General features: G+C 44.7%; 3 protein-coding genes and 2 long non-coding RNA genes across 8 annotated transcripts; 3 read left to right on the forward strand and 2 right to left on the reverse strand.

Annotated features, from left to right (window-relative positions):
• Positions 1-98,905: 98,905 nt before the first annotated feature.
• On the forward strand, positions 98,906-114,545 carry LOC132385950 (zinc-binding protein A33-like). The gene is made up of 7 exons (XM_059958182.1): positions 98,906-98,935; positions 100,017-100,433; positions 100,908-101,003; positions 101,413-101,646; positions 103,455-103,477; positions 103,565-103,683; positions 113,827-114,545. Exons 1-7 carry the CDS (start codon positions 98,906-98,908, stop codon positions 114,375-114,377), a joined length of 1,470 nt encoding a protein of 489 aa, XP_059814165.1. The 3' UTR covers positions 114,378-114,545.
• A 4,571-nt stretch (positions 114,546-119,116) lies between these two features.
• Positions 119,117-192,573, forward strand: LOC132385968 (uncharacterized). Its single transcript, XR_009509366.1, has 3 exons — positions 119,117-121,889; positions 123,306-123,572; positions 192,116-192,573. It is a non-coding gene; the product is annotated as an uncharacterized LOC132385968 (long non-coding RNA).
• On the reverse strand, positions 155,721-179,111 carry LOC132385966 (uncharacterized). 3 transcript variants are annotated; one of them, XR_009509364.1, is made up of 4 exons: positions 178,969-179,111; positions 177,278-177,544; positions 164,304-164,571; positions 155,721-156,185 (listed from the first exon to the last, which is right to left on the reverse strand). It is a non-coding gene; the product is annotated as an uncharacterized LOC132385966 (long non-coding RNA). The 3 variants fall into 3 exon arrangements; XR_009509362.1 differs by having other exon boundaries at positions 155,721-156,129; positions 178,969-179,110; XR_009509363.1 differs by lacking the exon at positions 164,304-164,571 and having other exon boundaries at positions 155,721-156,129; positions 178,969-179,109.
• Positions 186,271-200,517, reverse strand: LOC132385960 (zinc-binding protein A33-like). The gene is made up of 6 exons (XM_059958192.1): positions 200,020-200,517; positions 199,234-199,329; positions 198,585-198,818; positions 197,290-197,312; positions 197,084-197,202; positions 186,271-186,965 (listed from the first exon to the last, which is right to left on the reverse strand). Exons 1-6 carry the CDS (start codon positions 200,428-200,430, stop codon positions 186,415-186,417), a joined length of 1,434 nt encoding a protein of 477 aa, XP_059814175.1. The 5' UTR covers positions 200,431-200,517; the 3' UTR covers positions 186,271-186,414.
• A 2,369-nt stretch (positions 200,518-202,886) lies between these two features.
• On the forward strand, positions 202,887-228,562 carry LOC132385955 (zinc finger protein 239-like). 2 transcript variants are annotated; one of them, XR_009509354.1, is made up of 3 exons: positions 202,887-203,202; positions 216,236-217,444; positions 226,613-226,628. XR_009509354.1 is itself a non-coding variant. In XM_059958186.1 (3 exons), exon 3 carries the CDS (start codon positions 228,125-228,127, stop codon positions 228,524-228,526), a length of 402 nt encoding a protein of 133 aa, XP_059814169.1. In that variant the 5' UTR covers positions 202,887-203,202; positions 216,236-217,444; positions 227,732-228,124; the 3' UTR covers positions 228,527-228,562. The 2 variants fall into 2 exon arrangements, 1 of the variants encoding a protein (XP_059814169.1); XM_059958186.1 differs by lacking the exon at positions 226,613-226,628 and adding an exon at positions 227,732-228,562.
• Positions 228,563-231,809: the final 3,247 nt, after the last annotated feature.

Here is a 231,809-nt window from a genome sequence, read left to right on the forward strand (position 1 = left end):
TGACCTCTATCCCACCGCAGCCGTGTCTCAAAACGCTAATATAACAATCAACTTCCCACATCCCACATCCGAGACACAATCTGACCTCTAACCTGCCACATTCCTGCCCCCGAGAGCTAAATGTGGAGACCTGAAGCACTCCACATCTCTGACTCTAAATCATAATCTCAACTGTAAATCCGCACCCCTCTCCCTAAATCCCAATCTGAACTGACTCTAATACGTGGGCCAGAGCCAAGTGGCGGGATTGCTTGATACTGTATCTCGAGAGAAGAAAACAAGAACCACAAGAGTAATGATTTTCACAACCGAGCCAAACAGAGCCACGCTTTTCATCTCCCGGCTCACAAAACATCAATGAAAATGACTTACCACTCCGCTTTTCCCCAAGAAACGACAGGGTTTCCAGTAAGTCAAACGAAATTTGGGAGCACAGAAAGCAAGTCACCACTAAACTCAAAGTGACAGGGTGGAGAGGTGCTGATTTCCCAGTGAACACTGTTAATTTAACCCATGCGATCCCACCCACCCCGAAGCAAAATAAAGATCACTTTGAGATGAAGCTTCAAAACTAGGCCTCAAAACGTTCCACTCCCCATCTGGTAAAATAATACCACACAGAGAGATGTAAGATATGGGAAACTTCGAACTGACATGGTTTTCATTATCTTGGTGTACGGGAGTAACGTAAGCCGGGTTCGATCAGTTCTGCCTTGGTCGCCCGTCCAAGGGTGTTTAGTGATTAACAAAGACCCCAGGTTACATGACTGATGAGGTGTCCCAGCGCACATCCAGTTACATAAGCCAAGTGGTGTTGAACCAGGTTGATGAAAGATATGGGACATTTTAATGTGGATGGACAACCCCATCCACCTACATAAACATCGCCCACCCCTACTCATCAGCTTAATCCTAACATCCAAGGGCCCACACATCCCAACTAACACGGACTATTCTCCCACTAACCATGGCCACACTAACGAAAATATTTCATACCATGTCCCAACCTGTCCTCTTTTTCCCAATGGGGAGGCCTGCCTCTCCATCTCACAACCCTACCGCTACACCTCACACCTACTCCGCTCCTACAAATCCTATAAACCCTAAACTGCACCTCAGGGCTCATTCCCTACAATCGAACATCACCCCGTATCAATCATAATTCGTAATCTCATCAGTTTAGCATATTCATAAGCATAATTTTTAAAATCTGTGTAAGGCTGAAGACCATCACAATAAAGGCAAGTGTTGGTTCAATTTAAAAAAGACGTGGGCCAGAGCAAAATGACAGCGTTGCGTAATAGTGAATTCCGAGTGGCGTGATCAAGAAGCACAAGAGGGATGATCTTCCCACTCGTATCATCACAGCATTCACTCCCCCTGCAAATCCCATAATACCTAGCCCAGTGCAGTGCACTCTGGTTAATTTGTTGAATAGACAACGTTACTGAAAGGCCAGGGCCAGATTAAAGTGGCTGGAGAATCCTATCTGCCAGAGCCACACATATCTCCCGACACTGAACTCCATAACGCTCTTTCCTCCAGCCCCATTTATACATCCCTAAACTCACCCTTAAACCTAATCCTAAAGGCCAAGGGCCAACAACGCAACTAAGCCGGTACAAACACGACTATGCCTGGCCATAGCCACACGAACAAGCGAAGTTAACACCGGGACGCTTCCACGCCCCTTCTCCTCATGGGAAGGGCTGCATTTCCATTTACCAGCCCTACCCTTGAGCTATCACCTTCGCCGTTCCCATACATACCTATAAACCCCAACCCACATCTGAGTAATATTCACTACCATCCAGCACCACCCCCATATTAATCATATGTGGTAATTCCATCAGCGTATTATATACACAACCATAAACATTAACATTTGTGTACGGAGCAGGAAGATCACAATAAAGGCAAACCTTGAACTGACTTAATGAGGGTGTGTGGCAGAGAAAAGCGTCAGGGCTGAGTGACACTGAATCTCCAGTGAAGAAATCAAGAACCACAAGAGCGATGATTTTCCCACGGCCCGCATAATCACAACGTAACTATTACCTGTGGTGAGCAGGTGGGAACAGACAAAACGTTTATGCTTCACTGGACACATGAAGTAGACTATTCGGTGTTGTGGCGTGCCTTCTGAAAGAGCAAAGCAAAGAAACACAAATGTTAACCCTTTCTACCTACACAATGTCCATTTCCCTCCATCTTCCTGACATCCACGTGCCCAGCCAAAACGTCTGTTCAAAAACTCCGATGTACTTGCCTCTACCAACATATCAGAATCCGAATCAGAATCAGGTTTATTGTAGCCGGCATGTGACATGGAATTTGTTAACTTAGCAGCAGCAGTTCAATACAATACATACACTGGAAGAATGAATGATCTTTATTGTCATTAAACATAGATACAATGAAACTCCGTTTGGCTTTCTTTCAGGCAATTAAATAAAGGGGTAGATAGAAACAAGACAGTAATAGAAAAACAGAATATCACAGTAATGCACAAAGTGCCGTTATTGCAAGTATTTGAGTCCTTGTGTGTGCTCAGTTTCAGTCGTTGTTCTGTGGGAGTGGTGTGATTGAGGCCACAGCTCTGGGGTAGAAGTTGTTCCTCGGTTTATTTGTTCTGGCTTTTAGAGTCCTGAACCTTTTGCTGGACGGCAGCTTGTCAGACAGGGAGTGGCCGGGTTGTGTGGTTTCTCTGCTTATGCTGGTTGCTTTCCTCCTGGGTCTGCTGAAATAGATGGTGTCCAGCCCTGGGAGCTCCATCTTGACTTCGCTGGGCCGCCTTCACCTCGCGATGCAGGGCTTGTCGCTCAGTGGCTGTGCAGCTGACACCCCACACTGTTGCGCTGTTAGTCAGGGTAGTTTCAATTGTGCTTCTGCAGAAGTTAAACAACAGCTTTTGTGTGAGTTTGGCCTGTTTCAGCTTTCTGAGGAAAAAACAATTCTTTGTTGTGCCTATTTTACAAGCAGCAAGGTGCGTGTTGGTCCACGTCAGCTGTTTTGACAACGTAACTCCAGGGAACTTTCTGTTTTCCACACTTTCGACTACCTCTCCATGTATATGGAGGGGGCTGTTTACTATGTCCTTTGATCTCCTGAAGTCAATGATCATCTCTTTTGTTTTAGAAGTGCTAAGGACCAGGTCGTTGTCCTTACACCATTGTCAGATGATCCACCTCGAGTCTGTAGGCTGTTTCATCCTCGTACGAGATCAGGCCAATCACTGTGGTATCGTCCGCAAACTTAATTATGGAGTTGGAGGTGCAGATGGCGATGCAGTCATGTGTGAAGAGTTTATAGAGCATAGGACTCAGCACACATCCCTGTGGGGTACCTGTTTTTAAGATGAGGGTGGTGGAGGTGTGCTTAGCAATTCTAACTTACTGTGGTCGGTCTGTGAGAAACTCCATGACCCATGAGCACAGGGAGGATCCAAGGCCAAGAGTGTTCAGTTTGCCTACCTGTTTATCGGGGATAAATGCAGAACTGAAGTCCAGAAATAACAGCCTCACTTAAGTGTTCCGTTCTTCTAAGTGACTCAGAGCAATATGGAGGGCTGTTGTGATTGCATCCTCTGTGGAGCGGTTTGCCCGGTAGGCAGGCTGGTGTTTGTCCAGATCGGGTGGGATTATAGCCTTAATGTGTGAGAGGCTCAGTCTCTCAAAGCACATGGCTATGGGTGTCAGCGCTACAGGGCGATAGTCATTCAGGAAGAGAAAAAAGAAATAAAATATACTACTACTACTGCTACTACTACTACTACTACTACTACTACTACTAATAATAATAATAATAATAATAATAATAATAATAACAACAATAATAATAATAATATTAATAACAACAACAATAATAATAAAAATAATAAGATAGACAGACAGATAGATAGATAGATAGATAGATAGATAGATAGATAGATAGATAGACAGACAGACAGACAGACAGACAGACAGACAGACAGACAGATAGATAGATAGATAGATAGATAGATAGATAGATAGATAGATAGATAGATAGATAGATAGATAGATAGATAGATAGATAGATAGATAGATAGATAGATAGATAGATAGATAGATAAGTAAATCAATTAGCAGGTAGCGCATTTTAGGTTTCTATGACTCACTGAGTAAAATAACCTATCCCTCAAATGTCCCTTGAGCCTATCCGTTCTCACCTTCAATTCTTGCCCTCTGGTGTTCCACATGTCAACTTGGAAAACAGATGCCTACTATCCATTCTATCTATACCTCTCATAATCTTATGACCATCTATCAATATCCCGTCAGCTGAGTAAAGAAAATGATAGGTGAGTTTATCTGATCAGTTGGCATGAATGTGGTGTTCTTGGGAAAGATATGGAGTCCATTGTTAAGTATAAGCATTTGGGTACATGGAGGCAGGTGATAAAAATAGGACAGCGACCACACGGATTCATTTAACATGGAACATAGAAATCTGCAACACTTTACAGACCTTTTGGCCCATAATGTTATGCCGACAATGTAAACTACTCTCGAAACTGCCTCGCCTTTCCCTGGCGCATAGCCCTCTATTTTTCCTCAGCTTCCTGCACCTATCTGAGAGTCTCATAAAATACCCCATTGTATCCGTTTCCACCACCGCCGCCGGCAGTGCTTTCCACGCACCTACCAATCTCTATGTGAAAAAAAAACAACTTCCGTCCGACTTCCACTCGGAACGTATTTCCAACAACCTGAAAGCTTTGGCCCCTCGTGTTAGCCATTTCAGCCCTAGGAAAGATCATCTCCCTATCCACACGATCAGGGCCCTTTTACTTTACTTTTACTTACTTTACTTTATTGTCACCAAACAATTGATACTAAAGCGTACAATCATCACAATGATATTTGATTCTGCGCTTCGCGCTCGCTGAAGTAAAAATTTAAGTAAATATAGTCAACATTTTAATTATAAATCATGATTAGAAAATAGAAAAGGGAAAATGAGGCAGTGCAAGTCAGGTCCAGATATTCGGAAGGTACGGCCCAGATCCGGGACAGGATTTGTTCAGCAGTCTTATCACAGTTGGAAATAAGCTGCTCCCAAATCTGGTCGTACGAATCTTTATGCTCTTGAACCTTATCCCAGAGGGAAGAGGGACAAAATGTGTGTCGGCTGTGTGGGTCGTGTCCTTGATTATCCTGGCTGCACTGCTCCGACAGCGTGCGCTGTAAAGTGAGTACAAGGGTGAAAGATTGGTTTGTGCGATGTGCCGGGTTATGTTCTTCCGGTCTTGGACAGGACAACTTCCATACCAGGTTGTGATGCACCCTGGAAGAATGCTTTCTACGGTGCACCTATAAAAATTAGTGAGGGTTTTAGGGGACAGGCCAAATTTCTTCAGCATTCTCAGGAACTAAAGGTGCTGATGTGCCTTTTTGGCAGTGGACTCTGCTTGGTTAAACCAAGTCAGGTCATTTGTGATATTCACGCCGAGGAACTTAACGCTTTTGGCCTGTTCCACCTGCACACCACCGATGCTGATGGGGTTTGCGGTCCGCTACTCCTGAAGTCAACAACAAATTCCTTCGTCTTGCTGACTTTGAGGGAAAGGATATTGTCTTCGCACTATGCCACCGGGTTCTTAATTTCCTCATGTACTCAGACTCATCGTTACCCAAGACACGGCCTACAATTGTGGTGTCATCAGCAAACTTATATATTGGGTTCGACGGAAATCAAGCCTGAAAAATCTGTTGGAATTTTTCGAGGTACACAAAGCCAAGATAGACAAAGAATAATTTGTATGATAGAAGTTATGCCTTTATGATCAGTTTTTCAGATGATATGAAGAAAGGTGAAGCAGCAAGTAGTGCTGCAGAAGCTCGGAATCTGGGGACGGACAGAGACAGATCAGGAAATGGGCAAATAAGTAATGGATGGATTACTTTATCCGAGAAGGGAAATTGTCCAGGGTGAGAATAAAGGCACAAACGATTTTGTACAGAGGGAGAAATTTCAAAAAAATCAGAGCGGCAAGGAGACTTGGGGATTCTTGTGGAGGATTCCCTGAAGGTTAACTTGAGGTTTTAAGTCAGAGGTGAGATCGGCAAACTGAATGTTAGCAATCATTTCGAGAGGATTAGAATACGTGAGTGGAGATGTAATGGAGAGGTTTTATAAGGGATTAGTCAGACCAGACTTGTAGTATTCTGAGCAGCTTTGGGTCCTTCATATTGGAAAAGATGCTCTGGCATTGGACTGGTCCAGAAGAGGTAAGGAGAATGATTCCGGGAATGAAAAGGTGAATATATGGGAAACGTTTGATGGTTCTGGACCTGTACTCGCTGGAGTTTAGAAGGATTGTGATCAGTTATCCCTCTCAGTGCCATTCTCATGCCTGCTCCCCGTACATTTGACGCCCTGACTATCAGGAACCTGCGCACTTCCGCTTTATAAGAACACAAGAAAATCTGAAGATGCTGTAATCCAAGCAACACCGGTCCTGATGAAGGGTCTCGGCCTGATCTCCCTAAAACCTATCAGGATCGAGTTGATGTCAGGAGGATGATTCCTATCATGGATGACTGGAGAGCTGTCCATTGTGAACAGAGATGAGGAGGAATTCCTTTAGCCACAGGATAGTGAGTCTGCGACAGGCAGCTGTGGAGGGCAACAAATTGAGAATATTTCAAGCGGAGCAACGAACAAATATTGCTGGAGGAACTCAGCAGGTCACGAAGCACTTATGGAAAAAAGTTAACAGTCGACGGTTCAGGCTGAAACCCTTCATCAGGACCTGTGTTGCTCAAGGGTCCCTACAAATTCTTCACTGCTCTAATTAGGGGCTGCCGACGATGGGGTTATGGAAAATAGGACAAAGGGATCCTTATCTCATTCTCAGATGATGATGAGAGGGCGTATAGGTGTGAGTTGCGCCAACTAGTGGAGAGGTGTCGCAACAACAACCTGCCACTCAACATCAGTATGATGAAAGAGAGTATGATGTGGAGTTCAGAAAGGGTAAGACGACCGATCACATGCCAATCCTCGTAGGGGGATCAGAAGTGGAGAAAGTGAACAGTTTCAAGTTCCTGGGTGTCAAGATCTCTAAGGATGTAAACTGCTCCCAACATACTGAAGCAGTCATAACGAAGGCAAGCCATCGGCGACACTTCATTAGGAGTTTGAAGAGATATGGAATTTCAACGAATACTCTCAAAATAAAACTTCTATAGGTGTACCACGGAGAGCGTTCTGTGAGGCTGCATCACTGTCTGGTATCGGGGTGCGGGTGGCGGGTGGTGCACAGGACCGAAGAAGCTGCAGAAAACTGTACTAGCCTACGAGGTACCCAGGACATCATCAAGGAGCGGTGTCTCAGAAAGTTAGCGCCCATTATTAATCTCCATCACCCAGGACATGGCCTGGTCTCACTGTTACCATCAGTAGAAAGTACAAAAGACAGAAGGCACAGACTCAGCGATTCAGGAACAGCTTCTTCCCCTCTTCCTAAATGGACATTGAAACCTTGGACACTACCTCAGCTTAAAAATGAATAAATAAATAAATCAATCAATCAATAAATAAATAAATGAATAAATATAAAATCTATTCAATGTACAGTACCTATACTGTAAAATTACTTCTTCTTCTTCTTCTTCTTCTTCTTCTTCTTCTTCTTCTTCTTCTTCTTCTTCTTCTTCTTCTTCTTCTTCTTCTTCTTCTTCTTCTTCGTTTTTGTTTTTTCCTTCGAAAATATGAAGTGCTGCTGCTAATGTAACACATTTCACGTCACATGCCGGTGATAATAAACCTGTTTCAGATTCTGATTCCCCAATTTCAGACTTCACGCTCACAAATGAATCCTGAAATTGAATGAAGGGCCTGTACCTGTGCTGTACCGTTCTATGTTCTCTGTTCCCTGTTCATAAGAATGAGCGGGGTTATCAGGGAAACAAAAAATTATTTCAAGGCTCAGCAGGCAGGATTAAAAGAGGATGTTTCCCCTGTCTGGGGAGTGAAGAACTCGGTAGGAGAGAGGCCGGTGGTTTCTCAGCCATACAGTTAATTTAAAGTCACACAGCCATTCGTTGTAGTGTATATAATTTTTGCACTTTGGCCCATCACCTCTGTGCTAACCTATTTATCCTCCTATATTCATCCCAATGGTCGACATTAGGTCAGTCTCCTTCTGTGTCTGGCCTGTTACAGTGTTAGTCCAAGTGTATTTTAAACAGAGGACTGAAGGCCTGTGACCTGCGGGAGTCGGTGCTGGTGTCGCGGTTGTTTGTCATTCATATTAATGATGTGAGTGAGAATGGAGGTGACAAAGTTAGTAGGTTTGTGGATGACACTAACATTCACGGTCCAGTGAACAACGAAGAGGGATCTCTATGTTTAGAGATCAACTTGATCAACTCCAGAGTTGGGTGGAGTGACATGTTGAAAAATATATCTTGGCAGTTACGTGAATAAGAAAGGTGGAAAGTAATAACTGGTAAGTGGTATTAGCTCAGGTTGGTTGACAAGAGCTGTTCGAGTCTATCCTCGGTCCCTGTGACCGCGCTGCCCGAGTGTTGCCTTAGTCACCGGGGATTCTCTAACTCTCTGCTTTCTCCCCCACCACTCCAGCCTCTGTCACCCTGGATGTGGAAACGGAGAGTCCGTGGCTCGAGCTTTCGGAGATTCGGAAGAGTGTGAGACGGACAGATAACAGGAGGGAAATCCCTGATATCAGGAAGAGATTCACAGACTGAGCTTGTGTGCTGGGATCGGAGGGATTCACATCGGGGAGACATTTCTGGGAGGTGGGGATGACGGGGATTCTGTTCTGGTGTCTTGGGAGTCGCTGCAGAGTCTGTGGAGAGGAAGGGACCGTTCAGTCTGAGTCCGGAGACCGGATTCTGGGTCATCGGGCGGCATTATGACGTGTTACATCGGGATGATGACGTGTCCCGTCTCGCTGCCGGCCCCATCCCCGGGAGGGTGGGAGTTTATCTCAGTTACGAGTCCGGGACAGTTGCATTTTACAACGTGGAGACCAAGTCCCATCTCCACACCTTTATTGGGAATAAATTCACGGAGAAACTTTATCCTCTCTTCGTGACTGGGAATGAAAACCAGTGACTGTGAATCTGCCGAGGGTGAAAAAAACATGAGATGAGAATTATCGATCCGTTAATTTTAACTCGTTCACCGCATCCGTCAACGGGAGAGAAATACTATCTTTAACAGCAGCCGCAGGCGGCGGGTCCTGAGCTCACCCGAGTCCTAAAGCCCAACTGCATTTTCCATCATCGTTAATAGGATAAGTGGAGGTGGTGCTGACTGTAAAAGAAGAGTCAGGTGCATCTTGGAAAGTCTATAAGACATAGGAGCAGAATTAGTCGGTTCAGCCGATCGACTCGGCTCCGCCATTCCATCATGGCTGATCCCGGATCCCACTCAACCCCGCACACCTGCCTTCTCGCCATTTCCTTTCTGGACTGATGCGCGGATCGATCAGGGAATGATGAACTTCCGCCTGAAGTAAACCAAAAGTCTGCCGCAGAGCATTTCACAGGGTCACTACTCTCTGGCTAAAAATATTCCTCCTTGCCTCTATTCAAAAAAAATCTACCCACAATTCTGCGGCTGTGTCCTCTAGTATGGATACACCACCACACGAAACAATCTTTCAATAACCACACCGTCTAGCCCTTTCAACACTGGATAAGTTTCAAAGAGTAACCCCGATTCAAAATGTTGACAAAACTCCAAGTATGGCCTGACCTAGGTCTTACAAAGGCTCTGCTTTATCTCCTTGCTTAAATATTCTATTCCCCTTCAAAGAAATGTCAACATTGCATTTTCTTTCTTTACCATAGACTCAAGCTTCAAAATAACCTGCTGGGACTCTTGCACGAGGATTAATAATCCGCCTGCACCTCTGGTGTTTGAAATTTCTCTCTATTTAAATAATAACCCTCATTATTGTTCCTTTGACCAAAATGCATTATCATACATTTCCCAGCACAGTATTCATTCTGCCACTTTATAACCAATCTGCCAATTCGTCTACGTTCTGCTGCAATCGCATTGTTTCCTCAGAACCACCTACCCCTCCACCTAACTTCATACCATCTGCAAACTTTGCCAGAAAGCCATCAATTCCAGTATCTAAATTGTTGACAAACTAAGTGAAAAGTCTCCTCATGTGTGGTACCTTATCAAAGGCCTTCTGTAAATGATACTCACCGCTCCTTTTCACTTCCTCAAAGCCCTCTAAAGGATTTGTCGGGCACGATTTCCTTTTACAGTAACAATGCTGACATTGAATTAGTTCAACATTAGTCTCCAAGTACCTTGACAACTCATCCTCGATAAAAGACTACAATATTATAGTAGATTCTGACCAATGCATCCATTATCTCTTCAGCAACCCCTCTCGGGACTCTGCGATCTAGCCCATCCGGTCCAGATGACTTGTCCACTTTAAGACCTTTGAGGTTGTCTACCACTTTTTCCTTTGTAACAGCGAAGTCAATCACTTCTTCTTCTTCTTCTTCTTCTTCTTCTTCTTCTTCTTCTTCTTCTTCTTCTTCTTCTTCTTCTTCTTCTTCTTCTTCTTCTTCTTCTTCTTCTTCTTCTTCTTCTTCTTCTTCTTCTTCTTCTTCTTCTTCTTCTTCTTCTTCTTCTTCTTCTTCTTCTTCTTCTTCTTCTTTCCATTGAAATCCGTTGACGATGTCCACTCCTTTAACGGTGAGATTTTTGATGACTTTTCAGTCCTATCTTGGACCCACAAGTTCTAATGCAGGTGGAACATGTATATGTGGCAGTGGTGGCAACCATGGCTGCATTTCTCCTAGCTCTCTTCTGCTGTCTTCTGGCTGTTCCTTCCATCTCCAGAATACGAACCCCGTCCCTACAGAGCTGTCGCCAAGTGTTACGATCAGCAGCAATATCCTCCTGCTCCTCGGGTCTGACCTTGCACTTCCTTAAAGTATTCTTCATCTGATCCTTACAGCGCTTCCTCGGCCTTCCAGCTGACTGTCGACATGATGTAGCTGGCCGTATAACAATCTGCGGAGTCTCCCACATGGGGGCATGCTTATCACGTGCCCCAGCCACTGCAGCTGACTCTGGGTGATCATGGACTCAATACTTCAGCAGTTGGTCTTCACAAGTATTTCAGTGTGAGGCACCCGCTCTCGCAAGGTAACTCCCAGGATGCACTAGAGGCAGCTTATGTGGCAGTGCTCCAAGGACTTGATGTGACGGCTGTAGGTTACCCAAGCTTCACAGTTATAAAGGAGGGTGGTGATACAGACGGCTTGATGAACAGCTACCTTTGTGGAGGGAAGAAGCGTCCTGTGCTGAAAGACTCTACGCCGATGTCCCCCAAAGGCATCTGATGCCTGTTTAATGGCGGAGGATGTTAACCAATTTATTGGGACAGCCAAACGTGAGGAGGACATCCCATAAGAGCTTTCTTTGCACAGTGTCGAATGCTTTGGAGAGGTCGACAAAGGTCATAAATAGGTCCTGATGTTACTCCCTGCAATTTTCCTGAAGCTGCCGGGCTGTGAAGATCATGTCGATCGTGCTCCTGTTCTTCCTAAATCCACACTGCGTTTCAGGCAGCATGGACCCGGTGATGTTACTGATAAGTGTCTGAAGTATCACCTTAGCCAGGACCTTTCCTGTAACAGAAAGGATTGATGTTCCCCTACTATTACCGCAGATGCACTTGTCACCCTTGTTCTTATAAATGACAACGATTTTTTTCATTTCTCCATTGCTGTGGGATGTTCTCGTCAGTCCAGGCCTTGGTGATGTACCGGTAGAGGATGCGCATACACATGTACCCCTCCGTTCTTCAGTAAATCAGCAGGGATATTGTCAGTGCCAGGGGATTTGTTGTTCCTAAGGGAATGGACAGCTGTTAGAATCTGCTGGAAGGATGGGGTACACTGAGGTCTTGGATCGGGGGAAGTTCAGGCATTTCGACCAGGATGGTGGGGTCTGCGTCAGAATCCTGATTAAGCAGGGTGTTAAAATACTCAGCCCACTTCAGCAGAATGGTATTCTGATTCTTCAGAATTTTTAATCCATCTGCTGTTTTCAGGAGAGTAACGCATCGATTTATTGGGCCGTAGATGGTTTTGACATCTTATAAAATGATGCATGTCATTGTATTCGGCAAAGGACTGAATTTCATGTGCATTTTCAATCCGCCGCTCAATTTGTATGGCCCTTGTTGCCCTTTGCACTTCCCTCCGAGCTGCCGGCCTATGCTGGTGGATGAGGGGTTGTCTAAAGTTGCCCGGTGTGCTTTGTGCATGCCCTTGAGCAAGTTGTGGGTGGCGTCTGAGTTATCGTCAAACCATTCTTGATGGTTCCTGCTCTTATGACCAATGGATTGGGCTGCAGCCTCATAGAGCGCAGAGCTGAATAGTTCCATTGTCGTTCTATGATATTTTGTGAGCTCAGACAAGGTTCCAGCTCTCTTAGTTTCTCAGCTACGATGCGTCGAAACTCACATCTTGCTTCTGTGGTTCTCAGGCAGTTGCCATTTAGCCGGTTTATTAAATTGTGTTTTTGCAGCCGCAAGGCGTCCCGCACTTTCATATGGGGCTTGGCCACAATGATACGGTGCTGAGTCCAGCTCTCTGCACCTCTCGTGGCATGGGTGATGAGAACATCCCTGATGCCACTACGTCTCACAATGATGAAGTCGATCATGTGCCAATGTTCAGAGCGCGGGTGCATCCACGAGGTCTTATATTTTGCCTTCTGCTGGAAGATGGTGTTGGTTATGGTGAGGTTACTCTCAGAGCAAAGAGTAAGTAGCCTCATGCCACTTGCCAGCACCATGCTGACTTAGCACTCCACTCCATCCCCTGTTGTTCCGTCCCACCCGAGCGCTGAAGTCCCCAAGCGAAAGGATCTTATCTTTCTTAGGGATCCGGCAAAGAGCATCATCCAATGTCTGATAAAAGCATTCCTGGGCCTCATTCTGAGATGGCAAAGTTGGTGTGTAGGCACTGAGAAGCATGGCATAACGTTTCTTTGCCAGGGAGGATACGGAGGGTCATTAGTCTCTCACTAATGCGAACAGGTGTTTCTGTGAGACTTGGCGGTAAGGTGTTCTTCATAGCCAATCCCAATTAAGTAAGAGAAAACTGACCCCTGCGTATATCCACTGACGTTACTGCCTGTTCCCTGACTGCTGAACTAAGCAAGTTCACTGTCCTTGACTGACGTTCATATTAACTAATCATCGTGTGATCTCTCATTTGACCAACCGGCACCTCAGCCAGTGACGTCAGGGGAAAGATACGAATCTGAACTACGATATGACAGGCGGAAATCTAACCCATGATTAGCCCCCCCCCCCCCTCTTTTGCCATCAGTATCCATCTCCATGAGTTCACTGTGTTGCCGCTGTCAATGGTCGCCGGCCAGTGCACGGGCGAGGATCTCCTTCGACGACTCGGTGAGTCTGTCTGGCGGATCTCTGTGGCGGCTGTGAAAGAGTGCTGAAACTGGGAGCAAGTGAGGAGGCAAGAATTTAGACTACAACTCCCATAAGACCCCACGGTCTCGCATGTGCGGCAGCTACCGCCAACTGGGCGCAATGACCGACAGTGTTGCAGTTCCAAAAAAGCGGCGAGACATCTTCTACGGTGAGCGACGGGATCTGCAGCTCCGATACAAAGCATGCGCTTGTGAGATATGTACAACAGTTTCTGTTACGAACAACTTGTGTCATTTGTCACCCTTTACAGTTGCATCATGACAACGGGGCCTTGGGGGAGAAGGGCAGAATCAGTGCTGGATCACCCACAGTTTTGGGGTCCGTGTACAATTAATATCCAGTCTCCTTTCGACTAGAATCTACAACAGCTGTGAATCCTTACTGTGATTTTCTTAGTTAAAAACATCCTCCAGATGCACTACATCCACTGCTCTGTCTTCATGAATGTGTTCAGTCACATCCTGAAAATATTCAATCAGGCTCGTCAGGCACGACCTGCCTTTGACAAAGCCATGCTGACTATTCCTAATCATATTATGCCTCTCCAAATGTTCATAAATCATGCCTCTCAGGATCTTCTCCATCAACTCACCAACCACTGAAGAAAGACTTACTGGTCTATCATTTCCTGGGTTATCTTTAACTCCCTTTTTTGAATTAGTCAATAACATCTAAACCCCTCGCACTGGGGAGATAACAATCAACACTGGGGAAATGTAACTCGATTTCACGGCAATCCTGTTAATACTGCATCGTTCCAGAATATGTTTCACTATCTGCCTCTCAATGTCTCTGATACTATTGGTTGCTCTGTAAAAGCACCCAGTTGAGTTATTGACCCCTTCCTGTTTTTATCGTTCATCTACAGACACACAGTAGACAATCCCTCCATGACTTCCTCCCTTTCTGCAGCCGTGACACTACCTCCGACACACCCCCACCTCTTTTGCCTCCTTCTCTTTCCTTTCTGAATCACCAAGTCTGGCACTCTAAGTTGCCGTTCCTGCCATCATGTCATCCAAGTCTCTGTAATGGCCACAACATCACAGATCCAAGTACTGATCCACGCTCTAAACTCATTCGCTTTATTCATGATGCTTCTTGCATTAAAATAGACACATCTCAAACCATCAGTCTAAGCACATCCCTTCTCTATCGCCTGCCTATCCGCCCTCTCACAGCGTACAAGCTCTCTCTGTTTGTGAGCTAACCATCCCTTCACCCACCCACCAGCAATTCTACTTTAAACTCTCCCCAAATGCCTTAGGATATCTCTCCGCCAGGATATTTTTCCCCCTCGGATTCAGTTTCAATCCGTCCTATTGTACAGGTCACACCTGCAGCAAAAGAGGTCCAAGTGATCCAGAAATCTGAATCCCTGCCCTCTGCCCCAGTCAATCAGCCACGCGTTTATCCTCCACCTCACTCTATTCCTATTCTCACTGTCCCGTGGCACAGGCAGTAATCTCGAGATTACTACCTTTGAGGTCAGGCTTCTCAACTTCCTTCCTATCTCCATGTAGTCTGTTTTCAGGACCAGCTCCGTTTTCCCACCGATGTCGTTGGTACCAATATGTACCATAACCTCTGGCTGTTCACCTTCTCATTTCCAAATATCGTGGGCGTGATCAGAAACATCCAGGACCCTGGCACCTGTGGGATGGGGGGGGGGGGGTGCAAGCTACCATCCGTGTTTCATTCCTGCGTCCACAGAATCGCCTGTAATCGCCTGTGAGAGCCGGTAACTATCACATCTGTCACCGCTACCATCTTCTTCTTTTCCGTATCCTTCTGAGCTACAGGGCCAGACTCTGTGTCAGAGACGCGGCTATTGTTGCTTCGCCCCAGGTAGGTCGTTCCTCCTCAACAGTACTCAAGCAGTATTTATTGTTCAGGAGGACAACAATTGAGGTACTCTCCAGTATCTAAATCTTGCCCTTCCCTCTCCTGACTGTTACCCACTTACCTGACTCCCAAAGGCCGCAGTGTAACTACTTGCCGATAGCTCCTCTCTATCACATCCTCACTTTCCCTGACCAGACGAAGTCCATCGCGCTGTATCTCCAGTTCCCTAACCTGTTCCCGAACGAGCTGCGGCTCGACGCACCTGGTGCAGATGCGCCGTCCTGTTGGCTCAGAGTCTCCCGGACATACCACATCTGCACCCAGTACAGAACACCGGCCTCACAGACATACTTCCTATTCCTATTCTTCACAAGTAACTTACCTCGCCTCGACCCGTTATCGCCGAAGCCCCCTTGAGCCAAAGCCCTCCTATTCTGACTGCCACAACTTCGTCGTTCGCTCCAACGGCTGCTGTACAAAGCTGTCTTCTTTTTAAATTCTTCCCGCCAGTCTGGCTCGCTGGTGTCTACGCGTCTTCCGCAGCCGTGTCTCGAGTCAGTTCAAACAGTTCACAAAATAGGTGCAGCCACCTTGAAAATGGAGCTGCAACATTGTTCAAAATTGAAGGTGCCTTTATTACAAAAGTATGGAATGGAAAAAAAAAACAATTTGATATATTTCTCACGCCTCCTCATTCACCAACACCCGCTAATCAGTGTGCACACGGATGTCCGTGATCATCCCTGTACTCGACACTTACTAAATCTGCCCACATCCGCAAATCCCTGTACACCCCCAAACTCGTTAACACCCCCATATATACGTTTCGTCATTTCAAACAGCTCACAAAATAGCTGCCTCCACCTTAGGAAAATGGTAAGAACAACGTTTAGTTCAACTGTATTTATGGATTTATTAATAAAGAATCTACAAATGAAACAATCTTGGGACTCTTTACTCTTCCAAATGCACTGACACCCGGCATTTATTATTAAAGGCTCTGTAAATGAACAACTTGGAGATTCGTCACAACCCCAAATCCACGGACACCCACGAATCTTTGTGCAAATATATACGCCGACATACACATAAATCTACACACATCCCCAAATCTGTACGCACACCCATGTCTGTGTGCGCTTCCAGTCCACACGCACCCATAATATTCCTGTGCACACATACTCGCCAACTCCTATATCTGTGCACAACACCAAATACCTATGCACCCCTAAATCCGCTAACGTCTCCACAGGAACATTAGATTATAGCAGAGCAGGAATCATTTCGCACCGTCCACAAAGGAGCTTGTTCCTATTTAAATAATAACAGCAAAGATCACTGTTCAAAGTGCATTTATTCTTCTATTTCTTTAACTGGGGCAACCTTGAGATTTGTTAACCAAACAAGCTCTCCCCCAACACCCACCGACAGCTCCAAATCCGATTGCAGACAAAAATATGCACCCCCCAATTCCTAGTATAGACCCTAATCAATGTGCGCCCCAGATCTACACGCGCCCTTAAACCGGTTGAAAATCCCACATGCATTATCCTAGAGAAAAAACAAATTTCAAACTAACTCCACAAATTAGCAACCTCCAACTTATGAAAATAAGTAGTAACAAAGTAGGAAATTTAAAGTGTATTTATTTTTAAAGCTTCGATGAAAGAAAGAATCTTGAGATTTGTAAGAACCCCACATCCACCGAAGCACCGAAATGCGTGTGCAACCCACATGCCTGTGCAACCGCATATTTGAGAACACCCCTGAATCTGCACACCTCCCCAAATTCCTGTACATCTGCAAACCAGCTGACATCCCCACATTCACAATTCGTTATCCCAGAGAAGAAAATCGTTTCAGACAATTCAATAAATACCTTAAAGAAATAGCAAGAACAAAATTCATTTTAAAGTGCATTTAAAACTACATTCGTAAGGTATCCATAAATGAAACAATTCGTCACCCCCCTAAATGCAACAATGCCATGGAAATCGGTGTGCAGTCACATGTGCGAAGACACACCCATAAATCTACGCACATCTTCAAATAAGAGTGTACCCAAAATCAACGTGCACCCTAAACCCACATTTATTATTTCAGACTCAGAATCCCTTCCAGCGCTTCTCAAAATGGCTATCTCGACGTTATAAGCTCGCAGATTTCTTGTGCAATTCCAAATTCGCCACGCAGCCAGATCAGCGTGTAGTGTCACATACGTGTGCACCGCCATGATCAACAACAGACCCATAAATCTGGGCACACCAAATCTGTGTGAACCCGATATTCAGGAACGTACCCCTAAATCTGCGCGTATCCCCAAAGCACCGCGCGCCCCGATCCTGCTGCCCCTCCGCACGTGAAAAGTAGATGGTCCCAGAGCAAGAATCATTTCAAACAGTTCAGAAAATGGCTGTCTCAGCATTAAACATCCGCACATAGCCCAGAATTGGTGTGCAAATCTTGATACGTCGAGACACACTGATCTGTGTGTAACCCCAGATCCTTGTGCACCACATATTCGACAACCCACCTCTAACTCCCTGTGCGTTCCCAAATTTGCACTCTCAACTACACACACATGGTCAAGTAAGAATGCATCCCCAACCCACATGCATATTAGATTACACCAAAGTAAGAAAAAAATAATCGAACTGATCACAAACAAAACCATAAAACACACGAGCTGAGGTCAAAGTTCAAATTAAATTTATTAATAACGTATCGAAAAATGAAACAAATTTGAGACCTGCAGACAACCCGCATCCGTGAGGACACCGACCCGTACGCAACTCCAAATCCTTAAGTACCTCTATATCTATGCAAGTTCCGAAACCCGCTGACACACCCACATGCAAATTCGATTATCCGTAAACAAGAATTATTCCAACCATTCAAGAAATGACTTCCTCAACCTTAAAAAATAGCAAGAACAAAGTTCAAACTGCACCTATGGTTAAAGTATCTGAAAAGGAAACATCCTTGAGATTCGTCACAACTCCAAAATTGCAGTCACAATAAATAACCATATAACCATATAACAATCACAGCACGGAAACAGGCCATCTTGGCCCGCCTAGTCCGTGCCGAACCCTTAATCTCACCTAGTCCCACCTACCCGCACTCAGCCCATAACCCTCCACTCCTTTCCTGTCCGTATACCTATCCAATTTTACCTTAAATGACACAACTGAACTGGCCTCTACTACTTCTACAGGAAGCTCATTCCACACAGCTATCACTCTTTGAGTAAAGAAATACCCCCTCGTGTTTCCCTTAAACTTCTGCCCCCTAACTCTCAAATCATGTCCTCTAGTTTGAATCTCCCCTACTCTCAATGGAAACAGCCTGTTCACGTCAACTCTATCTATCCCTCTCAAAATTTTAAATACCTCGATCAAATCCCCCCTCAACCTTCTACGCTCCAATGAATAGAGACCTAACTTGTTCAACCTTTCTCTGCAACTTAATTGCTGAAACCCAGGTAACATCCTAGTAAATCGTCTCTGCACTCCCTCTAATTTATTGATAACTTTCCTATAATTCGGTGACCAGAACTGCTCACAATATTCCAAATTTGGCCTTACAAATGCCTTGTACAACTTTAGCATTACATCCCAACTTCTGTACTCAATGCTTTGATTTATAAAGGCCAGCGTTCCAAAAGCCCTCTTCACCACCCTATCTACATGAGACTCCACTTTCAGGGAACTATGCACAGTTATTCCTAGATCTCTCTGTTCCTCTGCATTCCTCAATGCCCTACCATTTACTCTGTATGTTCTATTTGGATTATTCCTGCCAAAATGTAGAACCTCACACTTCTCAGCATTAAACTCCATCTGCTAACGTTCAGCCCATTCTTCTAACCGGCATAAATTTCCCTGCAAGCTTTGAAAATCCACCTCATTATCCACAACACCTCCTAGCTTAGTATCATCGGCATACTTACTAATCCAATTTACCACCCCATCATCCAGATCATTTATGTATATTACAAACAACATTGGGCCCAAAACAGATCCCTGAGGCACCCCGCTAGTCACCGGCCTTCATCCCGATAAACAATTATGCACCTCTACTCTCTGGCATCTCCCATCTAGCCACTGTTGAATCCAAATCTAGCCACTGTTGAATCCAAATCTGCCAGAACCCCGAAGCCCGTATACATATAAATAGTTTGTCACAACTTTGTGTGCAGATTCTGAATGTGTTCATTGCATTTCCCTGTTCCACCGCGAATGTCTGCGGGAACATGAATCTCCTTTTAGTAGAAGGTGACATGTATGTACTTTAATAATAACGTTAATTTTATATTTGAATAGAAACGCAAACACAGACACGCATGGGCACGGACACAGACATAGTATCAAAAACACACAATACACATACACACACACTGTTAGGTATCCCGTAACTGGATCACTTACCAGCAAAGATAGAGAGGTCCGTTGAAGTCTGATGGCACTATTTTCAAACGTTTTTATTTATAAAGGGGGCACAAAAGTAAGGTTAACACAAACATTCAGATAATATACGTCGTCAATACTCAATCTAAAGCGCGGGTATAGTAAAAATCATCATTATGAAATAAGCTCTACTGTTGTCTAGGGGATAATATATTGTCCGTTGGAAATATAAAAGTCACTCAGAAGTCTGCCGGCTTCTGCCTTTTGGGAACCGTTGGGTTTCACGTGTTTGAGAGAGATTGGTGAGAAAAGGAAAACTTGCCCGGGTCTTTATGAAGCAACTCCGTTGAATCAGGGGAGCGTTGGTTCCCCGTGGTTAGTTCGAAGTCCTTTTCGGTGTTATCAGCCACCCGCTCCCCAGGCAAAGGAGAACGGAACGCACGTGGCTTTGAATTGCTTCCCGCAAGCACGGGAGCGCTGAGCGATGGTGTGTCCTTCTGGTACATCGCTGGGGTACCGCCTCCTGCAGTCCCCTTTTATCTTGACCTGCACAGTTGTAGATGTCCATCAAAGTAGGGTGATGCAATCCCCACCCCCACATTGCCCGAGGGTGTCCAAGTCCCTGGTAGCTGGCACGTAGCTGGGAGTTGCAATTTACACAGGTGTCTCTAAGAACAATGGTCAAAACCGTTGCATTGTCTCTCATTTCCTGGGTCCTAGACCCGAATTAATAGCGATCTTGCGATTCTCCGGAAGGAGGGGGCTGCTCCAGCCCCTACGGCCCCTCAGAGCTGTGGTACATTCAGAACAGCACATTCACACACACACACACACACACACACACACACACACACACACACACACACACACACACACACACACACACACACACACACACACACACACACATACAGTCAAAGATGGCAGATTGCAGTTGGCAGATGGAGTTTAATGCTGACACGTGTGAGGTACTACATTTTGGTAGGGCTAATCAAAATAGGACATACATGGCAAATAGTAGGGCATTGTGGAATGCAGTAGAACAGAGTGATCTAGGAATAATCATGCATAGTTCCCTGAAGGTGGAATCTCATGTGGATAGGGTGGTGAAGAAAGCTTTTGGTATGCTGGCCTTTATAAATAAGAGCATTGTGTAGGAGTTGGGATGTAATGAACAAGGCATTGGTAAGGCCGAATTTAGAGTATTGTGTACAGTTCTGGTCACCGAATTATAGGAAAGATGTCAGAAAATAGAGAGAGTTCAGAGGAGATTTACTAGAACGTCACCTGGGTTTCAGCACCTAAGTTACAGAGAAAGGTTGAACAAGTTAGGTCTTTATTCTTTGGAGTGTAGAAGGTTGAAGGGTGACTTGATAGAGGTATTTAAAATTATGAGTGGGATAGATGGAGTTGACGTGGATAGGTTTTTTTTTCCATTGACAGTAGGGGAGATTCAAACAAGAGGACATGTGTTGAGAGTTAGGGGGGAAAAGTTTAGGGGTAACACCAGGGGGAAATTCATTACACAGAGAGTGGTAGCTGTGTGGAACGAGCTTCCAGTAGAAGTGTTAGAGGCAGTTTCGATATCGGCATTAAAAAAATGGATAGGTATATGGACAGGAAAATGAATGGAGGGTAATGGGCTGAGTGCAGGTCGCTGGGACTAGGTGAGAGGAAGCGTTCGGCACGGACTAGAAGGGCCGAGATGGCCTGTTTCCGTGCTGTAATTGTTATATATGGTTAAAGGTATAAGCACATAGACACACACCTACAGATATACATGCATCGATAACTGAACTTTTTTTACCGCCTCTCCAGCTCTCCGTCGTGTTCCATGGATCTTACGGTGTGTTATTATTAATACATTCTCATCCCCCAGCTTAGAGTGCTGTGTTTGCAAGCCACTGACTAGGGTTTGGGGTTGGTCCAGGTGAGGTTGGTGTGATAGCGTTTATTCATCACCAAAAATAAAAACATTTTTTCTCAGCGATCCTCTCGGTAGAGTCCTCCACGTACAAACTACGTCAAGAGTTTATAATTGGAAGGACATTGGTAACAGTAGCCGATTAAATACTGACAGACGGACAGGCAGGCAATGTAGGGAAACCGGTCATGTAGAGGTAGTTAGAATCCATTTATTGTGAAGTCATGGGTGGCACAGACACTGTGGGCCGAAGGGTCTGTTCCTGTGTTTTAAGTTTCTCCGTCCCATGTAGAGAAACAGAGGGAAGTGACGTTCCTTTTCTCAGAGCAAACACTTATTGCAATGGTGATCAACATAGACATGTGTTTGACCCAGGACAAAGTTTGGCATACCTCTGGTAACCTGAGGAAGGTTAATGATAAACAGGAATGTGGGATGAGGTTCAATTCAAAGCAACACGATAAAATACAATAAGAACTCAGCAGGTCAGGATGCTTCTATGGAAAATAGCTGTGTCTACGTTTTTGGCAGAAATCCTTGATCAGGACTTGGAAAAATAAAGAGAATTCAAAGCAAGGAGTCAGGGCAGTGGGGAGTGAAAATGACGTACAATAAGGCAGGTGATAGGTAAAAGCCGGTATTGAGGTGGGATGAAGGTAATTCGTGAATGAAGTAAATGGCTGGGGAAAGGACAATCTGATCATGCAGGAAAGGTAAGGGCGAGAGAGAGGGAGTGATGGGCAGGTAAGGAGATAAGACGAGAGAGGGACACGGGAATGGGCGAATGATGAACAGGGGTGCCGAATGACGGTATTACGACTGATCAATATTCATGGCATCAGGTTGGATCCCACCCAGACGGAATATAAGTTGCTCCTTCAACCTGAGTGTGCCTCATTGCCACAGGATGCCGTGGACTGACGTGGGAATGGGAAGTGGTATTAAAATGTGTGTGTTTGATTTGATATGCAGCTTCTGCAGATTTTCTCGTGTTTAAGGTTGCATTCAGATGCGATAGGAATTGGTCTAGGATCAGAGTGGAGCGGCCATTTTACTCTCATTGCATCTGCTACAACAATTCCTCCACTGACGGACGAAAGTCACACCGACACAAAGAAGAGGTGATAATCTGGGTCTGATGATGCTTTAAACTAAACTCTCTTTGCTGAATGAATGTTGCTGCTAATTTGCATCCCGTAGTATCATCGCATTATCCACTATTTGCAGTTACACAATTAATTCACTAAATTGATCTCAATCTGTTATTTTGGGGATTACACGTGTCTGACGTAATTGGTTTGGAAATACCTTTTGGGAAAAAGTCTTTGTTTGTAAATCTGTTGAAGCCTGTCCCTGTGGAGTCACTAAATGGTATTAAAACACAGGCATTTGACATTTCATTCCGAGAGCCTGTAGCACAGGGGATAGAGAAAATGTCTGCAATGTTGGATAGCTACGAGAGTGTGCAGAAAATATTGTACGTGTTCATTGCCGTCATTGGAGTTCCTGGTGAGTGAGCAGAGCAATTCATGTTTGCTATTTCTGTGTGTTAACCGTTGTGAACGCGTTTATGTTCATTTTACAAGTTTCGAACTTGATGATCATTATACAATTAACGGTCAGAGATATCGATCCTGTCAATTCGATTTAATGATGTTTAATGACAAACGAAACAAAACGTCTGTCTCTCCTCTGCCACGAGGGATCGACCCGATCTTGGTTGGTGCTTTTAATGACACCTCTCTGGGTTCGGATCTTACTGCCTTTTGGTCAATACTTGGGTCTGAGCACCTGAACCCGTGTCCACGGACATGCTGAAGTGTTTTATCGAATTGCACTGTGCTGTAGAATGTATCGACTAACTGAGGCTCCCAGCTTCTGTTTACTAAGTAGACCCAGCTTCCCTCTGAGACCCGTGGTGAAATGGCACATCGCTTCGTCCTGAGGCAGGGTGTCACCCCGCAACTCTCAGTGAATGTTCAATTCCATAAATGTTTCTTGAGCTGCCGGATGCCTCCAGTGCACTGTGTGCTTTACTTCATTCGAGAACCCCGCCCCCCCCCCCCCACTGCGCCCCACCAGAGACCGAGTTTCTCGTGGCATGCTCAGTCACAGCTAAATCAGAGAAACCGACACCATCACCGCAGATTGTTCATGCAGTTCATTCTCAGAACTGACGATTAGCAACACATCCTCTTATTTGCACAGTGAAGAATGGAGGACAGAGGCAGTGTGACCCGTGTCAGATGGCGGCGCGACGCAGCTTGCAGCGGCCACTCCGCAATTGATTATCTGTTATTTGTGAAGTGTGGTGCTGTGCGCAATCATAATCTATTGAAAACGGACGTGGGAGCACGGAGGAACATCGGGAAATCTCCAGGAAGACGTTCTTCGTTGCTGCTGCAGCTGTGAGGTCCAGGACTCTGCTGGGACCCAGTCCTCGGGGTCGCGTTGCTGATGGCCGTTGGCGGGGGCGTCTTAATAGGCTCGGATGGTGCTCGGAGAAGCTGTGTCGGAGGGGATGGTCGTCGGCTCGGAGGTTCGACGTGCTAGAATCCCGCTGTGATCAGGTCGCTTTCACTGTGTACTGCGTCTGCGAGGCTGAGTCGGGCGGCGCCATGGAAGTCCATAGCGGGAGTATTCCCTTCTGCCGTCGGCGAGATGGCGAGTCTGTCGGGACCCCTGGCGACTTGTGGAAACTGTGTTGCGATTTCTTTTGAACTTACAGTTCTTTAACATCTTTGGACTATTTTTACTGTGTCAATTGTCTGTTTTTTTTTAAAATCAATTATGCTATTGATTGCACTGTTGTAACTATGTGGTTTTGTGCAGGTCTTGCTGCTTTAGTTTTTGGTCTTGTTTTGTCTGGTGGATTTGGAGCTGAGACGGTAGCGCGATATTAATACGCAGCAGCGTCTCCGGATTCTGGATTGAGGATTGCCAAACGTTATGTGGATTTTCTGGTGTAGTCTGTTTTTCATGTGTTTTTGTGATATCATTCTGGAGGAACGTTGTCTCATTTTTTAACTGCATTGCATTTGTGGTTTCTAAACGACAATAAAGTGAATCTGAATCTGAGATGTTCGCTTCGCAGCCGTTGACGCATTCTCACACTCTTGATATATTAGCTGAAACCCGCTCACGTGTTAATTCCAGGAGAATGTGTTCAGTAATGCCTCGCTTCCCTCCCCCACGCCCCCCCCTCTCTCCCTCTCCCTCCCTCTCCCTGTGTCTCTATCTATCTATCTCTTTCTCTTTTTATATACAGTGAATTTCGTGACGATCGTGATCCTGTCCCGGGGAAAGTGCGGCCTCTCTACCTGCACCACCCGCTACCTGGTGGTCATGGCAGCGGCCGATCTACTGACTATTGTCTTCGAGGTCATTTTGTTTCGAATGAAAAAATATTACCTTCTGTCGAGTTTCATGAACATTACTCCGGTGTGCAGTGTTATCGAGGTACTGAGGTTCGTCGTCACCTACTGGTCTGTCTGGTTCACCGTCGCTTTCACCTTTGATCGGTTTATCGCCATTTGCTGCCAGAAACTGAAAACAAAATATTGTACCGGGAAAACTGCGGCTGTGGTTCTAACAACAACCGGCATACTGTCCTGTTTTATGAACGTTCCCCGCTACTTCCTCTGGGAACCCAAAGTGATCATCGACGATGTACCATGGTTCTGTCAACTCATGGATAATGTTACCACTGACCCCGGGTGGGTAGCACGGGCTTGTCTGGATACTGTTTTAACTCCGTTCCTCCCTTTCGCTGGGATCCTACTGTTCAACGCTCTGACAGTCAGGCACATTTTAGTGGCCAGTCGGGTCCGCAAGGGGCTGAAGGGTCAGAACAAGGGGGAGAACGGCAGTGACCCGGAGATGGAGAGCAGGAGGAGGTCTGTGGTTTTACTCTTCACCCTGTCCTGCAACTTCATCCTCCTGTGGATGACAAACGTTGTAAATTTCATATATTATCAAGTCAAAGGAAATGGTTTCAATTTCAATGATTCCGAATGGATATTTCACCGCTTCGGGGTTGTGCTGAGGAATTTCAGCTTGTGCACGAACACATTTATTTACGCGGTGACTCAATCTAAATTCAGGGAGCAGGTAATCAGCGCGGTGAAATACCCGATCACTGCAGTGTTTCAGCTCATTAATAAATACGCGCCCTGAGCGCAACCTTCATTCTATCCAGACCGGGCCCCAGAGCTTCTCATTCACCCATCTAGTCTCCAAGCTATTATTCCCAGAAGGCTGTCCGATTGACCGGGACATTAGAAGCAACAGTGGTGTGGACCACGACAGGATAGAGGAGATAGGAAAGTGCTTGCGAGCGAGTGACGGTAGAGATTGGCTGAGTTAGGAGCATGATTGAGGGCTGGGGAGGGGGAGATTTGGAGGACGCGAAACATTGTGTGTGTGTGTGTGTGTGTGTGTGTGTGTGTGTGTGTGTGTGTGTGCGCGCGCGTGTGTGAGTGACAGAGAGAGAGAGAGAGAGAGAGAGAGAGAGAGAGAGAGAGAGAGAGAGATTTACGAGGACGTTGCCAAGACAACCTGACCTGTGTCATAGGAAAGGATTGGACAGACATCGAGCTTAGTAGAATGAGAGGAAAACAAGCCAAAACGACTAAAATCACCAGAGGGTCGGATAGACAGCGTTCAAAATGTGGGAGGAACTCAGCAGTGCAGTCATCATCTGTGGAAAAAAGATAAAACGTCGACAATTCAGGTCAACACATTTTCAGTCCCCAGTCTCTAATCTGATATCCGACTCTCCACATCAGTCTCCTGAAATCCTAATGTGACCTCTAACAACCCGCATTCGTCACCGTAAATCATAACCTGAATACCAAGTCCCTAAACCACATTCGACACCCCCGACGACACGCTGGTCTCTTGTCGTGACACCGAGATCCCAGGCTTCCGAATTCGAGCCGGACTCTTAGGTCGACCCTTGAATTCCGAACAACGGGCAGTTATGGAAGCCCAAAAGTGGGTCCCATTCCTGCAAAGATCTGTAGTCGACTTGTACCGCCAGGTAAGTGTTTTCAAAAGAACTCTGAAAGGAAGAAACAGAGATATTAAAGATGGAAGTAGAGCTGTTTCCGAAGACGTCAGGCGCTGTTAACCTTCGTAAGCTTCATCTTCGTCTTCATTGCCTAATCCGGTCGCTAACTGATCCACATGGCTCCCATCAAACCCGAGCTGATCTCTAAGTAACCCACATGCTTGTGCCTAAACTCGAACTCACTCATATGCTTCCCAGTAAGCCCAAATGATCTCTAACTCACGACCACGCATGTCTCGAAACATAAACTGCGGTAACTCACCAACATGCCTGTCTCTAAAACCAAGCTGATTTCTTACACCCAGACCCCTGTCCCCGGGCCTAAATCTGGCCTCTCACAACATCGCATCATTGCCACTCAATCCTACTTTAAAATCCCATATCCTTGTAATTATATCTATTCTGATATCTAACACCCTACATCACAGCTGCTGAATCCTAATGTAAACTAATTTCTAACACCCCACATCTCTGTCCCTAAACCTCATCTGATCTCTAAAAACTCTCATCACTCTACCTAAGCCCTAATGTAATCTGATCTCTAACACCCCACATCTCTGTCCCTGAACCTCATCTGATCTCTAAAAACTCTCACCACTCTGCCTAAGCCCTAATGTAATCTGATCTCTAACACCCCACATCTCTGTCCCTGAACCTCATCTGATCTCTAAAAACTCTCACCACTCGACCTAAACCCTAATGTAATCTGATCTCTAACACCCCACATCTCTGTCCCTGAACCTCATCTGATCTCTAGAAGCTCTCATCGCTCTCCCTAAGCCCTAATATAATCTGGTATCGAGCAACCCACCTGTCTGCCCCTAAACCTAATCTGATGTCTAAAACCCCTCATCACTGTCCTTAAACCCTATTGTAATCTGATAACTAACACCCCACATGTCTGTCCCCAAAACTAATCTAATCTAACCACTGACACCCACTTCCCTGACCCTAAAACATATTTTGAACTTTGCCTCTCCACATCCCTGTCCTTAAACCCTAACCCGCCTTCTACGTCCCCCCATATCCCTGTCCCCAAACGTGAATGTGCTCCCTCACAACATTACATCCCTGCACCTTGCCCTCATATGTACGTTCATTTTCCTTTACCCTTTACAAAAAATCCTTACCCGAACACTAAACCCCCTCCTCATCGGCCCTTAAGGTTAGACTGATTTCTTGCACCCTACCTTCCTGTCCCAAAACGCTAACCAGACTTCTAACCCACCACAGCCAGGTCATTAATCGCTAATATCTGCCTCTCCACAAACCCTGACCCGAAACCGTAATCTCACCTCTAAATCTCCACACCACTCTCCTCAAACACCCCACATGGACAAGTCAGGGACTGGGTATTGATAGTGAATGATCAGCCATGATCTCAGAGTGGCGGCGCTGAGTCGAGGGGCCGAATGGTCTACTTCTGCACCGATTGTCTATTGTCTATTATCACTGAACCGAAACTCGCATATAATCTGACGTCTAATACCCAACATACGTGAACCTAAACCCTGCCCTGACCTCAATCCCACCACAACCATGTTACAAAACACTAGTATGACCACTGACTTCCCACATATTGACTCTAAATATAACCTGAACTCGGAATCTCCACATCCTTGTCCTTAAATCCTAATCGGAGCAAATACTAATGCATCGGCCAGACAGAAATGGCAGGGCTGCGAGATACTGAATCTCGAGTGAAGAACCAGTAAGTTAACTCCATATTGCAAGGGGGCGACGGAGGGGAACCCAAGTGCAGGACACTGGCACGTCCACTCATTTGGGGAAGCTGGCGTAGACCTGAACGGAGAATAGGAAACAGGAGGAATCTTGACCACGAGACGGAATTCACAGGGACTATCTAGAAACTAGCGCGGTACTTAGAACGGTTCTAATCGGAACAGGGTACGTAGTATCACACGAGAATTGACCAACAAACTGGCAACCTGTGATAATGTCGTCCTCGTACTTATATCCTAGTCTCTGGTGAAAGCCAGGTGTACGATTATTGGGTAAACTAGCAGTAAATGACTGAAATTGTGGCAAAACCAGGGAGAAAGAAGTGTTAAAGGGGAACGGCCAACCAGAACCATGACAAATAGTTGCTATATTCTATGCCCCTTCCTTTGATTTGCCTCATCCTCCCTTTAAAATACTTCTTCTTCGGGACATAGCTACCCTGCGCCTTCTGAATATCTTACAGAAGGCGTAGCATTGACGCAGAGGTACAGCGGTACCTAAAGGTGTTGAGACAGGTAAATAGAATGAAGGTATCCAGTGGGATACCTGTCGTTATCTGGAAAGTACTGAACAGAACTCTTGCAAGGACTTCTTAAAACATTAATTGTTTGGAAAGCTTGCAAAATGTTTACTTCCGGTGTCACACGACAGAAGATGTTTAATTGCGCTGGAGATTCACAGAATGTATGGTTTGGACTGAGTTACAAGCAGAGACCGCATTGGTGGGAACAATGTTCTCCTGGTGCATCCAACGTTGAGCAGTGATCTTAACGAAGACAAGGAACAGGCGGTGCATCGATAATATAAATGGAGACCGCCTTTTCAAGCACGAGGGGGCGGTTGTAAAACTCAGGGGCATAGATTTTACGTAAGAGAAGAAATACTAAAAGGGTCATTTTATCCACAGACTATGATGGGAATGTGGAAGGACCGACGATAGAAAGTGGTAGGGTTGGGTTCAGCTAGAGGGTTTAAAGGACATCTTTACAGGCTAATGGATATTACCTGATCACAGGGTTATGGGCTAGACGCAGACAAATGGGGTGAATTCAAGTGGGCATGGACCATTTGGAAGGAACCACACTTTCTGTTCACTGGGCCTATGTGATTCCAGACAGAGGTCTGAATAACAAGCAGTGTTTTAAGAAGAAGAGTGTGATGTTTAGAGGGGATCTGAGGAATAATTGCCTCTGAAGGTTACCATCTGGAACATAATGACGGAGGACATGTTGCAGGCAGGTATTTAAAGACCATCTCTCTGAGCATTTGAATCACCAAGGCGGAGAAGGCAATAGACCAAACGCTGAATTGGAGAAGTCAGATAACTGGGATATAATGATGAGCCGAAATCCCTGTTTCACTACTTATACGCCAGTTCCTTAGCTTTTGCACAGGCCTTTTGATCATAGTTAAAGACTGTAAAGTTTTACGAGATTTTTGTTATTTAGACGCCTTGTGCAGGTGCCGGTGGGCAAGTTATAAACGGGTTTCTGAGATAGAGATTGGGATCCCACAAGACAGTATTTTTCATTTCTTATTATAATTACTAATATTTTCTCTGAGATAGGTACAGGGGTGGGTAAATCACTATTTGCAGATGATGGAGGTTTATGGATTAGAGGTAGAAATGTCAATTTAACTGTATATAGGATGCCATTAGCAATTAATCATTTGGCAAATCGATCGGACTTAAGCTTTCAGTGGTTAAAAAAAAAACAAGTCACGTGTTTTATAAACAGGATTAATAGTCCTGCCCTTGATTTAAAATTATCTGATCAACCTCTTGAAGACGTGACAGTGGTGAGATTTCCAGACAGGTGGATGCACAATGAGCTGACATGGAAGCACCGTATCAGTAAAATAATTGATAAATATAAAGGAGCAATAAATATTCTCGGTGTCTCTGTGGATATTCTTCGGGTGCGACGTGAAAATCTCTGCTGACTATTTACATTTGTTTCATTAGATTTTGTCTTGATTCTGTGGCTCATGGATCAGCTTCATCTCCAACTTTCAAATGTTTGGCTGTGATACAAGCACAGGCTTTAAGATTCTGTTGTGGTGCAGTAAGGCCGTCTCCTGTTTCAGGTTTACTGATTGATTTTGCGGAGATTGAATTTAATGTTAACGTACTGGATTAATTTGAAGGAGCAAAGAAATGATCATCCTGTTAGAGGTGTGTCGGAGGACTGTTGGGAACATCACAAGAAGCGTGTTATAGTTTTGGGTGCTTGGGTTCTTATTACGCTGGGAATGTGGGTTCGTTGAATTATGCAATATATTCCACTGTGGCATTCCGGGTAACCCCAACTTGTTTTTGTAAATGACACAGTTGTCCCTGATGACCACACCTGCAAAAGGTGCGTCCAGCTGCAGCTCCTATCAGACCGAGTTAGGGAGTTGGAGCAGGAGCTGGATGAACTACGGATCATTCGGGAGGTGGAGGCAGAGATAGATAGGAGTTATCAGGAGGTAGTCACACCAAAAAACCAAGAAGTAGGCAGATGGGTGACGGTCCAGAGAGGCAGGGGGAGCAGGCAGAGAGAGCAGAGCACACCTGCGGCCATTCCCATTAACAATAAGTATACCGTACTGGATACTGTTGATGGGGATGACCTACCAGGAATGAGTTGTAGTGGTCCTGCCTCTGGCACAGAGGTTGAACCCTCAACTAGAAAGGGGAGGAGGGAAGAGAAGAGAGCGATAGTTTTAGGGGGCTCTATAGTTAGGGGGGCAGATAGGAGATTTTGTGGGGCAGATCGGGAGTCTCGGATGGTATGTTGCCTCCCTGGTGCCAGGGTCCGGGACATCTCAGATCGGGTGCAGGCTATTCTTGAGAGTGAGGGCATTAACCCAGATGTAGTGGTCCATGTAGGGACCAATGATGTAGGTAAGGTGAGTGAGGGGGTCCTGCTTAGAGAGTTCAGGGAGTTAGGCGTGAAGCTGAAAGGCAGGACCTCCAGGGTGACAATCTCGGGATTGCTACCTGTGCCACGTGCGAGTGAGGCGAAGAATAGAATGATTATGCACATTAATAAGAGGCTGAGAGCATGGTGCAGGAAGGAAGGGTTCAGGTTTTTGGATAATTGGTCTTTGTTCCAGGGACATTGGGATCTGTTTCGAAGGGATGGTCTACATCTGAACCGGAGGGGTACTAACATTCTTGCAGGAGTATTTGCCAGTGCAGCTTTAAACTGGATGTGCAGGGGGCAGGGATCCAGATCCAGAGGGTTGGTCAGAAGGTGCATGTGGGTTAAATTCGTACAAGGTTTGGGTGATCTTGAGAAGGTCATCAAAATTCAGTGTGCAATTTGCCCGATGGAAGTTGAAGGAGCTGGGTTAGGTACAGTAGACAGTGTTTTAAGCAAAGAGAGGAGGAATGGGCTAAGAATTCTATACTTGAATGCGCGTAGTGTCAGAAATAAGACAGATGAGCTTGAAGCTCAGATGAAAATGGGGAACTACGATATTGTTGGGATAACGGAGACATGGCTGCAAGGGGATCAGGCCTGGGAATTGAGTGTACCAGGGTATACGTGCTATCGTAGAGACAGAAATATGGGAAGAGGGGGTGGGGTGGCCCTGTTGGTGAGGAATGAGATTCAGTCCTTAGCAAGAGGAGACTTGGGAACAGGGGAAGTAGAGTCTGTGTGGATTGAGCTGAGGAACAGTAAGGGTAAAAAGACCCTAATGGGTGTTGTGTACATGCCCCCAAATAGTAGCGTGGATATTGGGTACAAGTTGATTAGGGAGTTAACATTGGCATGTGCTAAAGGTAATGCAGTCGTTATGGGAGATTTCAACATGCAGGTGGACTGGGAGAATCAGGTAGGTGCTGGACCCCAGGATAGGGAGTTTGTGGAGTGTCTAAGGGATGTATTTTTGGAACAGCTTGTGCTTGAGCCAACCAGGAACGAGGCTATTTTGGACTTGGTGATGTGTAGTGAACAAGAATTGATAAGTGATCTTGAAGTAAAGGAGCCATTAGGAAGTAGTGATCATAACATGATAAGTTTTTATACAATTTGAGAGGGATAGGGGCAGATCAGGGGTGTCAGTGTTGCAATTAAATAAAGGAGACTACGGAGCCATGAGGGATGAGCTGGCCAAAGTTAAATGGGCGGATGCCCTGGCAGGAAAGACAGTGGATCAGCAGTGGCAGATATTCTTGGGCATAATACAAAAGATGCAAATGCAGTTCATTCCAATGAGAAGGAAGGATTCAAAGAGGGGGAAGGGGCCACAGTGGTTGACAAAGGAAGTCAGAGATTGTATAGCATTAAAGAATAAGAAGTATGACAGGGCTAAGATGAGTGGGAATACAGATGATTTGGAAAGTTTTAAGGAACAGCAGATCTTAACTAAAAAAGCAATACGGAGAGAAAAAATCAGGAATGAGCTCAGTCTAGCCAGGAATATAAAAGGGGATAGCAAAAGCTTTTTTAGCTATGTGAAGAGAAAGAAGATAGTTAAGAACAATGTTGGCCCCTTGAAGAATGAATTGGGAGAAATTGTTATGGGAAACAGGGAAATGGCAACAGAATTTAATGCATACTTTAGATCTGTCTTTACCAGGGAGGACACAAGCAATCTCCCAGATGTGTGGATGGGCCAGGGTCATAAGATATCAGAGGAATTGAGACAGATTGACATAAGGAAAGAAACTGTGATGAGCAGACTGGTAGGACTGAAGGCTAATAAATCCCCGGGTCCAGATGGTCTGCATCCGAGGGTTCTAAAAGAGGTGGCTCAGGAAATTGCGGATGCATTGGTAATCATTTTCCAATGTTCCTTAGATTCAGGATCAGTTCCTGAAGATTGGAGAGTGACTAATGTTGTCCCACTTTTCAAGAAGGGAGGGAAGGAGAAAACGGAGAACTATCGCCCTGTTAGCCTAACGTCAGTCGCGGGGAAGATGCTTGAGTCCATAATTAAGGACGAAATAGTGGCACATCTAGATGGCAGAAATAGGATTAGGCCGAGCCAGCATGGATTTACCAAGGGCAAATCATGCTTGACTAATCTGTTGGAGTTTTTTGAGGGTGTAACAAGGATGTTAGACGAGGGTAAGCCAGTAGATGTTGTGTACCTAGATTTTCAGAAGGCATTCGATAAGGTGCCTCATAGGAGATTGGTGAGTAAAATCAGAGCTGATGGCATTGGGGGCAGGGTTTCAACATGGATAGAAAACTGGTTGGCAGATAGAAAGCAAAGGGTAGCAGTGAATGGGTGTTTCTCGGACTGGCTGGAGGTGACTAGTGGGGTGCCACAGGGCTCTGTATTGGGACCACAGCTCTTTACGATTTATGTCAATGATTTAGATGAGGGCATTGAAAACTATATCAGCAAGTTTGCTGACGATACTAAACTGGGTGGCAGTGTGACATGCGAAGAGGACGTTAGGAGAATACAGGGAGACTTGGATAGGCTGAGTGAGTGGACAGATACTTGGCAGATGTCATTCAATGTGAATAAATGTGAAGATATCCACTTTGGAAGCTGGAACAAGAGGGCAGAGTATTGTCTGAACGGTGTCGAGTTAGGTAAGGGAGAAAAACAAAGAGACCTAGGAGTCCCAGTTCACCAGTCAATGAAGGTGAATGAGCAAGTGCAACAGGCAGTGAAGAGGGCAAGTGGAATGTTGGCCTTTGTTACAAGGGGAATTGAATACAAGAGCAAGGCTGTTCTTTTGCATTTGTACAGGGCCCTGGTGAGACCACACCTGGAATATTGTGTACAGTTTTGGTCTCCAGGTTTAAGGAAGGACATTCTGGCAATTGAGGAAGTGCAGCGTCGATTCACTAGGTTGATTCCTGGTATGGCAGGGCTGTCTTACACAGAGAGATTGGAGAGATTGGGCTTGTACACGCTGGAATTAAGGAGATTGAGAGGGGATCTGATTGAAACGTTTAAGATAATTAAAGGATTTGATAGGATTGAGGCAGGAAATATGTTCCAGATGTTGGGAGAGTCCAGTACCAGAGGGCATGAATTGAGAATAAGAGGTCAGTTATTTAAAACAGAGTTGAGGAAGAGCTTCTTCTCCCAGAGAGTTGTGGAGGTGTGGAATGCACTGCCTCGGAAGACGGTGGAGGCCAATTCTCTGGATGCTTTCAAGAAGGAGTTGGATAGATATCTGATGGATAGGGGAATCAAGGGATATGGGGACAAGGCAGGGACTGGGTATTGATAGTGAATGATCAGCCATGATCTCAGAATGGCAGTGCAGACTCGAGGGGCCGAATGGTCTACTTCTGCACCTATTGTCTATTGTCTATTGTTAGTTGTTGTTTGGTTCATCGGATTTTCGGCTAGATTTCAGTACCTAGACTGTTCCGCAGCGATCTTTGTCCCGACATTCAGTAAATGCCCAGATAGGAGGTACAATGTAAATAAGCTCAGTGTTGTGACAAAGTGCCACGGACTCGATTTGCGAGCTGACTGGACATTCCCAATGCAAACCGTGTGTACAGATTGCTGGGTCAGTTCATTTAATATTTTAATATTTTATTTTTTTTATGTATATAAACAACATCATTTCACATCACAACTTCCTATTACAGACACTAACATCAATTTTATTATCAACCATAATGAGCAGCATCGAAATACCTGATCACCTGGTCAAACTTATCCAAGCTCTAAGGTAAGCTGTCTATGTGATCCCCTCACATTCATCTATCATCAACCAATACCGTCTTTATTCAGAAAGCTCTTGAGCCATTCCAGGGATTACCTCGGTAAGCCCACGGTCCACTTCCTCCTGACCGGGTTGACATTTCACCCATTCGTTCCCAGTTCAGGACACACCGGACTTCAGACGCGCTTTCAAAAGGCGCGGTGCAATTGAAGCAAGGCAATCTGACCACAAACACTCGCCAAGAGAGGGACGAAAATAACTGTAGGCGTCTTCAACAATCTGTCAGTGCAAATGGGGGAACGAAAACAATTTCTAAGATTAAAATACGCTTGGGCAGATACTGAATAGGGTGGGTCGAGGCAATGTGAATCAAATGCACGCTCAGGCAGGCAACAATTTTGTTCCCTCCATTTGATTTCCCCATACTCCGAACAATATACAGGGTGACACAAGAGTAAAAAAAAACAAATACATAGGCACCCGCAAATAAGTGCACAATTCCAGATCAGTGTGCACCCCAATAATTCCGTGCGCACCATAAACTTGCTGGCTCCCGCAGATGCACATCAAAATCTCACAGAGGAATAATCTTTTCAAGCAGTTCCACCTTAATAGTATTGCAAGAACAAAGTTCAAAATTCAAACTAAGTTATTTATAAATGAAACCTCTTCTAGACTCGCCACACATGCACATTCTCTTTTTAATATTTTTTATTGAAGTTCATCAAACTAACATTTCTATAAGATGTATTTCAGACATTGTACATATATATCATATAATCATATAAATCACAAATCTCCACAAAATCTTTACCTGGGGTATTCATTTATAGAAAAGAGTGGAAAATAAATATAGAAGCAAAAGGAAAGAAGTATGTACAAGTAGGGAGTGATCTTTTTTAACAACAGATTCATTGATTTGTGAGAATAAAATCAGGCCTATGAGGCATTATGTAATTAAACCATTTTTCCAACCAATTTGAATCAAATTGTTCCAGCTTATGATTAACAGATGATGTTATCTTCTCCATTTTGAAAATGTCCATTGTAATTTCCATCAATGTATTTAAAGTTGGGCTGTCCTGTGATAATCATTTCCTGGTAAGAGACTTTTCACCAGCTGCCAACAGTATATTCCTTAAAAGTTTATCTATTTTCAACCATTCTTGAGGTATATATCCAAAATATATGGTCTTACTCTCCATGGGTATTTCACATTTAAAGATGTCTTGTAGGGTATTGTGTATCCCCCCTCCAATAGTTTTGATAACAGGGCAGTTCCAAAAAATATGATAATGATTTGCATTTTAATTTCCACAATTTCTCCAGCAAACAGGGAGGTTACTATCATAATGGGTTTTCTGAGAGGGTGTAATAAAATATCTTATCAAGTTTTTCCATCCAAACTCCCTCCATTTCTGTGAACTGGTACACTTCCATTGATATCTCCATATTGTTGTCCATTCTTCCTTAGATATAATTATCCCTCCTTCCTCCGATTTTGCTTTAATGTATGAAGTCGAATGTGCTTTGAGATTTGACAACTCCTTATACATGCTTGAAATGATTCTTCTACCATTATCTGAATTATATGCATTTTCTGAAAGCTCTATCACGCATGAATTTGCCTTGATTACCTTTCTAAGCGTCTTATTAACATATAGTCGCATCTGTAAATACCGTTAACAATATTGTTTTTCTAATATGTGTTTCTCTTTAAGCATTTCAAAACTGAACAGTGTTCCTTCTTTCATTATGTTGCAAATAACTGTTATTCCGTTAGCTGTCTGCACTTTAAATTTAGCATCCAATTTATTTGGTGTAAAATCCGAGTCATATGCACACCATTTAAGAATTGCAATATCTCCCTCTAGCTTATATTCTTTTATAGTAGTTTTCCATGTTTAAGAGTCAATTTGACCCATGGGTTGTCACTAGTATTTATGCACCTTTGCAGGTTGTTATCAGCCCAAATTGCTTGCATGGGGATGGGAAATACCCGCTCCTCAATGTTTTTCCATTGAGCGTCATATGCTGGGTTGCACCAACATAACACAGCTCTCAACTGTGCTGCAAAATAATAATCTCTAAGAGATTTTCCTTTGCTAATTGCAAAGTTTTGAGACGAACTCTAGGCCTTTTACCCTGCCAAATATATCTTGATAGCATCTTGTTCCATCCATTGAATTGATTTTGATTAATCTCTATTGGTAGGGTCTGAAAGAGATATAATAGTCTGAGCAGTACATTCATTTTAATAGACTCAATCCTTGAACTGAGAACGAAAAAAATGAATCAGGTTCCATCTTCCAACATTTTCCTTAGTTTTTTTTATATGTAAAGGCTGATAATTACATACTGAAAATTCCGCCCAATCTTTTGGCATAATGATGCCCAAATATTTGAAAGACTCTGTGTGCCATGCCTCGGGGTATCGACTTTCAATTTCTCTTGCTGGGCTATAGTAATATGAAAGTAATTGTGTTTTATCTATGTTGATCTTCTATCCAGATAATTGAGCATATTGTTCAAAGGATTGCATCAATTTAGGTAAAGAGTATGTTGGTAGACCGATATACGTTTGTAGATCAAAATGTCATCCGCATAACAAGCCAATTTATGCTCTGCCCCTTCAATAGTAATTCCCCTGAAGGGCCTTCTTGTCTCCTGCCTTCTCTTTTATCGCACTATTTCCCAAGCGGAACGGGATAAGTCCTCAGCCAGGCTTTCCTTCGTTTTGGTCATGCTGACGGGCAAACCTCTGGCCTTCCTGTATGTAGTCCTCTCTTCCGCGGTCTGGTACAACCGCGTCCCGTTGTCATAAAACACTCGAAGTTTAGCAGGGTATAGAGTTTGAAATCTAAACTTATTTTGCTTTAGTACTCGCTTTACTTCAGAGTATTCTTTGCATTTCTGGAGGAACGCGGGGGGGGGTGGTAATCTTGGTCGATATATATAAAATTATCCACTAAAAACACTCTCTTCTTACCCTAGGCCCTTCGTAGAATCTCTGCCTTGGTGCTGTACAGAAGGAATTAATTATTATTGAGCGTGGCTTTCTATCCTGGGTAGGTTTTGGGACTAACGCGCGGTGGGCTCTTTCGACTTCCAGCTCCATAGCCGGGAGGAGATCCAACGGGTCGCGCAGTAACTTTCCGACAAACTCAGTCATACATGAGCCCTCCGCTCTTTCGGGAACGTTGGAGATTCTGATATTTTTTTCCGCCGTGATCTTCCCTCCAGGTCAAGCAGTTTACCTTCTTGGTGATTTAATATTTTTATTGTCTTACTCAGTATCCATTCCACGTTATGAACGCGATCTTCCACCTTCTCGATTCGAGTCTCTGCCACCGCTATTTTTTTGATTGACGCTGGCGAGCTCTGACTTAATATCACGGTTCTACTGCTTTATATCTTTCTGGACCTCCATTATTTCTTTCAGGATTTCGAAGATATTCGCCACTTCGCCTAAACGGGGCCCGGCGGCCGCCTCGCTAGCACACGGTCGGGTCGGAGAGCCGCTCGCTGCACTCCCCTCGGCCGCAGGCTCCGCAGTATCCCCTTTTTTAAAATTCAATTCCTTTTCCCCATTCTTGCCCCACTCTTCAGTTCAAATATTTTTCTTAAAATATTATATTTGATGGGGGCTTAATACGGGGCTTAATACGCGTTTTTCCGGAGGAGCTGGTGACTTCAGCTCACATTCTCGACGATGACGTCACCGGAAACCACACATGCACATTCTCAGAACGGTGCAATACACGCGCACCCCAAATCCATGAGAACTTTCAAATCCACCAACCCAGCAAAATCTGTACGTAACCCATCTTCAACCCCGCGTCAGCGGGTGTCCCCAAATCTACCAAGCCCGCAAAATCCGTACGTAACCCATCTTCAACCCTGCGTCAGTGGGTGTCTCCAAATCCACCGACATCTCCACATTCGCTGACAAATCCCTATTTCTGTGCACATCCGCAAGTCCCTGAACCCCTATATTCTCCAAACACCCTAAATCAACGAAATCTGTCTGCATCCTGAAATCCGTGTGCACCCCGAAAATGCCGATGTACACTATCCTTTTATTCCTAATTTTTCACTGTGCACTTATTTTTGTAATTACACCGTGGTTCGGATAAACGTTGCCTGGTTTCTATATACGTTATAGATAGATAGATAGATAGATAGATAGATAGACAGATAGATAGATAGATAGATAGATAGATAGATAGATAGATAGATAGATAGATAGATAGATAGATAGATAGATAGATAGATAGATAGATAGATAGATACTTTATTCATCCCCAAGGGGAAATTCAACATTTTTCCAGTGTCCCATACACTTATTATAGCAAAACTAATTACATACAGTATTTAACACCGTATAAATATGATGACGTAATATGATGGAGAAAAATGAGGTACGAACGCAAGCTAGCCAGGAATATAAAGGAGGACAGCAAAAGCTTGTTTAGTTATGTGAAGAGAAAGAAGATAGTTAAGAACAATGTTGGGCCCTTGAAGAATGAATTGGGTGAAGTTGTTATGGGAAACAGAGAAATGGCAGAAGAATTTAATGTACTTTAGATCTGTCTTCACTAGGGAAGACACAAGCAATCTCCCAGATGTATGGATGTGTCAAGGACATAGGGTAACAGAGGAAATGAAACAGATTGATATTCGGAAGGAAAAGGTGATAAGAAGGCTGACAAACCCTCAGGTCCAGATGGTCTGCACCCCAGGGTACTAAAGGAGGTGGCCCCGGAAATTCCGGATGCATTGGTAATCATTTTCCAATGTTCCTTAGATTCAGGATTAGTTCCTGAGGATTGGAGAATGGCTAATGTTATCCTACTTTTTAAGAAAGATGGGAGGGAGAAAACAGAGAACTATCGTCCTGCCAGCCTAACATCAGTAATGGGGAAGATGCTAGAGTCCATTATTAAAGATGAAATAGTGGCATATCTAGACAGCGGTGACAGGATTGGGCCGAGCCAGCATGGATTTACAAAGGGCAGATCATGCGTGACTGATCTATTGGAGTTTTTCGAGGATGTAACCAGGAAGTTAGACAAGGGAGATCCAGGGGATGTAGTGCACCACGATTTTCAGAAGTCATTTGATAAGGTCCCACATCGGAGATTGGTGAGTAAAATCAGAGCTCATGGCATTGGGGGGAAGATATTGACACAGATAGAAAATTTCTGGCGGATAGAAAACTGGTTGGCAGATAGAAAGCAAAGTGTAATGGTGAATGGGTATTTCTCGGAATGGCAAATGGAGACTAGAGGGGTGCCACAGGGCTCGGTATTGGGACCACAGCTGTTTACGATTTACATCAATGACTTCGATGAAGGCATTGAGAATAACATCAGCAAGTTTGCTGATGATACTAAGCTGGGTGGCAGTGTGACATGTGATGAGCATGTTAGGAAAATTCAGGGTGACTTGGATGGGCTGAGTGAGTGGGCAGATACTTGGCAGATGACGTTTAATGTGAATAAGTGTGAAGCTATCCACTTTGGGAGTAAGAACAGGAAGGCTGTTATCTAAGCGGTGTAGAGTTAGGTAAGGGAGAAATACAAAGAGATCTCGGAGTCGTTCATCAGTCACTGAAGGTGAATGAGCAAGTATAACAGGCAGCGAAGAAGGCTAATGGAATGTTGGCCTTTATTGCAAAGGGATTTGAGTATAAGAGCAAGGAAATCCTTTTGCATTTGTACAGGACCCTGGTGAGACCACACCTATTGTGTACAGTTTTGGTCTCCAGGGTTAAGGAAAGACATCCTGGCTATAGAGGAAGTGCAGCGTAGATTCACAAGGTTAATTCCTGAGATGTCCGAACTGTCTTATGCAGAGAGGGTAGAGAGACTGGGCTTGTACACGCTGGAATTAAGGAGATTGAGAGGGGATCTGATTGCAACTTACAAGATTATTAAGGGACTGTACAAGATAGAGGCAGGAAATATGTTCCAGATGCTGGGCGAGTCCAGTACGAGAGGGCATGGTTTGAGAATAAGGGGTAGTTCATTTAGGACAGAGTTAAGGAAAAACTTCTTCTCCCAGAGAGTTGTCTGGGTCTGGAATGTACTGCCTCGGAAGGCTGTGGAGGCCAATTCTCTGGATGCTTTCAGTATGGAGCTAGTTAGGTAACTTATGGATAGGGGAATCAAGGGATATGGGGACAAGGCAGGAACCGGGTATTGATAGAATATGATCAGCCATGATCTAAGAATGGCGTTGCAAGGTCGAAGGGCCGAACAGTCTACTTCTGCACCTATTGTCTATTGTCAAAGCAGCACACGGTTCTCCAAATTATGCCTCACCAATGTGTTATATAACTCCAGCATAATACCCTGTAGCCAGAAGTTCGACTGATGAGGCGGACGTGCAGTAAGCTTTCTTTATGGCCCAATCTACCTGTGAGCCCCTTTCAATGTATCACGGAACTGTCTGCCTTGTAAATCTCTGTAGGATTGCTTAGACCTGACCCACCTTGTAAGAAACAAAGCTGACGTCCCTTAAACATTCGATGTCTATCCGAGTACTTATATTGCTGGGCCCTTAGAATACCTTCCAATAACTTTCCCACTACTGACATGATATCACCGGCCTATATTTCCTGCATCCTTTTGCAGTCTTTTCTTTAAAACAGCTGAACAGCACTGGCTACCCTCCAAACCTCAGGTATGCACCCCAAACCCGCTGAATCATCCAGTCTTGTGCACCGCAAGCCTTGACTCCCCCACATGCATATTAGATTATCCCAGAACAAGAATCATTTCGAACAATTCACAAAATAGTTGATACCACCTTACACCATACAGCAAGAAAAAAGTTCAAAGTTCAAATTAGAATTCAAACAACCTTGGGATGCAACACCTCCAAATCCATGGACAACCAATACCCGTGTGGATCCCCATATCCACCGATACGTTCGAATCTGCGCACAGCCACAAATCCATGTGCATTTTCAAATCACTGGGTTTGGTGTGTACATTGATTTGTGGGTAAGCAATTACTTCTTCCCTCTAAGTGTTTGCACCGAAAAACTTAAATATGCAAGTAACCGAGTTTCATGAATACACATAACGTTCTAGACTGTTAATATATATTGTGAAAGGTCGTGGGCCCAGCACCGATCCCTTCGGCAAACCGCTCAGCACCAATTGCCAGCACTCATGTATCACAACTCCCTGCTTTCTTTCGGTTTACCAAATCTCTATCAGTGCTAACACACCAACTGCAACTCTATTTATCCTTCTCTGAGGCGTTTCTCTCACACGTTATCGGACGCCTTCTGGAAATCCACGTTCAATAACATTCCGCTCTATCCAGCGCCCTCGCAATATGCACAAATAGCCTCTGGAAGTGTGACAAACAGTCTGAATCTGTGTTGCGTGTGCCTGATTGATCGATATATTTTCAGGTGCTTCGCTATTACTTCTTGAATGCTGCAAGCATTGTACAAACCACGGTTGTTAAACTAACTGGCATATTGTCTCCTGCTCTTTGCCTACATCATTTTTTTGAACATTTGCCTTCCTCCAATCCGCCGGTACCAGCCCAGAATCCAAAGAGTTTTGGTAAATTGTCACCAAACCCTCAAATACATCTTTAGTCTTTTCTTTCAGTACCCTGGGATCCTGCCCGGGTAGGGCATGTTCGAACAGGAAAATAGTAAAGATATTCAGTGTCACCTTGAGTACCAGTCTTCATAGTATCCGAGGCATCTTCAGGAAGTGGTGGCTCAAAAGAGTGCGGCATCATTAATGACCCCCATCACCGAAGATATACCCTCTTCTGAGTGTTGCGATCAGGGAGAAGGTACGGAAGCCGGAATACAGACACTCAACGATTGAGAAAAATCTTCAGTTCCTCCGCGATCAGATTTCCGAATGGACTTTGAACCCATGGACACTAACTCACTATATTTTTGCACTACTTATTAAATTTAACTCTGTATAGAATATAGATGCAAAGATCAGAGGAGGACTGGGAAGGGCAGTATTCTGTGATCCTATCCAGATTCGCGCTGCGCATCGATTTGGAAATATGCTATTGTTCTCAGCAACCAGCGGAATGAAATGCTGCAGTCTGCGCGCTGGTTGTAATTTCTTTCGTTATCGGAACCAGCAGTGGTGCTGATATTTATAACGCTGTCCAAATTACTTGACCGACGAAAACCATCGTGTTGAATGTGTTTAATAAGGAACTCAAGATGTAATTAGATTAAGTTTGTCATATATCATCGAGTCCCGCGATTCCCATTGCCAGAACGCTAAAATACTACAACACAGTACGGGCCCTTCAGCCCTCGATGTTGTGCCGACCCATATATTCTTTTAAAATAAGTACTAAACCCACACTACCAAATAACCCTCTATTCTACTTTCATCCATGTGCCTATCCAAGAGGCTCTTAAATGCCCCTAATGTTTTAGCCTCCACCAACATCCGTTTCAAGTAATTCCAAGCACCCACAACCCTCTGTGTAAAAAACTTACCATTGAGGTCTCCCCTAAACTTCCCTCCCTTAACGTTGTACATATTCCCTCTGGTGTTTGCTATTCATGTCCTGGGATACAGGTACTGGCTATCCACCCTATCTATGCCTTTCATACTTCTATCAAGTCCACTCTTATCCTTCTACGCTCCAAAGAGAAAAGTCCCAGCTCTGCTACCCTTGCCTCATATGTCTTGGTGGATCTGTGAAATACAGGAGGGCCCGCGGTAGAGAGGTCGGTAAAGGAAAGTATGAAGACTTTGCAAGGATGGAACTAACTCAGGAGTTTTGTGACTGGGAAAATACTGAATTGTTGTTGTTCCTTCATTTTGAAGGCAAGGTGGTGAATTGATGAGGGAGTGAGAACTCATCAACCAGTTGAGCAATGTAGCGGTAGCGTGTTCCGCATGTTGCTTAAGATTTCCAGCATCTGCAGGATTGTTGGTGTTTATGTACAGTGGGATCTCCGTATTCAGCTGCTGCTGCTGCACAACGCACGTAGCCATTATATTTGTAAATCAGACAAACATTCTGGTTGAATGTTGCTGGAAGGAGGTAACGTGACAGGATTGCAACTTTCATGAGTCCAGTTTTGCAAACTCAAGGCTAACTTTAAAGAATTAGAACTAGAACTCGCAGAGTACCTGGTTCAAAAAAAGTTAGTATATACAAACGTAATTACGCAATTTTTGTTGTTATATTAACGGAGGAATACAATGTATTGCGTCGTGAAACATTGAGTAAGAAATTGTTTGTTCACTGGGTTGTGAGTGATGTGACTGATGAACGACTGTCTTTAATTGGCTCAGTGTAATATCCCTCTGCTTTTTAAATGATCCGACAGTTCTCCTAGACAATTAAAATTGTTTAATGCAACTGCACCATTCGAAAATGCGATATCCTGCAATTTATTACATCGCGAGCATTTTCTATCCCACACTTGTAGCTGTTGGCATTGTCGGTAAGAAACTGGAACGGGCTGCAATTCTGTGGCCATGTCCTTGTTTTACATTAGCCATAACGTAGAACATTTCTCTCGGTACTTTTGGTTCTGGTTCTTCTATCAACGGCGTCATTTAATTTCCAAATTTTTTAGCCATTCGCTAAACAATTGCAGAAATACTTGAGCAAATGTCTCGTCAAATATCAGTCTGAAAGTGGAACCTCACCACTGTTCCTCCTTGATGTCTTATTTTTGCCAGTCAATTTAAATCTGTCATTCTGACTGATAACGTATCTTTTCTACACTTTTTTAATCTATAATACATGTTACCTTTAGACTGTGCGAGGGATATCTCACAAATGCTGAATTACTCCGAACTACCTCTGGTCCATTGCTGTCGATATGTCCCTCCGCTGTCTCCAGCTAGGCACTGCTGCTCATTTCGTTTTCCAAAACTGCCTCAGGCTGGTCTGAGGACAGCGTTTTGAGTTTCTACTTAGCAGTCGGGAGATGCCACATGCAGAGACGCTCGTTTGGTTTTAGCAGAATCAATTCAATTACTTATTTTGGTTTGGACATGCTTTCCCCTCGTCATATTGAACGCTCCGGGAAGTAACCCTCTATATCTTTACTTTTGTTTTTCTTGCAGTTAATTTAACGGCGATTGTGATCCTATCCCGCGTAAAATGTGGTCTGTCTAAATGTATCACTCACTACCTGGTGGCCATGGCGGCGGCGGATCTGTTGGGTGTTTTTCTTGGTGCCCTGATGGAGCAAACCAACAATATCTATATGTTGGCTCATTTCTTGCTCATAACTCCGGTATGTGCCGTGTCACTTATTCTGAGGATTGCAAACACGGACTGCTCAGTTTGGTTTACAGTCGCCTTCACTTTCGATCGCTTCGTTGCTATCTGCTGTCAGAACCTGAGAAAGAAGTATTGCACCGAGAGAGTGGCGACTGTGGTGACAGTAATAGTGGGGACGATGAGCTGTGTGAGGTGTATTCCATTTTACTTTGCAGTCGTTCCATACGCAATCATTGACCAAGTTCCATGGCGTTGCACCCAAAGAGCTGAATATTTTACTTCTCCCTTGTGGAAAGCGTACGAGGTATTTGACAGCATCGTAACACCATTATTGCCAATCAGTTTGATCCTGTTATTTAACGCGTTAACCGCCAAGCATATTATAGCGGCAAATAGAGTCCGGCAGGGACTGCGAAACAAGAACGAGACTCAGAGAGATGAAGAGATGGAGAACCGGAGAAAGTCACTGATTCTATTGTTCGCTCTCTCGGGTAATTTCATATTGCTGTGGATGCCCTACGTGATACATTCGATGAACTGGCGAACGGAAAACTACTTCTACACTGACAGATTCTACAACACCCCGATATACATCGCACAGCAGTTCGGGACCATGCTGCAGTATCTCAGTTCCTGCACCAACACTTGTATCTACGGGCTGACACAGAGGAAATTCAGAGCGGAGCTGAAAAATGGAGTGAAATATCTGTTTACATTAAACGGGCATCTCTGTAAATAAAATGCAAACTTTATTTCATTTTCAAGGCAACACCAGTGAATCTGCAGATGCTGGAAATCAAGCGCGACACACAAAATGCTGGCAGAACTCAGCAGGCCAGACAGCATCTGTGGAGGCGGTAGTGACGGCGTTTCGGGCCGAAACGCTTCATCATCGCTCCTGATGGCAGTTCTGCCAGCGTTTCGTGTGTCGTCCTTATTTCATTTTGTTTGAATTCCCGAATAATTGTTCCAAACGCTTCATAGATTTCATAGCTGTTTTAGATGGTAAAGAAAAACAATCCTTGAGTCAAACTCAGTAATTTATGATTAAAAACAAGAGGAACTGAACGAGCTGATTGGATTCCAGCGACATGCCTGTTACGCGAGACGATCTGTGTTGCAGAAAACTGGATCACTGATTATTGTTTTTCATGAGAGGAATGCAACATCGTAAGATGAAAAGTTTTAAGTTAGAAATGTGCGGAAATGACCAAGAAATGAGATGGGTAAACTATTGGCTCTATATAATACGAACCAAATAACGGTACTTTAACATCTGCGCAATGAGGACAAACACTACACTAACACAGCTCGATTGCAGAGTGCTGGAAAAGGGCGATTGTGCATCTTAAATGAGATTTCTAGGATATGGGACATGAATCATAAATATTTTCAGTCCATGAAATCTACTGATAACCCTCACACGTGATTTCAGGGATTTCTGTTTTCGTCGTGGCGATTTACTTTGTTTCCTTTAAATTGTGCGATGCGATTTCAAAGCACAGAGCGGAAATTAGCTCCACAATGAAGTTTTCGGACGTTGTGGGTTCTTCCTCCTCGCTTTTCCATTCTTGTATGAACGATGCAATATTGTCTGAAAAGACACTGAAATCTGATGGCTACAGCCGCAGAAGTAATCAAGGCAGCAGTTAGAAGAAAAAAAATAATCATCATCCAGTAATGCAGACGTTTTCTGTCTGCCCCCGTTAGCAGCTGATCTCCACAGCAATTTGACGGCAGGTGGAATTTCACGTCAGTGTTGAGATAGGATCTGGTGATACATTTCGAATGCGAATACATGAAGATACGTAAGCAAACGAGGATGTTGTAACCTCGGTGGTGTGTCCTACCCATAATACTCCAGACAGCTGGAGGCGGAGTAAAGAACATGAAAGCAACAAACACAGGGGTGTGAGATGATGCAGGGCGATTATGAAGAGCGGTTGAATCGACGAATTACATACTACAGGGAAACATCAAATATCTCGATCGTCGACACCCACCTTACGACAATTCCAGTTACCAGCATTCAGCCCGTAAACCTACAAATCACAAAAAATAATAATATTATGAATATATGTCTGGAGAAACAGCTTTGGTGTCCTGGGTCACCCGGATAATGTGACGAGTGCTCTTGGAACAGCCCGCATTAGACTCGCCAACGGGAAAGGCACCTTCCAACTTCAACATCTTCTCCACCAGCTTCCTTTTCCAACCCCGCGGCACCGGGGAGTCCCCGGAGTTGGATGACTCAGCGTCAACCTGTCCCCCTTTTCTAACAGTTTCTCGCTGGCGTGCCTCACCATTCCCGGGAACGAATGCGCCAGGGACATCACCCGCTTGAAGGTGACCTCGCTCTTCGCAGAGTTCCTGAAGATCACTGCCATCCTGCTCACCTGTACAACCGAGGGCTTCTGCAATTCGGGCCTCACCAGTAGCCCAGCAGGAAATCCCGACTCCCCCTCGTGGTCTTCCGGAGCTTCCACTAAGAGGGCTTCGCCCCCAGGAACTCCGGGAAATTTGGGGGTCCCTATCATTCTCGCTACTTCCCCAGGGCTTACCACCATTGGCTTCGACTGGGTGAACCACAGTCCCCCGTTTAAATTCGGTATCCGGCCCAATGCTGCCACGAAGTTCCTCAAAATCAGTTCGAAACACTGGGTGCACAGTCAATGTCCCCAACAAGCTCTCACCCGCCTTCTCCTTGCAAGAGGGGTGTTGGTCCCCACCAAAAGCGCCCTCTAATGCATCTGGATTCTCAGCAAAGGGAGCAGAGTGTCGGTTAGCTGTCACAGCTCTTACTACATCAGACGCCAACCCCCTCAAACTTCCTACCAATCACTGTTGTTTTCGTCATCACAGCACTGCCACTCATCTAACAACTGAGAGGTCTGCTCCACCCAGGTCTCCTGCTCCTTTTCCCCATCGGGGGTAAACGTCATTCCAGAGAAAATTCTTAGCTTCCGGTCGGAACCTTCTGCCTGTGCGCTGGGCCACTTATTCGCCAGCGCGGTAAGGGCTGATGCCAACTCAGAAACCGCCCTCCTCACTGGGGGACGGGGACTAATTAAACTTTCCAAATCCGACCACTCTTCCCCCTCACTCCACAGAGACGACAGAACCCTGTCTCTGAAATCTCCGCCTCCAACTGCGGGCAACTCAGCTTGTGACCTAGCCTGCTGGGCTCCCTCCTCCTTCTCCCTGACAGTATGGACAGGCCATGACCCCGCCTCGCCTGGGGCACCGATAGACAGCGGCAGTCCCACCGGCGTTTCGCCAGCGCTGGTCTGAAATGAAACAAGCTCTCAGCCCGCAATTTTTTAAATTTTTATTTTTTTTAAATCTTCGCGCTACGATTTCAACTTTGCCAAGAGCTACTCAAAAATCGAATTAACAACTCATCCGGGGTACGAATATCCACCCCACTCAACACGCACGCATTAATTACCGGGAATTCCACAGAGGCACACCATACTAGCACAGATTTAAGCAGGGCTATCACACAGCTTCCAACGGAATCAATTCAGGAGGTCGTCCCCACAATTGTAACTCACAGGCTCACTCAGCTCCAGTTCATCTAGGAGAAACAGCCTCGGCCCCGCCAAACTGGGTAATCGCGTTTGTGTGGATGCTGTGTAATGTACCCCCAGTTACAAACCCACAACGCAAAATATCAGACAGTACACCATATGCAGTTAAATGATTGAACTTTATGAATCTTGAACTGAATATAGGGTTAGTAATGAAAATAAACGAAAAACGGCCCAAAGTCAAATCAAAGTCACGTTGGAACTCACTCTTTCACCATCGGTCTCCTCCGAAACTTTCGGACCCTCAGTTCCCAGTGCACTGCGTCCGGTGGTCTACCAGACCTCTCCACACGCGTCTTCCCTCTTCATCCCTTCTTCACAAAGGACAGCGAAAAAAAAATCCCACAAGACACAGCAACAATCTTTTATTGGCTAACATGCATCCTGTTATCTCCAGCCATTACCCAAACATTGCTGCTGCAGAGAAACCGTTACCTCAGCAGTGAACATTACAAATGAGCCATTACATTAGCGGTGAAACCGTACCGCGCGTTACACAAGGATGTTGCGAAACCGTTACCTCATCAGTGAACATTACATTGAGCCATTACATTAGCGGTGACACCGTACCGCGCGTTACAAGGATGTTGCGAAACCGTTTCCTCAGCAGTGAACATTACAAATGAGCCATTACATTAGCGGTGACACCGTACAGCGCGTTACACAAGGATGTTGCGAAACCGTTACCTCAGCAGTGAACATTACAAATGAGCCATTACATTAGCGGTAACACCGTACAGCGCGTTACACAAGGATGTTGCGAAACCGTTTCCTCAGCAGTGAACATTACAAATGAGCCATTACATTCGCGGTGACACCGTACCGCGCGTTTCACAAGGATGTTGCGAAACCGTTACCTCAGCAGTGAACATTACAAATGAGCCATTACATTAGCGGTGAAACCGTACAGCGCGTTACACGAGGATGTTGCGAAACCGTTACCTCAGCAGTGAACATTACAAATGAGGCATTACATTAGCGGTGACACCGTACAGCGCGTTACACAAGGATGTTGTGAAACCGTTACCTCAGCAGTGAACATTACAAATGAGCCATTACATTAGCGGTGAAACCGTACAGCGCGTTACACAAGGATGTTGCGAAACCGTTACCTCAGCAGTGAACATTACAAATGAGCCATTACATTAGCGGTGACACCGTACCGCGCGTTACACAAGGATGTTGCGAAACCGTTTCCTCAGCCGTGAACATTACAAATGAGCCATTACATTAGCGGTGAAACCGTACAGCGCGTTACACAAGGATGTTGCCAGGACTGGGGAGCAGGCCGGATGAGAATAGCTTGAGTCAAACCGGTCGTTTTCTCCCAGGAGCGACGGAAGAGGAGAGATGGCCTGAGAGAAGTGTATAGGATAGTCAGAGGCATTGATCGTGTGGAGAATTAGAAGCTTTTCCCCACGGCTAAAATGGTTACGCAGGGATTGGTGAGTTCATGGAATGGGCTGCCGGCGGAGGTGGTGGAGTCGGAAACGACAGGGTCTTTAAAGGGACTTCTGGATTGCTACATGGAGCTTAGAAAAATGGAGACCTATGGGTAAAGCCTATGTAGTTCTAAGGTACGGACAAGTTCGGCGCATCTGTGGAATATCTATGAACCAGACGGCTGTTTTCCCGCCGGATATGAAGAGTTAAACTAGTATCGCCATTTATTTGTGTGGATATAATTCCTTCCCTCTCGTTTTACCACTTCCCCCATACATGCAACAGAGTTATGTGTTCTTTAAATGTGTCTCCCCTTTATATTCATTATCACATTTAGGCTTGCCTTAACGCCGAATTCATAACCCAACCAACCACTCATCGACTGATTTGCTAGGTGAAAGGGCTTCCCGTGCGCAGTTCCTGGGTTGAGTCGGGAGCTTGCCGTGCGCAGTTCCTGGGTCCAGTCGGGAGCTTGCCGTGCGCAGTTCCTGGGTCGAGTCGGGTGCTTGCCGTGCGCAGTTCCTGGGTCGACTCGGGAGCTTGCCGTGCGCAGTTCCTGGGTCGAATCGAGAGCTTGCCGTGCGCAGTTCCTGGGTCGAGTCGGGAGCTTGCCGTGCGCAGTTCCTGGGTCGAGTCGCGACCTTGCCGTGCGCAGTTCCTGGGTCGAGTCGGGAGCTTGCCGTGCGCAGTTCCTGGGTCGAGTCGGGAGCTTGCCGTGCGCAGTTCCTGGGTCGAGTCGCGACCTTGCCGTGCGCAGTTCCTGGGTCGAGTCGGGAGCTTGCCGTGCGCAGTTCCTGGGTCGAGTCGGGTGCTTGCCGTGCGCAGTTCCTGGGTTGAGTCGGGAGCTTGCCGTGCGCAGTTCCTGCGTCGAGTCGGGTGCTTGCCGTGCGCAGTTCCTGGGACGAGTGGAGAGCTTGCCTTGCGCAGTTCCTGGGTCGAGTCGCGACCTTGCCGTGCGCAGTTCCTGGGTCGAGTCGCGACCTTGCCGTGCGCAGTTCCTGGGTCGAGTCGGGAGCTTGCCTTGCGCAGTTCCTGGGTCGAGTCGCGACCTTGCCGTGCGCAGTTCCTGGGTCGAGTCGCGACCTTGCCGTGCGCAGTTCCTGGGTCGAGTCGCGACCTTGCCGTGCGCAGTTCCTGGGTCGAGTCGAGAGCTTGCCGTGCGCAGTTCCTGGGTCGAGTCGAGAGCTTGCCGTACGCAGTTTCTGGGTCGAGTCGGGAGCTTGCCGTGCGCAGTTCCAGGGTCGAGTCGCGACCTTGCCGTGCGCAGTTCCTGGGTCGAGTCGGGAGCTTGCCGTGCGCAGTTCCTGGGTTGAGTCGGGAGCTTGCCGTGCGCAGTTCCTGGGTCCAGTCGGGAGCTTGCCGTGCGCAGTTCCTGGGTCGAGTCGGGTGCTTGCCGTGCGCAGTTCCTGGGTCGAATCGAGAGCTTGCCGTGCGCAGTTCCTGGGTCGAGTCGGGAGCTTGCCGTGCGCAGTTCCTGGGTCGAGTCGCGACCTTGCCGTGCGCAGTTCCTGGGTCGAGTCGGGAGCTTGCCGTGCGCAGTTCCTGGGTCGAGTCGGGAGCTTGCCGTGCGCAGTTCCTGGGTCGAGTCGCGACCTTGCCGTGCGCAGTTCCTGGGTCGAGTCGGGAGCTTGCCGTGCGCAGTTCCTGGGTCGAGTCGGGTGCTTGCCGTGCGCAGTTCCTGGGTTGAGTCGGGAGCTTGCCGTGCGCAGTTCCTGCGTCGAGTCTGGTGCTTGCCGTGCGCAGTTCCTGGGACGAGTGGAGAGCTTGCCTTGCGCAGTTCCTGGGTCGAGTCGCGACCTTGCCGTGCGCAGTTCCTGGGTCGAGTCGCGACCTTGCCGTGCGCAGTTCCTGGGTCGAGTCGGGAGCTTGCCTTGCGCAGTTCCTGGGTCGAGTCGCGACCTTGCCGTGCGCAGTTCCTGGGTCGAGTCGCGACCTTGCCGTGCGCAGTTCCTGGGTCGAGTCGCGACCTTGCCGTGCGCAGTTCCTGGGTCGAGTCGAGAGCTTGCCGTGCGCAGTTCCTGGGTCGAGTCGAGAGCTTGCCGTACGCAGTTTCTGGGTCGAGTCGGGAGCTTGCCGTGCGCAGTTCCAGGGTCGAGTCGCGACCTTGCCGTGCGCAGTTCCTGGGTCGAGTCGGGAGCTTGCCGTGCGCAGTTCCTGGGTTGAGTCGGGAGCTTGCCGTGCGCAGTTCCTGGGTTGAGTCGGGAGCTTGCCGTGCGCAGTTCCTGGGTCGAGTCGGGAGCTTGCCGTGCGCAGTTCCTGGGTCGAGTCGGAAGCTTGCCGTGCGCAGTTCCTGTGTCGAGTCGGGAGCTTGCCGTGCGCAGTTCCTGCGTCGAGTCGGGTGCTTGCCTTGCGCAGTTCCTGGGTCGAGTGGAGAGCTTGCCGTGCGCAGTTCCTGGGTCGAGTCGCGACCTTGCCGTGCGCAGTTCCTGGGTCGAGACGGGTGCTTGCCGTGCGCAGTTCCTGGGTCGAGTCGCGACCTTGCCGTGCGCAGTTTCTGGGTCGACTCGGGAGCTTGCCGTGCGCGGTTCCTGGGTCGAGTCGGGAGCTTGCCGTGCGCAGTTCCTGGGTCGAGTCGCGACCTTGCCGTGCGCAATTTCTGGGTCGACTCGGGAGCTTGCCGTGCGCAGTTTCTGGGTCGAGTCGGGAGCTTGCCTTGCGCAGTTCCTGGGTCGAGTCGCGACCTTGCCGTGCGCAGTTCCTGGGTCGAGTCGCGACCTTGCCGTGCGCAGTTTCTGGGTCGACTCGGGAGCTTGCCGTACGCAGTTCCTGGGTCGAGTCGGGAGCTTGCCGTGCGCAGTTCCTGGGTCGAGTCGGGAGCTTGCCGTGCGCAGTTCCTGGGTTGAGTCGGGAGCTTGCCGTGCGCAGTTTCTGGGTCGAGTCGCGACCTTGCCGTGCGCAGTTTCTGGGTCGAGTCGCGACCTTGCCGTGCGCAGTTCCTGGGTCGAGTCGCGACCTTGCCGTGCGCAGTTTCTGGGTCGAGTCGGGAGCCTACTGACCTAATAGTTCCAGCTGAGTAGGTCCAGCCGTTTGCTGATACTCCAAGTTGGGTAGACTGTCGCCTCCTTGTCTAAGTCTTTCAAGTCTTGGCTCGTGGTCCATGTCGAAGTTCAGGGTCGCGGTTAGTGTCCAGTTCCAGGCTCCAAGTCGCATTCCAGTTCCAGGCCCCGTGTTACAGTTCCAGGCTTCGTGCTCCAAGTTTCAAATCCGAGTCAAGATCCAAATTCCGAGTCTCAGTCAAGATCCACGTCCGAGTCCGAGTCACGGCCCGAGTCCTAGTCCAGGTTTCACCGGTTTGTTTCCAACGTTTACGTCCATGTTGACTTTTTGACCCTCGCTCCCTGGCCTTCCTAGTAACTATCCCTGAACACTGTTCTGCTTATTCTACCTCTGTGTCTGAGTCCTGTGCTTGGGTCCGCTCTCAACGCCTCCTCGCAACATCATGCCAAAATTCCCAGCTAAATTATCATTTGAACACTTGGTAAAAATGATTAATATATAATAGTTCTCCTAATTATACTGGTGGACAAAAAGACTGTCAGGGTATAGTCTATAGACAGAAACCTTAGATTTTATTCACTCATGTATCCCAGAATCGACTAAAACCATTGGTTAAAAAAGGTGGGGTGACCGGGATATCTACAGTGGGACATAAACCGACCAACCCATATTCCCAACCTGAGAAAACACAAAACCAAAAACACTTTTCTTGTGATGTTTCCAACACACCTTTTAAAAGATCATCATTTCTTTCACAAACCAGAAAATCTGCAGATGCTGCCACCCAATTATTTCTTTGCCGCCGTAAATTAATCCAGTGTGGCACCTATAATTCAACCTCAGCCATTGTCCCATTTTCACCAGTAAATGCGTAACGACCTTGCTACACCACACACAAAAATCTTAAAGTCTGTGTTGTCCCACTTCCCAACATTTTAAAGCCGAAGATGAAGCTGATCCATAAACCTTACAGACATAATCAAAAACAGATCTAATTAAATAAACATAAATATTCAACACAGATTTTCGTAACAGCACGAACCTGAAGAATACTCACATTGCCAGTTAAGTATATTTAATGCTCCCTTACACTTTATCAATTCCTTTACTGACATCGTGCTACCATGTCAGTTTTTAATCCAGCCACACACTAAGAAATCTTCACACTGACAGTCCTTCAAGCGTTTGATCATATAATTTCAGATCAGGTTCAGGTCTATTAATCCTATTTGTGAAACGCCTAACTTTTGTTTTCGCTACTGAATGCTCAAATCCTATCCTACTAGCCTACTGTTTATCCTTATTAATTGCTAATTGTAGCCTACATACACAAAAAATGATATTTCTACTTCTCGTCCATAAAGCTCCGTCATCTACATATAGCACTTATCTCAGAGAAAAATCATTTATCAAAACATTAAATAATTACGACACAAATACTGCCTTGTGGGCACCCTTCTCTTTTCCAATGAAAACTGAATTTCACTTGATCACCCTTAACTGTATACACAGTCCAATTAAAAACAAACTCTGAACTTCATACCTTTTCATATAAACATATTTCTTTTCATAGAAACATATACCTTTTCAATAACAAAAAATACTGCTATTACAAGGAAGGGATGCTTATGCTCCACGCCCGCTGGACTAAGTGTGTAAATGGAGGAGGAGACTATGTTGTAAAATAAATATGCTAGGTTTTCTAAAATTTACTCCTTCTACCTTAGGCCACGAACCTATCAATCGCCCCTCGTATTTCTTTAACCGTGCTTTCCTAACGTATTATTCTAAACATAAAGTTAAATCCAATGTCATTATACATTTCCGAAATCCACTCTGAGAAAACACTATGATCGCTCTCTTTTCCAATATACGTTTCAAACTCGAGATTATCAGATGTTCGATAAGTTTGCATAGATAAAACCTTGCCGTTATAGGCAGATAAACGAGAGACAGTTGACGGGGAGTTACCACGTGTTGGATTACGTACTGCTATTGCCATTTTACACGAGAGAGGAATGTGGGTCAATTTTCAAATACAATCCAAAAAATTTAAATTATCTCAAGAAGGTTGCCAGTCATATGTCTAATCAGACAATAAAATATATCATCCTTTTCTGGAGACATCTGACCTGCATGAATAATATTTTTTTTAATTTTTTCACATCAGTAATTCCATCATTGCTGCAGCTAACGTCCAACCGATCAGGGTATTCAATGAGAACATTAACCCTACATTGTTTAAGCTCTTCACTAATTATCTTAATGATGAATCGCACAAATTACCTAGCCACTAATTAAACCATCCATATTTCAGCAAGAATCAGTTTACACTCATCAATCAATACTGGAATATCATTAATCCTACAAGTACTTCCTTCATTTTCTTAATCATTTCTCAAACATCGCCAAGTTTAATATCTCTTCCAACATTATTGCAATATGATCTCCATTAAACCTTTTCGCAATCTTCACAGCTTTGTTCACCACGGTCTGTATCCTTTTCTACTCATTCGGTGACCTTTACCTCTTAACTTTCGAAAACGCCTTGACTTCCCTCCTTAAAAAAACAATGCACGATCCTCTGTCTACCACAGTAGATTCCATTCCCATAGTAGGGATGGGCCATCAGGGGTTCCTTCATCAACCCTGTACCCTGCTGGCGGAGGCCTTCGGTGCCGCTGTCGCATTTCCCTCCTCTCCTACTCCCCTGATCAGCTCGTCTGAAAAGGGAAGGGTTGCGTCTTACGAAACATGCGGGGACCGCAGCCGATCAAGTCCTGTGACTGTGTGCTTTTCTCCAATTTCGCCGAGTCACGTCAGCCGTTCGAATGGACCCCTCCGCCGCAACCGAATCAGCTGCCGCAATAGCCGAAAAATGTAGGCGGAAAGTATCAAATACACGTCAGAAGTTCCATTGGGAATCCCGTTGCGCCAAATGCAGTTTCTGGAGCTTTCATGCAGCCCGCGAAAGTACCCAGAAGTTTCTGTGTCTTAAGGAACTCACTACCTCAGCAACCTGCCCTCTCAGACTCTCCACCAGTCGCTGTCTTTGCACGTTATTTAATCCACTCATCCAGCATCTGATAATTCTGCTCTGCCCAGATCTCAGATTCCCCTTCCCGTTCCGCAAGACCATAGGCCATATGATATGGGAACAGAAGTAGGCCATTCGGTCCATCAAGTCTGCCCTGCCATTCAATCATGGGCTGATCGAATTCTTCCAGTCATCCCCACCCCTGCCTTCACTCCACACCCTTTGATGTCCTGGATAATCAATTACCTATCCATCTCTGCCATACACCTGGCCTCCACAGCCGCTCGTGGCAACAAATTGCACAGATATACCACCCCGTGACTAAATTAGTTTCTCTGTGCATCTCAGATAGCAAAGGACATCTTTCAATCCTGAAGTCGTGCCATGAATCCAGAACCATGGGAAATAATTTTGACATATTTAATCTATTCTGTTCAAGCCTTTTAACATTCGGAATGTTGCTTTGACATCAACCGTCATTTTCTGGAACTCCAGGGAATACTGACCAAGATCTGCCAGACTTTCTTCACAAGGTAACACTTTTGTTCCTGGAATCATTTTTGTGAGCCTTCTCTGAACCCTCTCCAACGTCAGTGTTTCCTTTCTAAAATAAGGAGATCAAACCTGCACACACTACTCGAAGTGTGGTCTCACTAGTGCCTTATAGAGCCTCAACATCACATCTCTGCTCATATATTCTGTACCTCCAGAAATGAATGCCAACATTGTTCCGACTTTTCTTAACCCACTGAACTCGTGGGATATTTTTGTGGGTATGTTGCACAAGGACGCCCAAGTTCCTTTTGTTGCAAGGACGAGGCTGAGGACGAACCCAAGTGTAGGGCGCAGGCGCGGAGGCAGAGTTGTGAGGCGTTAGCACCGCCGCGAAAGGGGAACCGGTATCTAGGAGGGCCTTTACGCGGGTTTACGGAGAGGATCCAGGAAATGATGCGGAGCTTAGAACTGACAGTCGTACTGAATCAGAAAACGAAGTTCACTCACAGTCGAGTCGACCACTGGACTGGCAAAGCAAGGCTGAGCCGCCCGAGTTTTATTTTATCTTCCCTGATGGGAAGATAATGGGTTCGCGGGTCTGCGCCATTTTCCCACCACCCGGACCCTCTCGGCGTCTGCCCTCACCTGCCCGCTCTCGATGACATAGCCCAGGAAGCTGACCGAAGGGACGTGGAACTCAAATTTCTCCGCCTTCACAAATATCTTGTTCTCCCACAATCTCTGGAGAAGTAAACGGACATGATGAGTGTGTTTCTGGGCGCTGCTAGAAAATATTAAGACATCATCTACATAGACGAACACGAAGCGATTAATAAAGTCCCTCAACTTGTGTTCGATTAGGGCTGGAGAAACGGAAGGGGCATTGGTGAGGTCAAACGGCATGACTAAGTATTCGAGGTAGCCCAAAGTTGCACTAAAGGCAGTCTTCCACTCGTCTCCCTCCCTCATCCTGACGAGATGGTAGGCTCTACGATGGTCCAGCTTCGAGCAGATGGTGACTCCGTGAAGTGGTTCAAATGCCGAGTTAATGAGGGATAGTTAGTACTTATTTTTAACTGTTATATTCTTTAGGCTTCGGTAATCAATACAGGGACGAAGCGACCCATCCTTTTTTCTCTACAAAGAAACCGGCGCCCACCGAGGAGGATGAAGGTCGAGTAATGCCCGCTAATACATTAGTGAGAAATACTCACTAATGTATTTCTCCGTGTCCTCTTTCTCCGGTCGGGATAAGTTATAAAGACGACTGGTGGGCAACGAGGCCCCAGGGAGAAGGTCGATAGCGCAATCACACGGGTGGTGCGGAGGAACGGAACGAGCCCTTTGTTTGCTGAATACCTGTCCCAGGTCCTGGTATCCTGCGGGGACTCCGGACAAGTCGAGGGTTTCCAAGACAGGTGAGGTCGCAGTAGCCTCCGTCGGGGATGGAACCGACCGCAGGCAGGTGGCGTGGCAAAACTGGGTCCAGCTGGCTATCTTCCCGGTAGACCAGTCGATGTGGGGGTTGCGGTGGTTCAGCCAGGGATATCCTAGAACTCCAGGGGCTTGAGGAGAATGGATGAGATTAAATCTCACCTCCTCGCGAGAGTTTCCGGACAGAATCATGGTCAGGGGTGACGTACCCTGGGACCCCGATCCAGCAGTTTTCTGTCCAGTGCCCAGGGCTCCAGAGGGGTACTTAACGGCACCCAATGTTTCCCAGCCAGGGAGGCTATGTCCTCGTCCAGCAGATCTCCCTCGGCACCGGAATCCACCAAGGCGAATAGGGACAGGGGCTGTTGTTAATAATTCACGGTAGCCGGGATCTGCCTCCGGATCCGGGGGACTGAAGCGATTGTCGTCCGGCTCACAGGGATTTCCCTTTCCGCTGGTGAGCCCTCCCTTTGGCCGCAGAGGACAGGTATCCCGGAAATGTCCCGGCTGGCTGCAATAGTAACAGTCCCCAGCTCTCCGCCTCCGAAATCGTTCAGCGGGCAGAGACGGTTCCGTCCCACCTGTATCGGTTCTTCCCCCAGGGCAGTGGGGACGGTCGGATCAGGATCTGTACTTGGAGTGGCCGGGGAAGGGAGGCTGGCTGAAGATGGTACGGTGGGGCGTGGGCTGACCCGAGGAGCTGGGCGACTTTCTCTTTTCTCTCAGACGCTTTTGAAGTCGATTATCTAACCTGGTGGCTAGAGAATTCAGAGAGTCCAGGCTGTCCGCGTTCCCCGCCGCCGCCTAATCATCTTTTATCTTATCTGAGAGGCCTTGTCGGAACACATACCGTAGTGGCTCGTCATTCCACCCAGAGTCGGCCGCCGACGTTCGGAACTCGATGTCGGAGCACTTACCGTAGTGGCTCGTCATTCCACCCAGAGTCGGCCGCCGACGTTCGGAACTCGATGTCGGAACACTTACCGTAGTGGCTCGTCATTCCACCCAGAGCCGGCCGCCGACGTTCGGAACTCGATGTCGGAACACTTACCGTAGTGGCTCGTCATTCCACCCAGAGCCGGCCGCCGACGTTCGGAACTCGATGTCGGAACACTTACCGTAGTGGCTCGTCATTCCACCCAGAGCCGACCGCCGACGTTCGGAACTCGATGTCGGAACACTTACCGTAGTGGCTCGTCATTCCACCCAGAGTCGGCCGCCGACGTTCGGAACTCGATGTCGGAACACTTACCGTAGTGGCTCGTCATTCCACCCAGAGTCGGCCGCCGACGTTCGGAACTCGATGTCGGAACACTTACCGTAGTGGCTCGTCATTCCACCCAGAGTCGGCCGCCGACGTTCGGAACTCGATGTCGGAACACTTACCGTAGTGGCTCGTCATTCCACCCAGAGTCGGCCGCCGACGTTCGGAACTCGATGTCGGAACACTTACCGTAGTGGCTCGTCATTCCACCTAGAGCCGGCCGCCGACGTTCGGAACTCGATGTCGGAACGCTTACCGTAGTGGCTCGTCATTCCGCCCAGAGTCGGCCGCCGACGTTCGGAACTCGATGTCGGAACGCTTACCGTAGTGGCTCGTCATTCCACCCAGAGTCGGCCGCCGACGTTCGGAACTCGATGTCGGAACACTTACCGTAGTGGCTCGTCATTCCACCCAGAGTCGGCCGCCGACGTTCGGAACTCGATGTCGGAACACTTACCGTAGTGGCTCGTCATTCCACCCAGAGTCGGCCGCCGTCGTTCGGAACTCGATGTCGGAACACTTACCGTAGTGGCTCGTCATTCCACCCAGAGCCGGCCGCCGACTTCGGAACTCGATGTCGGAACACTTACCGTAGTGGCTCGTCATTCCACCCAGAGCCGGCCGCCGACGTTCGGAACTCGATGTCGGAACACTTACCGTAGTGGCTCGTCATTCCACCCAGAGTCGGCCGCCGACGTTCGGAACTCGATATCGGAACACTTACCGTAGTGGCTCGTCATTCCACCCAGAGTCGGCCGCCGATGTTCGGAACTCGATGTCGGAACACTTACCGTAGTGGCTCGTCATTCCACCCAGAGTCGGCCGCCGACGTTCGGAACTCGATGGAGTACTTTGCCACACTTCGCGAACCCTGACAGAGAGTTAGCAAGCGCTGAGCAGCGTCCTTACGGCGAATGGGCTGTTCGAAGTCCTTCCTCATTTCGGATCGCAGGAGGGAGAGGACGAACAGACCTCTGGTCGGTTATCCCAAATCGCAGAGGCCCATGCGAAGGCATCCCCTCGAAACAGCCCCATTATGTATGCAGTTTCTGATCTGTCCGAGGTGTATGTACGTACCTGTTGCTGAAAGAGCGGTACGTACGGCTCTCGCGGGGATTGTGTTGCCGATCCAAGGGGCATAGCCATCCCAGGCTGTGGGGTTTAGTCAGACGGGGTTCTTGGAAGGGACGGAAGCGGATACCCGGTCATCCTGCTTACCGAACTTCCTCACGTTCGTGGAGAGGGCACAAAGATTTTCCGTGACTCTCTGAGCAGTTGGTCGTGTGCGCCCGGTAGGTGGCCCTGGCTGGTGAGGGCCTGTTGCACGGGGTCCGTGTCCGCTGGATTCATTCGTGGCCAGTTCGTTCTGTTGCAAGGAGGAAGCTGAGGATGAACCCTAGTGCAGGACAGAGGCGCGGAGGCTGAGTTGTGCGGCGTTAGCACTGTCGCGAACGGGGAACCGGTATCCAGGAGAGTCTTTACACGGAGACGAGGTTTATGTAGAGTATCCAGGAAATGATGCAGAGCTCAGAATTGGCAGTCCTGAGGAATCAGGAAACGAGGTTCACTCACACGAGAGTCGAACAACGAACAGGCAAAGCCTGGCCCTGACGCCCGAGTTTTATCCTGAGTTCGCTAATGGGAACCAGGTGTGTTGTAATTAGTGGAACTGGGAATGATTGGCAATCAGACGAGGGGATCAAGGCCCAATAAAGGATGCAATAGCAAGATGGAGAATTGCCAGAAGGGACCGTGATACCTCTGCATCTCTGCATTTGCAATTTTCTCTCCATCTAAACAATAGTCTGCCCGTTTATTTCTTCCACCAAAATGCATGACCATGCATTTTCCAACATTGTATTTCATTTGCTATTTTAGGTCCATTCCGCTAAACCATCTAAGTCTCTCTGTGGGCTCTCAGCTTCCTCACCACTGGCCGCTGTTCCATCTATCTTGGTATCATCGGCAAATTTAGCCACGAATGCCTTAATACCTGCAGTCCTGTAATTTCCACAAAGAATTGCAGTAGGTTTGTCATTCAGGATTTTCCTTTCAGGTTCGTTTTGGCCTATCTTGTCATGTGCCTCCAGGTCCTCCGCAAATTCATCCCTTACAATCGATTCTAACAACTTCCCAACCACTGATGTCAGGCTAACAGGTCTGTAGTTTCCTTCCTGCTGACTCGCCTTCTTTTAAAAATTGCGGAGTAACATTTACAATTTTCTTGTCATCCGGTACGATGCCAGAACATATGGACTCCTGAAAGATCAACGTTAATGCCTCTGCAATCTCTCCAGCTACTTCCCTCAGGATCCAAGGGTGCATTCCATTATGTCAAGGAGATTTATCTACCCTCAGACGATTAAGCTTCCAGAGCACCTTCTCAGTCTTTTTCTTTTTTTACCTTCTGTGTCAACTTCCCTGACACCCGCGAATGTCTGATATACTGCAGACGTGCTCCACTGTGAAGACCGATGCAAAACGCATTATTTTCCTCGCGCATCTCTATCGTCATTTTGTTTTGGCCTTGTCCCTACCCTCGACTCTCCGTTACTCTTTATATACTTAAAAAATTCTTTTAGTATCTTCCTTGATATTACTCGCCAGCTTCTTTCATTACTGATCTTTTCGATCGTAACTAGCTTCTTAGTTTTCTCCTGAAAGTTTGTAAAATCTTCCCAATCCTATATATTCCCACGAGCTCTGGCTTCCTTGTATGCCCTCTCTTTTGCTTTTACTTTGCCTCTGATTTCAATGGTCAGCGAAGGTAGTGTCCTTCTTCCCTTTAAATAATTCTTCTTATTTGGAATATGTATGTCTTTCCTTCCCTCATTTTTCACAGAAACTCCAGCCATTGCTGCTCTGCTGTCCTTCCTGAAAATGTCCCTTTCCGGTCAACTTCAGCCAGTTCCCCTCTCATGCCATTGTAATTTCCTTTATTCCACTGAAATACCGATACATTGGATTTTATTTTTCCCTCTCAATCTCAATGTGAACACGATCATATTGTGACCGCTGTTCCGTAAGTGTTCCTTAAACCTAAGCGCTCTTATCAGGTCAGGATCATACCGAGGTGAGCGTTATCCCAGAGAACATTCTGAGTCTACAATAACGGCGTCCTTCCACGTGGGCATTATGGCAATTATTCCACTAGGGTGATCACGGCCGATACCAACTCAGAATTGTCACCCCTCACTGGAGGACTCATTGAACCTACCGAATCAGTTCACCCCTTTCCCTCACTCCGCAGAATCCAGAGCAATTGTCTTTGAGGTTTTCGCCCCCAGCGATGGGAGACTCGGCTTGCAATTCGGCCCGCTGAACGTCGTCAGCATCCATAGCTATAGACCGTAATCACTTTAACGGACAATAGTTCAGCACAGACTTAAACACACGACCCACTAGCTCAATGCTCAGGGTAATCACACAGCATCCAAAGAAATCGATCGCGCACGATGCCCCCAGAATTGAAGGACTCTGGTCCCGTCGGCTGTGCAAGTCCAAAGAAAACAATCTCTGGTCCCGTCAAACATTCCAGACTGAGGTGCGAGCCCAACCCGAAAACAACTGTTTGTGTGGATGCTGCGTGAATCGTTACCCTGTTTTACCACGAAATTACAGATAGTACCCCGCACACAATCAAATGATTTAGCTTTATATTTATTAATTTGACTAAAGGGTCAGCTGAGAAAAAGCTGTAACACCCTGAGAACGATGTCACTGCGAATGTAACGGTCTTTCTGTAGAAACAGTGTTTGGGTTGTGGTTGGAGATAACGTGTGCTGTGGAATGTGAGCCGTCCCATGCCGGGGCTGCAGTTTCGAGCCGTGAGACCGACACCGGGATGATCCAGGTGGGAGATGAAGCGAGAAGCCGCCGGAGAGACTCGACCCGGAGCGGAGCCATGGTCCGACGAAGGCGGGGAGATCGAAGGCGGATCGGTGAAGGGGAAACCGTGAGCTCCAACTTGTACACATTCGATCGCTTCATTATAATGGGCCCTTATCTTTTTTTCTTCTCAGCTTTTTCTTCACTAACCCTGCAGTCAAATTAAGAATTAATATAAATCGTTTAATTGTACGCCGCTACTGATTAGTATTTCGTGGTGCTGATTTGCAACAGGGTAACACATCTCGCAGCATCCACACAAACAGGGTTTTTTCGGAGTGGGTTCGCACCTCAATCACACATGTCCGGCGGGGCCAGAGATTGCCTTCTCTAAACTTACGCAGCCGACAGAAGCAAAGTGTTTCAATTGTGGCTGTACCGTTCCGGGATCGATTTCGTTGAGCATTGAACCAGTGAGTTGTGTGTTTAAATCTGCGCTAAACCTTTGTCCGGTAAATTGATTACAGTACGTGCTATGGATGCGGCCAGTGCTGAGTCTCCCATAGCTGGGGGCGGAGAATTCAAACAAAAGTTATGTTCGTTTCTGCGGAGCGAGGGGAAGGAGTGGGAAAAATTTTAAAAAGACCCAGTGAGGGGACTGCCTGGCGTATCGAGGAGAACACATTCCCAGCAATATATCAAGGAACACCCTATCTCTGTGGATTTATGCGAGAGCCATGCTTGATACAGGCGCGCAGATCACTTTGCCGTACCGTTCATTTCACAATCAGTATTTGACGCATACATCAGTGACGACACTCAGTACACCAGAGATCTGGGATCTTAGTGCGGGTGATTGACAGTATGACGGTAATTTGTCAGTGAAACTGCAGTCTTCAGAGACAGATGTCAAACTGGCTAAGGTATTTGATAAATCAGCGCTTGTTTGTCCGGACCCTGTTGAGAGGGGCGGAGTTTCAATCCTCGTGCGATCCAATGTCTCAGCTGTGGGGAGGCGAAAGGGAGCCTGCAAGGGGAGTGCTGGAGAGAGCTTTCTGTAAACAGTTCTGTTCACCCGGTGTTTCGAGGAAATGCGCGGCCGCACTCGGCCGGATAATGAGTTTAGACGGACGAGTGTGTGATTCACTCAGTCAAAGCCAGTCCTGTTATGGCTAACAGAAGTAGGGCGAGTGATGGGAAATCTCCAATTTTCCGGAATGCCTGAGGCTGAGGCCCTCCCGATGGTTGCTCCGAAAGACCACGAAGAAGAGTCGGATGTGCCTGCTGGGATACTGGTGAGGCCCGAACTACAGACGCACTTGATTGTACTGGCGAACAGGATGGCAGTGATTGTCAGGAACACCACGAAGAGACAGATCACCTTCAAGCGGCGCTGTCCCTGGCGAATCTCTTCCCGATGACCGTAATATCCCGTGTTCCTGTGAGACAGGCGGAGAGAAACCATCTGCAAAAGGAGGAAAGATACCGCTGACTCCCCAGCTCCTCCGGGTTGGAAGAGAACACCAATACAGAAGATGTGGAAATGGAAGGTGTTCTTCTACCTACGAGTTTGATGTGAGTTGATCCAAGGGCACGCGCCAGACTATCGGGGTGACCGAGGACACCCCGTTCAGAGAAAGCTCGCGGCAACTAGCCCCTGCAAAGGTGGAAGACGTTCGGCAGCAGTTGTGCAAAGGGAAGGAAGCCCCAGTGTGTCCCAAATAGTATTGGCCTGGAAGATGAATGTGAAGATACGGAAGTGTGTGGACGGCAGGACTCCGAACAATGGTACCGTCCCAGACTAGTATCCGGTCCCGAGAAGCGAAGACGCGCTGGACTCTCTGACTGGTGAGCAGTGGTTCAGTGTACTGGACTTGAGGACTGGGTATTACAAGATCCTCATCCGTGAGGCTGATAAAACGAGGACGGGCATTTATATGTCTCCTGAGACTTTTCGAGCCTCTGCAACCTTCCAGTGTGTCATGGAGTAAACGGTGCGAGGTATGAACTTACGTGAGGTATAGGTAAATCGGAACGACTTTTTTGGTCCACCTGAGAAACATGAAGCGTGGCTACTGAAGGTGCTCGGTTGAGAGCTGAAAAGTTAAAATATTCCCTGGACAAATGCCAGTTCTGCAAGAAGTCTGTCAGCTGGGTTGGGCTCAGAGTCTCACGAAATTGAGTAGCTACTGGAGTAACTTCCAGTGTTGTTGTTTATTTCATCTCCCTGCTATGGTTGCAAGGTCGAGGCCGAGGATGAACCCTAGTGCAGGACAGAGGCGTGGAGGCAGAGTTATGAGGCGTTAGCACCGTGGCGAGAGGGAAACCGGTATCCAGCAGAGTCCTTACACGGAGACAGTGTTAACGTAGAGTATCCAGGAAATGATGCGGAGCTTAGAACTGACAGTCCTGTGGAATCAGGAAACGAGGTTTACTCACACGAGAGTCGAACAACGAACTGGCAAAGCTGGCCCTGACGCCCGAGTTTTATCCTATTTTCGCTAATGGAACCAGGTGTGTTGTAATTAGTGGAACTGGGAATGATTGACAATCAGATGAGTGGATTACTGCCTAATTAAGGAGGTAATACCAAGATGGGGAATTGCCAGACGGGTCCATGATAGTACACCCCACCCCTTCAGCGGGAGCCTCCAGGCGATCCTCCAGGCTTGTCCCGATGGTCCGGATGGAAGTCTTGGATGAGGGTGTAAGCTTAAATTTACCAGACCAAATTACTGCACCACAAACAAGTTTTTATTTAATCTTTCACTCGTTTATTTGTTCGAATTCAGCCGGCGAAAAGGACTCGGAGCCGAGCATAAGGAAGACTGAGTATCTCTCTCTCTCCCCGGCGGCTCGCAACAAGCTTTCTGTCTAACACTCAGAAACATGACAATTTATAGAACTGGCGGAACAAAGAACAGTCGGTTCAATGGATATTCCCACCAAATTAGTTACAGCAAAAAATAATTAATTAGATAAGAGTGTACATTAAATCACAGGTTTTACTTACAAATTCTAGCTTTATCATTAAAACTTCAACAGACAAAGGTGGGAACATAGATCAGTGACGTCACATTGTGGGGCATGATGGAGGCAGCCTAGGGCTAAGGGTAAAACCTTCAACCAAGTCAATCCAGTTTCTGGTGTAAGTTTGGCCAGCTGATCATTCACTGTACTATTGGCTGGTTCCACTATGCCGGCTGCTTTCAGAAGGCAGGAGCAGTGGATCTGCTGTTTTATAGCAAGTTTTTTGCAGACTTCCTCATTTATTTTGGCTGCAAAATGTGGCGCATTGATCGAGTTTATCATTTCTGGAAGTCCACAGCGAGGAATTATTGATTTTAGAAATATTTTCACAAGTCATGGTCGTATTATTAGTTGGAGGAACAGCTTCAATTCATCTGCTAAATGCATCTACTGTCACTAAGCAATACTGATAACAATGTAGGAAATTCTATAAAACCAAGCTGTAAACAAGAAAAAGGCCCGCCAGACAAGGGGGTAGATCCGGAAACACAAGGCACTTCCTTTCCAGCATTCATCCTTTTACAAAGTAAACATGCTTTGGCTCGCTCTTCAAGTCGTCACTTTTATTGTCATTTTTTCCATAACTGCTGGTATAGCACATAGTTAAAATGAGCAACGTTTTTCAGGACCATAGTGTTACTTGACTCTACAAAAACTAGACTGAACTACGTTAAAAACAACACAGAGAAAGCTACACTAGACTACAGACCTACACAGGACTGCATAAAGTGCACAAAAACAGTGCAGGCATTACAGTAAATAATAAACAGGACAATAGGGCAAGGTGTCGGTCCAGGCTCTGGCTATTGAGGAGTCTGATAGCTTGGGGGAAGAAACTGTTACATCGTCTGGTCGTGAGAGCCCGAATGCCTCGGAGACTTTTCTCAGACGGCAGGAGGGAGAAGAGTTTGTATGAGGGGTGCATGGGGTCCTTCATAATGTTGTTTCCTTTGCGGATGCAGCGTGTTGTGTAAATGTCAGTGATGGCAGGAAGAGACACCCCGATGATCCTCTCAGCTGATCTCACTATCTGCTGCAGGGTCTTGCGATCCGAAATGGTGCAATTTCTGAACCAGGCAGTGATGCAGCTGCTCAGGATGCTCTCAATACAACCCCTGTAGAATGTGATGAGGATGGGGGTGGGAGACGGACTTTACTCAGCCTTCGCAGAACGTAGAGACGTTGCCAGGCTTCCTTGCTAAGGAGCTGGTGTTGAGGAATCCGGTGAGATTCTCCGTCAGGTGAACACCAAGAAATATGGTGCTCTTTACGATCTCTACCGAGTTGCCGTCAATGTTCAGTGGGGAATGTTCGCTCTGTGCCCTCCTGAAGTCAATAACCATCTCTTTTGTTTTTGTTCACATCAAGAGACAGGTTGTTGGCTCTGCACCAGTCCGTTAGCCGCTGCACCTCCTCTCTGTAAGCTGACTCGTTGTTCTTGCTGATGAGACTCACCACGGTTGTGTCATCGGCGAACTCGATGATATGGTTCGAGCTGTGTGTTGCAGCACAGTCATGGAACAGCAGAGTGAACAGCAGTGGACTGAGCACACAGCCCTGGGGCGCCCCCGTGCTCGGTGTGATGGTGTTGGAGATGCTTTTCTCGATCCGGACTGACTGAGGACTCCCAGTCAGGAAGTCCAGGATCCAGTTGCAGAGGGAGGTATTCCGGCCCAGTAGGCTCAGCTTTCCAATCAGTTTCTGAGCGATGACAGTGTTGAATGCTGAACTGATGTCTATGAACAGCATCTGAACGCATGTGTCTTTTTTGTCCAGGTGGGTTAAGGCCAGGTGGACGGAGGTAGCAATGGCAGCATCTGTTGAGCGGTCGGGACGGCACACAAACTGCAGGGGGTCCAGTGAAGGGGGGAGCAGGGTCTTGATATGCCTCATGACGAGCCTCTCGAAACACTTCATGATGATGGATGTGAGTGCAACGGGACGGTAGTCATTCAGGCAGGACACTGAAGACTTCTTCGGCACGGGGACGATGGTGGCGGCCTTGAAGCACGTTGGAATTGTGACACTGCTCAGGGAGATGTTGAAGATGTCAGTGAGAACATCTGCTAGCTGGTCTGCAGGAGATGTTGTCCTGTAATTGGTGATGTCCTGGATGCCCTCCCACATGCGCCTCGTGTCGCCGCTGTCCTGGAAGTGGCTGTGGATTAGCTGGGCGTGTGCACGCTTTGCAGCTGCTTTCTGGAAATCAGGGTGCCAGCAAGATTGTAATAATGTATTAACCATTCAACCATTCCCTCCTTGTCCAGGCGTGTACAATTATGTACATAATCTATCACAATAGGTAAGAACACAGAGGGAACACAGACCTGACCTGCAGAGGTCACCCATAAATTGGTCTGCGGATTAAGGTGGCAAACCATGTGGGACCATAGTTCGCGCTCTCCTTCAGGGGCGTTTTCCTGAAACTTACGTATCTCCCCCATGTCTGGCATGCCCGTCCTTCGATTTTGTCTGATAGGAGCTTGCTGGGTTCATGAGGGGTCTAAACTTGTGGGATTCGAGGCTGTCTGTCTAGCTGCTGAATCAGCCCTGGCATTGCCAATAGATATCTCAACAGATTCCCCAGTATGGGCTGCACATTCCATAATAGACAAAACTCGAGGGAGCTGTAGAGTGCTGAGTAAGTTGTTTGCAAAGGCAGGTTAAAACGGGGTAGCCAAAACAAGTCAGGAAACCCTCAAAGCTCCGTAGTCTGTGCATAACGGGAGATTGTGTAAAAGTTCTCATTTAAATCTGTTGCTAGGCTACAGGCACAAGTCAGAGTGAGCAGCTCAGCCTTCTGGTCGGACACAGCTGTTTCGAAAGAGGCTTACGTCACTGTCCCTCATTATCACACAGCCAGAACATCGATTCCTCGCTGGATTACCAGAGACCTTCCATCCTCATAAAACGTTGCCTCGGGCTTGAGGGGGTAATGCGGAAGGGGTGGGAGAGTCTGTCCTTCGTTCACGGTGATCCAAACAGGGGGGTGAATTTGGTGCCGCCGACTTCATGGACTGGAATTGTCCGGAGATGTGGTACGTCTTGGGTTCGGTCAATATTAAAAGCGTGCCTTACCAGATGTCCCGTCTTCGCCTCTGACTCCTTCCCGTATCGGCATTGGCCCGAGGCCAAGTCTTGCCAGTCTCCATTGGTGCTAGAGGCTTGTTTCGTCAGGGTGTAGGCAAGAAACTCACGCTCTTTAGCTTGAACCCAGGGCAAACCCGAATGGTGGTACGGGGCAGCACCAATCCTGTCTGTCACCGAAAAAATCTGGAACTTCGGCCAGTCATGCACTGCCGACTTTTCCTTTAACCTCTCCAGTCATCTCTTGAGTCTTCCAGGGTGCATACACAGGAATTACTGAGGGCTGTCCCTCCTCCGCTGCTCATGGATTAGGCAGCATTCGGGTGGGCAATTGTCTCTGCAGAGCCATTAACTCTTGGCTTTTATTGGATTCTTCCCTCCCTGACTCGGAATAATCCTCTGTAATCACTTTCTGGATCTGAGGGTATCGACAGCCTCCCCTTCCCCGCTGCCGCTGTTTTACCCGCGCAGCCGCCGTATCTGAGTACTGGGAGGCTTGGTGTTCGGGAGCACCAGGTGCACTCGGCCCCTGGTAAGGTGGGGAGAGTACATTGGGTGCCCACTGCTCATCACGGTCAACGTCCTCAAACAGGGTCGGTATCCGAGACATGGGTTCGGGATCCCTTGTTTCCCCGTCAGTTCGAACGTTAGACTGACGTTCCTGCCCTTCTCTCCTATCTAGGCCAGCCTTGGTTTGCTGATGTTGTTTTTCCTGCTCTCGTTTTCGGCGCCCATTCACCCATTCACACCCCACCTTTAGCGTCTCGCAACCTTCTGCAGTACGTACCTCTCTCCCTTTGTCACACGCATTATCCCTCCAACTTGCTCATCATGTACTGTTCAACTTTGCATCTGCCTTATCCTTCCATTGCCTTTTCAACAACTTCCACTTCTTCCCACAGTTCATCTTCCAGATCAGATTTACTGCGTGTTCTCAAGAGGTGATATCGTCGGCTCCCGCCCAGTGGCCACATTCTTTTCGCCAATCGGTTTATTCAGCGCTGCAGTCAAAATTCACAAATCTTTTTCCTTGTCTGGAAAACTCTCACACACATTGTGTAGGGCTGCACTCGGCCCATTCGTATCACTCGACTCCATGCCCTCTAAGTAATTTACCCGGCACAAAGCCTCCTGCTCAATTAACAATCAGATAAATTTACCCAGCAGGCACCACGTGCTGAATTGATAAATTTATCCAGCACGTCTGCCTCCTGCCCAGTTAGTAAAATTCACCCGGTACCTGCTTAATTATTAAAATTTGCCTACCTTATACAAGTCTTCCGACAGATACTTTCCCGATCCTGTCAAGATATGCAAGCAGCCCTCAGCGAAGAACCGTGCCTCCAAAGGAACTGACGGAGAGCGACAAAAGGTGAAATACCGGTTTGGCGCCCGGTCGGTCTCCGCAGTCCCCGGAGTGGTCCGGCCGCTTACTCAGTCTGTCTGCTTCGCACTCTCTGTATTGGGATCCTGTTCGTGACGCCCAATGTTAAACTCGGGAGACCAGTTTCCTCTCGGCACCACAGTTTATTGCATTCTTTTGCAAGAGTCTGAGACCCAGTTATCAAAGGGAAGGCATGTCAGTGCTGCCAACCATCTGACAAGTGGACTCTCTCAGTCAGGTTACAGCAGTATATTCATACATAGTAAGTCCCATACATCACTGTTGCAAGCTGCTATTAGAACTGGTCCGCCCACCAAGTCTGTTGGTGCAAAACTTAATGTCTTAGATAACAGAGTGCACTAACTCAAGGCTTGAATATAGATGGATATACAGTCCAGTCCTTATCAGCTATTCCCTTTGCAAGGTCCTGACTTCATTCCAGACAGATGTTCATTGCTGACCTTATCGATGAGTCCTGACTCAAACACGAGTACAATATATATTATCAAATTCTCAATGTCCCTCTGACAATTAAAAGGAAACCAGTATAAGCCATTGACTTTCTTAACTGCTGAAGACAGAGCTTACTTTAGTTCAAAAATTCCTGTTCAGTCCCAATTATTCTTTTATCTAGAGGTTACTTAGGTTCAAAATAATTTTTTATATATCCGCATTTCCTCAGAATGGTTTCTCCCCAGTGTGAATTTGCTGATGCCTCGAGAGCTGAGATGAACGACTGAATCTTTTCCCACAGTCTGAGCAGGTGAATGGCCTCTCCCCAGTGTGAACAAACTGATGTTCTTTCAGCTGAGCTGAATCGGTGAATCCCTTCCCACACTCTGGGCAGATGAATGGTTTCTCCCCAGTGTGAATTCGCTGGTGTCTCAGGAGTTGAGAAGAACGACTGAATCCTTTCCCACATTCAGAGCAGTTGAATGGCCTCTCCCCAGTGTGGACTCGCTGATGTAACTTCAGTTGAGATGACTGAGAAAATCCCTTCCCACATTCAGAGCAGATGAACGGCTTCTCCCCAGTGTGGACTCGCTGATGCTCCTTCAGTTGAGATGACTGTGTGAATCCTTTCCCACATTCAGAGCATATGAATGGTTTCTCCTCACTGTGATCTAACTGGTGCGTTAATAGACTAAAACGCCGAGTGAATCCTTTCCCACAGTCTGAGCAGGTGAACGGCCTCTCCACAGTGTGAACAAACTGATGTTCTTTCAGATGAACTGAATCGGTGAATCCCTTCCCACATTCTGAGCAGATGAATGGTTTCTCCCCAGTGTGAATTTGCTGGTGTCTCAGGAGTTGAGATGAACGAATGAATCCTTTCCCACATTCTGAGCAGCTGAACGGCCTCTCACCAGTGTGAACTCGCTGATGTACCTTCAGTTCAGATGACTGAGCAAATGCCTTCCCACATTCAGAGCAAGTGAACGGCCTCTCCCCAGTGTGGACTCGCTGATGTAACTTCAGTTGAGCTGTCTGGGCAAATCGTTTCCCACATTCAGAGCATATGAATGGCTTCTCTCCAGTGTGGACTCGCTGGTGTCTGTGTAGATTGGACGAGTGAGTGAATCCCTTCCCACAGTCAGAGCAGGTGAACGGCCTCTCACTAGTGTGAACTCGCTGATGTAACTTCAGTTCAAATGACCGAGCAAATCCTTTCCCACAGTCAGAGCAGGTGAATGGCTTATCTCCCGTATGAACTCGCTGATGTGACTTCAGTTCAGATGACTGAGTGAATCCTTTCCCACATTCAGAGCATGTGAATGGCTTCTCCCCAGTGTGAACTCGCTGATGTCTCTGTAGGTTGGACGAGTGAGTGAATCCCTTCCCACAGTCTGAGCAGGTGAATGGCATCTCCCGAGTGTGAACTCGCTGATGTACCTTCAGTACAGATGACCGAGCGAATCCTTTCCCACATTCTGAGCAAATGAATGGCTTCTCCCCAGTGTGGACTCGCTGATGGGACTTCAGTTCAGATGACTGAGCAAATACCTTCCCACATTCAGAGCAGATAAATGGCTTCTCCCCAGTGTGAACTCGCTGGTGTCTGTGCAGGTTGGACGAGTGAGTGAATCCCTTCCCACAGTCTGAGCAGGTGAATGGCCTCTCCCCAGTGTGAACTCGCTGATGTACCTTCAGTTCAGATGACCGAGCAAATCCTTTCCCACATTCAGAGCAAGTGAATGGCTTCTCCCCAGTGTGGACTCGCTGATGCTCCTTCAGTTGAGATGACTGGGTGAATCCTTTCCCACAGTCTGAGCATGTGAATGGCATCTCCCTAGTGTGAACTAACTGACGTTGCAGCAGGTGAATCGACTGAGTGAATCTCTTCCCACAGTCTGAGCAGGTGAATGGGCTCTCCCCAGTGTGAACTCGCTGGTGTCTATGTAGTGTGGACGAATGAGTGAATATCTTCCCCTATTCAGAGCAAGTGAATGGCTTCTCCCCGGTGTGAACTCATTGGTGTCACTGTGGTCTGGTTGAGCGTGTGAATGTCTTCCCACCATCCGAGCAGGTCAATGTCCTCTCACTGGTGAACTTTAGGATATATCTTCAGCATCGATGACAGAATGTATTGCTTCCCGCTGTCAGAACAGGTGGAGCATCTCACTGTGGTGTGAACTTGCTGATGTATCTTCAGGCTGGATGACTGAGTAGTTCCCCTCCCTCACACAAAGCAGGTGAATGGCCTCTCCCCACTGTGAACTCACTGGCGAGTCTGTGGGTAGGCTGTGAGTGAATCCCCTCCCTCACACAGAGCAGGTGAATGGCCTCTCCCCACTGTGAACTCACTGGCGAGTCTGTGGGTAGGCTGTGAGTGAATCCCCTCCCTCACACAGAGCAGGTGAATGGCCTCTCCCCACTGTGAACTCACTGGCGTGTCTGTGGGTAGGCTGTGAGTGAATCCCCTCCCTCACACAGAGCAGGTGAATGGCCTCTCCCCACTGTGAACTCACTGGCGTGTCTGTGGGTAGGCTGTGAGTGAATCCCCTCCCTCACACAGAGCAGGTGAATGGCCTCTCCTCACTGTGAACTCACTGGCGTGTCTGTGGGTAGGCTGTGAGTGAATCCCCCCCCCACACTGAGAGAAGGAGAATGATATCTCACTGCGATCAATTCTCTGCAATTCAGACAGTCAAACGTTTGAATCCCTTCTACAATCAATGCAGTAGAAGAACTGATCTCCAGTGAACAAATGCTGGTGTGTTCTCAGCACCCCGGTTCAAGTGGATTTCACTGAGTTACAACAGAATGCTTGATTTCAGTGACAGAACACATTACCAGATGTTATGAGATAATTCTTCATCTCCGTGGATCGACAACAGAGGTGTTGGTGTTGCAAAGAAAATATTTGGTCACTCCTTAAATATCCAGTCATTCAGCAAAACTGATGTGTTGTTGTGTTTGAGATTCCCATGCGCAAGTGTTCTGCCATTTCAAACCTGTAAAAAATATTTGCAAAAGACATCAATGGGAGAAGGAGAGTATTTCAGGAGAGATTATAGTCTGTGGTGAGAACATAAGAAATAGGAGCAGGAGTCGGCCGTCCAGCCCGTCGAGCCTGCTCCAACATTTAATAAGGACATGCCTGATCTGGCGATGGGCATCTCCACCTACCTGCATTTTCCCCATAACCCTTAATTCACCTACTATGCCAAAATCTATCCAACCTGATTTGAAGACAGAATACAATATTATGTTAGGACTCTTGGCAGTGTGGAGGATCAGCGAGATATTGGGGTCCATGTCAATTTTACAATTAAAGGCGCAGCGCTGATTGTCATTGTTGTTAATAAGGCCTTCATCAACCATGGAACTGAATTCACGAGTGGTGAGGTAATGTTGCAGCTGTACAAGACCTGATTTATACCCCACTTCGAGTATTCTGTTCAGTTTCCTCATTACAGGAAGGATGTGGATACTATAGAAAGAGTGCAGAGGAGATTTACAAGGATGTTGCATGGATTGGAGAACATGCCTTATGACAATAGGTTGAGTGAACTTTGTAGCGAAGGAGGATGAGAGGTGACCTGATAGATGTGTAAAAGATGATGAGAGGCATTGATCGTGTGGACAGCCAGAGGCTTTTTCCTGGGGCTGAATTGGCAAACACAAGGGGCATCGTTTTAAGGTGCTTGGTCGATTGGAATGTCATAGATAGGTTTCTCACACAGAGTAGCAGGTGTATGGAATACACAGCCAGCGATGACTGTACAGACAGATACTATGCAGTCTTTTGAGAGATTCAGATAACTTCATGGAGCTTAGAATACACAGAGTGCAATGCAGTTGGGAAATAGGAGGCAGTTTCTGGAATAGGTTACATGGACGGCACACTGTGTATTATATTGTAGATTTCCATGTTTCCATAAGCACTCATCTTCTAACAAGGCTCGGATCAGACATTCTGACTGACCGTCAAATTATCTGACTATATCCCTGTCTTTATGAGAATGGGCTGTTGCTGACCTCAATCAACCTGTGACTTGGCCCAATTTGTCTCTCTCCTTCGGGATTATTTCAAGTTCTGGTCATGTTCCACAATACTACAAAGATCACGTGTTACTGCATGTACGATCCTGGAGATTTACTAATTACTTGGATCGCCCCCCCCCACCTGCTGATTGACAGTGATGAACCCATCGATGGCAATGCCAATGAATATATAGTGGAGGGCAGTGGTTATTCTCATTGGAGTGCGGCACCTTTGTGATCTGAAAGCCAGAAGTCACTTGTCATCGAGGCAAAGGTGTTTCATATCGTTATTGACCCAGAGAGAACTAAATCTGATGGAAGGTTTTATTTCCGTACAGCACTAATTGACATTTTCACTGACTGGAATGTAAACTCTTCAACCGAGCTTAACTGGGAACTATATTTTCGTTCGGAGTTCATAATCCTCGGATTTACATAGTGGAGCACGGCGACGTTCAGGAGATACATCCGCTCGCACTTCCTTCGAATGTACGGACCTCTTTACCCAGAAACCCTCACGAAGAGAAACCTCCCGGTGTTGTTGGGTTGGTTGTGGGCTGGGCTGAGAGGTTGGAAGGTGGTGGCGCATGTGTGAATGTGGTTTGGAACTTGTTGAGGGAAAAAGAGTGGGGAAGGAGCGGGAATTGCTGGGAGGGGGTTGCCTGGGTCTGGTAATGGCAGACAAGGTGAGAGGAGGGGCTGAGGGAAAGAGAGTGGGGAAGGAGTGGGAATTGCTGGGAGCGGGTTGCCTGGGTCTTTGAATGGCAGACAAGGTGAGAGGAGGGGTTGAGGGAAAGAGAGTGGAGAAGGAGTGAGATAGGGATTTGGGAGCAGAGGTAGGCAGCTGGGGAGAAATGGATTATTGTGAAGGGAGAAACAAAAAGGAATAAGGAGATAGTGAGGGGATGGATGAATGAAAACCAAGACAAAGGGAATAAAAGAATAAGAAATGACAGTGGAGAGAGTGCTGAAAGTAAGGAAGATGAACAAGTTGAGAGGGGAGGTGTTGGGTTTAATGAGAAGGCTCAAGGACACATGAAGAAAATTAACCCGTTTGTGCTAACAACAACTCTGGCAAATAAGGTAGGGGAAATAGTATTTGCAAAAGTCTTTAATGATGGCAATCTATTGGTAAGATGTGCGAATGAGGAACAACTTGAGAAAGCACTCAAGCTAAAAGAGATAGGAAAATGCAAGGTGGAATATACAGGGAGGGTGGGAGCACGAAATGGTGGTTGTAAAGGAGTGATCACAGGTGTACCAATGAGTATAAACATGGAAGAGTTGAAGAGGAATATCAAAGGGGGTAAAGTAATTAATGTTCTAAGACTGAAAACAACAAAGGAGGGAATGAAAAAGGAAAGTGAAACTGTATTGATTGAATCTGAAGAAGCAAGAGTGCCAAGTAAAGTTTTCCTGGGTTTCATGAGTTACCCAGTAAGGGTATATGTGCCAAAGCCATTGAGGTGCTATAATTATCAAAGGTTTGGACACATAGCTAAAAACTGTAAAAGGCAGAGGAGATGTGCCAGATGTGGGGATGTTCATGAATATGGAAAGTGCGGAACAGGAGTGCAACCAAAATGCTGTAATTGTGGAGGAGCTCATAATGTGGCATATAGTGGGTGTGAGGTTATGAGACGGGAGAATAAAATTCAAGAAATAAGAGTGAAAAGAAAGATCACTTATGCAGAAGCTGTAAGAATGTCATGAGAACAGAATAATGCTCCTAATGACCAGAGAGCAACTGGGATGCAAGAGATGCAGCGAAGAGTAAATGACAGGATTTATGTGGAAAAAAAAGCTCCAGTAACATTCTTTGCAGGAGTCATTAATTGTAAGGCAGAGGTAAAGTCAAAAAGTGACAAAATTCTGCTGGTGGTCAAGGCAGCAGTAAACCATTTAGTGTTAGTAGGACTGACATGGGAAGAAGTCAGGGAGAACCTCACTAATCAGTCAAGCCAGGACGTGTCATAGTTTGGTTAGTACTCATTATGGTGATTCTTTTGAATGGAATGCAGGGAGTTTACTGGCCAATGGCCAGGAATTTAAGGAATTTATTAAGGAAATGGTTGTAAAATCAGATGTAGTGTGTATTCAGGAAACTTGGTTGAAACCAGCTTTAGACTTTGTGGTACATGGGTATACAATGATAAGAAAAGATAAAAATCTAGGGGGAGGAGGAGGTTGTGCTATGTTAATCAAGCAAGGTATACCATATAGAGTACTGGAAAAAGGAAACGATCAGGAATACATAGTGGTGAAAATATGGGAGAGAGGGGAGGGAGTGGTTATAATTAACTACTACAATCCATGTAAAAGGTTGGATTTGGACAGCCTACTAAGGATACAAGGACAAAATAGACATAGTGTGGTGTTCAGATTTCAATGCTCACACCACAATATGGGGGGATCCGATTACAGATTCAAATGGAACTGTAATTGAAAATTTGATGGAAGAAAGGGATTTGGTGTGTATGAATGATGGGAGAGGAACAAGGATAAACATAACAACAAGAACTGAGTCGGTATTAGATATTACGTTAGTGTCTTATGTCTTGGCTGTCATCAGTAACTGGGGCGTTTGGACTGCTTCAACAGTAGGTAGTGATCACTAACCAGTTTTATGTTCAGTGGGTGAAAGAGGTGAAATAAGACCAGGTGGGGTAGTCCCAAAGTGGGTGTTTGGAAAAGCAGATTGGGGTAAGTTCCAGAAGTTAACTGAAGAAGCATTGACAAGGATTGACATTTCTGGAGATATAGATGAATTAAACAGTCAGGTGACTTCAGCAATTATTATGGCAGCAGAAGGATTTATACCCAGGACTGAAAATAGGATGAATAGAAAAATAGTGCCATGGTGGGCAGAGGAATGTGGTCAGGCTGTAAAAAACAGAAACAGAGCATTCAGGCTAGTTAAAAGAACCCACATTATGCAGCATTTGATTCAATATAAGAAGGCACAGGCAGTGGTGAGAAGTATACGTCATGCTAAAAGGGCAAGTTGGAGGAGTTTTTGCAACAAAATAGGAAGAACAACGCCTGTGGGAGAGGAATGGGGAATGATTAAGAGGATGGGGGGCAATAGAAGGGATTGGGAGCATCCAGTAATGATATCTGAGGAGGAAACAGCAGTCTCCAGCAGGGATAAGGCTGAGATCATGGCCAAGTCATTTGTAAAGATACACAGTTCAGAAGATTTCTCTGAAGAAGGGAGAAGGAGAAGGGAAAGAACAATGAGTCAATACCCAGGTGCGTTAAACAGGAGGGAAGAAACAGATGATATAACTGATGATCCATTTACTTTGGCAGAAATGGTGAGAGCAATAAAGAGATCGAGACCAACCTCCCCAGGGAAAGATCTAATACGCTACATTATGCTAAAAAATCTAGGAGAAGGAGCGCTCTTGAAGTTACTGCATTGTTACAACAGAGTGTGGGAGGAGGGAAGATTGCCAAGTGCATGGAAAGAAGCAGTAGTAATTCCAATAAGGAAACCTGGCAAGGATCCGTCAAAACCCACTAGCTACAGGCCAAAAGCACTAACATCAAGTATATGTAAGGTAATGGAAAGGATGATAACTGAAAGGTTATCATATGATCTTGAGAAGAGAGGAATGCTGGCAAGTTATCAGAGTGGTTTTAGGAAGGGAAGGAATTCCATGGACTCAGTGATAAGTTTAGAGACTGAAATAAGAAAGGCCCAGGCAAGTAAAGAATCAGTAGTTGCAGTGTTTTTTGACATTGATAAAGCCTATCATTATGACGCGAAAGGAAGGATTATTAATTAAACTGCACAAGATGGGGGTTGGAGGGAGAGTTTTTAATTGGATTAAAGATTTTTTGTTTGGTAGAAAAATTCAAGTTCGGATTGCATCAGAATTGTCAATACAGTCCACAGTGGGAAATGGCACACCTCAGGGTAGTGTGATTAGCCTGTTACTTTTCATCATCATGATCAATGATGTCTTCACAAAGATACCAGTGGATATTGGTAGGTCACTGTTTGCAGATGATGGGGCTTGTGGAAAAGAGGCAGGAACACGGAGCATATAATCAGGAAACTACAAGGAGCAATTGATTAATTGGTAGAGTGTGGTTATGATTGGGGATGTAGATTTTCAGTGGAAAAAACTCAAACTGTATTTTTCACTAGGAAAAGAATTGAAGTAGGGAAGAAGTTAAGGATGTATGGGATTGAATTAGAAAGGGTTGGATCATTTAAATTTCTGGGAGTTATATTTGATTCACGATTAACATGGGCAGACCATATCAGGCAAGTTGACGAGAATTGTAAAAAAGTAATAAACGTGATGAGATGTTTGACTGCTAGGGAATGGGGAGCAAGTTGTTCAGCATTGAAGAGAATGTATGTGGCTTTAGTAAGATCTGTGTTGGATTATGGAAGTGTAGCATATGGATCAGCAGCCAGGTCTCTTATAATGAAACTGGATGTGATTCAGGCTCAGGTTTTGAAAGTGTGCAGTGGGTCTTTTAAAACATCACCAGTATCAGCCCTGCAGGTAGAAATGGGAACAATGCCTTTGGTATTGAGAAGGACGTAATTGATGGCAAACTACTGGGTTAATTTGCAGTGACTCAATGATTCTCACCCTTCTTAATGAGTGTTGCAGGAGTCCTGGGAAAATGGGTGGTTACAGAGGGAAAACTTTAGTCACGTAGGGAATGATATTGCTAGATGATGTGGAGTGTTTGATTTAAGGATAAGTCCTTCAGTAGTTTATCCAGTTGTAGCTCCATGGAAGCTGGTATGGCCTGACGTAGACTGGCATTTGTTAGAGGGAAAAAGGAAAGGAAAGTATAAAACTGATTTGGTAAGTGCATTTAACTGTTATGTGATGGAAAAGTATAGTGATTATACTCAGGTCTATACAGATGGTGCTAAGGAACCTGAGACCAGAGTGACAGGGTTTGGGGTGGCTATACCAGCAAAAGCAATTGCAATCAGCAGAAGAACATCTGATAAGTTAGCGGTGTGTCCAGTGGAGATGATGGCAGTGTTGGTTGCATTGTGATGGGTGGAGAAATCTAAACTAGTCAAAGCATTGATATGCTCAGATTCATCTTCAGTACTGGCGAGTTTAAGGTCTTCCCACTCAAACAGCCGGTAAGATGTACTTCATGAAGTCCTTCAGTCAGTCACAAGAGTTCCAAATCAGGGAGGTCAGGTTAAATTTCTATGGGTTCCAGCTCATGTAGGGGTTAAAGGGCAACAAAAGGGTGGATGAGTTGGCAAAGAGGGCAATAAAGAAAGAAAATATAGAAATGCACATTAGTATTAGTAAAGCAGAGGTTAAGTGTGTAATCGGGGAAAAAAATAACCAAATGTGGCAAGAAAGATGGGACAGGGAGGGGAAAGGGAGGCATTTATATCAAATACATAAAAGTGCTGCAGGTACTAGGGTAGGAAGTAGATACAGAAGAGAGGAAATTGTGTGGACAAGGTTAAGGCTGGGGCACTGTGCACTAAACCAAACAATGAAATCAGTAGGGAAACACCAGACAGGACTGTGTGAGGAGTGTCAGGAAGAGGAGTCAGTAGAGCATGTAGTTCTGAGTTGCAGGAAGTATGGGATACAGAGAGAGATGATGAGAATTAATCTAAGGGAATTGGGGGTGTAGGAATTCACATTAAAAGGGTTGCTGGGCATGGGTGGGAGAACACAGGTCAGGGTATTTTTAGCTTTCTTAAGGGGTACATGGTTTTTTTTTTATAGGATATGATGGATAAACAGAAATAGGGTACCAGGATGGGGAGGATAAAGTTTAGGTTAGGGTATGTGTATGTGTGCGATTGGGTGAAAGGATTTAGAATGTGAATCCATCGCATACTCCGGAGCAGAAGGTGGCGGTAATGCCCCATTAAGCTGGGGACGGGGAGGGGGAGAGGGAGAGGGAGAGAGGTGGGAGGGAGGGAGAGAGAGGGGGAGGAAGGGAGGGAGAGAGGGTGAGAGAGGGAGGGAGGGAGAGAGGGGGAGGGAGGGAGAGAGAGGGGGAGGGAGGGAGAGGGTGAGAGAGGGAGGGAGGGAGGGAGAGAGGGAGAGAGGGAGAGAGAGGGGGAGGGAGAGACGGGGAGGGAGAGAAAAACCTCCCTGGCCGCATCGAAAGGCCCGAGAATGCGCATGCGCCGCAAAGTAAGCGGCGGCGGCACCAACGCCGGGGAGTCGAAATCTCTCCGGGGCCGGGTACGGATCATGGGGCTGAGAGAGAGGGAGAGGACCAGGACCGTCGTGGGGTGCAGCACCAGTGTTGCTGGAAATCACAGTAACTGTCCTTCGGTCGCGTTTCAGACGCCGGTGAATCAGAACCCGGCCGGAACCCGCTCTTACCTTTGTCCGGTGGTTGTCAGCCTCTGCTACTTGGCGCATGCGCGATCGTCGGGATTGGTGGCGACGACCACGCATGCGCAATGATTTATCAGGCGATAATCTGCAGATCCTGAACCCAAAGCAACAGACACAAAATGCTGGAGGAACTCAGGGGGGCAGGCGGCGACGATGGAGAGGAGTGAACAGTCGGTGTTTCAGACCGAGACCCTTCAGGACTGGAAAGGAAGGGCGGGAGTCAGATAGTGGGGCGACGTGAGGTGATAGGTGAAAACGGGAAAGGGGGAGGCGTAAAGTCAAGAGCGGTGAAGTCGGTGAAAGAGATATAGGGCCGGAGAATAATAATAATAAATACTTTATTGATCCCGAGTGGGAAATTCTTTCGTTACAGCAGCAATATTTAAAATCGGACTTAACAGTGTGAAGACTTTACAAAAAATAGAGAATAATAACATACACAGTAATACTGTACCAATGTGCAATAATAATGCATGAAACAATATTGCAGAGACTATTGAACTATAATCTGTCGCAGAAAGATGTATTAAATTGACTTTATTTTTTTACATCCTTCACATACATGTGGAGTAAAACTGTTACTCCGTCTAAATGTGTAATGTGCAATCATAGTAATTCATAATAATGTATGATAAACAGAACAGTCAAGGTGACATAGAAATGCACTCAAATCAGCGTGAGTTAAGCAGTCTGATTCCTGGTGGAAGAAGCTGTCCCGGAGCCTTGGTCCTGGCTTTTCCGCTGCGGTAGCTTTGCCCCGACGGTAGCATGTGGAATATATTGTGATTGACGGGACTCAGGTTCCCAATGATCCTACGGACCCTTTTTACACACCTGTCTCTGTAAATTTCCTGAATCATGGGAAGTTCACAACTACAGATGCGCAGGGCTGTCCACACCACTCTCTGCAGAACCCTTCCATTAAGGGAGGTAAAGTTCCCATACCAGGCAGTGATGCAGCCAATCAGGATGCTCTCAATTATGCCCCTGTAGAAAGTTCTTGGGATTTGGGGGGCCCATACCAAACTTCCTCAACCGTCTGAGGTGGAAGAGACGCTGTTGTGCCTTTTTCCCCGCACAGCTTGTGTGTACAGACCACGTGAGATCCTCGGTGATGAGGGTCCCGAGGAGCTTAAAGCTGTTTACCCTCTCCACCCCAGATCCACTGATGTCTCTAGGGGTTAGCTCGTCTCCATTCCTCCTGTAATCCACAACCAGCTCCCTCGATTTTTTGACATTGAAGGAGAGGTTGTTTTCTCGACACCAGTGTGTCAGAGAGATGACTTCTTCCTTGCAGGCCACCTCATTATTGTTTGAGATTGGGCCAATCAATGTGGTGCTGTCGGCAAATTTAATGAACAGATTGGAGCTGTGGGTGGCCGGTTAGCAGATGAACTGTTGTATGTGGTTATTACATCTGATAGGAAAGAGCTTCTGTAACGGTCCTTGTGACAGCGGTGCTGAGTGAGTCTGTTCGAAAGGGTGCTCCGCTGCCTGTGCAGTCGGTCATGGAGAGGATGTGCCCGATTGTCCGTAATGGATGGCCATTTGTTTAGTGACACCACTCCTCTCCACCACTCACTCGTAAGAGCCCCGGTTGTGGCCAAGGATGGTTCCAACCTTTCTGATGAGTTTATTTTGCACCGATGCTGCTCCCCCTACGTAAAGCGGCAAAGAAAACTGCAGTTACATCAACAGACTGGTAAAACATCTCCAGCATCCTGCCTGACACATTCAAGGATCTCGGCTTCTTTAGAAAACGGAGACCGCTCATCCCCTTCTTGTAAACAGCCTTACTTCTGTTACTTGTGTTCTCAGCGCCCGGTTCCAGTGGATTTCACTGAGTTACATCGAAAATATTTCAGTCACGTCTCCGGCTGAGATGAGACACTACTTCAAGGATCAACAACTGATATATCGGTGTTTCAATGGAAATATCTGGTCACTCCTTAAATATCCGGACATAGATGTGTCCGGAATTTGAGAATTCCCGGACACAAATTGCTGTTCCTTTCCTGTAGAAAGATTTACAGAGGACATCAATGGATGAAGGACTGAATTTCGGGGACGGCATGGTCGTGTACTTTGGTAGAAGAAATAAAAGGGCAGACAGTTTTGTAACTGGAAAAAATATTAAAAAAAACATAAAAAATTAAAGGGACTTCTGAATCCTCGTGTAGGATTCCCTGAAGGATAATTTGCAGGTTGAGTCGATGTTGAGGAAGTTCTCTGTGATGTTGACATTCACTTCGAGAGGAAAAGCAAGGATGCATTGGTGAGGCTTTACTAAGAGGCCTCACTTGGAGCATTGTGAGCAGTTTCCGGCCCCATGTCTAAGAAAAGATGTGCTGACCTCGGAAGGGGCATAAAGAAGCCACAGGAATTTGAACAGGGCCCCACTAAGTCTGTTGACGGGACATTAACCGTCTGGACTTCAACGTCCTCTCTCCAATTCCAGCCTCACTCCGTCTGAACGTTGGACTCTCCACCCCCACTTCACTGATCCTAAACTCACCATCAAACCTGCAGATAGCGGAGATGCTGTAGTAGTCTGTCGGACTGACCCCTACCTTGCAGAGGCCCATCGCCAACTCTCAGACACCTCCACTTACTTACCCCTCGAACAGGACCCCAGTAAGGAACACCAGGACATTGTCTCCCACACCATCACCAACCATCTTGACTCTGGGGATCTCCCAGCACCCACCACCAACCTCATACAGTAGCTGAGCCTGCTGGGCCTGAACACCTCCCTGTGCAACTGGATCCTAGATTTCCTGACTGGGAGACCTCAGTCAGTCCGAATCGGGAGGCAGCATCACCAACACCATCACTCTGAGCACGGGGGTCCCCCAGGGCTGTGTGCTCAGTCCAGTGCTGTTCAGTCTGCTTTACCCACGACTGTGCTGCAACACACAGCTCGAACCACGTCATCAAGTTCACCGATGACACAACCGTGGTGGGTCTCATCAGCAAGAATGACGAGTCGGCTTACAGAGAGGAGGTGCACCGGCTAACGGACTGGTGCAGAGCCAACAACCTGCCTCTGAATGTGAGCAAAGCGAAAGAGATGGTTGTTGTCTTCAGGAGGGCACGGAGCGACCACTCCCCGCTGAGTATCGATCTCAGAGGAGATCGTTAAGAGCACCAAATTTCTTGGTGTTCACCTGACGGAGAATCTCACCTGGACCCTCAACAGCAGTTCCAAAGCAAAGAAAGCCCAGCAGCGTCTCTACTTTCTCCGGATGCTGAGGAAAGTCCATCTCACACCCCCCCCCCCAATCCTCATCATATTCTACAGAAGTTGTATTGAGAGCATCCCGAGCAGCTGCATCACTGCCTGGTTCGGCAATTGCACCATCTCGGATCGCAAGACCCGGCAGCGGATAGTGAGGTCAGCTGAGAAGATCATCGGGGTCTCTCTTCCCGTCATTACAGACATTTATACTACACACTGCATCCGCAAAGCAAACAGCATTATGAAGGACCCCATGCACCCCTCATACAAACTCTTCTCCTTCCTGCCGTCTGGGAAAAGGCTCCGAAGCATTTGGGCTCTCACGACCAGACTATGTAACAGTTTCTTCCCTCAAGCTATCAGACTCCTCAATAGCCAGAGCCTGGACTGACCCCTTGCCCTACTGTCCTGTTTATTATTTATTGTAATGCCTGCACTGTAAACAGTCCTGGGTAGGTAATGGTAAGGAGTGAAAGTGAGCTTTGTAGGCAAGAGAGTGGGGAGGGCGGAGGGACAGAAATGGATGGGTATGTAGTGGGAGGTGCCTCATCTCATCTTGCCTTGATGACGGATGCTGCTTTTCCTTTTGCTAAGGCAGACGTTGATGGACTTTCGATCGGTCAGGGCATGAAAGGATACGCGGCGAAGGCAGGAAAATGGGGCTGGGAGGAATAATGGATTTACCATGACGAAGCGGCAGAGCAGTTTTGATGGGCCAAATGGCGTAATTCTGCTTCTTATGGTCCAAGAGCAGCCTCTCACTCAATGAGAGCAAGAGCAAAGAACTGGTTCTGGACCTTGGAGGAGGAAACAGGAAGCCATGAGGCAATCCTCATCGGGGCTCAAAGGTGGAGACGTTCAGCAACTTTAAATTCCACAGTGTTAACATTTCAGAGGATCTGTCCTGAGCCCGGGACACAACTGCAATTACAAGAAAGCGGGAACTCTCTGTCCTCAGTAGTACGGCCCAGCACATCATAGTGGATATGGCCCAGCACATCACAGGTAAAACTCTGCTCATGACTGAGCACATCTCTGCGGAGTGCTGTCGCAGGAAATCAGCATCCATCATCAAGGACCCCCACCACCCAGGCCATGCTCTCTTCTCAATGCTGCCATCAGGAAGAAGGTGCATGAGTCTCAGGAGCATCAACCCCAGGTTCAGGAACAGTTATTACACTCAACCAACAGGTCCTGCTTTCTTTTTACAATATTTTTTATTCAGAAGAAAAAAAAGATTATATATATTAAAAGATATATATATATATAAAGTCAACCACCTACCAACTACCAAAGAAAAAAGCTGATGGATGACAATGGATTAGAAAAAAAAACATATTCACTTAAGAAGATAAAAATATACATCAATGTCTGTGCACTGTTAAACTTTATAAATTGGAAACGTTACTTAGGAAAGGTCCCAAAATATCATAAAAAGATTGTTTCGAATTTAAGACTGAGCAGCGGATCTTTTCTAAATTTAAATACGACATAATATTACGTAGCCTTTGAAGATGTGTAGGACGGGTTGACTCCTTCCATTTAAGCAAGATTGCTCTTTGTGCTAAAAGAGAGGTAAAAACTAAAACCTGTAGGTTAGGAGTATTTAAAGTTATGTCTTCATTTGCAATAATACCAAACAAGGAAGTAAGGGGATTTGGGTCAAATTGGATCCTAAAAAGTTGGGAGAAGGTATGAAATACTTCCCGCCAAATCTTTTCAATTGTAAGGCAAAACCAAAACATATGAATTAAAGAGGCATCAGCAGAGTTGCATTTATTAGAAAGTGGGGAAACATTCGGGTAAAAACTGGACAGCTTCTGTTTAGAAATGTAAGCTCTATGAACCACTTTAAATTGTAGAAGAGAATGACGAGCATGTGTGTAGATGATTTATTAACCTGTTTAAAAATTTTATTCCATCTATCATCAGAAATCTGACAATTTAGATCATCCTCCCAAGCGTTTTTTTATTTTATCTAAAAAGTCTTGTCTAGAATCAATCAACAAGTTAAAGATACTGGTAATAGAACCATTAACAAAAGGTGTTAAATTTAAAAGATCTTCCATTAAATTTTTATCAGGACCTATAGGATAAGTAGCTAATTGGAAACGTAGAAAATCTCTAATTTGAAGGTATCTGGAAAAATGTGATTTTGGGAGTGCAAATTGATTTGACAATTGGTCAAATGATGCAAGAGATCCTGAGATAAACAAGTCCCAAAAACACTTAATACCTAGTTCATCCAATCCTTAAAGACTTTGTCAGTCATGGAAGGGATTAAAAAAAATAATTAAGGAGATTGGGAGATGATAATGAAAAATTCGCTAAACCAAAAAAAATTCTAAATTGAGACCAGATCCCTAAAACTTTGCTATTCCCACAACGAATGGACACAATCAACAGCTCTTCATCTCATGTCTTTGATGTTTATTTCTGGGTTCTTTTTTGGTTTTATTTCTTTTGTATTTGAATTTTGTTGTCTTCTGCACATGGTTATTTTGTTTGTCCTGTTGGGGGCGATCTTTCATTCATTTTATAATGGTTCCTGAGTTCACTGAATTTACAACATAATCAAATCCCAGGATTATACATGGTGATGTGCCTATACTTTGATAATAAATTTACTTTGCACATTTTAAATTTTACATTTCAATTTGTAAATAACTCTGAAACACAAGAGCGGGTTGAGAGCTCAGTCTGCTGGGTAAATGATTTTGTTCTGATCTGAATAGTCGGCCCAACACTGTGACCCGTCTTTCAAGGCACACCAATTACTGGAAATATTCCTGCATCGAACTGGAAAGCCTCAAGTACTCTGTCTCTCTGCTCAAGCATGCAAACACACGTAGACATACACACACACACACACACGGGCGCGTTTCAGAACGTCAACAATTATACCAGTGCCCAAAAATACCTGGGTGACCTGCCTCAACAACCATCGCCCAGTGACGCTCACTACTGTGATGAAGTGCTTTGAGGGGTTGGTCATGGTCAATCAATTCCTGTCTGTGTGCAGGGATCCACTGCAATTTGCCAATCGCTACAATCGGTCAACAATTCTCATTGGCTCACAATCAGCATCAGATCACCCGGACAATAGCAATACACAAGATAGGCTGATGATTACAGCTCAGCATTCAACACAGTCAGACCCTCAATTGTAATCAACAAGCTCCAAAACTTGGGCCTCTGTACCTCCTTCTGCCACTGGATCCTCACCAGGAGGACTTTGTGGAGTTTGTGGAGTGTCTAAGGGATGTATTTTTGGAACAGCTTGTGCTTGAGCCAACCAGGAACGAGGCTATTTTGGACTTGGTGATGTGTAATGAACAGGAATTGATAAGTGATCTTGAAGTAAAGGAGACATTAGGAAGTAGTGATCATAACATGATAAGTTTTTATCTACAATTTGAGAGGGATAAGGGCAGATCAGAGGTGTCAGTGTTGCAAGTAAATAAAGGAGACTACGGATGGGCGGATGCGCTGGCAGGAAAGACAGTGGATCAGCAGTGGCAGATATTCTTGGGGATAATACAAAAGATGCAAAAGCAGTTCATTCCAAAGAGAAGGAAGGATTCAAAGAGGTGCAAGGGGCCACAGTGGTTGAGAAAGGAAGTCAGAGATTGTATAGCATTAAAGAAAAAGAAGTATGACAGGGCTAAATGAGTGGGAATACAGATGATTGGGAAAGTTTTAAGGAACAGCAGATCTTAACTAAAAAAGCAATACGGAGAGAAAACATCAGGTATGAGCTCAGTCTAGCCAGGAATATAAAAGGGGATAGCAAAAGCTTTTTTAGCTATGTAAAGAGAAAGAAGATAGTTAAGAACAATGTTGGCCCCTTGAAGAATGAATTGGGAGAAATTGTTATGGGAAACAGGGAAATGGCAACAGAATTTAATGCGTACTTTAGATCTGTCTTCATCAGGGAGGACACAAGCAATCTCCCAGTTGTATGGATGGGCCAGGGTCATAAGTTATCAGAGGAATTGAGATAGATTGACATTAGGAAAGAAACTGTGATGAGTAGACTGGTAGGACTGAAGGCTAATAAATCCCCTGGTCCAGATGGTCTGCATCCGAGGGCTCTAAAAGAGGTGGCTCAGGAAATTGCAGATGCATTGGTAATCATTTTCCAATGTTCCTTAGATTCAGGATCAGTTCCTGAAGATTGGAGAGTGTTAATGTTATCCCACTTTTCAAGAAGGTTGGTAAGGAGAAAACGGAGAACTATCGCCCTGTTAGCCTAACGTCAGTCGTGGGGAAGATGCTTGAGTCCATTATTAAGGACAAAATAGTGGCACATCTTGATGGCAGTAATAGGATTAGGCCGAGCCAGCATGGATTTACCAAGGGCAAATCATGCTTGACTAATCTGTTGGAGTTTTTTGAGGGTGTAACAGGGATGTTAGATGAGGGTAAGCCAGTGGATATTGTGTACCTAGATTTTCAGAAGGCATTCGATAAGGTGCCACATAGGAGATTGGTGAGTAAAATCAGAGCTCATGGCATTGGGGGCAGGGTTTCAACATGGATAGAAAACTGGTTGGCAGATAGAAAGCAAAGGGTAGCAGTGAATGGGTGTTTCTCGGACTGGCTGGAGGTGACTAGTCGGGTACCACAGGGCTCTGTATTGGGACCACAGCTCTTTACGATTTATGTCAACGATTTAGATGAGAGCATTGAAAACTATATCAGCAAGTTTGCAGACGATACTAAACTGCGTGGCAGTGTGACATGAGAAGAGGACGTTAGGAGAATACAGGGAGACTTGGATAGGCTGGGTGAGTGGGCAGATACTTGGCAGATGTCATTCAATGTGAGTAAATGTGAAGTTATCCACTTTGGAAGCAGGAACAAGAGGGCAGAGTATTGTCTGAACGGTGTCGAGTTAGGTAAGGGAGAAATGCAAAGAGACCTAGGAGTCCTAGTTCATCAGTCAATGAAGGTGAATGAGCAAGTGCAACAGGCAGTGAAGAGGGCAAATGGAATGTTGGCCTTTATTACAAGAGCAAGGATGTCCTTTTGCATTTGTACAGGGCCCTGGTGAGACCACACCTGGAATATTGTGTACAGTTTTGTCTCCAGGTTTAAGGAAGGACATTCTGGCAATTGAGGAAGTGCAGCGTTGATTCACTAGGTTGATTCCTGGGATGGCAGGGCTGTCTTACGCAGAGAGATTGGAGAGATCGGGCTTGTACATGCTGGAATTGAGGAGATTGAGAGGGGATCTGATTGAAACATTTAAGATAATAAAAGGATTTGATAGGATTGAGGCAGGAAATATGTTCCAGATGTTGGGAGAATCCAGTACCAGAGGGCATGGATTGAGAATAAGAGGTCAGTTATTTAAAACAGAGTTGAGGATGGGCTTCTTCTCCCAGAGAGTTGTGGAGGTGTGGAATGCACTGCCTCGGAAGACGGTGGAGGCCAATTCTCTGGAAGCTTTCAAGAAGGAGCTAGATAGATATCTGATGGATAGGGGAATCAAGGGATATGGGGACAAGGCAGGGACTGGGTATTGATAGTGAATGATCAGCCATGATCTCAGAATGGCGGTGCAGACTCGAGGGGCCGAATGGTCTACTTCTGCACCTATTGTCTATTGTCTATTGAGACCCCAGACTGTGTGAATCAGAAATAACATCTCCTCCTTGCTGACAATCAACACTGGCACACCTCAACGATGCGCGCTCAGCCCACTGCTCTACTCTCTCTGCACTCACGTCTGTGTGTCTAGGCTCATCTATAAACTTGCTGATGACACAACTATTGTTGCTGAAATTTCAGACGGTGACGAGGAGGAGTACAGGAGTGAGATAGATCAGCAAGTTGAGTGGTGTCACAGCAACAACCTTGCACTCAGCATCATGAAGACAAAGGAATTGATTGTGGATTCAGGAAGGGGAAGTCGAGGGAACACACACCAGTCCTCATCGAGGGATCAGAAGTGAAAAGGGTGAGCAGTTTCCATTTCCTGCCTGTCAACATCTCTGAGGGACTATCCTGGGCCCAACATATTGATGTAGTTACAATGAAGGCACAACATCGGCTATATTTCATTCGGAGACTGAGGGGAATCGGTCTGTCACTAAAGACACTTGCACATTTCTACAGATGTACTGTGGAGAGCATTCTAACTGGTTGCATCACTGCCTGGTGTGGAGCGGCCACTGCACAGGATCGGAAAATGCTGCAGAAAGTTGTAAACTCAGCCAGCTCCTTCATGGGCACTGGATTCCACAGCATCCAGGACACATTCAAAAGATGATGCCACAAAAAGGTGACATCCATCATTAAGGACCCCAATCACCCAGGACATGACCTCTTCTCATTTCTACTATCAAGGAGTATGTACAGGACCCTGAAGACACACTCCCCGTTTGAGGAACAGCTTCTTCCCCACTGTCAGATTTCTGAATGGACAATGAGCCGATAAACACTTCCTCAGGATTTTCCCTCGCTTTTTGCACTACACTTTAAATATAATTTTATACATGCTTATTGTAATCCGTAGGTTTTACTATTAAATAATGCAATCTGCTGCTGACAAATTTCACCACATACGCCGCTGATATTAAAACTGATTCTGATACACAAACACACACGGCTGGGCTCAGACATACAACACTCCCACATTCCTCCATTTGTGACACCCTGTTTGCTCCGTGGCCCCCGGTATGAAGCTCAAACTGTTGCAACACCTGCCCTTTAAATTCATGGCTGAGGCTGTGTTCTGTCTGCTCACTGTTTGAGTTTGATATTAAATGAAGAACATTGAATGGGAAGGAAGGTTGAATAGAAGAATAAAGATCTCCTCTGAAGGTATATGGGGTCCTGGTGAGAGCGTACATGGAACACTGTGCTCAGGTCTGGTCTCCCTCCCGGAGTCAGCCTGTGGGATGAAGGGAATGAAGAGATTTCCCAGATTGATTTAGGAGGTGAGGTAGTGTCCTCGGAGAGATTATACTGACCGGGTCTCTCTCAATATTGGAGAAATAAAAGGCCGTCTGACTGAGACAGACACAGTCTCGCAGTGTATTGACAGGGTAGAGGCAGGAATGATGTTTCCTTTGGCTGTGCTGAGGAACCGGTGTCACAGAATCTGAGCGCTGGTTCCACACCTTATGGGAAACTTCATTCCAGCTCTTCCGCTGTAAATATCCTGTGAGATTCTATTTCTCTAATTCTGAGACAGGAATGTGATCTGTCTCAGTCAAACCACCTCCAATTTCACTCATTTTGATACAGTCCCAGTACGATGATTTGTTGTGGGAGCCTCTCTATGACCAGTGAGTGCAGTTATCCTGTGTTGTTCCACAGCCCGATGGTTGAGGTGTAGTAACCGTTCCTGACCCTGGTGGGGCGAGTCCTGAGGGTCTTGTACCTTCTACCTGATTGCAGCAGTAAGAAAAGAGCCTGTCTGTGTGGTGAGCCAGATCACAGCTGCCTGTATCACCGTCCCCTCTGGCCTGCCCTATCCGGGACCTAAGGGATTGTGGAGAGTAAATGTGGTACTCTGTCGAGTATCACTGTGATCTGTCCCCTCTGGCCTGTCCTATCCAGGACCAAAGCGATTGTGGAGAGTAAATGTGGTACTCTGTCGAGTATCACTGTCATCCAGGCTCTCTTCCTGCCGCTTATTATTCTTGTCTGTGAATGCAGTGCGACAATCTCTGGCCCAATGTCCCCTCTTTCTACAAACCCCGTTTCTGTCCTTAGCCAAGTGTCCTCTTCATCTGCACTGTCCGCATGATCCTGACACCCGTTCTGGGTTCTTCGCCAGTACCCGAACTCCATCTCCTCACTACCAGTTCCCTGTGCACACTCTCGCTTTTCCACAGTCCCTTTAAAGAGTCAACTGCGCTCCCTATTCATCAGAATTTATGTCACCCGGGGCCAGGTCTGACACAGCTTCGGCCTGAGACAGTTTAGAAAAGTCTGCACTGCCAGCTGGACATACTGATCTGTCCAGGGGTTTGCCGGCATTGGACTCTCACGTATCCTTAAAACGAGCTATAAAGTACGCAAGGGATTCTCCTTTTTTCTGCATCTATCGGATAAATTCTCAAAATCCGCATGCAGTCGGGCTGTCATTCAAATGGGTTCCCTTACCTCAGTGACCCACCGTGCCAGGGCTTGTATTACATCAGACCCTCTGGTGGCTCCCGGTCACCTTCAGGCATCTGCCTGGGAAAGGGGAACCCACTCCCTGTCTGTGTCAGAAAGGTTCCATATATACCCCTGAGGAGTGGCACGAGTCCCTGGGTAGGGTCTAGAAAGGGGAACCCACTCCCTGTCCCTGCCTGAGAGGTTCCACATATAACCCTGAGGAGTGGCACAAGTCCCCGGGCAGGGTCTAGAAAGGGGAACCCAGTCCCTGTCCCTGTCCGAGAGGTTCAAAATATAACCCTGAGGAGAGGCACGTCCCCGGGCAGGGTCTGGAAAAGGGAACCCACTCCCTTTTTCAATGAATTCAGTTAAAGCCACTGGTCCAGACTGTTATACTGCTGAATTTTTAAAATCCTTTTCTTCTACATTCACTCCTTGGCTTTGTAAAATTTTTAAAGATGCGTTAACTGTAAGTAAATAACCACAATCTTTTTATGATGCCTCCATTTCACCAATTCTTAAAAAAAGTTGAAGACCCCACTGAATGTGCATCCTTTTTCTTTCTTTTTCAATCTTTTTATTGATTTTCACATATACACAAAAAAACATAACATAATAATGAGTAAATTATGAATACAATAAACTTGAAATCACATTGATAATAAGATAACAATATCCTATTAAACATCAACAGAAGAAAATACCTTAATCAATCAAGTCCATATGATTATATATGGAAAAAAATCAAAAATAACGATTAAAAAAGAGAAAAAAAAATTTGAAAATATGTGAAAAAAAAGTATATATTAAGAAAAATAAAACTCTAAACTAAACTAACATGGGCAATAATAACAGTTTATAAGTATATGATAGTGTCAACAAACTCCGGAACTCCATACCAGAACGTGAATAAGCAGAAAGAAGGTCTGGAAAGGGCCAAATTAATTCATATGAAAATGTCGAATAAACGGTCTCCAAGTTTCTTCAAATTTAATTGATGAGTCAAAAATAGTGCTTCTAATTTTTTCCAGGCTCAGATAAGAAATAGTTTGAGAAAGCCATTGAAACGTGGTAGGAGGATTTACTTCTTTCCAATTTTGTAATATAGACCTTCTGGCCATTAATGTTACAAAAGCAATCATTCGTCTGATTGAAGGGGAAAACTGATTACCCTCTTCATTTGGTATGCCAAAAATTGCAGTAATAAAATGAGGTTGTAAATCTATATTCCAAATTGAGGAAATAGTAGTAAATATGTCCTTCCAGTAATTATGTAAAGTGGGAGAATGTGCATCCTATCGGCCAATATCCTTGCTGAATGCGGATTCTACGATTTTTTCCAAAATTGTGGCCACTACATGAGAAAATGTATTACCTCAAATTATCTCTGAAGATCAGACCGGATTTATTAAAACCTGTTATTCATCTTTTAACATTAGAAAATAAATTAATATAATTTATACTTCTTCATCTAAAATACCAGAATGTCATTTCCGTAGAAGCTGAAAAAGCGTTCGATAGAGTTGAATGATTATATTTATTTAATACGTTGCAGAATTTTAATTTCAGCTTGAAATTTATATCATTGATTATATTAATGTATTATAAACCTTTGGCTTCGGTTCTTACCAATAATCAAAGATCTTTTTATCAGTTGTCCCCTGGTACGAGGCAAGGCTGCCCTTTAAGTCCTCTATTATTTGGCATTGCTTTGGAAACTTTAGCCGTTGCCATTTATGAATCACCTAATATTTTTGGTATTACCCGTGGGTAAGATACATAAGTTATTATTATATGCTGATGATTTGCTACTATACATATCTGACCCTGAGAGATCTATTCCTGCTATTTCATCCTTGCTTGCTCAGTTTAGTAGCTTTTCTGGCTACAAACTGAATTTTAATAAGAGTGAATTATTTTCATTAAATATGCTAGTTCCAATTTATAAACACTTACCATTTAAAGTTGTCACGGATCATTTTACTTATTTGGGTATTAAAATTACCAAGAAACATAAGGGTTTATTTAAAGTTATTTTTTTACCTTTAATTGACCAAATCAAGCAACTTGTTACCAGGTGGTCCCCATTATCTCTGTCATTGGTTGGTCGAATTAATACTAACAAGATGATAGTATTACCCAATTTTTTATATTTAATCCATGCATTACCAATTTTTGTTCCTAAAACTTTTTTTTGATATTATTGATTGCAAAATATCTTAATACATGTGGCAGAATAAAAATCCTACATTAAGTAAGAAATATTTACAGAAGACTAAGTAGGAAGGTGGTTTGGCTTTGCCAAACCTAAGATTTTACTACTGGGCAGTTAACATCCGATAGTTAATATTTTGGACACGAGAATTGGTCGTAGTACCTTGCCCACAATGGGTAAATTTGGAGTGTAAATCTGTACAAGGCTTCTCATTGTTTTCTATTTTAGGATTTTTGCCTCCTTTTGCTTTATCTAAACAAAATAAACAAATAACTAATCTACATACATTAAGAATATGGTTTCAATTTCGTAAATTCTTCGGCTTGAATAAGTTTATCTTATCAAGCCCTCTGATATCTAACTTTTTTTTCCAGCCCTCTTTTATGGACCCAGCCTTTGTGTTATGGAAAACAAAAGGTATAACATGTTTTCGTGATCTATTTTTGGATAACAGTTTTATGTCCTTTGAACAGCTATCCAGCCTAAAACTCTTTTTTTTTAGATACTTGCAAGTTAGAAATTTCTTGAATGTTAGTCTTTTCTGAAATTATGTCCAATGGACATTACAGAAAAAAATCTGGCTCTGAATCCTTGCCAGAAGGGTTTAGTAGCCATCATTTATAATACGATCATGAAAATACAGCCAGGACTATGAGAAAAAAATTAAGAAGGAATGGGAAAAAGAACTTCATTTTCTTATACCCACAGGGCAGTGGGAGAACATTTTACAATTAATCAATTTTTCTTCTATTTGTGCTAAACATGCCTAATACCATTTAAGGATGTTCATAGGGCTCACATGTCCAAGGATAAACTCGCTTGATTTTATTCTTATGTTAATCCAACCAGTGACAGATGTCATTCTGAAGTTGCTTCATTGACCCACATGTTCTAGTCTTGCCCGTTTGGAAAATTATTGGAAAGATGTTTTTGGTATTATTTCAACAGTTCTGAATATCAAATTGCAACCGCATCCTATTTCTGCAACTTTCAGTTCACCAATGGTGGATAATAGTCATTTATTCCCCCCTCAGCCCGGCGGATGATTGCATTTGTTACATTAATGGCTAGATGATCTATCCTATTTAACTGGAAAGAAATTAATCCTCCAACTATATTTCAGTGGTTTTCTCAAACTATTTCTTGTTTGAGTTTAGAAAAAAATTCGAAGTGTTGTCTTTGACCCTTCAGTTAATTTTCAAGAAATTTGGAGACCATTTATTCAACATTTTCATATGAGCTAAATTTACTTTTCCAAAACTTTACTTTTAATATCCTTAATTATTTGGTTGGAGGTGCGGAGTTATTGACGTTACTGTGTATAATTGATATAATGCAATGGCCCATGTCGGTTAGGATTTGTTTCATTTATTTTCTCCATTTTTTGTAACACCTATGAGTTTGGGAGGTTATTATCATCTATTTGTATTTATACCTTAACCTATTAATTATGTACTCTCAAGCTCTTTGTATTCGTGTTTCATTTATGTTTGTTTAAACTCAATAAAAAGATTTAAAAAGGACTACTCTGAGGAAAGGGTGGAATAGGCGCAACGGGCCGAATGGCCAGACATGCTCCTGTTCGTAATTTTCTAAAGCACGTGTTTACCTTTGCGCCTTGTTCTCCCTTGGTTTTCAGCCGTTCGGATTGCACAGGGGAGCGGTGAGAGCTCCGGAGATCCACCGGCAGCCGCTGCGGGGCAGCTCCCGTCACCCAGCAGGAAGGGACGGGTCTGGGAGACAACTCCAGACAACAGGCCCCGATCCTCGACGGGGAAAGGCCGGGCGCCTCCGTGCAGCTGAAACATCTCACGGAATCTCCGCCGGTCGCTTCAGCTCTGCCTTCGAAAGGATTCACGACCCGCCGGTGGTGCAGCCGAAACCCGAGGCGCAACTCCCGGTCTCCGGCCCACTCGGTCCCGGTCCAAACAGCGTCCCGCCCACTGACACCACACAGCCAATCAGCGATCACCGCTGGGAGAGGGAGCTACTGGGAGCTGGAGATGTCAGTCACAGTTTGTTCCCAGAATTAAAGGAAAATCCCCGAAACTCAAATTTCAAAGTAAATTTTATCAGAGTCCAGATAAATCACTACGTTCCACCCGGAGAAGCATTTTCCTGCGGACATACTTAGAAAAAGTATAGAATAGTAACCATAACAGAAGCAGGCAGTGAAAGATCAGCCAGAGTGCTTAAGGTAACAAACTGTGCAAATACAGAGAAACAGCGATAAAATAACAAGAGCATGAAATAACCGCAGCGGCTGCTGATGGATCTCCAGAGCTCTCACCGCTCCCCTGTGCAATCCGACAGGCGGAAGGCCAAGGGAGAACAAGGCGCAAAGGTAAACTCGTGATTTAGGAAATAAGAAACAGTAGCAGGGGTTGCCTTTCGGCCCGTTGCGCCAGTTCGGCCTTTCACTCCGATAATGGCTGATCTTTGACCTCAGGGACACTTTCTTGCAATGTTCCCATCTTCGCTCCGCCCTTCAATATTCCTTGTGAATTTAGAAACCTTGTGGGGAAAAAAATCCAAAGATTCGCTGCACTCCTCATCTGCGACCTGTCAGACGACATCGGATTCTGAGTCTGTGACCTTATTCAACACCCAGTGAGGAAAAACGCCATTCCTGCCCCACCCTGTCAATACCCTGTGAGACTGTGTCTGTCTCACTCAGACCACCTCTTATTTCTCCAATTTTGAGACAGGCCCAGTCAATGTAATCTCTCTGAGGACACTACCGCACCCCCCAAATCAATCTTTGAAACCTTCTCTTCATCCCACAGGCTGACTCCAGGAGGGAGACCAGACCTGTGCACAGTGTTCCATGTACGCTCTCACCAGGACCCCATATACCTTCAGAGGAGATCTTTATTCTTCTATTCAAACCTTCCTTCCCATTCAATGCTCTTCATTTAATATCAAACTCAAACAGTGAACAGACACAACACAGCCTCAGCCATGAATTTAAAGGGCAGGTGTTGCAACAGTTTGAGCTTCATACCGGGGGCCACGGAGCAAGCAGGGTGTCATAAAGGGAGTGTGGGAGTGTTGTATGTCTGAGCCCAGCTGTGTGTGTTTGTGTGTGACAGAAGGCCCACTGATCCTCGGGCTGTTCCCAGGATGCTCTGGAAAATAGACAGCGAATGCTGCTGGAAGATCATCAACTCGGGGAAAGACGCCCGAAACTTGTTGGCCTGCCATCACATCGAGATGTCTGGAGAGCAGGGGTTCCCAACCTGAGATTCACGGTTACTGGTATTGGTCCTTGGCATTAAAAAAAGTTTGTGAAGCCCAGTCGTACAGGAATGCTGCCTACTGACACATTCCAGACGACAGGGACACCATTGGAACTACAGGGGCCCTCTACACTGGACAGGGAGAGGCCTGGTTGGCTGAGGAAGCCTCACAGTTATGGTAGTAGTGAACCACCCCAGGGGGCACATGGCTTCTCCTTTCATCTCAGGACTTCAACTGTCTTCCAGGGGAATGTCCTTCCGACCGCATGGATGAGGCCTATGGAGATTCAGCTGACGTTTTTGTCGCACTGGAATTTTACAAGATAGGGTTGCCAGCCATACGGCCAACCGTCCTCCGCTCGTAGCCGGGCTTAGACAGTCCATGGATGCGTTTTCGTATCTGTTGTCTGTTTAATGTGTTTTTGATCCCACACTCAACATAGAAAAGGCCAGAATTTCCACTGAACACATCCAGCAAAACCAAGTTGATTCCCTGAGCAAACACAAGGAAGTCTGCAGATGCTGAAATTCAAGCAACACACACAAAATGCTGGTGGAACGCAGCAGGCCAGGCAGCATCTATAGGAAGAAGAACTGTCGACGTTTCGTCAGGACTAACCGAAAGGAAAGATATTAAGAGATTTGAAAGTAGGAGGTGGAGGCGGAAATGCGAAATGATAGGAGAAGACCGGAGGGGGTGGGATGAAGCTAAGAGCTGGAAAGGTGATTGGCCACAGGGATACAGAGCTGGGGAAGCGAAAGGATCATGGGACGGGAGGCCTAGGCAGAAAGAAAGGGGAAGGGAGCACCGGAAAGAGATGGAGAACAGGCAGTGATGGGGAGAGGGAGAGAGAAAAAAAAAGACGAACAACTAAATATGTCAGGGATGGGGTAAGAAGGGAAGGAGGGGCATTAACGGAAGTGAGAGAAGTCAATGTTCATGCCATCAGGTTGGAGGCTACCCAGGTGTTGTTCCTCCAACCTGAATGTGGCTTCATCTTGACAGTAGAGGAGTCCATGGATAGACATATCAGAATGGGAATGGGACGTTGAATTAAAATGTGTGGCCACTGGGAAATCCAGCTTTCTCTGGCGGACAGAGCGTAGGTGTTCAGCGAAACGGTCTCCCAGTCTGCGTCGGGTCTCACCAATATACAAAAGGCCACACCGGGAGAACCGGACGCAGTATACCACACCAGCTATCCTGACGAAGAGTCTCGGCCCGAAACGTCGACAGTGCTGCTGTGTTCCACCAGCATTGTGTGTGTGTTGTGTGATTCCCCGAGTCTGCAGCGCGCGTAGTGGACAATCCCGGTACTGCAGGGGATCAGCAGCTCTCCGAAAGTGAAAGCATTCTGAATCAGGAAGTGTCGGGAGTTAACATGGCTTCGAAAAGGACCGGCCGAGAGTTGGACCGAGGAGGTAATTTGTCCCGTCTGCCTGGATTTCTTCACCGATCCGGTTATACTGGAGTGTGGACACAACTTCTGTCGCTCTTGTATCACACGGTGTTGGGAAAGGGAGCAGAAAAACTTCTGCCCGGAATGTCGAGAGGAGTTTGCTGACCGCACCCTCAGGGTGAATCGGGCCTTAGCAAATCTGGCTGAAAAAGCTCGAAATCTAAACCTGAATCCGAAAGGGAAGGAAAGTAAACTTCACTGCGAGGAACATGAGGAAGAACTGAAGCTGTTTTGTGAAACGGACAAGACACTGATCTGTGTGATCTGTGCAGCTGCGCAGGAACACAGAGAGCATCGATTTGTGCTGATTAAAGAGGCTGTTAAAAACTATAAGGTAAAAACTAACGTTAATTTAACACTTAACACATTTCCTTTGTCCTTTGCAACACCTGACTCCTAACCTCCTCCCTCGTCACCATTCAGGGCCGCAAACAGCCCAGTTCCTCCCGTTTCTTTCACGGTCGATTGTCCTCTCGTATTAGATTCCTTCTTCTCCAGCCCTTTACCTCTTCCACCTGTCCCCTCTCAGCTTCTCACTTCATCACCCTCCCCCACGTTCCCCCTCACGTTGTCTCACCCGTCACCTGTCAGCTGGTTCTCATCCCCAACCTTTTTATTCTGGCTTCTCTCCCATTCCTTCCCAGTCCCAAAGAAGGGTCTCATCCCGGAACACCGACTGTTTATTTCCCCTGAATAGATGCTGCCTGACTCACTGAGTTCCTCCGGCATTTTGTGTGATAATCGGGTTTGATCACCTGTTTCTTTTGATGCATCTTTGTTTCTATTTCCTTCACTCTCTGACTTCCAGGATCAGCTAAAATCTTCCTTAGACTCTCTCACAAAAAAGAAATCAGACTTCCAGGAAAAGGAGCAGCAACAGAAAGAGAAGATTTCCGGAGTTCGGGTGAGGCTTCCTGAGCGGAATTTCTGATATTACTGTCGAGTTTTGCTCCATTTAATGCAGAATAGCCGAGTATCGCAGCTCCAGTGACCTGGGTTCGATCCTGACCTCTGCTGCTGTCTGTGTGGAGTTTGCATGCTCTCCCTGTGACCACGAGAGACTCCGACACATCCCAGGGACATGCTGGATGAATGGCTAATTACCGTTAACCTGAAAAGGTGGGGAAGGTGTGTGTGAATCAGATGGGAGTTTATGGTTCAATATGTGAGAGTAGGTTTCAGGAAAACGTGAGGGAATGGTGTTGACGGGAATGCTCTCAGAAGTAGCATGGACTCCAATAGACCGAACTCAACGACAAAAGGAAACAGAGCACAGCAATGCAGTATATTAATCTTCACCTTTCCTTCGACAGGAACAGTCACACAGTGTTCAGTCCCACATCACATCCCAGTTTGCTGAACTGCGCCAGATTATCACTGAGAAAGAGCAGAGCTTACTCAGGGATCTCAGGGAAGAAGAGAAGAGGATTCTCAACCCAATGGAGAAAAATCTTCTAGCTCTTCAAGAGAATATAAGGAGTATTCAGGAGGAAATCACTAAGTTAAAGGAACAGATGGATCAGAAAGCTGGTGTGATATTTCTCAAGGTGAGGGATTATATTTCAATTTGTTTCTGTCAAAGGGCACTGAATGAACAGTGGTATATTTGAAATAAACACAGCACCGAGGCCAATTCTAACAAATCAATTGCCGCTGCTGGCGACCTCACACAAGTTGTTATACCTGCATGATGCACCCTCCCATCACTCCAATAATGACATTTCAAAATGTCCAAGATACGCTTTCAGTCCTTCATTCGCCAAATACAACCTTGAAGTGATGAAACTTCAGGGTAATTCATTGTAAAGTAAGCTGCCACACAGCGGTCAACAACAGGATGACATCCGCCCGTCCCCAGCTCAAAACTGCCCAGAACAACGTACAGATACGTAACCTTTCCCCTTCGCCTTTATCACGTCCCCAATCACGTGACGAGTTACCATAATAAACACGTAACACAGAATACAATGCAGACCGAAAACAGACGTGTTACTCCTACACACAGCATTTACAAATGGCAGTAAACTGTTTCTCACCAGATAATTGTTGCATCTATTCAGGGTTGTTGTTGTCCCATAATAATAAGATTATTAAGGGATTGGACACGCTGGAGGCAGGAAGCATGTTCCCGCTGATGGGTGAGTCCAGAACTAGAGGCCACAGTTTAAGAATAAGGGGTAGCCCATTTAGAACAGTGATGCGGAAAAACTTTTTCACCCAGAGAGTGGTGGATATGTGGAATGCTCTGCCCCAGAAGGCAGTGGAGGCCAAGTTTCTGGATGCATTCAAGAGAGAGTTAGATAGAGCTCTTATAGATAGCGGGGTCAAGGGATTTGGGGAGAGGGCAGGAACGGGGTACTGATTGTGTATGATCAGCCATGATCACAGTGAATGGCTGTGCTGGCTAGAAGGGCCGAATGGCCTACTGCTGCACCTATTGTCTATTGTCCTAAAACTGGGCTTCCACAACTTCTGTACACCCCAGGACAAAATGCAAATCTCTCTGAAATTATTTACTCCGATCATAACACAGAGCTGCTGACTGTTTCCTTAATTACCGCATTAAATATCCTCTGAAACTCCCATTAACACCCGGTTTCAGTCACAGGCTGTGAGTGGGTCTGTTGCAGTTGGTGCGAGGGTCTCTCTGTCAATCAGTGAGAACAAAGAATTTGACCCACACATTAGACTTATCCTCCATATCCGGTTTCCATCAGATTATGGAAACTTTCAATGTCTCTTTATTTTTTGGATATATTTCGCATGGGATTATATCCCATTCTCTATCATAAACAGGCCATTAGGTCCATCTTCTATCAGTATCCCTGCTTCACAATCCTCCTGCCACCTACTCACCGCACCCAGCAACAGTGCCCTGAACTCCCTGGTCCCTCACGTGTTTATCCAGCCTCCCCATTACAGTCAGTCTCTGCTGTTCCATTTCATCCACTCCTGTGGCAGCGAGTTTCACATCCTCCTCACTTAAATTTCTTGTGGAATTTGTTAAAATCCATCTGGAATTACATATCCCCACGAGTCTTCCCATAAATAGAGGTACTTCCTCCACCCGCACACAATCACATACATCACTGATCTTAAATTCCTCCATCCTATCACACTGACGTCATATCCAGATGATAATGCACAGCCTGTCCTGTCTTCCCTGTTAGTTTCTTCCTCTCAGTAATGGTATGACATTCAGAAACTTTCCCTGTAAATTCATGGTTCTGTATTGTCCGTGTGTCTGAGTGATTGTGGGAGTGGGAATTTTCAACACCTTGTAATGATTGGGATGAAATTCAGGATGTGGACAGTAAGTCCAAGTCTAATCAGATTTGTGTTTTATTTATTTCAGGAGGAAGCTCGTCGGAACAGGAGGTAGGACATGCTCTTTACTGAAACACTGAATGGATTTGTAAGATAGTTCAGAATAGCAATTTATAACCAGTAGTTTAATATTTACAGGATTAATGACGATGTCCAGGAATTGTCAGTGACAGATGAGACCCTACCGGTTGAAAACTTCGATCACCCCTATTTGTTGAACACAGTGCTGAGAGAAACGCTTGATGCTATTAATCGAGGTAAAACGTACAACGATTCATTTCCCCTTGTTTATGAAGCTCAATTTAGTTCCAATGTGAGGCAAAGATTGTCTGTAATACTGGGCTGAAGGGGAACTGAAGTTTATTCCACATCAACCCCACCAACTGGGAGGCATCACTGTCACATGGTCAGCTGGAGATGTCAGACCCCTGAACACACCACCACAGGGTCACAACACAATCAATACACGGGACTGTCAGATGAACCACTGTGTTCCAATCCCAGGCAAATGCATTAACACACCAGGACATAAGATTGGATCTACCAGAGGAGCTGAGAATTTAATACTGACAATAATATTGTCAGGAATAAAAATGAGTATCAGTGTGGTGATAGGGATTGTCAGGAAAATACACAAGTCGTTCATGTGCCCTGTGAGTGCAGACTCTGACTGACACAGGTCTTCCCCCTTCCGGATCAGCATCTCTCATTGTTGTTAGAGGCAGAAGAGGGGAGTGGTCGTGATCGGGGACTGAATCGCCAGGGGAACAGACAGGAGATTCTATTGATGTGAACGGGACACCTGAATGGTATGTTGCCTCCTGGGTGCCAGGGTCAGGGATGGGTATCAGTGCATTAGGGAATCGTCAGGGGAACAGACAGGAGAATCTATTGATGTGAACGGGACACTTGAATGGTATGTTGCCTCCTGGGTGCCAGGGTCAGGGATGCCTCGAATCGTGTCCGCAGCATTTTAGAGAGGGAGGGAAAAGAGCCAGATATCTTTGTAAATTTGTGACAATGACATTGGAAGTAAAAACAAAGAGGTCCTGAAAATAGAATTTGGAGAGCTTGGTAGAAAGCACTGAAGCAGCACCTCCAGGGTTGTAATTTCCAGATTGCTGCATGTGATACGTGCTGGTGAGGGTTGAAACAGGATAATTTGACAGATAAACATGGCTGAGAAGATGGTGCTGGGGACAGGGATTCAGGTTCTTGGATCATTGGGATCTCTTCTGGTGGAGGAATGACCGACTCAAAAGGGATGGGTCGCACCTCGACCCGAGGGAGAAGAATATTCTCACAGAGAGGTTTGATAGAGCTGTTGGGGAGGATTGAAACTAATTTGGTGGGGGGGGGGGTGTTGGAACTGGAGTGAAGGGATAAGACTGATGGTAAAAATGCAAAGATAGCGTCCAGTCAGGCTGTCAGATAGGGCGGACAGATGAGAGGAGAAAATTGCAGCCAGTAGGGTGAGTATCAGTGCATTAGGGATGCAGAATTAAAAAGGGTAGCAGATACAGTAGACCAAGTGTTATATTCCAATATATGGAGTATGAGAAATAAGGTGGATGATCTTGTTGCACTATTACCGATTGTTAGGTATGATGTTCTGGCCATCACTGAATTTTGACTGAAGGATGGTTGTAGTTGGGATCTGAATGTTCAAGGTTACACAATGTATCGGAGGAAGGAAGGAAGGCCGATGGGGTGGTGTGGCTCTGCTGGTAAATCAGCAGCTAGATGTGACATAGGATTGGAAGATGTTGAATCTTGTGGGTTGAGGTAAGGAATTGCAAAAGTAAAAATGACACAGACACCAGTCATATACAGGCCTCCCAACAGTCAGTGGGTTGAGGCCCACAGATTACAACTGGAAATAGAAAAGGCTGATGAAAAGGACAATGTTATGATAATCATGGGAGATTTCAACATGCAGGTCAATTGGGAAAATCAGGTTGGCAAAGGATCTCAAGAGAGTGAGTTTGTTGAATGCAATGTGATGGCTTTCTAGAGCAGTTTGTCGATGAGCCTACTCGGGGAACAGCTCTACTGGATTGGGTGTTATGTATTGAACCAGAGGTGAGTAGTTAAAAGAAACCTTAGGAAGCAGTGCTCACAAGATGACCGAGTTCAACTTGAAATCTGATAAGGAGAAAGTAAAGTCTGATCTTGTAGTATTTCAGAGGAGTGAAAGAAATTACAGCGGTCTGAGTGAGGAGTTGGCCAAAGCAAATTGGAAGGAGATGCTGGCAGGGATGAGAGCAGAGCAGAAATGGTGTCTGTTTCTGGGAAAATGAGGATAGATATACTCCAAAAATAAATAAATACTCAAATGGCGAAATAGTTCAACCATGGCTGACAAGGGAAGACAAGTTAATGTAAAGGCAAAGGAGAGGGCATACAACTAAACAAAAATTATTCGGAAGAGAGAGGATTGGGAAGCTTTGAAATATCTACAGAGAGGAACTAAAAGGATGATTGGGTGGGAAAAAATAAACAAGAAATTGATTTGAATTGAACTGGCCTGGTTGAAGAAGCTGTCCCGGAGCCTGTTGCTCCCGGCTTTTATGCTGCGGTACCGTATCCCGGATGGTAGCAACTGGTACAGGTTGTGGTTGGGGTGACTCTGGTATCCAATGATCCTTCTGGCCCTTTTTACACACCTATCTTTGGAAAACAAGATAGCAAACAATATCAAATTGTTTTTCAAGTATTGTAAAAAAATAAAACAGAGGTGAGAGTGGATATAGGACAGCTAGAAAATGAGGCTGGATGCATAATAACAGAGGATAAAGAGATGGCAGATAAGCCAAATATTTTGCACCAGTATTCACCGTGGAAGACACCAGCACTGTGCCCGGTGTTGAAGAGTGCGAGGGAAGAGAAGTGAGTGCAGTTACTGTTACAAGGGAGAAGCTGCTCAAAAAGCTGAAAGCCCCAAAGATACATAAGTCACCCAGACCAGATGAACTGCACCCTAGTGTTCTGAAAGAGGTCGCAGTAGAACTTATGGAGGCATTCCAAATAATCTTTCAAAATCACTGGACCCTGGCATGGTGCCAGAGGACTGGAAAATGGCAAATGTCACTTGACTCTTTAAGTAAGGAGGAAGGCAGCAGAAAGGAAATTATTGACCAGTTTGCCTCACCTCTGTGGTTGGGAAGAAATTGGAGTCAGTTGTTAAGTGTGAGGCTATGGAATACTTGGTGACACTGGACAAGATAGGACAAGTCAGCATGGCTTCGTTAGGGAATATCCTGCCTGACAAACCCGTTGGGATTCTTTGAGGAGATTACAAGCAGGATCGATAAACAGTGGATGTTGTATATTTGGAATCTCGGAAGGCCTTTGACAAAGTGCCACGCATGAAGGTGGTAACCAGGTTAAGAGGCCATGGTATTACAGAAAAGTTACAGGCATGGTTAGAACATTGGCTGATTGGAAGGAAACAGCGAAGGAGAGTAAACGGAACCTTTCCTGGTTGGCTGCCAGTGAGTCGTGTTCCACAGGGACACAGGTGTTAGGACACCTTCATTTTATGCTGTATATCAAGATTTAGCTGATGGAATAGACAATAAGATGTAGGAGCAGAAATAGGCCATTCGGCCCATTGAGTTTGCTCCAATATTCAGTCATGGGAAGACCCAATTCTTCCGGACATCCCCACTCCCCTGTTTTCACCCCATACCATTTGATGCCCTGGCTCAATGAGAACCGGTACATCTCTGCCTTAAATATGCCTTGGCCTCCACAGCCACATGTCGCAACAAATTCCACAGATTCTCCACACACACTGACTAAAGTAATTTCTCCACATCTCAGTTCTAAAAGGACGTCCTTCAATCATGAAGTCACACCCTCTTGTCCTAGAGTAAATGGCTTTGTTTCCAGGTTTTGCAGATGATACGAAGATTGGCGGAGGGGCCGGTAGTGTTGAGGAAACAGTTAGGCTGGACAAGGACTTGGATGAGGAGAATGGGAAAGAAATTGGCAAATTATATACAATGTTGGAAAATACATGGTCCTGCACTTTGGTCGTAGAAATAATGTGCAGATTTTTTTTTTTCAAATGGGGAGAAAATCCAAAAATCTGAGACGAAATTGGACTTAGCAGTCATTCTGCAGAACTCCCTAAATGTTAACTTGCAGGTAGAGTCACTGGTGAGGAAGGCAAATCCAATGTTAGCATTCAGTCCAAGGGGTTTAGATAGCATTCAGTTCAAGAGCAGGGATGTGATGCTGAGGATTTATAAGGCACTGGTGAAGACTCACCTTGAGTATTGTGAACAATTTTGGGCTCCTCGTCTAAGAAAAGATGTGCTGGCATTGCAGAAGGTTCATTTCATAAGGATGATTCCAGGAATGAAAGGGTTATCATACGAGGAACGTTTGATAGCTCTGTGTCTGTACTCGCTGGAATTTAGAAAGATGAGGGGGAATCTCATTGAAACCTTTCAAATGTTGAAAGTCCTAGAAACCTTTCGAATGTTGAAAGTCCTAGACAGAGTAGATGTGGAAAGGATGTTTCCCATGGTGGTGGAGTTTAGGACAAGAGGGCACAGCCTCAAGACAGAGGGGGAATCTATTTAAAACATGTGGAGAAATTTGTGCCAGCAGCAGTTGAATTTGTGGAACCTGTTGGGTGTATTTAAGGCAGAGCTTGATAGGTTCTAGATTGGACACAGCATCAAAGGTTACGGGGAGAAGACCAGGTAGTGGGGCTGAGGAGGGAAAAAAGGATCAGCAATTATTGAATGGCGGAGCAGACTCGATAGGAAAATGGCCTAATTCTGCTCCTATGTCTCATGGTGATCAGACCACTACATTGAAGCATTGTGAGAATGAGCTCGGACACACCAACAAGCATTGACATGGGTCAAGATTTCATCTCGGGAGAAGCACACACAGCATAACCGGCCTGGCAAAGCTCCCTCACACACATACACAGGAAGGACTGGCAGATTGTAGTCAGAGCCTCAGCAATGTACGTTGTTATTTCCCTCAGTAACCTGGAAACCAGTCTCTTCAGAGACAGTCATTTATTCATTTAAACAACTCAATCACATGTGACACATTGTCAACACACACCAGACATGTGATGACACACTGTAACATAAAAATTCTTCAATGTGCATACTCTCCTTCAATGTGTATACACACCACACGGATATTTACCACAATCCACACACACACACACACACACACACACACACACACACACACACACACACACACACACACACACACACACACACACACACACACACTATCAGAGTGTGTCACAGGGCCACAGAAAAAGGCACAAATTCCCATTTAGGATTGAAACCTGTCCTTACCCAGTTTGTCTGTTCTGTGGCACTGAGCTGCCCTCTGACGTGACGTCACATCAACACTTGACACACAGACTCAGGGGTGAGATTCCTCAGGAGGATGATCTCGGAGGGTTTGATGGATGTTGAACTCACGGCCCACTTCATCAATTTGCAAGACTAAGATGTTTTCTTAAGCATGGCCCATTTGTGTGTATTTGCCCCCCCCCCATCCCTCTAACCATTTCCCATCTGTGTATTTATTTGAAAATATGTTATTTTTTACCTGTTTCTACAGCGTCTGAGGGCAAATTCCGTTCACCAACCTCCCTCTCTCTGAGAATGTTACCCGATTTCCCATCTCACTTTCAATCTGAGGCCTCTGGTTCTGTACTCCCATTTCTTGGAAAAAGAACGTTATTTAAGCTCCTTAGAATTATTTACCTTGATAAGGGGTCATACCTGAACATCCTACACTACAGCTGAATAGCCCAAGCTTACTCACTCTTTGCTTTTAACCCAAGCCCCCAGTCCTGGTAACATCCTCCTGAAGCCTCCTGTCCAGTGTAATGACATCCTCCCCATATTCGGGAACCGGAAAAGCAGACAATACTCCAAGTATGGTCTATCATCGACATCAAAGGCCTTGCTAAATTTCATGTGGACAGTGTGGAATAAGCTGATGAATACACGATTGAAGGTGTTTTTTTAGATTGGGACAAGAAGGGCGGCGTGGGAGCTAAATTCTGAAGGAAGACAGTGTAAAAAAAAAACTTTGTGTACAAGAACGGCGAGACTGCGCAGGACAGCGCGGAGAGTTTAAAAAGATGAGCACCCTATACAGCGGGCAGCGGAGTGGGTGGCAGCAGAGTGTAGGGCTTTGGCTCAACGGGCTCAGGCGGTAACGGGAAGAGGCGAGAGCGAGGAACCGACTCTTTTTCTCCCCTTTGAAAATCAGCCCGGACGGACGGGGGAACAGCAGGGCACATTAGCTAATGGTTTAAAAAGTTCGTGTGCTTGGTGAAGTAAGTGGGTGAGTAGACCTATCTTTCTTTGTTTCATTCCTGTAGAATTAGGTAGCATGTCTGCAGGGTTAGTGCTTTGTTCAGGGTGTCAGATGTGGGAATCCTGGGAGACCTCCAGCCTCCCTGATAGCCACATCTGCACCAGGTGAACCGAGATTCAGCTCCTCGGAGACCGTGTTAGGGATCTGGAGCAGCAGCTTGATGACCTACTGCTTATTAGAGAAAACGAAGAGGTGATAGACAGGAGCTACAGGGAGGTAGTCATCCCTAGGCTACAGGGGTCAGAAAACTGGGTGACTGTCAGGAGAGGGAAGGGAAATGCCAGGGTAGTGGAGAGCACCACTGTGTCTGCCCCCCTCAGCAACAAGTATATCGTTTTGGATGCTGTTGAGGTGGATGACCTGACAGGGGACGGCCATGGTGACCGGGTCTCTGGCACTGAGCCTGGCGCTGTTGTGCAGGAGGGAAGGAGGGAGAAGAGGAATGCGGTAGTCATAGGGGATTCCATAGTCAGGGGAACAGACAGGAGATTCTGTGAGCCTGATAGAGATACCCGCATGGTGGGCTGCCTCCCAGGTGCCAGGGTATGGGATCCAGGGTATGGGTCCAGAATATCCTGAAGGGAGAGGGCGAGCAGCCAGCTGTCTTGGTACATGTTGGTACCAATGACATAGAGAGGGAAAGGGAGGAGGTCCTGAAGAGAGATTTCCGGGAGTTAGGAATGAAGCTGAGAAGCAGGACCTCCAGGGTAGTTATCTCAGGATTGCTACCTGTGCCATGTGCTAGCGAGGGCAAGAACAGTAGGATCAGGCTGATGAATGTGTGGCTGAGAGACTGGTGCAGGGGACAGGGCTTCAGATTCTTGGATCATTGGGATCTCTTTAGGGGGAAGTATTAACTGTTCAAAAAGGACGGGTTACACCTGAACCCGAAGGGGATCAATATCATAGCAGAAATGTTTAATAGAGCTGTTAGGGAGGGTTTAAACTAATTTGGCAGGGGGATGGGAAAGAGGTGACATAGGATCGGAAGGTGCAGAATCTTTATGGGTTGAGCTAAGAAATCGCAGGGGTAAAAGGACCCTGATGGCAGTTATCTACCGGCCTCCTAACAGCTGCAGCGATGTGGACTACAGATTACAACAGGAAATAGAGAAGGCTTGCCAGAAGGGCAGTTTTATGATAATTGTGGGGATTTTAACATGCGAGTGGATTGGGAAAATCAGATCGACACTGGATCTCAAGACAGAGAATTTGAAGAATGTCTACGAGATGGCTTTTCAGAACAGCTTGTTGTTGAGCCCACTACGGGATCAGTGGTACTGAATTGGATATTGTGTAATGACCCAGAGGTGATTAGAGAGATTGAGGTGAAGGAACTGTTAGGTGGCAGAGATCGTAACATGATTGAGTTCACTGTAAAATTTGAGAAAGAGAAGCAGAAATCCGATGTGTCGGTATTGCAGTGGAGTAAAGGAAATTACAGTGGCATGAGAGAGGAACTGGCCAAATTTGACTGGAAAGGGACACTAGCGGAAGGACAGCAGAGCAGCAGTGGCTGGAGTTTATGCGAGAAGTGAGGAAGGTGCAAGACAGATACATTCCAAAAAAGAAGTAATTTTCAAATGGAAAAAGATGCAACCATGGCTGACAAGAGAAGTGAAAGCCAAAGTAAAAGCAAAGGAGAGGGCATTCAAGGAAACAAAAAAATAGTGGGAAGACAGGGGATTGGGAAGTTTTTAAAAGCTTACAAAAGGAAACTAAGAAGGCCATTAAGAGGGAAAAGATGAACTATGAAAGAAAGCTAGCAAATAATATCAAAGAAGATACCAAAAGCTTTTTCAAGTATATAAAGAGTAAAAAACCGGTGAGAGTGGATATAGGACTGATAGAAAATGATGCTGGAGAAATTGTAATGGGAGATAAGGAGATGGCTGAGGAACTGAACGAGTATTTTCATCAGTCCTCACTAGGAAGATATCAGCAGTATACCGGACACTCAAGGGTGTCAGGGAAGAGAAGTGTGCGCTGTCATAATTACGACAGAGAAAGTACTCAGGAAGCTGGATAGTCTCAGGGTAGATAAATCTCCAGGACCAGATGGAATTCACCCTTGTGTTTTGAAGGAAGTAGCTGTGGAGATCGCAGAGGCATTAGCAATGATCTTTCAAAAGTCAATAGATTCTGACATGGTTCTGGAGGAGTGGAAGATTGTAAATGCCACTCTGGTATTTAAGAAAGGGGCAAGGAAGCAAAAAGTAAATTATAGACCTGTTAGCTTGACATCGGTGGGAGTCAATTGTCAAGAATGAGGTTACGGAGTACCTGGAGGCATATGACAAGATAGGCCAAACTCAGCATGGTTGCCTTAAAGGAAAATCCTGCCTGACAAACCCATTGAAATCTTTTGAGGAGATTACAAGTAGGCTGGACAAGGGAGATGCAGTGGATTTTGTGTATTTGGATTTTCAGAAGGCCTTTGACAACGTGCCGCACATGAGGCTGCTAAACAAGATAAGAGCCCATGGAATTATGGGAAAGTTACATCTGTCGATAGAGCGTTGGCTGATTGGGAGGAAACAGAGAGTGGGAATAAAGGATCCCATTCTGGTTGTCTGCCGGTTAAAAGTGGTGTTCCAGAGGGGTCCGTGTTGGGGCCACTTCTTTTTACGTTGTATATCAACGATTTGGATTATGGAAAAGATGGCTTTGTTGCTAAGTTTGCTGATGATACAAAGGTAGGTGGAAACTCCCCCACCTGAGGAATCAGAGAGTCTGCAGAGAGACTTGGATAGATTTGGAGAATGGTCAAAGAAGTGGCAAATGAAATACAATGTTGAAAAGTGTATGGTTATTATTTAAGTGGAGAGAGAATTCAAAGTTCTGAGATGCAACGGGACTTGAGGGTGCTCGTGCAGGATACCCTTAAGGTTAGTCTCCAGGTTGAGTCGGTGGTGAAGAAGGTTGACATTCATTTCTAGAGGAATAAAATATAAGAGCAGGGATGTGATGTTGAGGCTCTATAAGGCACTGGTAAGACCTCACTTGGAATAGTGTGTGCAGTTTTGGGCTCCTTATTTAAGAAAGGATGTTCTGACATTGGAGAGGGTTCAGAGCAGATTCACCAGAATGATTCCGGGAATGAGAGGGTTAACATGTGAGGAACATTTGATCACTCTTGGACTGACCTCCGTGCAGTTTAGAAGAATGAGGAGGAACCTCATGGAAACATGTTGAATTTTAAAAGGCATGGACAGAGTGGATGTGGCAAAGTTGTTTCCCATGATGGGGGAGTCTAGTACGAGAGAGCATGACTTAAGGATTGAAGGGCGCCCACTCAAAACGGAGATGCAAAGAAATTTTTTTAGCTAGAGGGTGGTGAATCTGTGAATTTGTTGCAGCAGTGGAGGCCAGGTCATTGGGTGTATTTAAGGCAGAGATTGATCAGTATCTGAGTAGCAACGGCATCAAAGGTCACGGTGAGAAGGTGGGGGAGTGGCACTAAATGGGAGAATGGATCAGCTTATGATAAAATGGCAGAGCAGATTCGAAGGGCCGAATGGCGCCTGAGATCTCCACCACCCCCGGTCCACGGGGCCGCGCTGACCGAGTCTCCCCCGATCCCCGGGGCCGCGCCGTCCGAGTCTCCCCCGATCCCCGGGGCCGCGCTGTCCGAGTCTCCCCCCGATCCCCGGGGCCGCGCTGTCCGAGTCTCCCCCCGATCCCCGGTCCCCGCTGTCCGAGTCTCCCCCCGATCCCCGGTGCCCCGCTGTCCGAGTCTCCCCCCGATCCCCGGGGCCGCGCTGTCCGAGTCTCCCCCCGATCCCCGGGGCCGCGCTGTCCGAGTCTCCCCCAGAACCCCGGGGCCCCTCTGTCCGAGTCTCCCCCGATACCCGGGGCCCCGCTGTCCGAGTCTCCCCCCGATCCCCGGGACCGCGCTGTCCGAGTCTCCCCCCGATCCCCGGGGCCGCGCTGTCCGAGTCTCCCCCCGATCCCCGGGGTCCCGCTGTCCGAGTCTCCCCCCGATCCCCGGGGACTCTCTAATTCTCTGCTTCTCCCCCCAGTCTCTGTCACCCTGGATCTGGAAACGGCGCATCCGTATCTGGAGGTGTCTGAGGATCGGAAGAGTGTGAGACGGACCGGGACCCGGAGGAATCTCCCTGACACCGGGAAGAGATTCACAGTCTGGGCTTGTGTGCTGGGATCGGAGGGATTCACATCGGGGAGACATTACTGGGAGGTGGAGGTGACGGGGATTCGGCTCTGGTGTCTGGGAGTCGCCGCAGAGTCTGTGGAGAGGAAGAGACGGGTCAGACTGAGTCCGGAGACCGGATTCTGGGTCATCGGGCGGGATTATGACGTGTTACATCGGGATTGTGACGTGTCCGGTCTCCCCTCCCCCGAGTCCCGTCTCGCTGCCGGTCCCATCCCCGGGAGGGTGGGAGTTTATCTCAGTTACGAGTCCGGGACAGTTTCATTTTACAACGCGGAGACCAAGTCCCATCTTCACACCTTCACTGGGAATAAATTCACGGGGAAACTTTATCCTCTCTTCCGGACCTGGGATGTGAACCAGTGGCTGAGAATCTGCTCCGGTTCCGCTCCGGGTCTGTAAACGGGTCGGGTCCCTGGACCGGCGTCAGGAGTAAAGTCTCTGTAAATATAAATGTGCGGAGAGTGCAGCTAAATACGTGGCTCAGGAGATGGTGCAGGAGGGAGGGCTTTATGTTTCTGGACAATTGGGCTTTGCTCCAGGGAAGGTGGGGCCTGTTCCGACAGGACGGTTTGCCCCTAAACTGGGCGGGGGGGGGGGGGTGGAATAACATTCTTGCGGGTAGATTTGCCAGTGCTGCTCCGGGGAATTTAATCTAGTTTTGCAGAGGGAGGGGAACCAGAGTGTCAGAGCAGATAGTGAGGTGCAGGAGGATAAGGAACATGAGAGGACTGCATGTATAAACGGAAATGAAAAAAAAAAGCAGATGGTATACATATTCTCAGGTATATCTATTTCAATGCACGGAGTATTGTCGGTAAAACAGATGAGTTTAGGGCTTGGGTTGACACGTGGGATAACGTCATTACTGCTATTAGTGAGGGGCAGAACTGGCAGCTTAATGTTCTGGTAAAATTGGAGAACGGCCAATTTTGTGGAAATGAAAAAGGATCTAGGAAGAGTGGATTGGGATAAGTTTTTTTTTTCTGGCCAGGATGTGTTCAGTAAGTTCACAGGCATAAGAAATTAAATAGAGATTGGGTTGGAAATGTTATAGCAACTTCATTTCATTCAAAATCAAGAAGAGTTGCAATTTCAGTTAATAAATCTTTACCAATTAAAATACAAAATGTAATAATTGATTCTGTGGGGAGATATGTGATTATACATTGTCAAATTTTCTCAGAATTATGGACTTTTATGAACATTTATGCACCAAATGAAAATGATGCAAAATTCATACAAGAAGATTTTTTGAACTTGGCTGACGCAAATGATAAAATATTAATAGGCGGAGATTTTAATTTTTGTTTAGATCCAGTTTTGGAAAGGCCAACTACAGTTGTTACAAAATTAAAAGTAATAAAACTAACTTTATCATTAATGAAAGATTTAAACCTGATTGATATATGGAGAAAAATTAATCCAAGAGAAAGAGATTATTCATTTTATTCAAATAGACATAAAACATATAAAACAATAGACATGGAGATTTAATACAATTTTATTAAAACGTCAAGATTTTTGTGATTTTATGAAAAAACAACTTCATTTTTTTTGGATACAAATTTACATTCAGTTGAGGATAAAATTGCATTATAGGAAGCGATGAAAGCACATTTAAGGGGTCAGATTATAAGTTATACATCTAAAATTAAGAAGGAAAATTGAGAAAAGATATCATAAAGTTAGAAAAAGAATCTCAAGATATATGAACGAAGAAAAACAAAGACAACTTGTTAATAAAAAACTACAATATAATACACTCCAGACATATCGTACAGACAAAGTAATTATGAGAACTAAACAGAAATATTACGAATTAGGTGAAAGATCACATAAAATTCTTGCTTGGCAGTTGAAAACAGAACAGGCTTTTAAAACAATAAATGCAATTAGAACAAGTGTAAATAAGGTTGCTTATAAACCTTTAGAAATTAATGAAACTTTAATTTTTTTTTAATACTGAACTATATCAATCAGAATCACAAAATAAGATTACTGAGATAGATAAATTTTTATCACAAATAACCCTTCCAAAATTTAATTTGGAAGAACAGAAAGGATTAGATATGCCCTTTACATTAAAAGAGGTTGAAGAAGCTTTAGGATCACTTCAGAGTAACAAATCCCCAGAAGAAGATGGTTTTCCTCCTGAATTTTATAAAAAAATTTAAAGATATATTAATTCCTCCCTTTATGGAATTAATATACCAAGTGGAAAGAATGCATAAACTCCCACAATCTTTTTTAACAGCGATCATAACGGTATTGCCAAAAAAAGAGATCCTCTAAAACCAACATCATATAGGCCTATTTCTTCGTTGAATACAGATTATAAGATAATAGCAAAAAATTTATCTAATAGAATATCTAAATATTTACCAAAATTAATACATATGGATCAAACAGATTTTATTAAAAACAGACAATCAATGGATAATCTAACCTGGTTACTTAGTATAATTCATCTGGCGCAATAAAGAGAGGAAATTAGTGTGGCATTTGCTTTGGATGCAGAAAAAGCATTTGATAGATTGGAATGGGATTTTTTGTTTAAGCTATTGGAAAAATATGAGCTAGGAAAATGGATTAAAACCTTAAATACTAATCCTCAAGCTAAAGTAGTTACAAATGCTCAGATTTCAACACCATTTTGCTTAACAAGGTCAACTAGACAAGGCTGCCCGTTATCACCTGCTTTATTTGTATTGGCAAAAGAACCATTAGCTGAATTAATTAGAACAGATTCAGATATTGGCGGTTTTAGAGTTAATCAAGAAGAATATAAGATTAATTTATTTGCTGATGATGTTTTGATTCATTTAACAAACCCATTACAATCTTTGCAAAGGTTATCTTTTATATTGGAAGAATACGGGAAAGTATCAGGGTATAAATTAAATTGGGATAAAAGTGAAATTTTACCCCTTACCAAAGGAAATTATAATCAATGTCGATTAGTAACTCAATTTCGATGGTCAATAAATGGGATAAAATATTTAGGTATCAGAGTTGACAATGATGTCAAAAATTTATATAAACAAAATTATTTGCCATTATTAAAAATAAATGAAAGAGGATCTTGATAATTGGATGATGTTACCAATAACATTAATAGGTAGAGTTAATGCTGTAAAAATGAATATATTCCATAGATTGCAATATTTATTCCAAACTTTACCAATACAATTACCGCAGAAGTTTTTTCAAGAACTAAATAAATATGTAAGGAAATTTCTTTGGAAAGGAAAGATGTCAAGAATATCATTGGAAAAATTGAGATGTAAATTTGATTTAGGAGGGTTACAACTTCCAAATTTTAAGAATTATGATAAAGCAAATCAACTTAGATTTATTGCATCTTTTTTTGATGAAAAAAAACCCGGCATGGATTAGAATAAAATTAGATAAGATAGGAGAAAACATACCAGAAGATTTTACATATAAATGGGAATCCAAATTGATACGGGAAAAAAAAGAATCTCCAATATTAGGACACTTGATTGATTTATGGAATAAGGTAAATATGGACGATAAGATAAAGAAATCTTTATTAGCAAAAACAAACTTTAATTCAAAATAGGCTTATTGCTTTTACAATGGATAATAAACTTTTACATAATTGGTTCCAAAAGGGGATTAAATACATACGTAATTGTTTTGAAGGAGGTATATTGATGTTGTTTGATCAATGAAAAAATAAATATAAAATATCAAACAACACTCTTTTCTCTTATTTTCAATTAATGGACAATTTACGAGAAAAGCTGGGTCAAACAATGTTGATGCCAAAACTTAGTGAAATAGAAATATTAATTCAAAAAGGAAAAATTTAAAAAATTACACCTTGTATGTACAATTTGATTCAAAAACAGACTGAATCTGGAATTCATAAATCAAGACAAAAATGGGAAACTGATTTGAATCTTAAAATTGTTGGAAAAAGTTGGTCAAGATTATGTTCTGATAGTATGATAAATACAATAAATGTTCAAATTAGATTAATACAATATAATTTTTACATCAATTATATATAACACCACAGAAAATAAATAGATTAAATTCAAATATGTCTGACCAATGCTTTCGATGTAATCAAGAAATTGGTACTTTTTTACATTCTACTTGGTCTTGTTTTAAAATTCAACCATTTTCGATAAATCTGACTTTTATTGGAACAAAGTACTGGAGTTCAACTCCCAAATAGTCCAATATTATTTTTATTAGGAGATATTGAAGGGACAATACCGAAAATTAAATTGAATAAGTATCAGAAAAAAATTATAAATATTGCATTGGCAGTAGCTAAAAAAGTTATCGCAATTACTTGGAAATCTGAGTTATATTTAACTATGGATCATTGGAATAATGAAATATATAGTTGTATTCCACTTGAAAAAATTACATATAATCTAAGAAATGAATATGATATATTTTTCAAAATTTGTCTCCCATACCTACAAAAGATGGGATTAAATATATAGGTCCTTTGAAGATAAAATTATAATGTAATTGGGGAAAGTAAGAATAAATATTAAAATTATTTTGAACTCCATGGAGCATGTGGGTATCCTCCAATATCGAGGCAATCTTTTTCTTCTTTATTTCTTTCTTTAGATAAGGGTTAAGGTGGGGAGGGGGAGGATTAATATTATTTTTCTTTTTCTTACTAATTTTTCATTACATTTATTCTTTGAAATTTTCTAAAAAAATAAATAACCCATTATTAATAATAATAATAATAATAATAATAATAATAATAATAAAATAACCCACCAACAGCCCACTCACCTTTGCTACCCTTTATGTTATTTCCTTATGTTTAACACAATTATTACGTGCCTTTTCCAGCTCAAACTGTGAATTGATTTAAAGTCAGTCCCATAATTTAATAGCTTTTATTTGAAAACTATCTTCCCTCGCAAAGATTGTACTGAAGACTGCATTTGATTTTTCTTCAGCCTTGTACGCTTCACATTGAAATAGTATGTGTTTTGACGGTTTCACAATGACAAAATGTACACGACACAGAATGAAGTTTTCCAATTAGTTACAAGGCATAATTAAGCATAGTGTGGATATTTCTGTCATGTGAATATCATTTAAGCCCTTCTTCTATAAACCCAACAGGTTTATGTATTCTGGAAAGGTGTCTGTCTTTACGTCCATTATCCTACGTCTTGCCATAAGCCCCTAATTCTTAACACTACCAACCTTTTAGCTTCTAATTTGCTAAGTGGAAAGTCTATATCCACAGCTTAACATTTAACAGCTTTTGGAGCTAAACAGTCAACATCATCATTTCCCTCAACAGTGTGATATGAAGGGCCCATCATGTGCAGACATATAAATCAAACTTTATATATGAAATACCGTTTGACAAGTTTCCAACAGTCAATCTGACCTACTGCCAGAATGACCTGTTTAAGACTCATCAAAACCGAAATGTATTCTGAGCAAATTATAAGGACCAATTTCTTCCATCCACTGTAAGCCTAAACTGTTGGCAAAGAATTCTGCCTTCTATGCTGATAAATGGCTATAAGTCATTTCTTTATCATTACCTGCAATTCAGGCACACAAAAACAGCCACACCAACATCCCCAATTAAATTATCTTTTGATTCATCTGTAAAAATGGTTACTGTATGATAATAACTTTCATTAATATACTGATGACCAACAGACTCTCAGGCAGAACCGAATCCGATCGTGTAAAAACTAAAATCAACTGAAGTCATTGGAAAAAACAATGTGGGGTTACAGAGAACGCTACAGTGGGACATACTGTATCATCAAATACACCCATATTCGCAGCGTGGTAACAACCCAGCCACCCAAAACAAAATACACTCTTCTAGTGATGTCCCCAACCGTCCTCCAGCGCACCTTTAACAGAATGATCATTTCCTTGACCCGCAAATTAATCCAGTATGTTGACATCAACTTGAACCTTTGAGGGCAATTGTCCCATTGCAATCAGTAAAGCCAAAGCAGGAGACAACATTACCGCACCAGAACAGAATCTAAAAGTCTGTAATTGTATCACATACAAACACTTTTAATTTGAAGATGAAGGTGATCCACAAGCCACACAGACATAATCAAGAACAGATCTAATTAAACAAATAAAATTGGTCAGCAAAGATTTTCATGTTGCACCCAAGAATACCCACATAGATGTCTGAGGGGATTTAAAGCTCTTTACATTTATCAATTATTTTACTGATAGGTGCTTCCCCGTCAGCTTATTATCCATCCACATACTGAGAAATGTTACCACTGACACTTCCTCAAGATATTAATCATATAATTTAAAATCAACTGCAAGTCTATTAATGCTGTTTGTAAACCACGTAATGTGTTTTAACGACTGAAAGCTTACAATCCTCATCAATCTGCCCACTGTTTGAGCTATTAATTGTAAATTGCAGTTAATACCTCAAATCCATAAAGCTATTGTGATTTACCCAGGGAATCCCATTTTCCCATCTCAGAGAAAATATCATTAATCATAATATTAAATAATGAAGGGCTACAAATACTGCCTTGTGGGATTCCATTCTCTATCTCATAGACACAAACATGCCGACCGTTACTTGGACAGTCCATACAAAAAAAAACTCAGAAAAATTATACAATGTCCCCCTTACTCCTAATTTAATCAAAAGTCCTTTCTTCCATATCATTTCCCTTTTCAGTCTCAAGAAATACTGCTATTACAACATCTTTATTTAATTGTGCTTTCCAAATATCATCTTCCAAACCTAAAACTGAATCTAATGTCATTTCACACTTCCAAAATCCACTCTAATAAAACACTTTATCACCACTCTTTCCAAAATATAACTCAAGCGCTTGATTACTATACATTCCATAAGGTTACATAAATGAGGCATTCACGATATAGGCCCTTAACTAGAAGGATCAAATGGGGATCTGCCAGGTTTTAGAATAGGCACTACTATTTCCATTTTCCATGAGGAAAGTGGATGCACAATTCAAATATTTAATATTTTACAAATGCGAATTATATACAATTACAATTTCAAATATCACTCTTTCCTGGAGACACCTGACCTGCATTATTAATATACTTCTTAAATTCATACAAAGAAATCTCTCCATCCGTGATACTATCATTGCTGCAGCTGACTTCCAGCACATCAGGGTATTCACTGAAAAACATATCCCTACATTGTTTAACTTCTTCACTTAAATTATCCTGATTATGAATCTCAGCAAATGACCCAGCCAGTAACACAACCTTCCCTGTTTCAGTAACAATCATTTTGCCCTCATTAATCAACACTGGAATATTATGATCCCCACAAATCCCATTTTCTAAATCATATCCCAAACAATTTCAAGTTTGATATCCCTTCATATAATCTCCAGTAAATCACCTACTTCCTCACCACGGCCTTTGCCCATTTGTTGTTAATAATGTAACTCGGAGACTGATGCACCATCACACAAAAACTCACATTTCTCCCAATTTGCTTCCTGTCCCATTATTAATCCAAATCCAAACTCAGAAAGACAGGAAGGCTGACTGACGTTCAAATAAACTAATCACCCTCTGAGTTCCCACTTGAGCGACGGGCACTACAGCCAATGACAGCAGGGGTTAGTATTAAATTTGAGCTGCGATAGGCTGGAGGAAAGCGGCCCATGATCAGCCCCTCCTCTTCCGCTCCATCGCCATGGCGGAGATCAGCGAGTCGCTTCTGTCGGTGTCGCCGGCCTCGGCGCCCACAAGGACGGGTGTGATTCCCCTTCGCGCCCCGGTGGGTCTGTTTCGGTGACGTCTGTGGTGGCTGACGAAACATGCTTTGACAGGGAGCGAACGAGGACCAATGACTACAACTCCCGGAAGGCCCCACTGATGATGTTGTGTTGTTGTTTCGGGGTAAGGTGTAAAAGCAAAATGGAGGAACATGTAATGCATTAAGTTTTCTGTACTGTGTCGTGCCTTCAGTGAAAAAATAAAGTAAAAGAAACATTCCAGCGAGAAATGGAGAGAAAACAGAACAATACAGCACAGTACAGGCGCTTCGGCCCACAATGTTGTGCTGACCCTTAAACTCTGCCTCCCTTAGCTTAAATTCCTCCATACATCTGTCTAGTAGTCTTCACTAGTGTATCTGCCTCCACCACTTACTCGGGCAGTGCATTCCACGCACCAACCACTCTCTGAGTATAAAATCTTCCTCTAATATCCCCCTTGAACTTCCCTCCCCTTACCTTAAAGCCATGTCCTCTTGTATTGAGCAGTGGTGCCCTGGGGAAGAGGCGCTGCCTGTCCACTCTATCTATTCCCCTTAATATCAAGTATACCTCTATCATTTCTCCTCTCATCCTCCTTCTCTCCAGAGAGTAAAGCCTTAGCTCCCTTGATCTCTGATCATAATCCATACTCTCTAAACCAAGCAGCATTCTGGTAAATCTGCTCTGTACCCTTTCCAGTGCTTCCACATTCTTCTTATAGTGAGATGACCGGAACTGGACAGAGTACTCCCTGTGGCCCAACCAGAGTTTTATAGAGCTGCATCATTACATCGCGACTCTTAAACTCTATCCCTCGAGTTATGAAAGCTGACACCGCATAAGCTTTCGTAACTACTTTGTCTACCTGTGAGGCAACTTTCAGGGATCTGTGTACATGTAGCCCCAGATCCCTCTGCTAGGCTGCACTGCGAAGTATCCTGCCATTTACTTTGTACTCTGCCTTGGAGTTTGTCCTTCCAAAGTGTACCACCTCACACTTCTTTGGGTTGAACTCCATCTGCCAATTCTCAGCCCACTCCTGCATCCTTTCAATGTCTCTCTGCAATCTTTGACAATCCTCTTCATTATCCACAACACCACCAATCTTTGTGTCTTATGCAAACTTGCCAACCCATTCTTCTACCCCCACGTCCAGGTCGTTAATAAAAATCACAAAAAGTAGGGGTCCCAGAACTGACCCTTGTGGGATACCACTAGTCACAACCCTCCAATCCAAATGTACTCCCTCCACCAGAACTCTCTGCTTTCTGCAGGCAAGCCAATTCTGAATCCACCTGGTCAAACATCCCTGGTTCCCAAGCCTTCTGACTTTATGAATAAGCCCACCGCGTGTAACTTAATCAAATGCATTACTAAAATCCATGTAGATCACATCCACTGCACTACCCTCATCTATATGCCTGGTCACCTCTTAAAAGAACTCCATCAGGCTTTCTAGACACGATCTGTCCTTCAGAAAGCCGTGCTGACTGTCACTGATCAGACCATGATTCTTTAAATGCCAATAAATCCTATCTTTCTGAATCTTTTCCAACAGCTTTCCCACCACAGATGTAAGGCTCAATGGTCTATAATTATCGGGACTATCCCTACTACCCTTTTTGAACAAGGGGACAACATTCGCCTCCCTCCAATACTCCGGTACAATTCCCGTGGACAATGGGGACATAATGATCTTCGCCAGAGGCTCTGCAATCTATTTCCTTGCCTCGGATGCAGAACTGGGAAGCGCAGATGGAGTTCAACACAGATGAAGAGGTTCATTTCTGCAGGTCAAATTTGAACACAGAATATAATATTAATGGTAAGACTCTTGGCATTGTGGACGGTCAGAGAGATCTTGGGGTCCATGTCCATTCGACACTCAAAGCTGCTGTGGAGGTTGGCAGTGTTGTTAGGAAGGTGTCTGGTGTGATGGGCTTCATCAACCGTGGGATTGAGTTCAAGAGCTGTGAGGTGATGTTGAAGCTATATTTCTCCTAACCTGTACAAAAGTAATTGTACCCCAACACGGCAGGGCTGTGGGCTTAGTTGGACCCCACTTGGGAGTCCTGTGTTCAGTTCTGGTGGCCTCACTACAGGAAGGATGTGGATACTACAGAGAGTGTAGAGTAGATTTACAAGGATGTTGCTCTTGGATTGGAGAGCATGCCTTAATAGATAGATAGATAGAATAGATTGAGTGAACTTGGCCTTTCCTTCTTGGAGCGACGGAGGATGAGAGGTGACCTGATAGAGGTGTATAAGATGGTGAGAGGCTTTGACCATGTGGATAGCCAGAGGCATTTTTCAAGGCTTGAAGTGCCTAACACGTGGGGACGTAGTTTTAGCTACTTAGAAGTCGGTACTGAGGGAATGTCAGGGGTAAGTTTCTCACACAGAGAGTGCTGGGTGCGTGGAATGCACTGCTGGCAGCGATGGTGGAGGTGGATACAACAGGATATTTTAATAGACTCTTAGATAGCGTCATGGAGGTTAGAAACACAGAGGGCTATATGATCGGGAAATCCGAGGCAGTCTCTAGAGTAGGTTACATGGTCGGTACAACATTGTGGGCTGAAGAGCCTGTAATGTGCTGTAGATATCTGTGTTCTGTGTCAAAGACAGGCAGAGGGATTAGTTTAAATGGACAGGAGGACAGCATGAAAAGGTTGGGCCGAAAGGCCTGTGTTAGTGCCGTAAGTGACGGGTTCTGTCCCAACCATCGACTCTAATCCCCTCAACAGATGCTGCCTGACATGATAATGTTCTTGAAACGTTGCATTCAGTTCCGCTTAGCATTCTGTACAAAGGATGTTTTGTGCTGGAAGAGTGCAGAGGAGATTCATCATGATTGAGGGGGCTTCTGTTCATAAGTCCATAAGGCATAGGAACAGAATTAGGCCATTCAGCCCATTGAGTCAGCCACCTTTCCATCATGGCTGATCCCAGATCGCACTCAATTCCAGATATCTGACCTCCCGCCATATCCTTTGATGCCCTGACCGATCAGGAAACGATCAACTTCCACCTTGAATATACCCACACACTCGGCCTCCACCGCAGTCTGTGGCAGAGAATTCCACAGATCCAATACACCTTGTCTAATAAAAAAAAATAAGCTGCTTACCTCTGTTTGAAAAGGTGGCCCCTCAACTTTGTGGCTGTGCCCCACCACAGGAAATACCTTCTCCCACCTTATCCAGTCCTTTCAACATTCGGTAGATTTCATTGAGATTCCCCGCATTTTTCTGAGTTCCAGTGAGCACAGGGTCAAAGCTGCCAAGTGCTCCTCATATTTTAACCCGTTCATTCCCAAAATCATCTTTCTGAACCTCCTCTGGACTCTCTCCAATGACAACACATCCTGTCTGAGATGTGGGGCCCAACATTGTTGACACTTCTCCAAGTGCGGCCTAACTCGTGTCTCATAAAGCCTCAGCATTATCTCGTTGCTGTTATATTCATGGGGCGAGATTGGACTGTGTTGATCTGCAGGGGGATCTTGGAATGCAAGTTCATAACTCCCAGATAGTGGTTCCATTGTCAGGCAGTTATGTTGCAGTTGTATAAATCTCTTGTTTAACCACATCTGGAGAATTGCATTCGAATGCAAGAATAATGTGGAGGTTTTGAATGGTGAGCCGAAGAGGCTTAACAGGATGCTGCCTGGATAAAGTGAGACCGGACAATCTCGGGGAATTTTCTCCGGAGTGGCAGAGGCTGAGGGAGGTCTGACAGACGTTTACAGGAATGTGAGAGACACAGACAGAGTGGAGAGACGGGATTTTTTCTCTAAAGAGGAAATGTCCAATGCCAGTGGGCATGCACTTCAGGAGAAAGGGGGAACACATCCTCATTGGACCTTTTTTCACTATTGAAGTATTTTGTAATTTAGTGCATTTTGTCTCTTTTCTCTGCATAGCTGCTGTTGAAAAAAAAATTGAAAAGGCAATGATGTTAAAAACCTGACTCCGAATGTTTAAAGGAGATTTGCGTTTCGAGTTTTGCTTTTCATTCTCATAGTGGTGGGTGTCTGGAGTGAATATCGGGTGGTGGTGGAGGCAGGTGCAAACGAGGCTATTAGGTACCACGTGGATGTGAGGAGAATGGAGGGATGTGTTCCTTGTGTAGTCAGAAGGGATTGGTTTTGTAAGGCATGAAGTGACAATTGGTTCAGAACAACACAGTGAGCAGAAGGGCCTGTTCAAGGACAAGTACAGCAAGCAGAGCAGGTAAACTGGATAAAGTGATCCCACTCAAGGAACAGACTGTGACGTCAGTGGATATATGCCGGCATCACAGTTCTCTCACCAAAGGTACTTCACTGCTGGATAAAATGAAGTTTGTGATGTTTATAACGGATGCGGTAAATTGTACACGTCAGACATCTCATCAGACTGAGGGAATTAAAATTATTGTGAAAGCTGCAGAAAGGTATCTTGGTGTAACTGGTGTTATGTGGTAAGCTGTAAATGAAGCTCTGAGTTGTGGGGGTTTCTGCATCCCAGTCTACTTGTGAAGATATGTAATGGGATTGAAATATTGAAGTGAAATGCAAGAAGCCTGATTTTACATGGCCAACACTTTCAGCAGTTTATTTCTGATTTGTCAGATTCTTCCGATGTTATATCTGTTCAGGAAACCTGCAAATTTTAAGTTTTATTCCTGTGCAGGATTATATTGTCGTTTGGCTTGACAGGTTAGTTGGTAGAGGGGTGATGTCAGTTTTATAAGGAAAAGGGGCAGAGTATAGTGTTGTGAATGGGAATAGACTGCATCATGAACTTGTAGAAAATCTTGATTTTAACTTTCTGAATCACATTTGGAGGTTTGGCCATCTACTTTTCTCATGGAAAATGGTTGTAGTAGTTCCCATTCTAAAACCTGGATCTCCCCGTCTGATCCTCCTTCTTGTAGGCCAATATCATTAAAGTCTCATTTATGTAAACTTGTGGAATGTATGGTAATCGAGTGTTTGAATTATATTTTCGATAAAAGAGGTAAATTCACGTTTTATCAGAGGGGAATTTGGAACGGTAGAATAAGACCATAAGACAAAGGAGCAGAAGTCGGTCATTCAGCCCATCGACTCTGTTCTGCCAATTCATCATGAGCTGATCCATTCTCCCATTTAGTCCCACTCCCCCGCCTTCTCACCATAACCGTTGATACCCTGGCTACTCAGATACCTAGCAATCTCTGCCTTAAATAACATTGGAATCAGTTTGGGTTTGGAAGATCATATTAGAAAAGTACAGTTAAATAAACATGTTGTAATAGCAATATTTTTGATATTGAAGAGGCAAATAATATTTATTGAAGGACGGACTTTTGATTAATTTTTGGAAATGCAATTGAGAGGGCTATTGTACAATTTTTCTGATTGTTTCTATTTGTACGTCTTGTAAAGGTATGGGTGGGCAAGTATGACATTAAATTCATTTTTATATTTGGAAGATGGTATTAGTAAAGCCAGTTAAATATAGATGTTGTAACAGTAGTATTTTTACTATTCAAAAGGGAAATGGTATTTATGGAAGGAAAGAATTTTTATGAAATTGTGGAAATGAGGATGGAGGGGCTATTATCTAACTTTGAGTTGTTTTAATTGAACATTTTGTGTCAGGTATGGGTGGGACAAGTTATGTGTTTTTCAGACAGGATTAATGGACCTGCACTTGATTGGAAATGATATGGTCAAACTCCTTAAAAGGTGTCAGTGGTGAGATTTCCAGGCATGTGGATGGATAATAAGCTGACATGGAAGCACCGGACAAAAATAATTGATAAATATAAAGAAACATTAAATACTCTTCGTTATCCCTGTGAGTATTCTTGGGTGTGACATGAAAATATTTGATGACCAATCTCATTTGTTTATTTGGATCTATTCTTGATTATAGTTGTGGTTTATAGATCAGCTTCAACTTTATTATGTTTGTGTGTGATACAAGCACAGGCTTTGAGACTGTGTTGTGGTGCAGTCAGGTCGTCCCCTGTTTCGGCTTTACTGATTGAAATTATGGAGTTTGAATTTAATCTTAACATATTGGATTAATTTAAGGGGGAAACATGAGTATGCTGTTAAAGGTGTGCTGGAGGACTTTTGGGAACTTCACAAGAAGAGTGTTTTTAGTTTTCGTTGCCTGGGTTCTGATCACATTGGAAATATGTGTTTGTTGGGTTATGCAAATCGTCCCACAGTTGTGTTCTCGGTAACCCCACCTTGTTTCTGTCAATGCCTTTATTTGATTATAAGATACTCAATTTAATGAAGTCTAACAATTCTGTTCTGCCTGAGAATTTGTTGGTTCAGTGTATATTAAGGAAATTATTGAGAAAGTTGAACCATTTTCCAGAGGATCAAAATATAAATTAACTGGGATTGTTGATGTTGCTGCGTTCTGCGTGAATTATTGGTAACAATAAAAAATGACCTACCAACTATTTATCAGGTGCAACAGAATCGCTTGTCATCATTTCACGCTTACAGTGGGTGAGGAATTTTTTTGCTGCAAAGTTGTAATTCTTTCAGATTCCCTTTCGGTTTTCAAGAGTCTTAAAAAGGTCATTCTTGCAGCAGGTCAGATTTACTGCTGGAAACTCATCCAACATTGTTTCATATTCAAAGGTTTGAATTCGGGGTGTGCACTGATTTGGGGTGCATGAAGACACGGGTCCTGAGGAGTTGGTAGATCAGAGGGATCTGTGAACACAGGTTCATAATGACTTGAAAGTGGCGTCACAGGTAGACAGCATCAAAATGAGTGCTTTTGGCACATTGGACTTCATAAATCAAAGTATTGAGTACAGCAGATGGGATGTTATGTTGAAGTTGTATAAGTCGTTGGTCAAGCCTAATCTGGAGTATTGTGTGTAGTTTTTGTTACCTGCCTAAAGGAAAATTATCAACAAAATAGAGAGAGTGCAGAGAAATTTACGTTTGCTGGGACTTGAGGACTCGAGCTTTAGAAAAAGTTAAGGACTTTATTCCCTTTAGTGTTGGAAAATGCAGGCAGGATTTTTCATCTGAGGTTGGGTGAGATGGGAACTGGAGGTCGCAGTTTAAGGGTGAAATGTAAAATAATTATAAGGAATCTGAGTGGGATTTCCTTCACTCTGAAGGTGGTGAGCGTCGGGGAAGAGCTGCCAGTGGAAGTTATGGATTTCATTGTAGAAAAGTTTGGATCAGTACAGGGACGGGAGGAGTATTGAGGACCATGGTCCAGCTGCGGTTATGGGACTCCGCAGAATAACAATTCGGTATGGACTAAATGGGAAAAAGGGTTTGTTTGTTATAGTGCTCTCTGACTCCAAATAAAGTCTTGATGAAGGGGAATTGGTTGGGGCTGTTGTCGGGAAGCTTTCAGGATTTCCTGCTGGGGACAGATGTGAATTGATACTAGATATCCATGGTCAAGGTGTGGCGCGTTCTCTCGTTCTCTCTCTCTCTCTCTCTCTCTCTCTCTCTCTCCCCCCCCCCCTCTCCCCCTCTCCCCCTCTCCCCCTCTCCCCCTCTCTCTCCCCCCTCTCTCTCTCCCCCCCCCCTCTTCCCCCCCCCTCTCTCCCCCTCTCCCTCTCTCTCCCTCTCTCTCCCTCCCTCCCTCCCCCCATTGCCATTCACCCCGCTTCCAAAAAATTGCCCGTTTCTCCTCTTTACCTCAAACTCTCCTGCCCCCATTTTCACCCCTTCCCTCTCTTGCCACCTCTGCTTCCCCGTTCCCTCACCGTCACTTTCTCTCCATCTCATGTCTCCCAATCCCTCATCCTTTCTCTTCCTCCTCTCGCCTCACCTATTTCCCTCTTTTTCACACACTCTCTCTCCTCTCTTCATCCGTTCACTTCCCCACTGACACACCCTTGTTCTCCGCACATTCCTCCCTACTCTACCCACTCACTCAATCCCCTTCTTCTCTCCCTTATTGTCTCTTTCTCCCTTTCTACTCAATGCTTCCCCTGCCTCTCACCCTCACCACAATTCCTCCTTTACTGCAGCTCGTTTTCTGGGCCACCCTCCCGTCCCTACATCCCCCACCCGTACTGTGATGACGGTTGACTCGCACAGTGAATTGTCTGATGTTGTACAATTCTTCGTTGTTTGGACAGTGACAATGTTTTCTCGGAAGATGAAGGCTTGTGGTTTCCAGGAGAGGCCAGTTTGTTCCCTTTTTATGTGCTACAGAATAGGCCGGGTTAGGGAGTGTGGAGGAGAGAGGAGAGAGGAGAGAGGAGAGAGGAGAGAGGAGAGAGAGAGAGAGAGAGAGAGAGAGAGAGAGAGAGAGAGAGAGAGAGAGACTAAATACCTACAGCCTCAATTTCTTACCCCTGTCCTCCTCTCTTCATCCGTTCTCATCCACACTGCCCAACTCTTTCCTCCACACATTCCTCCCTAATCTTCCCCCTTTTCTGTCGCCTTTTTCCCCGCCACCCACCCGTCCCCACATCCCGCACTTTGATGACGGTTGACACGCACAGTGAATTATAGATGTTGTGTAATTCTTCATAGTTTGGAAAGCAGCAATGTTCTCTCAGAGATGAAGGCTTGTGGTTTCCGGGAGAGGCCGGTCTGTTCCCTTTCTGTGCGCTACAGAATAGGTGGGGGCACGGAGTGTGGAGTAGACGGGATAGCCATGTGTTCTCAGCAGCTACGCCGTCACGACAAAGACCGAGCGCTGTCTGTGACCTGGTCTCTGACACAAACACACACAGACACACAAAGAGACGGACAGACACATACAAGGACGCAAAGGAACACATAGAGATGCAAACAGACAGAAATTCTTTAAAAATGAATGCAGTTTGCTTTTTCAATGAGGCAACTATTCTGTGAACTGTTTGAAATGATTCTTTCTCTGGGATAATCTAATGTGCTTGTGGGGATATCAGCGGGTTTGCGGGTTCACATGGAAATACAACATTCTGTAAAGTTGTCTCCATTGATGCCCTTTATCTCATCAATCTTGATTTAATTATCAATCCAACAACCCCTTCGCTTTGGATGTGCTAGTTGAAATTTTAACAGCTTTTGTAACTGATCCGCTGTGTGCAGGGACCCATAAGAAGTGGAAATATAAACCAATACTCTGCTTATGAAATAATGTTTGATGAGTTTCCAACAGTAAATCTGTCCTACTGCAAGAACTACCTGTTTTAAGACTCATCAAAACCGAACAGGCATCTGAACAAATGACAACTTTACTTGAACAAATTTCCACCACCCACCGTAAGCCTAAAATGATGGAAACAAATTCTACTGTATATACTGATAAATGGTTGGTAAATCGTTTCTTTATTGTTACTTGTAATTCATGAACAAAAAACAGCCACACTGTCATCCCGGTTAAGTTATCTTTTGATTCTTCTGCAGCAATGTTTAACACATCATTATAATTTTCCACAATATACTGACAAATCAAGATTGTCAAGCATAACAGAATCCTGAGACATTAAATTGTGTATGCTAAAATCAACTAAAGGGATTGAGAAAAACAATGTGGGGTTACCAAGAACGCTTCAGTGGGACATATTGCATAATCCAGCGAACCCATATTCACAGCATGATGAGAACCCAGTCCGTGGACAACAAGCTGTGTGAACTGATAAGTGAAATCTCTCACCAGCGGGAAACAAAAGAACGTAATGTTTTGTGCTTTGCGGAGACCTGGTTGACGGAGGAGACACCGGACCATGCCATCGAACCCTTTGGGTTCTCCCTGTTCCCTGTGGACAGGTGGAAACCACTCACTGGGAAGAGTAAAGGAGGTGGGGTATGCTTCATGGTCAACAATGCTTGGTGCAACCCCCAGAATATGCATGTGCTCCAATCCTTTGTTGCCCAGATGTGGAGCAGCTGTTTAGACCCTGCTGGCTGCCCAGGGAGTTCACGGTGTTTTCATCACAGCAGTGTACATTCTGCCCCAGGCTGATACTGACCTGGCTCTCAAGGAACTGTACGAAACCCTCAACACGCTGAAGACTGCCCACCCAGAGGCTGCCTTCATTGTCGCCGTGACTTTAGTCCAGCATCGCTGACTGAATCCCTCCGAAGTGTTGTCAGCACATCCAGGTGAGCTCTCGAGGAGCTGGCACACTCAACCTCTCCATAACGCTTACAAAGTGCTCCTCCGACCACACTTCAACAATCAGATCACTCTCTGATCCGGCTTCTGCCGATGTACAGGCAAAAACTCAAACAAGAAGCGGCCATAGATGATCCGTCCACTGTTGGTCCGACCAATCGGACTTCATGCTGCAGGACCGCTTGGATGACATCAATTGGATTGTCTTCCATGATGAGGATGTGACCAAGTTCACGATGGGGTCACGTGCTTCATCTGAAAGTGTATCGAGAATGTTGTTCTCCAGAAATCGGTCAATGTCGTTTCTTTATCGTTACCTATAATGTGGGCACAATAACAGCCACACTAACAACCCCAGTTAAATTATATTTTGATCCTTCTGTATTAACATATCACAATAAATTTCCTTAATGTACCAATGAACTAACAGATTTCAAGGCGTAACAAGTCCCGAGACTTTATTAAACCGTGTATCCCAAAATCAATAAAGGCATTTACAAAAACAAGTTGGGGTTGCCGGGAATGCCACAGTGGGACATATTGCATAATTCAACGAACCCACATTCCCAGCGTAATAAGAACCCAAGCACCCTAAACTATAACTCTCTTCTTGTGATGTTCCCAACAGTCCTCCGACACACCTCTAACAGGATGATCATTTCTTTGCTACTTCAAATTAAACCAGTACGTTAACATTAAATTCAACCTCCGAAAAATCAATCAGTAAACCTGAAACAGCAGACGACTTTACTGCACCATAACAGAATCTTGTCTCACAGCCAAACATTTGAAAGTTGGAGATGAAGCTGATCCATCAGCCACAGAATCAAGACAAGATCTAATGAAACAAATGTAAATGGTCAGCAGAGATTTTCATGTTGCACCTGAAGAATATCCACAGAGACACCGAGAATATTTATTGCTCCTTTATATTTATCAATTATTTTACTGATACGGTGCTTCCCTGTCAGCTCATTGTGCATCCACCTGTCTGGAAATCTCACCACTTACACGTCTTCAAGAGTTTGATCAGATGATTTCAAATCAAGCACAGGTCTATTAATCCTGTTTATAAAACATTTGACTTGTGTTTTTTGCCGCTGAAAGCTTAAGTCCCATCTATTTGCCAACTGATTAATTGCTAATGGCATCCTATATACAGTTAAATTGACATTTCTATCTCAAATTCATAAACCTCCATCATCTGTAAATAGTAATTTACCCACCCCTGCACCTATCTCAAAGAAAATATTCTTAATTATAATAAGAATTGATAAATACTGCCTTGTGCTTTCTTGTATCTCAGAAACTTGCGTATAACTTGCACAAGAAATCTAAATAAAAAAATCTCATAAAACTTTACAGTCGAACTTCCAAAAATTAATCAAAAGGCCTGTGTAAAAGCTGAGGAAATGGCATGTAAGTAGCAAAATTGAGTGGGATGTTGGATCATCGGGATGCTTTTAAAGTTCAACAAAAGGCAACTAAGAAGCCATAAGAATGGTAAAGGAGAAACACGAGAGCAAACTCGCCAATAATATAAAACAGGCTATTATATTTTAGCTACATAAGGAGCGAAAGGGAGATGAGAGCTGATATTGGAGCACTGGAAAATGATGCTGGTGAGGTAGTAATGGGAAACAAAAAATGGCAGAGAAACTTAGTGAATACTTTGCATCATTCTTCACTGTGGCAGACACAGAAGGAGCGAGTGCCTTTGCTATTACAAAGGAAAAAGCGCGTGACTAACTCAAAGGTCTGAAGGTGGACAAGTCCCCTGGAACAGATGGACAACAACCCAGAGTCCTGAGAAAAGCTATTGAAGAGATACAGATGCATTGGTCACGGTCTTTCAAGGATCACTTGATTCTGGCATGGTCCCGTCGGATCGGAAAGTAGAAAATTGCACTCTTTACGAAGGGAAGAAGGCAAAAGAAAGGAATTTCTAGGCCAGTCAGCCTGAGTTCCGTGGTTGGGAAAGTATTGTAATCATTTAAGGAGGATGAGTTTCCGAGGTACTTGGAGACTGATGATAAAACAAGTCAATGTCAGCATGGTTTCTGTAAAAGGAAATCGTGCCTGACAAACCTGTTAGAGGTCAGTGAGGAAGTGAAAAGGAGGATGGACAAATGAGAGGCAGTTGATATCATTTACTTCGATTTTCAGAAGGCCTTTGATAAGGTACCACACATGAGGTTGCCGAGAAAGATAAAATCCCATGTTGTTACAGGAAAGATACTGGCATGGACAGAGGAATGGCTGACAGGCAGGAGGCATCAGGTGGGAATAAAATGGGCCTTTTCAGGCTGGCTGCCAGTGACTAGTGTTCCTCAGGGGTCAGTATTGGGACCGCTACTCTTCACATTGTGTATCAACGATTCAGATAATGGAATTGATGACTTTGTGGCAAAGTTTGCGGATGATACAATGATAGGTGGAGGGGAAAGTAGTGCTGAGGAAACAATGTGATTGCAACAGGACTTAGACAACAGAAGGATTGGTTAAAAAAGTGGCAGATTGAATACGGTGTTGGGAAATGTATGATAATACATTTTGGTCAAAGGAATAATAGTGCAGACTAGTGTTTAAATGGGGAGAAAATTCAAATATCAGAGCTGCGGGGGGACTCGTGCAAAGACCCAGAAAGGTATTTCACAGGTTAAGTCTTAAAGAAAGAAAATACATTGTTGGCTTTTTTGAAGAGGAATGGAATATTTAATTAAGTATATAATCCTGATCCTTTATAATACACAGGTTAGGCCGTACTTGGAGTTTTGTCAATGTTTTTGGTCCCATATCTCAGAAAGGAAGCAGGATCTCATCGAAACCTACCGAGTGTTGAAGGGACGAGACAGGGTGCATGTGTTTCATATGATGGGGCATCCAGAGTAGACGGCACAGCCTCAACATTGAGGGGAGATGTTTTTGAACAGAGGTAAGCAGGAATATTTTTAGCCAGAGAGTAGTGAACCGGTCGAATACACTGCCACGGGCTGCGGTGGAAGCTGTCTGTGGGTATATTTATGGCGGAAGATGGTCATTTCCTGATCGATCAGGCCATCAAAGGACATGGCGAGAAGGCAGGTGTATGGGGTTGAGTGGGATCCGGGATCTGCAATGATAGAATGGCGGAGCAGAATCGATGGGCGGAACGGCCACATTCTGCTCTTATGTCTTACGGTCTTTCCAAGATTCAACTTGACCTCCTTTTTCCAGTCAGCACCGCCCCGGCTTGTCCCCATTAAACTGACTCAGTGCGGGTGGACTTTAGGACCCGGGGCAGCTCAGGACCGAATCCGCCGTGTTTCTGTTCTGTTGATGGACGTGGTGAGCGAGTTAACATTAATAGATCGATAATTCTCATCTCGTGTTTATTTCACTCTCCGCACATTTATATTTACAGGGACATTACTCCTGACATTGGTCCCAAGACCCAGCCTGTTTACAGAACCGGAGCGGAACTGGAGCAGATTCTTAGACACTTGTTTTCATCGCAAATCCAGAAGACAGTTTAACGTTTTTTCGTGAATTTATTCCCAGTGAAGGTGTGGAGATGGGAGTTGGTCTCCGCGTTGTAAAATGAATCTGTCCCGGACTCGTAACTGAGATAAACTCCCACCCTCCCGGGGTTGGGACAGGCAGCGAGTCGGGGTTCAGGGGAGGTGGCAACACTGAACAAATCATAATTCAAGTCCGATAACCCCTGTCCGATGACCCAGATCAGCCAGATAGTGGCGTCTGTGTCCACAGGACACTCGAAGCTGCTGCGTCTGTTGAGAGTGTTGTTAAGAAGCCGTATGGAGTACTGGGCTTCATCAACTGTGGGATTGATTTCAAGAGCTGTGAGGTGATGTTACAGAGAAACAACGCCTTAGTTAGACCACACCTGGAGTACTGTGTCCAATTCTGGTTACCTCACTACGGGAAGGATGTGGATACTATACAGCGAGTGCAGAGGAGATTTACAAGGGTGTTGCCTGGATTGAAGAGCGTGCCTTATGAAAACAGGCAGAGTGAACTTGGCCTTTACTCCCCGGAGCGCCGGAGGGTGAGGGATGACCTGATACACGTGTATAAAATGATAAGAGGCACTGATCGTGTGGATTGCCAGAGGCTATTTCCCAGGGATGAAATGGCTAACACGTGGGGGCACAGTTTTAAGGTGCTTGGAAGTAGGTACAGAGGGAAGGTCAGGGGTAAGTGTTTCACACAGAAAGTGGTGGTGCATGGAATGCATTGCGAAGGTGGCAGAGGTGGATAGAACAGGGCCTTTTAAGAGACTCTTAGTTAGGTACATGGAGCTTAGAAAAATAGAGGGCTATGCGGTAGGAAAGTTCTTGACAGTTTCTAGAGTATGTGACATGGTCAGCACATCATTGTGGGCCGAAAGGCCTGTAATGTGGTGTAGAAATTTTGTTCACTGCCAACGGCGAGATGCCGAACAGTGTTGCAGAGAGACAGTTCTTGGGATGCAAGTTCACAGCTCGTTGGATGTGGCGAAACAGGTCGATTAGGTGGTGAAGGAGGCTTATGGAATACCGGCTTTTATTCGTGAAGCGCTGAGTTCAAAATCCAGGAGGTTATATTGTAATTTATAACACTCTGGTCAGACCATGTCCGGAGTATTTATCTGAGGCTTCTGTGGTGCATATCTGGACAGTTCGGACGCAACATCCATGGTCGACCCTCTCCGACGGAGGCCTCACAAACTCACACTGAGAAATATACAAATAACCAATGTCCCAGCATCCGACCCTGCGGTACACCACTTGTTCCAAACTTCCCTCAGAACAGAGATGAGGAGGAATTTATTCAGAGTGGGGTGGTGAATGTGAGGCATTAATTGCCCTAATTCCTGCTGTCGGTAGTTGCCGGCCTCTGCGTCCAGAACGACAGGCGTGGTTCTCCTCCGACATCACGGTGAATCTGTTCCAACAGATGTTTGTGATGGCTGAGGAATAGTGTTGAAGCACGGAGCGAGTGAGAAGCTGAGACATTAGGACTACAACACCCAGTAGGCTCCGCGGCCCCGTATGTTCGGCAGCTGAAGCTGACTGAAGCTGTAGTTCCTATGAAAAGAGAGCGTTTGTGACTATTCTTCATTGAACAATTTGTGTCATTTGTCACTCTTTACGTAACCCGACAATTACATCGTGACAACGGGGCCTGTGGTGGCGGAGGGGAGAATCGGTGGTGCATCACGCTCAGTTTTGGGGTCAGTGCACAGTCACAATCGAGTCTCCTTTTGACTCCCGTTCTCCACGGCCGGCAACAAAAGTCGTGAGTCTTCACTGCGAATTCCAGATTAATCACGTCCTTTCCGAGGCGGCCGGCCAGAGTTGCACAGTTCTCCAGCCGTGGTCTCACCAACATAAAACAATGACAGTAGGGGAACAGGCGCTTCTGCTCACTGTGTTGTTCTGGACCAATTGAACCGGTCACTTTATGTCTCAGTAAACCAGTCCCCTCTGCCTACACAAGGTCCACATCCCTCCATTCTCCAACCATTCACGTGGTATCTAAAAGCCTTTATCACATCTGCCTCCAACACCACCCCCGGAATTCCTCCCAGACACCATCACTATGAGTCCAAAAAAAAAACAAAAGTTGCAACACACATCTACTTTAAACATTCAGAGGCAAGTTTAACATTACAGTCTAATATAAGATGTTTGTGTTACAGCAGCAGTGTCATGAAAAGAGTGAAAAATGCACTAAATTACAAAATACACAAACATCGCAAAAAGGACCCGTGAAGTACTGTTCCCCGTTTCGTCTGCGAGTAGACATTTCCTACTTCGAAACACAATACCGGGCGGCCAGTGTGTCTGTGCTTCTCAGGTACCTATAAACTTCTGTAGGGCTTCCCACAGACTCTCCCGAACAGAGCAAATTCCCCTGGATTGTCCAGTCTTATTTTATCCAGGCAGCATCTTGTTATCGTGTTCTAATTACCATCCAAATCTTCTGCATTATTCCAGTATTAAAATGCAACATAACTGCCTGACACTGGAATCACTATCTGGGAGATATGAACTCGTATTCCCTCTGTAGATTAGCCCATGAATACAGAAGCAAAGGGAGAGCGTTGAGCCTTTATCAGTCTCTATTCATGCTGTACTTGGAGTATCGTCAACATTTTTGTACCCCGTATCTCAGAAAGGAAGTGTTGTCCTCGGAGAGAGTTCAGAGGAATTTCACCAGGATGATTCCGGGAATTAACGGGTTAACATACGAGAAGCATTTGGCAGCATTGCGCCTGTACTGAGTGGAATTCAGAAGAACGCGGGGCGATCTCATTGAAACCTACCGAGTGTTGAATGGACGAGATCGGGTTGATGTGGAGGGGATGTTTCCTCTGGTGAGCGTATCCAGCACTAGAGGGCGCAGTCTCAAAATTGAGGCGCAGCCTTTCAGTACTTTCCTTGTTTTTACTGACTGTGTCTCGGGAGACGGCTTATCCACTGATGTCTACTGCAAACCCACGGACTCTCAAAGCTGCCAGGGTTATAACTATTCCCATCCTGTTATCTGTAAAATCGCGATGCATTTCTCTCAGTTCCCCCGTCTCCAACACATCTGATCTCAGGATGAGGCTTTCCATTCTGGAGCGAAGGAGATGTCCTCCTTTTTCAAGAAAGAGGCTTCCCTTCGTCCACCATCAACGCTGCCCTCAACCGCATCTCTTCCATATCGTGCACGTCTGCTCTGACCCCATCCTCCCGCCACCCTAACCGGGATAGGTTTCACCACCCCAACAGCCTTCTCCACCAGCACATACATTTTGGATTGGACAGTTTAATAATGTTTAAGGATGCTGTCATGTTTGAGAATCTGTTAGCTCATCAGTATACTAAGGAAAATTATGATGATATGTGAACCAGTCATCATTAACTAGGTTAATCATTTTATCCGTTTTTTGCAGACGGATCGAAAGATAATTTAACTGGGAATGTTGGTGGAGCACTTTTTTTTCTGACTGAATTGCAGAAAAGGATTAAGAAATGATTTACCTACCATTTATCAGTACATACGGCAAAATTGGTTGCCATCTGTTTTCGACTGAGAGTGGGTGAAAGAAATTTGCCCAGATAAATTTGTAATTTGTTCAGATTCCTTTTCGGTTTTGATGAATCTTAAAACAGGTGACTTCAGTAATAGATCAGATTTACTGTTGGAAATTCATCAAACATTATTTCCTATTCAAAGTCAAACACGAGGAAATCTGCAGATGCTGGAAATTCAAGCAACACAGACAAAATGCTGGTGGAACGCAGCAGGCAAGCCTGCATCTATAGGGAGAAGCACTGTCGACATTTCAGGCCGAGACCTTCGTTAAGCCTAACTGAATGTGAAGTTAGCCTTTCAGTTTAGAGGGGTTTAGGGGAATGAGCGGGTTGATTGTATACTTACCAAAGCTGTTAAAAGTTTAACTGTCGGTAAAGAGCTTCCACCTAGGAAATCAGCAGGTAAGGGTTTTTTAGTGCTAATAATTGTGGCCTTATGGTAATACTGGTGGGATAATGGTCACAAGGGGTGAGACCATTACAGAATACATAGAAGTGTTGGATTTATGGGAAAAGGGCTTAAAACACGAATCGTCTTCCAATTGACAATACTATTCCTCATGTCGTGTTGGTAAACATCATTCTGGCTCGTGTACGTTTTGTCATTATGAAACAGTTGAACACATTTTAATTCAGTGCGAAGCGTATCGGAAAGAAAGAAATCAAATGGAGGCTTCATTACAATCTTCGGGGGTTGTTAGACTTTATTTAAAAGCTCTCTGACGTAATGGGAGTGACTTTAATTTAATTCATAATATTGTGCTTCAATGCATACGATATCTGGGACTTTGGGGTAATTTAACTTTCGAACGGAAAAACAATGGAATCGGCCAGGGTTGTATTTCCCAATTCTCCGCACCACACTCCAGTCCAGATGGTGGCGGGATCAACGCTTTGAAGTGGGAGTGTCGACCGTCGTTTATCCAAATCCCGCCATATTCCTTCACGTTAGCCAATCATTCAAGGGACAGCGTAGACTGCTGTGATAATATTGGAATAGTCAACTAGCATCGTATTATACGCCGCCGACATGGTGGAACGTCGGACAGTGAGGATGGTTGAAGGGAATGGAAATAGATCCAAATATCCGCTGACCAATGGGGTTGCGCCTTCCGGAGCAGTTCTCCGACTGATATCTTACCGGTCCAATGAGATACTGACCCTCCCGGACGGTGCTTTGCCCCACCCCACACACAAGCTATGCTGACGTCACATAGCTGCCGGACGATGGGTTAATCGGCCTGGGAATAACACCTGGGAAATCAGGTGGTGAACGTGAGGGGCTGGACACGGACTGGAAACACTGCGGCCGCTTCCGGTTTGAACTCAGGACGCCGCTTTATTAATGAACTGAAACACCGAGGTGACCGGATATTTCACCGCGCTGATCACCTGCTCCCGGAATTTTGACTGAGTCACCGCGTAAATAAATGTGTTCGTGCAGCAGCTGAAATTCTTCAGCAAAACCCCGACGTAGATAAAGATCCATTCGGAAACATTGAAATCGAATCCTTTCCCTGAGACCTGATAATATATGAAATTTACAACCGCCGTCATCCACAGGAGGATGAAGCTGCCGGAGAGGGTGAAGAGTAAAACCACAGACCTCCTCCTGCTCTCCATCTCCGGGTCACTCCGGTTCTCCCCCTTGCTCTGACCCTTCAGCCCCTTACGGACCCGACTGGCCACTAAAATGTGTCTGACTGTCAGAGCGTTGAGCAGCAGTATCCCAGCGAAAGGGAGGAACGGAACAAAAACCGTATCGAGCCAGTCATATGCTACCCACCAGGGGTCAGTGAGATAATTGTCCTTGATATTGCAGAACCACGGTACATTGTCGATGATCACTGCGGGTTCCCGTGTGAAGTATCGGGGAACGTTTCTTAGACAGGTCAGTATGCCGGTTGTTGTTAGAACCACAGCCGCAGTTTTCCCGGTGCAATATTTTGTTTTCAGCTTCTGGCAGCAAATGGCGACAAACCGGTCAAAGGTGAAAGTGACGGTGAACCAGACAGAACATTGTATGGCTGTGAACTTCAATACAGTGATAACACTGCACACAGGGGTGATGTCCAGAAAACTCCACCGGAAGTAATACCAACTGATTTCAAATAAAATGATCTCGGTAACAACCGTCAGCAGATCCGCCGCTGCCATGGCCACCAGGTAGCGAGTGGTGCAGGTGGAGAGGCCGCACGATCGCCAATAAATTCACTTGAGAGAGAGAGAGAGAACTGACACTTTTTCTTCTCAAAAAGTTCCTCTTTATTGCCAGACGGGGCAGATGTTCCAGCTTTTTGCGAGAGTTCGCCAGGACTCCAGCCTTCGTTTTGTGGGAGAGTCTGTGACGGGGTGGGATGAGGGCGGGCGGGGAACAGGGGGGTTTTGTTTCTGGATTTTGGCCACTCCCCACTGTACATGATTGAACACATTCTGCGGAAATTTACAACGGATCGGTTTTCATCTGAAGATCAGGAGTGCGAGAGTCTGTGAACCGTTGCTAATCCAACATCAGACAGGGGTCACACTGTCTCTACCTTGCCCTCTGCAATGTGGAGTTAAAACGCTATATGGGCAAATGTTGGCGATAAAAACCAACTGCACGAACTACACAATCAGTGCTGATCCCGATTCCAGTCGCTGATGGAGCCGGTTTCACTGATTTAACCGGGACTGACCAGGTCTCTGGAAACTCAGCATCTGACGGGGCCGAGAAGCGACACAGATGGGAACAACGCACATAAAATACTGGAGGATCTCAGCAGGTCAGGCAGCTTCCATGGAATTGAACAAACTCTAGTTTCGGTCCGAGATTCTTCGTCTGGACGAAGCGGGGCCCCGATTCCCGACGGGTCTCAGAGGGAAAGCAGAAACAAGCTAGTAACCTGAGGCTGAGTTACTGGATTAATTCTACAGCGCAGTTCAGTTCCATATCACACGTTAGCAGATCCGTGAACACTGGTTCAGCTGATCAGACCCAGTCATTGACCAATAGACAGTAGGATCGGACTGTGACAGACTTCGTAACGAAACGTAAAACACAGGACCAGGGGTTCTCTCTGAACAATAACTCAGGAACTGGGAACATCACGATGTAAAACCTTCCGAGGTACAACTTCCCTGGAAGTGCTGCCCCCAGCACTGGGAAAAATCCCATTTAAACCCACCCTGTCACACCTTTCTATGGAGCTGCCTGGACCCAGCAATGGGACTGCTCTGGAAAAGGCTCCACTGAAATCCTCCCCGTCACACCCTCCCGGAGAGCTGCTTGTCCCCAGCGCTGGAGAAACTGTGTACAACGTCCCGTTAAAGGCAAGAACAACGTTCGAGTCGGTCCCGTGAGTGAGAGGAGAGGCAGCGGTTTAGTTCCGCTTGTCATTAAATATAAATATCAGAACATGGAACTGACAGGATCGACACCTCTGACGGAGATGTACTCAATGATCATCAAGTTAAAAGCGTGTTAAATGATCACAAACAACTTCACAGCAGTAAACACTCAGAAATACCGAACATGAGTTGCTCTGCTCACTCACCAGGAACTCCAATGACGGCGATGAACACGAACAATATTTTCTGCACACTCAGGTACCTACGGGCAATTGAGGACATTTTATCTGTCCAGTGATCCGTCTGTGCCACAGGTGATCTCTCGGAATGACATGTCGAGGCAGCACTTGCCTGGGGTTTTTAAAACCATTTAGCGATTCCACAGGGAGAGGTTGCAACAGATTTAAAAATAAATATTTTTAAATTATTTACAAACCATTTACACCTGCCTCGTGAAATCCCCGCGGTGACAGAATGTGATTAAATTAAAGATTTAATATTTTGACCATTTGCAAGAGTTAGTTTGCGGACATGGCCAGAGTGCGCAGAGAGAGACACTGAAGCAGTTCGAAAGGACACAGACTTTAACGCCAACAATGTTAAAGGGAAAAGCAAACAAAGACGCTCGGCCAAACAAGCCGTGAATTAAAACTCTGAAATGGAAAACGAAGCCGACTCCGCGGCTGAAAAGTATAAGCGAGAATTAAACGAAGACCGCTAGTCTTCAGATTCAGGTGACTCAACAGTCCAATTTCACAGGCAAGGCGGAAAGGGAAGTGTTGCTGTGTCCGAGGTTCAAGTCCGGACAAAAACTACGATGGGACGAACGTGGTTAAATGCGATCACAATGAAATAATAATTGGCTGCCACGTGCATATTCGCGAGCGCAATTGCCGAATCTGCCGCGCTGCTGAATGCGTGGTTGTGACAGAAGCATTTGTCAGACACTGAATATTGAAGTCAATTATGTCATTGTAGCTTGTGAAATTGTATTGAATCACCTACTGTTGCCATTCTCCTCAAGAATATAAACACTCGATATAGTTTGTGCTTGGCGCACTGTAACGAGAGGGTCCCCAAGAAACTGTCTGTCGGTGGTGATGAATAAACACTTTCATATTGAAGAAACCCTCCAGTTTCCTCAGTGACAGTAACAGGCAGAACATCAGGGGGCTCGTCCGGGTCCAACCCTAACCCTAATGCATGGCCATCAAACTCAGCCGTGAGTGTGTTCTAATCATCTCATCCCGTATGTGTCAAAGAGCTGTGGATAGTGTGGAGGGCTGTCAGAGGCTACAGCGGGACATTGATAGGATGCAAAACTGGGCTGTGCAGTGGCAGATCGAGTTCAAAAAAGATAAGTGTGAGGTCGTTCATTTCATTATGTCAATTATGATGGCTGATTAATCGTAAGACTGCTGACAGTGTAGAGGTTCAGAGGGATCTTGGCGTCCGGGACCATAGGACACTCAAAGCTGCTCCGCAGTTTCACTCTGTGGTCAAGAAGGCAAGTGGGGCATTGACCTTAATCATCCGTGAGATTGAGTTTTGGAACCGTGAGGTAAATATAGGACCCTGATCAGACCCCACTTGGAGTACTGTGCTCAGTTCGTGTCGCCTCACTACTGGAAGGATGTGAAAACCATAGAAAGGTTGCAGAGGAGATTTACAAGGATGTTGCCTGGATTGGGTATCATTCCTTAAGAGCGTAGGTTGAGTGAACTTGGCCTTTACTCCTTGGAGCGACAGAGGATGAGAGGTGACCTGATAGAGGTGTCTAAGAGGAGAAGAGGCACTGATCATGTGGATAGTCAGAGTCTTTTTTCTGGGCTGAAATGTTTAGCACGAGAGGACACAGTGTTAAGGTGCTTGGAAGAAGGCATAGGTCAGAGATAGGTTGTTTTACGCAGAGAGTGGTGAGAGAGTGGAACAGGTTACCGGCGACGGTGGTGGAGGTGGAAACGATAGGGTCTCATAAAATTGTTCTGGTTTGGTCAGAGAGCTTAGAAGAATATGTGTAACCCTAGGTAGTTTCTTTGATAAGGACATGTTCGGCACAGATTTTTGGGCCGAAGAGTCTGTTTTGTGCTGTAGGGTTTTCTATGTTTCTTTTCCATGTTCTCTAGACGGTGAAGACAGTGTAGTTGTGTGTGAGTGTGTGTGTGTGTGTGTGTGTGAGTGTGAGTGTGTGAGTGTGTGTGTGTGTGTGTGTGTGTGTGTGTGTGTGTGTGTGTGTGAGTGTGTGTGAGGCTATGTGTGGGTAACCCATGTCTCCGCCTGACCCTGCCTGAATGAACATTTGTCCGTAGACTTCGACATCACTTTATCCACTTGTTTCGGTCCCTTCCCATCTGTGTCCGCAAACTGCAGATGCTCTCGAACACTGATTTCAAACACTTCACAAAATGGCTGCCTGAACCATTAAAAAAAAGAACAGACGTGAAAATTCAAATTAACTTCATGATCAATGTATGAACAAATGAGACAATCTTGAGATTCGTTTCGGCTCCAACTCAGCAGACAACCCCACATGCACATTGGATTATCCCAGAGCACGTATCATTTCACATAGTTCACAGAACGGCTGCGTCCGCCTGAGTTAACAGCAAGAAGTAATTTCATTCCAAACTGCATTTATTATTGAAGTATCTATGACTAATACAACTAATACAACTGCGTAGGGAGCTCAGGGTGTTAGTTGCGAAGCTGAAGAGCAGGGCCTCCAGGGTAACAATCTCAGGATTTCTACCTGTGCCACGTGCGAGTGAGACAAGGAACAGAAGGATTATAAAGATTAATACGTGGCTGAGAGGATGGTGCAGGAGGGGGGGGCTTCAGGTTTTTCAGATAATTGGGCTTTGTTCCAGGGAAGGTGGGATCTGTTCCGAGGGGACGGTTTACACCTGAACTGGAGCGGTACTAACATTCTTGCAGGGAAGTTTGCTAGAGCTTCTTGGGGTGGGGGGGGGGGTTAAACTAAATTTGTAGGTGGTGGGGATCCAGAATGTGAGGGAGGATAGCGAGAGGAAGAATAAAGGACAGGTGGGGACTACACGGTTCCGGAATATTAAGTGTGTAGTGGAGAATGGTGAGGCGGAACAAGTGATAAGGAGGACACATGTACAGAGGGATGGTCTAACGGAACATGGAGTTAAATGTGTAGAAAGAATATGTAAATTTAGGAAGGACAACAAAATTCTAGGGGCGCATAGCCCGATGGGAGTGCGGGGAGCTGGGTTAAGCACAATCGGCAGCGATTCAAACAGAAAGAGGAGAAATGGGCTAAAAATTCTATATCTGAATGCACGAAGTGTCAGAAATAAGGCAGATGAGCTTGAAGCACAGGTGCGAATGGGTAACTATGATGTTGTTGGGATAACGGAGTCATGGCTGAAAGGAGATCAGACCTGGGAAATGGATGTACAAGGGTATACGTGATATCGTAGGGACAGAAATGTGGGCAGAGGGGCTGGGGTGACTCTTTTGGTGAAGAATGAGATTCAGTCCTTTGCAAGGGGGACATAGGATCAGGAGAAGTGGAGTCTGTGTGGATAGAACTGAGGAACAGTAAGGGCAAAAGGACCCCAATGGGTGTTGCCTACAGGCCACCAAACAGTAGCATGGGTATTGGGTGCAAGTTGAATAGAGTTAACTTTGGCATGTGGCAAAGGTTATGTCGCAGTAGTTATGGGGGATTTCAAGATGCAGGTGAACTGGGAGAATCAGGTTGGTGCTGGACCACAGGATCGGGAGTTTGTAGAGTGCCTACAGAATGCATTCTTGGAACAGCTTGTACAAGAGCCGACCAGGGACAAGAATATTCTGGATTTAGTGTTATGTAATGAACTGGATTTGAGAAGCGATCTTGAAGTAAAGGAGCCATTAGGAGGTAGTGATCACAATATGATAAGTTTTTATCTGCAATTTGAGAAGGATAAGGGCAGCTCGCAAGTGTCAGTTTTGCAGTGGAACAAAGGAGACGATGGAGCCATGAGGGAGGAGCTGGCCAAAGTTAACGACAGATATCCTAGCAGAAAAGACAGTGGAACAGCAATGGCAGGTATTCTTGGGAATAATGCACAAGGTGCAAAATCAGTTCATCCCCCGGAGAAGGAAGGATTCAAAGGGGGGAAAGAGGCCACAGTGGTTGACAAAGGACGTCAGAGATTGCATAGCATTAAAAAAAGAAGTATGACAGAGCTAAGGTGAGTGGGAGGACAGATGATTGGGACATTTTTAAGCAACAACAGAAATTAACTAAAAAGGCAATACGGGGAGAAAAAATGAGGTAAGAACGCAGGTTAGCCAGGAATATAAAGGATAGCAAAAGCGTTTTTAGGTATGTGAAGAGAAAGAATATAGTTAAGAACAATGTTGGGCCCTTGAAGAATGAATTGGGTGAAATTGTTATGGGAAACAGAGAAATGGCAGAAGAATTTAATAAGTACTTTAGATCTGTCTTCACTAAGGAAGACACAAGCAATCTCCCAGATGTATGGATGGGCCAAGGACAAAGGGTAACAGAGGAAATGAAACAGATTGACATTAGGAAGGAAACGGTGATGAGTAGACTGATGGGACTGAAGGCTGACAAATCCCCAGGTCCAGATGGTCTGCATCCTAGGGTACTAAAGGAGGTGGCCCTGGAAATTGCGGATGCATTGGTAATCATTTTCCAATGTTCCTTAGATAGACAATAGACAATAGGTGCAGAAGTAGACCATTCGGCCCCTCGAGTCTGCACCGCCATTCTGAGATCATGGCTGATCATTCACTATCAATACCCAGTCCCTGCCTTGTCCCCATATCCCTTGATTCCCCTATCCATCAGATATCTATCTAGCTCCTTCTTGAAAGCATCCAGAGAATTGGCCTCCACCGTCTCCCGAGGCAGTGCATTCCACACCTCCACAACTCTCTGGGAGAAGAAGTTTTTCCTCAACTCTGTTTTAAATAACTGACCTCTTATTCTCAATCCATGCCCTCTGGTACTGGACTCTCCCAACTTCTGGAACATATTTCCTGTCTCAATCCTATCAAATCCTTTAATTATCTTAAACGTTTCAATCAGATCCCCTCTCAATCTCCTCAATTCCAGTGTGTACAAGCCCAATCTCTCCAATCTCTCTGCGTAAGACAGCCCTGCCATCCCAGGAATCAACCTAGTGAATCTACGCTGCACTTCCTCAATTGCCAGAATGTCCTTCCTTAAACCTGGAGACCAAAACTGTACACAATATTCCAGGTGTGGTCTCACCAGGGCCCTGTACAAATGCAAAAGGACATCCTTGCTCTTGTACTCAATTCCCCTTGTAATAAAGGCCAACATTCCATTTTCCCTCTTCACTGCCTGTTGCACTTGCTCATTCACCTTCATTGACTGATGAACTAGGACTCCTATGTCTCTTTTCATTTCTCCCTTACCTAACTCTACACCGTTCAGACAATACTCTGCCCTCTTGTTCCTGCTTCCAAAGTGGATAACTTCACATTTATTCACATTGAATGACATCTGCCAAGTATCTGCCCACTCACCCAGCCTATCCAAGTCTCCCTGTATTCTCCTAACGTCCTCTTCGCATGTCACACTGCCACCCAGTTTAGTATCGTCAGCAATCTTGCTGATATAGTTTTTAATGCCCTCATCTAAGTCATTGACATAAATCGTAAAGAGCTGTGGTCCCAATACAGAGCCCTGTGGTACCCCACTAGTCACCTCCAGCCAGTCCGAGAAACACCCATTCACTGCTACCCTTTGCTTTCTATCTGCCAACCAGTTTTCTATCCATGTTGAAAGCCTGCCCCCAATGCCATGAGCTCTGATTTTACTCACCAATCTCCTATTTGGCACCTTATCGAATGCCTTTTGAAAATCTAGGTACACAACATCCACTGGCTTACCCTCGTCTAACATCCCTGTTACACCCTCAAAAAACTCCAACAGATTAGTCAAGCATGATTGGCCCTTGGTAAATCCATGCTGGCTCGGCCTAATCCTATTACTGCCATCAAGATATGCCACTATTTCGTCGTTAATAATGGACTCAAGCATCTTCCCCACGACTGACGTTAGGCTAACAGGGCGATAGTTCTCCATTTTCTCCTTCCCTCCCTTCTTGAAAAGTTGGATAACATTAGCCACTCTCCAATCTTCAGGAACTGATCCTGAATCTAAGGTACATTGGAAAATGATTACCAATGCATCCGCAATTTCCTGAGCCACCTCTTTTAGAACCCTCAGATGCAGACCATCTGGACCCGGGGATTCATTAGCCTTCAGTCCTATCAGTCTACTCATCAGAGTTTCTTTCCTAATGTCAATCTGTTTCAATTCATCTGATATCTTATGACCCTGGTCCATCCATACATCTGGGAGATTGCTTGTGTCCTCCCTGGTGAAGACAGATCTAAAGTACGCATTAAATTCTGTTGCCATTTCCCTGTTTCCCATAACAATTTCTCCCAATTCATTCTTCAAGGGGCCAACATTGTTCTTAACTATCTTCTTTCTCTTCACATAGCTAAAAAAGCTTTTGCTATCCCCTTTTATATTCCTGGCTAGACTGAGCTCATACCTGATTTTTTCTCTCCGTATTGCTTTTTTAGTTAAGATCTGCTGTTCCTTAAAACTTTCCCAATCATCTGTATTCCCACTCATCTTAGCCCTGTCATACTTCTTTTTCTTTAATGCTATACAATCTCTGACTTCCTTTGTCAACCACTGTGGCCCCTTTTCCCTCTTTGAATCCTTCCTTCTCATTGGAATGAACTGCGTTTGCATCTTTTGTATTATCCCCAAGAATATCTGCCACTGCTGATCCACTGTCTTTCCTGCCAGGGCATCCGCCCATTTAACTTTGGCCAGCTCTTCCCTCATGGCTCCGTAGTCTCCTTTATTTAATTGCAACACTGACACCTCTGATCTGCCCTTATCCCTCTCAAATTGTAGATAAAAACTTATCATGTTATGATCACTACTTCCTAATGGCTCCTTTACTTCAAGATCACTTATCAATTCCTGTTCATTACACATCACCAAGTCCAAAATAGCCTCGTTCCTGGTTGGCTCAAGCACAAGCTTTTCCAAAAATACATCCCTTCGACACTCCACAAACTCCCTATCCTGGGGTCCAGCACCTACCTGATTCTCCCAGTTCACCTGCATGTGATTCAGGATCAGTTCCTAAGGATTGGAGAATGGCTAATGTTATCCCACTTTTTAAGAAAGGAGGGAGGGAGAAATACTCACACGTTTCTACTGTCTGATATTCGGATGTTCATGTGTTCTGCTGCTGTCTTCCATGGTGAAGACTAATGCAAAATAACATTGACTTGATCTACTATTTTTTGTTCGGCTTTGCTCCCTCTCCAACACCATTTTACAGTTGTCTGGTATCCACTTTACCTCTCCTGTACGCTTTGTGAGGAATATCTGAAAAAAAAGGATTCTGGTTTCCTCTTTTATGTTACTGCCTAGATTACCCTGACATTCATCGTTTCTGTCCTCACTGCTCTGTTTTCTTTGCATTCCGCATTGATATGGCTGAGAGTGTTACGACGCGGCACGGCCCAGAACCAGAGGCATGGAATGACCTGAGATTCAGGAGGTTGAAGTACGAGGGCAGACTGAAAATGTCAGGGTGTTGGGGCTGGAGGAGAAGGACAGGTAAGTTCAGATCACAGCACTGCGGGGTTTACTTTTCTTTGTGCTGGTCTGCAATAAACGGGCTCCTGAATCTGCTGCAGTGATGACTGGTTCTTTAGCTTTAGAGTCACTATCAAGCACTTCAGTTCAATATGTTATGTGCTGACTTTGTTATCTGCAAGATCTGTTTTTTTACCCCTGCACATCGGGTGTTTGACGATCTTCTTTCTTTAATAAGTTCTAAGAGATGTCTTTGTTTTGTGGCTGCCGGTATGGAGACGAGTCTCAAGGTTGTATGCAGTATATATACATTGATAATAAATGTACTTTGAACTTCTGAACGTCGATGCTGTCAAGTTATAAAAGCTTTCCGTTCCTCTAGCTTTCTACAAATAGTTGCTATATTCTATGCCCCTTCTTTTGCTTAGCCTCATCCTCCCTTTAAAATACTTCTTCTTCGGGATATATCTCTCCTGCGTCTTCAGAATTTCTTATAGAAGGCGTAGCATTGACGCAGAGGTACAACGGTACCTAAAGGTGTCGAGACAGGTAAATAGAATGAAGGCGTCCACTGGGATACCTGTCGATATTAGGAAAGTACTGAACAGAACTCTTGGAAGGACTTTTTAAAACATGAATTGTATCAAAAGCTTGAGATGTGTATGCTTCTGGTGCCACACGACAGAAAATGTTTAATTGCACTGGAGATTCATCAGAATGTATGGTATGGACTGAGGAGCAAGGAGAGACCGCATTGGTGGGAATAATGTTCTCCTGGAGCATCCAATGTTGAGAGGTGATCTTAAAGAAGACAATGAACATGAGGTGCATCGATAATATAAATGGAGACCACCTTTTCAAGCACGAGGGGGTGGTTGTAAAACTCAAGGGCATAGATTTTACGTAAGAGAAGAAAGACTAAAAGGGGACATTTTATCCACAGACAATGATGGGGATGTGGAAGGAGCGACTATAGAAAGTGGTAGGGTGGAGTTCAGCTAGAGGGTTTAAAGGATATATTTACAGGCTAATGGATAGTACATGATCACAGGGTTATGGGCTAGATGCAGGCAAATGGGCTGAATTCAAGTGGGCATGGACCATTTGGAAGGAAGCACACTTTCTCTTCATTGGGACTCTGTGATTCCAGACAGAGGTCTGAATAACAAGGAGTGTTTTAAGAAGAAGCGTGTGAAGTTTAGAGGTGATCTTAGGAATAATTGCTTCTGAAGGTCACCATCTGGAACATAATGACGGAGGACATGTTGCAAGCAAGCATTTAAAGACCATCTCTTTGAGCATTTGAATCAGCAAGGCAGAGAAGGCAATAGACCAAAGGATGAATTGGAGAAGGCAGATAACTGGGATATAATGATGAGCTGAAATCCCTGTTTCACTACTTACATGCCGGTTTCTTAGCCTTTACACAGGCCTTTTGATCATAGTTAAACACTGTAAAGTTTTATGAGATTTTTTTTTTTATTTAGACGCCTTCTGCAGGAGCTGGTGGGCAAGTTATACACCGGTTTCTGAGATAGAGATTGGGATCCCACAAGGCAGTATTTTTTATTTCTTATTATAATTAATAACATTTTCTCTGAGATAGATACAGGGGTGGGTAAATCACTATTTGCAGATAATAGAGCTTTAAACATTAGAGGTAGAAATGTCAGTTTAACTGTATATAGGATGCCATTAGCAATTAATCAGCTGGTAAATAGATGGGACTTGAGCTTTCAGTGGAAAAACACAAGTCACTTGTTTTATAAACAGGATTAATAGACCTGCGCTTGATTTGAAATCATCTGATCAAACTCCTGAAGACGTGTCAGTGGTGAGATTTCCAGGCAGGTGGAAGCACAATGAGCTGACATGGAAGCACCGTATCAGTAAAATAATTGAGAAATATAAAGGAGCAGTAAATATTCTCGGTGTCTCTGTGGATATTCTTCGGGTGCGACATGAAAATCTCTGCTGACCATTTACATTTGTTTCATTAGATTTTGTCTTGATTCTGTGGCTCATGGATCAGCTTCATCTCCAACTTTCAAATGTTTGGCTGTGATACAAGCACAGGCTTTAAGATTCTGTTATGGTGCAGTAATGTCGTCTCCTGTTTCAGGTTTACTGATTGATTTTGCGGAGATTGAATTTAATGTTAACGTACTGGATTAATTTGAAGGAGCAAAGAAATGATCATCCTGTTGGAGGTGTGTCGGAGGACTGTTGGGAACATCACAAGAAGAGTGTTACAGTTTTGGGTGCTTGGGTTCTTATTACGCTGGGAATGTGGTTTCGTTGAATTATGCAATATGTCCCACTGTGGCATTCCCGGCAACCCCAACTTGTTTTTGTAAATGCCTTTATTGATTTTGGGATACACGGTTTAATAAAGTCTCGGGATTTTGTTACGCCTGGAAATCTGTTAGGTCTTAGGTATATTAAGGAAATTTATTGTGATATGTTAATACAGAAGGATCAAAATATTATTTAACTGGGATTGTTGGTGTGGCTGTTTTTGTGCCCACATTATAGGTAACGATAAAGAAACAACATTGACTGATTTCTGGAGAACAGCATTCTCGATGCACTTTCAGATGAAGCACGTGACCCCATCGTGAACTTGGTCGCATCCTCATCATGGAAGACAATCCAATTGATGTCATCCGAGCAGTCCTGCAGCATGAAGTCCGATTGGTCGGACCAACAGTGGAATGATCACCCATGGCCGTCTCTTGTTTCAGCTTTTGCCTGTACATCGGCAGAAGCCGGATCAGAGAGTGATCTGATTGTTGAAGTGTGGTCGGAGGAGCACTTTGTAAGCGTTATGGAAAGGTCGAGTGTGCCAGCTCCCCGAGCGCTCACCTGGATGTGCTGACAACACTTCGGTCAGCGATGCTGGATTAAAGTCAGGGCGACAATGAAGGCAGCCTCTGGCTGGGCAGTCTTCAGCGTGTTGAGGGTTTCGTACAGTTCCTTGAGAGCCAGGTCAGAATCAGCCTGGGGCGGAATGTACACTGCCGTGATGATAACACCGTGAACTCTCTGGGCAGCCAGTAGGGTCTAAACAGCGGCTCCACATCTGGGCAACAAAGGATTGGAGCACATGCATATTCTGGGGGTTGCACCAAGCATTGTTGACCATGAAGCATACCCCACCTCCTTTACTCTTCCCAGTGAGGGGTTTCCACCTGTCCACAGGGGACAGGGAGAACCCAGAGGGTTCGATGGCGTGGTCCGGTGTCTCCTCCGTTAACCAGGTCTCGGCAAAGCATAAAACGTTATATTATTTTGTTTTCCGCTGGTGAGAGATTCTGGCTGTCATTTCACACAGCTTGTTGTCCAGGGGCTGGGTTCTATTCACGCTGGGAATATGGGTTTGTTGGATTATGCAATATGTCCCACTGTCGCGTTCTTGGTAACCCCACATTGTTTTTCTCAATGCCTTTAGTTGATTTTAGGATACACAATTTAATGAGGTCTCAGGATTCTGTTCTGCTTGACAATCTTGATTCGTCAGCATAATTTCGAAAATTATTATGATATGTTAAACATTGCTGCAGAAGAATCAAACGATAACGTAACCGGGATGATGGTGTGGCTGTTTTTTGTTCATGAATTACAAGTAACGATAAAGAAACAATTTACCAACCATTTATCAGTATATATAGTAGAATTTGTTTCCATCATTTTTGGCTTACAGTGGGTGGTGGAAATTTGTCCATGTAAATGTACAATGTCCTGTGTATGTGACTCAAAATGGCTTCTTTGGTTTGTTAAGAGTAGGAATGCTTCTTTGTCTGATAGGTGTTTCTCTCGCAGTTGTTTAGCTTTAGACTTGCTGATATGGGGATTGTATTCATTTGGTAACCAATGGGGATTGTTATTTTGTCTTGTGAGGCTGGGAACTTGGGGGCCGGGGTGTTTTCGCGGGTTTTCCAGAGAGTCGGGAGGAAGACGCCGAGGAAGGTTGACGTGCCCGGTCGAACACCGGGGTGGCCCCGGGTGCGAAGACGCGGAGGGCGGAGGCAAGCGACGAGGGGTCGAATGGTTCGATGGTTGAGCTCCAACGATGTGCACTAAACTGACTGAACTTTGATAAGTTGGCGCCTTTTGCTTCTTCTTTTCTTTCATATATGTTGTATTGCCTAGTACTCTTTTAGTTTTAGTAAACTCTTTAAGGTGTATTTCATAACGGTATCTGGTGTGAATTTGATACTGTGTGCGGGCGCGAGGCATAAACTTGATTCTCACAGCACCTGTGTGTACGGGAGGTGGGGTTGGTGAGTGGCTGGATCTCCTTTTCCCCGAGACATGTACCAGCCTGTTGGGTAAGTGTGACACAAAGCTGTAATTTGTTCAGATGCCTGTTCGGTTTTGATGAGTCTTCAAACCGGTATTCTTGCAGTAGGACAGATTTACTGTTGGAAATCAAACGCATCAGACGTTATTTCATACGCAGAGTATTGGTTTATATTTCCACTTCTTATGGGTCCCTGCACACAGCGGATCAGTTACAAAAGCTGTTAAAATTCTAACTAGCACATCAGAAGCTAAGGGGTTGTTGGATTAATAATTAAATCAAGATTGGTGGGATAAAGGGCATCAATGCAGACACCTTGACAGAATACATACTTGTTGTGTTTATGGAAGTTTGTGGATGAAACAAGAAGATAAGGAATTACATTGACACGACCTAGAATTTGACACACTATGCCTAATTACTGTATTCCTTTGTTCGTGTTGGGAAGCATCATTCTGGGTATGTAGTTTTCATTTAAAAATGGCAATAATTTTAATTTAACTCAAGCTATTGTGTTTTGTTACGTACAAACTATAGGACTTTTTGGGGGTAATTTAGGTTTCATTTGAAAAAGGAAGCAGTGAGGGTTTTATGTCCCAATTCTCTACACCACACTATGTCCAGTTCGTGTCCGGAATGTGGCTTTAAATTGGAGTGTCCGCTGCCGTTTATACAAACCTCGTTCTCCATGTCAGCCAATTATTCAAGGAGAAGGCGGAGACTGAGGTGATTGACAATGGATTAGCCAACCAGCATCCGGCAAGACCGTCGCCATCAAAGTGGTCCTGACGAAGGGTCTCGGAACGAAATGTTGCTTCCCGACTTGCTGAGTTCCTCCAGCTTGTTTGTACGTGTCGACTAGATCTCCGCCACTTTCTGGCAACGTCGGGCTGCGAGTTCGGTGGGAGGGAATGGGAACTGATGGGAATATTTGCAGACCAATGGGCGAGCGGCATTCAGGAGTAATTCTGTGACTGCCATCTGACCGATCCAATGAGGTAACGAGTTTCCAGGCCGGTGCTTTGCCCCGTCCCCCACGCACACTCTGGTAACTGCCCGGAGCTGCCGATCGATGGGACAATCCGCCCGGGAATAAACATCGAAACCTCTGGCACAAAACAGGAGGTGCTGTGCCGAACATGGCCTCACCTTAGAAATACCTGGGAGATGAGGCGGTGAATGTGAGGATCTGGAGCCCTGACCGGAGACACTGTGGCCGCCTCTGCCGTGTGCTCAGGACGCGGCTTTATTAATGAACTGAAGCCCCAAGGTGACCGGATATTTCAACGGCTCATCACCTGATAACGTCTGACCGGCGCAATGCCCACGGTGAGAGATTGAGATTACATTATTGAATTCATATTTAGACCATATGTGGGAGTCAACTGTCTCAACAAAGGTTGGGATCAATTGAATATGCTGCCAGTGTAAATTTGCCTTGAGTCTCGTCACAGCCCCAAATCTACACACAGCCCCACATACACATTAAGTGCAAGAATCATTTCACGGAATGGCTGTCTCCATTAAAAAAAATCAAAAACAGAGGTCAAATTTCATATTGCATTTATTATTGAAGTCCGTATAAAGGGAAAAACCATGAGATTTGTAACACCTCGAAATCCACCGGTTCCCCCAAGTCAGTGTTCACCCCCGAATCCGCCAACACACCCACTCTTCACATATCTGCAAATCGGTGTGCACCCACAAATCTGTGCTCACCGAAAAAAACCACATTCAACCCTCCAGTCAGAGTGCACCCCCGAATCCGCAAACACACCCACTCTTCACATATCTGCAAATCGGTGTGCACCCACAAATCTGTGCTCACCGAAAAACCCACCTTCTACCCTCCAGTCAGTGTGCACCCCAAAGCAACCGACACACCTGTTACCAGCTCCTGTTTCCTTAACTCCGAGTGTCACTTTAAGAGGCTGGAGCTGGATTCTGAGTGACAGCTGAAGAGAGAGAGAGAATATTTAAGAACTGTGTTCACAAAAAAAGCTGCCTCCTCCTGAAAAGAAGCAAGAACAAAGTTTAAATTTCAAACACACGTCCACATGCATAGTCCCCATATTCTAGTTGACATCCCCTTAAATCTACGCTCCTCCCCAAACCCATCCTCACCCCGTAGTCAGTGGGTGCCCACAAATCCACCAACAACCCCATATTCACTGACAAACCCCTATGCCTGCGCAAATCCCTGTGCACCCAATATTCGCCAAAACTTTTCTAAGTCAGCACAATCCTCAAATCCGTGTGCAACCCCAAATCCGCTGAGAGACTCAAATCTGTGCGCAGTCCTAAATACTCCCAAATCCCTGTGCACCCTGAAATGCCCAAAGCAGTGTGCACCCCCAAATTCACCGACACTCCAAAATCCATATTCACCAACATACCCTGAAACCTCCGCACATCCGCAAATCAATGTGCAGACCCATTTCCATGTGAACCCCCAACCTGCTGACATCCCCACAAGCACACTAGATTATCCCAGAGCAAGAATCATTTCAAACAGTTCACAAAATAGCTGCCTCCATCTTAAAACGACAAAAATGCAAACTGCATTCATTTTAAAGTATTTTTGTATGTCTGAATCTCTGTGTGTTTATATGCAAAATCGTATGTGTCTGTCCGTCTCTTTGTGTGTCTGTGTCGTTCTGTGTCAGAGACCAGCTCGCAGACGGCGATTGGTCTTTGTCGTGACCGTGCAGCTACTGAGAACACATGGCTCTCCCGTCCACTCCACATCCCCTCCACCGCCTATTCTGCAGCGCACGGAAAGGGAACAAACTGGCCTCTCCCGGAAACCACAAGCCTTTAGCTCTGAGAGAACATTGGTGCTTTCCAAACTATGAAGAATTGCAGAACATCTATAATTCACTGTGTGAGTCAACCGTTATCACAGTGCGGGGTGGGGGATGTGGGGACGGGAGGGTGGCCGGGAAGCAAGCGACAGAAAAGGGGGAAGATTAGGGTGGAATGTGTGGAGGAAAGAGTGGGGTGGTGTGGCTGAGAACAGATGAAGGGAGGAGGACAGTGAGAAAGAGATTGAGGCTTATACATATTTAGTCTCTCTCTCTCTCTCTCTCTCTCTCTCTCCTCCACACTCCCTTCCCCCACCTATTCTGTAGCACATAAAAAGGGAACAAACTGGCCTCTCCCGGAAACCACAAGCCTTCGTATTCCGAGAAAACATTGTCACTGTCCTTAAAACGAAGAATTGCGCAACATCAGACAATTCACTGTGCGAGTCAACCGTTATCACAGTGCGGGGTGGGGGATGTGGGGACGGGAGATGGCCCGGAAAACGAGCTGCAGTAAAGGAGGAATTGGGGTGAGGGTGAGAGGCAGGGGAAGCTTTGTGTAGAAAGGGAGAAAGAGACAATAAGGGACAGAAGAAGGGGAGTGAGTGAGTGAGTGGGTAGGGTAGGGAGGACAAGAGTGTGTCAGTGGGAAGGTAACGGATGAAGAGAGGAGAGAGAGATAGTGTGTGGAAGAGAGGGAAATTGGTGAGGTGAGAGCAGGAAGGGAAAGTATGAGGGAGTGGGAGACAAGAGATGGAGAGAAAGATACAGTGAGAGAACGGGGAAGCAGAGGTGGCAAAAGTGGGAAGGGGTGAAGATGGGGGCAGGACAGTGGGGAGAGTTTGAGCCAAAGAGGAGGAATGAGATATTTTTGGGAAGTGGTGTGAACGCCAATGTGAAGTTGAAGGGAGTGTGTGTGTGTGTGTGTGTGTGTGTGTGTGTGTGTGTGTGTGTGTGTGTGAGAGAGAGAGAGAGTGTGTGTGAGTGAGAGTGTGTGTGTGGGGGGTGTCTGTGTTTGTTTTCAACAACTTTACAATCCTTGGCTCTGATCGCCACACTTTGACCATGGATGTCCTGTATCAATTCACTTCTTTCCCCAGCAGGAAATCCTGAAAGCACATCGTTTGCTTCCCGACAACAGCCGCAACCAATTCCCCTTCATCGACACTTTATTCGGAGTCAGAGAGCACTATGACAAGCAAACTGTGGTGAACTACGTGTGGCTGTCTGGACACGCCCCCTGCTGACTGCTCCTGTGGCTCCTCCCACAGACCCCTGTATAAAGGCGATCAGAGCCTGGGCCCGGCCTCTCAGTCACCAGGATGTAGTATGGTGGTCACTCACTGCTTGTTCCTTCTTCCAGTCAATAAAAGCTGATATCGCGCCTTTACGTCTTAGAATGAGTTATTGATGGTGCATCACAAACAAACCCTTTTTCCCATTTAGTCCGTACCGAATTGTTATTCTGCCGAGTCCAATAACCGCAGCTGCACCATGGCCCTCAATACCCCTCCCGTCCATGTACTGATCCAAACTTTTCTGCAATGAAATCCATAACTTCCACTGACAGCTCTTCCCACACCCTCAACACCCTCAGAGTGAAGGAATTCCCACTCAGGTTCCTCATAAATATTTCACCTTTCACCCTTAAACTGCGATCTCCAGTTCCCATCTCACCCAAACTCAGAGGAAAAATCCTGTCTGCATTTACCCTGTCAACAACACTGAAAATTTTGTATAAATCTGCAAAATCCCCCTTCATTTTCCAACACTAAAGGCAATAAAGTCCTCAACTTTTCCTAAAGCTCGAGTCCTCAAGTCCCAGCAAACGTACTGTAATTTTTCTCTGCACTCTTTCAATGTTGTTGATAACTTTCCTTCAGGCCAGTAACAAAAACTACACACAATACTCCAGATTAGGCCTGACCAATGCAGTAAAGCCAAAACAGGGGATAAATTTACTGCACCACAACACAATCTCAAAGCCTGTGCTTGCATCACACCCAAACATAATAAAGTTGAAGATGAAGCTGATCTATAAACCACAACTATAATCAAGAACAGATCCAATTAAACAAACGAGATTGGTCAACAAATACTTTCATGTAACACCCTAGAATACCCGCAGGGATAACTGAGAATATTTAATGTTTCTTTACATTTATCAATTATTTTCTGATCCGGTACTTCCATGTCAGCTTATTATCCGTCCACATGCCTGGAAATCTCACCACTGACACCTTTTAAGGAGTTTGACCATATCAGTTCCAATCATTTCCAATCAAGTGCAGGTTCATTAATCCTGTCTGTAAAACACATAACTTGTCCCATCTATTTGCCGACTGTTCGACCTTACTAATTGCTAAAGCATCCTATATACAGTAAAATTGAAATTTCTACCTCTAATCCATAAACCTCCATCATCTGCATATAGGGATTTACACAATGAAAAACCTATCTCAGAAAAAAAATATTAATTATCATATAAAATAATAAATACTGCCTGTGGGATCACAGTCTTTATCTCATAACAACCTGAATATAACTTTCCCACCCATACCTGACACAAAACATTCAATTAAAACAATTCAAAGTTAGATAATCGCCCCTCCATCCACATTTCCACAATTTCATAAAATTTCTTTCCTTCCATAAATACCATCTGCCTTTTGAATAGTAAAAATACTGCTGTTACAACATCTATATTTAACTGACTTTACTAATACCATCTTCCAAACATAAAAATGAATTCAATGTCATACTTGCCCACCCAGACCTTTACAAGACGTACAAATAGAAACAATCAGAAAAAAATTGTACAATAGCCCTCTCAATTGCATTTCCAAAAATTAATCGTCCATCCTTCAAGAAATATTATTTGCCTTTTCAATATCAAAAATATTGCTATTACAACATCTTTATTTAACCTTACTTTCTTAATATGATCTTCCAAACCCAAACTGATTCCAATGTTATTTAAGGCAGAGATTGCTAGGTTTCTGAGTAGCCAGGGTATCAACGGTTATGGTGAGAAGGTGGGGGAGTGGGACTAAATGGGAGAATGGATCAGCTCATGATAAAATGGCAGAGCTGACTCGATGGGCCGAATGACCGACTTCTGCTCCTTTATCTTATGGCCTTATTCTACCGTTCCAAATTGCCTCTGATAAAACGTGAAATTACCTCTTTTATCGAAAATATAATTCAAACACTCGATTACCATACATTCCACAAGTTTACATAAATGAGACTTTAATGATATTGGCCTACAAGGTGGATCAGACGGGGAGATCCAGGTTTTTGAATGGAAACTACTACAACCATTTTCCATGAGAAAAGTAGATGGCCAAACCTCCAAATACAATTTATAAAGTTAATATTTTCACAAAAGAAAATTACATATATCTGTTGAATCAAGATTTTCTACAAGTTCATGATACATTTGATTCCCATTCACAACTCTATACTCTGCCCCTTTCCTTATAAAACTGACAACACCACCCCTCTACCAACTGACCTGTCAAGCCAAACGACAATATAATCCTGCACAGGAATAAAACTTAAAATGTGCAGGTTTCCTGAACAGATATAACATCGGAAGAATCTGACAAATCAGAAATAAACTGCTGAAAGTGCTGACCATGTAAAATCAGGCTTCTTGCATTTCACTTCAATATTTCAATCCCATTACATATCTTCACAAGTAGACTGGGATGCAGAAACCCCCACAACTCAGAGCTTCATTTACAGCTTCCCACAGAACACCAGTTACACCAAGATACCTTTCTGCAGCTTTCACAATAATCTTAATTTCTCCAGCAGGATGAGATGTCTGAGCAGGACAATTCATCTCATCGGTTATAAACATCACAAACTTCATTTTATCCAGCAGTGAAGTGCCTTTGGTGAGAGAACTGTGATGCTGGCATATATCCTTGACAGACAGACCTCAGTATGTGCGGTTGGTAGACTGTAGGTCTGACACGGTGGTCAGCAGCACAGGAACGCCGCAGGGGACCGTGCTCTCTCCGCTCCTGTTCACCCTGTACACATCAGACTTCCAATATAACTCGGAGTCCTGCCATGTGCAGAAGTTCGCTGATGATACGGCCATAGTGGGGTGTGTCAGGAATGGTCAGGAGGAAGAGTATAGGAAACTGATACAGGACTTTGTGATATGGTGCAGCTCAAACTACCTGTGTCTCAATTTCACGAAGACCAAGGAGATGGTGCTGGACTTTAGGAGACCTAGGCCTCATATGGAGCCAGTGATTATTAATGGAGAATGTGTGGAGCAGGTTAAGACCTACAAGTATCTGGGAGTGCAGTTAGACGAGAAGCTAGACTGGACTGCCAGCACAGATGCCCTGTGCAGGAAAGCGCAGAGTCGACTGTACTTCCTCAGAAGGCTGGCGTCATTCAATGTTTGTAGTGAGATGCTGAAGATGTTCTATCGGTCAGTTGTGGAGAGCGCCCTCTTCTTTGTGGTGGCGTGCTGGGGAGGCAGCATTAAGAAGAGGGACGCCTCACGTCTTAATAAGCTGGTAAGGAAGGCGGGTTCTGTCATGGGCACAGAACTGGAGAGTATGACATCGGTGGCTGAGCGGAGGACGCTGAGTAGGCTACGGTCAATCATGGAAAACCCTGAACATCCTCTGCACAGCACCATCCAGAGATGGAGAAGCAGCTTCAGCGGCAGGTTGCTGTCAATGCAATGCTCCTCAGACAGGATGAAGAGATCATTACTCCCCAACGCCTTTCGGCTCTACAATTCAACTACCAGGGGCAAGACATGTTAAAGTGCCGGGGTTAGGACTGAGCTTAAGATACCACTCAATGCACTTCAGTAAACTATTTAAGAACTTTTTAAAAGCTATTTATTAATGCTTTTTGGGAGGGTGATTTTAGATGCATATCATATTTGTACTGTTAAATACTATGTAATTAGTTTTGCTACAATAAGTGTATGGGACACTGGAAAAATGTTGAATTTCCCCTTGGGGATGAATAAAGTATCTATCTATCTATCTATCTATCTATCTATCTATCCACTGACGTCACAGTCTGTTCTCTGAGTGGGATCACTTTATCCAGTTTACCTGCTCTGCTTGCTGTACTTGTCCTTGAACAGGCCCTTCTGCTCACTGTGTTGTTCTGAACCAATTGAACTGGTCACTTCATGCCTTACTAAACCAATCCCTTCTGCCTACACAAGGAACACATCCCTCCAATCGCCTCACATCCAGGTGGTATCTAATAGCCTCTTTCGCCTCCACCACCACCCGATATTCACTCCAGACACCCACCACTATGGGAATGAAAAACAAAACTTGAAACGCAAATCTCCTTTAAACATTCTGAGTCAGGTTTCTAACATCATTGCCTTTTCAATTATTTTTTTTCAACAGCAGCTATGCATAGAAAAGATACAAAATGCACTAAATTACAAAATACTTCAATAGTGCAAAAAGGTCCAATGAGGACGTGTTACCCCTTTCCCCTGAAGTGCATGCCCACTGGCATTGGACATTTCCTCCTTAGAGAAAAAATCCCGGCTCTCCACTCTGTCTGTGTCTCTCACATTCCTGTAAACGTCTGTCAGACCTCCCTCAGCCTCTGCCACTCCGGAGGAAATTACCCGAGATTGTCCGGTGTCTCTTTATTCAGGTAGCATCCTGTTAAGCCTCTTCCACTCACCATCCAAAACCTCCGCATTATTCCTGTCTTCAAATGCAATTCTCCAGATGTGGTTAAACTAGAGATTTATACAACTGCAACATTACTGCCTGACAATGGAACCACTATCTGGGAGTTATGAAAATGGATTCCAAGATCCCCCTGCAGATCAACACAGTCCAATCTCACCCCATGAATATAACAGCAAAGATATAATGCTGAGGCTTTAAAAGACACTAGTCAGGCCACACTTGGAGTATTGTTGACACTGTTGGGCCCCAAATCTCAGACAGGTTGTGTTGTCATTGGAGAGAGTTCAGAAAGAAGATTTTGGGAATGAAGGGGTTAAAATATGAGGAGCACTTGGCAGCTTTGACCCTGTGCTCACTGGAACTCAGAAAAATGCGGGGCATCTCATTGAAACCTACCGAATGTTGAAAGGCCTGGATAAGGTGGTTGTGGAGAAGGTATTTCCTGTGGTGGGGCACAGCCACAAAGCAGAGGGGCCACCTTTTCAAACAGAGGTAAGCAGGTTATTTTTTTATTAGCCAAGGTGTATTGGATCTGTTGAGTGCTCTGCCACAGACTGCGGTGGAGGTTGAGTGTGTGGTTATATTCAAGGCGGAAGTTGATCGTTTCCTGATCGGTCAGGGCATCAATGGATATGGGGGGAGGTCAGATATCTGGAATTGAGTGCGATCTGGGATCAGCCATGAAGGAAAGGTGTCTGACTCAATGGGCTGAATGGCCTAATTCTGTTCCTATGCCTTATGGACTTATGAACAGAAGCCCCCTCAATCATGATGAATCTCCTCTGCACTCTTCCAGCACAAAACATCCTCTGTACAGAATGCTAAGTGGAACTGAATGCAACTTTTCAAGAACGTTGTCAAGTCAGGCAGCATCTGTTGAGGGGAATAGCATCTGATGGTTGGGACAGAACCCGTCACTTACGGCACTAACACAGGCCTTTCGGCCCAACCTTTTCATGCTGTCCTCCTGTCCATTTAAACTAATCCCTCTGCCTGTCTTTGACACAGAACACAGAAATCTACAGCACATTACAGGCTCTTCAGCCCACAATGTTGTAACCTACTCTAGAGACTGCCTAGGATTTCCTGATCGTATAACCCTCTGTGTTTCTAAGCTCCATGAACCTATCTAAGAGTCTCTGGGAAAATGCCTCTGGTTATCCACATGGTCAAAGCCTCTCATCATCTTATACACCTCTATCAGGTCACCTCTCATCCTCCGTCACTACAAGAAGGAAAGGCTAATTTCACTCAATCTATTCTCATAAGGCATGCTCTCCAATCCAAGAGCAACATCCTTGTAAATCTACTCTACACTCTGTATAGTATCCACATCTTTCCTGTAGTGAGGCCACCAGAACTGAACACAGGACTCCCAAGTGGGGTCCAACGAAGTCCACAGCCCTGCCGTGTCGGGGTACAATTACTTATGTACAGGTTAGGAGAAATATCGCTTCAACATCACCTCATAGCTCTTGAACTCAATCCCACGGTTGATGAAGGCCATCACACCAGACCCCTTCCTAACAACACTGCCAACCTCCAGAGAAGCTTTGAGTGTCGTATGGACGTGGACCCCAAGATCTCTCTGACTCTCCACACTGCCAAGAGTCTTACCATTAATATTATATTCTGTGTTCAAATTTGACCTGCAGAAATGAACTTCTTCAGCTGTGTTGAACTCCCTCTGCCACTTTCCGGTTCTGCATCCGAGGCGAGGAGATAGATTGCTGAGCCTCTGGCTAGGATCATTATGTCCTTATTGTCCACGGGAATGGTACCGGAGGACTGGAGGGAGGCAAATGTTGTCCCCTTGTACAAAAAGGGTAGTAGGGATAGTCCCGATAATTATAGACCATTGAGCCTTCCATCTGTGGTGGGAAAGCTGTTGGAAAAGATTCACAAAGATAGGATCTATTGGCATTTAAAGAATCATGGTCTGATCAGTGACAGTCAGCATGGCTTTCTGAAGGGCAGATCGTGTCTAAAAAGCCTGATGGAGTTCTTTTAGGAGGTGACCAGCCATATAGATGAGGGTTGTGCAGTGGATGTGATCTACATGGATTTTAGTAATGCATTTGATAAGGTTCCACATGGCAGGCTTATACAGAAGTCAGAAGGCATGGGATCCAGGGATGTTTGACCAGGTGGATTCAGAATTGGCTTGCCTGCAGAAAGCAGAGAGTTGTGCTGGACGGTGTACATTCGGATTGTGACTAGTGGTGTCCCACCAGGATCAATTCTGGGATCCCTATTTTTCGTGAGTTTTATTAACGACCTGGATGTGGGGGTAGAAGGATGGGTTGCCAAGTTTGCAGAAGACACAAAGGTTGGTGGTGTTGTGGATAGTGCTAAGGAATGTCAAAGATTGCGGAGAGGCATTGATAGGATGCAGGAGAGGGCTGAGAAGTGGCAGATAGAGTTCAACCTGGAGAAGTGTGAGGTGGTACACTTTGGAAGGACAAATTTCAAGGCAGAGTACAAAGTAAATGGTAGGATACTTGGAAGTGTGGAGGAGCAGAGGGATCTGGGGCTACATGTCCAGATGCCTCACAGGTAGACAGAGTAGTTAAGAAAGCTTATGGGGTGTTAGCTTTCCTAAGTCGAGGGATAGAGTTTAAGAGTCGCGATGTAATAATGCAGCTCTGTAAAACTCTGGTTGGGCCACACTTGGAGTACTCTGTCCAGTTCTGGTCACCTCACTATAAGAAGGATGTGGAAGCATTGGAAAGGGTACAGAGGAGATTTACCAGAATTCTGTCTGGTTTTGACAGTATGGATTATGATCAGATATGAAGGGAGCTCGGGCTTTACTCTCGGAAAAGAAGGAGGATGAGAGGACACATGATAGAGGTATACAAGATATTAAGGGGAATAGATAGAGTGGACAGCCAGCGCCTCTTCCCCAGGGCACCACTGCTCAATACAAGAGGACATGGTTTTGAGGTAAGGGGAGGGAAGTTCGAGGGGGATATTAGAGGAAGATTTTATACTCAGAGAGTGGTTGGTGCGTGGAATGAACTGCCCGAGTCAGTGGTGGAGGCAGATACACGAGTGAAGTTTAAGAGTCTACTAGACAGGTATATGGAGGAAGTTTAGTTACGGAGGAGAGTTTAAGGGTCGGCACAACATTGTGGGCCGAAGGGCCTGTACTGTGCTGTATTGTTCTTTGTTCTATCTGTTTCTCGCTGGAATCTCTCTTTTCGTTTAATTTTTTATTGAAGGCACGACACAGTACAGAAAACGTAATGCATTACATTTTCCTCCATTTTGCTTTGATACCTTACCCCTGAACAACACCACAACGTCATCAGTGGGGCCTTCTGGGAGTTGTAGTCATTATCCTCGCTCGCTCCCTGTTAAAGCATGTTTTGTCAGCCACCACAGACGTCACCGAAACAGACCCACCGAGGCACGAAGGGGAATCACACCCGTCCTTGTGGGCGCCGAGGCCGGCGACACCGACAGAAGCGACTCGCTGATCTCCGCCATGGCGATGGAGCGGAAGAGGATTGGCTGAGCATGGGCCGATTTCCTCCAGCCTATCGCAGCTCAAACGTAACACTGACCCCTGCTGTCATTGGCTGCAGTGCCTGTCGCTCAAATGGGAACTCAGAGGGTGATTAGTTTATGTGAACGTCAATCAGCATTCCAGGCTTTATGAGTTTGGATTTGGATTTATAACGGGACAGGAAGCAAATCGGGAGAAATGTGAGTTTTTATCTGATGGTGCATCAGTCTCCGAGTGACATTATTAACAATAAAAGGGCAAAGGCCGTGGTGAGGAAGGAGGTGATTTACTGGAGATTATATGGAGATAATAATGGAAGGGATATTAAACTTGGAGATGTTTGGGATATGATTTTGAAAATGGGGGGGGGGGGGTTTGTGGGGATCATAATATTCCAGTGTTGTTTAATGAGGGCAAAATGATTGTTACTGAAACAGGGAAGTTTGTGTTACTGGCTGGGTCATTTGCTGAGATTCATAATCAGGATAATTTAAGTGAAGAAGTTAAACAATGTAGGGATATGTTTTTCAGTGAATACCCTGATATGCTCGAAGTCAGCTGTAGCAATGACAGTATCACTGATGGAGAGATTTATTTGTATAAATTGAAGAAGTCTATTAATAATGCAGGTCAGGTGTCCCCGGGAAAGAGATGTTTGAAATTGTAATTGTATATAATTCTCTTTAGTGAAAATATTAAATGTTTGAATTGTGCATCTACTTTCTTCATGGAAAATGGCAGCAGTCGTACCTATTCTAAAACCTGGTAGATCCCCATTTGATCCTTCTTGTTATGGGCCAAAATCGTGAACGTCTCATTTATGTAAACTGATTGAATGTTTGGTAATCAAGCACTTGAGTTATATTTTGGAAAGAGTGTTGATATAGTGTTTTATTAGAGTGGATTTCAAAAGGTAAAATGACGTTAGATTCAGTTTTAGGATTGGAAGATGATATTTGGAAAGCACAATTAAATAAAGATGTTGTAATAGCAGTATTTCTTGATACTGAAAAGGGAAATGATATGGAAGAAAGGACTTTTGATTAAATTAGGAGTGAGGGGGACATTGTATAATTTTTCTGAGTTTTTTTTTGGATGGACTGTCCAAGTACCGGTCAGCATGTTATGTTTGTGTTTCTATGAGATAGAGAATGGGATCCATCTTCAAATTAACAATGTTTGTATGTGATACAGGCTTTAAGATTGTGTTCTGGTGCAGTAATGTTGTCTCCTGTTTTGGCTTTACTGATTGCAATGGAACAATTGCCCTCAAAGTAACAAGAGGTTCAAGTTCAAACTCGAGGAAATCTGCAGATGCTGGAAATTCAAGCAACACACACAAAATGCTGCTGGAACGCAGCAGGCCAGGCAACATCTATACCTGTCCTGACGGAGGGACTCGGCCTGAAACGTCGACAGTGCTTCTCCCTACAGATGCTGCCTGGCCTGCTGTGTTCCACCAGCATTTTGTGTGTGTTGCTGGAGGTTCAAGTTGACGTTAACATTCTGGATTAATTTCAGAGGGCAATGAAATGATCATCCTGTTAAAGGTGTGCTGGAGGATGGTTGGGGACATCACAAGAAGAGTGTTTTTTGTTTTGTGTGGCTGGGTTCTTACCACACTGGGAATACGGGTGTATTTGATGATAGGTTTACAGTGGGTGAAGGAAATTAGTCCTTATAATTTGTTCAGAATACGTTTCGGTTTTGATGACTCTTATACAGGTCATTCTGGCAGTAGGTCAGATTGACTGTTGGAAACTCCTCAAACGGTATTTCATATCTAAAGTTTGATTTATAAGCCTGCACATTATGGGCCGCAGATCACAATGATGAGGGAAATGATGATGTTGACTGTTTAGCACCAAAAGCTGTTAAATGTTAAGCTGCGGATATAGACCTTCCACTTAGCAAATTAGAAGCTAAAGGGTTGGTACTGTTAAGAATTAGGGGCTTTTGGCAAGACGTAGGATAATGGACATAAGGACAGACACCTTTACAGAATACATAATCTTGCAGTGTTTATAGAAGAAGGTCTTAAAACAAGGGAAGGAATGATATTGACTCGACTTAGAAATGCCCACACTATGCTTAATTATGCCTTGTAACTAATTGGAAAATTTCATTCTGTGTCGTTTACATTTTGTCATTATGAAACTGTCGAAATACATACTATTTCAATATGAAGCATATAAGGCTGGCTGAAGAGAAATCAACTGCAGTCTTCAGTACAATCTTTGCGAGGGAAGATAGTTTTCAGGTAAAAACTTTATTAAATTATGGGATTGACTTTAAATCAATTTACAGTTTGAGCTGGAAAAGGCATGTATTAATTGTGTTAAACCTAAGGAAATGGCATAGAAGGTAGCAAAGGTGAGTGGGATGTTGGATGATTGGGATGCTCTTAAAATCCAACAAAAGGCAATGAAAAAAGCCATAAGAATGGTCAAGACGAAATATGAGGGCAAACTGGCCAATAATATAAATCAGGATACTAAAAGTTTAGAAGAGCCTCTGTGACCTCTTGTTTAAATCCATTCACTCACCCCCTTCCCATCTTAATCCACTCCTTTCCCGCACTCGTTTCTGCTGTCTCTCTCCCCTATTCATTTTTGTTCTTCAGAGAAGATGTCGATCTGAAACGTTGATTGTCCATCTCTCTCCACACATGCTACCTGACCCGCTCGGTTCCTACAGCATTTTGTGTCTGTTTGATCGGTAAATCTCTGCTCTCCGTCCAGCGGAAAGATATTGGAGAGATATTAGTTGCCCACCTGCTTCCGTGGGAAAGGTTGCCTGTCGGCAACCCGACTGCGCCGAAGGCCCACGGGCTTTCCACTGGTCCTGGGGACGCTTTGCCCGAGTGTTCCCCCAATCTCTGGGGCAGTGCTGCCTGAGTCTCCCCACAATGCCCGGGGACTCTCTAATTCTCTGCTTCCCCTCCCAGTCTCTGTCACCCTGGATGTGGAAACGGCGAATCCATGGATCGAGGTGTCTGAGGATCAGAAGAGTGTGAGATGTACCCGGACCCGGAGAGATCTCCCTGACACCGGGAAGAGATTCACAAATCGGGCATGTATGCTGGGATCGGAGGGATTCACATAGGGGAGACATTACTGGGAGGTGGAGGTGACGGGGAATCGGGGCTGGGGTCTGGGAGTCGCCGCAGAGTCTGTGAAGAGGAAGAGACGGGTCAGTCTGAGTCCGGACACCGGATTCTGGGTCATCGGGCGGAATTATGATGTGTTACATCGGGATTGTGACATGTCCCATGGTCTCCCCTCCCCCGAGTCCTGTCTCGCTGCCGGTCCCATCCCCGGGAGGGTGGGAGTTTATCTCAGTTACGAGTCCGGGACAGTTTCATTTTACAACGCGGAAACCAAGCCCCATCTCCACACCTTCACTGGGAATACATTCACGGGGAAACTTTATCCTTACTTTGCGACTGGGGATGAAAACCAGTGGCTGAGGATCTGCTCCCGTTATGCTCTGGGTCTGTAAATGGGTTGGGTCCTGGGACTGGCGTCAGGAGTAAGATCACTGTAAATGTAAATATGCAGAGAGTGAAATAATCATGAGATGAGAATTATCGATCCATTAATTTTAACTCGTTCACCACATCCAACAACAGAATAGAATAGGGTCCTGAGCTCCCCCGGGTGCTACAGTCCACACGAACTGAAACAGGTTAAATGGGACAAGTGGGGGTGGTGCTGACTGGAAAAGACAGTGAAGATTGTTCATTAAGTTCATCTGCCATTTCTTTGTCCCCCATTACTACTTCACCAGCATCATTTTCCAGTGGTCTAGTATCAACTCTCATCTCCCTTTCACTCTTCATGTAACTGAAAACTAAACTTTTAGTATCCTGATTTATATTATTGGCTAGTTTGCCCTCATATTTCGTCTTGACCATTGTTATGGCTTTTTTCGTTGCCTTTTGTTGGATTTTAAGAGCATCCCAATAATCCAACATCCGACTCACCTTTGCTACCTTATATGCCATTTCCTTAGAGTTAACACAGTCGTTAACTTGACTTGTCAGCGACGGATTCCTACCCCCGCCATTGGAGAACTTCTTCGGTGGGACACGTCTCTCCTGCTGTTCCCACATCCATCAGCCACCTCTGTTAAGTCGTCATCCCCAGAGTAACGTCCCGATACAATTGGGACGATTCCATTATTATATGCCTCTGCATGTTCAATACTGTGAATTAATTTAACGTCAGTCCTATAACTTAATAAAGTTTTTAGTCTGAAAACTATCAACCCCTCAAAGATTGTACTGAAGACTGCATTTGATTTTTTTCGCCCATATCTGCTTCACACTGAAATAGTATGTGTTTAAAAGTTTCATAATGACAAAATGTACACAACAGTCATATGAAGCAAGGTTAGCAGAGCTGGGACTTTTCTCTTTGAAACGTAGAGGAATGAGAGGGGACTTGATAGAGGTCTAGAAGATTATGAGAGGCATAGATAGGGTGGATAGTCAGTACCTGTTCCCCAGGGCACCAATAACAAACACCAGAGGACATAGGTACAAAATTAAGGGATGGAAGTTTAGGGGAGACATTAGGGGTAAGTTTTATTTTACACAGAGGGTTGTGAGTGCCTGGAATGACTTGCCAGGGTTGGTGGTGGAGGCTAAAACATTAGGGGTATTTAAGAACCTCTTGGACAGACACACGGATGAAAGAAAATTAGAGGGTTATGGGGTAGTGTGGGTTTAGTACTTTTTTTAAGGATTATATGGGTCGGCACAACATGAAGGGCTGAAGGGCCTGTTCTGTTCTGTAGTGTTCTAGGGTTCTATGGTCCTGTGACACAGAATGAAGTTTTCTAATTAAATACAAGGCATAATTAAGCACAGTGTTGACAATTCTAAGTCGTGTCAATACCATTCCTTCCCTTCCTGTTTTAAGCCCTTCTTCCAAAAACCCAACTTGTTTATGTATTCTGTAAAGGCATCAGTCCTTATGGCAATTTTCCTTCAGATCTTGCCATAAGTCCTGAATTCTTAACCCTACCATCCCCTTAGCTTCTGATTTGCGAAGTGGAATGTCTATATCCACAGCTGAACTGCTAACAGGTTTTGTTGCTAAACAGTCAACTCCATCATTTCCCTCAACAGTGTGATGTGCAGGGCCCATAAGGTGCAGACATATGAACCGAACTTTGTATATGAAATAATGCTTGATGAGTTTCCAACAGTTAATCTGACCTACTGCTAGAATGTCCTGTTTTAAGGCTCATCAAAACCGAAAGAGAATCTGAACAAATTACAAGTTTGCAAGGACCAGTTTCCTCCACATACAGTAACCCTAAAATCAAAGCAAAGAATTCTGCTTCATAGACCCACAAATGGCTGGTAAGTGATTTGCTTATCATTGCCTGCAACTCAGGCACACACAAAAAATGAGAACAGAGCACCAACATTCCCAGTTAAATTACGTTTTAACCCATCTGTAAAAATGCTGACCGTATGATAATAACTTTCATTAATATACTCGTGAACCAACAGACTCTCAGGCAGAACGGAATCCAATTGTGTAACCTAAAATTAACTACAGTCGTTGGAAAAAACAACAAAGTGGGGTTACTGAGAAAGCTACAGTGGGACATATTGTATCATCCAATACACTCATATTCCCAGCGTGATAAGAACCCAGCCACCCAGAACTAAAAGCATTCTTCTTGTGATGTTCCCCACCACCCTTTAGCACAGGATGTTCAATCCAATTTGTTTACGTCAACTTCCACCTCTGTCCCTGGAAGGGCAATTGTCCCATTTCAACCAGTAAAGCCGAATCAGGGGACGACCTGACTTAACCACAACACAATCTTAAAGCACGAAATGAATCACACCCAAACATCATAAAGTTGAAGAGGAAGGTGATCTATAAACCACAAACATAATCAAGAACAGATCCAATTAAACAAACGAGATTGATCATCAAATATTTTCATGTCACACCCAAGAATACTCACAGGGATAACGAAGAGTATTTAATGTTTCTTTACATTTATCAATTATTTTCTGATCCGGTGCTTCAATGTCAGTTTATTATCCGTCCACATGCCTGGAAATCTCACCATTGACACCTTTTAAGGAGTTTGACCATATCATTTCCAATCAAGTGCAGGTCCATTAATCCTGTTTGTAAAGCACATAACTTGTGTTTTTGCTACTGAAAGCTTAAATCCCATCTAGTCGCCGACTGTTCGACCTTACTAATTGCTAAAGCATCCTATATACAGTAAAAGTGAAATTTCTACCTCTAATCCATAAACCTCCATCATCTGCACATAGAGATTTACACAATGAAAAACCTGTCTCAGAGAAAAATATTATTAATTATAATATTGTTATGATCCCAGCCCCCTCATTTGTGAGAATCGCAAGAGCACCCTTTGAGGAGGGGGGGGGGTCAGTAGACCCAGGAAGTGAGAGAGAGAGGAACGTGAAAAATTGCACGTCCCACCAGGGATACAGAATAAGATGCCAGCAACTATTGTCTCATGGAGACCACGTGAAAAGCCCTTGGGCAAGGTGGGCTGGTTGAGAGAGAGATTGCATCATCTCAACCTGATTGACACCTGCGACCCCGTGAGGAAGTATAAAGGAGAGTCTCAGGGGGACAGCCCCTTAGACGCACCCAGAAGACACGAGAGAGCGATCCCGCAGTAGCGGGATGCCATTCTGAAGGAAGCCACGTGCGTTAGATTCCGGGATTGGAATTTGTGGCTGGAATCACACAGGAAACCGCTTTTAACTATCATCGGGGAGAGGGAACCAACGCTTCCCCGATTTCACGGAAGATTCATCAAGACTCGGCAAGTTCTTTCTCTTCTCCCCCGCCCAATCTCTCTCTCTCGGTCGCCCCACGCAAAACCCAGCGATTTTCAAAGGGCTGCGGCCTGCAGACCTTCAGAGTGACTTTTATATTTCCAACGGACAATCTATTAACCCCTAGACACCAGCAGAGCTCACTTCTTAATGATGATAATTACTATACCCGCGCTTTAGATTGAATGTTGACAATGTGCACTATCTAAATGTATGTATTAACCCTACTTTTGTGTCCCTTTATGAGTAAAACGTTTGAAAATAGTGACATCAGACTTCAACGGACCTCTCTATCTTTGCTGGTAAGTTCTCCAGTTACGGGATTCATAACTATATAAAATAATAAATACTGCCTGTGGGATCCCAGTCTCTATCTCATAACAACCTGAATATAACTTTCCCACCCATACCTGACACAAAACGTTCAATTAAAACAACTCAAAGTTAGATAATAGCCCCTCCATCCTCATTTCCACAATTTCATAAAAATTCTTTCCTTCCATAAATACCATCAGCCTTTTGAATAGTAAAAATACTGCTGTTACAACATCTATATTTAACTGGCTTTACTAATACCATCTTCCAAATATAAAAATGAATTCAATGTCATACTTGCCCATCCAGACCTTTACAAGACATACAAATAGAAACAATCAGAAAAAAATTGTACAATAGCCCTCTCAATTGCATTTCGAAAAATTAATCAAAAGTCCATGCAATAAATATCATTTGCCTTTTCAATATCAAAAATATTGCTATTACAACATCTTTATTTAACTGTACTTTCCTATTATGATCTTCCAAACCCAAACTGATTCCAATGTTATTTAAGGCAGAGATTGCTAGGTATCTGAGTAGCCAGGGTATCAAAGGTCATGGTGAGAAGGCTAAATGGGAGAATGGATCAGCTCATGATAAAATGGCAGAGCAGACTCGATGGGCCGAATGACTGACTTCTGCTCCTTTTTCTTATGGTCTTATTCTATCGTTCCAAATTCCCCTCTGATAAAACATGAATTTACCTCTTTTATCGAAAATATAATTCAAACATTCGATTACCATACATTCTACAAGTTTACATAAATGAGACTTTAATGATATTGGCCTACAAGGAGGATCAGACGGGGAGATCCAGGTTTTAGAATGGGAACTACTACAACCATTTTCCATGAGAAAAGTGGATGGCCAAACTTCCAAATACAATTCAGAAAGCTAATATTTTTCAAAAGAAAATTACACATATCTGTTGAATCAAGATTTTCGACAAGTTCATGATGCATTTTATTCCCATTCACAACACTATACTCTGCCCCTTTCCTTATAAAACTGACAACACCACCCCTCTACCAACTGACCTGTCAAGGCAAACAACAATATAATCCTGCACAGGAATAAAACTTAAAATTTGCAGGTTTTCTGAACAGATATAACATCGGAAGAATCTGACAAATCAGAAATAAACTGCTGAAAGTGTTGGCCATGTAAAATCAGGCTTCTTGCATTTCACTTCAATATTTCAATCCCATTACATATCTTCACAAGTAGACTGGGATGCAGAAACCCCCACAACTCAGAGCTTCATTTACAGCTTCCCACAAAACACCAGTTACACCAAGATACCTTTCTGCAGCTTTCACAACAATTTTAATTTCCTCAGTAGGATGAGATGCCTGATCAGTACAATTCACCCGATTGTTCATAAACTTCACAAACTTAATTTTATCCAGCAGTAAAGTATCTTTGGTGAGAGAACTGTGATGCCGGCATATATCCACTGACGTCACAGTCTGTTCTCCGAGTGGGATCACTTTATCCAGTTCACCTGCTCTGCTTGCTGTACTTGTCCTTGAACAGGCCCTTCTGCTCACTGTGTTGTTCTGAACCAACTTTATCCAACTTCATGCCTTACTAAACCAATCCCTTCTGCCAACACAAGGAACACATCCCTCCATTCTCCTCACATCCACGTGGGATCCAATAGCCTCTATCACATCTGCCTCCACCACCACCCGATATTCACTCCAGACACCCACCACTCTGGGAATGAAAAACAAAACTTGAACCGCAAATCTTCTTTAAACATTCTGAGTCAAGTTTTTAACATCATTGTCTTTTCTAATTGTTTTTTTTTTCCAACAGCAGCTATGCAGAGAAAAGACAAAATTACACTAAATCACAAAATACTTCAATAGTGCAAAAAGGACCAATGAGGATGTGTTCCCTCTTTCTCCTGAAGTGCATGCCCACTGGCATTGGACATTTCCTCCTTAGAGAAAAAATCCCGGCTGTCCAATCTGTCTGTGTCTCTCACATTCCTGTAAACGTCTGTCAGACCTCTCTCAGCCTCTGCCACTCCGGAGAAAATTCCCCGAGATTGTCCGGTCTCACTTTATCCAGGCAGCATCCTGTTAAGCCTCTTCCACTCACCATCCAAAACCTCCGCATTATTCCTGTCTTCAAATGCAATTCTCCAGATGTGGATAAACTAGAGATTTATACAACTGCAACATAACTGCCTGACAATGGAACCACTATCTGGGAGTTATGATCTCGGATTCCAAGATCCCCCTGTAGATCAACACAGTCCAATCTCGCCCCATGAATATAACAGCAACGAGATAATGCTGAGGCTTTATAAGACTCTAGTCAGGCCACACTTGGAGTATTGTCAACAGTGTTGGGCCCCACATCTCAGACAGGATGTGTTGTCATTGGAAAGAGTCCAGAGGAAGTTCAGAAAGATGATTTCGGGAATGAAGGGATTAAAATATGAGGAGCACTTGGCAGCTTTGACCCTGTGCTCACTGGAACTCAGAAAAATGCGGGGCATCTCATTGAAACCTACCGAATGTTGAAAGGCCTGGATAAGGTGGATGTGGAGAAGGTATTTCCTGTGGTGGGGCACAGCCACAAAGTTGAAGGGCCACCTTTTCAAACAGAGGTAAGCAGCTTATTTTTTTTATTAGCCAAGGTGTAATGGATCCGTGGAATGCTCTGCCACAGACTGCGGTGGAGGCCGAGTGTGTGGGTATATTCAAGGTGGAAGTTGATCGTTTCCTGATTGGTCAGGGCATCAAAGTATATGGCGGGAGGTCAGATATCTGGAAATGAGTGCGATCTGGGATCAGCCATGATGGAAAGGTGGCTGACTCAATGGGCTGAATGGCCTAATTCTGTTCCGATGCCTTATGGACTTATGAACAGAAGCCCCCTCAATCATGATGAATCTCCTCTGCACTCTTCCAGCACAAAACAACCTTTGTACGGAATGCTAAGCGGAACTGAATGCAACTTTTCAAGAACGTTATCATGTCAGGCAGCATCTGTTGAGGGGAATAGAGTCGATGGCTGGGACAGAACCCGTCACTTACGGTGCTAACACAGGCCTTTCGGCCCAACCTTCTCGTGCTCTCTTCCTGTCCATTTAAACTAATCCCTCTGCCTGTCTTTGACACAGAACACAGAAATCTACAGCACATTACAGGCTCTTCAGCCCACAATGTTGTACCGACCATGTAACCTACTCTAGAGACTGTCTAGGATTTCCCGATCATATAGCCCTCTGTGTTTCTATCCTCCATGACGCTATCTAAGAGTCTATTAAAATATCCTGTTGTATCCACCTCCACCATCGCTGCCGGCAGTGCATTCCACACACCCACCACTCTGTGTGTAAGAAACTTACCCCTGACATTCCCTCAGTACCGACTTCTAAGCAGCTAAAACTACGTCCCCACGTGTTAGGCACTTCAAGCCTTGGAAAATGCCTCTGGCTATCCACATGGTCAAAGCCTCTCATCATCTTATACACCTCTATCAGGTCACCTCTCATCCTCCGTCGCTCCAAGAAGGAAAGGCTAAGTTCACTCAATCTATTCTCATAACGCTGCTCTCCAATCCAAGAGCTACATCCTTGTAAATCTACTCTGCACCCTATAGTATCCACATCCTTCCTGTAGTGAGGCCACCAGAACTGAACACAGGACTCCCAAGTGGGGTCCAACTAAGTCCACAGCCCTGCCGTGTCGGGGTACAATTACTTATGTACAGGTTAGGAGAAATATCGCTTCAACATCACCTCACAGCTCTTGAACTCAATCCCACGGTTGATAAAGGCCATCACACCAGACCCCTTCCTAACAACACTGCCAACCTCCACAGCAGCTTTGAGTGTCGTATGGACATGGACCCCAAGATCTATCTGACCGTCCACAATGCCAAGAGTCTTACCATTAATATTATATTCTGTGTTCAAATTTGATCTGCAGAAATGAACCTCTTCATCTGTGGTGAACTCCATCTGTGCTTCCCAGTTCTGCATCCGAGGCAAGGAAATAGATTGCTGAGCCTCTGGCGAAGATCATTATGTCCTCATTGTCCACGGGAATTGTACCGGAGTATTGGAGGGAGGCGAATGTTGTCCCCTTGTTCAAAAAGGGTAGTAGGGATAGTCCCGATAATTATAGACCATTGAGCCTTACATCTGTGGTGGGAAAGCTGTTGGAAAAGATTCAGAAAGATAGGATTTATTGGCATTTAAAGAATCATGGTCTGATCAGTGACAGTCAGCATGGCTTTCTGAAGGACAGATCGTGTCTCAAAAGCCTGATGGAGTTCTTTTAAGAGGTGACCAGGCATATAGATGAGGGTAGTGCAGTGGATGTGATCTACATGGATTTTAGTAATGCATTTGATTAAGTTACACACGGTAGGCTTATTCATAAAGTCAGAAGGCATGGGAACCAGGGATGTTTGACCAGGTGGATTCAGAATTGGCTTGCCTGCAGAAAGCAGAGAGTTCTGGTGGAGGGAGTACATTCGGATTGGAGGGTTGTGACTAGTGGTATCCCACAAGGGTCAGTTCTGGGAACCCTACATTTTGTGATTTTTATTAACGACCTGGATGTGGGGGTAGAAGAATGGGTTGGCAAGTTTGTAGAAGGCACAAAGATTGGTGGTGTTGTGGATAATGAAGAGGATTGTCAAAGATTGCAGAGAGACATTGATAGGATGCAGGAGTGGGCTGAGAATAGGCAGATGGAGTTCAACCCAGAGAAGTGTGAGGTGGTACACTTTGGAAGGACAAACTCCAAGGCAGAGTACAAAGTAAATGGCAGGACACTTCGCAGTGCAGAGGAGCAGAGGGATCTGGGGCTACATGTACACAGATCCCTGAAAGTTGCCTCACAGGTAGACAGAGTAGTTAAGAAAGCTTATGCGGTGTTAGCTTTCATAACTCGAGGGATAGAGTTTAAGAGTCGCGATGTAATGATGCAGCTCTATAAAACTCTGGTTGGGCCACAGGGAGTACTCTGTCCAGTTCTGGTCACCTCACTATAGGAAGAATGTGGAAGCACTGGAAAGGGTACAGAGGAGATTTACCAGAATGCTGCCTGGTTTAGAGAGTATGGATTATGATCAGAGATTCAGGGAGCTAAGGCTTTACTCTCTGGAGAGAAGGAGTGTGAGAGGAGAAATGATAGAGGTATAGTTGATATTAAGGGGAATAGATAGAGAGGACAGCCAGCGCCACTTCCCCAGGGCACCACTGCTCAATACAAGAGGACATGGCTTTAAGATAAGGGGAGGGAAGTTCAAGGGGGATATTAGAGGAAGATTTTATACTCAGAGAGTGGTTGGTGCGTGGAATGCACTGCTCGAGTCAGTGGTGGAGGCAGATACACGAGTGAAGTTTAAGAGTCTACTAGACAGGTATATGGAGGAATTTAAGCTTAGGGAGGCAGGGTTTGAGGGTCGGCACAACATTGTGGGCCGAAGGGCCTGTACTGTGCTGTATTGTTCTGTGTTCTCTCTATTTCTCGCTGGAATCTCTCTTTTAGTTTAATTGTTTATTGAAGGCACGACACAGTACAGAAAACGTAATGCATTACATTTTCCTCCATTTTGCTTTGATACCTTACCCCGAAACAACACCGTCAACGTCATCAGTGGGGCCTTCTGGGAGTTGTAGTCATTGATCCTCGCTCGCTCCCTGTCAAAGCATGTTTCGTCAGCCACCACAGACGCCACCGAAACAGACCCACCGGGGCGCGAAGGGGAATCACACCCGTCCTTGTGGGCGCCGAGGCCAGCGACACCGACAGAAGCGACTCGCTGATATCCGCCATGGCGACGGAGCGGAAGAGGAGGGGCTGGTCATGTGGCGATTTCCTCCAGCCTATCGTAGCTCAGACGTAACACTGACCCCTGCTGTCATTGGCTGTAGTGCCTGTCGCTCAAATGGGATCTCAGAGAGTGAGTAGTCTATGTGAACGTCAGTCAGCCTTCCTGTCTTTATGAGTTAGGATTTGGATTTATAACGGGACAGGAAGCAAATTGGGAGAAATGTGAGTTTTTATGTGATGGTGCATCAGTCTCCGAGTTACATTATCAACAAATGGGCAAAGGCCGTGGTGAGGAAGGAGGTGATTTACTGGAGGTTATATGGAGATAATATTGGAAAGGATATCAAACTTGGAATTGTTTGGGATATGATTTAGAAAATGGGGGGATTTGTGGGGATCATAAAATTCCAGTGTTGATTATTGAGGGCAAAATGATTGTTACTCAAACAGGGAAGGTTGTGTTACTGGCTGGGTCATTTGATGAGATTCATAATCAGGATAATTTAAGTGAAGAAATTAAACAATATAGGGATAATTTTTTCAGTGAATACCCTGATGTGCTGGAAGTCAGCTGCAGCAATGATAGTATCACTGATGGAGAGATTTCTTTGTATGAATTTAAGAAGTCTATTAATAATGCAGGGCAGGTGTCTCCAGGAAAGAGTGATATTTGAAATTGTAATTGTATATAATTCGCATTTGTAAAATATTAAATATTTGAATTGTGCATCTACTTTCCTCATGGAAAATGGAAATAGTAGTGCCTGAAAACCTGGCAGATCCCCTTCTAGTTAAGGACCTATATCGTGAAAGTCTCATTTATGTAAACTTATGGAATGTATAGTAATCAAGCGCTTGAGTTATATTTTGGAAAGAGTGGTGATAAAGTGTTTTATTAGAGTGGATTTTGGAAGATGATATTCGGAAAGCACAATTAAATAAAGATGTTGTAATAGCAGTATTTCGAGACTGAAAAGGGAAATGATATGGAAGAAAGGACTTTTGATTAAATTAGGAGTATTAGGGGACGTATAATTTTTCTGAGTTTTTTTTTGTATAGACTGTCCAAGTAACGGTCGGCATGTTTGTGTCTATGAGATAGAGAATGGAATCCCACAAGGCAGTATTTGTAGCCCTTCATTATTTAATATTATGATTAATGATATTTTTTCTGAGATGGGAAAATGGGATTCCCTGGGTAAATCACAATATACAGATGACTTAGCTTTATGGATTTGAGGTATTAACTGAAATTTACAATTAATAGTTCAAACAGTGGGCAGATTGATGAGGATTGTAAGTTTTCAGTTGTTAAAACACACTACGTGGTTTACAAACAGCATTAATAGACTTGCACTTGATTTTAACTTATAGGATTAATGTCTCGAGGAAGTGTCAGTGGTAAGATTTCTCAGTATGTGGATGGATAATAAGCTGACGGGGAAGCACCCATCAGTAAAATAATTGATAAATGTAAAGGAGCTTTAAATCCCCTCAGATATCTATGTGGGTATTCTTGGGTGCAACACGAAAATCTTTGTTGACCAATTATATTTGTTTAATTTGATCTGTTCTTGATTATGTCTGTGTGGCTTGTGGATCACCTTCATCTTCAAATTAAAAGTGTTTGTATGTGATACAATTACAGACTTTCAGATTGTGTTCTGGTGCGGTAATGTTGTCTCCTGCTTTGGCTTTACTGATTGCAATGGGACAATTGCCCTCAAAGTAACAGAGGTTCAAGTTGATGTCAACATACTGGATTAATTTGTGGGGGCAAGTAAATGATCGTCCTGTTAAAGGTGCGCTGGAGGACAGTGGGGGACATCACTAGAAGAGTGTTTTTTGTTTTGGGTGGCTGGGTTCTTACCACGCTGCGAATATGGGCGTATTTGATGATACAGTATGTCCCACTGTAGCGTTCTCTGTAACCCCACATTGTTTTTTCCAATGACTTCAGTTGATTTTAGTTTTTACACGATCGGATTCGGTTCTGCCTGAGAGTCTGTTGGTCATCAGTATATTAATGAAAGTTATTATCATACAGTAACCATTTTTACAGATGAATCAAAAGATAATTTAATTGGGGATGTTGGTGTGGCTGTTTTTGTGTGCCTGAATTGCAGGTAATGATAAAGAAATGACTTATAGCCATTTATCAGCATAGAAGGCAGAATTCTTTGCCAACAGTTTAGGCTTACAGTGGATGGAAGAAATTGGTCCTTATAATTTGCTCAGAATACATTTTGGTTTTGATGAGTCTTAAACAGGTCATTCTGGCAGTAGGTCAGATTGACTGTTGGAAACTTGTCAAACGCTATTTCATATATAAAGTTTGATTTATATGTCTGCACATTATGGGTCCTGCATATCACACTGTTGAGGGAAATGATGATGTTGACTGTTTAGCTCCAAAAGCTGTTAAATGTTAAGCTGTGGATATGGACCTTCCACTTAGCAAATTAGAAGCTAAAAGGTTGGTAGTGTTAAGAATTAGGGGCTTATGGCAAGACGTAGGATAATGGACGTAAAGACAGACACCTTTCCAGAATACATAAACCTGTTGGGTTTATAGAAGAAGGGCTTAAAACAAGTGAAGGAATGATATTCACATGACAGAAATATCCACACTATGCTTAATTATGCCTTGTAACTAATTGCAAAACTTCATTCTGTGTCGTGTACATTTTGTCATTATGAAACCGTCGAAACACATACTATTTCAATGTGAAGCGTACAAGGCTGAAGAAAAATCAAATGCAGTCTTCAGTACAATCTTTGCGAGGGTAGATAGTTTTCAAATAAAAGCTATTAAATTATGGGACTGACTTTAAATCAATTCACAGTTTGAGCTGGAAAAGGCACGTAATAATTGTGTTAAACATAAGGAAATAACATAAAGGGTAGCAAAGGTGAGTGGGCTGTTGGATTACTGAGATGGTCTTTTTATTTATTTATTATTTTTTTAGAAAATTACAAAGAATAAATGTAATGAAAAATTAGTAAGAAAAAGAAAAATAATATTAATCCTCCCCCTCCCCACCTTAACCCTTATCTAAAGAAAGAAATAAAGAAGAAAAAGGTTGCCTCAATATTGGAGGATACCCACATGCTCCATGGATTCAAAATAATTTTAATATTTATTCTTACTTTCCCTAATTACATTATAATTTTATCTTCAAAGGACCTATATATTTAATCCCATCTTTTGTAGGTATGGGAGCCAAATTTTGAAAAATATATCATATTCATTTCTTAGATTATATGTAATTTTTTCAAGTGGAATACTACTATATATTTCATTATTCCAATGATCCATAGATAAATATAACTCAGATTTCCAAGTAATTGCGATAACTTTTTTAGCTACTGCCAATGCATTATTTATAAACTTTTTCTGATACTTATTCAATTTAATTTTCGGTATTGTCCCTTCAATATCTCCTAATAAAAATAATATTGGACTATTTGGGAGTTGAACTCCAGAACTTTGTTCCAATAAAAGTCAGATATATCGAAAATGGTTGAATTTTAAAACAAGTCCAAGTAGAATGTAAAAAAGTACCAATTTCTTGATTACATCGAAAACATTGGTCAGACATATTTGAATTTAATCTATTTATTTTCTGTGGTGTTATACATAATTGAAGTAAAAATTATATTGTATTAATCTAATTTGAACATTTATTGTATTTATCATACTATCAGAACATAATCTTGACCAACTTTTTCCAACAATTTTAACATTCAAATCAGTTTCCCATTTTTGTCTTGATTTATGAATTCCAGATTCAGTCTGTTTTTGAATCTAATTGTACATACAAGGTGTAATTTTTAAAATTTTTCCTTTTTGAATTAATATTTCTATTGCACTAAGTTTTGGCATCAACATTGTTTGACCCAGCTTTTCTCGTAAATTGTCCTTTAATTGAAAATAAGAGAAAAGAGTGTTGTTTGATATTTTATATTTATTTTTTCATTGATCAAACGACATCAATATACCTCCTTCAAAACAATTACGTATATATTTAATCCCCTTTTGGAACCAATTATGTAAAAGTTTATTATCCATTGTAAAAGGAATAAGCCTATTTTGAATTAAAGTTTGTTTTTGCTAATAAAGATTTCTTTATCTTATCGTCCATATTTACCTTATTCCATAAATCAATCAAGTGTCTTAATATAGGAGATTCTTTTTTTTTCCCCGTATCAATTTGGATTCCCATTTATATGTAAAATCTTCGGATATGTTTTCTCCTATCTTATCTAATTTTATTCTAATCCATGCCGGGTTTTTTTTTCATCAAAAAAAGATGCAATAAATCTAAGTTGATTTGCTTTATCATAATTCTTAAAATTTGGAAGTTGTAACCCTCCTAAATCAAATTTACATCTCAATTTTTCTAATGATATTCTTGACATCTTTCCTTTCTAAAGAAATTTCCTTACATATTTATTTAGTTCTTGAAAAAACTTCTGCGGTAATTGTATTGGTAAAGTTTGGAATAAATATTGCAATCTATGGAATATATTCATTTTTACAGCATTAACTCTACCTATTAATGTTATTGGTAACATCATCCATTTATCAAGATCCTCTTTTATTTTTTTTTAATAATGGCAAATAATTTTGTCTATATAAATTTTTTACATCATTGTCAACTCTGATACCTAAATATTTTATCCCATTTATTGACCATCGAAATTGAGTTACTAATTGACATTGATTATAATTTCCTTTGGTAAGGGGTAAAATTTCACTTTTATCCCAATTTAATTTATACCCTGATACTTTCCCGTATTCTTCCAATTTAAAAGATAATCTTTGCAAAGATTGTAATGGGTTTGTTAAATAAATCAAAACATCATCAGCAAATAAATTAATCGTATATTCTTCTTGATTAACTCTAAAACCGCCAATGTCTGAATCTGTTCTAATTAATTCAGCTAATGGTTCTTTTGCCAATACAAATAAAGCAGGTGATAACGGGCAGCCTTGTCTAGTTGACCTCGTTAAGCAAAATGGTGTTGAAATCTGAGCATTTGTAACTACTTTAGCTTGAGGATTAGTATTTAAGGTTTTGATCCATTGTATAAAAGATTTTCCTAGCTCATATTTTTCGAATTCCTTAAACAAAAAATCCCATTCCAATCTATCAAATGCTTTTTCTGCATCCAAAGCAAATGCCACACTCATTTCCTCTCTTTTTTGTGCCAGATGAATTATACTAAGCAACCAAGTTAGATTATCCATTGATTGTGTATTTTTAACAAAATCTGTTTGATCCATATGTATTAATTTTGGTAAATATTTAGATATTCTATTAGATAAAATTGTTGCTATTATCTTATAATCTGTATTCAACAAAGAAATAGGCCTATATGATGTTGGTTTTAGAGGATCTCTTTTTTTGGCAATACAGTTATGATCGCTGTTAAAAAAGATTGTGGGAGTTTATGCATTCTTTCCACTTGGTATATTAATTCCATAAAGGGAGGAATTAATATATCTTTAATTTTTTTTTATAAAATTCAGGAGGAAAACCATCTTCTTCTGGGGATTTGTTACTCTGAAGTGATCCTAAATCTTCTTCAACCTCTTTTAATGTAAAGGGCATATCTAATCCTTTCTGTTCTTCCAAATTAAATTTTGGGTTAGTTGTGATAAAAATTTATCTATCTCAGTAATCTTATTTTGTGATTCTGATTGATATAGTTCAGTATATAAAAAAAATAAAGTTTCATTAATTTCTAAAGGTTTATCAGCAACCTTATTTACACTTGTTCTAATTGCATTTATTGTTTTAAAAGCCCGTTCTGTTTTCAACTGCCAAGCAAGAATTTTATGTGATCTTTCACCTAATTCGTAATATTTCTGTTTAGTTCTCATAATTATTTTTTCTGTACGATATGTCTGGAGTGTATTATATTGTAGTTTTTTATTAACCAGTTGTCTTTGTTTTTCTTCTGTCATATATCTTTGAGATTCTTTTTCTAACTTTATGATATCTTTTCCCAATTTTCCTTCTTAATTTTAGATGTATAACATAATCTGACCCCTTAAATATGCTGTCATCGCTTCCTATAATACAATTTTATCCTCAACTGAATGTAAATTTGTATCCAAAAAAAATTGAATCTGTTTTTTCATAAAATCACAAAAATCTTGACGTTTTAATAAAATTGTATTAAATCTCCATCTAAGTTTTATGTCTATTTGAATAAAATGAATAATCTCTTTCTCTTTGATTAATTTTTCTCCATATATCAATCAGGTTTAAATCTTCCATTAATGATAGTTAGTTTTATTACTTTTAATTTTGTAACAACTTTAGTTGACCTATCCAAAACTGGATCTAAACAAAAATTAAAATCTCCGCCTATTAATATTTTATCATTTGCGTCAGCCAAGTTCAAAAAAATCTTCTTGTATGAATTTTGCATCATTTTCATTTGGTGCATAAATGTTCATAAAAGTCCATAATTCTGAAAAAATTTGACAATGTATAATCACATATCTCCCCACAGAATCAATTATTATATTTTGTATTTTAATTGGTAAAGATTTATTAACCGGAATTGCAACTCCTCTCGATTTTGAATTAAATGAAGTTGCTATAACATTTCCAACCCAATCTCTCTTTAATTTCTTATGCCTGTGAACTTACTGAACACATCCTGGCCAGAAAAAAAAACTTATCCCAATCCACTCTTCCTAGATCCTTTTCCATTTCCAGAAAATTGGCCCTTCTCCAATTTTACCAGAACATTAAGCTGCCAGTTCTGCCCCTCACCAATAGCAGTAATGTCGTTATCCCACGTGTCAACCCAAGCCCTAAACTCATCTGTTTTACCGACAATACTCCGTGCATTGAAATAGATGTACCTGAGAATATGTATATCATCTGCTTTTTTTTTTCATTTGTTCCTTATCCTCCTGCACCTCACTATCTGCTCTAACACTCTGGTTCCCCTCCCTCTGCAAATCTAGATTAAATTCCCCGGAGCAGCACTGGCAAATCTACCCGCAAGAATGTTATTTCCCCCCCCCCCCCGCCCAGTTTAGGGGCAAACCGTCCCGTCGGAACAGGCCCCACCTTCCCGGGAACAAAGCCCAATTGACCAGAAACATGAAGCCCTCCCTCCTGCACCATCCCCTTAGCCACGTATTTAGCTGCACTCTCCGCACATTTATATTTACAGGGACTTTACTCCTGACGCCGGTCCCGGGACCCGACCCGTTTACAGACCCGGAGCGGAACCGGAGCAGATTCTCAGCCACTGGTTTCCATCCCAGGTCACGAAGAAAGGATAAAGTTTCCCCGTGAATTTATTCCCAGTGAAGGTGTGGAGATGGGACTTGGTCTCCGCGTTGTAAAATGAAACTGTCCCGGAATCGTAACTGAGATAAACTCCCACCCTCCCGGGGATGGGACCGGCAGGGAGACGGAACCCGGGGGAGGGGCGACCGGACACGTCACCATCCCGCTGTAACACGTCATAACTCCGCCTGATGATCCAGAATCCGGTCTCCGGACTCAGACTGACCGGTCCCTTCCTCTCCACAGACTCTGCGGCGACTCCCAGACCCCAGAACCGATTCCCCGTCACCTCCACCTCCCAGTAATGTCTCCCCGATGTGAATTCCTCCGATCCCAGCACACAAGGCCGGTATGTGAATCTCTTCCCGGTGTCAGGGAGATTCCTCCGGGTCCCGGTCCATCTCACACTCTTCCGATCCTCAGACACCTCGAGACACGGATGCGCCGTTTCCACATCCAGGGTGACAGAGACTGGGGGGAGAAGCAGAGAATTAGAGAGTCCCCGGGGATCGGGGGGAGACTCGGACAGCGCGGTCCCGGGGATCGGGGGAGACTCTGTCCTAAATGGACATCCCTATAGTCGGAGGCTGTGCTCACCGTTCTCGACCCACCCACATCCTCCCAACATCAACTCTCTCCAGACAGGTGTCAGAGAGATCTGGCGAGACCCTTCATCAGGACCTGTGCAGCTTGGATTACCAGCATCTGTAGATTTTCTTGTGTTTGATTTTTAAAGCAGGAGTTATTTTATCATGAGCTGATCCATTTTCCCATTCTCCCATTTAGTCCCACTCTCCCACCCTCTCACCATGACCTTTGATGCCCTGTCTACTCACATACCTATCAATCTCTGTCTTAAATACACCCAATGACTTGGCTTCCACTGCCGCAAGAAATACACAGATTCACCACCCTCTGGCTAAAAAAATTTCTTTGCATCTCCGTTCTGAATGGGCGCCCTTCAATCCTTAAGTCATGCTCTCGTACTAGACTCCCCCACCATGGGAAACAACTTTGCCACATCCACTCTGTCCATGCCTTTTAACATCCGAAATGCTTCTGTGAGGTTCCCCCTCATTCTAAACTCCACGGAGTACAGTCCAAGAGCGGTCAAACATTCCTCACATGTTAACACTCTTATTCCAGGAATCATTCTCGTGAATCTTCTCTGAACCCTCTCCAATGTCAGAACATCCTTTCGTAAATAAGGAGCCCAAAACTCCACACAGTATTCCAAGTGAGGTCTTACCAGTTCCTTATAGAGCCTCAACATCACATCCCTGCTCTTATTTTCTATTCCTCTAGAAATGAATGCCAATATTGCATTCACCTTCTTCACCACCGACTCAACCTGGAGGTTAACCTTAAGGGTATCCTGCACGAGCACTTCCAAGTACAATTGCATCTCAGAATTTTGAATTCTCTCTCCATTTCAATAATAGTCAGCCCGTTTATTTCTTCTACCAACGTGCATGACCATACACTTTTAAACATTGTATTTCATTTGCCACTTCTTTGACCATTCTCCCAATCTATCCAAGTCTCTCTGCAGACTCTCTGTTTCCTCAGCACTACCGTCCCCTCCACCTATCTTTGTATCATCAGCAAACTTAGCCACAAAGCCATCTATTTCATAATCCAAATTGTTGATATACAATGTAAAAAGAAGTGGCCCCAACACGGACCCCTGTGGAACACCACTGGTAACTGGCAGACAACCAGAATGGGATCCTTTATTCCCACTCTCTGTTTCCTGCCAATCAGCCAACGCTCTATTCACATATGTAAATTTCCCATAATTCCATGGGCTCTTATCTTGTTTAGCAACTTCATGTGTGGCACCTTGTCAAAAGCCTTCTGAAAATCCAAATACACAACATCCACTGCATCTCCCTTGTCTAGCCTACTTGTAATCTCCTCAAAAGATTTCAATGGGTTTGTCAGGCAGGATTTTCCTTTAAGGCAACCATGCTGAGTTTGGCCTATCTTGTCATATGCGTCCAGGTACTCCGTAACCTCATTCTTGACAATTGACTCCAGAAACTTTACAACCATTTCTCAATCTAACAGGTCTATAATTTACTTTTTGCTTCCTTGCCCCTTTCTTAAATACCAGAGTGGCATTTACAATCTTCCACTCCTCCGGAACCATGCCAGAATCTATTGACTTTTGAAAGATCATTGCTAATGCCTCCGCGATCTCCACAGCTACTTCCTTCAAAACACAAGTGTGCATTCCGTCTGGTCCTGGAGATTTATCTACCCTGAGACTATTCAGCTTCCTGAGTACTTTCTCTGTCGTAATTGTGACTGCGCACACTTCTCTTCCCTGACACCCTTGAGTGTCCGGTATACTGCTGATATCTTCCTCAGTGAGGACTGATGCAAATACTCGTTCAGTTCCTCAGCCATCTCCTTATCTCCCATTACAATTTCTCCAGCATCATTTTCTATCTGTCTAATATCCACTCTCACCCGTTTTTTATTCTTTATATACTTGACAAAGCTTTTAGTATCTTCTTTGATATAATTTGCAAGCTTCCTTTCATAGTTCATCTTTTCCCTCTTAATGGCCTTCTTAGTTTCCTTTTGTAAGCTTTTAAAATCTTCCCAATCCTCTGTCTTCCCACTAATTTTTGCTTCTTTGAATGCCCTCTCCTTTGCTTTTACTTTGGCTTTGACTTCTCTTGTCAGCCACTTTGGCTTTGACTTCTCTTTTTCCATTTGAAAAATTCTTCTTTTTTGGAATATATCTGTCTTGCACATTCCTCACTCCTCACATAAACTCCAGCCACTGCTGCTAGGCCGTCCTTCCCTCTAATGTCCCTTTCAAGTCAAATTTGGCCAGTTCCTCTCTCGTGCCACTGTAATTTCCTTTACTCTACTGCAATACCGACACATCGGATTTCGGCTTCTCTTTCTCAAATATCACAGTGAACTCAATCATGTTACGATCACTGCCTCCTAACGGTTCCTTCACCTCAATCTCTCTAATCACCTCTGGGTCATTACACAATATCCAATCCAGTATCTCTGATCCTCTAGTGGGCTCAAAAACAAGTTGTTCTGAAAAAAGCATCTCGTATACATTCTACAAATTCTCTGTCTTGAGATCCAGTGTCGACCTGATTTTCCCAATCCACTCGCATGTTAAAATCCCCCACAATTATCATAACACTGCCTTTCTGGCAAACCTTTTCTATTTCCTGGTGTAATTTGTAGTCCACCTCACTGCAGCTGTTAGAAGGCCTGTAGATAACTGCCATCAGGGTCCTTTTACCTCTGCGATTTCTTAGCTCAACCCATAAAGATTCTACACCTTCCGATCCTATGTCACCTCTTTCTAATGATTTAATATCATTTCATACCAATAAAGCCACGCCACCCCCTCTGCCTACTTGCCTATCCTTCCGATACACCGTGTATCCTTGGACATTCAGCTCTCACAGACATGCATCCTTTAGCCACGTCTCAGTGATGGCCACAAAATTATACCTGCCAATCTGTAGCTGTACGACAAGATCATCCACCTTATGCCTTATGCTGTGTGTATTTAAGTATAACACCTCAAGTCCAGTATTTAGTCATTTTTGCTTTGATTGCACTGCAACTCATCCCAGTGGCTGCAAATTTGCCCCATCACCTGCCTGTCCTTCCTGACATCTTTACTGCTCACTATCTTAGATTTATAGATTCCCTCTCCTCCACTCTATCATTCCGGTTTACCACCCCCCTGCCAAATTAGTTTAAACCCTCCCTAACAGCTCTATTAAACATTCCCGCGATGATATTGATCCCCTTCGGGTTCAGGTGTAACCCGTCCTTTTTGAACAGGTAATACTTCCCCCAGAAGAGATCCCAATGATCCATGAATCTGAAACCCTGGCCCCTGCACCAGTCTCTCAGCCACACATTCATCTGCCTGATCCTACTGTTCTTGCCCTCGCTAGCACGTGGCATAGGTAGCAATCCTGAGATTACTACCCTGGAGGTCCTGCTTCCCTGCTTCCTTCCTAACTCCCAGAAATCTCTCTTCAGGACCTCCTCCCTTTTCCTCTCTATGTCATTGGAACCAGCATGTACCAAGACAGCTGGCTGCTCGCCCTCTCCCTTCAGGATATTCTGGACCCGATCCGAGACATCCTGTACCCTGGCACCTGGGGGGCAGCACACCATTTGGGTATCTCTACCAGGCGCACAGAATCTCCTGTCTGTTCCCCTGACTATGGAATCCCCTATGACTACCGCATTCCTCTTCTCCCTCCTTCCCTCCTGCACAACAGCGCCAGGCTCAGTGCCAGAGACCCGGTCACCGTGGCCGTCCCCTGTCAGGTCATCCCCCTCAACAGCATCCGAAACGATATACTTGTTGCTGAGGGGGTCAGCCACAGGGGTGCTCTCCACTATCTGGGCATTTCCCTTCCCTCTCCTAACAGTCACTCAGTTTTCTGACCCCTGTAGCCTAGGGATGACTACCTCCCTGTAGCTCCTGTCTATCACCTCTTCATTTTCTATAATAAGCAGTAGGCCATCAAGCTGCAGCTCCAGATCCCTAACACGGTCTCCGAGGAGCTGAATCTCTGTGTACCTGGTGCAGATGTGTCTATCAGGGAGGCTGGAGGTCTCCCAGGATTCCCACATCTGACACCCTGAACAAAGCACTAACCCTGCAGACATGCTACCTAATTCTACAGGAATGAAACAAAGAAAGATAGGTCTACTCACCCACTTACTTCGCTAAGCAGATGAACTTTTTAAACGGTTAGCTAATGTGCCCTGCTGTTCCCCCGTCCGTCCGGGCTGATTTGCCAAGGGGAGAAAAAGAGTCGGTGCCTCGCTCTCGCCTCTTCCCGTTACCGCCTAAGCCCGTTGAGCCAAAGCCCTACACTCTGCTGCCACCCACTCCGCTGCCCGCTGTATAGGGTGGCCATCTTTTTAAACTCTCCGCGCTATCCTGCGCAGTCTCGCCGTTCTTGTATGCAAAGTTTTTTTTTTACACTGTCTTCCTTCAGAATTTAGCTCCCACGCCGCCCTTCTTGTCCCAATCTAAAAAACACCTTCAGTCCTGTATTCATCAGCCTATTCCACACTGTCCACATGAAATTCAGCAAGGCCTTTGATGTCGATGATAGACCACACTTGGAGCATTGTCTGCATTTCCGGTTCCCGAATATGGGGAGGATGTCATTACACTGGACAGGAGGCTTCAGGAGGATGTTACCAGGACTGGGGGCTTGGGTTAAAAGCAGAGAGTGAGTAAGCTTGGGCTATTCAGCTGTAGTGTAGGATGTTCAGGTATGACCCCTTATCAAGGTAAATAATTCTAAGGAGCTTAAATAACGTTTCCATTTCCAAGAAATAGGAGTACAGAACCAGAGGCCTCGGATTGAAAGTGAGACGGGAAATTTTTCTGAGTGGTCTATCGGGTAACATTCTCACAGAGAGGGAGGTCGGTAAACGGAATTTGCCCTCCAACGCTGTAGAAACAGGTAAAAATAAAAATATTTTAAAATAAATTTGGGCAGGTACACAGATGGGAAATGGTTAGAGGGATTAGAGGGATGGGAGGGGGCAAACACACACAAATGGGCCATGCTCAAGAAGAGATCTTAGTCTTGCAGATTGATGAATTGGGCCGTGGGTTCAACATCCATCAAACCCTCCCAGATCATCCTCCTGAGGAATCTCACCCCGGAGTCTGTCTGTGAAGTGTTGATGTGACGTCACGTCAGAGGGCAGCTCAGTGCCACAGAACAGACAGACTGGGTAAGGACGGCAGGTTTCAATCCTAAATGGGAATTTGTGCCTATTTCTGTGGCCGTGTGTCACACTCTGATAGTATATGTGTGTGTGTGTGTGTGTGTGTTGATTGTGGTAAATATCCGTGTGGTGTGTATACACATTGAAGGAGAGTGTGCACATTGAAGAATTTGTATGTTTCAGTGTGTCATCACATGTCTGGTGTGTGTTGACAATGTGTCACACGTGATTGAGTTGTTTAAATGAATAAATGACTGTCTCTGAAGAGATTGGTTTCCAGGTTACTGAGGGAAATAACAACGTACATTGCTGAGGCTCTGACTACAATCTGCCAGTCCTTCCTGTGTATGTGTGCGAGGGAGCTTTGCCAGGCCGGTTATGCTGTGTGTGCTTCTCCCGAGATGAAATCTTGACCCATGTCAATGCTTGTTGGTGTGTCCGAGCTCATTCTCACAATGCTTCAATGTAGTGGTCTGATCACCATAAGACATAGGAGCAGAATTAGGCCATTTGCCCATCGAGTCTGCTCCGCCATTCAATCATGGCTGATCCTTTTTTCCCTCCTCAGCCCCACTACCTGACCTTCTCCCCGTAACCTTTGATACTGTGTCCAATCTAGAACCTATCATGCTCTGCCTTAATACACACAAAACAAGTTCCACAAATTCACCAGCTGCTGGCACAAATTTCTCCACATGTTTTAAATAGACACCCCTCTGTGCCCTCTTGTCCTAAACTCCACCACCATGGGAAACATCCTTTCCACATCTACTCTGTCTAGGACTTTCAACATTCGAAAGGTTTCAATGAGATCCCCCTTATCTTTCTAAATTCCAGCGAGTACAGACACAGAGCTATCAAACTTTCCTCGTATGATAACCCTTTCATTCCTGGAGTCATCCTTATGAAATGAACCTTCTGCAATGCCAGCACATCTTTTCTTAGATGAGGAGCCCAAAACTGTTCACAATACTCAAGGTGAGTCTTCACCAGTGCCTTATAAATCCTCAGCATCACACCCCTGCTCATGAATTGAATGCTATCTAAACCCCTTGGACTGAATGCTAACATTGGATTTGCCTTCCTCACCACTGACTCTACCTGCAAGTTAACATTTAGGGAGTTCTGCAGAATGACTGCTAAGTCCAATTTCGTCTCAGATTTTTTGATTTTTTGAAAACAATCTGCACATTATTTCTACGACCAAAGTGCAGGACCATGTATTTTCCAACATTGTATATCATTTGCCACATTCTTTCCCATTCTCCTCATCCAAGACCTTGTCCAGCCTAACTGTTTCCTCAACACTCCGCCAATCTTCGTATCATCTGCAAAACCTGGAAACAAAGCCATGTATTCTAATACAAGAGGGTATGAATTCATGATTGAAGGACGTCCTTTTAGAACTGAAATGCGGAGAAATTACTTTAGTCAGTGTGTGGAAAATCTGTGGAATTTGTTGCGACATGCGGCTATGGAGGCCAAGGCATATTTAAGGCAGAGATATATCGGTTCTCATTTAGCCAGGGCTATGTACCTTATGTACCTTTCATGGGGTGAAAGCAGGGGAGTGTGGATGTCTGGAGGAATTGGGTCTGCCCATGACTGAATGTTGGAGCAGACTCAATGGGCCGAATGGCCTATTTCTGCTCCTACATCTTATTGTCTACTCTATCGGCTAAATCTTGATATACAGCATAAAATAAAGGTGTCCTAACACTGACCCCTGTGGAACACGACTCACTGGCAGCCAACCAGAAAAGGATCCCTTTACTCTCATTCGCTGTTTCCTACCAATCAGCCAATGTTCTAACCATGCCTGTAACTTTTCTGTAATACCATGGCCTCTTAACCTGGTTACCACCTTCATGTGTGGCACTTTGTCAAAGGCCTTCCAAGATTCCAAATATACAACATCCACTGCATCCCCTTTATCTATCCTGCTTGTAATCTCCTCAAAGAATCCCAACGGGTTTGTCAGGCAGGATATTCCCTTAACGAAGCCATGCTGACTTGTCCTATCTTGTCCAGTGTCACCAAGTATTCCATAGCCTCACATTTAACAATTGACTCCAATTTCTTCCCAACCAGAGGTGAGGCAAACTGGTCAATAATTTCCTTTCTGCTGCCTTCCTCCTTACTTAAAGAGTCAAGTGACATTTGCCATTTTCCAGTCCTCTGGCACCATGCCAGGGTCCAATGATTTTGAAAGATTATTTGGAATGCCTCCATGAGTTCTACTGCTACCTCTTTCAGAACACTAGGGTGCAGTTCATCTGGTCTGGGTGACTTATGTACCTTTAGGTCTTTCAGCTTTTTGAGCAGCTTCTCCCTTGTAACAGTAACTTCACTCACTTCTCTTCCCTCGCACTCTTCAACACCGGGCACAGTGCTAGTGTCTTCCACGGTGAATACTGGTGCAAAATATTTGGTTTATCTGCCATCTCTTTATCCTCTGTTATTATATATCCGGCCTCATTTTCTAGCGGTCATATATCCACTCTTATCTCTGTTTTATTTTTTTATAATACTTGAAAAACAATTTGATATTGTTTGCTAACTTGTTTTACAAAGACATGTGTGTAAAAAGGGCCTGAAGGATGATTGGAGATCATTGCACATTTAGATGGAGAAATAACGTAAAGATTTTTAATCCTCATGTATATGAAGGATGTAAGTAATAAAGTCAATTCAATTCAAATCAATTTCTTCTTTATTTTTTCCCACCCAATCATCCTTTTAGTTCCTCTCTGTAGATATTTAAAAGCTTCCCAATCCTCTCTCTGCCTACTAATTTTTGTTTAGTTGTATGCCCTCTCTTTTGCCTTTACATTAACTTGTCAGCCATGGTTGTACTATTTTGCATTTTGAGTATTTATTTATTTTTGGAATACATCTATCCTCATTTCCCCAGAAACTGACACCATTTCTGCTCTGCTCTCATCCCTGCCAGCATCTCCTTCCAATTTGCTTTGGCCAACTCCTCTCTCAAACCACTGTAATTTCTTTCATTTCTCTGAAATACTACAATGTCAGACTTTACTGTCTCCTTATCAGATTTCAAGTTGAACTCAGTCATGTTGTGAGCACTGCCTCCTGAGGTTTCTTTTCACTACTCACCTCTGGTTCAATACATAACACCCAATCCAGTAGAGCTGTTCCCCGAGTAGGCTCAACGACAAACTGCTCCAGAAAGCCATCACATTGCATTCAACAAACTCACTCTCTTGAGATCCTTTACCAACCTGATTTCCCAATTGACCTGCATGTTGAAATCTCCCATGATTCTCATAACATTGTCCTTTTCATCAGCCTTTTCTATTTCCAGTTGTAATCTGTGGGCCTCATGCCACTGACTGTTGGGAGGCCTGTATATGACTGGTGTCAGTGTCATTTTTACTTTTGTCGTTCCTTACCTCGACCCACAAGATTCAACATCTCCCAATCCTATGTCACATCTCGCTGCTGATTTACCAGCAGAGCCACACCACCCCATCAGCCTTCCTTCCTTCCTCCGATACATTGTGTAATCTTGAACATTCAGCTCCCAACTACAACCATCCTTCAGCCACGATTCCGTGATGGCCACAACATCATACCTGTCAATCTGAAATAGTGCAACAAGATCATCCACCTTATTTCTCATACTTCAAACATTGAGATATAACACTTTGTGTACGGTATCTGCTACCCTTTTTAATTCTGCATCACTGATACACTGATACTCGCCCTACTGGCTGCAATTTTTTCCTCTCATCTGTCCGCCCTGACAGTCTGACTGCGTGCTATCTTTGCATTTTTACCATCAGTCCTATCTCTTCACTCCAGTTCTAAACCCCACCAAATTAGTTTAAACCCTCCCCAACAGCTCTATGAAACCTCTCTCACCGAGAATATTGTTCTCCCTCGGATCCAGGTGCGACCCATCCCTTTTGAGCAGGTCATTCCTCCACCAGAACAGATCCCGATGATGCAAGAACCTGAAGCCCTGTCCCCAGCACCATCTTCTCAGCCATGTTTATCTGTCAAATTATCCTGTTTCTACTCCCACCAGCACGTGGCACAGGCAGCAATCCAGAAATTACAGCCCTGGAGGTACTGCTTCTGAGTTTTCTACCAAGCTAGCCAGATTCTTTTCAGGACCCTTTTGTTTTTACTTCCTATGTAATTGGTCCCAAAATGCAACAAGATAGCTGACTCTTCACCCTCCCTCTCCAAAATCCTGCAGACACGATCGGAGACATCCCTGACCTTGGCACCTAGGGGGCAAGATACCAATCGGGGGCCCCATACAGATTCATAGATACTCCTGTCTGTCTCCTGACGATTGAGTCCCCTGTCACTACTGCTCCCCTATTCTCTCCCTTAACAACAGTGAGAGTTGTGGATCCAGCAGTGTGAAGACCTGTGTCAGTCAGAGTCTGCACTCACTGTGCACGAAGGACTTGCGTATTTTCCTGACAATCCCAGTAACCACACTGATACCCGCTTTTATTCCCTACAATATCATCAAGTCAGTATTAAATTCCCAGCTCCTGTGGTCAGATTCAAATTCATGTCTTGGTGTGTTAGTTCAGTGTGTCTGGGATCAGGACACAATGGTTCATCTGCCAGTCCCGTGTATTGGTTGTATTGTGACCCTGCGCTGGTGTGTCCAGGGGTCTGACATCTCCAGCTCACCATGTGACAGTGATGCCTCCCAGTCAGTGGGGTTGATGTGGAATAAACTTCAGTTCCCCTTCAGCCCATTATTACAGACAATCTTTGCTTCAGCTTATAAATTAATTGTGTTTCATGAACAAGGAAAAATGAATCTTTGTAAGTTTTACCTCGGTTAATGGCATCAAGTGTTTCACTCAGCACTGTGTTCAACAAATAGAAGCGATCGAATTTTTCAACCGGTAGGGCCTCATCTGTCACTGACAATTCCTGGACATTGTCACTGATTCTGTAAATATTAAAATGCTGGTGATAAAGTGGGATTTTGAACTATTTTACAAATCCATTCAGGGTTTCAGTACAGAGCCTGTCCTACCTCCTGTTCCGATGAGCTTCCTTCTGAAATAGATAAAAACACAAATCTGATTAGACTTGGACTTACTGTCCACATCCTGAATTTCATCCAAATCATTACAAGGTGTTGAAAATTCCCACTCCCACAGTCACAAATACACACCAGCAATACAGAACCACGGGGAAAATTACAGGGAAAGTTGCTGAAAATTAGACCATTACTGAGAGGATGAAACTTACAGGAAAGACAGGACAGGCTGTGCATTACCATCTGGATAAGACGTCAGAATGATAAAATGGAACAATTTAAGATTAGTGATGGATTTGATTGTGTGCAGTTGGTAAAAAGTATCTCATTCATGGCTAACACGAGAGGACAGTTTTAAAATGCTTGCAAGTAGTACAGACGAGATGTCAGGGGTAAGTTTTTTGGAATGGGCGGAATGAGCGGAGAATGGGACACAATCCGATGTAAAACCAATCCGAAAAAGTAGAGCAGTAAAAGTTTATCTAATCTGATGGAAACCGGATATGGAGGATAAGTCTGATGTGTGGGTCATATTCTTTGTTCTCTGATTGACAGAGAGACCCTCACACCCACCGCACCAGGCATAGTCACAGCCTGTGACTGGAACTGGGTGTTAATGGGAGTTTTGGAGGATATTTAATGCGGTAATTAAGGACACTATCAGCAGCTCTGTGTTATGATCAGAGTAAATCATTTCAGCAAAGATTGCATTCTGTCCTGGGATGTACAGAAGTTCTGGAAGACCAGTTTTGGCCAACAGCAACCCTGAATAGTTGCACCAATTGTCTGGTGAGAAACAGTTTACTGCCATTTGTAAATGCTGTGTGCAGGAGCAACACGTCTGTTTTCTGTCTGCATTGTATTCTGTGTTATGTGTTTATTACGATAACCAGTCACGTGAGTGGGGACGTGGTAAAAGTGAAGGGAATAAGTTACGTATTCGAACTTTGTTCTGGGCTGTTTTGATCCTGGGACTGGCAGATGCCATATCTTTTGTTGACCAATTAATTGCAGTTTAATTTACAATTTAATTATGTTGAAATTATGCTGAAATTAATTATGCTTAATATTGTATATTGCTAATAAAGGATCGAATATCAATCTCCGATATTTAGAATGTCATTAGTGGACTGACTGGAGGTTCCTCATGAAAGGAGAACACTCTGTGTAAGGTCACCCGCAGTGGCAATTGATTTGGTAGAATTGGCCGCTGTGCTGTGTTTATTTCAAATGTACCACTGTTCATTTAGTTCAATTTGACAGAATTAAATTGAAATATCATCCCTCACCTTGAGAAACATCACACTGTCTTTTTGATCCATCTGTTCCTTTAACTTAGTGATTTCCTCCTGAATAATCCTTATATTCTCTTGAAGAGCCAGAAGATTTTTCTCCATTGGTTTGAGAATCCTCTTCTCTTCTTCCCTGAGATCCCTGAGTAAGCTCTGCTCTTTCTCAGTGATAATCTGTCGCAGTTCAGCAAACTGGGATGTGATGTGGGTCTGATTGCTGTGTGACTGTTTCTGTCGAATGAAAGGCGAAGATTAGTTTACTACATTGCTGTGTTGTATTTCCTTATGACATAAAATTGACCATTCGGTCCATTGGGGTCCATATTACTTCTGAGACATTCCCGTCAAATCCTTTCCCTGACATTTTCCTGAAATTATTCTCCCTCAGTGACCCATTAACTCCCAGCAGATTCACATACACCCTCCCCACCTTCACAGGGTTAATTGTAATTAACCATTCATCCAGCATGTCCTTGGAATGTGTCTGAAACGGTCATGGTTACAGGGGGAGCATGCAAACTCCACACAGACAGCAGCAGAGGTCAGGATCGAACCCAGGTCACTGGACCTGCGATACCCGGCTATTCTGCATTAAATGGAGCAAAACTCGACAGTAATATCAGAAATTCCGCTCAGGAAGCCTCACCCGAACTCCGGAAATCTTCTCTTTCTGTTGCTGCTCCTTTTCCTGGAAGTCTGATTTCTTTTTTGTGAGAGAGTCTAAGGAAGATTTTAGCTGATCCTGGAAGTCAGAGTGTGAAGGAAATAGAAACAAAGATGCATCAAAAGAAACAGGTGATCAAACCCGATTATCGCACAAAATGCCGGAGGAACTCAGTGAGTCATGCAGCATCTATTCAGGGGAAATAAACAGTCGGTGTTTCGGGATGAGAACCTTCATTAGGACTGGGAAGGAATGGGACAGAAGCCAGAATGAAAAGATTGGGGACGAGAACCAGCTGACAGGTGACGGGTGAGACAACGTGAGGGGGAACGTGGGGGAGGGTGATGAAGTGAGAAGCTGGGAGGGGACAGGTGGAAGAGGTAAAGGACTGGAGAAGAAGGAATCTAATCCGAGAGGACAATCGACCATGGAAGAAACGGGAGGGACTGGGCTGTTTGCGGCCCTGAATGGTGACGAGGGAGGAGGTTAGAGGTCGGGTGTAGCACTTGTCCCGCTTGCAGGTGTCGGTGCCAGGAGGGAGATCAGTGGGGAGGAGCGAGTGGATCAGGGCGATACAGTACGGGGAGCGATCCGTATAAAGAGCGGAGAGTTGCGGGGTGCGGAGTTGGGCTGTGGGACGGAGAGATGCTAGAATCCCGTTGGAGATGGCGGAAGTTGCAGAGAATGATGTTCTGGTTATGGAGCATCGTGTGATGGTATGTAGGAGAAAGGAAATATGTTAAGTATTAAACTGACGTTAGTTTCTACCTTGTAGATTTTAACAGCTTCTTTAATCGGCTTGAAGCGGTGCTCTCGGTGTTCCTGCGCGTCTCTACAGATCAGACAGATCAGTGTCTTGTCCGTTTCGCAAAACAGCTTCAGTTCTTCCTCATGTTCCTCGCAGTGACGTTCACTTTCCTTCCCTTTCCGATTCAGGTTTAGATTTCGAGCTTTTTCAGCCAGATTTGCTAAGGCCCGATTCACCCTGAGGGTACGGTCAGCAAACACCTCTCTACATTCCGGGCAGGAGTTTCTCTGCTCCCTTTCACAATACCGTGTGATACAAGAGCGACAGAAGTTGTGTCCACACTCCAGTATAACCGGATCGGTGAAGAAATCCAGGCAGATGGGACAAATCGCCTCCTCTGTTAAACTCTCGACCGGTCCTTTCGAAGCCATGTTAACTCCCAGCACTTCCTGATTCAGAATACTTTCACTTCCGGGAGCTGCAGATCCCCTGCAGTACCGCGATTGTCCACTACGCGCGCTGTAGACTCGGGGAATGACCCCTGCAGTACCGGGATTGTCCACTACGCGCGCTGCAGACTCGGGGAATGAACATTCTGCTGCTGTATATGTTCATGGCTATTTGAATGTTAGTGTGGGATCAAAAATAAATTAAACAGAGAAAAGGTAAGGAAACGCCTAATGGACTGTCTAAGCCCGGCGACAAGCGTAGGTGAGTTGGCCATATGCCCAGCAACCCCATCTCGTAAACACGTAGAGCAACAAAAAACGTTAGCTGACTGTCCAAAGGCCCCATCGCTCCGATCGGAAGGACCTTTCCGGATCGAGATCCTTCATCTGAACTGTCTCAACCCGAAATGTCGATTGTCCATTTCCCTCCACAGATGCTGCCCGACCCGCTGAGCTCCTCCAGCAGCTCGTTTTTTTGTATCTTTCTCCAGGTCTAAGAGAGTCAGAGTGGAGTGTAAAACGGTGAATAAGTAAACAGTGAATACATGCCATTAAACTGGGGATGTGGAGAAAATATTGTGCTGTGAGGAGAGAGATTCAGTGGTGATGACCGACCTGTGGTTGCAGGAAAAAGCACAGGACTGGACATTTTACGTCACAGGGTGGAAAATGTTAATTTTTCGGCAAGGTCCTGATTTCAACAGCCCTTCGTGAGAAAACCTTAATGACTTGACCCATGTCTGTCCCGTTTCCAATAGAAGGCCTGGTCTCCTTCACTCTGAATACAGATCAGATGTTGATACTTTTTTTTGCATCAAAATAAGATTTAAATAAAATATTCAGAATGATAAAACGTGCCAATACCTTTACCCAATGAATTTACCTTCGTTGTCTATGGGGTATTCTGTTGTCTGTTGTCGCTCATGTGCCCCCTGGGGTGGTGTACAATAATTGAGAGGCTTCCTCAGCCAACACGGCCTCTCCCAGTCGAGCAGTAGAGGGACACGATAGTTCCACTGGTGTCCCTGTAGTCTGGAATGTGCCGGTCTGCAGCATTCCTGTACGACAGAGGTTCCCAAACATTTTTATGCCAAAGACCAATACCAGAAACCCTGGACCCCAGGTTGGTAACACCTGCTCTCCGGACATCTCGATGTGATGGCAGGCCAACAAGTTTCGGGGGTCTTTCCCCGAGTTGATGATCTTCCAGCAGCACTCGCTGTCCGTTTTCTTGCGCGTCCTGGGAACAGCCCGAGGATCAGTGAGCCTTCTGTCACGCAGCTGCTGTGACAAAGGCCCATGAATCTTTCGCCAGCCCACAGTCCGCAAAGAGGTGAGTGACCGTCTCGTCTCCACTGCAGTAATCTCGGGGCAGCGTGCTGTGGGAGTGATCTCCGGGCATGCAGTGAGGACCAGACTGGGAGGGGCCCTCTCGCCGGCAGTTGGTAAGACCTGGTGATGAGGCATTCTGCCATATGGTCTGGACTGTCTGCTCCGGGAACCACTCCACTGTGTCCATCCAGTCCTTCTCCTGCAGTAACTGCAGTACATTCCGTGCTGACCACTGTCTGGTGTTCTTGTGGTCAAAGCTGCTGGTCTGAAAGAACTGTCACCAGTTTCATGAACACAAGGTTCACATGGAGAAGCTTCCTGATTGAGACAGACACAGTGTCACAGTGTATTTACAGGGTAGGGGCAGGAATGATGTTTCCCCTGGTTGGGCAGTGGAACCAGGGATCACAGACTCAAAATCTGAGGTCACCTCAGCAGGACTGAGATGAGGAGAAATTTCCCCAACACAGTGTGTGAATATTTGGAATTTTCTCCACAAGACTTCTAAATTAAACGGACATATTTAGGGGCTCGGCGATGTTGGGAACGTTGCAGGAAAGTGGCGCTGGGGTCAAAGATCAGCCATGTTCTGAGTGAGGGGAAGAATAGTGCAATGGGCCGAATGGCCACGCCTTCTCCTGTTTCTTATTTTCTAAATCACGAGTTTACCTTTCCCCTTGGTCTTCAGTCTGTCGGATTGCACAGGGGGGCGGTGAGAGCTACGGAGATCCATCAGCAGCCGCTGCGGTTATTTCATACTCTTGTTATTTATCGCTGTTTCTCTGTATTTGGTTCCCTTCAGCACTCTGGCTGATCTTTCACTGCCTGCTTCTGTTATGGTTACTATTCTATATTTTTTCCAAGTATGTCCGCAGGAAAACGTTTCTCGGGATTGTATGTGGTGACTTATCTGGACTCTGATAATAAAATTTATTTTGAAATTTGAGTTTCGGGGATTTTCCTTTAATTCTGAGAACAAACTGTGACTGACATCTCCAGCTCCCAGCAGTAGCCCGTCCTCTCACACACACAGCCAATCAGCGATCACCGCTGGGAGAGGGATACCCTCATTGGCTGAGGGGTGTCAGTGGGCGTGACGTTGTTTGGACCGGGACCGAGTGGGCCGGAGACCGGGAGCTGCGCCTCGGGTTTCGGCTGCACCACCGGCGGGTCGTGAATCCTTTCGAAGGCAGAGCTGAAGCGACCGGCGGAGATTCCGTGAGATGTTTCAGCTACACGGAGGCGCCCGGCCTTTCCCCGCCGAGGATCGGGGCCTGTTGTCTGGAGTTGTCTCCCAGACCCGTCCCTTCCTGCTGGGAGACGGGAGCTGCCCCGCAGCGGCTGCCGGTGGATCTCCGGAGCTCTCACCGCTCCCCTGTGCAATCCGAACGGCTGAAAACCAAGGGAGAACAAGGGGCAAAGGTAAACTCGTGCTTCAGAAAATAACCAACAGGAGCATGTCTGGCCATTCGGCCCGTTGCGCCTATTCTACCCTTTCCTCAGAATAGTCCTTTATTTTTAAATCTTTTTTTTGAGTTTAAACAAACATAAATGAAACACGAATACAAAGAGCTTGAGAGTACGTAATTAATAGGTTAAGGTATAAATAGAAATAGATGATAATAACCTCCCAAACTCATAGTGGTTACAAAAAAAGAGGAAAAAAATGAAAAAGAATCCTAACCGACATGGGCCATTGCATTATATCGATTATACACAGTAGCGTCAATAACTCCGCACCTCCACCCAAATAATTAAGGACAATAAAAGTCAGGTTCAGGAAAAGTCAGTTTAGTTTATATGAAAATGTTGAATAAATGGTCTCCAAGTTTCTTCATATTTAACTGAAGGGTCAAAGACAACACTTGTAATTTTTTTCTAAACTTGAACAAGAAATAGTTTGAGAAAACCACTGAAATATAGTTGGAGGATTAATTTCTTTCCAATTCAATAGGATAGAACTTCTAGCCATTAATGTAACAAATGCAATCATCTGCCGGGCTGGGGGGGAGGTGATAAACGACTATTATCCACCATTGGTAAACCGAAAATTGCAGTAATAGGATGTGGTTGCAAATTTGATATTCAGAACTGTTGAAATAATACCAAAAATATCTTTCCAATAATTTTGCAAACAGGGGCAAGACCAGAACATGTGGGTCAATAAAGCGACTTCAGAATGACATCTGTGACAGGCTGGATTAACATAAGAATAAAATCGAGCGAGTTTATCCTTGGACATGTGAGCCCTATGAACAACCTGAAATTGTATTAGGCATGTTTAGCACAAATAAAAGAAGAATTGATTAATTGTAAAATGTTCTCCCACTGCCCTGTGGGTATAAGACTATGAAGTTCTTTTTCCCATTCCTTCTTAATTGTTTCTGATACTCCTGGCTGTATTTTCATGATCATATTATAAATAATAGCTACTAAACCCTTCTGACAAGGATTCAGAGCCAGAATTTTTTTCTGTAATGTCCATTGGACATAATTTCAGAAAAGACTAACATTCAAGAAATTGCTAACTTGCAAGTATCTAAAAAAAAATGAGTTTTAGGCTGGATAGCTGTTCAAAGGACATAAAACTGTTATCTAAAAATAGATCACGAAAACATGTTATACGTTTTGTTTTCCATAACACAAAGGCTTAGTCCATAAAAGAGGGCTGGACAAAAAGTTAGATATAATAGGGGTTGATAAGATAAACTTATTCAAGCTGAAGAATTTACGAAATTGAAACCATATTCTTAGTGTATGTTTAACTACAGGATTAGTTATTTGTTTATTTGGTTTAGATAAAGCAAAAGGAGGCAAAGATCCTAAAATAGAAAACAATGAGAAGTCTTGTACAGATTTACACTCCAAATTTACCCATTGTGGGCAAGGTACTACAACCAATTCTCGTGTCCAAAATATTAAATATTGAATATTAACTGTCCAATAGTAAAATCTCAGGTTTGGCAAAGCAAAACCACCTTCCTTCTTAGGCTTCTGTAAATATATTTTACTTAATCTAGGATTTTTATTCTGCCAGACATACGAGGGTATTTTGGAGTCAATAATATCAAAAGAAGATTTAGGAATAAAAATTGTTAATGCTTGGAATAAATATAAAAATTTGGGTAATACTATTATCTTGATAGTATTAATTCAACCAACCAATTACGGAGATAATGGGGACCACCTGGTAACGAGTTGCTTGATTTGTTCAATTAAAGGTAAAAAATTAACTTTAAATAAACCCTTATGTTTCTTGGTAATTTTAATACCCAAATAAGTAAAATGATCTGTGACAACTTAAAACAGTAAGTGTTTATAAATTGGAACTTGCATATTTAATGGAAATAATTCACACTTATTAAAATTCAGTTTGTAGCCAGAAAAGCTACTAAACTGAGCAAGCAAGGATGAAACAGCAGGAATAGATCTCTCAGGGTCAGACATGTATAGTAGCAAATGATTAGCATATAATAATATCTTATAAGTCCCTTACCCACGGGTAATACCAAAAATATTAGGTGATTCACGAATGGCAATGGCTAAAGGTTCCAAAGCAATGTCAAATAATAGAGCACTTAAAGGGCAGCCTTGCCTCGTACCACGGGACAACTGAAAAAAAGGAGATCTTTGATTATTGGTAAGAAGTGAAGCCAAAGGTTTATAATACATTAATTTAATCCATGATATAAATTTCAAGCTAAAATTAAAATTCTGCAATGTATTAACTAAATATAGCCATTCAAATCTATCAAACGCTTTTTCAGCACCTAAAGAAATGACATTCTAGTATTTTAGATGAAGAAGTATAAATTATTTTAATTTATTTTCTAATGTTAAAAGATGTATAACAGATTTTAATAAATCCGGTCTGATCTTCAGAGATAATTTGAGATAATACATTTTCTCATGTAGTGGCCAAAATTTTGGTAAAAATCTTAGAATCCGTATTCAGCAAGGATATTGGCCAATAGGATGCAAATTCAGAGGGGTCTTTATCTTTTTTAACAATTGGATTAATGGAGGCATCATAAAAAGATTGTGGTTATTTACCTACAGTTAACGCATCTTTAAAAATTTTACAAAGCCAAGGAGCGAGTATAGAAGAAAAGGATTTAAAAATATTCAGCAGTATAACCGTCTGGACGAGGGGCTTTACCTGAATTCATTGAAAACGGGAGTGGGTTCCCCTTTCCAGACCCTGCCCGGGGACTTGTGCCACTCCTCAGGGTTATATATGGAACCTCTCGGACACGGACAGGGAGTGGGTTCCCCTTTCACAGGCAGACGCTCGATGGTGACCGGGAGCCACCAGAGGGGCTGATGTAATACAGGCCCTGGCACGGTGGGTCACTGAGGTAAGGGAACCCATTTGAATGACAGCCCGACTGCATGCGGATTTTGAGAATTTATCTGATAACTGCAGAGAAAAGGAGAATCCCTTGCGTACTTTATAGCTCGTTTTAAGGATACGTGAGAGTCCAATGCCGGCAAATCCCTGGACAGATCAGTGTGTCCAGCTGGCAGTGCAGACTTTTCTAAACCTTCTCAGACCCAAGCCTGCCCACTCCTGTAAGTTAACTAATCTCAATTCGCTGTGTCAGACCTGGCCCCGGGTGACATAAATTCTGATGAATAGGGAGCGCAATTGACTCTTTAAAGGGACTGTGGAAAAGCGAGAGTGTGCACAGAGAACTGGTAGTGAGGAGATGGAGTTTGGGTCCCGACGAAGAACCCAGAACGGGTGGCAGGATCGTGCGGATGGTGCAGATGAAGAGGACACTTGGCTAAGGACAGAAAAGGAGTTTGTAGAAAGAGGGGACATTAGGCCGGAGACTGTCGCACTGGAATCACAGACAAGAATAATAAGGGGCAGGAAGTGATTCTGGGTGACAGTGATACTCGATAGTGTACCACATTTACTATCCACAATTCCTTCGATCCCGGCTAGGGCAGGCCAGAGGGGACAGATCACAGTGATACTCGACAGAGTACCACATTTACTGTCCACAATCCCTTTGGTCCCGGATAGTGCAGGCCAGAGGGGACGGATCACAGTGATACTCGACAGAGTACCACATTTACTCTCCACAATCCCTTTGGTCCCGGATAGGACAGGCCAGAGGGGACGGTGATACAGGCGGCTGTGATCAGGCTCACCATACAGGCAGGCTCTTTTCTCACTGCTGTAATCAGGTAGAAGGTACAAGAGCCTCAGGACTCGCCCCACCAGGGTCAGGAACAGTTACTACCCCTCAACCATCAGGCTGTGGAACAACACAGGATAACTGCACTCACTTGATGTCCATAGAGTTGCTCCCACAACAAATGATCGTACTGGGACTGTCTCAAAATGAGTGAAACAAGAGGTGGTTTAACTGAGACAGATTGTATTCCTGTCTCAGAATTAGAGAAATATAATCTCACAAGATATTTAAAGTGGATGTGCTGGAATGATGTTTCCCAGAAGGTGTGGAACCAGCACTCACAAACTCAGAATACGAGGAGAACTGAGCAGGACTGAGGTTAGGAGAAATGTCCTCACCCAGAGTGCAGTGAATCATTGCAATTATCTCCACAAGGTTTCGAAATTGAATAGACATATCCTGGGGCTCAGCGGTGATGGAAAGTTGCAGGAAAGAGGTGCTGAGGTCAAAAGTCAAGCATGTTCTGAGTTGAAGGACAGTGGTAGCGCAAGGGGCCGAATGGCCACGCCTTCTCGATTTCTTGTTTTCTGAAACACTCGGTTACCTTTGTGCCTCACTGTTTCTTGTCCTGTCAGATTGAACAGGGAGAGCTGAGAGCACCGGACATCTATCGGCAGCCGCTGCGGTTATTTCATGTTCTCATTGTTTACTTGCATTGGCGAAGTTTGTTGTCTTCTGCACTCTGGTTGATCTTTCAGTGATCCAGATATAGTTACCATTCTGTAGCTTTGCTCTGCATGTTTGCAGGAGTTGTTTGTGGCGACTTATATGTACTCTGTTAGTTTTTGGAATCGTCACTTGGGGAATCTGAGGTGGAGGAGTATTTGGGGCTTATTTTAAATTATACATAGATATTATCCAAATAATGTTTATTTGACAAGGGTTAATTCTGATATTGAGACTAACTGTTCTTTTTGTGGTTGATATCCAGAGGATTTATTTCATCTGTTTTGGGATTGTGAATATGTTAAAACATTTTGGTTTGATGTTTGTCAATTTATAGATTAATTTATTAATGTGGATTTTACTTTTTGTTTTGAAAATGTCTTATTGGGTTTACTAGTAATACCAAATCTCACAGGGATCATTTCTCTATCATAAATCTTTTGTTAATTTACAGCAAATTTTGTATCCATAAATGCAAACACAGCAATAAGAAACCTTCATTTAGATTTTTACCTCAGACTTCAAACTATACGTTTATACTCTGAACACTTCCCTTAACCAGAAACCTGTAAAGACTGTACAAATCTGTCAATATTTTGTGTTATCTCTGTAAACGTTCTTGTTTTGTGACTCCTCTTAGATACAGTCCCTTCTGTCCAACAGTATTTAGAGCGGATTTCCTTGTTTATTTGTATATTTAAAGTTAATGGTTATATATTCGTTGCTGCTTTTGTGTGTTTCCCTGGCTTTGTTAGCATATGTTTAGTGTTTCTGTCTTTGTGTTCAATAAAAATTTAAAATATTAAAAAGTAATTATAAAATTTACTTTGAACTTTGAGCCTCGGGGAACTTGCTATGAGTCTGAGAACAAACGGTGACTGACATCTCCAGCTCCCGGCAGCAGTCCGCCCTCGGACACACTCACAGCCAATCAGCGAACACCACTGGGAGACTCTTGCCTCCATTGGCTGAGGAGTGTCAGTGGGCGGGACGCTGGGCGGACCGAAGTTTGGAACCGGGAACGAGTGGACCCGGTGAGAGACCCGAGATTGGGAGCAGCTCCCCGGGTAAAGGCTGCAACAGCGGCCGGAGTTTTGAACCCTTCCGATGGCGGAGGTGACGATTCGGGCGGAGATTCCGTGAGATGTTTCAGCCACACAGGGGGAGCCCGGTCTTTCCCCGCCGTGGATCGGGGCCTGTTGTCCGGAGTTTCCTCCCGGTCCTGTCTCCTGCTGCTGGGATCCGGGAACTGGCCCGCAGCGGCTGCCGATGGAGCTCCGGAGTGTGAGCGCTCCCCTGTGCAAAAGGACAGGCTGAAGGTCAAGGGAGAACCAGGCGCAAAGGTAAACTCGGACTTTAGAAAAAGGAAACAGGAGCAGGCCACTCGGCCCGTTGCGCCTATTCCACCTTTTCCTCAGAGTAGTCCTTTCTTTTTAAATCTTTTTATTGATTTTAAACAGACATAAATGAAACATGAATACATGAGCTTGAGAGTACATAATAGGTTAAGGTATAAATATAAATACATGATATTAACCTCCCAAACTCATAGTGGTTACAAAAAATGGATAAAATAAGGAACCCTCCCCCCCCCCAAAAAAAAGGAAAAAATCCTAACCGACATGGGCCATTGCATTATATCAATTATACACAGTAGCGTCAATAACTCCGCACCTCCATCCAAATAATTAAGGATATTAAAAGTAAGGTTTAGGAAAAGTCAGTTTAGCTTATATGAAAATGTTGAATAAATGGTCTCCAAGTTTCTTCATATTTAACTGAAGGGTCAAAGACAACACTTGTAATTTTTTCTAAACTCAAACAAGAAATAGTTTGAGAAAACCACTGAAATATAGTTGGAGGACTAATTTATTTCCAATTCAGTAGGATAGATCTTCTCGCCATTAATGTAACAAATGCAATTATCCGCCAAGCTGGGGGGGGGGATAAACGACTATTATCCACCATTGGTAAACCTAAAATTGCAGTAATAGGATGCGGTTGCAATTTGATATTCAGAACTGTTGAAATAATACCAAAAATATCTTTCCAGTAATTTTGAAAATAGGGGCAAGACCAGAACATGTGGGTCAATGAAGTGACTTCAGACTGACATCTGTCACTGGTTGGATTAACATAAGAATAAAATTGAGCGAGTTTATCCTTGGACATGTGACCCCTATGAACAACCTTAAATTGTATTAGGCATGTTTAGCACAAATAGAAGAAGAGTTGACTAATTGTAAAATTTTCTCCCACTGCACTGTGGGTATAAGAGAGTGAAGTTCTTTTTCCCATTCCTTCTTAATTATTTCTGATACTCCTGGCTGTATTTTCATGATCATATGATAAATGATGGCTACTTAACCCTTCTGGCAAGGATTCAGAGCCAGAATTTTTTCTATAATATCCATTGGACATAATTGCAGAAAATACTCACATTCAAGAAATTTCTAACTTGCTGGTATCTGAAAAAAAAAGAGTTTTAGTCTGGATAGCTGTTCAAAGGACATAAAACTGTTATCTAAAAATAGATCACGAAAACATGTTGTAGCTTTTGTTTTCCATAACACAAAGGCTTAGTCCATAAAAGAGGGCTGGAAAAAGAATTTAGATATAATAGGGCTTGATTATTCAAGCCAAAGAATTTATGAAACTGAAACCATATTCTTAATATATGTTTAGCTATAGGATTAGCTATTTGTTTATTTGGTTTAGATAAAGCAAAAGGAAGCGAAGATCCTAAAATAGAAAACAATGAGAAGTCTTGTACAGATTTACACTCCAAATTTACCCATTGTGGGCAAGGTACTACGACCAATTCTTGTGTCCAAAATATTAAATATTGAATATTAACTGCCCAATTGTAAAATCTCAGGTTTAGCAAAGCAAAACCACCTTCCTTCTTAGGCTTTGTAAATATTTTTTACTTAATCTAGGATTTATATTCTGCCATACATACGAGGATATTTTGGAGTCAATAATATCAAAAAAAGATTTAGGAATAAAAATTGGTAATGCTTGGAATAAATATAAAAATTTGGGTAATAATATCATCTTGATAGTATTAATTTGACCAATGACAGAGATAATGGGGACCACCTGGTAACAAGTTGCTTGATTTGATCAATTAAAGGTAAAAAATTAACTTTAAATAAACCCTTATGTTTCTTGGTAATTTTAATACCCAAATAAGTAAAATGATCTGTGACAACTTAAAACAGTAAGTGTTTATAAATTGGAACTTGCATAATTAATGGAAATAATTCACACTTATTAAAATTCAGTTTGTAGCCAGAATAGCTACTAAACTGAGCAAGCAAGGATGAAACAGCAGGAATAGATCTCTCAGGGTCAGATATGTATAGTAACAAATCATCAGCATATAATAATAAATTATAAGTCCCTTACCCACGGGTAATACCAAAAATATTAGGTGATTCACGAATGGCAACGGCTAAAGGTTCCAAAGCAATGTCAAATAATAGAGGACTTAAAGGGCAACCTTGCCTGGTCCCACGGGACAACTGATAAAAAGGAGGTCTTTGATTATCGGTAAGAAACAAAGCCAAAGGTTTATAATACATTAATTTAATCCATGATATAAATTTCAAGCTAAAATTAAAATTCTGCAATGTATAAAACGAATATAGCCATTCAACTCTATCAAACGCTTTTTCAGCATCTAAAAAAATGACATTCTGGTATTTTAGATGAAGAACTATAAATTATATTAATAAATTTTCTAATGTTAAAAGATGAATAACAGTTTTTAATAAATCTGGTCTGATCTTCCGAGATAATTTGAGGTAATGCATTTTCTAATCTGGTGGCAAGAATTTTAGGAAAAATCTTAGAATCCGTATTCAGCAAGGATATTGGCCGATAGGATTCACATTCAGTGGGGTCTTTATCTTTTTGAAGAATTGGAGAAATGGAGGCATCATAAAAAGTTTGTGGTTATTTACCTACAGTTAACGCATCTTTAAAATTTTTACAAAGCCAAGGACCAAGTACAGAAGAAAAGGATTTTAAAAATTCGGCAGTATAACCGTCCGGACCAGGGGCATTACCTGAATTCATTGAAAAAGGGAGTGGGTTCCCCTTTCCAGACCCTGACCGGGGACTTGCCTGCACTCCTCAGGGTTACATATAGAACCACTCGGGCAGGGACAGGGAGTGGGTTCTCCTTTCCAGACCCTGCCGGGAGACTGTGCCACTCCTCAGGGTTATATAAGGAACCTCTCGGACAGGGACAGGGAGTGGGTTCCCCTTTCCAGACCCTGCCCGGGGACTTGTGCCACTCCTCAGGGTTATATCTGGAAACTCTCGGACGGGGACAGGGAGTGGGTTCTCCTTTCCAGATACTGCCCGGGGACTTGTGCCACTCCTCAGGGTTATATATGGAACCTCTCGGACAGGGACAGGGAGTGGGTTCCCCTTTCCAGACCCTGCCCGGGGACTTGTAACACTCCTCAGGGTGAGATATGGAGCCTCTCGGACGGGGACAGGGAGTGGGTTCTCCTTTCCAGATACTGCCCGGGGACTTGTGCCACTCCTCAGGGTTATATATGGAACCTCTCGGACAGGGACAGGGAGTGGGTTCCCCTTTCCAGACCCTGCCCGGGGACTTGTGCCACTCCTCAGGGTTATATATGGAACCTCTCGGGCAGGGACAGGGAGTGGGTTCTCCTTTCCAGACCCTGCCCGGAGACTGTGCCACTCCTCAGGGTTATATAAGGAACCTCTCAGACAGGGACAGGGAGTGGGTTCCCCTTTCCAGACCCTGCCCGGGGACTTGTGCCACTCCTCAGGGTTATATATGGAACCTCTCGGACAGGGACAGGGAGTGGGTTGCCCTTTCCAGACCCTGCCCGGGGACTTGTGCCACTCCTCAGGGTTATATATGGAACCTCTCAGACAGGGACAGGGAGTGGGTTCCCCTTTCCAGACCCTGCCCGGGGACTTGTAACACTCCTCAGGGTGAGATATGGAGCCTCTCAGACAGGGACAGGGAGTGGGTTCCCCTTTCCAGACCCTGCCCGGGGACTTGCGACCACTCCTCAGGGTTATATATGGAACCTCTCGGGCAGGGACAGGGAGTGGGTTCCCCTTTCCAGACCCTGCCCGGAGACTTGTGCCCTTCCTCAGGGTTATATATGGAACCTCTCGGACAGGGACAGGGAGTGGGTTCCCCTTTCCAGACCCTGCCCGGGGACTTGTAACACTCCTCAGGGTGAGATATGGAAACTCTCGGACAGGGACAGGGAGTGGGTTCCCCTTTCCAGACCCTGCCCGGGGACTTGTAACACTCCTCAGGGTGAGATATGGAAACTCTCGGGCAGTGACAGGGAGTGGGTTCCCCTTTCCAGACCCTGCCCGGGGACCTCTGCCACTCCTCAGGGTTATATATGGAACCTCTCGGACAGGGACAGGAAGTGGGTTCCCCTTTCCAGACCCTGCCCGGGGACTTGTGCCACTCCTCAGGGTTATATATGGAACCTCTCGGACAGGGACAGGGAGTGGGTTCCCCTTTCCAGACCCTGCCCGGGGACTTGTGCCACGACTCAGGGTTATATATGGAACTTCTCGGACAGGGACACGGAGTGGATTCCCCTTTCCAGACCCTGCCCGGGGACTTGTGCCACTCCTCAGGGTTATATATGGAACCTCTCGGACAGGGACACGGAGTGGGTTCCCCTTTCCAGATCCTGCCCGGAGACTTGTGCCACTCCTCAGGGTTATATACGGAACCTCTCGGACAGGGACAGTGAGTGGGTTCCCCTTTCCAGACCCTGCCCGTGGTCGTGCCACTCCTCAGGGTTATACATAGAACCTCTCAGGCAGGGACAGGGAGTGGGTTCTCCTTTCCAGACCCTGCCCGGGGACTTGTGCCACTCCTCAGGGTTATATATGGAACCTCTCGGACAGGGACAGGGAGTGGGTTCTCCTTTCCAGACCCTGCCCGGGGACTTGTGCCACTCCTCAGGGTTATATATGGAAACTGTCGGATAGGGACAGGGAGTGGGTTCCCCTTTCCAGACCCTGCCCGGGGACTTGTGTTCCTGCTCAGGGTTATATATAGAACCTCTCGGACAGGGACATGGAATGGGTTCCCCTTTCCAGACCCTGCCCGGAGACTTGTGCCACTCCTCAGGGTTATATATGGAACCTCGGACAGGGACAGTGAGTGGGTTCCTCTTTCCAGACCATGCCCGGGGACTTGCCTGCACTCCTCAGGGTTATACTTGGAAACTCTCGGGCAGGGACAGGGAGTCGGTTCCCCTTTCCAGACCCTGCCCGGGGTCTTGTGCCACTCCTCAGGGTTATATATGGAAACTGTCGGATAGGGACAGGAAGTGGGTTTCCCTTTCTGGACTCTGCCCGGGGACTTGTGCCACTCCTCAGGGTTATATATGGAACTTCTCGGACAGGGACAGGGAGTGGGTTCCCCTTTCCAGACCCTGCCCGGGGACTTGTGCCACTCCTCAGGGTTATATATGGAACCTCTCGGACAGGGACAGGGAGTGGGTTCCCCTTTCCAGACCCTGCCCGGGGACTTGCCTGCACTCCTCAGGGTTGTATATGGAAACTCTCGGGCAGGGACAGGGAGTGGGTTCCCCTTTCCGGACCCTGCCCGGGGACTTGTGCCACTCCTCAGGGTTGTATATGGAACCTCTCGGACAGGGACAGGGAGCGGGTTCCCCTTTCCAGACCCTGCCCGGGGACTTGTGTTACTGCTCAGGGTTATATATAGAACCTCTCGGTCAGGGACATGGAATGGGTTCCCCTTTCCAGACCCTGCCCGGGGACTTGTACCACTCCTCAGGGTTATATATGGAACCTCTCAGACATGGACAGGGAGTGGGTTCCCCTTTCCAGACCCTGCCCGGGGACTTGTGCCACTCCTCAGGGTATATCTGGAACCTCTCGGACAGGGGCAGGGAGTGGGTTCCCCTTTCCAGACCCTGCCCGGGGACTTGTGCCACTCCTCAGGGTTATATATGGAACCTCTCGGACGGGGACAGAGAGTGGGTTCCCCTTTCCAGACCCTGCCCGGGGACTTGTGCCACTCCACAGGGTTATATATGGAACCTCTCGGACAGGGACAGGGAGTGGGTTCCCCTTTCCAGACCCTGCCCGGGGTCCTCTGCCACTCTACAGGGTTATATATGGAACCTCTCGGACAGGGACAGGGAGTGGGTTCCCCTTTCCAGACCCTGCCCGGGGTCCTCTGCCACTCCTCAGGGTTATATATGGAACCTCTCGGGCAGGGACAGGGAGTGGGTTCCCCTTTCCTGACCCTGTCAGGGGACTTGTGCCACTCCTTAGGGTTATATATGGAACCTCTCGGGCAGGGACAGGGAGTGGGTTCCCCTTTCCCAGGCAGACGCCCGAAGGTGACCGGAAGCCACCAGTGGGGCTGATGTAATACAAGCCCTGGCACGGTGGGTCGCTGAGGTAAGGGAACCCATTTGAATGACAGCACGACTGGAAGCGGATTTTGGTGAATTTACCCGATAACTACAGAAAAAAGGAGAATCCCTTGCGTACTTTATAGCTCGTTTTAAGGATACGTGAGATTCCAATGCCGGCAAACCCCTGGACAGATCAGTGTGTCCTGCTGGCAGTGCAGACTTTTCTAAACCTTCTCAGACCCAAGCCTGCCCACTCCTGTAAGTTAACTAATCTCAATTCGCCATGTCAGACCTGGCCCCGGGTGACATAAATTCTGATGAATATGGAGCACAATTGACTCTTTAACGGGACTGGGGAAAAGTGAGAGTGAGCACAGAGATCCGGTAGAGAGGAGATGGAGTTCGGGTCCTGACGAATAACCCAGAACGGGTAACAGGATCGTGCGTATGGTGCAGATGAAGAGGACACTTGTCACACTGATACTCGACAGAGTTCCACATTTACTCTCCACAATACCTTTGGTCCCGGATAGGACAGGCCCGAGGGGACGGATCACAGTGATACTCGACAGAGTACCACATTTATTCTCCACAATCCCTTTGGTCCCGGATAGGACAGGCCCGAGGGGACGGATCACAGTGATACTCGACAGAGTACCACATTTACTCTCCACAATCTCTTTGGTCCCGGATAGGACAGGTCAGAGGGGACGGTGATACAGGCAGCTGTGATCAGGCTCACCACACAGGCAGGCTCTTTTCTCACTGCTGTGATCAGGTAGAAGGTACAAGAACCTCAGGACTCGCCCCACCAGGGTCAGGAACAGTTACTACCCCTCAACCATCAGGGTGTGGAACAACACAGGACAACTGCACTCACCTGCTGTCCATCGAGAGGCTCCCACAACAAATCATCGTACTGGGACTGTCTCAAAATGAGTGAAATAGGAGGTGGTTTGACAGAGACAGATCGCATTCCTGTCTCAGAATTAGAGAAATACAATCTCACAGGATATTTACAGCGGAAGGGCTGGAATGATGTTTCCCATAAGGTGTGGAACCAGCGGGCACAGACTCAAAATCCGAGAACAATTCAGCAGGGCTGAGATGAGGAGTAATTTCCTCACCCAGAGTGCACTGAATCACTGCAATTATCTCCACAAGGTTTCGGAATTGAATGGACATATCCTGGGGCTCAGCGGTGATGGGAAGTTGCAGGAAAGTGGTGCTGAGGTCAAAAGTCAAGCATGTTCTGAGTGAAGGGCAGAAGAGGCGCAAGGGGCCGAATGGCCACACCTTCTCTATTTCTTATTTTTTGAAACACGAGTTTACCTTTGCGCCTCACTGTTTCTTGTCCTGTCAGATTGAACAGGGAGCGCTGAGAGCACCGGACATCTATCGGCAGCCGCTGCGGTTATTTCATGTTCTCGTTGTTTATTTGCATTGGCGAAGTTTGTTGTCTTCTGCACTCTGGCTGATCTTTCAGTGATCCAGATATAGTTACCGTTCTGTAGCTTTGCTCTGTATGTTTGTAGGTGTTGTATGTGGTGACTTATATGTACTCTGTTAGTTTTTGGAACAGTCGCTTGGGTAATCTGAGGTGGAGGAGTATTTGGGGCTTATTTAAAACTATGCATAGATATTATCCAAATAGTGTTTATCTGACGGGTTAATTCTGATATTGAAACTAACTGTTATTTTTGTGGTTTATAACCAGAGGATTTTTTTCATCTGTTTTGGGATTGTGAATATGTTAAAACATTTTGGGTTGATGTTTGTCAATTTATAGATCATTATATTAATGTGGATTTTACTTTCTGTTTTGAAAATGTCTTATCTGGGTTTACTAATTTTACTTTGAACTTTGAGCCTTTGGGAACTTGTTTTGTTTCTGATATCAAACCTTGACTGACATATCCAGCAACCGGCAGCAGCCCGTCCTCGGACACACTCACAGCCAATCAGAGAACACCCCTGAGAGACTCTTGCCTCCATTGGCTGAGGAGTGTCAGTGGGTGGGATGCTGGGCGGACCGAAGTTTGGAACCGGGAACGAGTGGACCCGGTGAGAGACCCGAGATTGGGAGCAGATCCCCGGGTAAAGGCTGCAACAGCGGCCGGAGTTTTGAATCCTTCCGATGGTGGAGGTGAAGATTCGGGCGGAGACACCGTGAGATGTTTCAATCACACAGGGGGTGCCCGGTCTTTACCCGCCGTGGATCGGGGCCTGTTGTCCGGAGTTTCCTCCCGGTCCTATCTCCTGCTGCTGGGATCCGGGAGCTGGCCCGCAGCGGCTGCCGATGGAACTCCGGTGTGTGAGCGCTCCCCTGTGCAAAAGGACAGGCTGAAGGTCAAGGGAGAACCAGGCGCAAAGGTAAACTCGGACTTTAGGAACAAATAAACAGACTTTCCGTCTTTTCCGCCTTTCACACAGAACATGCCTGATCTTTGACCTCAGCGCCACTTTCACGCAACGTTCCCAGCATCGCAGAGCCCTAAAATTTGTCCTTCAAATTTAGAAACCTTGTGGAGAAAATTCCAAAGTTTCACTGCCCTCTGGATGAGGAAATGCCTCCTCATTTCAGTCGTGCTGAGGTGTACTCGGATTCTGTGACCCCCATTCCTCACCACAGCCAAAGGAAACATCATTTCTCCCTCAACACTGTCAATACCCTGTGAGACTCTGTCTGTCTCAGTCAGACGGCCTTTTATTTCTCTAATTCTGAGACAGGCCCGGTTAGTATAATCTCTCCAAGGACACTACCTCACCTCCTAAATCAATCTGGGAAATCCCTTCATTCCCTTCATCCCACAAGCTGACTCCGGGAGGGAGACCAGACCTGTGCAGTGTTCCATGTACGCTCTCACCAGGACCCCATATACCTTCAGAGGAGATCGTTATTCTTCTATTCAAACCTTACTTCCCATTCAATGCTCTTCATTTAATATCGAACTCAAACAGTGAACAGACACAACACAGCCTCAGCCATGAATTTAAAGGGCAGGTGTTGCAACAGTTTGAGCTTCATACCGGGGGCCATGGAGCAAGCAGGGTGTCACAAAGGGAGGAATGTGGGAGTGTTGTATTCTGAGCCCAGCTGTGTGTGTTGGTGTATCAGAATCAGGTTTAATATCATCCGCATATGTGGTGAAATTTGTTCCTTTGTGTCTGCAGTACATTGCAATACATAGTAATAAAAACTATAAATTAGAACAAGTATTTATAAAATTAAATTTGAAATGTAGTGGCAAACGTGAGGGAAAATACTGAGGAAGTATTCGAGAGTTCATTGTCCTTTTAGAAATCTGACGGTGGAGGGAAGAAGCTGTTCCTGAGACATTGAGTGTCTCTTCACGGTCCTGTAGCAATGAGCCGAAGGCATGTCCTGGGTGATGGGGGTCCGTAATGATGGATGCCACCTTTTTGTGGCCTCATCTTTTGAATGTGTCCTGGATGCTGTGGTGCCCATGAAGGAGCTGGCTGAGTTTACAACTTTCTGCAGGATTTTCCAATCCGGTGCAGTGGCCTCTCCACACCAGGCAGTGATGCAACCAGTTAGAATGCTCTCCACAGTACATCTGTAGAAATTTGCAAGTGTCTTTAGTGACAGACCGATTCCCCTCAATCTCCGAATGAAATATAGCGGATGTTGTGCCTTCATTGTAACTGCATCAATATGTTGGGCCCAGGATGGTTCCTCAGAGATGATGACATGCAGGAAATGGAAACTGCTCACACTTTTCACTTCTGATCCCACAATGAGGACTGGTGTGTGTTCCCTCGACTTCCCCTTCCTGAATCCACAATCAATTCCTTTGTCTTCATGATGCTGAGTGCAAGGTTGTTGCTGTGACACCACTCAACTTGCTGATCTATCTCACTCCTGTACTCCTCCTCGTCACCGTCTGAAATTCCACCAACAATAGTTGGGTTGTCAGCAAGTTTGTAGATGAGTCTAGACACACAGACGTGGTGCAGAGAGAGTAGAGCAGTGGGCTGAGCACGCATTGTTGAGTTGTGCCGGTATTGATTGTCAGCAAGGAGGAGATGTTATTTCTGATCCACACAGACTGGGGTCTCCTGGTGAGGATCCAGTTGCAGAAGGAGGTGCAGAGGCCCAGGTTTTGGAGCTTGTTGATTACAATTGAGGGTCTGATTGTGTTGAACGCTGAGCTGTAATCAGCAGCCTGACTTGTGCATTGCTTTTGTCCGGGTGATCTAAGGCTGAGAAGAGAGCCTGTGAGATTGCATTTGCTGTAGACAGATTGTGGTGATCGGCAAATTGCAGTGGGTCCAGGTCCATGCACAGACAGGAGTTGATTCCAGTCAGGACCAACCCCCTCAAAGCTCTTCATCACAGCTGTGTGTCTGTGTGTGTGCGTACACGCTTGAAACAGTGATCCCAGTTTGATTCAGGAATCTTTCCTGTAGCTGGGGTACCTCAGAAGAGGGGTCATTGTGATGGGACGATCATTCTGATCAGAGCCAAATCATTTAGCCAGTCGATGCTGAACCTTTAGAAATTACAAAGCACATGTGTGTTTGAGAGAGTAATTTAAATGTAGAATTCAAAATTTACAAAGTAAGTTTATTATCGATTTTTACGCATGTCACCATGTTCAATCCTGAGATATTTTTTTTTCGGACAAACTCAGTAACTCAAAGAATCATGATTGAATCAATGAAAGCCCGAACCCAACATTGTAGACAAAATACAATGTGCAAAAGACAACAAACTGTGCAAATACAAAAGAAAAAAAAAAGTAATAAATAATTACCATGAACAGGTGATGAAGAATCTGTGAATGTGTCCATGGGTTATAGGAACAGTTCAGTGATGGAGCAATTGAATTTGAGTAAGATTATCTCCTCTGTTTGAAGAACTTGATGTTTGAAGGGTGATAACAGTTCCTGAACCTGGTGGTGTGGGTCCAGAGACTCCTGCACTTTCTTCCTGATGGCATCAGTGAGAAGAGATCATGTTTCACATGGTGGGTTCCTTGATGATAGTTGTAGCTTTCCTATGACAGCACACCAGAGAAATGTGCGCAGTGGTGGGGAGGGTTTTACCCGTGATGTACTGGGCCGTATCCACTACTTTCTGCAGGATTTTCCTTTCAAGGGCTTTGGTGTTTCCATACCAGGCCATGATGCAACCACTGAACATATTCTCCACACACACCTGCAGAAGTTAGTCAAGGTTGTAGATGTCATGCTGAATCTTTGCAAGCTTCTAAGGAAATGGAGATGTTGCTGTGCTTTCTTCGTAATTACACTTCCATGCTGGGCTCAAGACACATCCTGGAAAGTGATGCCACTGAGGAATTTAAGGTTGCTGACCCTCTCCGCCTTTGATCTCTGATGAGGACAGGCTCACAGATCTCCTGGTTCCTCCTCCTGAAGTCAATAATTAGCTCCTGGCTCTTGCTGATGATTGCCATAAGACCATCAGATATAGGAGCAGAACTAGGCCATTTGGCCCATCGAGTCTTCTCCGCCATTTCATTTTAGCGGATCCAATTTCCCTCTTGGCCCCAATCCCCTGCCTTCTTCTGGTAGCCCATCATGCCCTGACCAGTCAAGAAACTATCAACCTCTGCCTTAAATGTACATGAAGATTTGGCCTCCACAGCTGCCTATGATTCACTATCCATAGAATCCATAGATTCATTACTCTCTGGCTAAAGAAATTCCCCCTCATCTCCATTCTAAAGACACCCCTCTATTCTGAGGCTGTGTCCTTTGGTCTTAGACTGTCCCAAAATAGGAAACATCCTCTCCGTATTCACTTTAAAATCCTTTCACTATTTGATATATTTCAATTAGGTCTGCTCTCATTCTTTTGAATTCCACTCAACACAGGCCCAGAGCCATCAAATACTCCTCATATGACAACATATTTAATTTGGGAATCATTTACGTGAACCTCTTTTGGATACTCTCCAGTTTCAGCACATCTTTTTCTCAGATGAGTCCAAAACTGCTCACAGTACTCCCAGTGAGGCCTCACCAGTGCTTACAAAAATTTCAACATTACATCCCTGCGTTTATATTCAATTCCTCTTGAAATGAATTCTGACATTACATTTGCCTTCTTCACCAGAGACTCAATCTGCAAATTGACCTTTAGGAAGTATTTGGAAAATAGTCAGCCCTTTCATTTCTTCTACCAAAGTGCATGCTGATACCCTTTGCTGACACTGAATTCCATCTCCCACTTCTTCGCCCATTCTCCTCATCTGTTGAAGACCTTCCATAGTCTCTCTATTTCCTCAAAACGACCTGACCCTCAACCATCTTCATAGCACCTGTAAACTTTGCAGCAAGGTCATCAATTTCATCATGCACATCAGTGACACTTAACAGAAAGAGTATCAGTCCCAACACAGACGACTGTGGAACCCACTCATCAAGAGGCTCCGTTTATACCCACTCTTTGCTTCCTCTCAGTCAGCCACGGCTTTGTCCATGCTGGAATCTTTCCGGTAATACCATGGGCTCGTGGGTTGTTAAAGCAGTTTCGTTTGTGGCATCATGTCAGAAGCCGTCTGAAAATCCAGGTGAACAACATCAATCGATTCTACTTTGTCTGTCCTGCTTGTTATTTCTTAAAATAATTTCTACAGGTTGGTCAGGCAAGGTTTTCCCTTCGGGAAACCATGCTGACTGTGGCCTATTTTATCTTGTGACACGGTACTCTCAGACCTCATCATTAATAATCGACTCCAACATCTTCCCAATCACTGCGGACAGACTAACAGGCCTATAGTTTCCTTTCTTCTGCCTCTCTCCCTTCTTGAAGAGTGGTGTGACATTGGCAATATTACATTCTTGAGGAACCATTCCGGAACATTGTGATTCCTGAATGTTCATTACTAATGGGGCCACAATCTTTTTAGCCACCTCTTTCAGAAAGCCGGGGTGTACACCATCTGGGTCACGTGACTTATCTAACTTGGCCTTCCAGTTCCTCAAGAACCTTCACTCTGGTTCTGGTAACTTTGCACACTTCTGACTCCTGACACCCGGAAGTTCCACCATTATGCTGGTGTCTTCCTCTGTGAAGACAGACACAACATACTTATTCAGTCTGTGTACCATTTCTTTGTCTGCCGTCACTGCCTCTCCAGCATCGTTCTCCAGCCACCCGAGACTTTATATTAGATAAAAAGTGGGGTGTGTGTGCTTTAATTGGACAAGAGTGTTGCACCAACACACCAGACAAATCTGAAAATGTAACTCAACTCATGGACTATATTTGAGAGGCAGCAGATAGAATGAGAGAAGTGGGAGAGCAGTTCCACAATGATAACCCCTCAGTAAGTCAGTGGCCATTTGGGACTCTGGGACGATGGTGGGATACTGGTTTACATTGTACAGTTCCACAATGATAACCCCTCAGTAAGTCAGTAGCCATTTGGGACTCTGGGACGATGGTGGGATACTGGTTTACATTGTACAGTTCCACAATGATAACCCCTCAGGAAGCCGGTGGCCATTTGGGACTCTGGGAGGATGGTGGGATACTGGTTTACGTTGTAGAGTTTATCAATCATAACCCCTTAGGAAGCTGGTGGCCATTTGGGACTCTGGGAGGATGGTGGGATACTGGTTTACATTGTACTGTTCCACAATGATAACCCGTCAGGAAGCCGGTGGCCATTTGGGACTCTGGGACGATGGTGGGATACTGGTTTACATTGTACAGTTCCACAATGATAACCCCTCAGGAAGCCGGTGGCCATTTGGGACTCTGGGAGGATGGTGGGATACTGGTTTACGTTGTAGAGTTTATCAATCATAACCCCTTAGGAAGCTGGTGGCCATTTGGGACTCTGGGAGGATGGTGGGATACTGGTTTACATTGTACTGTTCCACAATGATAACCCCACAGGAAGCCGGTGGCCATTTGGGACTCTGGGAGGATGGTGGGATACTGGTTTACATTGTACTGTTCCACAATGATAACCCGTCAGGAAGCCGGTGGCCATTTGGGACTCTGGGACGATGGTGGGATACTGGTTTACATTGTACATTTCCACAATGGTAACACCTCAGGAAGCCATTTTTGGAATCTGGATGAGAGAATACGGTTTTACATTATGGAATAACCATTAGAGTAATAATAATCAGATTATGATTCTTTTACTCTTCCATGTGACCGAAACGAGGGGACAACAGGGTTTCGGGTACTCATAGGTAATGTGTGGGATATAAGGGAAAGGAAAGCCCTGAGATCTGAAGTATTTCCGCCTTAAAGACATCATTCACTTCGTAAGTTCTGATGATATTGGATGTCTGTTGTCATGGGACAACAAAGAGGAGGGAATGGGGAAATATGTACTGAACTTTACATTTTATTGTGAGTATTTGATGTGACAAAATGGAGCTGTACAAACCCCCAGTGCTGAGCTAGTATATGCGATATATGTATGTGACTAAAGTAGCCGGAGGAAACGACAAGAAATGTGCTTACTAAAGGAACTCGTGACTGCAAACACTGAACGCTGTGCAGGAATGAGGAAGTAGCAGAGACGACTCAACCGGAGATGGCAGCAACAACAAATGTATCGGGAACACGGAGCTCGCTGGGAGCAGTAACCTCGTCTCGTTCTTATGTGCAGAAGGAATATTTTGTAAACGCTGTGTTTAAAGTCCCCTCCCATCCCTGTTGAGAATAGAGGTGAACTTACCCCCTGTAGGTAATAAAGAATAAAGCTGCTTGATGAAGCAACACTCAGTGTTGGGATTGTGTTCTGTGAGTCTCAGCAGAGAGATACTTGACAGGGGGTTAAGGGTGAAAGGTGCGGAGTTTATGGGGCACATGAGGGGATACCTCTCCACTCAGAGGGTCACAGGAGTGTGAAATGAGCTTTGCCCACCCACAAAACGTCTGCCCCCGAATGAGGTGGAGTCCAAATGGCGGGTCCCTCAAATGAGCTGCTGCCAACGGGAGACCGGGGTCTTCGGGCTGGTTTGTTGCCGCCAGAGAACATGGTGTGTGCCCTTGGTGATGGACACACTGACGGTAGGTGTTGGCGCTTGGGGGGGGCAGAGTTGTACTTGTACGGGTGGGTAGAGATATCTCAGAGCCAGTAGATGCCAGACAAGGGCTCGTCCTTTATTCTGCGAGGTCCTGGTATCAGTTGTAACGGGGTTTACCTGACGGTGCAGTCTGGGAGGTCAGGGACTGGGCCGTCTCCAGTGCCAGTATAGTCACTCTTAGCTGAGCCTGGAGTGGGAGGAGGGACGGTTCCTGTTCAGATACGGACATGAACGTCCAAACCCGGGGAGACGCCATTGTCAAATTTCACCAAAAACAATCAGGCCAAACAACTTCAGGCAGAACTGGTCATGAGGACAAACAGATATCAGTACACAGAAATGACAACTTTTAAAATCATAAATAAACCAATGTAAAAACAAATTTAAAACCAGCCCCTTTGCCTGGGGATGGGTGGAATGGAAATGGTCCTGAGGCAAAGGAGGTGGTTTCACACCGTCTGCACGACTCAGTCGCCCCATTGAAGGAGTGGCAGTGGCGATTGAGTTCGCACTGAGAGGGGGATTGGACACGAAGGGACAGGCCTGATGAGAGTCGGTTTGATTGCCGAGGGGATCTGCTGTCTTGTCTTGTGGACTGGCCACTCACGGCACTGAAAGCCCGTGTTTCCCTGACACCCCCCAAACCCCCGGGTCCAGGCAGTTTCGTCCCCCTGGGAGATGAAAGAGACAGTAGATTCATCCGCTTACAACTGGGCAATGATGTGTGTTAATTATTTGGAGAATGCAGATCAAACAATTAGTGAGGTTGTGGATGTCACCTAAACCGGTGTGTGGAGAAAGTGAGGGTTGTCTAAGGTTACAGTGGGATCGAGACCAGTTGGGAAAGTGGGCCGAGGAATTACAGGTGGATCTTAGCTGTCACTCAGAAACAGTTCTTCAGGGGGACAAAGACGACTGAGACACGAAAGAGAGCTTTTCTTGGGCTCTGGATTCAAACAGACAAGACTGGTGCACTCGTTCATCTCGTTTGAATGTACCACGGCAGAATATAAGTTGTTGCTCCGCCACCCGGAGGGTGCAGTCATCAATTAGGAGCAACTTCGCACCATCCTCCACAAGTGTGACTTACCAGTCAGCAAGCATTTTAATTCTTCATTCCCAGTCCTGTTCCGCCGTGTCGATCCATGGACTCCTCTTGTGCCAAGATGTGCTCCCCTCCCCTCACCCCCAGGGTGGAGGAGCAACACATTATATTCCGTCTGGGTACCCTCCAACCTGACGGCATGAACATCGATTTCCCCTCCTGTGAATAAATTACCGTCACCCTCCTCTATGCCCCACTCTGACCTTGTACTTCTCACCTTCCTACACTCCTCCCGGGACCCTCCTCCTGCCCTCTCTCTGGTCCACTCTCCCCTCCTATCAGATTCTTTATTCTCCAGCCCACCCTTTCTTGACCTTCCCCACCCACCCGGCATCAGCATCCAGCTCGCCTCTTCCCCTCCCCCACCACATTTTTATTCTGGCATCTTCCCCCGTGCTTCTCTGCCCTGCAGAAGGCTTTCTGCCAATAATCGCCGACAGTTTATAATTTTCTATAGATGCTCCCTGAGGTGCTGAGTTCCTGCAGCGTTTTGTGTGAGTCGCTTTGGATTTCCAGCATTTGCAGACTTTCTCCTGTTAGTTCCAGAAATCGCCGTCCGTGACCAGACGATCACATGCGCATGCGTAAGGTCGCGGTGAGTTTCGCGCGTGCGCATGGTGGACAAAAGGCTCGGAGACTCGGCGGCAGGTAGGAGCGGGGATCCGGGCGGATTATTATCGTTACCGCGACCGGCCACACCTTTCCTCCGCACCCCGGGACAGTCCAAGTCCTTTCCCTCTCTCTCTACGCGGGCTCCGGGGAACTTTCTGCTGAGGAGCGCAGACGCTGGAGCCGTGGCGGATAGATGGGTCTCTTCATCGTGTAGGTTTCTGGGAAAAGAGGCAGCCATTGATGACAGGGCCAGCGTTTTCCCCATTAGTCCGTAGGCCGTATTTGGAAGCGCAGGGGGAGGGAAGGGGAGTAGATGGATCACTCGGGCACCACCGAGCACTGAGGAGCTGACCTTCCAGTCAATAAAAATGTCAATTTTTACTGTATGAAAAGAAGGAAACAAAATCCTTACATCAGCTTTAGTCCTTGTTGAAATCACCTTTGTTCCATCTTGATCTGGACCTTTCTACCTGTGAGAACTTGTTTAGTACCATTCGCTTTGGGTACATAATGATACCAATTACCTTTGGTCTGGGTAACAAGTGACCTGTAGCGTTCTCATCACAAATATGCCAATGAGAACAAGGACTGCCCTCCCCATCATGTTCATTGGCATTGCCTCTGATGGGCTCTCCACCGTCAGTCACCTGTGCGGAGGGGCAGAGTAATTTGAAACTCTCCAGGGTTTGCCATGTAACATCACATGCTCTTTGTAGTGCTGTCGTACATGACCAGAACTTGAAATAATACCAATGTTTTCTCTAATTTATTTTTCTCAGAACGTATGGACCGAGCATTTGTCTGAAAGTTAAATGTTTAAACAGCCTGAAAACAGCACGGCATCAACAAAACACCAGCTGTGCAGCAGCAAAGGCTCTCTGTATGGGAACATTTCAGTTACTGCGCAGCTCGGAATAATATGGGACAGAGAATAATACTAATGGAAGGAATCAGCCTGAGCTAAGTCACAGATTGAAATTCCCATTCTCACACAAACAGGAAATCTGTTGGGGAATTAGATGGACAGATCAGTTGCCGGCATCATGAGCAGTTGGAAGGAGAGTTTTTCCCCCAACTTGGGTTGATCCTCGCTGTAACAGTGTGATGTCAGAGTTCAGAAAGGAGATTAAAATTATTTCATAATATATCGGCTATGAAAATTAATCAGATACAGGAGCAGAATGAGGTCGTTTGGCCCATCGAGTCCGCTCCACCATTTCATTACAGCTGATCCATTTCCATCTCAGCTGCACTTTCCTGCCTTCTCCCCATTTCCCTTCCTGCCCTGACTAATCAAGAATCCATTACCCTCTTCCCAAAAATAGACCCAATTACTTGGACTCCAGAGCAACTCATAGCAGCAAATCCCACAGAGTCACCACGCTCCGGTTAAAGAAATTCCTCCTCATCTCCATTCTGAAAGAACAAAGCTCGATTTTGATGCTGCGTCCACTGGTTTTCGACTCCCCCACTCTTGTCAACATACTCTCCACATCCACTCTATCGAGATTTTTCAATGTTCGATAGATATCAATGAGGGCCCCTTCATTTTTCTGAACTCCAGTGAGTAGAGGCCCCGAGCCATCAAATGTTCTTCATCAGACAAACCTTATAAATCCTGAAATATTTTTGTAAATTTCCTTTGAACGCTCTGCAATGTAAGTACATCTGTTCTACTTAAGGGGCCTGAATCTGCTCTCAACAGTCCAAGTGAGGCCACATTTTATAAATACTCAACAATACATCCTTGCTTTTATATTCTCCTACTCTTCAACATTATTTCCTCTCTATTGAGAAAACAGTCTGCACTCTCATTGCCTCTAACAAAGTGGATGACCATACACTTCTCTGAATGATGACTTTCACTCATTGATGTCTTTTGTAAATCTTTTTTACAGGTTAGAAATGACAAAAATTGTGTACGGGAATTTTAAACAGAACAACATGTCAGTTTGCTGTCTCTGCCCAGATATTTAAGGAGTTACTAGATACTTAACAATGTACCACTGTTGATCCTTGGAGATGAAGAATTTTGTCATCACAGCTGGAAAAGTGCTTTGTGTCTGAAATGAAGTTTTCTGTTGTAACTCACTGAAATCCACTGGAACCGGGGAGCTGAGAACACACCAGCATTTGTTCACTGGAGATCAGTTCTTCAACTACATTGATTGTGCAAGGGGTTTACTACATCTGATATTTGATTTATGAATTGACAAAGAACTGTGGGAAGGGATTCACTCTTCACTCACTCATCTCACCTGCATGCACAACAGCGAGTTCACACTGATAAGATGTCGTTCACCTGCGCTGATTGTGGGAAGGGATTCCCTCGGTCATCCAGCCTACTGACACACCAGCGAGTTCACACTGGTGAGAAGCCGTTCACCTGCTCAGACTGTGGGAAGGGATTCACTCAGTCATCGCAATTGCGGAGACACCAGTCACTTCACACTGGGGAGAAGCCATTCGCCTGCTCAGACTGTGGGAAGGGATTCACTTGGTCATCTGAACTGAAGATACATCAGCGAACTCACACTGGGGAGAGGCCATTCACCTGTTCAGACTGTGGGAAAGGGTTTATTCGGTCATCTCAACTGAAGGTACATCAGCGAGTTCACACTGGGGAGAGGCCGTTCACCTGCTCAGTCTGTGGGAAAGGATTCACTCAGTCTTCTGTACTGAAGGAACATTAGCGAATTCACACTGGAGAGAAGCCGTTCAGCTGCTCAGACTGTGGGAAAGGATTCACTCATTCATCTGTACTGAAGGTGCATCAGAGAATTCACACTGGGGAGAGGCCGTTCACCTGCTCAGACTGTGGGAAGAAATTCACTGACTTATCCAGGCTACAGGCCCACCAGCGAGTTCATACTGGAGAGAGGCCGTTCACCTGTTCAGACTGTGGGAAGGCATTTACTCGGTCATCTCAAGTGATGGTACATCAGCGGATTCACACTGGGGAGAGGCCATTTTCCTGCTCTGAATGTGGGAAGAGATTTATTCATTTATCTGACCTGCAGGTGCACCAGCGAGTCCACACTGGAGAGAGGCCGTTCACCTGCTCAGACTGTGGGAAGGCATTTACTCGGTCAGTTGAACTGAAGACACATCAGCGAATTCACACTGGGGAGAGGCTGTTCATCTGCTCAGACTGTGGGAAAGGGTTTATTCGGTCATCTCAGCTGAAGGTGCATCAACGAGTCCACACTGGGGAGAGACCGTTCACCTGCTCAGACTGTGGAAGGGGATTTATTCAGTCATCTCAACTGATGATACATCAGCGTATTCACACTGGGGAGAGACCGTACGCCTGTTCTGATTGTGGAAAGAGATTCAGTCAGTCATCCGACTTACAGACACACCGACGAGTCTACACTGGAGAAAGGCCATTCTCCTGCTCAGACTGTGGGAAGGGATTCTCTCAGTCATCCCACCTGGTAACGCACTACCGAGTTCACACTGGGGAAACTGTTTAAACATGCGACAGGCTACAGGCTGGATATTTGACCATCACAGTTGCTGAATCAAGTTCAAAAGTGAATGTTGGTGCCGAACTCGGCAATTACTGCTGCTGTTTATCAAACCCAGTTCTGCACTCTGGTCACTGGGCGTGGGAGATATTCCTCGGCTAATGTTCCCATTTAGTGGGACCGGAGTTTAATGGTTTGGATCTGTGACGCAGAAATCAGTTCTAATTTTTAATCCTGTCCACAGCTACAGAATCTCCTTTCTCTCCCCAGAATATCATCTCTTATAACTGCCACAAGGCCAAAATCTACACTTCCCTATTAAGCTTCAGAGTGGGCAGTGCTGCCGGCCTTTCTGTTGCTTCCATGCCCCAACGGATCAACTCCCCACCCACTGAGCAGTATCCAACAAGGTGTTCTGCTGTGGAGCATGCCCACAGGACAGCCCTGCACTGTCTTCCTAATGACCCTTACCTCTGCTGGTGGTCACGCTTCTCCTGTCCGAAGCTTGTACTCTGGGTGTGGCCACCTCTTCAGATGTTTCATTGATAGTATCTTCAGGCTCCCGAATGATCCTGAGTACATCCAACTCCCTGAACCAGTCAGTCCGGCGCTGTGATTGGGTGCACTTACTGCAAATAGTCATCGGAAAACTGTCAGATGTCCAGAGTTCCCACATCTGACTGGAGGAGCATCCCATCCTGACTGCTCTGCACCAAAATACACCACTGTCTGAATGAATTAACATATGCAAGAAAACATCGAATGTGAATGGGTCAATGACGGTGGAAGCAGAGTGTGCAATTGTCTGTGTTTTTGTCATGAGGTCGAAGGAATAGAGGCTGCCATTTTGTGAAGCTGTTCTGTTACCCCCATTTTGTGAACTGATTGCTATGGGATAACGTAATCAGATCAACTGAACACAAGAAGTTACTGGTATTCCCATTGTAAGCCTGAAATCACTCTCACATAATCTGTGCATTATGTACACTGTCAGGTTTGCAGAAGTAATCTCGTTATCTCTGAACCTGAAGTCACTCTGAGATAAGGTGTGTATTACGTACAGTGGCAGTTCTGCAGAAGGAATCTCGATATTTCTGCTGAGAGTCTGAGCGACACAGTTTGTCTGTTTGGAACCATAGTGGAGGAGAACAAAAGAAATTACCTTTGGCATGATGTTGTGTAGCCCTTGGACTACATCCAATGGAAATCTGTTAGTCATCAGCCTGATGGACCTCAGCCAACAAGAATGAGATGCGTCCTCTGAACTGATAAGAGTTGTTTCAAATGTTTCAAATCATGCTTGTTTCAAAACAAGTAAAGAGTTTCAAATGCAAAGGTGTGATAACTCTTGAGACGAACTATCACAAGGAAGAACCCCCAAGGAAGGGATTGGAGGAGAAATGATCGATCATTTGGATACAGTGGGATCCCCTGTTTCAGTGTTGTGAATTTGAGAAGTGGTCAGAGTGTTGATTAATACAGAGGCAGCAGTGGAATTCATGTTTCAGTTGTTAGCCTGGGGTTTTCATTGTTATTTTGTTGTTTGTGCAGGAAAATTAAAGACAGAGCTGTAACAATTACGAGTTTCCTGATGAGGTTCCAAACTGATCTCAGTTGATGAACGGTGAACATATTTTCGCGCCCTGGGTGCACTCGAAAAGAAGGAAAAGTGGTCTGGGACCCTGGTGTCGAGTTGACCCACACAGTAGGTTAGGATATTAAACTGTGAAAGGGAAAGGACAGGAGGAAGAAACCAGGGATTCAGAGGATTTCAGAGATTACTTTCATCGTTAATTATTAAGGAAATGGTCAAATTATGAGGCGTGGTTAGAAAAGTTTGACAGCCAAGGTTCCGGGACTGTGGAGGAAGAATTGTGGAAAATAGTTCGTGAAAATAAGTTAAAGAAATTACCAGGGATTAAAAATGTTGTAATGTGATGTTTGTTGGATGATCTAATTGAAGTGAAGAGAGAAAAAACTGAAATTGGCAGAGAAATTGTGTAAGTGTAGGGAAGAGTTAGAAATTGTGACGGAGCAGGATCAGGTGAATTTGATCCACATGAGTCAGTTTCAGGCTCTGTGTGAAAGCGTTAACAAGAGAAAATGAGAAAACAGAAGAGGAGGATAAACAGGCGGATACAGAATTAGAGAAAGGAAAAGTCAGGGTCGGGATTTACGGCTGTTACGAATGTCATGAAGAAATTGGCAGCTGAGAAGAAAGGCTGCGCTGATCGCAAGTGTTTAAAACAGATGGAAAATCTGCAAAGTGAACTCTCAGCTCGGAGAGGAGTGATATGTGCGAGGACGGACGATGATGGTGATGCAGATTGGGGTGATTTAACGTATGAAGAGACGCTTGTATCACACACCGGTCACCAGTCACCTGATGAGGTAATCGTAGCCTTTGTCCGGGGTCAGATATGGTCAGGTAGTGTCCAAATTTCATAGAGTGTTTCAACCGTTAACCACTACTCTTTCCAGTTGGTGGATCAGGAGTGAGGGCCAA

The sequence above is a fragment of the Hypanus sabinus genome (genome assembly GCF_030144855.1).
Source record: "Hypanus sabinus isolate sHypSab1 chromosome X2 unlocalized genomic scaffold, sHypSab1.hap1 SUPER_X2_unloc_7, whole genome shotgun sequence".
Taxonomy (NCBI): Eukaryota; Metazoa; Chordata; class Chondrichthyes; order Myliobatiformes; family Dasyatidae; genus Hypanus; species Hypanus sabinus.

Excerpts from the sequence above, each read along its gene's own strand:
- LOC132385960 (XM_059958192.1), bottom strand. The coding sequence starts at position 200,430 with ATGGCTTCGAAAGGACCGGTCGAGAGTTTAACAGAGGAGGCGATTTGT. Across the intron at positions 199,330-200,019 it reads AAGCTGTTAAAATCTACAAG|GATCAGCTAAAATCTTCCTT; the intron begins GTAGAAACTAAC and ends TCTGACTTCCAG. Across the intron at positions 186,966-197,083 it reads ACTTGATGCCATTAACCGAG|TCTCTGTCACCCTGGATGTG; the intron begins GTAAAACTTACA and ends TTCTCCCCCCAG.
- LOC132385950 (XM_059958182.1), top strand. The coding sequence starts at position 98,906 with ATGGATGAGGCCTATGGAGATTCAGCTGAC. Across the intron at positions 98,936-100,016 it reads CCTATGGAGATTCAGCTGAC|TTAACATGGCTTCGAAAAGG; the intron begins GTTTTTGTCGCA and ends AAGTGTCGGGAG. Across the intron at positions 103,478-103,564 it reads GAAGCTCGTCGGAACAGGAG|GATTAATGACGATGTCCAGG; the intron begins GTAGGACATGCT and ends TAATATTTACAG.
- LOC132385955 (XM_059958186.1), top strand. The coding sequence starts at position 228,125 with ATGTCGTTCACCTGCGCTGATTGTGGGAAGGGATTCCCTCGGTCATCC.